This window comes from Lynx rufus, unplaced genomic scaffold (genome assembly GCF_022079265.1).
Source record: "Lynx rufus isolate CCGP_SWC_20201006 ecotype Redwood Valley unplaced genomic scaffold, mLynRuf1.p SCAF_28, whole genome shotgun sequence".
Classification (NCBI taxonomy): Eukaryota; Metazoa; Chordata; class Mammalia; order Carnivora; family Felidae; genus Lynx; species Lynx rufus.
In genome coordinates this window covers 11,320,769-11,602,164 of record NW_025814843.1, presented here as the reverse complement: position 1 = coordinate 11,602,164, position 281,396 = coordinate 11,320,769, and the positions used below count along the sequence as shown (strand labels likewise).

Here is a 281,396-nt window from a genome sequence, read left to right as displayed (position 1 = left end):
GTCACTGGATCTTTTTTTCCCCAGGTTTTAAAAAATATTTTCTGAAATTTAGTTTGTTTCCAAACTTGATTTACCCTTTAAAAAAAAAAATTTAACATTTATTCATTTTTGAGAGTGAGAGAGACAGAGCATGAGCAGGGGAGGGGAGGGGCGGAGAGAGAGGGAGACACAGAATCCAAAGCAGGCTCCAGGCTCCGAGCTGTCAGCCCAGAGCCCGACGCGGGGCTCGAACTCACGGACTTCAAGAGCGTGACCTGAGCCGAAGTCGGACACTCAACTGACTGAGCCACTCAGGCACCACAATTGATTTACCCTTTTTAATGGCTTCTTGCTTCTTGCTCGTATTTTAAAGGCTCTTCCTTTTAAGCCCATGGAACATAGTTATTTGCTGTTCTGTTTCTGATCATTTCAATGCCTGAAGTCTTTACGGGACTGATTCTGGTACCTGCAGCGTCCACCGCTTCTCACGGTGCCTTGTTTGCTATGTGTGAGATTTTTGATTGTGAGCTTATATTTCTTGGAAAGTTGTCTGCAGGAAGTCTTTGGGAGCGAGAGAGGTCAGAAAAGATGCGTTGCCCCTTATAACTACCTATCCTCCTGGCAAGCCCCTCATTCATGGCTCCGGCTTCCAGAAGGAATCTGGTGACACGGTGTCTTCTCCCTGCCTGTAGGAGTAGTAACGTTCCCCCTCCGGTGCTAGTCCCCGGGAACCCCACCATCCCCGATAGTTCATTTTACCTGACTTTGCAAACAGCCCTGCCTTTGAAAAGCCTCTTCAAGAACCTCAACTGGGTATGCGGTCTGTCTCCTGCTGGGACCACGAGTGATACAATCTGGGTAAAGCACACTTAGTAGACAGCAGTTAACAGTGTTATCAAGGAGACCACTTTCGATTTAGGGAAACTTGCAAGTAATTCAGGCAAGAAGAATCACGAGGCTAAAAATGCTTCCAAAAAGATATGCCCAGAGGACCACACTCCGCTTCTGTAACACTCTCAGTCTTTCTGAGGATGCCACGCGCTCCTCCCCCAGGACCCCGCCACCCAAGCCCCTTCCAGGCCCACTCTCTTACCACCATCACCTCCCCTGCACGCCTCCCTCCCGCTTATCTCGGAGATCCCCAAAGCGCGGGAGGTACACAGCCGCCACGGCCCCTGGCTCGGCCTTGATGTGAAACAGAGGCCCTGCCACCGTCCAGCTGTGCTGTGGGACCGTCCTGCGCAGGTGCTGGTTCCGGGCGCAGAATTCGATGTCGATGGTCGCTGGCCCTCTCACCACAAAACGGAGACCCGTGTTGGGCCAGTGGTAGGAGCCAGCCACGGGCAAGCAAACCCTGGATGGAGCAGGGAGAGGCAGACACAGAATTAGTCTATGCAGATTCACAGAGCAGACGCCAGACCCTGTACAGGGCAACGTGGCTCTAATAGAACGGTCACAAATCCAGACGCCATAGTCAGAAGGACTTGGGTTTGAGCCCTGGCGCCTCTGCTCTCCGACCGTGGATCTCTGAGCACGTCGTAGAGCCTCCCAATCCCAGCTTTCCCATCTGGAAATGGGGATGATACTAGCACCCATCTCAGAGCTTTGAGTCCTAGCTGACCTGGTGCACGCGGACAGCTTAACACATGGCCGGTGGGGCGGTTAGCTGTTTCCATGACGATGATGGTGGTGAGGAACCAGTAAAGTGTCCTGGTTTTTAAAAGGCCTATTTGCTGGGGTGCCTGCGTGGTTCGGTCGGGTAGGCATCCGACTCTTGGTTTCTGCTCAGGTCATGATCTCATAACTCGTGGGTTTGAGCCCCACGTCCAGCTCTGTGCTGAATGTGGGGCCTGCTCGGGATTCTCTCCCTCTCTCTGCCCCTCCCCCGCTCACGCTCTCTCAACATAAATAAATACACAAAATAAAGACAAACAAACAAACAAAAGCCACAGGAGTATATGCCGGAAAGAGATTTAAAGGAGCTCTAAGGGGGCACCTGGGTGGCTCAGCCGGTTAGGCGTCCAACTTCGGCTCAGGTCACAATCTCACGGTCCGTGAGTTCGAGCTCCGCGTCAGGCTCTGGGCTGATGGCTCAGAGCCTGGAGTCTGCTTCCAATTCTGTGTCTCCCTCTCTCTCTGCCCCTCCCCCGTTCATGCTCTGTCTCTCTCTGTCTCAAAAATAAATAAACGTTAAAAAAATTAAAAAAATAAATAAAAATAAAATAAATAAAGGAGCTCTAAGAGACACAACATTTGATCAGAACTGACCACCCGCAGGGATGCATTTTAGACAAGCGAGCACATTTGAATACGGACTGGGTATCAGTTGACTGGAAGGACTTGTTGTAAATATTAGATGTGCGAAAGGTTATCGTGGTCACAGAAGAGAAGGTCTTTCTTTGCATTTTTTTGCAATGCATCATTCGGGGCGCCCTGGGGGGCTCAGTCGGTTGAGCGTCCGACTCTTGATCTCGGCTCAGGTCATGATCTCATGGCTCGTGGGTTCAAGCCCCAAGCCAGGCTCTGTGCTGACAGTATGGAGCCTGCTTGGGACTCTCTCTTCCTCTCTCCACCCCTACCCCACTTGTGCGCTTTCTCTCTCTCTCTCTCTCAAGATAAATAAACTTAAAAATTAAAAAAAAAAAGAAATGCATCACAAAATATTTAAGGGTGAAATCACTCAGCATCTTGGATTTAAAATGCTGTAACAACAGAAGACGGGAAACTGAATAAATTTGGCCTAACGGCTGTTGAAGGTGGAGAATGGGCACATGGACATTCCTTGGACTCTGTTTTCGTGTATGGTGGAAAATGTTTACAATAAAACCCCCTTTTCCACAACAAAAGCACTGGCTCCGTCTCTGGGCCGTGTCCTTCCCCGCTGGCTTGGAGGGGAGGGGACCCCCTGAGCAGGGGTATGCTGCTGACTGGCCGTGGGGAGGGTGACGTGGGAGGCCAGCCCGGGACAGCAGAGTCCCCCCTCCCCACTCACCGGTGCGAGCTTTTCTCTTCGGCAACCCCGTGGTAGCCACAGGCCCCGTGGGGCCCCAGAAGCCGTCCTCGGTCCCCAGAGGCTCCGTGTGCAGGTCCTCCAGACACGCAGGAGGAGGCCGACAGAAGGGTCCCACCTGGCGACTTGAGGGGAGCTTCTCTCTGGAACAGGCAGGACAGTGGTCAGCTCTAGGATCTCCTGTCTGGCCTCCCCCAGCCCCCGCGGATGGAACAGCCCGGGCCCTATCCCAAGGTAGGGCTGCCAGGACGGAAAAGAGGTGGCAGGGGTCTGAGACTCATCTCTGAACTGGATGCTGCCTAAGGAGACCCAGCCCTGCCCTCCCAGCCCTGCCCCTGCCCCAGCCCTGACTCCCAGCCCTGCCCACCCAGCCCTGCCCACCCAGCCCTGCTCACCCAGCCATTCCCCTGCCCCTACCCCAGCCCTGACTCCTAGCCCTGCCCACCCAGCCCTGCTCACCCAGCCCTGCCCTTGCCCCAGCCCTGCCCACCCAGCCCTGCCCACCCAGCCCTGCTCACCCAGCCCTGCCCCTGCCCCAGCCCTGACTCCCAGCCCTGCTCACCCAGCCATTCCCCTGCCCCAGCCCAGCCTTGCCCACGCAGCCCTGCCCTCCCAGCCCTGCCCCTGCCCCAGCACTGCTCACCCAGCCCTGCCCACACAGCCCTGCCCCTGCCCCAGCCCTGCCCACCCAGCCCTGCTCACCCAGCCCTGCCCCTGCCCCAGCCCTGCTGACCCAGCCCTGCCCACCCAGCCCTGCTCACCCAGCCCTGACCCTGCCCCAGCCCTGCCCACCCAGCCCTGCTCACCCAGCCCTGCCCCTGCCCCAGCCCTGCTGACCCAGCCCTGCCCACCCAGCCCTGCTGACCCAGCCCTGCCCACCCAGCCTTGCTCACCCAGCCCTGCCCTCCCAGCCCTGCCCCTGCCCCAGCCCTGCCCACCCAGCCCTGCCCACGCAGCCCTGCCCTCCCAGCCCTGCCCCTGCCCCAGCACTGCTCACCCAGCCCTGCCCACACAGCCTGCCCCTGCCCCAGCACTGATCACCCAGCCCTGCACTCCCAGCCCTGCCCCTGCCCCAGCACTGATCACCCAGCCCTGCACTCCCAGCCCTGCCCCTGCCCCAGCACTGCTCACCCAGCCCTGCCCACACAGCCCTGCCCCTGCCCCAGCCCTGCCCACCCAGCCCTGCTCACCCAGCCCTGCCCCTGCCCCAGCCCTGCCCATGCAGCCCTGCTCACCCAGCCCTGCCCCTGCCCAGCCCTGCCCACACAGCCCTGCCCCTGACCCAGGCCTGCTCACCTAGCCCAGCCCCAGCCCCTGCCCACCCATCCGCAAGTGTTGTTCTCCCCGCACGGGCTGCAGATGGGCAGCTTGTGAGAGGCACAGGGCTCCACAGATGGATGGCAGGGATGGAGAGGTGACTCTCGGGGCCCCGAAGCCCAGAGTGGCCCTGGAAGGCCGGGCCCTGCTTCAGAGTCTGGGCCTCGCCGCAGATGCTCTGGGAGGAACGGCCCCAGGCCCCGAGGCTGGGACAGAGGGGGGCAGAAATCCGGCAAGTTTCTAGGAGCGGAAGACTTTGCATGGGATGGGCTCTACTCGGTGGGGAACCCACCCCAGAGGCAGGGGGATGGAACTGCCCCGGGAGCAACCCCGTCATGACGCCCCCAGCCCGGACCCTTCAGACCACCTGATTCTTGTCTCTGCTGCTTGAGTGAGGACCCGTCACTTGTCTGTCCTTCACCCGGTCCCTCCCTAGGGATCGTCACACTTGGCTTCCTAGACACAGAGGCGTCCACTGTCCCTGAGACCTCAGAGGAAGCTGGGGCCCTGTCCGTGACACCCCCACTTAGACTCAGGCTGTCCCAGTTTGCGCTTGTGGCCCAAGTCCAGGCTGTAAATGGCCTCATCTGCCCAGCCCCTCGTAACAGAGCCGAGGGTCCTCCTGACTGCCCCCCACATCCCCTGTGAGAGCTGACTGATTGACGGTGGAGCCTAAGGCAAGCTGAGGGCCAAGTACAAGCTACCCACCCCCCCCCAACTCCGTCCCCCATTTGCGGATCACTTAGTAACCGCAAGAAAGAGGCAGTCATCCATTGCCCAATCCCCAGAAACCTATAGACTCCATTTCCTAATATCCCCTCATCAAGATGGAAAGGGGTTTAAGTGCCGCCATGGGGACGCGGGAAACTAAGGCAGATGAGAAACTAAACTGCCTTACTGCCTCCAGCCACTGACAAGTCCTTGTAACCCGCAGAGTGACCTCCCTCTAGGAGCTCAGCTGCCTAGATTATGACACTTTGCCGGGGACAAAAGGGAATCTTGGCTCAACATTGTCCTGACCCCCCAGGATCCTGTAAGTCTATTTAACATAAAAATCCCTTTGCAAACCTCCTTTATCTTTAACCCCCAAGTATATGCTGGCCATCCTCCTCCAAGCTTATGGCCCCCTTCATATACATCTGAGGGGTCTCGTGACTGGGGTCTTACTAGATGGTAATAAATGATGTTTTGCTAACAGCAGCCCCTCAAGGGCCTGGAAACCTTGCTTCCAAAATTCCTTAGAGATTTACACCGTCCCTGACCCCCTCCCAACCTGAGGATATATAACCAGTTACCCGTCACGACCCAGTGTAGCTCTTCCTGCCCATGGGTCCTGTCCCCGTGCTTTAATAAAATCACCTTTTGTTGCACCAAAGACCAGCCCCAAGGCTCCCTCCGGCTCCCAAGCCCCCCACCCCCTGTTCCACCGTGCTGTGGCTTTCTCAGTTCTCAGCCTCGCCCATACTCTTCAGTGCCCTCAGATTGTTCTTCTGGTGTGCAACTCGAAAAATTCCCTGACCCCTGGTGAAGGGGTCACTTCAATGGTGAGGGGGCCTCAAAGCGATAGATCCAGCTGGAAGGAGGTGGGGGGGGGGGGGGACTTGAGGCCGTTTGCATCACGGTAACACTTTTAAGTAAAGCTGAGAAAACACCCATTGCCCATATCGGGCAGAATATGGGAAGAATGGGGTGGAGTTTATGGGATAGAGTTCCATTTCCCCCGGAACTCACCACAGTCTCTGGAAGAGAGGTGTTGTTAGTAACATTCACGCATGCTTGCAAAGAGCTGCTCAGTTAAGAGCATTTTCACATACGTCGTCCTGGCATTTCCCAAATTTGGGCATTCCTCACCTGGCCTGATTGTCGCCATGTCTGTGAGCCATCTGTACAGTTTCATGACTTAAGTTTTTTTCTTTTGTTTGTTTTCTTTTTAAGACTTTTTTTTTAAGTAATCTCTACACCCAACAGGGGGCTCGAACTCACGACCCCGAGATCAAGAGTCGCACGCTTCACCGACTGAGCCAGCCAGGTGGCCCCACATAACTTCTCTAACTTTAACTCACTTAAAAATTGTTACACTTGTCCTAAACAGTAGTATCTGTGAAATCTGTGAAAAGTTCAGTGCACTGGTTATATTTTTTTCTAAAACGCAACAATCAAACGTCGTTCATCCTTTGGCCTCATCTCTTGCCTCTCTCCTGGGCGATCTCGTCTACACCTGCGGCCTCACCCGTCCCCTCCACACCAGTAATTCCTGAATCTGGACTGCTGGCTTAGACCTTGCACCTGAGGATGCTTTTGGCAAAGGGACCTTGCCCCCCACATCTCCCAGAGGGACCTCAGAGCCAACTCATCACCTTCTTCTAGATCTACTGGGGAAACTTCAGGTACCCACACCTGTTCCCCACCCCCCATCAGTTATTGGCAAAGTCCCACCGTAGCTCTCAAATGTCCTCTGCGCTCTCCTCTCTTCGTCCCCACGGCCACTTGGGCCCCCTTTCGGCTCGAGCCTGATCTAATGAAGTCTTCAGGGATCGCTCTGCCACAGACCCCTGCCCGGCCTCCATACCACGGCCAGAGTGAGCTTTCCAAAATGCCAACCGGCTTAAACCTTCCAGCGGATTTCTAGTGCCTCCAGATAAAGTCTAAACCCCTCTCTGCCTCTCGCACCACGTTCAAACAGCACTCCGTGCTGGTTGGTAAATGGCATAGTGGGTAAAAGTGGGAGCACCAGAATCCGTACCAGCCATGGAACCCTAAGGAAGCGGCTTGACTCTCTTCTTCTCTATGGCAACTCACAGAAGGTGCAACTCACAGAAGGCGGCCACCAGTTCTGCCCATCACTCTGCGATGGGACTTTGCACGGACTTTGAATCTGGATTTGGCCGTGTGACTTGCTTTGGCCAGTGGGACAGCGAGTGTAGTGCAAGCGGAGGCCGGAACAGTCCGTGTGCCTTATAGCATCCCTCTGGCTGTGCCTGGAACCCTGAGACCAGCATATGTGTAAGTTCAAGGTCACCTGCTGGAGGAGAACCAAGTTTCCTGATGGACGGCTTACCCACAGAATCGTGAATAAAATCACACGGTTTTTGTTTCGGTTTGGTTAGCTCACCCAGTATCTAGGAAATGATAACTTGGTGTAGTTTTTTTTTGTTTACATTTTTGTTTATTTATTTATTTAAGAAGATAGAGGAAACTCTATTTAAAAAATATTTTTAATTAATTTTTAAAAATTTTTTTCACATTTATTTATTTTTGAGAGACAAAGAGACAGAGTACAAGTGGGGAAGGGGCAGAGAGAGAAGGAGACACAGAATCCGAAGCGGGCTCCAGGCTCCGAGCTGTCAGCACAGAGCCCGACAAGGGGCTCGATCCGACGGACCACGAGATCATGACCTGAGCCAAAGTCAGACGCCCAACCACTGAGCCACCCAGGCACCCCATTAACTTATTTATTTTGAGACAGACAGAGAGAGTGAGCGGGGGAGGGACAGAGAGAGAGGGAGAAAGAGAGAATCCCAAGCAGGCTCTGCACAGTCAGCCCAGAGCCCCATGTGGGGCTCCAACTTACATTCCGTGAGATCATGACCTGAGCCGAAACCAAGAGTTGGACACTTAACCGACTGAGCCACCCAGGCGCCCCAGTGTAGTTTTTTTTTTTTTTTAATAATGGCCTTACTGAAGTATAATTCACACACCACAGAAGGCACATGCGTTAGGCGTGCACATCAATGAATTTTAGAAATATAAAGAGCCATGGAACCATCACCACCATCGGGGTTCAGAACATAACATCCCCGTCACTCTAAAAAATTGCCCTGAGCCTGTCTGCAGTTCCTTTCCTCCCCACTCACCCCCCAGCCCCAGGCAACCAGCCACATGCTTTCTGTCTCTGTAAATAAATGCGTCTCTTCTAGACGTTTCCTGTAAGTGGGATCATACAATCTGTGCTCTTGTGCATCTGGTGTTTTTCCACTTCGTGTAACGTTTTTGAGGTTTGTGTGCGTTGTATCATTGATCGGTAGCTACCTTGTTTTTATTGCCAAATATTATTCGATTGCGCGAACCAACCAGCCACATTTCGTTCATCCATTTACCATTCGATGAACGTTTGCCTTGTTTCCAGTTTGGGGCTATTACCGATAACGCTGTTGTGGACACTAGCTTACGAGTCTCTGTTTTGGTAGGAGAGCACGTCTTCGGTTTCTCGTGGGCAGAACCCTGGGAGCGCAACTCCCGATGTCCCGATGTGGCAGGTGCACGTTTAACTTCTTATGAAACTGCCAAACCGTTTTCCAAAGCCACCGTACCTTTTTACGTCCCCAGCCGCGATGTTGGAGGGTTCCACGTTCTCCGTGTCCTAGCGGGCTAGAAGCTCTGCGAGTTGGGCTTGCTAAGCTGCGAGATGGGCTCAGCCGTCCATTCCTTATATCAGAATATCAGCAGTATTCTGAGTACCTCCTGCTGTGTAGGAGCCTCTGGCCCTGCAAGATATCGCTGGCAACACCCTGAGACGGAGAGACAGAGCACCCCGGTGACACCGTTTCTGCACCCCGGGCCTGGTTCCCAGGGGGCCTCTCCCTTACAGGAGGCCATGAGTTCCCTGATGACCGTCTGAGTCTGCTGCACCTGCAGGGTGGCCCAGCGCGCCCCTCCAGTTCCCTGGGACCCAACCCAGGCCCAGTGGCCGTGCTGTCCACATTCCACGAGGCAACCGCAGCCAGCCTTGGAACCTCGGGGGGCCCAGCAGCGTGTGACACACGAGTGGGAGCCAGAGGAGGGCCTGGGGGTGCCCGGAGGGGCCTGACTGAGGTGGGGGGGGCGGGGCGTGGAGAAAGCGCTAGCTCCTAATGCTCCGAATCCTCCGAGAGCCCAGGACAGGCAGATACAGATGGCGCTGTAGGGAGAGGGCAAGAAAGAAGGAAGGAGAAACACCATCCATCTCTGGGCCTTGGGATGACGCGAGGCTTTGTTTTGTGGCCGCACTTGCGCGCAAGGCGCTTCCCAACTTCCACGTTTTCTGCAAAGATGATGAATTCGTTTCCTCATGTACGGAAATTTAGGTTAAGAAAAACAAAAAACAGAAAGACTCTGAATAAATCATTTATTTTAAGACAACGCCCCTGCCCCCCCCCCCCCGGGAAGCTCGGCGCGCGCAGCTGGGATCCAGGCGCCCCCTGCTCACATCCCTGGGGGGTGGTCCCCGCTCGCAGCTCTCCCCCCGCCACCGCCCCCGGTTGCCATGGGAACGCGCGGCGGACGCGGGGGGCGGGTCTCGGGCGCGGGGAGGAGCCGGGGAGGCGCGCAGCCCAGCGGCCCCGCCCCCTCCGCGGGCGGACACGGCGCGGGGCCGAGTCCGCAGCGACCCCCGCGCTCCGCGCCCACGGCGGCCGCGCTCCTCCGGCCCGAGCCCCGGGACCCCGCGCAGACCCGCCCGGACCCCGACGCCGACTCCGGGGGCCTGCTCGACGAGCCGCCCCCGGAAGAGCCCCCCGCGGCCCGCGCGCCCCGGTCGGCGTCGGCCGCGGGCAGGAGGTCGGGGCGGCGCGCCGGCGGGAGGGCGCGGGGGGCCCGTGCGGGGCAGCCCCCCAGGGCCGAGACGCGCGCCCCCCCCCCGGACGAGGGCTGCTGCCTGGACCATTGCCCGCACCTGTCGGTCTTCGTCTACGCGGCCATCGCCTTCTCCATCACCTCCTGCTTCTTCAGCTAGGTGCACCTGCCGCCGTCCCGAGGGCCCGCGCGCGGGCGGGGAGACCACGGGCGCGGCCTTTCGTGTCCGGGACGCGCGCCGCACCCCCTTCTCTGGCTTCTCACGCTTGTTACTTTGTCCCCTGCTCGCCGCCGCCTCTGTGTGACCGCGCGTCCGCGGGCGCGTCCAGAGCCGCTGCCCTGATGAAAGAAGGGTGTTTGCAGCTGAGATGGGGGGGAGGGGACAGTCACACACCCACGCCCCCCCCCCCGGCGTTTAGAGTGTCGGGGTGCGGCCCGGGACCCTACCCTTCAGCGGGTGGGAGCGCGCGCGGGGAGCCCGGCCCAACCTTCGGTTCCTTAAAGGACCAGCCGGGCCCCGCGGGGAGGGAGGGTGGGCGCCCTGACCCGGCCGGGCCGAGCCCTGTGATGCTGCATCGCCCGCCCCCCAGGAGCGCCAGCCGGGCCCCGGAGCTGGGGCTGGACCGGAGCGCAGGACACGGTGAGTGTGGCGGCTGTCGGGTGGCCCGCCGCGTGCTGACCCGGACTGTGCGTCTCTCCTGCCTGAGGCTTTGCTGCCGCCGCCGGCCGGGGGGGCCGAGACCGCCAGCAGGAGAGGCTGTCCCGGCAGGAGGCCACGCTGTCGCCCTGTCGTGGACGGCGTGGGCCCCGGGGCCTGCGCGGGATGAGCCTCCGGGGCCCTGGCCGGGGTGCGCGGGAGGGCTCTGTGGGGTTGGGGAGTGCGCGGCGGCTTCATCCCGACCCCGAGCTCCTCCGGGTCCCAAAGCGAAGGGCGTGGGGTGTCTGTCATTGGCAAGAATTCGTGCACGAAAACGACCGGACTCCTAGCTGGTTTCCGTCCCAGACCCAAAAGGCCTAACCCCAAAACCCACCTGGGCGGGTTATTCACGCATCTGCCCTGTCCTTTTATTCATGGACGTTCAATGGCATCACCCCTGCGCGGCCTCATCACGTGCATGTGCCTGAGGCTCCTCTCACCTCCCGTGAAATAAATCCCTGTTTCAGCCTCCTGTGTATTCAGTTGTCCATTCATGTGCCACCGTGCCAGGCTGCCCCGGTTTCACCCAACACCCCTCCCAGCGCCCCGACCTCCCCTCCCAGACACCTGTCATCCCGCCAAGACGGGGCGTCTCCCTCCACTAAGTAGCCACACAGGCCTCTCTCTCTCCCTAGCAGCTTCCCACGATGTGTCCAGTTCTGTCCCCTAACGGGCCTGTGACAGTCCCCTTGTGGCTTTACTCCCTGCTTGCCTCTGTTACCAGATACTTCTGCCCCAGTCCCGTCCCCTCCCCGGCACTGAGCTCTAGACTTTGCCCCCGCTCCGATTCACCCAGGTTGTGTCTCCACGAGCCCTGTGCACTCTGACATCAGCACCTTGTCACTTCCCATTTCTGTGTGCCCATGACCCCAGATCGCCGCGGGCCTGCTGAAGTCGGACGCTCAACCGACTGAGCCCCCCAGGCGCCCCTCGGCCCATATTTTCTAACCGATATTAAAATTCCAGTACTCTCACACGGTCACGTGAACTGTCGGCGATCGCTTTGTGTCTGGCCCGGACACGTTGCCTCTTACACGGTTTAAATGCCCCACGATATTTGAATTACCGCTCCCCTGTTTTGAGCTCCCAATTGTCCCTCAGTTTCTGGGCTTCCAATATGAGGTTTCCTTGCCCAAAATATCCAGCCTCTCCCCTCAAGTACTAATGGACAGCCTTTAGGGTTCAACTGTAAAAACAAATGGACTCATTTTGGGGGGTCCTTTTAACGTGTTGCTCAAGAATCAAATCCTAGAGAGAGTCTCAGTGACCGGCTAGGGTCGCGTGCCCACCTTTGTCCGGAAGGCGGAAGAGATGACTTAGTACGCAGTCCCAGGAAAATAGCACGCTATAGGAAAGAAATCGTCTCCCAAAGGAAAATCCAAGTCGCCACGACCATGGCGGCTGTGCAGGCAAAACTAACAAGACGTCCAGTAAACGGACTCTCAGCAGATCACACACGATGGCGGGAGACACAACTATTTAGAGCAGCTTGGTCCTGTTCTGTGTTGGGCTGTCAGGAGTGGGGAGATACACGGAGACAGCGGACAGTGGCTTCTGAACGTCGTGGGACACGAGGACGTTCACGTTGGGGGAGACAATCGGAACTTAGCCACGTGGGATAGCGGCAGCTCAAATTGGGAGAATACACGGATTAAGTTTTTACGCATCTCATTGTTTCCTGGGAGTCTAGCACAGGAGGCAGCGATTAGCAAAACAGGGACAAGTCTCACTGTCGTGGAGCTCGCCAAGTTCGTTAATAACCGAACCTACCGCGTGACAGGTTTCACGTCTTCTGTAGCTGGAATTCTCGCAGCCCCGTGAGGCGTTTCTTTTCATTTCTCCATTTTGCAAAATGAGGAAAGAGACATAGGTGAAGGGATTTGCCCCAGGTCACAAGACCGGTGACGGAACTAGATGAACCCAGGCGTTGTTTCTGGAGTGTCATTTTTACCAGCATAATTGAGATGTAATTCACCTACCACAGAACCCATTCATTTAAAGTGTACAACTGGGGGTGCCTGGGTGACTCCGTTGGTTAAGCATCCTACTCGATGTCCGCAGCTCAGGTCTTGATCTCAGGGTCCGAGTTGAAGCCCCACGTTGGGTTCCACACTGGGCATGAAGACTACTTAAAAAAAAAGAAAAGTTATACAATGTGCAGTTCAATGGCTTTTAGTATATTCGCGTATTTGTGCAGCCATCATCCTAATCGATAGTAGGATATTTCATGACCCCTGCACCCCTCACCCATCTCCCTCCAGCCCCCCCTCCAGCCCTAGGCAACCACGAATGGACTTCCTGTCTCTAGGGATTCGACTGTCCTGCACATTTCGTACAAACGGAATCAGACAGCGCGCGGCCCTTGGTGACCAGCGCCTGTCACTCGGCGTGTTTTCGAAGCCCACCCCCAATGCGGCGGGAATCCGCGCTTCCCTTCTATCGGGGAGCAAGAGCCCATTGTACGGACACCCCGCATTTTGTTTGTCCATTAGGTGGGTTCATTCGGGTGGTTTTCCACTTTTTGGCTACTATGAATAAAGCTGCTGTGAACATTCAGGCGCAACTTTCTGTGTATGTGTGGACACGTGTTTTCATCCTGCTCAGGTTGGGAATGCTGAGTCGTAGGGTAACTTCCTGTTTAACTGTGCGAGAAACTTCTAGACTGTTTCCCAAAGTGGCTGTACCATTTTACATTCTCGCCTGAACCGTAGGAGGGTTCCAATCTCTCCACTTCCTTGCCAAACTAAAGCTTTTTTTTTTTTAAGGTTTTATTTATTTTTGAGAGAGAGAGAGAGAGAGAGAGATGGCACAAATAGGGGAGGGGCAGAGAGAGAGGAAGAATCCCAAGCAGGCTCCGCACTGTCGTGCAGAGCCCAACGCGGGGCTCGAACTCATGAACCGTGAGATCATGACATGAGCCGAAATCAAGAGTCAGACACTTAACCGACCGAGCCCCCCAAGCGTCTGATAACCTTTTCCTTTTTTAAGACATAACTTTAGTGTGTATGAAGTGGAATCTCATCATGGTTTTGGTTTGCATTTCCCTGATGGCAATGATGTCGACGATCTTTTCCTGTGTTTACCAGTCTACCTTCTTTGAAGAAGTATCTTTTCAGATCCTCTGCGCCTTTATAAAATTGGGCCTGTTGGGGCGCCTGGGTGGCTCAGTCGGTTAAGCGTTTGACTTCAGCTCAGGTCACGATCTCGCGGTCCGTGAGTTCGAGCCCCGCGTCGGGCTCTGGGCTGATGGCTCAGAGCCTGGAGCCTGCTTCCGATTCTGTGTCCCCCTCTCTCTCTGCCCCTCCCCCGTTCATGCTCTGTCTCTCTCTGTCTCAAAAATAAAATAAAACGTTAAAAAAATAAATAAATAAAATAAAATTGGGCCTGTTGAAAAAATGCAAAAAAAAAAAAAAAAAAGTTGGGGGCCCTGGCTGGCTCAGCAGGTGAACCCTACAAGACCTTGATCTCGGGGTCGTATGTTTGCAGAATGTTTCTCCCGTGCTGTGGACTGCCTTTTAACTTTCGTGACAATGTGTTTGAAGTACAAAGGTTTTTTTAATCTTTGATTTTTATCTTTTATTTTTAAGTAATCTCTACACCCAACACGGAGCTCGAACTCATGACCCTGAGATCGAGAGTCGCTCACTCCCCCCACTGAGCCAGCCAGGTGCCCCATCAAAGGTTTTTTTTTTTATCTTTAAACTTGATGATGTCATTGATCTTTTTCCCTTTGCTCCTTGTGTTTTGGTGTCCTAAGAAACGACTGCCTAATTCAAACTCAGGAAGAGTTAAGCCTATGTTTTCTTCCAAGCATTTTTAGTTTTAGCATTTATATTTAGATCTTTGATCCATTTTGGGTTCTCTTTTGTACATGGTGTGAGGTAGGGGTCCAACCTCAAACACCAATGGCCATTGATGTATGTGACGCAGCCTGAATACAAACCCCAAAGGAGGGGGTTTGGAAAGCTCCCACATGCCACCACACTGGCCCCAAACCCCACGGGGACAAAAACTCCTTCGTTTGGGACCTCGTCCTATATATCCCTCCATCTGGCTGTTGATTTATACGTCCTTTGTAATAAACTGTTAGTCTAACGGTAAAAAGGTCTCCCAGGTTCCGAGAGCCACTGGAGCAAATTGAGCCCGAGGAGGGGGTCATGGGAACCTGTGACCGATTGACAGGCAGTTGGTCAGAAGCAGAGGCTAACCACCTGGGCTTCTGCCTGGCGTCTGACGAGGGGGCAGCCTCGTTGGACTGGTGAATATGATGTGACCACAGCGTATATACGGTCAGAATTGAGTTGTAGGAGACCCAGGTGGTGTCCAAAAGTTACTTGATGGTATGGGGACCCCCCCATCCCGTGCCGGCACACACGCACCGGAACCGAGCGCGGAACGTCTTACCTGGCCGCCCCTCATGTAGGGTCGGTAGTCAGGAGGCACGCTGAGAACATCCCTCCGTCTTGCCCGTGTTCTCCCCACGACCCTTCTTGCGGCCACGTGTTCCGGGCCCCGTGGAGGTTAATACACATACCTTAGAAACGCCCACCCAGGTCAGGATCGGGGGAGGTCTGTTTCGGCCTCCCATGAATGGTAGGGATTAACGGTCATTCCCCTTCCTGATGTGCAGGTAGTGGCGCCACGTGATCTGATCAAAGGTTGGCTGTACACCGGGTGCACGTGAGCCCTGTGACCTCACCGCAAGGCCCTACCGCTCGTCCCTTGCTCTGTAAAAGTCTGCGGACCGAGGGCCAGACGTGGCCGAGAAGAGCCGGCCAGCTGGATCGTTGGCTGCCCGATCCCGCGTCGCTGAGTTACCCCGAAGGAAACTGTTACCTGTGTGGGGTCGCCCGCTGCTCTCTGGTCTGAGCCTTCTCGATCCGGGGGACACTCTACCGCCCTTTCCCCACCTTGTAACGGGACCCGTGTCTGCTCTCTACTTTGCATTAACACCGCGCCCGACTGTCTACCTACCAGCTGCCTGGTGCCGCGGCAGCAGGACGGGGGTACCCAGCGGGCACGGGCCTGACGCCGAGGGGGAACACGTACTAGGAAAGCAGGGGAGAAGGCGTCCGAGGAAACCGAAGGTTGGGATTCGCGTAGAGGGGAGCGGGGAACGGGGGGAGACGGAGGCTGGACGGGAGGGGCCGGGAAGCAGAGTGGGTAAGCGCGGGTTATTATCCCGATTTACTTCTGAGTCTTTGGGGGAGGAATTGAATTCTCAGAAGATGATGGGGCCAGGTGGGTGACTGCACCTGCTGAGACGCTACCGTGGCAAACGGTATGAGTAGCGGCCAATTGCGAAGCACTCACTCCACGTAACACGAACTCCTGAGTTCTAAACGCCGTGGACTTCGCCCTTCTGTCCAGGTCACGTCTATATTTTAACAGCATTCAGACAGACCCTCTTACTGCATGTATGGGACCACCAGCTTTCAGGCACTGTCTCCTCAATAAACAGCCTCCCTCCTTCCGAGTATGAATATGCTGGTTTAATTAGGTGTATTAGTTTCCCGTGGCTACCATAACGTGTCACAGACCCAGTGGCTTGAAACAACAGGGACGCACTCCCTTCCGGTTCTGGAGGCCAGAAATCCAAAACGAGGGGGTCACACTCCCTCTGGAGGCTCTAGCGGGGGGTCTGGTCCCTGCCTCTGCCAGCCGGCGGTGGCTGCCGGCATCCCGGGCTTGTGGTCACATCACTCCCACCTGCCTCTGCGGTCACACTGCCTCCTCGTCTCGTCTCAAATCTCCCCGGGCCGTTCTCTAATAAACACACTGGTCGTTGGATTCGGGGCCCCGTGCAGATATTTCAGGACACTCCCCTCATCGCCAGATCCTTGATTATTCCTGCTAAAGACCCTTTCTCCGAATAAGGCACAGTCACAGGTCCCAGGAATCAGGACACGGACATGCCTCTGGGGGGAATCACCGTCTAACCCTCTATACTAGGAGATTTTAAATAAACTACAAGCATGAAGCACCGGGCTGGCTCAGTCAGTGGAGCACACGACTCTTGACCTTGGGGTCAGGAGTTCAAGCCCCACGTTGGACATAGAGGTTACTTAGAAAAGAACAGTAATAATAAGCTACAAATGCAAAAATAGAAAATTTTCATTTGGGTAGAAGGTCATACTGAAAAAGGAAATATATCGTGACATTCTAGACAGCAAAAAATCACAAACCAAAGCCTTTAAAATATATGCATTTAATGTACAGGACTAGAAAAGACTCTTTGATAATACACATATTCCAGGTAAACACAGGCATCTTTAACCTATGAATATTTAATCGCAAATGTTAATGCCCTGAGTTCCTCTTCCATATAAAGGAGAAACTCCAAACCCTGTTCTTTAGGAAGACGTGGCAGGCAAGCAGCACTATTTATCCTCTTTCTCTGGGGACAGGACATTGTGCATGGGTTACAGAAGAAAAGTATTAGACTCCACTAAATTTAAGCACAAGACACAGCTAAAATTTCCCACTGTGGGAACTAAATAGTTGATGCTTAGGAGTGTGAATAAATAAGATAATTAAATGTTAGGCACAGCGCGGATTCCAAAACTAACTGAAGTATGAGAAAAAATTATACAAATACCTAGCGGTCATTTCATAGAAACCTTGCCACTGGCTGCGTTCCAGGCTTCCCTTTCTATTCCGGAGAGATCGGCCAGTTCTTTGTCCACGCACGGTCTTCCACGGCTGGGCTCCCAGACAGCAAACTGTGTCCCGTCACTGAAAGCCTGATCACGAAAGGATTTATTTTAGGAACGAAAACAACTTCTTTCCTCTTTACGAAAGATCACGGGTGTGTTTTCTGCCTGCTTCTGTCCCTTGGCTAACTTCCCCACGTAAGACACGGGGGTGGACACGGGCAGGCAGTCTGTGCTGGCTCTCTCCAGGGGCAGTGGCTGGGCAATAAGGAAGCCACCCACTTAACCCTTTTCTCGCCTGATCGCATCCAAAGAGTGAGTCAAAAGGATCAAGGTTACACAGGACTCATGACCAAGGCGGAACGTTTACAAACATCCCTGACGGGCCAGGCCGGCTCTGCCTCCTCAGTCGTGCCCCGCGGTGAGTTGTTACCGAACCAGGGACCCTTCCCACCTACTAGAGTCTCTGAGGGGCGGACAGATGCTCCAGAGATCAGCCCAGGCGGGTGTGGGGACACCTCAGGAGAGCAGGCCAAAAAAGAGGGGGATGGAGTACAAGAGAGCGCGAACAAAGCAAAGCCGAGAAATGTATGGTTCACGAGAGTAAGACTCATCCTTGACATAAATCCTCTGTGACTCTACTGACGGGTCCTGTTACTGCCTAGAAGTTAAGATACTTTCAGTCTTTTGCCTTCCCTTTCCACACTGTCCCTAATATTCTGTAGTTTCCTGGAGTTCTGGACCAGGAACGCCAGGCTCTCCCTAAAATCACTAGTCCCCTGATCTCTGCCAGCATTCTCGAGCTCGTCAAACAAAGCCAGTGTCTGTCTGAGTTTGGCCTGAACAATTTTCTGTTCCTCCAGTTCTGCGAGCAGGGCCTGCTGGGCGCGTGCTTCAGTCTTGTATCTCTCCTGCAACTCTTCAATTTCTCTCTGGAGAAGCTGGAATTCTTTCTCACCACAAGGATGCATCTCCTGGGCTTTATCCTCCGGAAGCAAGACGTTTGGCGGGATACGCAAAACCAACTGTAAAAACAGCTGCTCCATTTTGCCAAAGAGGCTGTCAAATCGTCCCTTCATGAAGCCAAGAAACTTCTCCGTGCATTTACGAATCTGGACGGGGCTGACCTCGCAGCCCGGGATGCCGTCCAGCTTCTTCAGGATGACCTGCTCCACGGCCTGCATCACCTCGAACAGGTAGTCCTGAAACGCGATGTAGATCCTAAGCATGCACGTCTGCGGCGTAAACCCAAAGAACTGGGCCTCGTAGGCCATTGGATCCACAGACATCTTGGCTACTTCTGCTGTGTTAATTTCCACGGTGAGAAATCTGCAAATGTCAACAGGAGAAAATCCATTTGGATGAGCGATCATCTGATGAAAGGAGCAGAGTGTATGACAGACAGCGGTGAGCAAGCAAGCAAAAGGAAGAAGCCGACACAACCTAAGGAGCCTGTGCGCCCTGATGCGGCCTGCTCGTCCTCGACAGGATACAAACCCGGCCTCCCGGAGGCTCTCCCACCCCCCCCCCCCCCGCCTCATTATCCAGGGCTCTGGGCTGGGGCTCAGTCTCCCGAACTGTTACCATCCTGGGCGACATTCACATTTGGACGGATGACCTAAGACTCCGTTTCTTGGGTTTTGATGGTTTTCGTCCCTCTTCTCACCTGGCAGCCGCTATTGGTAACCCCTCCGCGGCTGCTCCCACATCCTGACCATGACCTCATGTGCCATTCTCCAACTCCTCTCTTCCCGTAATCAAATTACACCACAGCCTTCAAGGCCCTCGGTGCCGAGATCCGCTTCCTTGCTCGGTCCACCCACTGCACTTAGGCGCTGCCACCCAGCCCTCCAACCACACCCCTGCCGATGTCCTCAACCTCCCCCCGCCCCGCACCCGCCGTCCTACGAACCCAGCCATCTGAAAGCCCCAGCTGCCGCTGACTGAGCCTCCTGTCAGCTTTACAACCACGACCTGATTTTTCAAGGGTCTGGGGGGTCATTCCTTTCGAGTGTAAACACCTAGGAAAAGAGCACTCAGACCCCCTCCCCCCGCCCCAGCACTGCGGGGATTTAACCAAGGCACCCTTTTCCGAGCTGTACAATACGCTTATTCTAGAAACGGGAGCGGCCTCATCATTCCTTCAGATAAAGGCAGTCAGTTCAAACAAACGGCCAGCTCAACTACCAGGTGAATGCGGGAGAACCTTCATGAAAGAATTTGAAGCAAATGGTGCAGGCCACAGGCTCCTGGGTGGCTCAGTCGCTTAAGCGCCCGACTTCGGATGAGGTCATGATCTCACGGCCTGTGGCTTCCAGCCCCGCGTCGGGCTCTGTGCCGACGGCTCAGAGCCTGGAGCCTGCTTGGGATTCTGTGTCTCCCTCTCCCTCTGCCCCTCCCCAACTAGCACTCTGTCTGTCTCTGTCTCGCAAAAAATAAAATCAAAATGTTAAAAAAAATTTTTTAAATAAATAAATTTAAAAAATGGTGCAGGCCAATTTTTTTTACAGGAAGAGAAGACACCGTTAATCTTGAGAATTCGTGTTATATGACGGCTAAATCGTGTTCAACTGGTGGGCTGCCTAAAGTGGGCAGAATTTCTGGGGCGCCTGGGTGGCTCAGTCCATTACGCGTCCGACTTGGCTCAGGTCACGATCTCACGGTTCGTGAGTTCAAGCCCCACATTGGGCTCTGTGCCGACAGCTCGGAGCCTGGAGCCTGCTTTGGATTCTGTGTCTCCCTCTCTCTCTCTGCCCCTCCCCCGCTCGCAATCTCTCTCTCTCTCTCTCTCTCTCTCTCTCTCTCAAAAACAAATAAAACATTACAAAAATTAAAAAAAAATAAAAATAAAGTGGGCAGAATTTCTTTCTGCCTTTGTAACCCCACCCACAGACGACACGACGCACGGTGACCTGGACGTGCGCACCCACGTCTGTAGAGAGGGCTGTGGCTTGGCAGGATTTCCATTTCCTCGTGCTCCCCAACGCCTCCCTTCAGATCAAGTTCAAGCTCTTTGGACACGGCTGGCAACGGCCTTCATCCCGTGACCTCCGCCAACAGCGGTCTCCCCGGTTAAGGACCTCGGGCGTGCATACGGAGGATTTCCTATTTCACGACACTTTTTGGTCCTTCCTTACTGGCTTCTCCCGTCTTTCACCTCCCAGAGGAACCTACTCTACTGTTTTAACGTAGGTCTTTTTCAGTCCCCCTGTCATTGATGTGCTAGGTGTCAGATATTCCTGACACGTGGTTTTGTATACACACGCACGCTACGTTTTCACGTCTGCAGCCACGCCACGTCATCACACTCCGCGTCCCGACGAAGTTTTCCACCGACTCTATCACACGCGTAAACCACACTGGACGTGCCCACTCCGCTCTCAGCACCTTGCTTCCAGAACTAACCGTGTAAGGAACACCCTATCATGTTTCCCCGGGGACCTGCGGGCTATTTACACAGGCAAGTAGTTGCTGGGCCACGCAGCTTACTCATGCGTGATGCCACTAAATACCGCCAAAACGTTCTCCAGAACTCCGGGGGAGGGGCAGAGGTGGCAGTTCAGGCTGACTGACACACCCCCCTCGCAGTCCGAGAACATTTCTCATGTCTTCACCAACACCTGACACTATCCAACATCCTAATTTCTGCCAATCTGGTAGATGTAACATTGTTTATTTCTTGTTACTTTTTGAGAGGGAGGGGGAATCCCAAGCAGGCGCCACACTCAGCACAGAGTCCTAAACGGGGCTCGATCTCACGAACCCTGGGATCATGACCCGAACTGAAATCAAGAGTCCGACGTTTACCAGACGCCCCAGGCGCCCAAATGTTTTAGAGTGTGGCTTTCTGAAAACCAAAAGTATGTACCCCACACACAGCCTGGGCGCTGAGGGCTGAAACTACCTACACTCTCCCCACCCCCACCTTACTGTTTACATTAGCGTGACTTTACTATCCTGGGAGACCAGAATATTTTCACCGTTCAAACGGCTTGACTGTGCAGTATGAACCCCCCCAAAAGATGGATCAACTCTTCAACGGGAAACCTCAATAATCTGCACCATGAGATTCTCCGAAACCCTCGCCTCTGCTGTTTCCACCAATGCTAGGCGGTTAGGGCAGGATCCTTACCCAATCCCGATCAAGCCCCCAGGCGGAAAGATCCACCTTAACCCAACCCTACGGTTCTCAATACTTTCCCAATTTGCCAGTCATCCCTTTGAGAGACCGACTGCCAAAGCTCCGAGGAGGGGTTCCCACCCCCACCAGGGCAAGCAACACATTCAGCACGGTTTTACCAAAGGGTCGTGAGGGTGGTACTTGGGGAGCAGACTAACTTTTTTAAGCTAATTTATTTATTCTTTAGTCCTCTCTGCACCGGCGTGGGGCTCTAACTCCCCTCCCGGAAAGGAAGAGTCGCACGCTCTCCGGACCCAGCCAGCCAGGCGCCCCCAGGCGAGACTATTTTAATGCGGATTTCTCTGATCGCTGGTAAAGTTGGGCAACGCGGCGTGTGCAGATCCGCTCCGGGGGGTTCTCCCCGTGCGGTACCCACTCCTACCCCGTGACAGCCCACCCTCCCCAGCCTTGCGCTCGGGCCCTTCGTCATCCGCCACCACACCTGCCGCTCGCTCCCCGTTCCGGAAGCCGTCACTGCTTCCCGACCGCCACCCCAACACGCCGTGACGCTCCTCGCTTTGCCGGCCAGGACCCGACCACTCTCTTCCACCAAACCCAGCTACCTTCCTTCCCCGAGGTGTTTTCGTCCCCTCAGGGAAGGGCGCCGTGGCCCAGCACCCGCTCCGAGCCGCCGCCAGGGCTGGGATTCTCTCCGGGCCGCCCGCCTCGCCTCCGCCGCTCGGGGACCGCCGCACAGCCCCGACCCCGCCGGGCGGGGACCACTTCCGGCGCGCAGCCCCCTCCCGCCGGGCCCCGCGGCATGCCGGGATCTCGGGGCAGGCGGCGCGCGGCCCGGCGGGCGGGCGCCCGGCGGTGGTGCCGAGCGCGGCCCCGTCCCTGCCCGCTGGTCCCCGGAGGAGACGCAGCCCCGCGGCCCTTACCCGAGCGAGCGGGAGGGTGGCGAAACCGACCGCGCGCCGGCTCCCCGCCACCGCCTTTGAACCACCGCCTGCTGCCGCGGAGAGGCGGCGCCGCGGGCTCCCCGGCAACGGGCGGATTCCGGCCTCCGCGAACGAGGGCCCAGGCGGGACGCCGTCGGGCGCCTGATTGGCCGGCCGCGCGGGGCCGCGCCTCGCTCAGACCCGGGAAGGGGCCGGGCGGGAAAGCCAGCTGTGGCCGGCGCGGATTGGTGGAAGGAACCGGGACTGACACGCCTCTCCTCGACGTTGGTGGGCTGGTGGGTGGGGCAGCTGGGCGGGGCCCCCGCGGAGACGCAACTCGCGGTTGGCCGGCGCGCTTTCCTCAGCGCTCTGGCGATTGGTGGCGGGCCGGGCGCGCGGCGCTGATTGGGCGGCAGACCTCTCCGGCCCCGCCCCGCCGCCGGGGCTGACTGGCGGAAGGGGAAGTGGGGGGGCAGGCGGCGGTGGGGAAGATGGCGTACCAGAGCCTCCGGCTGGAGTACCTGCAGATCCCACCGGTCAGCCGCGCCTACACCACCGCCTGCGTCCTCACCACCGCCGCTGTGGTGAGCAGCTGCAGCGCCCGCTTCTCGCTGTCCGCGCTGGATGCGAGCGGGGCCTCGGGAGACTGGGGTCTAGGCCTCGGGAAAGCCCAGAGGGGCTGGTCTCGGGGGTGGGTGGAAGGCATACGGGGCTCACTCTGGGGTTCAGGATGACCCCGGGGGCGCCTGTCCAGTGACCCGAGGAGGGAGTGCTGCTCCACGAGGGGTTGAGGATCAGGGCTGCTGGTCAGTTCCTGAGACAGGAAGGCCGGACCTGTAGCAGGTCGGGGCTACGGGAGCCGCCCACCCTGGAAAACGAGTGTCAGAGCTCAGGCGATGGGCAGGTGCTTCCGTGGTGGCTGGTGGCGAGAGGGTCCGCTCGGTGAAGAAACTTAGACGTGGAAGACAGAAAAGTGGAAGTTGTCGAGAGGGGAAAGTCTTGAAATAACGGGAGTCCGGACCTAGGGGTTGTCGGTATGCACCCGGCCCCCACAGCGGCGGGGTCTTCAGTCTCGGTTCTTCTGAGTGCTGCGCACAGCGGTTTCAGGTGGTGGCCGGGTGTTCTAACGTGCCCCGTGTCTGAGATGTCACTACCTGCCACCTTTGCCTTCATGTCAGCCTCGACTACTGCAACATGAAACCAAGTTGTATCCTTGCGTTAGGTGTGAGGGATACAAAGAATTGTGCCACTGCAGCAGAATTTTTTACCAGCCTCTTCCTCCCTCGTTAAGAAAGCCTTAACGGGCGGAGCCAAAGCACCTGGGAGTTGGAAATCCTGGGCCTCCTCCTCTTTTGTTGTAGATGTTTTGTTTCTTGATCAATTTGCCTTAAGAAGCTCTTTCTTTCTCTTTCAGCAGTTGGAATTGATCACACCTTTTCAGTTGTACTTCAATCCTGAATTAATCTTTAAACACTTTCAAGTAAGTCGTGCATCACAACCACAGTTAACGTTTCAGTGTTTTAAACTTGCTTTTTGTGCTTTTAAGTAGCAAATCTTTCCATATGCTATCTGAAAAGAATTCAGCGGGAATATTCGATTTTAAGTCTTATTGTCTGTGGGGGGGGGGTTAATAAAGCAGTGATTCTGCACCCCGACTGGGCTTCAGAATCACCTACAGAACTTGGAAGAGATGTTCAGGGCACCTCATCATGTACCAAAATCGGAATCTGCAAGGGCAGGAATGAAGAATCTGTATTTTTAATTTTTTTATTTGTAATGTTTATTTATTTTTGAGAGAGATAGAGACCGAGTGCAAGCGAGGGAGGGGCAGAGAGAGAGGGAGACACAGAATCCGAAGCAGGCTCCAGGCTCCGAGCCATCAGCCCAGAGCCCGACGCGGGGCTCGGACCCACGACCCGTGAGATCATGACCTGAGCCAAAGTCGGGGACACTTAACCGACTGAGCCATCCAGGCGCCCTGAAGAATCTGATGTTGTTTGTAAAGTTCCCTGAATGGTTTTGATCTGATGTGTCCAGTTCCTATATTTAGAAATTACCGGCTCAGAGTTAATATTGTAGTGTGAGAGTAGACTGGTGGTCTCTTCCCAGGGAGAGTCTCACAGGACGCCCTGTTTTGGCCACTCACCACCTCGGGGTCATCACTGTGGTCCATTTCGGAAGCCCACGTCTCTTAGTAAATTGATCCGTCTTCCAGGGATCAGATGATATTCACAAAAATATCTGTGAACCCTCAGGTGTTTAGTGTATAGGTCTCTGTGAATATTTCCACCTCTTGCTTTGTACTTGTGCTTCCTTATATGCTTGTCTCCTGGCTGAGTTGGGGACTCTGAGATCCCGGATGCAGTTCGTGTGCAGAACTGAACTATTTCAATTTTGTTTCCAATCCTTAAGAATTTAATGAGGCGCAAAGCAGGCCGGTGGACTCCGGTCCCTGCCTTCATGGTTCACTGATCCTTCACTGCTCACCTGGCCTTTGCTGGGAGCTGTGGCTCCACCCAGGCATGCTTCCTGTTCATTTGCTCGGCTTGGTTTTGCCTGGGGTTAAACTCTTGACGACACCGTGTATCTGCATTTGGGGTCGGGGGTTCCAGGTCCGACTTCAGAGTCTCCCTGGTCCAGCTCCCCTGGGCAAGCCATTTGAAAGCCCTCTGAGTCTCCGTGTCCCCGTGTGTGACATGGGGATGGTCGTACCAGCTGTCACCGCACGTGAGATCATAGACCGTGTTAAAACAATTAAAAAAATTTTTTTTTCAACGTTTATTTTATTTTTGGGACAGAGAGAGACAGAGCATGAATGGGGGAGGGGCAGAGAGAGAGGGAGACACAGAATCGGAAACAGGCTCCAGGCTCTGAGCCATCAGCCCAGAGCCCGACGCGGGGCTCGAACTCACGGACCGCGAGATCGTGACCTGGCTGAAGTCGGACGCTTAACCGACTGCGCCACCCAGGCGCCCCAAAACATTTTAAAATGTGAAACGCTCTCCCGTTGCGAGTAGCCGTCTTTATTGTGGGTGTGGATGGGTAGGGAAAAGTAAAGGGTGGCCACCATGAAAGCTAGTGTCCTTGTTTCTGCCGATTAGACTCCAATTATTAGAGCATTAGGTTTTTACTTGTAGGGAGTTGGCCGTTTACTCAAACTAGAACTGGAGTTTTTGCTTTAGAATTACTCTTTCCTCTGGACGGTTCTCACTAATACAGAAACGTTTCTCAGCGATTTATTTTAGATCTCTGGAGTCTCTCTCCGGCCTCTCAAGGCTATTGGTCAGACCCAACACATATGAAAGCACTCTTCTCTATTCTGCAGATTAACGTAGTCTTTCGGTCCAACTTTTTCCATAATTTGCCTGACCATATGGTATGGGCTTTTTTTTTTTTTTTTATAAGACAATGACAGTCTCAAGTTTTCTGTCCTGTTGTCCCTGCAGATTTCAGGGGCAAGTGATATCTTCCAGGAATTCAGCTAGAAGCACAAAAATCCTGTGTCAGATCGCGTGTGCCCACTCTTTGGCTCAGACCGTGGCATCACTTATTCGTGGCCTTTCAACCATTGCAATCCTAGGATATCTCTTTTGTCTTAATATGGAAACGTTTCCTCGTGTATTTTACTTAATCTTTTCTCTTGATTTTTTTCTCTTAACAGATATGGAGGCTAATCACCAATTTCTTATTTTTTGGTCCGGTTGGATTCAATTTTTTATTTAACATGATTTTTCTGTATCCTTTATTAAGTGGGGGTTAGCATGAAAACTTTAGGTTTGCTTAGGGAAAACAAGTTAAAGCTATTAATGTTGTTATTTTTGTTACCACCTTAGCTGTAACTTCTGGGTCCTGGATCAGGGGTACACAGAGTAGCTGGTCAGAAAGTCATGTTTTGAGGGTGTCTGTCGGTCCCTGTTCCGAGGGGAGGTATTTAACCATAAGTGATTCCCCTTCTGCCCATCGGTCACTTACAGATCAGATCGACGGGGAGGAGAGGTGGTGTAGGCGAGGCACCCAGATGCACTGGTAACTGCCAGGGTTTGCTACAGGTTCGGGAGGAGGGCTAACATGAGGTGTCCCTGGGCGTTGGTCGCCAGCCCTGCTGGCTGAAAAGACCGTGCCCTGCGTCTGCCCGGCCTGCCACGATCTGGTTGTTGAAAGAGAGGACAAGGCCTTCTGTGCTCAGATGGTAACTGGGGCCCCTGAGCAGGGCCTCCCTTCTCCGTGGGGCCCTCTGGGTCGAGAGGGGAGTTAGAGCTCATCTCACCTGTAGGAGACAGAGGGCCTTGTAGGGGTGACGGGGTCCCCGCCCCAGGGTGGGATCTATCGTTCTAAGTGGCTGATAATTAATTTTTCCATCATAACGCCTCTTCTTGGATTAAGGTACAGAAATGCTGCATCTGCCTGGCCTGAGAAAGTAGATTATCACACAGGCCTTCTCGCCGGGCACTTCTTCCAACAGGTGGTGAAAACGCAAGGCTTGTGCCCATCGTGGCACAGCCACGCGCGGGAAGGACGGGACTGATTGGAACAGGGGGTTTGTGCAGCGTCGGGCCTCGCTCCCCAGTCGCAAGCAGCGTGTGTAAAATGTGGGGCCGGCCTTGGCCCGCCCGAAAGGCCTGGTGGAGAGGGAAACACGCTGCCCCTCGTGAACATCCCTACAGAAGCGAAGCCGTGGCTGGGTACAGATAGCTCGGAGCCCACGTGGACTGAAGGGATACGCTGAATTTTACTTTCTTCACGTCTGTGCGCTTAACATTTTCTTAACTTGGAACCCTAAGATACCGTTACTGTCGAATGCTAGAAGAAGGCTCTTTCCGGGGCCGAACGGCAGATTTTGTATTTATGTTCCTTTTTGGTGGATTCTTAATGACCGTATCCTTCAACAAGTAGAGCAAATACAGGAGAACATTGAAGGACACCCTCTGTCTTCCTCAAGCTCTCTGCCTGTCCTAACAACTCACTAGATAAGCTGAACCAACAGATAAAGGTGGACCTCCAGACTTTAGCCTCAGGGTCCCACTATCTGTTTTACAGTGTGCTTTCTGTGGCCGCTCTCTGAGCCTACAGGTTGGACAGGATGCTTTTCTCCCGTGAGCCAGTCGGGGGAACTTTTAACCCAGGTGGGTTACTATTAAGTGCGTTAGCTGTATTCTTGTCGACGTGTGTATATTTAAGCTAAGTTGCCAAGACATTTATTTGGATAGTACCCAAACTGATAAATTATTATTTTTTAATATTTATTTCTAATTTAAAAAGCTTAAACGTTTATTTATTTTTGAAGGAGAGAGACAGAGTGTGAGGCGGGGAGGGGCAGAGAGAGGGAGGAAGACAGAATGCAAAGCAGGCTCCGGGCTCCAAGCTGTCAACACAGAGCCCGACGCGGGGCTCGAACTCACAGGCCACGAGATCATGACCTGAGTCGAAGTCAGACACTTAACCGACTAAGCCACCCAGGCGCCCCTAATGTTTGTTTATTGTTTGTATTTATTTATTTTTTTGAGTTTTTTAACATTTATTCTTGAGAGACAGAGACAGAGCATGAGCGGGGAAGGGGCAGAGAGAGGGGGAGACACAGAGTCCGAAGCAGGCTCCAGGCTCTGAGCTGTCAGCACACAGCCCAATGCGGGGCTTGAACCCACAAACGAGAAGATGATGACCCGAGCCGAAGTCAGACGCCTAACCGACTGAGCCACCCAGGCGCCCCTAATGTTTGTTTATTTTTGAGACAGAGCGCAAGCAGGGGAGGGGCATAGAGAGGAGGGAACAGAGAATCTGAAGCAGGCTCTCTGCTGACAACAGAGAGCCCCATGTGGAGCTCAAACTCATGAACTGTGAGATCGTGACCTGGGCTGAAGTCAGATGCTCAACCGACTGAGCCCCCCAGGCATTGCGATAAATTATTATTTTAAAAAAACCCAAAAAACTATTGTCACGGGTATAATAGAACGCCATCCTGTCTGACAAGGTGGTTTTGGCCCCAGTTGGCTCTACTCACCTCATAAAGGTGCTGATGGCGAGTGAAATTTCATGTAATTATTGACCAAGGAACTAATATATTTTCCAAACAGCGGAGAACTTCATGGACACAGAATAGTAACTGGAAGCAGCTACCCTGGAGGAGTTTTGGCCCGCGCAGATTTTTGCCTGGTCGCTCTGGGTAATTGTTTTCAGGCTTTTTTTTCCTCCCCCCTCGAAAGGCCTAAGTACCACTGGAGCTCCGTGACGCAGACCCGTTAGAGCACAGCTCTTTGTCCTGGCGCTCAGCCTTCCCTGTCACGCTTCTGACGCTGACCTTTTCCTTGACGCCGTGTGCTAGCTCTTTGGGCTGTTCGTGAGTCTGGTTTTCCTGGGCCAGGCCTTCACCATAATGCTCGTGTACGTGTGGAGCCGAAGGAACCCGTACGTCCGCATGAACTTCTTCGGCCTTCTCAACTTCCAGGCCCCCTTCCTGCCATGGGTGCTCATGGGCTTCTCGCTGTTGTTGGGGAACTCTGTCATCGTGGACCTCCTGGGTGAGTCTCGCCACTGCTGTTACTTTACATGTGCCCTCCGTAGCCACCCTTTCTCGCGTCTGCGGTCCGGCCCTCGCTCGTACGGGACCGTGTTATGGTCATGCGCTCCAAGACCCCCCCCCCCCAGCAATGTTTAGTTTTTTAGCGTTTATTTATTGTATCGACATTTCCTAAATGCGTGCGGTCTGTCGGGGGTCCTCCCCTCATTCTTCCTTTCTCGGGGATTCTAGGCATTGCGGTTGGACACATCTACTTTTTCTTGGAAGACGTATTTCCCAATCAGCCTGGTGGAATCAGAATTCTGAAAACGCCATCTATCTTGTGAGTATTCGCCACTGGGTTGCGTGTTGCTCGCAGAGAAACCGGGACGGGGTCCGCGATCTGTGTTCTTGGGCTCCCGGAGGTCCTAAGGACAGTAAGTGTTTGCAGATTGAGCCCCTGGCTGCGGCTGAAGAGCGTGTCGATCGGGCCAGAGGTGGTGCCCGAGGTGGGCAGGAGCGAGGTCAGCAGGCTCGGGACGGCCCGAGGGTGGCGTGCCGACGGCCACCCGCGCCTCCTGTGCCAAGGGGGGGCCCGCTGGTGTCCGGGACAGCTGGTCTGGGCTTACGGAGGGGAGGTGGCAAAGTGGGCAAAACTGGCCACAAGGAAGTTTCTAGGGGTGATATTTCTGGCCTTCCAGAAAGTAAGAGGAGTAGAGAGAGAAGGAGCAAGCCGGACTGCAGCCCCGGTGCAGGCTGTTCCACTGGCCAGCTGTGTGACATTAACACAGTCCCCCGTTGGGGGTGCCCGGCCGGCTCAGTTGGGGGAGTGTGCGACTGCTGATATCGGGGTGGTGAGTTTGAGCCCTATGTGGGGTGTAGAGACGACTTTAAAGAAATCTCAAAAACAAAAGTCCTCCTGTGTTTTGCACTTTCCTCTCCTGAGAACAGAGCTTTGATTTGTAAGACCTTTTTCTACTCCAGAAAGTTGTGTCCTTGAGACATATGGCATTTAAAAGGGGCCACCTGAGGGGCGCCTGGGGGGCTCAGTTGGTTAAGCGACCGACTTCGGCTCAGGTCATGATCTTGCAGTTTGTGAGTTGGAGCCCCGCGTCGGGCTCTGTGCTGACAGCTCAGGGCCTGGAGCTGCTTCGGATTCTGTGTCTCCCCCCCTCTCTACCCCTCACCTGCTCACGCTCTGTGTCTCTCTGTCTCTCAGTAATAAATAAACGTTAAAAAAAAAATTTTTTTTAATAAAATAAAAGGGTCCACCTGATGAGTAAAATGTGAATTTTTAATCAGATGTTGGGGGCGCCTGGGTGGCTCAGTCGGTTAAGCATTTGACTTGGGCTCAGGTCATGATCTCAGTCTGTGGGTTCAAGCCCTGCTTCGAGTGAGCCCAACTTCTGTCTCCCTCTCTCTGCCCCTCACTCACTTGCACCTTCTCTCTCTCTCAAAAAAAAACCATATATATATATATATATATATATATATATATATATATATATATAAAACGTTGGTTGTAGAATAGTTAAGCAAAACAAAGAGTCAAGTCCTACGTAGTCCTACCTCTCAGCCATAACCCTGGCTGTCATTGTTGACGTTGTGATACATATTCTTCAGTCTTTAACTGTCTGCACTTTTTAAAAATGCTATTTCGTAACCTTTTCAGTGTAATAAGTCCTCATTTTCCCATCACGAACGTCCTACAAAACTGACAACCGCGTGATAGCGTGTGGTCCACAGGCGGTATGGTCTCCTTTGCGTCCCTGTGGATAGACGGCGACGTTAGTGGTTGCTTTTCCCTCCCGCGCTTGGTGTGGCTCACATCCGTGGTCGTTTCCCAAGGATGCGTTCCCACTTGTTTGTTGTTGAGTCGCCATCCAGAACGGATCCAAGTCTACGTGTCCGTCGGCAGGGCAAAGCTTCCATTTCCCCACAGCCTCGTCGAACGTGGGAGTGTCGTGTTTGCCTTTCCTTAGGTGGCCAGCTGCAAGGTGGCCTTGTTTTTATGATGTTCTTAAACGTTTACTGATTAGAGAGAGAGCACGTGTGCACGTGAGCGGGGACGGGGCACAGGGGTCGTCAGCTCTGCGTGCCCCGCGGCTTCAGGAGTGGTGTCAACACGGTTTGTGTGCACTCATTCCTTTGTGTGAGGCCGTTTTCATTCACTTGAACGTGTTTGACATTGATCTCCAATGTTGCGCGTATTGGGAATCAGTTCCCTCTTTCGCCGAGGGTGTTCCGCCCTGTGAACGTACCAGTCTTTTCCGTGGTTCCCTATTCACATGAACGGTGAGGAGCTGTCCTTTTTTTTTTTTTTTTTTTTTCCTTTTTAAGTGTATTTTTGGGAGGGGGAGAGAGGGAGAAGTTCCAAAGCGGGCTCTGCACTGATAGCACAGAGCCCGATGCGGGGCTCAAACCCACGAACCATGAGATCGTGACCTGAACTGAAGTCAGACGCCCAACCAACCGACTGAGCCACCCAGGCGCCCCGAACCTGACTCCTATTATCATGAATGTATTTACTATTTAGCGAACCCCACACGTAACCAGTCTTGCATCGCTGTGCCCCTCACCCCCCATGTGGACGCCTTCTTCATCCTGCTCTGCCTCGGCCCCCCGTGGTAGGCTGCTGTCTCACGGGGAATGTCCTCTTGACCCAACTCAGGCTTTGCCACCCCGTACCGGCCCCTCCGTGCGTGCACGCCCCGGTTGGAATTTCGACTCCCTGTGCCAGGATGTTCCTGAAATCCCCGTGTCGCCCTGGGCCACCATGGTTCCTCTTCCTTGCATGGACACCTACTTTGTTCTGTCCTGTTAACGTTTGGAAAGTAGAAGTGTCTCGGCTTTTAACATGCTTCCTTTTTATCAGGAAAGCAAACCTTTTCATGTTTATTGGCCATTTGGGTTTCTTGAATGGCCTTTTTAGCCCTGTATTTTTCTACTGCTGGGTGTTTGCTTTTATTGTTAATTTGTAAGAATTCTTCTCTTTTTTTGTTAATTTATAAGAATTAAAGAAGCTCACATTTAAATATAGATGCTTTTTTCTGACCCCAATATAAAACAGAAGTTTCCAGATACATTTCTAATTTTGTCAGCTGTGGGGTAATTGTAATCAGAAATGTGAATGTAAATAGTGGATGCTGCTTTAATGGTTAATTCTTTTTTTTTTTAATTTTTTTAATGATTATTTATTTTTGAGAGAGAGAAAGAGAGATACAGAGCGTGAGCAAGGGATGGGCATAGAGAGAGACACAGAATCCGAAGCAGGATCCAGGCTCTGAGTTGTCAGCACAGAGCCCGACGTGGGGCTTGAACCCACAAACCTCAAGATCGTGACCTGGGCCATGGGTTCCTTGTATGCGTGGGTGCATGCACTATTTGTCCCTTGTGACAGGCTTGTTTCGTGGAACACCACATCCTCCGGGTTCATCCACATCGTAGCAGGTGTCAGAATTTCCTTTCCTTTTAAGGCCGAATAACATTCCTCTGTGATTTTGTCTGTCTGTTTGTCCATCACTGGATACTGGGTGGTACCTGGTGGTGGGGAGACATTCATAATAAACTTAGTGAAAATCAGGTTACAAGATAAATAGCGTGACCTAATTTTTGTAAAAGCGTACGTATAAAAGTTCTGCAAGAATAATGAGAACGTTAACCACGATTCTGGAGATTTAGGATATTTATATATACTTTTTGTTTTCTTTATAATTAGCATTTATTGCATTTGTAGTAAAAAAAAAAAAAAAGAGGGTGCTTGGGTGGCTCAGTCGGTTAAGCGTCTGACTTCGGCTCAGGTCAGGATCTCAAGGTTCGTGGGTTCGAGCCCCACGTCGGGCTCCGTGCTGACAGCTCGGAGCCTGGAGCCTGCTTCGGATTCTGTGTCTCCCTCTCTGTCTGCCTCTTCCCTGCTCATGCTCTGTCTCTCTCTGTCTCAAAAATAAATAAAACATTTAAAAAATTTTAAAAAAAGAAAAAAGGGGTCCGGGAAGTAAAAGTTAACGTAAACGTGAAATAATCGTGAAAACTTCCACAGCGTGAGAAGTGTCTGCTTGGCGGGCGGAGATGTTTGTCCGTTGGCGGAGGCCCTGCGGGACGGGACCTGCCCGGACTCTGGGACTAAATGACCCCTGTTGCCTTTCAGGAAGGCTATTTTCGATACGCCAGACGAGGATCCAAATTACAATCCGCTACCCGAAGAGCGGCCCGGAGGCTTCGCGTGGGGCGAGGGCCAGCGCCTCGGCGGTTAGAGCAGCAGCGCCGATAATGGGACCGGCTGGGAAGGACTCGGTGACACACCCGCGGGGGTCGTTTTATCCTTTGTGTTGCAAAAGCGCGGACACTTGATGGCTTGGCAGAGCTCAACTCCAGAAGCACTTTATGAAATGGTACACTAGTGAACCCAGCAGGCGCCGGGGGCGGTCGGCCAGCGGCTTCTCGCCACGCCGGCCCCGAAAGCGCGACCCCTCGGAGCCAAACAACTGGAGACACAAAGCCGCCGCCGCCGCTCGCGAGCAGGTGCGGGAGGCCGGAGCCGCGTGGCGTGGGGCTCAGCTTCCCCTCCTCCTCCTCTTTGACAGACGAGGCCGTGGGGTAAATGGAGGTTTCAGAGAGGACAAAATAAAACTGAATTCCGTCTCGCTCTCGCTGAATCCGAGCTTTTGTGTGCGATCCGCTGAATCACGAGGTGCTCGTGCAGGCCCGGGCTCCTCCCGGGCGCCTCCGGGGTCGGCGCGGCGTCCGCCGGGATTCCGTCTCAACGTGGGACGCGTGTGGCGGACGCGCTGTGGCCGGCGTCCGTGGTCCTCGACGTGGCTCCAGCGGGAAGCTCTGGTTCTGTGCAGACAGTTCGTCCTCCGTCTGGGTTTTGCAAAACTGCAAGGGGTCAGATGAGCTGAGAAAAGAGAGGGTGGGGTGGGGGTTCTCGTAGCAGCGGGAATTTGGTGGCGGGAGGGCCGGCTGCGGGCTCGTGTGGCGTCGTATTTTCTCCGCTTGAGTCTCTCCACCAAGAAACAGCCGGGCCAGGACCTGTCACGGCCGCCCTTTTGGAAAACAACAGGAAGAGCCCTCTGAGGCCTGGAATGTTGACTTGTGGAGGCAGATGAACAGGTGCCCGTCAGGCAGGGGTCCACGGGTCTCCAGCTGGTTAACTCTGTCGTTCTGTTTCAGGAAAAGCTGAGAAGCTTTTCGGAGCCATGTATCTGGTTGACCGTCACAATCAGGTAGAAATCAGACAGGGTCCAGAGGAGCAGGCACTTAATGCCTGCGATGGCATAAAAACTGTCCAGAACATTCATCTCCCTGGGTCCCAGCGGGTTTGCGCTCACACGGTCTAAGCTGTTGAGAGCCCAGAGGAACGAAACGGACACCCCTAGAAAAGAGATCATTGCACATACTTTGAATACATAGCATGTAGGGGGCGTGTGGGTGGCCCAGTTGGCTTAGCGTCCGGCTTCGGCCCAGGTCGTGGTCTTGCGGTTCATGAGTTCAAGCCCTGCACCGGGCTCTGTGCTGACAGATCAGAATCTGGGCCTGCTGCGGATTCTGTGTTTTCCCCTCTCTCTGCCCCTACCCCACTCACGCTCTGTCTCTCAAAAATAAATAAATGTTTAAAAAAGAAAAAAAAAGAAAAAGCGTAATCGACACCCTAGGTGGGGATTTTCACGTGGTGAAGTAGATAGTGATATCTCTAAACAGAACAGGAGGAAGTGATGGGATTTAATACACATGTCCTACGTGGTGTGCATAACTTTATGGTTGTTGCAATTGTATGGAATGTGGGTTAACGGGACTGCTTTTTTCCCTAAGTGATTAAAAAACAAAATCTTGAGGGGCACCTGGGTGGCTCAGGCAGTTAAGTGTCTGACTTTGGCTCAGGTCATGATCTCATAGTTCATGAGTTCAAGCCCCGTGTCGGGCTCTGTGCTGACAGCTCAGAGCCTGGAGCCTGCTTCAGATTCTGTGTTTTCCCCTCTCTTTGTCCCTCCCGCACTCACGCTCTGTCTCTCTCTTTCTCTCAAAAATAAATAAACATTAAAAAAAATTTTTTTAATTAAAAAAATTAAAAAAAAAACAAAATCTGGAAATGCTAGTCTTAGAATGTACAATCCTTATAGGATTCTTAAATTTTGTCATGTCTTTGTTTAAGAAAGCTCAAATTTAATTAGGGTCTTAGAAATTCCTTATCTCGGGTCTCAAAATAGACGTCTCTAGTTTTGTTTTCCGTTAGCTAACTTTGAGTTATCCCGTTCCCGGAGCTGTTGTGGTAAAACTGTGATCCTAGGATCTATTCACTGTTCATCTTGGTAGGGAATGTCTGTACGTATCAGTGATGGTAAAACAGGAAACAGATTTTGAGTCTGTGGCCTAACCGCGGTCTGCCGCGGGATTTTCGTTTCCGTGGTCTTATGGGATGAGAATTCCCAGGATGCCGGTCTGTGCACCTCCGACGTGTCCTGGGCAGTGGTGACGCTAGTCACCGACATTGTCACCTGACCCCCGCTTGCCTGGGCACAAGGACAAGTCTCACTTGTCCAGCTTTCCTCTCTGTCTTGATTCTTACAGACCACCCTGCTTTTTGTAACGCATGTCAACCGAAAGTGGGAATCGATACGCAGTATGTGGAATCTTGTGCCCAATTTACCCGACACATATAATTGAAGGGACTCCTGGGTTCTACCAGTGACACTGAAAAGCACTAATAAGTCAGTTTGTTGCCATAGAAATACAGTAGACATTCATTTAAAACAAATGGATGTGTAAGTTGCACCTGACCAGGAGAAACATTTTCTATGCGTTTTGGGGTGTTTTCTGCACAATGGATTTCTTTCACTTCTCTCTCCCACACATGTTCTTTTCCGTACCTGCCTGGATCCTAATATCTTTCATCCTTTGGTGTGGTCTCTAAGCAGAGAGCACCCAAGTCCCAGATCCTGGCAGCAAAGCCCTCGCTCTGTCTGGAGTCTGTGGAAATTAGGAAATAACTGGGCCGCTGGGTAAGGGGCTCCCTGGAATTGTCGTGTCTCCCTGACAGCCTGCATTTGACAGGTGAGTGCCATCCCTGTCGCCGGTCACGATCCCGCCAGGGATCTCGGTGCTATGGGACATCCCCTGAGCTACTGGCACATTTTATGGTTTGCATTAAAGTTGTTGAACTTTAATATGCACAAGCCCCTTCTCTGCTCAGAAATTCATGGTGACTTCTTAACCCCCGTATCAAAAGCACAGTATCTGTCTCCCTCTGAACCCTGCCCCCATTTCTACCTATTGGGAACGTAAGTCTCTTCAAGGCCTGGTCCTGTTCCCGGCTTCTCAAGAAATCTGGACTCTAAGGCCTACTCCTTGGTCTTTCTTTGAATCCCTCGAGTGCGTACAACGTACTCTTACACCAAATTATATATCGTCTCGTACCGCTGCAGCTGCTACACGTATATGCATCGTCTCCCTCACGAGAACCTAAGCTCCTTAAGGGCAGGGTCCGTGTCTTAAAGTTTTGTCTCTCCCACGGTATCTAGCACAGGGCTTGGTGCGTGGGTGCTGAATACGTGCTCTGTTTCTCGATCAGCAAACTATTATCTGGTATTTTTAATTACAGAGGGATCAACGTATGTACGTGCAAACTTGGACCAGTGGCCGAGGCTCAGGGTTGTCTCAGTGGGACGGAGAACTGACCATGATTAAGGGCAGCGGTCTGGTGGCCGGGCAAGCCAGCCAACCACACTGACCACCAGCTGGTATGATCGAGACGAGCAGCCAGTCTACAGATCATCCCAGACGAGACGATTCACTTCCTGGGAGAAGAGCCCGGACATTCTGAACGGTTATTATCTTGTGATCATCTGCATATGCAAACCACGTAACCACGAGACTTCCTTGGGAGGGACAGCAGATTTCAGACTCCGATGGGGGCGGGAGGTGTGGGTGGTGCCTATGTAGGATTTTAGTTTTCAGCTCTTAGCTGTGACGCTGCAGAATAGCTGGGCCGTCAGGCTGGAGCCTATGAATGCGTTACCTCCACGTGCGGTTTACTCCGCCTGCCTGCACCATTTTGAAAACTTGAGCCAACACTTAACACGGACAAATGTCACATGAAAATCTCCATTTTGGGCTTTTCTTGAAAAACATAGGGAGATCTGGCAATGCCAGGTCTGCAAGGCAGCTTCTAAGACAGGCCATGTGCTCTATCAAGAAGTTATTTCATTCACTCCTATTACCTACTTGGGCTCTTTTTTTTTTTTCTTTAATGTTTGTTTATTTATTTTGAGAGAGAGAGATACAGAGAGCAGGGGAGGGGCAGACAGAGAGGGAGACACAGAAGCCCAAGCAGGCTCCACACCGTCAGCACAGAGCCTGACGTGGGGCTCAAACTCACGAACCGTGAGATCATGCCCTGAGCCAAAACCAAGAATCCGATGCTCAGATGCTCAACTGACAGCCATCTGGGCGCCCCCGTACCCAGACTCTTGAAATCATTAGGAACATGTCTCCTCCATTAGGTTAGTCTGGGGAAAGCACCCTGGGAAAAAGGACTGATGTCTGTCTGTTACATACTCAGGGTTCGTAATTTGAGAATTAACATTTAGTTACTGCTACGATGTGAATGTTTGTGCCCTGCCCCCCCCCCCAATTCTTATGTTGAAATCCTAATCCTCTGTGATATTAGGAGGTGGGACCCTTGGGAGGTACTTAAGTCATAAGGAAGGGGCCCTCATGATGAGATTAAGGTGCTTTCCAAGCCTCCAGAACTATGAGCAGTAATGTTCTGATGTTTACAAGCCCCTCAGTCTGTGCTATTTTCTGTTACAGCAGCCTGAGCAAGTTATTTCCCTTTTATTTCCCTTTTATTAATCCCTTTGCACGGATTGCCGTGCAAGTTCATATTCAGGGGCAGGAAGTGAAATTCTGCCAATTTATTCTAAACAGACACCTGCTATTAATTCAGCATGCACATTTTCACTCACCCTTGATCCCTGCACCATGGGTAGCTGGAGAAAAATGGTCTCTTACCTGGAGGATTTTTCACACGTTTACAGATAGGACGAGTGTCCTAGAGCTGGACTTGAAAAGATGCCTGAGGCCCCTCATGGGGGCGGGTGGAAGATTTATGATGAATTCCCTGGAAATCCCATTCCCTGCCCTCAGCTGCCTGCCTCTTTCTGGTGGCGGGTTAACATCCCAGAGCTTTGGGGTTAGGACGCAAAGGAGGGGCCGGTTGTATCCCCTTTTCCCCGCCTTTACTGGCGTGTGTGGGATGGGGCCAGGCGGCCCCCAGAGACCTTGAGAGTCCGGCGGGGACAGCCGAGGACCAGCAGGGCAGCAGGCAGATTCAGGGCCTGCATCTCGGACGGGAGAGGACCGGGGCCGCTGGGACAGTCTTCTGAGGATATTCGACCATCATAGAGCATGTGCTTTAACGCCCTCGTCTTCTGTAACGCGAGGTGGGCCACATCTGGGAGACTTTAAGGAATTTCGGGGGCTCGGTTTCTTCCCGGGGCCACCATCCACGTAACACCTGGAGAGGACTAAATCATGCAAATGTTTGCGTTCTGCTCTCAGATTTTACGAAAGTAAGCAGAGCGGGGATTGCTGCAGGCAGAGAAGGGGAAACGCGCATTCACTGGAAGGACACAGTCTCATCTGGACACCGAAACTGTCCAGAAGATCGTCGTCTTTAATCCGGGGGTGGGGAGAAGTTCGAGCGGAACCTTACGCGCCGCCCCTCGCTGTTGTCGCTCCGGGCCGCTTTCGCGGTCGTACCACGGGCCCGGTTCTGCCCGCCGTCGCGTGCACGCCGTCCCAGGCGCCCAGTGCATGCTGGGGGGCGCGGGCCCGCCCGGAAGGCCGGTGGCGTCCGTGAGGTCATCAGTGGTCGCCGGCAGCCCCGGCAGGAAGGGGCGGTGCGCGCTGGCCGGCGCCTGCCGGGGCCTCGGCCTCCAGTCACGGCGCGCGCCCGACATGCCGGAGGAGGCGGGCTTCCCGCCGGCCAAGAGGTTCCGGTCGGGCTGCGGGCCTCCCGGGGGGCGCGTGGTGATGCTGCTGACCGCGGGCGGCGGCGGCGGCGGCGGCGGCCGGAGGCAGCAGCAGCCGGTCCTGGCCCAGCCCGCGGCCAGCCCCTACCCCGAGGCGGTGGAGCGGCAGCGCCGGAGCCTGCCGATCTTCCAGGCGCGGGGGCAGCTGCTGGCCCAGCTCCGAAACCTGGACAGCGCCGTCCTCATCGGTGAGTGGCGGCGCCTCGTTCTCCGGCCGGCCCGAGGTGCCCTGGCGTGTGTCTCAGAGCCAGCCCCGGAGCGGCCCGGGGTGGGGGGGGGGGAAGCCCAGCTCTGGAGGCGCACACAGCCCCGGGGGGCAGCGACCGAGGTGCCCGGCGGAGAGCCGCGCGGGGGACTTTGGGGCTTGCAAGAGTGTGGGTCCGAGCAGGTGTGGGAAGCGGCCCCCAGGGAGGGCCTTCGGCGCCCGGAGGTGGGGGGGAGGCTGCTGCCTGGGAGCCGCCTGCAGGGGAGACTCAGGAGGCACCGAGAGGGTGAGCTTCAGAGGGAGGAAGATCTCGGGGAGCGTAGCCAGAGGAACAGATGCCCCAGCGAGGGCCCATAACACAGGGAGCAACCACGCAGATCCCATCGAGCGCTCCTTCAGCAGAGCTGTGGCGGGTGGGAGTTCATTTGTCCCTGGGCTGAGCAGGGGTGAGGGAGGAAAGGCAGTGAGAGCAGGCTCCTGTTGGAGAAAGGGAAGGGAGCTGAGGGATTCGAGAGGAAGCGCTCAGTGGAGAGGGAGGCTGAAGATGGAAAGTGGGCACTAATAGAGCAGAGACTGGGGGGGGGGGTGCTGCCAAAGCGGGGGCACTTGGACACAAGGGCTAGATGCCCGGCTGGCCTGGAATAGGAGGAAGGTATCCAGCAGGCTGGGGGCTGGAGAGAGGAGGTGACCATGGGTGGGGCTGGGGAAGAGTGTGTAGGGGAGGGGGACTTGGCTTGTGCAGGAGCTCTGCTGAGCTTGGGAGCCACGGGGCGTGAGGCAGGCCCTGGGGGGGAGGATGGGGACAGAGGGAGGCCGCGGAAACAAGAACAGGGATCGACGGCCGTGCCTCGGCCCCACTGCCAGCTCACAGATGTCTCGGTCTGCACAGATGGGTGATTTTACCTTAGTAATGCTCAGTCGCCTGGTGTAGGAGCAGAAAAGATGGACAGGGAGACGTTGGTCCACTTTTGGGGTTTTGCCCGGTGGGTTCAGCAGAAGGAGTGCAGCAGAAAAATCAAATTCTTAGTCTGCGGGGATAATTGGATTTTGGGCGCTAAGGTAGAAGACGCGGTGGCCAGGGAGGGAGGGATGCCCAGGTTTCCTGAGTTCTTGGTTCTACTTAGGGACCAAGGAACCCACGCGGACAGGAAATAAGGTGTGCTTGCTGCATGTAGGATGCTCAGATCCGGGCAAGAGGCAGGTGGGGACCTTCTCTGCCCTCCGGGAGCTTCTGGCATGGAGGATGGAAACTTGTAGACACTTCTGCACAGTGTAAGGTGGTCAGTGCTGGGAGGCGGTGCGGAGGAGGCCGCCGGGGCAGCCCCAGGGAGAGAGCGTGCGGGTCTGACTCATCCTGTGGAGTTTGCAAGGGAGACGCGGCCACGGCAGGTGTTGCCTAATGGTGTGGGCCAGGGGTCTGAAAGAAAGGGCAGTGGCTGCTGTGTAGGAGTGCGTGTGGCTTCCAGTGGTCCATCTCGTTTATGATCTTTCTTTAAACTTTTTGGTTTTTTAATGTTTACTTTTGGGAAAGGGAGACACAGAACTGAAGCAGGCTCCAGGCTCCGAGCTGTGGGCACAGAGCCCAGCGCGGGGCTCGAACTCACAAACTGCGAGGTCATGACCTGAGCCAAAGTCGGATGCTTAACCAACTGAGCCACCCAGGCGCCCCTCGTTTATTCTTTTTTACGTAACGGTTGTAGTTCATTGCAGTTGAACATACATATTGTTTCCCGTTATTTGCCGTCATGAGCGAAGCTGAATAAAACCTCTCTGAAACTATACCTTTACACACATCTTTAATTATTTCCTCAGAATTAATTCTTGCAGGTGGAATTGTGGGTCCAGGGTGTGCACATCTTAAAGATGTTTCGAACCTAATTCGGCCTTCCGAGAGGCAGTCCCACGTAACACTCTACCAGCAGCTCACACGAGTGCCCGATGTCCTGTGGCTTTCTCAGCTCTATCAACTTCCAGTATTTTATCTTTTTCTCCCGACTTTGGTGGAATTTGTTTCAGTTTGCATGTAAACGAGACTTGTTTCCTCTCTCAGGGGAGACGGGCTCTGGGAAGACGACTCAGCTCCCGCAGTACCTCTACGAGGGGGGCGTGGGCCGCCAGGGCGTCATCGCGGTGACCCAGCCTCGCCGGGTGGCCGCCATCTCTCTTGCGTCTCGAGTCTCGGACGAGAAGAGAACTGAACTCGGGAAGCTGGTACGTCACCTCCTTCTTTAACGACAGCCGCCCGCTCCCCCGCGCTGTGCTTTCCGGACAAGACTCCTGTGCAGGGAGGCCCGCTCTTGCCACAGTCCTTAGGCCTGTCCCCGAGTCTTTCTCCAGCCCCTCACACACCGCAGGGCCGACAGGCTGTCAGTGACGTGCACTTTGCTTCAGAATCTGTTGGCAAGTCTGATAGCTGTTTCCTTGAGCGTGTTTCAGGCTTCAGTAACTCCATTAACTGTCTCGTCCGTATATGTGTCTATACGTACATACAGCGTATATATGGGTATTGAGAGTGAGCCCCAGAACCGTGTGTAGGTCAGCTCTGTGTGTGCTTGTGCATGCACGCACTTGAGAACCTTCCAGTCTTCTCCCAGCTGTATGAAGCGTCACTCAAAATTATCAAGTACCTGGGGAAGTAGCCTCATTTTAGGTTCCTTGCAACGTGTATCCTAATCGCAGCTAAAGGGACCTGTCCTCTGTCTGTCTGTGCCCTGTCCACTGTCTGTCTGTGCCCAAGGGAGCAGGGGAGGGTCGGCGTTGGCCTCGTCCCCCGTGAGGATACAAGTGCCTGCTCAGCGCCGGTTACGCGGGTGCTCACCGAGTGACGGTGGGACCATCCCCCACGCAGGTTGGCTATTCCGTGCGCTTTGACGACATCAGCTCCGAGGACACCAGGATCAAGTTCCTGACGGACGGCATGCTTCTGCGAGAAGCGATTTCAGACTCCTTGCTCCGGAAGTACAGCTGTGTCATTTTGGACGAAGCCCACGAACGGACCGTCCACACGGACGTGCTCTTCGGGGTCGTGAAGGCCGCGCAGAAGCGGAGGAAGGAGCTGGGGAGACTGCCTCTCAAAGTAGGTGTGGTGCGTTCGCCAGAGGGGCCCGCGCTCCGCTTGCCAATGCGGGGAGGCTCGCTGTCACGGGGAGGGCACAGAAAGGCCGGCCCGGTGTGGCTTCCCCACCGTCCTCTTCCGTCCCGGACGCAGGTGATCGTGATGTCCGCCACGATGGACGTGGATCTGTTCTCGCAGTATTTCGGCGGGGCACCCGTCCTCTACCTGGAGGGTCGGCAGCATCCCATCCAGGTGTTTTACACCAAACAGCCCCAGCAGGACTACCTGCACGCCGCTCTCGTCTCTGTCTTCCAGATCCACCAGGTACGGGCAGGTGCGGGCGGGCCCCGCAGAGGTCTGGCTCCCCGTGCCGCCTGGACGAGAAAAGCTACCGACCGGGACAGCCCACGAGCTGTGCCGTTGAGACGAGGGGCCTGTCCGGCCTCTTGTTCTTTTTTATGGCAATTCTTATTTTCTCTAAAAAGAAGAATAACTCAGCTCTGCCGGCATCACGCCTCAGCCGAGCCAGGAAACATCCTGTCAGAGCAGACTGATTGAAAGTCCCAGTGAGAAGGGCATGACGTGTAGCGGGAGGAAGTCAGCGAGACGCTACGTTCTCTGCTGTTGGCCACGTCGTTGTTGAAAAAGGTGGTATCTGCCCAAAAACGGGTTGCCATTTGGAGCTTTTGGCTTTTTTTTTCCTTTTAGAAAAACCGAATTAGAGAAACGTGTCAAAATTTCTTCTCACCTTATTAAAGACCTACTCAGAAGTTTGAGTGATTAAATCCTCTCGTTTTTTTGTTTATCTTATAAAACTCATAACTTTCTGAGAAAACCAGAGGCAAATCTTTTAAAACTAATTTTTATTCCAATCTAAGTGGCGAGTGTGTAGTTTAAAGTTTAAAAAGTCAGCAGCTAGCTGCGTAAGGACCGTGAAACCGGCAGCTGATTTTACGGCCGCGTTCCAGATCCCGTCTCTCGGGTTACGTTCTTGGGTCCCCTGACTGCTTCCCCTGGATTCACGTTGGTATTTGCAGTGTTACCCGCCGATGCTGCTCCTGCCGTGTTTTAAGTTTCCTGCCGCGGTAGGTGAGGATTTAGACACCTCCCTCCCCGCCTCTTGCTCTGTGCGTCTGTCTGGACTCTTCCTTCGGCCACACCTCTGGGCCGAACCGCACTCTTGCCTCCCGTGTCTTCCCAGCCTCCTCCCTCGTAGGCGGAGGAGGGCACGGGGGTCGACCGTGCCACCCTCGGTTCCACCTCCCCTGACCCGCCTCTGCCTCGCTGCCGCGTCCTGGGCCTTTCTTCTCCGGGGAGACGGGCCCATCTCCGGTGGCCGCGGACCCTTCAGACCGCTCCCCGGCTGGAGCGCCTCCGTCCAGCGCGCCGTTCGCTCCCCGTCTCCTTCGCCTTTCAGAACAGGTCGAAGCTTCTGGTCCCTTTTCTCCTCTGCTGCCTTTGTTGCTCTGGGCTTACCGCTTCACTGTCCTTTAGATCAAGGAAGGCGTCCACCTGCCAAAAAGCAAGCTCGGTGAGGATGGGTCCTGAGTGGTGGCTGCAGATGTGTTCGGGCTCCATGGTGGCTTCGATGAGTCCCACGGATGAGGTTGTGACTGTCTGAGATTTGTCCCGTTGTGTGTACTTGTGAACATCTGTCCCGTTAGTACCGGGCTGTAAAAGCCACGTGCACACACCCGTAAACGTACACACGTTTTCGCATACAGACACACACGTGCGCACGTGTATTTAGCACAGTTCAGCGTTTTCAGCTATCTCGTCACGTAAGCATCTTGCTGATTAAGACACCTGAACAGACTTGCAGGAAGGATCGTGTGCAGGACTGTGTCGTTAACTCCTGGACGCTGCTGACCTTGCAGAGGTGACAGCCCGTTAGGTCCGGGGTCTCAGGCGCTTGCCCGCGTGCGGCATCGTTCGGCTGTGCGACCGTGCTTTTGGCGGCATCATTCAGTGAGCGCTCCTCTTCCAGCGCGACTGCTTCTGGCCGTTCCCACCGCCACGGTTTCCCCAAGGTGGCTTCCGTCTGGTCGGCTCCAGGGGAGGAAGGGAGGCTTCTGCAGGTTTCTTGGCCGGCTCGTGCCCTTCGTGGTACTGTCCTGTCACCTTGCCATCTGCTGACCTTCCTCCGGTGTTGCCTCAGCCAGCTTTTGAACACACTCACCGCCGTCCTGGCTTCGTGCATTGCTGGTGGGGCCACCCTCCCAGGGGAGACCCCCACGTCCGGGCTCATTTACATGTTGTCCACGTTAACAAGATAACCCCGGGAGCTTCATCGGTGACCCCTCTCCTGCTCCCCGGGGCTGTGCTTTTGTCGGCACCTGGTAATCCCGCGCTTCCCCTTCCGCAGGAGGCCCCCCCCTCTCAGGACATCCTGGTGTTCCTCACCGGCCAGGAGGAGATCGAAGCCACGAGCAAGATCTGCCGAGACATCGCCAGGCACCTCCCGGACGGCTGCCCCTCCCTGCTGGTCCTGCCTCTGTACGCCTCCCTGCCCTACGCCCAGCAGCTCCGCGTCTTCCAGGGAGCCCCGAAGGTGAGGGCGCCGCCGTCCTGGGCCCCAGGCGGGTCCCACGCCGACGTACGAGCAGGGAGACCGTTGTCGGGTGCGGGCGGGGGCAGGGCCGGAACGTGAACGGCAGCACCCCCTAAGTCCGACACGGACCGGCCTCGTTCGCCCACGACATTGGGCACCGGGTGCCATGCCGGGCACTGCGCGCACCCCACGTGGGTCCCACGTATGCCCTGTGTGCACCCTGCATACGCTCCACCCACACCCCGCGTGCGCCCCGCGCACACGGCCTCACCCACTGCAGAACTGACGAGGTAGGTGGCGCTCCCATTCTGCCATAAACGCGGCAGCCCCCAGAGGCGGGGAGCACACGGGACGTCCCCGCCGGGGCCAGGGGTCCAGCCCACCCCCGCCTGGTCCGCTGCGTCTCGTCCCCTCGGGATGAGCTTTTCCTCCCCCTTCTGTAGCGGTTACTCGTCAACAATGACGCCGTCGGTTCTTGATTGTGGCTGGACCGTGGAGGTTGATGGTGAGGAGCATGCTCTAAAGCTTGTGAACCCCGTGTGCACCACACGCCTTTTCTGGTTTCTCCTTCTTTTCAGGGCTGTCGCAAAGTGATCATTTCCACCAACATTGCCGAAACCTCCATAACCATCCCGGGAATAAAATACGTAGTCGACACGGGCATGGTTAAAGCAAAGAGGTATAATCCCGGTGAGAAGCTAGCCCGCGGGCGCCCCTTCCCCGCAGTGAGCCCCCCGGCTTCTCCCAGAGAGCGCCTTGTGCCGAGACTCGCCACCGTCGACGGGGTTGGGGGCACGCGGCACGAGGGAGCCTGTGCCCCAGGAAGGGGCCCTGCGGCAGCAGCGAGGGCGAGGCAGGGCAGGACGGGAGCCCAGGTCCTGCCAGGTTGAGAGGAGTGGCCGGGCGTGACCCGACCCCGCAGCAGGACCTTTGTTGGGAGGGACGTCTGGGCTCCGGCTTCCTAGGAAGGAGGCCTCCCTGGGCCGGGGAGGCACTAGCTGATCCCCAAGCGTGTGCAGTGCAAGCCGGCCTGAGGTCCAGGTCCCGTCTGCTCTCGACCTTGCTTCAGTCCACAGAGGATTAGAGGCAACGGAAGCGATCGCTCCCAAAAGCCTGATCGAAACGCGCTGCTGAGCATCCGAGGGCGCGGACCTTCACACACGTGTTCTTAGGGGTGGCGTGTGGAAGGACCCGTCCCCCAGGCCTGGCATAGGGCACACCTTAATCAGGACATTCGTCACGTCTGCTCTGGGAGTGACACCATCACATCGCCTCCCTCTTAGAGCAGAGCTGGGGCCGGGTGGGGGGAGGGGGCGCACTGCACAAAGGACCGGGCGTATCCGGTCCCCAGGCATTGGTTGGGAGGGTGACCGGCCACCCTCGTTTCCCGGGTCCCGGGAAAGCCTCAGTCCGTGGCCTCAGCCGGAGCCTGGGGCTGCGGTCCCGGCCCCTGCAGCACGCACGCGGCCGTCTGCCGTTTCAGCAACACGCCTTGCGCTGCCGACGGCTGAGCAGTCTGGGTTCGCTCTCCAGTGCAGCCGGGACTTTTCCGGACTCTCGCGTGGCAGGGAGGACCCCCGGTGCGGCGTCCTGAGGAGCGCCGCAGGAACGGTGGGTTCGCGCGCTGAACGTGGCTCTGACGCGGCCGTTCTCCCCGCAGACGGCGGCCTGGAGGTGCTGGCCGTGCAGCGCGTGTCAAAGACCCAGGCCTGGCAGCGCACGGGCCGGGCCGGCAGGGAGGACAGTGGCGTCTGTTACCGGCTGTACACGGAGGATGAGTTCGAGAAGTTTGACAAGATGACCGTGCCAGAGATCCAGAGGTGGGCCCCCGGCGCTCCCGCCCTGCCGCCGTCCCGCATCCCCCCCCCCCCGGCTGGGGGAGCCGGCCGGAGCCCGGGGGCCACCTGCGTCTCCCTCCTCGCAGGTGTAACCTGGCCGGCGTGATGCTGCAGCTCCTGGCAATGAAAGTCCCCGACGTGCTCACCTTCGACTTCATGTCCAAGCCCTCTCCAGGTAGGCGGTCGTCCGCGTGGCCCTACAACAAACATTAGACTCGCCAGGAAGCATCGGGGGGCTCTCTGTTTACTTTCGTTTGGTCGCATGGCAGCACCAGCTGTCGGAGGGGCGCCCGCGGATCGCGAGGGTACAGATTCTCCCGGGAGCCGTCCTCGCGGGGGTCCCACACGGTGGGGGGTCCCGGGAGCAGCAGCGGCTCCCAAGGCCGCCCGAAGGGCCGGCGGAAGGGCCGGAAAGGTTCTTTGCTCTGGACTAGAATTTGATGGGTTCCTGGCCTCTGTCGGCGGTCCCCCTGCAGGGAGGGAGCTCACTGGGGTTCTTGCAGACGGTGGCTTTGGCTGCTGGCTGTCTTCAAGAGCCAGTTTCCCACTCTTCTTTCGTCCCCTTCTTGCTTTTTCTTTGGTTTTGTTTGTTTTTTAACGTTTACTTATTTTTGAGAGACAGCACACGCAGGGGAGGGGCAGAGAGAGAGAGAGAGACAGAGTCCAAAGCAGGCTCCAGGCTCTGAGCCGTCAGCCCAGAGCCCGACGCGGGGCTCGAACTCATGAACCGCGAGATCATGACCTGAGCCCAAGTCGGACGCTTAACCCACTGAGCCCCTCAGGTGCTCCTGGGAGTCTCTACTTCTGGAGAGACCGGTCCCTGTACCACATACGAGTGTACCTGTGGGCGGGATTCGTGCGTGTGACGTAGCTGGGTTTAAAGGTGACACACATCTTACCGAATACAGGCCATTACTGTAGAAGGCAGCGATGTCGTTAGCGGCCTAGCCCTGGGGACAGTGGCGGCTGTGATCGATGCTGCGGCTTGACGTGGCGCCCTCAGAAGTCTTCGTCTTTGCGACGTGTCGCTCCGTCTTCTGTCTCCGTCTGCAGACCACATTCAGGCGGCCGTGGCACAGCTGGAGCTGCTGGGAGCCCTGGAGCGGAAGGACGAGCAGCTCACCCTGACTCCGCTCGGAAGGAAGATGGCAGCTTTCCCTTTAGAGCCCAGGTTCGCCAAAGTGAGTCGCCCCCACCGGCCTCGGTCCCCCTTCGCGACGCTGCACGCCGGCCCTCGCACAGCAGAGGGCTCACCGCGGTGCCCCTGGCTTAATCCGCACACCGTACTTCGTGCGTGACGCGGATTCCCGTTCTGTGTTTGAACACGCATTCAAACCGCATAAGCACGGGCCCCCCCCATCAGGAACGTGGGAATCCACGGGAGGGCAGTCACGGGCTCTACGAAAACGTGCGGTGACGCGAACATAGGTAGGCCTGGTTCGGGCAGCATGTGCCCCGCGAGGCCTCGGAAGGGAAGTGCGCGAGCGTGTGTGTGTGTGTGTGTGTGTGCGCGCGCGTGTGCGTGCGTGCACGCGCGCAAAAACCGTGTTCGGATGCCGGGGAGACCGTGCCTCACAGCGTGTGTGCCTTCGACGTGCAGGCCATCCTCCTGTCCCCCAAGTTCCACTGCACGGAGGAGATGCTGACCATCGTGTCCCTGCTGTCCGTGGACAGCGTCCTGTGCAACCCTCCCTCCCGGCGGGATGAGGTGCAGGCCGTCCGCAGGAAGTTCGTGTCCAGCGAGGGCGACCACGTCACCTTGCTCAACGTCTACCGGGCCTTCAGAAGCGCCGGCGGGAACAAGGTCAGTCTCGCGTCTCCCCCGAACCCGCCTCCCTCCCGCGTCGAGATCGGAGCACGAGATCCTTCCTCGCTGGCAGGATCTCCCACGGAGCCGCGAGGACGGAGCCGGTGCCGACGCGCCTGCGCGCGGGGGTCGCCAGGCCTCCGTCCTGCTTCTGTTGAACTGGTGCTCCGAGGGGGCATGTTCCCGTGTTTGGTGACCGCGCTTCCTAGCCACAAACGCGTCTTCCCCGCCCGCCCCTGACTTTGCTCACGGCGGCTCTTGCTCGTAGGCTTTGTCGGTTCCTCCGACAGGACGGGAGCGCCCTTCTGGATCTTCTCCGAGACCTGAAAGTAGCGCGTCCTGTGAAACGTTTCCTGAGCCGAAGGGGCGCAAAGCGAAGAAGCAGCCGTTGCTTTATGTGGAACTTTCTTGTGGGTTCCCAGACCCCAACAGTAGCCTCTCTGGGGCTTTCCTGATACGTGAGGTCACGTGTTGCTAACGGATACTGGCGGAGCTCCAGGGCCGGGAGCTTGGCGGTGCGGGCGCGGGCGCGCTGCCTCCTAGGGGCCCCCGCAGAGCAGACGCGGAGCTGTTTCCTTTCGCCCTTTTCCATCAAAGCAGAAATCCTGTTGTGTTTCCCTCGCTAGCGAACCCGAGCGCTAACGTGAGCCTTGTCCACGAGCGAGGCGGCATGATGCGCGCCTCCGGAGACGCTCGGGTCCGTCCTTCCGTCCCTCAGAGAGACCCGTGTGGTGCCCGTGTGCGCGCCCTGACTCCGTCCGTGTCGGGGCGCGGTCCCTTCTGAACGGCCCCTCTCAGGTCTAGGAGTTGCACACGTCTTGCTGTGGTTGCCTCAGTTTATGTTTAAGGACGGAAAACGCTGTCCCGTCCTTCCGTCTTGCCACTGCCGTCCTGACGTCGGCCCGTGTCCCACACGACCGTGTGCTTTCGCTTCGGAGCCCCCACGTGCCACACCGTGAGCGCCGCGTCTCCCCGCGGCCCGTCCCCCCTGGTCACCCGCCCGCGGCCGTGGACACGAGCCCCCGCTTCGCCGTCCTGACTCCTGGTCGATGGAGACGGAATCGCGTCTGCGTTACTTCGCCGCGATTCCTCGGCGGACGGCGTCCTTGCAGAAGATGATTGGACGTTTGAACGAACTCTTCTGTGTGTCGGCTTTTCTGCCCATTTTTCTGCCAGGTTCTTGGTCATTTTCTGGAGGTGATTTATCCTTTGTTGGCTGTGGTGATTCGAACACCCCGGTCTGGCTTTTTTATGGTGACCTGACACAAGGAGACTTTTTTTCTAAGTTTCATTTTTGTCAATCATCTCTACACCCAGCGTGGGGCTCAAATGGGGCTCGAGCTCACGACCCCACGGAGGAGAGTCGCGCACTGCACCCACTGAGCCAGCCAGGCGCCCCCACGTGAGGCAGTTTTAGTTTAACTCTGAGGTGTTACTGTTTGCCCTTACGGTTCATGCTTTTTGGTATAAAGTTATTTTCCTATTTTCCTATACTGTTTTTTGCTGACTGAAGTCCTCCCTCTGAATTCAGCCGTTCTCCGGGTCCTGTCGCGTTTTTCCCTCAGCAGAAGCGTGAGGGTTGTGACGTCTCTCTCTCTCTCTCTCTCCTGTTCAGGATTGGTGCAAAGAAAATTTTGTCAACAGCAAGAACGTGATGCTGGCAGGCGAAGTCCGAGCACAGCTGAGGGACATCTGCCTGAAGGTACCTCTCCTCCTGGCGCCTCTGGGGCTCTAACCTGTCCCTTGTTTCCAGGCGGGAAGTTTCAAATTGCTCGTTGCTAATGGTTACGAGAGAAAGCCTCATCGTAGGGAAATGTAAAAATAAGGAAGGAAGTAAATATTATGCACAGTTCGACCTATCACCATTTCTGTCTGTTTTCTGCAGCCTCGTTTTTTGTTTTGGTTTTTTTTGTTGTTGTTTTGGTTTTCTGTTTATTTATTTTGAATGGAGGGGCAGAGAGACGGGGAGGGAGGGAATGTCAAGCAGGCTCCACACTGTCAGCACAGACCCTGATGCAGGGCTCGAACTCACAAACCATGAGATCGTGACCTGAGCCAAAACCGAGAGTCTGACGCTTAACAGACTGAGGCACCCAGGCGCCCCTCTGCTCTTATAAACTTTAAAATTATTTTTCAATTCTGAGATTTACTTTTTTGGTGGGAATATCTTTGTTACTTTGTTCAGATTACTTCTTGTTACAAGTCGATACAGCGCGGAAAACAGTGGCACAGACGGGCTGAAACAACTTCTCCCACCTCCTGCCCTTCCAAAGACAGACCAGGGTTAGCAGTCTGGCGTAGATCCTTCCAGTCTTTTCCTGCACACGTATGTTTTTGTGTGTTTGTCTCCCTCACTGTGTGTGCACATACACGTACGCACACGCACACGGTTTTCTTTTTTAAAGAAACAGTACAAGTTTTGTTTTGCAACTTTTCCCTCGGCGTGTCCTTGCACACGCCGTGTGTCTGGGTGTCTTGGTGCCTGTGGACCTGCGTCTCACCGCCCTTTCCGGTGACCTCGTGGCCGTCCATCGTACGCCCCGCATCGTAGGGAAGCAGGCCCCGTGTGACACTCGCCCAAGTGCCGGTGACCATCTTCTTAGTCACATATCCGTGCTTCATGCACGGAATGAACCTCCGGGTGGGATCTAGGTTGCGAGACACCAGCCACATCACCCCCCAAGGTCGTTTTTCAGTGCGGCTGGCGCACGCGTTCCACCATTTTCGGGTTTACAGCAGCGGTGGTGACCATGTCCCCGCGTCCCACGCATTTCGCCACTGAGGTCGCACCCCCCAAGTGTGCTCTTAGCTTGTGCTCCCCCTCGGAGCCCGTGTGGCTTCCGAGTCCTTTCACGCGCACACCGACGGCTGTAGGACACTCTGCGTCTTCCCGCAGAAGGCGAGTGGTTTACGTCGGCTGCTCCCGTGGTCGCTCCCGTGGTCGAGCGGTCACGAACTCCGTGGCGGAAGTCCCTGCCTCTTCCGAGACGGCCCCTCAGTGTAGGCCGTGTCCGCGCGTTTCCAGGGGGCCGCTGTGCCCCCCGCCCCCGTGCCCAGGCCCGCGTCTGGTACCATCGCCCGTCGCTGGCAGTTAGGTGATTTCTCGTCGTGATTGCCGTGTTCCGTATCTCACGTGGTTTCCCGGGCCCTCTTGTTCCTGAGCAGTCGTCCTGCCAGGCCGTCCCGTCCCGTGGCTCCCCGGGTTCTCCCTGTCGTCACCGGCAGCGGAGGCGTCACTGGCGGCCCCTCGTCCTGAACTGAGGGCGCGTCAGCGGCCGGTGGTGCCTCCGTGCCAGGCGTCGGTCGGGGTCCTGGGCTTTGCAAATGGGCCTCACGCTCCTCCTCTCAGGGAACAATCCAGAGGGCAGATCTGGCGGCGGTAACGGTGCGGCTGTGGTCTGTGAAGCGCTCACTGAGGCACCGTTCTAAGTCCTTTTCACTCATTTGCTCGTTTGAAATCCTCATCCCGCCCCGATGAGGTTCTGTGTTATTCCTGTTTTACAAATGACGAACCAGAGCCTCAAGAAGTGAAGGCATTTGCCCTGAATCACAGCCGGTGGGCGCCAGAGCGGGCCGCCTGGAAGGGGAGACCACGGCTAGCTGCAGGACTCGGGGGCTCCCTGGAGGTGGTGACAGCTGACCGTGTCCCCACGGAGGAGAGAAAGAAGGTCTCGTCAGGCGGGGATCAGCAGTTTGCAAAAAACCAACCCCTCGAGCCATCTTTGTTTTAAAGAAAATATTTTTTTTTTAATTTTTTTTTTCAACGTTTTTATTTATTTTTGGGACAGACAGAGACAGAGCATGAACGGGGGAGGGGCAGAGAGAGAGGGAGACACAGAATCGGAAACAGGCTCCAGGCTCCGAGCCATCAGCCCAGAGCCCGACGCGGGGCTCGAACTCCCGGACCGCGAGATCGTGACCTGGCTGAAGTCGGACGCTTAACCGACTGCGCCACCCAGGCGCCCCTAAAGAAAATATTTTTTTAATGTTTGTTTATTTCTGAGACAGAGAGAGACAGAGCATGAGCAGGGGAGGGGTAGAGAGAGGGAGACACAGAGTCCGAAGCAGGCTCCGGGCTCTGAGCTGTCAGCCCAGAGCCCGACGCGGGGCTGGAACTCACAGACTGATCCGTGAGATCATGACCTGAGCCGAAGTCGGACGCTCAACCGACTGAGCCACCCAGGCGACCCACCCCTCGAGCCATCTTAAAGGGACAAGTGGGGATAGAACGGTTTCTGTGGGAGCCTATGGACACAGTCGAGCCCCAGAGGGACAGGAAGGAAGCCGGAAGCAGAGGACGCTGCCAGGAGCCAGGAACGTTCCGGGTGCTCGTCCCCTAGTTGGCCTCTGTCTGCACGCCCCTCTTCCCCCTGCTTCCTGCCTCCTGCCTCGGCTCACGGGAGCAGCCGCAGAGCGGACAGGTTTCCTGCCCTTCCCATCCCTCCCCGTCCCAGAAGATCCCTCCCCATCCCCCCGTGCCTGGAACACCGGAGCCGGCACTGCAGGGTCAGGCAGGTGTCCACCCGCGGTCTGGTCGACTGCGGCCTGGGGTGTAAGGCGCCGTGACCTTCCCCGGGGCGCGTGCAGGTTGACGGAGGCCCGGACTTCCCTCGGGAGCAGGGGGGGAGGGGCAGGGATCCTGGTGCCGGGAGGCTGGGTGCAGGAGGCGGGGCCGGAGCCCTGCTCCAGGGAAGGAAGGCGAGTGAGGAAGCCCCTACGCGCTGGGGGTGAGAGGGCCAGCCCCTCCCCCCAGGTCCCCCGGCCCGTCTGAGCGCTGGTGGCCCGTGTGCTTCCCGGTGGCCGCTCTCCTCCGGCCCCGCGATGCCCCAGGCGGCAGAGGTTGGGGCCTTGCCCGCCAGTGCTCGCTCTGCCGGGCTGGCGTGCGGGCCGCATGTGCGCCTGACCGCGGGCCGGTCTTTCTGTTTCCTCCTCCCGAGACAGATGTCGATGCCCATGGTGTCCTCCCGCGGGGACGTGGAGAGCATCCGCCGCTGCCTGGCCCACAGTCTGTTCATGAGCACCGCCGAGCTGCAGCCCGACGGCACCTACGCGACCACGGACACGCACCAGCCGGTGGCCGTCCACCCCTCGTCCGTCCTCTTCCACTGCCGGCCGGCCTGCGTCGTGTACACGGAGCTGCTCTACACCAACAGGTGCTACATGCGGGGCCTGTGCGTGGTGGACGCGGACTGGCTGTACGAGGCCGCCCCCGACTACTTCCGGAGGAAGCTGAGGGCCGCCCGAGACTGAGCCGCGGCGCCCGCGGGCCCGCGACCCACCGGGACCGGGGCGAGGGGGGCGGGGGGCCCGGGGCGGCCGGCCCCACCGCCAGGAGCTCGAAGCGTGTTTGTCCCAAGCGCTGACACGGAACCGCGGGCGCGCGGTGGGAACCTCGGCCCCGCGTTCGGTGGCTGCTCTGTGGCTCTGGGTGACCGCGAGCCTCATTCCTCATCCGCCACGTGGGGTGATCAGAGCGGTGCTGACAGGCTCGGGTTTGGGGAGCGTGGAAGGGGAGTGCCCAGGTCCCCACCTGGCCCGCGATGAGCCGTCACGCCCGGCGGACCGCTTTCTCCTGACGTACTTGAGTCCAGAGTCCCCGGGGTCCTGGTGACTGAGAGGACTTTCTGGAAGGGACCCCAGCTGTCCTGTCGTCTGTCTGTAACTCCCGTAGAAGCTGGAGGAGGGAAATGCCAGTTGGGCCAGTCTTCTCTCCTGGGCTCGCCTCCCCTCATGAGCCTCATCCCCGGGGGTGAGGGGGGACTTGCAGGGTCTCCACAGTCTCCTCCCTGCCCCGTGTCGTGAGAAGGGAAAAGACGCCAAAGGTTGCCCTTGGCCGTTTCATTATGGGAAGCAAGTAATCTTTCCCCAGATGGTGTTTTGCCCTAAGGAGGCCGAGTTAGCCTTTCTGTCGTGCTTCATTCTCAACCGGGATGCGTGGGGTTTCGGTCGTTCCTCGCGCAGCGGGCCGTGCGGTTTCTAGGCAGGGGCCACACCGCCCGAGAGACGCTTCAGCAGCTGTGGTGAGTCTGCTCTGGGCCCAGGGGCCCTTCTCCCAGACCGTCCTGCTGGCGCTCTCCGGCCTCACCCGTCCGTCCTTCCGTCTGTCCTTCCGGCGCCGGCCGAGCCCGAGCGCCCGCGTGTTGGGTCAGCGTGAGGGCCGTCGGGTACCTGGACGGACATCCGTTAGAAATAGCGACGTGCGGGCCAGATAGGGTCCCACAGGTCCGAGATGCCCCATTTTACTGAATTCTTAGACTTCTAGTCGGCCTTCCCCTGACTGACTTGTTCTTTACGGTTACTGACTTTCTGACGAGTTTTTCAGAAAAAATTTTAAGTGTATTTTTCTCACTTCTTAATAGAGGCCTGGGATGTTCAGCCTGACTTGGTAAAAGAAAAAAATTGTATTTTTAATAAAACATGAATCATGTTGGTAAAAAAAAAATTGGGAGTGGGTGATTATGTTCCTCAGAATTTGTTCGGCGAATTCGGTCTAGAGTGTTCTCTGGGGCAAGGGAAGCTTAACCTGCAATAATTTAGTCCCGGTGCAAGTACCAGAACACTTCCCAGAAATGTGGATTGTGTTCTGGGCAGGAGTCAGGGGTCAGTAGCTTCCAAAAAGCTTTAATGTTTCCATACAGAAATACCTTTATCACCAGAGCATTCTGGTAGAGTTTTAATACTGTAGTTTTTTTTTATCGGGGTTTTAAAACAGTTAATTTTTAATCCCGCTGCTCGGGGATTGAATCAGATTGGAGAACCGATTCTGACTACATGTTACTACAAAGAAATACACGGCCATTTACAGGGGACCCAGTGCTTTCTTAAGAAAGTGACATGTCTCGCAACGATGTCGCAGATACAGTCGTGAGCTCCCGTTCGCTTGGTAGAACCTCTGAGGGGAGACCCCTCCTCTCCACGCCGTGAGATCTCTGTCTGGACGGGTCACCAGCTCCCAGAGCAGCTGCACGTAAACGCACGTCCGCCTCCCGGGGTCTCGGGGGAGCAGCGGGCAGGGCGGCCCGGAGTCCCGCCGGGAGGAGCCGCAGACCCGCGGTCCCGGATGACAGCCTGACTCTGCGCGGCCTCTCCGCCGCCTGTGCAGAGTTCCTGCCCTGGGGGGACGCTGGTGACGTGCCGGGGCGCCCCGATCCGCTCACTCCCGCCGTCCGGAACCGCGTGCGTGCGTGTGAGGTGGGGTCCCTTCCGCGTGCGAGGGGACGCCACACCTGTGGGCAAGCAAGGGTTTGGTTAGGGTTTGAGTCGAGTGTTCCAACTTGCGGGAAAAAACCCAGCTTTGTTCAGGTTTCTGTTGGATTTTCAAGCTTGTTCTCAGCGCGACAGAAACCGCTCTTGTGTGTGATGCTCCCGTTTGCAGGTGCCGAGGACTCCTGTACGTGCTGCACTGTGTGCGGCTGGTTCTTGGGTCTCCTCTCCCTGCCGCTCAGAATATATGTAACCGTTGGTCTCAGGGCGCCTGGGGGGTTCAGTCGGTTGAGCGTCCGACTTCGGCTCAGGTCACGATCTCACGGCTTGCGAGTTCGAGCCCCGCGTCGGGCTCTGGGCTGACAGCTCCGAGCCTGGAGCTGCTTCTGATTCTGGGTCTCCCTCTCCCTCTGCCCCTCCCCTGCTTGTGTTCTCTCTCTCTGTCTCTCTCTCCTTCAAAAATAAATAAACATTAAAAAGAGTTCAGGTGGGGAAAGGGATGCCGTCTGAACACAGGTGGAGATTTATTAGCACTGGTGCACTTGAAGGTGGCTAACACATTAAATGTCCACCCCCCGGGGTAAATTTTCGTATTCAGGTGAGGGAGGGGTGAGGGAGGGAGTCAGCGAGAGGGCAGAGCTGGGTCCTCCTCGGCACAGACTGCTTTGGTGAGGTCCTGAAGTCGGCATCCTCCCTCCACCTTCCTGCAACATGTGCTACAGGCATAAAGTCTTAGCTCTTTCCCCCTTCCTCGGGGTCGGGGTTCAGGGGACCCGAGTCCAGATCCTGCTCCGTCTAACACGAGTTACAGGCAGAGACTATACGCCAGGAGCGGTGGTCACACGGGAAACTTGATCTGGGCGACTCAGAGACGGAGGGGAAGAACCTCCAAAGCCGGGACTCCCCGCGCAGAGGTGAGCGGGTTCTTTTCATTTGGGGTCCAGCGAGGGGAGCCTTGTCACTGCAGGTAGAGGGAGGCATGAGGTTGTGCGGGCATAGGGCATAAACTTGAACCGCCCGAGCTCCCAGGCGGACACTTTAACATTATAATGAAGGAGAGGACACCTGTGTGTGTTGGGGGGGGGGGTTGGGCACACCCCCAGAGCCGGGATCTTGGGCTCATCTCCAGTGAGGATGCGGGGCCTTGCTTCCTTTGGAAACAGCAGTGGGGTTTACCACGCACTTATCTCTGGGAAGTGACACTATGTTACAGGCTAGTGAGTTTCTGCCTTCTCTTTATTACCTTGAAATCCTCATCTGCTGAGGTTTTTGCATTTCTTTGCGATTCTGACGCCACCTAGGAAGTTCTGCTAGAAGCGGCTTGGAAAAGTAGGGCTCCGATCACTGAGCCTGGCCGGGCCCCTGAAGTGACCTCTCGGGTCCTGAGAGTTCTCTTTTTCGGGGACCCTCGCTCCCACTCCCAGCTTCCTGGCTCCAGAACAGTGCCAGGCGGGCCATCAGAACTGGGGGCACGCCGGGTGGGGGTATATGCCGGCGGGGGGTGGTGCACACCGGAGGTAGAGCGAGTGCGGGAGGTGCACGCTGGGGAAGAGGATATGCGTGCCAGAGGAGGGGGCTGCACACAAGGGTGCATGCTGGGGGAGGGGGATGCAGGCTGGGGGGAAACACGCCGAGGGGGTGGTACACGCTGAGGAAGGGGGGAGACACAGTGGGGTGCATGTGAGGGAGATGCACTCCGAGAGGGGGTGCACTCGGAGGAGGGAGGTGCAGCTCGGGAGGTGCGCGTTGCGGGAGAGGGGTGCACAAGAGGAGGTGCATGCCGGGGAAGGGGGTGCAAGCGGGGTGGTATACGCTGGGGGGAGGGGTGCACGGGGCGGGAACGCACGCGAGGGGAGTGCACGCGGGAAGGTGCACGCCGGGGTTGAGGGTGTGCATGCCGGGGGAGGGGAGTGCACGCCGAAGGGGGGGTGTCGTAGCAATTCAGAGGGCCCGCCCTGGAGCTAAGCGGCCCGCGGGGCGGAGCGGCGGGGCGGGCGGGAAGATCAGGTCCGGGCAGCCGCGCTGACCTCGGGGACCCAGGCCCGCGGGTCGCACCGCAGGCCGCCAGCAGAGGGCGCCGCGCAGCCGGGCGCCTCGGGCCCGCACTGCGTCGGCGCGGAAGCGCTCCCGGCGGGGGCGGGACTTCCGGCGGCGCGCGGGCGGGGATCTCGGCCGGGGTCGCCCTTCGCACCCGCACGTGTCCGCCGCCGCCGCGATGCTTCCTCTGCTGCGCCGCGTGCCCCGCGCGCTGGGCTCCGCCGTCGCCGGGCTCCGCGCCGCGCCCGTCCCGCCAACCCGGCCGCTGCTGCAGCCCGCGCCCCGGCCGTGCGTGCGGCCTTTCGGGCTGTTCCGAGTGCGCGCCGGCCTCCTGGTCCCCCGCGGGCCCTGCAGCTGCGGCTGCGGCGCGCTGCACACCCAGGGTGAGGCTCGGGGTCGGGGGTCAGGGCTGGGGCGACGGGGGCGTGGGGTCGGGGGTCAGGCGGCGAGAAGTTGGGAGGTAAGGGCTGGGGGGAGTCGCGAGGGGTCGAGGGTCAGGGCTAGGGGGTTAGGGGACGAGGGGGTCGGGGGTGGAGGCTGGGGGACCAGTGGCAAGGGGGTGCGGTGAGGGCCAGGGGGTCAAGGGTCGGGGGTCCCAGGGCCATGGCTCGCGGGGGTCAAAGGTTGAGTACCGAGGGGTCAGGCCGGGCCTGGGCGGTTAGGGCTGGGGGTCGAGGGGCTGGGGATGTGCCCCTCCGCTGTAGGTCCTGGGCACCCAGTCCGGCGCATTCCCCCACTGGTGGGTGACCAGCGGGTTGAACCCGTGTTCCTCCCCCCACGGGTGGGGACAAATGTGATTAAACCCTGCGGGCAGCTTTGTCTGAGCCTCCGAGATGGACCGTTGGGGAGCCCGGGGGTCAGGGGTTCCAGGTGTGGTCAAGCCTGGCAAAATCGTTTTCCTAGAGTCTGGGTCAGCTTCCTGGTGAAGTGTTTCCAGCATTTTTACAGATGGGGAAACTGAGGCATCACGGGTGGGAATTGGACCCCGTTTGTAGAGCCTGGTTGGCAGCAGCACAAGTATCAGAAAAGATCCCAGGTCTGGGTTTCCGGCTGCAGTAACCCCAGGTCTCAGGTTTTAGACGGACTGGTTGTTTTTCTGTGTCTTACGGACTCTTACCGTAGGAGACAAAGCTTTCGTCGAGTTCCTGAACGACGAGATTAAGGAGGAGAAGAAGGTCCAGAAGCATGGGTCCCTCCCCAAGATGTCTGGGGGCTGGGAGCTGGAAGTGAACGGGACAGAAGCCACGTTAGTGCGGAAAGTGGCTGGAGAAAAGTAAGTGCGGGGGCCTGGGGTCCGGGGAAGCGCCCCCGAGTGGGCCTGCCCGGTGCTTCGTTCGTCGGGACCGCGAGGAGCCGCACGGCAGTTGGCAGCTAGAGGCCCGTGGGCCTGGGAGGCCGGCTGTCCTTCCTGCTGAGGCTGGGCGCGCCGACCCCGACTGCCCAGGGCGCTGGCCGCCGCCTCCGCGGGCTCTGGCTGAGGATCGGGGTCCCTGCGCCCTGAACGCAAACCTTGTGCCTCGCCTGTAGGACAGGATACGGTGCAGTGAGTGTGGCCACCAGGAAGGTGGGGGCTCTCCGCCCAGTTCAGATGTGTGCCCCCCCCCCCCCCCCCCCGTTCTGAGTCCACTTTCGTACGTGTTGTAAAGGAGGGTTCTGACTCTTGGGTTTTTCTGCCTAGAGTGGGTCCTGTCCCCCAGGGTCAGCGGTGTGCTCTGTGACGTCACCAAAACCGTTTTCCTGGGGCGAGTGGAGTCGCAGCCGGTTTGGGGTCGTTCTACATAAGGTTCTCGTGAATAAAGGCATTTCTGTGCCCAGGGGCTCCCCTCGGTCCGCGCTCGGGCGGGTCAGACAGGTCTTGTGGCTGAACGTCCAGCCGGCCCTCCTGCAGGAGGGGGCTTCTGCAGCTCCAGGGGGTGGCGGGTGAGCCATACAGCTTCTGCGGTCCCCTCGCTGCGGTTTCCACTCGGGGCTCGGGGCCTGATTTGTCAGGTGAGGAGGATCCTTGCGCCTTAAAGTTGTCAGGAACTGGGTGTTTCTGGCCTGGTGTGTGAGTGAAACTTGCACTGCTGTTTTTTGTTTTGTTTTGTTTTTTAAGTTTATTTATCTTGAGAGAGAGAACAGAGCAGCTGAGCAGGGGAGGGGCAGAGAGAGAGGGAGACCAGAATCTGAAGCAGGCTCCAGGCTCTGAGCCCGACCTGGGGCTCAAATTCACGAACCGGACCTTGAGATCATGACCAGAGCAGAAATTGAGTCAGACTATTAACTGACTGAGCCCCCCAGGCTTCTCTTGGTGCTTAGCCTCAGGCCGCTCTGCTCTGCCCCCCCCCCCTTGGGGGTAGCTTTCCCCAGAGGCTTCTCTGCCATCCCAGCTCTTTCTCAGTCACTGCCACCGGGGGGCGCCCGGGGCAAGAGCAGGGTGGGCGGAGGCCCTGGGGAGATAACCAGTGGGTGTGGCCCTGGGGCGCCACCGGCCGAAGGGGCCCACACAGGACTGGATCTGGTGGAGATAAAGTGGGGCCGGTCGGGGCCCATTGGTGTGACTTCCAGCAGCTGACGCGTAGGGGGCACAGTCACGGCTGCTAAGTCCATCTTGGGTCCGGAGCCACCCGGCTGTTCGGGAAACTGTACAGTCGAGTCCGTGGCATCAGAGACATTGTTTCCATCGGCATTTTTAACTGTAGCACGGCTCGGCACTTTACTCAGCTAAATACCGAGTGAAAACAGCCCTTCCTGAGGTTTCTCTCGCCTCTGTAGGATCACGGTGACGTTCAACATTAACAACAGCATCCCGCCGACATTTGCTGGGGAGGAGGAGCCCTCCCAGGGGCAGAAGGCGGAAGAACAGGAGGTGAGCAGGGTGCACGGTCCCCCGCTGGGATCTGAGTGCTGACAGGTCATTCCAGGGCCTCGGAGAAGGAACGTGTTCGCTTCTGATTCCTCCGCTGCGGGAAGGGAGGTGCGGGGAGGCAGGGGGCCTCTGTCCTCGGGGCTCTCCTCCCGGAGCAGCGCTCTCCGGCTGTAGCACCAGCACCGGGAGGCCCCCTTTCCTTCCCAGAACTCAGGAAGCTGCCCTCCCCCCCCCGTAGGCTTACAGTGTGGCCTGTGTGCTCTCTTTTAAGCCTTCTTACGATCGGGAGATGTTTGCAGTGTTTCCGAGCGAGGAATGTTCTGACGTGTCACAGGCTGGCGGTAAACACCAGCCACTGATCCAGGGTAGCAAAGCTGGGGTGTCAGAGATTGGGACACCTGACACTTTGGCACACGGCCCCTCTTGGCCGGACCCGGATGTGCCCGGTCCTCAAACATCTTAAGAGGCCGTGTGCCTGGCTAGGAGCCGGCCAGTGTGAGGGTCACAGGGTCCCCGGACTTCCTGACTAAGCAGGCGTTGGACTCGTCTCATGACCAAGCACAGATTACGGCCCCCCCCCCCACCCTGTGCTTCTGTCCCAGCCACCCCGACTGCGGTCCCCCGGTATCGGACGGCTCCCCGTCCAGTACAGAGGAAGACCCCGAAATGTCAGCGGGAGGGAGAGAGATCGCGGGGGTCTGGGCCAGCTTTGCAGCCTGAGGATGGAAAACCGAGCCCCGGGGGAGGAGGTGAATTAACTTAGCTGGGGCCGTAATTCAGATTTAATTCTAAGCGTGGCAAGTTCTGTGAACAAGTAAGACACTGACAGGTGCGAAGCCGCGCCAGCTGTGTGACCCCCTGGCCTCGAAGACCTCGTTTAGAAGTCCAGACAGGACCGGCTCAGGAACAGGGTAGTCCGGTCTCCCCAGTGAGCGGGCGCGTGGCCTCAATGCCGCTAGCATTCCAGGCTGTTCACTTACGGGCACTAGCGCGTATCGTCTGAAAGCGCCGACTGCCACCCCAGCCGTGGTCATCAGGGCCCTGCAGGGTGAGCTCTCCAGTCCGGGCACCCGCCCCCCTGCCGGCGCGGCACGCGCTGACTTGTTCTCGCTTCCCCAGCCCGAACTGACGTCCACTCCCAATTTCGTGGTGGAGGTTATAAAGAACGGCGGCAAGAAGGCCCTGGTTCTGGACTGTCACTATCCGGAAGACGAGGTGTGTAGGGTGGCATGCCCGCCCCCCTGGGGACTCCAGGGACCTTCCTGGGCCCGTTCAGGGGCCAGCAGAGCAGGGGAGGACGTGGGGGGTGAGGGCGGGTTAAAATCTGGTGACTCTCAAGCTGTTAGCGGTCTGGTTTGTCCCGGAAGCCCCTTCACTCTCCCCAAACCCCGTGTCCTTTCAGGTGGGGCAGGAAGAGGAGGACGAGAGCGACATCTTCGCCATCAGAGAAGTGAGCTTTCAGTCGGTTGGCGAGTCTGAGTGGAAGGACACGAACTACACGCTCAACACGGACTCCCTGGACTGGGTGAGCCCCCGGGAAGGTGGGCGCGCCCTGGGCCCCGCGGGGCGAGCGTCCCGGTCCGGGGGGGGGGACACGCGGCATCTTGGTAGCGAGTGGCGTTTCTGTCTCCAGGCCTTATACGACCACCTGATGGACTTCCTGGCCGACCGGGGGGTGGACAACACTTTCGCCGATGAGCTGGTGGAGCTCAGCACGGCCCTGGAGCACCGGGAGTACATCACTTTTCTCGAAGACCTGAAGGGGTTCGTCAAGAGCCAGTAGGCCAGACCAGAGCAGACGTTGAACGCCTTGCGTTTACGGCAGGCTTTGGCCAGGGGACAAGCCCACTCTGGAGCTAGACACGCGTGCTTGGAGACGGTTTTCGTGCTAGTATCATGGAAAATAATTCAGATTTAAATTATTTCTGTTGCCCTCTTATTTACTGTTCGTTGACTCCTCCTCTAGGCTCTGTCGCTCCTGGAATTTTGTATAACACAATGACGGACAATAAAATTGTTTTCGCTCCCCTGAGGTGCCCCGTCTTTTCTATTCCTTCCCTCAGCCTGAGTCACAGAACACCCAACAGCAGAGACGTTTGAAAATTTTAATACAAAATAAGTTATAAATTAAACGTTTCTATTTACAAGGCCCTTTGTCCGAGGAGTGAGTGGGGAGGTGTCCGGGCCGATTCTAGAGGATCGCGGTCCAAGTGTCACAAGCCTGGAATGTGGACAGAACTCAGGGTGTGGTTCAGGTCTAATCAGTAGTGACATCTGTGCTGCACGAGACGTGCAGGTCGTCACGGCTGGTTTGGGCGGTGTGGCACCAGCATGGAGAGCCTGCCTCTGGGGCTGTGCTGGGGACCCAACTGCCTTGGCCTTGGCTGCCAGCAGCAGCACGGCCGCCTCCAGCTGAGATCAGATCCCAGAGACACTCAAACGCCCTCCCCCTTGGGACGGGGGAAGCCAGAGGCCAGATTCGAGCCTCTGACAGCTGGTGGCTTTTGCGGCCACGCGGGGAGGTGAGGCTCCTCCCACTGACCCTGGGCCTCAAACAGGCATGTGCCGCAGGGAGGTACAGACCACGCGTGCCCCCCACGGGCAGAACCCCAACTTGAGGCCCGGTAAGCATCGGAGTGAAAACGGGCTCCTGACTCCCTGACCGCTCACCCGGCCACCATGCCACGGAGTCCCCAACCGCTTCCACAGGGGATACGCGTGGCTTTCTGGGGTCTAGCGCCCTCCAGCCTGTGACCAGCCCAGACCGCTCGCACATCTCCTGCCTCCCGTGTCCTCGTGGCCACGCGTGACCTTTCGTAGCCCGCACCTGCGGCTTCGCCTCATGCCCCACATCCAGGCCGAACCCCCGCAGCCTGACCCCTCAGTCCTGGACTCCCCCTCACGTGAAGCCAGAGGCCTGGTGACCCGAGTTCCAGCGCTCCGGGCACATGAACTCAACCCTGCTTCTGTCACCCGCCGGCCCCACGGCGGTCTCTCCCCACGGGAAGGCCGCGCTGGCAAGCTGTGCCCAGGAGGGCTGGCCTCACCTCCGCCCGTCTTGCCTCTGCTCAGAGCTTCGGGGCCCTGACCCCACGCACTGGGGTGCCGCTGGGTGCTCCCAGCCACTCCCTCCAGCCTGGGGCTGGGGCTCACGTTCCCGCGCCACACGCCTCAGGTGGCTGGCTCGCCCATGTCCGCAAGGAGGCGGGGGCCGAAGCCACTTGACCTGCGCCCCGTCTGCGCCCCCACCCCGACCTCAACCCGTTGCTGCAGACGCATCAGGCACCTGCCTACGTGCTGGGGCTGGGACGACAATCAAGGTGTGGGGTCGCCCTCAAGGACGAAGGCACGAGTGGTGTCGCGGAGACGCGGCATCAGGCACAGCGGGAGCCCAAGGACAGCAGGCCTCGGGCTGCCACGGTGCACGCGGCAGTGCTCAGTCACGGGTGCAAACCAGCCTCGAGCGTCGGACGCAGAGCGGGAGCCCCCGGAGGTGCCTGGTCTGTGAGGGGCTGGAGCAGGGGGGACGGCCGCCTGCCACTTAAACCTCACCCAGGGTCCTCCCCAGCCCGCCTGCGGGAAAGCCGGTCCCCACCGGCCCGAGCCCCGAGCAGGGAACAGCGGAGGCACTGGAAGGTCTCCCTGGAGGACGAGCCTGACGCGAGCCTGCTTCCCGCCCCCGGCAGTGGGGACACGTCCCCTCGTCACAGACGGAGCCCGCGGCACAGCTGCCTCCCTCCCCATCGTCCAGCCCCCTCACAGGGGCACTTGTCTCCCCAGCGACCCGATGCCCTCCTGCTTCCTCCTGCACAACGGACACGGACCCGCCCGTCCGGGTCTCGTGAGTGTGACAATATCCGCTGACTCTGGGCCAGGCTCCCCACTCCTGGGTGGCCTCTGTCCCCTCCCTTCCGGTAGTTTCAGTGGCTTCATCTTCCTGGGCAAGTAAACCCCTCAGAGAACAAACTGCACTCTTAAACACCTACCCGGTTCAAAAGAACACAGTTTAAAAGGAGATAAGAAGATAAACGTCTCCCTGTTTCTGAGCTGGGATTTCTCCCGGTGCGGGAAGAGAACCTACGACTGGCCCGCTCTCGCCACGGGGTCCCCGGCAGGCTTACCAGGCAGCTCATGAGAAGAGTGGGCCTTTCTCCTGTCGCCTGTGTGACCGAAAATTCAGGCGTGTGGGGACAGTGTGCGCTGTGCGCGTTCACGCTGTCCTCTATGCAGGCGCGAAGCTTTTGCTCCGTCAACTCCGGAAACTAGGAAGTAAAAAAGTTAAGCTACAACCTAATCCAGCTACCCCAGAGTCAACAGCTTGAAAACCAGTCCCCGTCAGGTAAGAGGTCACGGGAGCTTAAGTTCTGAACACGATTGTCTTCCTAGTGTTGCGAATTCCCAAGCACACTCCCGGAAAGATCTGGAGCCCGGGGGGGGGGGGGGGGGGGGGGGGCCCTTGTGTTTAGCAAATGGCTGCGGGGGATGGGGGGATGGGGGGAGGGTGCAGTGCCCGCCGCGCTCCAACCTCCCAGCCGGGCCTGTGTGAGTAGGACGTGGGGTCGGGAGGGAGCCCCCGAGGCTCCCCAAGAAAGCGGGTCCGCGTGGGAAGAGGCCACAGCCATCGGCGTTTGGAACTTACGTGATTGGAGAGGTACAGGCCACACGGACACGTGACCACGCCGTTGGCTACCCTCAGGTTGGACCTGGAAGCAGAGTCGGGGTCACAGAGGACCGCGGCCAGCAGACCTGGATCCGCAGACCTCTCCAGATAAGCAGTGTCTGGCGGTGGGGCGGGGAGGTGCAGCCACTCACCTGGGGGCGGGGGCGGGGGCGGGGGGCGGGGGGGGGGCTGATAACGCTGGAAACGTTTCGCAGACTTACTTTGTGCACACAGGGCAGATGAGGGGGTTTGCTTCCCATTCAGCCAGTATGATGCTGAGGCACCGCTCGTCGAACTGCAAGCTCTTCTCATACTCGCTGATGATGCTCCGCTCTGCAAGGCAAGGGGCAGCTGCGCGGGCCGGCCCCGCCCCCTCCCCGGCCGGCCCCGCCTCCCCCGCCGCGGGCCACGCCCCACCTCCCCCCAACCCCCGGCCGGCCCCACCCCACCGCCTACCCAGGGCGGACCCACCCCACCTGCCTCGTTCGCCGACCCCGACCCCACGCCAGGGGCCACTCCGAAGGCTTCATCCCAGGACAGAATAATTTCAGGCCAAATCATGCTACCAATCATAAGCCATTTACTGCTCTGTCAGGCTCCAACCTGTTGTCCCCCCCCTCCCGTCTGTCTGTCCTCCGCGAGCACCGGCGGGAAAGTGGTGAGGACAAGGGACGGGGACACAACGTCCACACACCTCTCCAGAGGCTGCGGGAGCAGAGCGTGGTGGGTCAGGGCCCTGGGGGGCAGCTGGAGAGAGGGGACACTCACAGGGCACTTCCTGCCGTCGCCCAGCCCACCCTGCTGAGTGTGAAGTGCCCTGTTCTCCAGCGTCCGTATGCTCGGTCTGTGTCGTGCACAATCTGTGTTCTTTCATGCGGCAAGCGGGCCACGATGCCCAAGGACGTAGGTGGTAGGAAGGAGGGACACAGGTGAAAGACGCCGGTCCCTGCTCTCGATGAGCTCACGGTCTAGGCTGCAGCGCAGGGGGTCGGCAAACCACAGCCCACGTCCGACTTTTCAAATAAAGTTACGTTGGGAGGGAGCTGGGCTCGGTGTACTATTCCTCTGTAAACAGAAAGGAACCGCCACACAGAATAAACATGGGACCCGCGTTCCACGGAACGGATGCTGCTTCCCGGCCGCACCCCGAGTTGCGCGACCCGGGCACGACAGCACTGCCTTCTGTCTCAGGGTACCTTGTCCGCTAGCCACCAGGAGAAAACAACACCACGGAACGCAGAGTCTGAGCACAAGGCCCAGCGCCCAAAAGACTTATTCTCAGGCAGACAGCCGAGACTTGAAAGTCAAAACAGGGCCTTCTGACACCCGCCTGAAGCTAGAAGCGGAGGCAGAACTAATCGTCTCTGAAAAGTGGGCAGCGGGGCGCCTGGGTGGCTCAGTCGGTTAAGCATCCGACTTGGCCTCAGATCACGATCTCACGGTTGGTGAGTTCGAGCCCCACATCAGGCTCTCAGTTGTCAGCTCAGAGCCTGCTTCAGATCCTCTGTCCCCCTCTCTCTGCCCCTCCTCTTTCTCTCTCGAAAATAAACAAACGTTGCGTTAGCATAGGGACGTGCAGGCACGTGCAGGCGGAAGGATGACCCCAGGGCGCACCTTGGTCGGCCAGCTCCTGCTGGATCTCCTCGAGCACAGCCAGGTCCACGGGCTCCTCCAACTGCAAGAGAAAGTCGCTAGCGAGGCTTCAAGTCCTAATCAGCCAGCAGGCCCCAGCCCGACTCCTACTTGGAGGCTGGCTTGAAGTCAGCTTTCACTGAGGAAACCGGTCCAGTCCTTCTGCAGGATTTAGCGATGATGTGGTAACACGGTCACGCCAAGAAGCCATCAACGAGCCACTGAACCCCCAGTGACAAAATAATGGTCCCAAATTTGGGGGGAGACAGCCTAGGGCAGCAGCTAAGTATTTGTTCTGCCAAAGCCAAGTAAGTGCCGGAAAGTTCTGAACCTCTGTAAACCTCACCTCGGGCCTCTGTGAAGCGGGAATAAACCTACTTGAAAGAGCTCCTGTGAGGGCCGACGGTTACTCAGACACGGGGCGAGCGCTGGCGCACGTGGAAATGACCCAACAGTGCGTCATCGCTACAGACAGCCCCGATGTTTCCAGGGCAGCGTACCGGCATTTTCTCACGTTGCTTGGCCAGCGCTACCTTCTTCGTGGCACGAAGGTGAAGCGAAGCTCAGGGCACAGGAGAGGTGAGAGTGCAGAGCAAAACCAGGGCCGGGATTCCAGAACCATGGACCTCCAAGCCAGTGATCTTCCTGGTACGCGGTAACCGCTTTCCTGTCTGCACCCAGCCCCCCACTCTGGCTGAGATTAGGATCAGAAAGCTCTGGGACCCTCTACAGGAGAGAGCTTCCTGGCCCTTGCCTGCCGAATCAAAATCTCCAGGGGAGGGGAGCCGAGCAGTGAAATTTCTTTCTTTTTAGTTTCATGAGATGCAGTGACACAGCACACTGACAGTCTGGGGTTCATGAACCAGGAATCCAGAAGAGTCTAACGTTCAAGGTGGAGGAGCCTGGGTTAAGGGTAGTTCGAAAGCTGAGCGGGGGCTGGAGGATGGCGGGGTTAGAGGACTTGGGGAGACAGGGAGAGACGACACCCGGCAGTCCTGTGCTGTAGCCCCTCCCCGAAAACACACACCCCAGCCTGACCTGAGCTGACACCTCTGGACGGCCCTCCACCGACCGCAACGCACTCCACTCCTCTTCCATCACTTCGTGCACCAGAAGGGTGCTCTGAGCGCTCCCTGGCACACCGCCTCCTGCCTGGCGGTATCTGTTCAGGAGCCTGTCCCGGCTGTTTCTCATTCTCTCCAGGCATCCCTTGGAAGGAAAAAGACGGGGAGCAGTTCCGTTAAAAAAAAAAAATTCCTGGGGCGCCTGGGTGGCTCAGTCGGTTAGGCGTCCGGCTTCAGCTCAGGTCATGATCTTGAGGTTCATGGGTTCAAGCCCCGCGTCCAGCTCTGCGCTGACAGCTCGGAGCCTGGAGCCTGCTTCTGATTCTGTGTCTCCCTCTCTTTCTGGCCCTCCCCCTCTGACACTCTGTCTCTCAAAAACTAAGTAAACATTAAAAAAAAAAATTCTTAAGACTAGGTGTTGAGACATTAAAGGAAATTTACAGACAGGAAACGTTCGGCTGTAACCTTAATTATTATTTCTGCGTATTCCTCTCCAGCCCTTATCCACACACAGACAGATGGAATCACAAAGCTTTGTTTACGGAGCCCCGATCGGCATATTTCACAGCCTGTCTTCAATGCCGGCGTCCTGACTCCCACATCCCTGCTGCTCTAGCTACGGCGACGATAGCCGCCTTCCTGGACACGTTTCTCAACGCGGGACGATTTTTAGCCCCCAGGGCACATTTGGCAATGCCTGAAGACATTTTTTGTTGTTGTCACTTGAATTGTGGGGCTACCGCATCTAGCGGCTGGAGGCCAGGGACGCTGCGAAACATTCCACAGTGCGGGGAAGAGCGCCCCCAGCAACGCAGACCTGTCTTCCTCAAAACGTCCACAGCCCAGGTTGACAAGCCTCTGCTATTAGCGTCATTTCTAGCATCCCAGTATTTTCCTAGAATACAGGATCTCTACTCCTTTCTGGAAAGGTGCACCACATGACGGGAAGCATGCTGATGTCAGAATAGGTCACAAGTGAGGCAGGCGCACGTCCCTGCTGAGGCACAGTTACGGAGACGCAGAAGCCAAGACTGGAGCAGAAACAGGCATCTTTTCCAAGTACTTGACTCCCCTCTGGAGAGGAACGGAGGGAAGCCGAGCGCCTCCCTGGCGCCCACCCACCGCCCCCAGCAGGTGGTGCTGGGACGAGGCCGGCTCGCCAAGACCCCGCACGCAGGGTCCAGAAACCCCGAGAGCGCCCGGCTCGGTCCAGTCCCGCTCAGGTCCAGCTCCAGGTCCAGGTCCCCCGCCACCGCCCGGCGTTCGGGCACCTGCCTTGCCCGGCACGCGGGAGGGCGGCTCCCCGGACGGAGTAGGGGTAACGGCGGCGCGGACGAGGCTTCCCAAGCCCCACGCCCACCTGCCGAAAAGCCTCTTTCCAGGACGGCGAACCCGCCGCCTTGTATAGCGAGCGGCGCCCCGAGCCCGGCGCCTCGGCCATCTCCTCTCCGCGCGAGTCGCCGCCAGGAAGTCCCGCCCCTGGGGGCGCGCAGAGCCCTGGGAATTGTAGTTTCCGGGCGCTCGGAGCTCTCGCTGTCGGGGAGTTCCGGGAAGGGCAGTCTCCTCGGCCTACCCCTCCCGGAGACACAGTTGAGGGCGACCCCGAGTAGTGGCATTTGTGAGGTCAGCCCAACCCGGGCTGAGGGAGGTAGATCCTGAGGGATGGCTAGGCTTAGCCAGGCGGAGGTGTCCAGCCAGCAATAAGAGACAGTCTCCGGCCATGGCCCGGGGGCCGGCCTTCCCGCAGCTGCGGAGACGCCTCGGCGGCCCGGACTACACGCCCGCCGGGCGCGCAGCCCTCCCTTTGGCCCCGCCCCCGTGGACGCGTGCTTCCGGCCTGCCTGCTCGGTGATTGGCCGAAGGGCGACCGGCCGCCCGCGGATTGGCTGCGCTCTGCGGCGCGCGGAGCGACTGGGGAGACCAGCGCGGTGGGGCCAAGATGGCGGCAGCCGAGGGGCCCGCGGGCGACGGGGAGCCCTGGCAGTCCTGGCTTCCCAACCACGCCGTGTTCTTGCGGCTCCGCGAGGGGCTGAAGAGCCAGAGCCAGAGCCCGGCCGAAGCCGAGAAGCCGACGTGTTCCCCGTCGCCCTCGTCGCCGCCGCTGCTCACGAGGAACCTGGTGTTGGGCCTGGGCGGAGAGCTCTTCCTGTGGGACGCGGACGACAGCTCCTTCCTGGTGGTCCGGCTGCGGGGCCTCGGCGGCGGGGGCGAGGAGCCCTCCCTCTCCCAGTACCAGGTACGGCCCTCAGCAGGGGCCTGCCCGGGGTTCGGGTCTCCCGCGCACGCCGGCAGCTGTGCCGACAGGTGTAAGCCCTCGTCCCTTGGGGGGCGCCCAGCTGAGAGCGGGAGGCGCCTCTCCTCGTCGTTTTGGCCTCTGGCGGCCTCCCTTGGCGTCTTTGTTCCCTCGTCAGAGGCTTACGGTCTCCGACACCGTTAGAGCAACTCATGCTCTCGGGGCGCGTGGGTTCTTGGGGCCCGGGCTCAGGGCAGCGGCCGTGCAAGCCGCCAGGAAAACACCCGCGATGAAGGGGAGCGGAGAGAGCGTGGGGGTGCGGGGGGCGCTTCTCGGGAGGCTGGTTCTGAGAAGCCGGTTCCGCGACGGGACGCCCGCCAGATAATAAGCGTAATCCTGACTCCCTCCTAGGGTTGCGCCGAGCGCCGAAGCAGCGGGTAGACTTGAAAAACCCGGGTTTCGGGTTTTGTGCCTGCCGTGCAGGAGTCCCCTGTGAATTCCTTCTTTTCGCTTCTAGGTGATGAGCTCGTTCCCCAAGTTGGAAGGGAGGGAGTTTTGCTTGTTTCTGATTGTAGCGGACCGCGTGTGAAATTGGGGCTAGACAGAGAGCGGCCCAGACTCGCTGTGGTCAGTCGTTGCAGCGTTTACTTGTAATCACCGGCTTCCCTTCTTTCAAAGATTAAAACACAGAAAACGTGCCGCCTGTTCTACCGCATGACCTCTGCCCGAGCCGCTGGCGGACTCTCGCTGATGAGAAATGACTTGATTTTCACGGGGTGCTCGGCAGGTTTCTGCAGTCCTGAAAACAGGGCACGGGTCTACACAGGCTGACCTGATGGGGGTGCAGAATGCAGGTGGGGAGTGGGACTGCCAGGGGCAGGTTGGAGTTTGGTTGCGAAAAGGGAAATTATGGGGCGCCTGGGTGGTTCGGTGAGTTAAGCGTCTGACTTCAGCTCAGGTCACGATCTCATGGTTCGTGAGTTCAAGCCCCGCGTCGGGCTCTGTGCTAACAGCTCGGAGCCTGGGGGCCTGCTTTGGATTCTGTGTCTCGCGCTCTCTTTGCCCCTCCCCTGCGCTCGCTCTCTCTCTCTCTCTCTCTCTCTCCCTCCCTCTCTCAAAAATAAAGCAATTAAAAAAAATTTAGGGATGCCTGGGTGGCTTCAGTCAGTTAAGCGTCCGACTTCGGCTCCTGTCACCATCTCACGGTTTGTGAGTTTGAGCCCCACGTCGGGCTCTGTGCTGACAGCTCCGAGCCTGGACCCTGCTTCGGATTCTGTGTCTCTGCCCCTCCTCCGCCTCCCCTCCCTCCCTCTCTCTCTCAAAAATGAACATTAAAAAAAATTTTTTTTAAGAAAAGGGAAATTATGCAAAGTATTTATTTTGCAGGGTAGGGAAATGCGGTGCGTTCCTTGTAACATTCCAGTCTCAGTGGTTAAAAATCTTCCATCAGTTAACGGCCCAAGTGTTAGCCGTTATCCAGGCTGCTTCATTGTCCTACGGCAAGTCCTGCGTTAGCTGTGGTGCACAGCTGTAGTGTAGTGTAGGGTAACTGTTGTGCTCCCAAGCACCTGCCACGTGTGTTTACCTGGACACGAGCTATTTTGACCAGTTTGCTTTTAATTTCCAGAGGTTGCTTTGCATAAATCCGCCCCTGTTTGAAATCTATCAAGTCCTGTTAAGTCCCACGCAGCAGCATGTGGCACTCATAGGAATGAAAGGACTTACGGTGTTAGAGCTGCCCAAAAGATGGGGGAAGAATTCTGAATTCGAAGGCGGAAAACTAACAGTGAATTGCAGGTAAGTCGTACGTCCACGGAACGTGTGTCTGTGTTTTCTGTCGTACGCGCGGACAGTTGTTCGAGCCCCGTGGTGGTTAAGGTGCATTTTCTGTGCCACGAATCGAGCATCGCGGTGTTCCAGCTGGTCTGCGCCTTGGCTGCCTGCTGTCGCGTCTGTGCTATATGTAAGGTCACGTTTCTTCCGCCCGAACTGTCGAAGCGCTGTCTAATCGGGGTTCCGTTTTCAAGTAGGTAGAAGCAGCATGACGTGTCGAAAGCAGCTAGCGTCTGGGAGTCAGACCGTTTGCTCGTAGTTTAACTGAGTTTAGTTTTGGTGTCTTGTGTTTTTCAACAAATCCAGACAAGCGAGAGTCTGACTCAGATTTGTAGAAAAGAATGCAAGCTAGAAACCCCCCTTTAGCTCCACAGCGCAGAGACCCGGTCCCCGTAAAACGTCCGCTTTCTAAATCCATTTCCTCACTTCCGCAACAGTGATGGTAGTTCCCGAGCAATTTCTCACAGGACTCCTGCAGGGGTCAAGTAAGACGTGACACCTAAGATCACGTATAAGGTCATTTTTAGAAAACACTCTGTACTTTAGAAAATCTTTTTATTTCGTTTCTTACTGATATTGACTGAATAGATGCTTTGCTCTCAGCAAGAGTTGAGAGAAATTTGACGGAAAGGACCAAGCGGTAGTAAGATAGATTTCCCTGTAGGTTTCCATTCACGTGCTGCAGAACGTTTTAGGGAGCTGTTGTCCTCGCTTTAGCACCACGCCTGTTGCCGAGAGGTTCTTCACCAGCTCGGCCTCCCTGACTCTGAAGCACGCCGCCTGGTACCCGAGTGAGCTGCTGGACCCCCACGTCGTGCTGCTGACCTCGGACAACGTGATCAGGTACGCTCTGTTTCTCTCTCGGAGCTTTGCGAGGGGAGATTCTCTTTCTGCTCGTTGGCTGACAGCTGGGGCTCCACTGAACGGGTCCCGGGACGGCCGACGGCTCTGCCTCGTGGCCCTTGTGACCAGTGTGCAGGCAGGTCGTCTGAACGCCCTCGCCTGCGTGCCGGAGCCACTGCCGCTCTGTCTTGGCTCGTCCCGTCCCTCTCCTTTACCGGTCTGCTGGCACGTCCCCTCTCAGTGTGTCATCTTGGAGGTCGTGTACCATCGGGAAAAGAATACAAGTGGGAGTTGAGAGATTTGAATTCTTGTCCCAACACCGCCTCTGTCTTCGAGATCCGAAATTCTTTTTAGGGGAGCCTCAGTTTCCAATTTTGTAAAACGAGCAGGTTCGATCTGACAGGTTCTAAACGCCCTTCCGGGTTTTGAACTCTACCATCACATGCCCCAGCCCTCCAGAGATTTCTATAACGTTCCCAGTTAACTTTCTCGATCCGCCTCATGTGAAACATTTACTGGGGAGACCCAGCTGATGGGTCCCTCCGGTTTCATTTTTCCTAATCACCGTTTTTAGCTGTGCCTTATCACCCTTTCCTTCCCTGCTGAATGGTTGATCCCTTTCTGGCCTCTTAGATCTCAGAGCTTTCCGGTCACTTTTCGTTAGTAAAACTTGGTCTGTCCAGTTTAAAACTCTGATGTTCGGTGCACATCAGCAGCAAGTCGTGGCCCCTTCTCACAGGCCCAGACTGGGGCATCTGAAACGGGTGGGGCGGGCCTGGTCTGCTCTGGCTCTTGTTTCTGTCCCCGCACCCTGAGGTGGGGGCGATGTGTAAGGAGGGGCCGCCTCCTGCTTCCTCTGGGTCCGGCTCCTTGGTAGTGGGGGTAGGGAGAATGGGGCAGCTGAGGGAGACAGCTGTCTGTAAAGGGGGTGGGCCTGACCCTGGTCCCCGTTTGGTCCTGTCTGCCACCAGTGACCTCCGTTGACGTGGTAGGCTCCGTGCAGGTGTGTGCATCCCGCCCCCCCCCCCGCCTCCCGCCCCCGCCTGGCCCGGGTGGCACTTAGCCTCGGGCCGCTGGTGATGGAGACGCTCTGTGAGCGGTGGTGCCCTGGGCCCTCTCTCACGGTGGGGCGTACACACACGTGCTATCTCCTGCACCCTCAGCGTAACCATTGTGCCCTTTCCTGTGGAGTCATGGGACCTGCCAGGGTCCTTTCCTCTGCCCCCCAAGGGCCACAGGGAACTGAGCACCTGCACCATAGTCCTGACGCTGTTCCAGCCCGGCCCTAGAAATTTCCGTATAGGAAGTAGATACCGTATAGTACTCCCGTGCCACCAGCCCTGGGATGTGAGGTGTCAGGTTCAGTCGAGAATTCCCCGACCTGGTGGCCTGTGGCTCCCGCAGCACGTCTGGCATTCAGCCAGGACGGGAGACACGAGTCTCCCGTTGCTACGTACGGGCACCACTAAGTCTGGCTGAGTGTCGCCCCGCCCACCCATTAGCTTGGAAAGCAGGAGGGGCCGCCCTCCCCTGAACACTGACGGGCTCCTGGTCTTCCTGCCACGTGGGCTGGGCAACCGGCTGGGGGCCGGGGTGTGGCCGAGGCCTTTCTCATGTGACGCCCAGAAGGAGGTACCTGGTCCCAACTGTTGGAGGTTCTTTTTAAAATATGGGGTGTTGGGGGCGCCCGGGCAGCTTAGTCTGTCAAGTGTCTGGCTCAGGTCGTGACCTCACGGTTCGTGAATTTGAGCCCCACGTCGGGCTCTGCACTGAGTGTGGAGTCTGCTTGGCTCGCGCGCGCTCTCTCTCTCTCTCTCTCTCTCTGCCTCTCCCCTGCTCGTGCCGTGAACGCACTCTCCCTCACAATAAACGAACGTGTAAAAAATAAATAAGTACGGGGCACCGGTCACTTCCCTCCCCCTGTTGACCTCTGGCACAGGCACAGGTCCTTCCTCCCCTGTTGACCTCTGGAGCCTGTGGACGGCTTCGGGGCAACAGGACGCCCCTCGACGCTCCCTTATGCTTGCTCTCCCTTCCGCTGCCTTCCCTTCTGACGCGTCCCATCTGGCATTAGCACGCACCTTGAGGTCAGGAGTGCGCGCGGGCAGCCAGGAAGACCACCGTGCGTGCGTGGTCGGTTGCATCAGATTTTTGTTGAAAACGTCTATTAAATGGTATTTCGCTGGTAACGGAGCAAACGGAGTTTAAAACTTCTGAGGGTGGTCGGACGAGGTAAGTGATTGACTCCACACGGGCTTTATAAGGGGTGTTAGATTTCTGATAACGATGTTATTGGCCTTTTGAAAATTCTCCTTTTAACCGTAGCCACACGTGTCGTTGACTTTGTTATTTTAGATTAAAATGATTTTGGCAAAAAAAATTTACAGAAAGCATTTCCGGTTTTATGCTCTGCTTGAGAAAGTAGGGATGACGTGGTGCTGCGTCTCGTCCAGCAACGCGGGTAGTTGGGGGCCGGGCGTCCCTCCCTCTGCGCCCGGTGGGCGTACAGGGGGCGGCGGGATGTGGCTGCAGAGTCGGGGTGCGCGCGCGGGGGTGCTGGTGCACTTGGGGCGGTTGGGGGGACGCTGGGACGAGGTGAGTGTGCCTGCGGACTCGGGGGTAGATCCAGACCCGTGACGGGGTGCGGTGGGCTCATAGGGCTTCGGGGGCGAGAGAGGGTGTTTGTGCAGGGCCCACGGACACAGGCGAAGTGGGCTGCTTTGTCAGGGCGAGCACGCCCTTTGGCAGAGAAATGGTTGTAAGAACCAGTAGGAAGATTCTCCGGCAGCGATCAGATGGAGGAGAAGGGCGCTTTTGAGATGAAAGAGTTTTGGGGCACCCGGGGGCTCAGTTGTTTGATTTCAGCTCGGGTCAGGATCTCACGGTCCTTGGGACCGAGCCCCGAGTCCGGCTCCGGGAGGATGGGGAACCTGCTTGGGATTCTGTCTCTCTCGGCCCCTCCTCCACTCTGCGTGCGCGCACTCCGTCTCTCTCTCAAAACTTTGAACGTTGTTAAAAAAAAGAAAAGAATTTTAAGTGCGGGCTCTGTGCTCTTCTGTTCGCCAGGATCTACTCTCTCCGTGAGCCTCAGACACCCGTCAAGGTCATTGTGCTTTCAGAAGCGGAAGAGGAGAGCCTGATACTCAATAAAGGGTGAGTTATTTGTGTCACAAAATAGTTCCTTTATTGGGCTCGTAAGTGCAGTTTTAACAGAGATTATAAGGTTTTCCAGCGGTGACCACACTGCCGGGGACCTGAGGAGTGAGCAGAAGTGGGCGGCAGGACAGAGTGGCTGAGGGTCACTATCGCTGCCAGCTGCTCCCTTCTTGAGAAGGTTCTAGAATGACTGCCTGGCACGGGCTGCCTCCTGTGTCCTGACGGAGGCGATAAATTATGCCATGGCAGAGATTCGAGGTCAGAGTGTCGGGCCGCCCGCCTCCCAGACCGTGAACACCCAGAACCTGGAGAGGAAGAGGGAGCCATTCTGACTCCGGCGCCCACCCGCCCACCCCCCACAGGGGCACGCTCCAGGCTCTCCGACCACTAGCGGTCACCCTTGGAACTCATAAACCCCGTCCCTCTGGCCTCCTGACCGGTCTTTCTGGTGATGACCACACAGGACCGCCCACAGCCTGTGCACGTAGAGTGACGCTTTTAGGAGCTGTATTTTTAGAAGTTCCATTTGGTTCTTTCCACGTCTCCGTGGCGGTTGTCTCTAGTAGTCGTGTTTATTCCTGTTTTCCCAACTCTTCGTCCTCTGACTACTTCCCATGTAGCTCTTCGGTGTGTGAACAGCGCGGTGGGGCAGGGGCAGCGGGGGTCTAGATCTGTACTGCCCTTGCCCCTGACCCACAGTCCCCGCCTCGCCCCGTGATTGCTGATCTCGGGCTGTGAACTTACATTTATTGGATCTTAATGTTTGGGAACGTGGAGAGCCCGCGCTGGCGCCCAGTCCCAGGTTGCCACTGACCTGGGGCCGATTTCACTCTCCGGGAGAGTCTCAGGGTGAGCGTTTCAGCTCAGCGATGTCAGTGTTGGGCAGTCGCTTCTTAAAATAAAGCTTCCACCCCCGCGTGGCAGGTACCGGCCACCCCCCGGGGTCGGGCACCTTCCCTGCCCGCACACTTGTTCCGAGCTCCAGGCCCCGGGTTCTGATCTCCGCCCTGCCGCGTGTTCACTGTGGCGCACGCCGGCCGTTCAGCGGCCCCGAGCCTCGTGTCCGTGTTGCGTGAATATAAAGTAGAATCACGGCGCTTTCTACTAGGATCGCTGTACGGGATGGACGAGGTGATGCATAAAAGTGCGTAGCCTGGGTCCTGGCACGGGGTTGGCACTCACTCATCGACACCTACTGTCATCATGGGGAACACGCCTGCATTTATTAAGCTCTTGGTAACTTTTGACGGCCAGGGGTCACTTGAAGTCTCTCTGACTTCCATGTCTGTTGTCCCTTCATTGTCCTGGTCATTTAGTTGAACGCAGGCTGTTCTTTTGTTCTGATTTGGGGCTTCCTCATTTTTTTTCCCTGCCTCCTGACACCATATACCTTTCCACGCGACAAACTCACACGTGGTGGTTGCAGCACAACAAAGTGACATCGCTCCTCCAACCGTATGAGTTTGTTCTACCCGCACTTAGTAACCCTGTATTGAACTGGAGTCTCCTCGGATAACCCGTCATACTGAACTTTAAAATACGAAGTCGCGTGTTTCGTCATTTGTTTTTCCTGATGATAAAGATAATATGTGTTTATTGTAGAAAATTGGGGAAACCTACAGAAAAATATTAAGAAAAAGAAATCTTTGTCATCTCCTATAGTTTCTCCTTGACGTGGCAGCCAGAGCGACACTTTGGGTATAAAGCAGGTCATTCCGTTCTATTCTTTTTTTTTTTTTTTCAACGTTTACTTATTTTTGAGGGAGAGAAAGAGCACAAGTAGAGGAGGGACAGAGAGAGACGGAGACACAGAATCTGAAACGGGCTGGCCCTGAGCTGTCAGCACAGAGCCCTAAGTGGGGCTTGAACTCACGAACTGTGAGATCATGACCTGAGCCGAAGTCGGACGCTGAACCGACTGAGCCCCCCAGGCGCCCTTCATTCTGCTTTATTCTTGACCGCAACCCACAGGATGTCCCCTCCAGTTTCTTTCTCCCTCTGTGTCCCGGTTCTGAGCTCGGCCCCCTCGCTGTTCATTCCTCAGACAACATGCACCCCCTGCCCATGTGGCCGCTGACGCCTCCCCTCCTTCCTTTGAATCCGTGCTCAGACATCACCGCGTCAGGGTCCTTCCCAGGCAGCCCAGCCCGAGGCAGCCCCCCTCCCCAACTTCATTTTTCTTGACAGTGTCATTTTCTGGCTTTGTGCTGCGTGTTCCTTTCTGCGTGTGCCCTGCGTGTCTCACTGGAGGGCGGGGCCTTGGTTGAAGTCACTGGTGGGTCCCCAGCACCCCGTGACAGCGTGGGGCCCGGGACGTGGGGCCGATGCGAAGGACATACTTGTGGAGTGACCGTGTCCCTCTGCTCAGCGTTTGCTTCCTGTTTCTCTCTGTGTGTGCGTGTATCTGTCCTGTCTGCGTGTCTGTATGCTTAAACTAAGAGGAAACGGGGTATAATTTCGTGTTTCTGTCGTTTAATTGTGCTCTATCTTGTGTCCTCCGTCGAGTGCAAACTCCATCCCCATCTCCTGTTAGCAGACGTTTCGTTTTCATTCTTGTTTTTGACCCATCGGTTTTTAAATGTCTTTTCAGAAGGGCATACACTGCGTCTCTGGGCGAGACAGCGGTGGCGTTTGACTTCGGGCCATTGTCAGCGGTCCCGAAGACCATGTTTGGACAGAAAGGCAAAGGTGACATAGTGGGGTACCCGCTGTACATCCTGTACGAGAACGGAGAGACCTTCCTCACGTACGTCAGTCTGGTTCACAGGTGAGTGGGGGGGTGCCATCCACGGATGCCCCTCGTGGACCGGCCTGGCCAGACTGGGGTCCGTGGGTGGGTGTTCCGTCTCTCAACGTGTGGCAGCCTCTTGATGCTTGCTTTGCGTATCTTGGGGAAAGATGCGTACAGACCGTGTAACCTTTGGTTGCCTCGTATTATTTGGGTCGGTTCTGTAACGTTCTTAGGTAATCACCGAAGACTGGATTTGTTTTCACGAAGCCTAAAGCACAAAAGTGTTGTGCATCTCGTGTGAGCCAGGCACTGAGAGGGCAGCTAGTGGTGGGGACCTGCGCCCTGGTTGTGAGTCCCCGGACCACGCACGGTGCACGGGCGGGAGGACCCAGAGGAAGGAGAGCGTGCCGCGACTGAAGAAGTCGGGGAGGTTTTCGTGGACAGGGACTGACCTCTAATGAGGATTAACCGAAGGTCAGGGAAGGGCATGACTGCTTTAGTCCCCAGGGCGTGTGTCTCTCGCGGCTCAGTGGTCAGGCTCTCGTGGCTGGAGCCGTGGTTTCGGCTGCGGAGCGTTACGTGGTAAAGCCGGAAGTATCTGCCCAGGGGGAAATTGGGGAATGTGGGGTCTTTTCTGTAGGAATAGGGTGGTGGGAAGCCAGTGATGGTTTCTAAACAGAAGGACAGAGCAGACGGTTAGGGACAGAGAGACCCTCTCTGGGGCAGAGAGACATTTAGAGACGCTGCTGCAGACGTTAGGTGACCGTCTACGGGATCGGAATGGGGGCCGTTCCGAAGCAGGGGCAGAAGCGGACACGCTTCCTACGGAGGAAGGGTCCATAAGACTCCGTTCCCAGTCAGGTTAGGGGGTGAGCCGTGAAGACAAAACGGGTCAGGAGGGGCGGCTAGTGGGAGTTGTTATTACAGGTGGTCAGTTGGACACAGTAGTGGGCTCATAAAGTGGAAACGGTCCGTGGACAGTTGGAACTAGGGGACCGGACAGAGAGGATCACCAGTCCGGGTGACGGTCGCAGGCGGGAGAGGGCGAGGATCCTGGGCCCGTTTGTAACCCGAAAGGCGTGAGGCCAGAGGCTAACGGACTTGATTCACTTATGAGTCGTCTGGCCCCCTATGAAGTCAGAAGTCAGGGCCCCGTGAGCGGCAGGTGTGAGTCCTAGGCCTCGGGCGCTGCAAGAGGGCGGGGTGAGCTGGGGGGAGGAGGGTGGCCCCTGGCATCCGAGCTCAGGCTGAGGGATCCGCTGGGTCCCTGCGGGAGCAGAATCACAAAGGGGAGGACGGGGACCTCCGCGGTTGCCGCGGGCAGGGACTCCCTCTCAGCCGCATCCGCCTCCACCTGAACATCCCCTGCTCGGAGTTGGCCGTCGTGGTAACGCTGTCGCCTCCCTCCGCCCACGGCCGGCACCCACCTATCCGCACCTCATCACCTGGTCGCCTTCCGCAGCCTCTCGGGTCCAGCCCAGCCCCACATTCTGTTGCCCTTAACCGCGGAAACTCCCTGAGCGCCAACCCCCTTCTCCATCCTGCTGTCCTTGCTTTGGACCCTCATCTCCTGCCCAGACCCTCGTCCCCTTCAGTCGCTGCCCTGAACCCCATCTCAGTCCCCTCGGTGTCACCCCCTCACTGCTGTCAGATTGATCTTAGGAAAGTGAAGGTCTGTCCCTCTTCACATGAACCTCTGCTGACGCTGTCGCCCGGCAGGGAGGCTCTGAGGGCCTTGACGTGGCCTGCCGACTTGTCTTCTGTTGTCTTAGAAAGCCAAGTCTCCTTCCTGCCGGTCCTCGTCGTTCATGCTTCCAGAACTTTCCAGAGCTGCTCCTTAGCTTGGAAGGTTCACCACCCCTTCCCAGAATATACTTTCCCATTGATCTTTTTTTTTTTTTTTTTTTAATGTTTATTCATTTATTTTGAGAGAGAGCAAGCAGACGAGGGGCAGAGAGGGAGGGAGAGAGGGAGAATCCCCAGCAGGGTCCACGCTGTCAGCACAGAGCCTGACGAACCTCGGGATCGTGACCTGAGCCAAAATCCAGAGTCACACATTCAACCTTCTCCGCGCCCCCGGGCTTACTTGTGTTTGACGCCTTTCTTACCTCACTCTCTCTGTACCTGGTTCGTTCTCGCATTGTCGAACTTAGCACGTGGTCTTGTAATTCTGGACAAACGTGAGTTTGACCGACATCACCGGTTCCTGGGGGTGTCACCCAGCACCCAGTCACTGTAGCTCTAATCCAGTTAAATACTGGGTCCGAGGCCCCGAAGAGCAGTTCCGTTTTGGGAGAAAGTACAGGCTGTCCGTAGTAGTTCTGGCCAGGCGTGGCTCGGTGTGCCCTCGCGTGAGTGTGTGCTGTGAAGCCAAGAGGGCTTGTAACAAGATGCTGGGGAGCGCCAGTATTTTCGAGCCAGAAGTGAGAGAGGGGTGTCCGGAGGGGCCCGAAGAGAGCCAGGAGACTGGAGTGCACGCGTGAAGGATGCGGGAGGCAGCCGTGAGCCCACAGTAAATGCGGCAGCACATCGGGTTGGTGGCCCGTGGACTTAGCAGCTGGGAGCTCTCCTCTGGCCTTTGCAGGAGCGCGGCCTCGCTGGGGTGAGGGAGGCTGGAGCCAGAGTGAGCAGGGGGCACGGCCTCTGGGCCCCTGCCCCGGGGACTCTGCGCTGAGCGACTGCTGTGGAGGCATCCTGGGGGGCGGGGCAGTGTTGAGCCACATCTCTGCTCTGGACACCAGTAAGCACCCTCCCGCCCCCGCCTCCCTGGTCGTGACAACCAGAAATGTCTTCAGACGTTGTCAGCGTCCCCTTGCGCACAAAGTTACCTCCAGTTGAGAGGCACCAGGGAGACGGAAGTCCAGGGGAAAGTGAGACGTGGAGACATCAGGAGTACCGGTGCCATGGAATTTTCTGTTTCTGTTTTCTCTTAAAGCTTCTGGTTTCGTTTCGTTTTGTTTTGTTTCTTTTCTTTTCTTTTCTTTTCTTTTCCTTTTCTTTTCCTTTTCTTTTTTCTTTTCTTTCTTTTCTCTCTCTCTCTCTTTCTTTCTTTCTTTTTTCTATGTCTACCTCTGAGAAAGTGGAGGAGGGGGAGGGAGAGAGAGAGGATCCCAAGCAGGCTTTGCACTGTCAGCCTAGAGCCTGATGTGGGGCTCAGTCCTACAAACCTCAAGATCACGACCTGAGCCAAAATCAAGAGTCAGACACTCAACCGACTGAGGCATCCAGGTGCCCCCGTGGCACTGTGTTTTCAGTTGGGGCCCGGCAGCTGCAGGAAAGGGGTCGCGGTGGCGTGGTTGTCTTCCGTCAACCTGTCCGAGTATGTTTTCCCTCTTCCCTCAGCCCCGGGACCGTCGGGAAGCTGCTAGGCCCGCTGCCCATGCACCCCGCGGCAGAGGACAACTACGGCTATGATGCCTGTGCCATCCTCTGCTTGCCCTGCGTCCCCAACATCCTGGTGATCGCCACGGAGTCGGGCATGCTGTACCACTGCGTCGTGCTGGAAGGGGAGGAGGAAGACGAGCAGACGGTGAGCCAGGCCCGTGTCCACGTTCGCGTCTCCGGCGCCGCGTGTGGTTCCCGGGCCGGCGAGAACGCTCAGGACGCTAGGATTTTCCTTTACGTCTGGCACCTCTGTGTCGTTTGGAAATCAGACGCCTAGCGTTAGGTGAAGCCCACCTAAAAGTCCACGTGGCGAGACGTTAGAAGGCGCCCACGTGCTCTGTCCACGCTCGGAGTGGCGGGCTTCAGTGACCTCAGTGACGGATACAGAGAACCCACGAATCGCTAAACTGGCTCTTCTCAACTCGATTTACGACCTTCCAAAAGGAGGGAGGCCTCTTTTCCCTCTTTTGAGAATATTAAGGCCCTGGTGAAAGGGGTGGAATGAAGGAGAATTTCTTCTTTTCCGAACCGCGTGCATTTTCATACGAGCGTGAAGCCTGAAACTGCCGGTTCTCTTACAGTCGGAGACGTCCTGGGACCCCAGGGCCGACCTCGTCCCCTCCCTGTACGTGTTCGAGTGCGTGGAGCTGGAGCTCGCCCTGAAGCTGGCGTCCGGCGAGGATGACCCCTTTGATTCTGACTTCTCTTGTCCCATCAGACTTCACAGAGGTAATGTACTGGTGGAGTTTACTCCTGTCCCGTCCTGTTTCCACGGAGACGGTCACAGGCCATTCCCGGGCACCGTGGTTTGGGGCCCAGCTGTGCAAGGCCAGCCGCGTTCCGTGGCTTCAGTCACCGCGCTGCACTTGGGTCCAGGAAAGGCTGGGTGTGCTTCCCACATTTTAAGATCGTGGTCTGTGGTCTGTGGTCTGTGGTCTGTGGTCTGTGGTCTGGATCCCCCCGGAGTCAGAATAGTGAACTCTTCCCGGTCCACTCAAAAGTTGGCTTCGTGACTCAACTACTTAAACGTATGCAAATAAACTTTAAAACGCACTTTAAAAATCAAACGATAACACACTTACATTAAGATCGCTCTCCAAAGCCTCTTTCTTCGCTTTAGAGCACATTACGGAGTCTTGTTAGCCCCAGAGCCAGTTTGAATGCTGTCCTTTTTACCTTTTCATTTTATTTTAACTTACCTGGGTTGGTATCTTTCCGGCAACTTACCTCTGTTCGTCTGGGGAGCTTTTGAGTAGATGCTGAGTCGGCGGAAGCCCGTGTTGTTGAGACGCCGCGGGGCCGAGTGGAAGGAGCCTGGCGCGTGCTGGGCTTCGCTCATAGTTGTGACGACGTCAGGCATTCGGTCAGCCCCCCTGCTGTCCGTTTTCTCATCTGGAAGCGGTAGGGGTGACATCCGATGACCTCTAGGGTTCCTCTGACACGAGACCCTGTGACCCTGTGCCCTCCCACCACGCCTCGGAGCCTCCTGTCGGTTTCCTGGGCCCGGTGCAGAGAGAGGGGGGCTCGCCTCTGCCTGGAGGTGGTCCAGCTGTGCGCCTGGTACGACACAGTCAGGGGTCGTAGTTCCCGCGCGGCAGACCGGCGTAGGGAGCTCACCGAGCGTGTCTCGCAGAGCCGTATCCACAGAGGTGTAGTCTGTGTGGTCTCTGAACTTCGCTTTAGGGCTGAGGAGACTGAGACCCAGTGATGTAGGCGACAAATTCACTGGTTTCCTAATAAAGGTACGTAATGTCTTTGGGAAATCTTTTTTTTTTTTTATTTTGAGAGAGAGCGAGCACATACGTGCGCAAGTGGGATAGGGGCAGAGAGAAAACCCCAGACAGGCTCCAGCTGTCAGCACAGAGCCCGACGCGGGGCTCAAGCTCACCAACTGCGAGACCATGACCTGAGCAGATGTCCGACACTTAACCCACTGACCCACCCCGGCGCCCCTCTTTGGGAAATCTTAAACATAGGCATTTTTATCTTCTAATGAGAGTTAATTATTTTCACATCTGTGAAACTAATAAACTGACCTGTTCATGTTTTTATTTAGGGCACCTTCCAATCATTGAAACATGCCCAGATTTTTATTGACATGAGTGGATGACCACCATGTGACAGGGACACCTGGCAAATTCCTACTTCAGTTACTAACGTTGCCTTTTTCTGTAACAGATTTCTCTTCCCAATATTGAGGTTTTTCTATTAATGTCAGCACCACAGGCACATCTCGAAAAGTCGTTGGAAACAGTAGTAGACCTAATGAGAGGATTTGAACCTGAACGAGCGGCAAGAGTGGGCAGAAAAAAGGAAACTTTTTAATATTTTATTGTTCAGAGAGAGGATCGCCATAGACCAGGAGTTTTAAAACTCTTCGTGGCACAATGCTGTTTTCAGAACCCCGACGTGTAAAATAGAAAAGAAAAACTAGTATTTGCTTTACGATATTTATGAACCACGAAGTTAAAGCGAGGCTCTTAGAAGGAAGGAAGTTTCATTTGGGGGTTTATGGATGACAGTTGCATCTTAAATTAGCTTTCGCGTGTAAACTATTTCTGTATCTTGTTTTGGTTGCTTAATGTTTTAGAAGTACTGAGTCAGAGGTAAATATTCAAAAGTAAAGTGTCCAGAACTCATCTTCTAGTCTCATGTAGTCTCACTAATACTAGGGGTCAAGAGAAGTATAGAAGTTTTCATTAAAATTCCATAACGGTTCCTCGTATTTCTTAGTACGAATATAAAGGACTGTCGGGGCGCCCGAGTGGGTCGGTCAGTTAAGCGTCTGACTCTTGATTTTGGTTCAGGTCATGATCCCAGGGTCGTGGGATCGAGCCCCCTGTTGGGCCCTGTGCTGAACTTGGAGACTGCTTGGGATTCTCCTCCTCCCTTTCCTCCCACATCCCCCTCCTTGCCAGTGCTCTCGCGTGTGCACTCGCTCCCTCTCACCGCCTCTAGAATGAATGAGTGAATGTCAAACAAGAATTATAGCAAGAAAAAAAATTTACTTGGGGTGCCTGGCTGGCTTGATCGGAAGAGCATGTGACTTTTGGTTCAGGGTTGTGAGTTCGAGCCCCACGTTGGGAGTAAAGGTTACTTAAGGGGAAAAAAAGAGAATCGTATCCAAACTTGAACGTAAAGACCGTAAGTCCGCATTACCAAGACAAGTAAGACTTGGCATTTCCCAGCTGCCTGGACGCACCGTGACGACAGTTCGCCCCGCAGCCGCGGCCGGGCCTCTGACCTGCTCGTGCGCTTGCTTGCAGAGGTTCGCGTGGGTCGGTGATGCCGGCACAGGTGTTGTCCGGAGCCGTGACTTTCTCAGGCACCGTGTTGTCCTGAGAACGAGAGCTATAAATGCGTGTGCTGAGGGAGACGGACAGGTAGCCGGTGGTGGTGTTTTGCTGAACTCTCCTGTGAAGGTTTAGAAGTGATGTTTGGGTTGTGTTCATGACTTGGAAAAATACTTCAAATACATTTGAAAGTTGAATTCCAGTTTTAAAACGTCAGATCCCTGCTGTGGTAGCATCGCGTGGAGGTCCCGTCACCTTCTGTCACTTCGTGGACCGATGCGTTTGCGGGCTGCCGGGGTAGGTGCCTAAGACCCATTTTCTAACGTGGCCTGTACTCCGTTCGCGACTCCGTTTGCAGATCCCAAGTGTCCCTCGAGGTACCACTGCACTCACGAAGCCGGCGTCCACAGTGTCGGGCTGACTTGGATTCATAAGCTTCACAAATTTCTCGGGTCAGGTGAGTCCCCTGAGCCTTTTGGTATGTTTCCCAGATTCTGTCGAAAAGTCGTTTGCAGTAGAAAAGTAATAGAGAAAATCAGTGAAACCAAAGACTGTCACTGGAAAACGTCAACAAGACGGACAGACCTTTGGCGAGACCAACCCTGCGAGGAGATGCTACCGCTGACCTCACGGCGACGGTGTTCAAGGTTATGACAGGGAACCGTGAACAGCTCCGCGCCACGTAGGGCCCCAAGGCGAGACGGACTTGTTCCTAGGAAGACAGACTACCGACACCGACTCAAAAACCAGAACGTGAGCACAGACCTATAACCAGTGAAGAGATCGAAACAGCAATCAACTACCCGAAGAGATAAGCTCAGGACAATGAGCTCTAAAAGTTCCGCATTTAAAGAAACCAGTTCTCGACAGGCTCTTCCAAAAACAGAAGGGAGAGGAAGCACCCCCCGCCTCGCTCGTGGAGGTCACTGCTCCCCCGACACCAACACGAGACAGGTGTGCAAGGACAGGAAACCGCAGACACACACCCCTCACGGACACAGATGCAAAAAATCCTCAACAGAACGCTTGCAAACCGAATCCAGTGACGGACGTACAAAAAGGACGGCGGCCCAGGACTCCGTGGGATTTATCCCGGGAACGCGAGGTTGGATTCACATCCAGAAATCCATCAGCGTAGGACGCCGCACGAGTAGAGGACATAAGCTGCATCATCGTCTCAGCAGACAGAAGAGGCGTGTAAGGAGAGGCAGCCTTTCCTGGTCCCAACACTCGGCAAACGGGTGATGACAAGTTCCTCAGGCTGCTCGGGCGTCTACGGAAGACCCACAGGCAGCCCCGTGTTTGATGGGCAGGGGCCCAAGTGTTTTCCTTAGCTGTCTTTTGCTGCTGTGAGAAGTCACCGCGAACTCAGCGGGCCGCAGCAGTGCGGATTTATTACCTCACGGCTCTCTAGGTTAGGGGTGCTGGGAGGGCCTCCCTTTCTGGAGACTCTGGGAGAGACCCCATCCCTAGCCTTGTCCAGTGTCCCCGGCCTTCCCTTGCCCAGAGTCCCCTTCCTCCGGCTGCGAAGTTAGCAGGGGGCGCGGGGGCGAGTAGAGTCCTTCTCTCCTTTTCCGCTTCCCTCTTTCCCTCTTAAGGAAGCTTGTCATAGCATCGGGCCCACCCGGATAATCCAGAATGATCTATCTTTGAGACCTCGACGAGCAGCGCTCATTCCATCCGCGGCCTCTCTTCCTCTTTGCCTGTGGCCTGACGATTCACAGGTTCGGGGGATTTGGGTACAGGCCCCGTTGGGGAGTCCGTTGTTCTGTCTAGTCTGTTGCAACCCGTGGCCTCCAAAGATTCACACCTGACCCACGTGCCAAATACACCGACCGTAGCGTCGTTATAGCAACGCGGACGTCAGAGGCTCCTCTAAATCTCGTGAGCTCACGGGTCCCCAGTCCTACCTGAATCTTCTACGTCATCCAACTCAGATATGTAAAGACTCTATCCTGGGGCAGAATTCCTCTCCCTGGACCTCGAAACTAGAAAACAAGTTCTCTTGTTCCCAGACCACAGTGGTGGGACAGGCATACGTATCATTTCCAGACATTTCAGGTCAGAAGGGGAGAAAATGGAAAGGAAACCGCAACCACGGGTCCTACACAGTTTCAGAACTCAAATTCTAGTAGGTTTCAAGGCTTGGCGATAGTCCTCCGGGCCGGCACTGTTGCCCTCTGAGTAAACCTTCATCTTTTCCAGAAAGGTAGCACTTACCTATGGTAGAGTGGTTTATTACCCAGCTTTCTGCCTGCAGAATTTTGGGGGTGGAACAGCCTTTTCTCATCATCTCCGTGACCCTTTCAGTCTAAGGCAAGCAGCGTTTATGTGGCTACAAATTCTGAAGAACTTTTTTGGGTCCCCTTGTGTATATCGCAAGAAGTCCATTCACCCACAGGCCTTTCTGGGGGGATCCCGTCTCTATTTTGGGTTCTCCTCACGTGGCCACAGGATCAGTCACACTCCTAATCTCTTCGGAGAGCCCTTGTGTGACTGGACGTTTAGACCTTTTGATCTTTCTGAGGTATGAGTACATCAGTGGCTTTTTCCTCTAAAGCATGATGTCCTAACAGTGAATCTCTTAATTTTAGTATCTTTTGCCGTTCAGATAGGTGGACAATTTCCTAACTCATCAAATCTTTGGGGTTTTTGTAAAAACCCAGTTGTATTTTTTCTGACATTTTACTGCGATTGGCCCAATGAAACCAGGACACGTGGCCAGGGTTTTGCTTGGAAACCTCAGGTGAATGTCCAGTTGAATTGTTTACACGTCTGTTTTCCACACGTTCCCCTCAAGATCCAAGAGGACACCGTTCCTGCCGTTTGCATTCAACGTAATGGAGGTGCCAGGCAAGGAAATTAGCCAAGAAAGTGAAATAAAAGGCATCAGGATTAGAAAGGAAGAACGAAAACGCTCTTCTCTAAAAACACGATCTTTTACATAGTAAGTCATAGGACACCCATTGGAAAAGGATCTATACCAATAAGTGAGTCCAGAGCGGTTGCAGAACCCAGGAGCAGTGTACAAGTATCAGTTCTATTTCTACGCACTAGTAGTAACCCAAAAGGAAATTAAGGAAATGATCCCATTGGTAATAGCATCAAAACACACAAAATAAGACTTAACTTTAACGAGAGTATAAAACATACACTTGTAAGACTATAAAAAGTAACTGAAAGAAATAAACCTCCCATGTTCGTGGATCAGAAAAGTTAATACTGTTAAATGGCAGTCTTCCCCAGATCGATGTGCAGATCCGGTGCCAGCCTGTCAGAATTCTAGCTAGCTTTGCACAAATGGACGAGCTGACCCGAAAATTCATTTGGGATTCTACAGACCTAGAATAGCACAAACAGTCTTGACACACAAGAACCAAGTTGCAGGACCCACACTTCCCTATTTCAAGGCTCCTTACAGAAGGTACGCCAATCCAGTGTGATGCTGACACAAGCACACACGTGTAGGTTGACGGCATGGGACCGGGAGTCCAGTTGGTTTCCACGAGGGTGCCAGGACACATCAGCGTGGAAAGAAGAGTCTTTTTAAGAAGCGGTGCTGGGACCAGGGTGCGTGTACACACACGAGAATGAAATTGGACCCCTGCCTCACACCATAACAAAAATGACTCAAAAGGGATCAAAGACCTGAAAATAAGACCTAAGCCTGTAGAACTCTCAGAAGAAAACACGATTACAAGAGTGCAAAGGTAGTCCTCGGAATGGGAGTGAATATTTGCAAATCGTGTCCGGTCACGGACTTGAGTCTAGAACGTGAAAGAACTCTTAGAACTCAGTAGTCAAAGAGCCCAATTTGAAAAACGGACAAAGGAGTTGAATAGAGATTGTTCCTTTGATGAGGTGCAGAGAGTTAAGCCCACGAAAACGTTCAGCATCATTGGTCATGAAACAAGATGCCACAAAACCACTTTATGCCCATTAAAGCAGCTAAAGGCAAAGATGACAGTAACCAGTGTCGTCGGTGCGGTGTTTATGGAAACGTAAGACGTTCCAGCCCTTTGGGCAAACGGTGTGGCGGTTCCTCGGGTGATCAAAGCTCCAGTTACGGCGTGACCTCTGCCCAGCGCACGCCCACGAGAAGTGGGCACCTACGTCCACACGAACACTTGTAAACGAATGTTCACAGCAGCATTACTCCTCAGAGCCAGATGAACACCCCGAGTACACAGCCATCTATCCGACGGCATATCGTGCAACACGGACGGGCCCGAAAACGTGCTGAGTGGAGGCAGCCAGGCCCAGACAAGGACACGTGTGATGCGATTTACGTGACGTGTGCAGGGCGGGCGGGTCCGCAGGGACAAAGTGGATTGGTGGTGGCCGCCTGGGGCCCGGCCAGCGGCAGAGCCAAGGGCTTCCTTCTGGGTAGCGAGGGGTTCTGAAACTTCCGTGGCGACGCTTGTACAGTTCTTACAACGCACTAAACTCCCACGGAATTCCACCCTTTAAACGGATGGGTTGTGTGCATTGTGAACTGCATCCGAGCAGCTGTTGTGAGACGCCCTGTGTGGGCGAGGAAGGGACGGGATGGGAGTGTCCCCTCGGGGCACACGGCCGACCGAGGAAAACGCACTCCCCTCGGGCTGAAGCCGAGCCCCGCCGTGGGAAGCAGGTGTCTGCGGCGGGAAGGCGTCGTGCTTGGGGAGCAGCGGCCCGGGACGGGGTCCGGGACGAAGCCTTCGCTGCATTTAACTTGCAGACCTGTGTCCGCGCGTCAGTCACTTGTGTGTGTCTGCGACTTTGCAGATGAGGAGGACAAGGACAGCCTCCAGGAGCTCGCTGCGGAACAGAAGTGCTTCGTGGAGCACATCCTGTGTACGAAGCCGCTGCCCTGCAGGTGAGGACCCGCCCTCGTCGCCCACCGGTCCGACTCTGCCTGGAGGGCGTGGCGACCCCGACTTCCCGTCAGGTCTTCAGAGGGGCCTTCTCTGCCCAGCGCGTGTTAAGGTCGCCGTTTGTGTTTGGAGAACGTGTGGTCGGTCAGGGCAGAGCCCGGGACTGCGTGCGTCACGGTGCGCTGTTGGCCTCGTGTCTGCGATACCGTTTCTATGGACCGACGGACAGTAAACGTTCAGTGAACAGAGGAAAGGGAAGAACCTAGAGTGACTGCCGTGGGTCTACAGGGGTACCTGCCTCCGCGTGGTGCCCTCTGGACATTTGGGCCACAGGAGGAGGGTGGATCTGGGAAGAGGGAAGGTGTGGAGGGGGGCGTGCGGAGGGGTCTGTTCCTGCAGGGTGGCCCGGTGGAGGGGGACGCTCCTGCAGGGCGGCCAGAGAGCCGGGCCGGGGGAGGGTGCAGGGGGAGGAGAGCAGGGCTGAGGGTCTGCAGCGGCCTTGCTCAGCAACGGTGAGGCAGCCGGAGGAGCTGGGCCGAGGGGGGGCTGGGGCTGACCCGGCAGGAGGGAGAGCCTGGACCGGCAGCACGGGGGCTCCCGGAGGACGGCGGCGAGGGCACCCCTGGGGCCGGGGAGGGCGGCCTTGGCACCGGAAGGCGAACGGGTGAAGTGGGTGACGACTCCCATCCGCCCCTCCGACAGGTAAACACGAACGGCCGCTTGGGAGCGGGTCCCTAGACAGGAAATCCGTGAGCGCCGTCAGGGCTGGGACGGCCTTGGCTTCCACTGGGGGGAGGGGACCTTGTGAGCCGGGAGGTCACACGGGGGCCGTCGTCCCCACAGTGGCCTGGCTCGCAGTCACAGGATGCCGTGTGCACTCCTGCGTGTGCAGATCTCAAGCCGGAAAGACTTTTAACTCCCGGAGTCCCGTCCTCCCCCCCCCCCCCCAGCCTCACCTCCCCAGAAAGGTGAAAGGGCACCGTGGAAGGAGCTGCAGGGCGGGGTGCTGCGCTAGCACTGCCGCCCGAGGGCAGGGGAGTGGGAAGATCTGAGGGCCTGGGACCCTGTCCCTGTGAGTCCCCAGGTCCGCCCTCCTCCGCCAGGCGGGGACGGGGATGGAGATGGTAGGCGAAGCAATGTGACCCGGGTGCTGGGCCATGCTCTGGCGCTGTGCAGGGCATCAGTCAGGGTTGGGTGCCGGCGGGGCCCGGGTGGCGGTCGGCGGGGCTGGATGCCGGCGGGGCAGACGGCAGGGCCCGGGTGGCGGGCAGGGAGCTGCATGTCAGTTGGCGGGAACCGCCGGGTTTGGGCGAGCCAGATGGCCTCTGGGCTGTTAACTCGGTTTCCAGGTCCCCGCGTCCCTGTAAGTCAGCTGTGGCTGTGTCGTTCCAGGCAGCCGGCACCGATTCGAGGGTTCTGGATCGTCCCAGACATCCTGGGGCCCACGATGATCTGTGTCACCAGCAGCTACGAGTGCCTCATCAGGCCTTTGTTGTAAGTCCGTCCTCGTGCCCACGCGGCTCTCATTCGCTCTGTAGAACCCGCGCGGGGAGCGAGCCTGTCATTCCCACTTGGAGACGCGGGATTCACGCTCTGCAGGCGAGAGGGGTGGAGGTTTCTGCTGTCGCTCCCACGCCTGAAAGGACTTATTTTAGGCAGAGAGTCGGGAACTTTACTTCCCAGTGTGGAAAAGCGGTAAAATACCGAACTCTGCTGTTCACATGACTTAGTGGAAATGGCATCCACGCCGTCCCTGTGCCAGGCTCCAGGGTAGCCCGAGCCCCCGCAAGGACGGCACCGTCCCTTCTGTCCGGGGAGGTGACACCGTGCTTAGGTCGCCGGAACACATCCGCTGGGGCTGTAGACCCGCAGCCTTCTGACCCCCTAGTTTCCCGTCTCCACTGGCCTCGGAGCGACACCAGGGGACGTGAACTCAGCCGGGGGGGGGGGGGGGTTGAAAGTGGCCTCCTGATCCTTCCCTTTGAGGAGCTCCCGTGAAGCTACAAGCACCACTTACTGTTGGGTGGCCCTGAAGGTCACCCATGGGTCACAAGCGCGGGAGCAGGAGTCCCGAGGAGCCACCGGAGTGTCGTGCACGCGACCCCCTCCCGCCCCCAGTTGCCCCGTGTCGGTGCAGAGCACGGGCTTCTGTGCACAGGCCTCATTGAGAACACCAGCCCCGCTTGACGTCCTTGGAGGAATCCCCACAATCTCTGAAGGTTGACAGTTATGCCACTTGGAAAGGAAGATAAACAATTCACCATCAATTTTGTGTTTTTTCTACCAAGACTGAAAACGAGCGAGACTAAAGTGGGAAAAAATCACCTTTTCGCCTGTTACCTCGACACATTTGCTAACACGGTGACACCCCGTCACACCGGGTCCCTTCGGAATGAAACCATTAAGCCCGAAGGGAAAAACCACACATGCGCCGGCTCCCCGGGGACCCAGGTGTCCTTACAGATCAGGCGCCCGCGGGTGCGTCTGCTCTCCCGTTACCGCCGCTGTGAAGATAATATTCGAGTGAATCTCATTTTTAGGATCAAGTTCAACAGAGCAAATCCAGTACGTGCAGCGGTTTTCTGGCCAAATCTGAAATGACACCTAGGAAACGAGTCGTTTATTTTTGTTTGTGACTCCGGTTTACAGACGGCTCTCCCGTCCTTTGCAGAAAGAATCCCCGATGAATTTATGTTTTTGTGTTGCCTTTGTCAATCCAAACTATTTTTTGGAAAGATGGAGTGCAGAAATGCTTTGTCAGAGGTCGGTCCTGGTAGCAGAGGGACAGCTTTCCCCAGGTGACTCTTCAGGGCAGAAAGCACGTGGTGTCCTGTCACACAAGTAAACACTCTCGCCTCCCGTGTTCTCACGGCTCAGGGAGCCATGGCTCGTGCTTCCCTGGGGTCCTCGCCGTAGAGGACACCGTGGGAGATGGCGTCTGACGCACTTCTGTATTTTGCAGAAGCACGGTCCATCCAGTGTCCCCTCCCCTGCTCTGCACCCAGGAAGACAAGGCAGCGGAAGAGTCTCCCCTCCGCATTCTGGCCGAAACCCCGGATTCCTTTGAAAAGCACATCAGAAGCATTTTGCAGCGCAGCGTTGCGAATCCGGCGTTTCTGAAGTACGGGATTTGGGGCGTGTGGGTCTGGGGAACGGGTCCCGCCCGTTTTCATGCTCGCCGTGTGTCGCGTCGTCAGTCCGCTGTCTCGTGCGGCACCTTTCCGCGTGGGCGGGTGGGGGAGGGGCGAGGGGCCGGGGAAGGCCGGAAAGGAGGGACGGCGCCGCCCTGGCCTGAGCCCTGCGCGGAAACCCCGCTGACAGGTCATGTGACAGAGACGCGGCCCCTCCGCCGGGAGACAGCCTGCAGCTCCTCAGCCGGGCCACGCAGGTGTTCCGGGAGCAGTACGTCCTCAAGCAGGACCTGGCCAAGGAGGAGATCCAGCGCAGGTAGGGTGGCGGCGCAGGGCCCCTGGCGGGTCGCGGCCTCGGCCTGGCCTCCGATCGCACCTCACTTCTCTCGTTCTCGAAGGGTCAGGCTATTGTGTGACCAGAAGAAGAAACAGCTGGGAGACCTGAGTTACTGTCGGGAGGAGAGGTGAGCGCCGCGGGGGATGCGGGAGCGTGGCTGACACGCGCGACCGCGCGCCGGCTTCCCCGTCGGGGTGGACCCCAGGACCCTTGGTTTTCTGCCCTTAGGAAAAGCCTCCGGGAGATGGCGGAGCGCTTGGCCGACAAGTACGAGGAGGCCAAGGAGAAACAGGAGGATCTCACGAACAGGTCGGCGGGTGGCGCTGTCCGGGCCCCCCTGTGGTGACTAAGCGCGCGTCCGGTCGGGGTTCGGGAAGACGGGCCCGCGACGGCTGCCGCCTGGCCTCGGAGGCGCGGGGGGGGGGGGGGGGGGGGGGACGGCGGGGCCCCCCGTCAGAGGCCACCCGGCTGGGGGCGGGGCCTGGGGCGCGGGGGGTGCCCCGTGTGGCCCAGCCGCCCACCGCCGCCTCCTCCAGGATGCAGACGGTCCTGCACAGCTTCCGCGCCCAGCTCCCCGTCCTGTCCGACAGCGAGCGGGACATGAAGAAGGAGCTGCAGCTGATCCCCGAGCAGCTCCGCCACCTGGGCAACGCCATCAAACAGGTGGGCGAGGGCGCGCGGCGGCCGGCGTGCCTCCCCCCGCGCCCCCACCCCCACCCCCACCCCCGGGACCAGCGAGCGCGCGCGGACCGTGGCCCGACGCGCGTTCTGTTGGGTACTCGAGGTGACCATGAAGAAGGACTACCAGCAGCGGAAGATGGAGAAGGTGCCGAGCCCTCAAAAGCCCACCATCGCCCTGAGCGCCCACCAGCGCAGGTGCATCCAGTCCGTCCTGCGGGAAGAGTAAGTGCCTTCGCCTGACGCGGGGCCGCGGGGCGCCGGCGTGTCCCGCGCTCACCGGCCCGGGAGCCGGAGTCACACGGGCACTGGAGCGCGGGGGACGGATGGGGGTGGGGGGCGGAAGCGGGACTGCCTGGCGGTGGCGGGCGCGCTCCCGTCGGAAGCCGCGCACCGGGAATTTCGGCGGAGCGTTTCCGGTGCGCGTGACCCGTTTGCATCCTGCCGAGTCCCTGTAATCGGCCTCCGGTCTTCAGGGGCGAGCACATCCGAGAGATGGTGAAGCAGATCAACGACATCCGGCACCACGTCACCTTCTGAGCCGCCGCACGCGGATTCACACCGAGGCCGCAGAGTCGGGGCTCAGGCGTGTTTGTGAAACGGACAGGTAGCGTCATCTAATTCGTAAGGCGGCCTTTCAGATGAACTTCGGCTGTGTGATTCACATCTTTCATACTTGTTTTGTAGTTACTGAATAAATGCTTTTATTTAAAAACCGGAATGTGCTTTATATGCACTCAGCGAGGGCCCGGGATGTTTTAAAACTCCCTGGAGACCTTGAGCTGCGCTCTGCCAGCTGCCGTGGGCCACACGGAGTCGTCTCCGAACCTGAGCAAAAACGAGAGCCGCGTTTGAACGTGGGGGCGCCGGGAACGCGACCGCGGTGCCGACCCCGAGCGCCGGAAGGAGGGGACCTCGCGGCGAACGAGGTGGCGGCTTTTTAATTTGAACACGTTCTTCGAGACGCGTCTTCAGTACAAACGGCTCCGTGCAACGTGTGTGGGCTCGGGGCCCGGAGCCGCGGCGCTGAGGCCGCCGCTGGCCCATCGCCTCCGTAGGCAGGATTACCTTTCAGAGCCACGCTGGGTCGCGCCCTGTCCCAGCACGGTCACCGTGGGTCTGTGTTCCGATCGGCGGTCCTTCACGCCCGCCGGCACGTGGAGCTCCGAAAGGTGACCCCGCACCTGCCCGGGGACGGCGGAGCGACACCGGCTGAAAGCCACGCAGTGAGGTGGGTCACAGGTAGGAGGCAGGTCAGGTGAGACGCGCGCGAACGTGCGGGCACGGACGGTCGTGCGGCCGGCTCCCCTCCCTCTGTCCACACGGCTGGTGCCCACCTTCGCCTCAGTTTCCCACTGGACAACACAAAACCCGGCCAAAGGGGATATCCCGAAAGGGTAGCCTCACGGTTTCATGCCAGAAAGACAGACTCTCAGTTCAGGTTTTACGGGACGCTTTTCTCGAGGGACTTCGAACAGTTTGCCTGTGCGGCCCTAGACACCACGGGGAGTCCCTGATCCAGGGTCCCCGGCCGGTGCCTTTTCCGGCAAGAAAGGTCCGCAGAGCACCGGTCTCGGCGGCGCGGTTCCCTGACAGCTTTTCTTCGCGATTACAAATTTCCCGCCTCGTTACTGGTGCCAATTTTAATACCTTGAAATTAGCTGGGGGCTGCTCTTAACGCTTGATGTAGAATTTAAAGCGACTGCATTTTGGAACTAGAATCCCGTGTAATTCAAGGAGGATATAGGTGTTCTTTAAACCAAACAGCACTTTGTATGAAGGGATTTTAAGCCAATTAAAATGTTTCACGCATGGCAAGCCTGTAGCACTATTTCCATAATTAGTATTAAAATTCCTAATTATCAATAAGAACAGCAGTGACCCAGGGATCAGACGTGTAGTCCTCGTCTTGGCCTGTGGAAGACAGACGTCCCGATTCTTAGGGCTGGTGAATCAAGGACAGTTCACGCTAAACTAGAAAAGTCCACGGTGGCCGTGAGCCAGAGCCCACCACCCCACTCCCGTGAGCCGGGTTCCCGTCTGCGGGTGGACTCGGGACACCTCCCCGGCCACTGGCCTCGCCGCGCCCGGGCCGGCGGACTCGGTGCAGCACTCGTGAGGCCACGTGGAGCCCACCTGCTCACGGACACCTTCCCCACAAAGGGAAGGCACCGAACCTGACACAGGCACCGACGGCCGCACTGACTGGTCCCCCAGGGACACACGGGACCTACACTGAGAGAGGGAAACAGAAACTAGGTACCTTGTCAACCCAGTCACGTGTCTGTACTGGATGCCTCAGACTACCCGGCCCGCCGATGGGAGTTGAAAAGAAGGCAGCAGATTGGTAAGTTTATACTAGATGTCAGACATAGCTTGCTTTATTATTATTATTTTTCCACTGATCCAGTAACTAAACTAAAACAGTTTTCGAGAGTAGACGTGCCAGTTCAGCTTAACCCTGGTACCTGCGGGCCCACGAGATGCATCCGGGCGGCAGAGAAAGTGCTTCCGGTCTCTTGTGCTTTTCCTTTAACCTCAGCTTCCGACACAGCGCCCAGCCTCGCTTTCAAGTCCTCGCGGTTAATCCAGCCCCTGAACTGGTCTCGTCGGGTGCACTCGGCAAGCCTCAGTAGCATCTGCGGCCTCCGACGCGAGAGAAGATGGCAGGAGAGACACACGGAGCTCGGAAATTCGGTCACTAGCCAACGGCCTGCTCTCAACCTTCGTATTTTAATATAAAATATTCATACAGCAAACGACACGTCTGTGTGCTAGCTGGGGGCTGTTACTGGTGAGCGCCGGGCGACGGGAAAAGGAAGCGCTCTCTCCGGCATCGAGGAACGGAAAAGATCATTCCAAACGCGACTGGGCTGTTGCTTTAAAGGCAGGGACATCTTACAGCAGCACTTCCTCTGTCACCCCCGAGTCCCGTTCCCGTCCGTCAGCGTCCCCGTTGGGAAGTCCTGCTCGTGGCCCCGCGCCACGGCCTTCTCCCGCCACGGGTGAGCCTCGCTCCTGTCCTCCTGTTCTGTGACTTCTTCAGTTAAGAGTTAAAGAATAATTAATGTTGCTCTAAAGAGGAGTTAAAAGCCCGGGGTGCGGGCCACGTCCTGCGGCGGGTGTCATGTCTCCGGGAGCTGGTTGATGTCCGTCAGCTTGGTGTCGTTGAGAATCGCCCGGATCCTCTCCAGGGAGCCCGCTTGCCGGATTCGCTCCAGCTGCACCTGGGGGGCGACAGTGAGTCAAGTGCGTGGCCTCCTGCCGGGCCTGGCCCGTTGGCTCACCGAGACTGGTCACCGCAAGAACGAGCACATGCCAAAGACAACCCCCTCTGGGGCACCCCGGGGGCTCCGTCAGTTAGGTGTCCGACTCTCGATCTCACAGCTCTGTTGGTTCGAGCCCCACATCGGGTTCTGTGAGGACAGTGTGGAGCCAGCTTGGGATTCTCCCTCTCCCTGCCCCTCCCCTGCTCATGCTCTCTCAAAATAAGTTTAAAAAAAGGCTAACCCCCCAAAGCTGTGTCCAGCAGGCCCCGTGAGGTACTAGGACCATGGGAAGGGGGAGGAGGCTGGACCCCTGAACCCCAACACTGTACAGCTGAGTCACAAGAAAACACAAGAACCCAGCTTCGAGGGTCCGGAACGATATACTGTCACTGTAGGTTTCCGTCGGGGGACCTAGGGAAGGGAACGCAGGGTGCACGCCAGGGGGCACGCGGTGCTGGGGACAAGGAGCCACGGTACTTCAGGGACCTCAGGACACAACATGTAAAAGGCTCTCGGACAGAGAAACCAAGCGTAGGGATGGGCCCGGCAGGAGGGGTGTCAGCGGTACGCCGAAGACGGGGTGCTTCGCCGGGAGACGGGCCTCGTGGCCAGTGCCACCCAGGCGTCCGGCCCGCGGGGTCGTGCGTCTGCTCACGCCTCTACCACGCTAGCTACTGGCGGCGTCGAGTCCGGGCCCGGCAGGTTGCCGGGGGTCCCCACGTGCCTCACCTGCAGGGTCTGAGAAAGCTTCACAAAATCCCTCTGTACTTGCTCGCTGACGTCTAGTTCCGTCTGCAGCCTCTGAGCTTTGTTCTTCTCCTCAAACAGGAGCTGTTCCACAGTCGCCTACAAAATACGAGTTTTGCCTGAGAATTAATGCCAAGGAGCCGCAGGTCCCAGTCCTCCGGGACAGCCAGGGACCCGGGGGAGGGGTGGGGTCCCCCCCAGCCCGTCAGGCTCCCTCCACGGGCACGGCCGCCGGCGGCCTACGAGCTTGCTCTCGGTCGCCCTAAGATGGCCAGAAGTGAAAGCCAAGCCCCCCCTCCGTCCCGCCGCTCACCCTCACCCCTCGTGGCCCGGGGACCATGACTCATCAGCAAAAGGCGGAAAGCAGCTGCTAAGATCTGGAGCTTTCCCGGCAACGTGGACAGAAACTTCGGAATTAACCAGGACAATCCACACACCCAGAAGTCTGTGCACTCGGAGGTGTGACCCCGTGGCTCCAGGGGACCCTCCTAGGAATCCTGCCCCACGGTCAAGCCCACGCACTGGGGTTGTATCTGGACTCCCCTTGGGCGGCAGACACTGGGGAGGTCGGGCACGCGAAAGGACGCGGTGACGGAAGGGCCTCCGGCTGCGGGCGGGGCCCGGGACACGGGCATGACCCGACTCCAGCAAGGGCATCTCGTCCTCCTTCCGCAAGCGGGGAGCCTCGGTGGCTCTCGGGGGCCCTGTGCTGAGCTGCGGCGCTCCTCCCCAAACAGGCAGGATGTGACTCCCTGTGCCTGGCACGATGGTCACTAAACGATCAATGACAGTGTCACCTTCGCGGCCGTCTCCTTCCTCAGCTGCTCTCCCAACGTGCTCTTCGTCTCCTGCGCGCTCTCCAGCTGCCGAGACTTCTCTCTCAGCGACGACTCCAGCTGTGGCATAAAGACGGACCCGGGAGCTGAGGACCCGCCCGGGGCCCCCACGGCCCTCACCCCGAGGGCCTCCCAGCCGCTCCTTGCAGCGGGACCTGGCCCGACTCTGGTTTGTCGCCTGTGTCCAGCCAGGGGGTGCCACCACCCCCCGCCGGCCGCCCATGGGGTGAATGTGACATTCGTGACACTCACCTGTCCTTTTTCCACTCTTATTCTTTCTAGTTCGGCTTTTAGGCTAGAAACGGAGGCTGGAAGGGAAAGGGAGCAGCGCCAGCACTCACTGATTATTTTGCACATTCACGTTTTCGCTTATGCCCCTTCCCCTGTCACCTGCGGCTCAAACTGAAAGGGGTCAGACCCTGATGCCGGGGAACCGACACCCTTCAACAACCACCCCCCCCCCAGCCGGCAGCGGCCTCAAGCCCAAGCACAGGCAGAGGCCACGCGGACACAGTGTGGCGTGGACCGTGTGGACACCAAACGTCCCCGTCGAACTCGGGAGGAGGGGGCGGTGGCCCAGCGGGGCTCTCCTGACACGGAGCTCTTGGAGGGAGGGAGCGGCTTCTGTCGTTAAGGCCCAGTTGAATCTGGATTCGCTCTGGACGAGTCACAAGTGAGAACCCTTCCTACACTCCTTCCTGCACTTGCCCTCTGCGTTTCCTGTGGTCCCTGTCCCCGCGACCCGTGCCCCCGCGCCGCAGCCCGCCTTCACCTAGCTCTTCCTTGCAGTTTTCTATCTCCAGCTGCAGAGTCTCTTCCAGATTCTCCTTCAGACACTGCTCCGCCTGAATCTGCTCCTTCAGGAACAGGATCTCGGCCTTGAGCTTCTCCTCCGTGTGCTCCGCCGCGGTGCGCACGTGCACGATGCTCTCGCGGTAGCTGAGGGCCAGTTCCCGCAGCGCCTGCACCGGGGACACGCGTTACCAAGCTGGCGGGGCGGCCACACGTCTCCCGCGACCAGAACTTCGGGGGTTTCGCGCGGTTCGCTCGCTGCGACTCGGCACCAGCTCCCTGGGGGCAGGGGGCCCGCGTGCTCCCCTTCAGCACAGTGTAGATAAGACCCTTCGGGCCAAAAACGTGCCCCGTGGACCAGACAGCTCTCCCTCCAAACGGTCTCCTACGCGGAGAAGTAAAACCATTCCTGACTTACAGTGTGGGGGTCACTCTGAACAGCCGGGGGCTTCCACAACCAGCTGGGGGAATCTGAGGGGAGGCAGGGGGTGAGGACCGAACAGGCGGAAACTCGGAAGCCAGCGTGGAATCGGGGCGGACCGAGCGCGTTAACTGGCTCATGTACTCACTCGAGCGCTACACTAGGCCAGGGGCACGGACAGCAAAGAGCGGCTTTCTAAGGTGACCAGCTGTTCTTCCGGAATAAGTTCAGTTTAAACCTTGTTTCCCTAAACTTAGTTTTCTTCTTTAAAAAAGTTCAAGTATTTCCTAATGCTAACGTAAACACTGGGATTAATCTTAAGCTACCCACCAGAAGTACATAAAATAAATACCAGCAGTAAAAAGAGGAAGGAAAAAACGATGACAAAAACGTCCTAAGATTTATTCCTGGGGCAGCTCTAAGAATCACGGCTTACAGGCTAGACTGGTTACATCCTTGGAGCGTTCTTGGAAGTTGTTCTAAATCTAGGAATTCCAAGTCTGGAGAGCTTGGAGAAGAGGGATCCCCTGCCCAAAGGGACAGCTCGGCAGAGGTGAAAAGTGGCCGAGAACACAAGCAGACAGGTCCCCACGCTTTCTCGGCCGAGATCAGCCACCAGTTCAGAAAAGAGAGCGAGCGCCCCCGGAGCACCGGTGACCTGCAGACACGATCGGGAGGGCAGGGCGCACGCGGCGAGGGCGGCAAGGTGCCCAGTGAGTAAACAGAAACGAAAACCAGAAGTTGGTTTTTAAATAATTCTTAGTATTAAAAGAACTAAAGTGGCTCCCAGGCGGCTCAGTTAAGCATCGGAGTCTAGATTTCAGCTCAGGTCACGATCTCCGAGCTCGTGAGATCAAGTTCCCACAGGGGCTCACGCTGACAGCACAGAGCCTGCTTGGGACTCTCTGCCCCTCCCCCCACTCAAGCACCTGCGCGTGCGCTCTCTCCAAAAAAGAAAAAACAGAAATGATCTGGTCCTGCACAAGGAACTTACAGACCGATTCGGCTACGGATTCTTGGGATGCTGAGAGCACGAGTGACAGGAGAAAAGCCAGACAGGCTGGGCTTTCTCAAAGATCAGAACTTTCGTGCTTCCAAGTGCACCATCAAGGAAGTGGAAGAGAGCGTCCACGGGACGGGAGAAAACGTCTGCCGATCATTTACCCGGTAAGGGACGTGCATCTGGACTATATACTGAGCCCTCATCACTCAACAGTAGAAAAGCGGCCAGCCCAACTTAAAAACGAGCCAAAGAGGGGGCGCCCGGGTGGCTCAGTCGGATGAGCGTCTGAGTCTGGATCTCCGCTCAGGCCTCGCTTTCAGGGTGGTGAGTTGAAGCTCTACGTCGGGCTCCACCAGCGCGGAGCCTACTTAAAACAAACGTGAAAAATAAAAGCGAAAGACCTGAATAGACACTCCTCCAAGGAAGACCGACGAATGCGCAACACAAGGAGAGGCGCTCGGTACCGGCCGTTAGGGGCAGCGCAAATCAGAACCACGGCGGACGCCGCTTCGTGCCCACGGGCACGACTGGAGTAAAAGCGACAAGCGCCAGCGAGCACGTGACAAATCCTCACACGACTGCCGTGGCCTCGCAGCCCCAGTAGAAACAAACAGGTCCGTCCACGCCCAAACGTGTACACGAACGTTCACGGCAACGTTATCCGTAGCCATCCGCGCGTGGGAGCGCCGCCAGCAGCCAGGCGGAGAAACAAACCAAACGGCCCTCCGGCGGCCAGTGGGAACGGCACCCGGGCCCCCGCTATGTGGAGTGCGGGTGAGCCTGGCGCGAGTGCCCGTGTGGAAGCCGGACACAAAAGTCACAGTCCTGGGAGCACAACAGGTTAGCGGTTGCTTCTGGCTGCGGGGAGGGAGGGAGGGGGCGGGGAGAATGAAGGGGGGGATAAACACGTTCTGAAATGGACTGTGGTCACATCTGCCAATACCTGAAAAACCGCTGAACTGTACACATTAAACGGGTGATTTCTGGGGCGCCTGGGTGGCGCAGTCGGTTAAGCGTCCGACTTCAGCCAGGTCACGATCTCGCGGTCCGTGGGTTCGAGCCCCGCATCAGGCTCTGGGCTGATGGCTCGGAGCCTGGAGCCTGTTTCTGATTCTGTGTCTCCCTCTCTCTCTGCCCCTCCCCCGTTCATGCTCTGTCTCTCTCTGTCCCAAAAATAAAATAAACTTTAAAAAAAAAAAAAAAAAAAAAACGGGTGATTTCTTTCGCGTGTGATTTATATATTGGTAAACCCTGTTTTTAATAGTTAAAAAAAATTGTTTTAATGTTTGCTTATTGCTGAGAGAGAGAGAGAGAGACCGAGCACAAGTGGGGGAGGGGCAGAGAGAGGGAGACACAGAATCCAAAGCAGGCTCCAGCTGTCAGCACAGAGCCCGACGTGGGGCTCGAACCCACGGACTAAGAGATCCTGACCTGACGTGAAATCCAGAGTCCACTGCTTCACCGAATGAGCCCCGGGTGCCCCGGTAAAGCCTGTTTTTAAAAAGGACTGGTAGGGGCGCCCGGCCGGCTCAGTCAGCGGAGCGTGCGGCTCTCGATCTCGGGTTGTGGGCTCGAGCCTCACGTGGGGTGTAGAGAGGACTTGGGAGCAAAGCCTTAAAAACTAAGAGAAAGGCACAAGCTGAAAGGAGCGGTAGCCGCTTCAGACGTACGAGTCCGTGTCCGCACGGCGGGGGACGAGTTACCTCGACGGTGTCCGGGAGGACGAAGTTCTCCGCCTGCTGCAGGGACGCGTGCAGGCTGTGCTTCCCCTGCAGGCTGTCGTTGTCCTTCTGCAGCCGCGCCAGCTCTTCGGACACCCGCTCCCGGGACTGCGTCAGCACGGCCTGACACCGAGACAGAGAAGGTGAACCCCGTGCTCGCGGCCGGGCGCCACCAGGCCGGACAGCGGCGGGTGCAGGGTGGAGGCCGGGGAGGTGCGCGGAGAGCAGCCCCGGGGCCTCCGTGCGGACTTCACGCGGATTCGAGGACAGAGGTGCGAAGGGAGCATCCGGGCTCGCTCTCCACGGTCCCCACCGAAGGCTCCGAGTGGTGAGCCCCCGGCCCACGTCCCCGCACCGGACAAGCGCCGCCGTCTCTGCTGGGCGGAGGCGGCGGAGAGCGTCACGACCTCAACCAGACCGAGCGTGAGCCGCAGGACGACTGTCTCCCCCGGCGTGTATTCGCCACAAGCCCGGGGACCGAGCCCCACCTTCCTCCCCCACCACACACGTGTCACGAGCACGGAGCACGGCCCTGGGAGCCCAGACCCTGGAAGAGAGCACTCGGGGATCTCTGCGTGGGGGCTGCAGGGACGCCAGGCGGCTACTCTGCGTGCGGACCGCGATGCACCTTCAGGTCTTTAGGGAGGCCTCGCGTCAGTGAAGAGTTACTCTGTTTGAGCATGTGATAAAATCCTACAAAAGTGCTGGGCTTCTGCTCATTTTTAATACTGAGGCATTTAACTTACATGACGTACAAACGTGGAATACTCACTCCTCCAACATTTAGTAGCAGCTGCCTCTCCGTCTGGGCATTTTGCTGCGCACCGGGACATGGAGACACAAGACCGACACTGCGCCCCAGAGAAGCTCCCGGTGCAGCGGAGGGAGAACCGACCCTGACCCGGCCGAGCTGCAGGAGCGGCCAAAGAGACGGGGAGCAGCAGGGATGCAAGGACAGGCAGGGTGGGGGGGAGGCGGGGAGCGCAAGAGCATGGCCCAGAGAGGGCAGCTGCTGCGTCCTCAAGGACACATAGGCTGCTGGCGGGCAGACAAGGTCTTGCACAACTTGGCAGGTTTTACTTGCACTGACTTCAGACCAGACTCAGCCGTGCTTCGGGCTCGCTCCTACCCATTCACAACAAAATACCGGCGTCCGATCGCTGGCATTTGAAAGGAGGGAAAGAATCAAATGCATATATTTGCTTACTTTTGTAACGAGAAAAACACAAGGATAAACCAAAAGTAAGTTAAAATGATCCTACATGGGAGGGGGCAGGAATGGGGTGAAAAGATTAGAAAACAGAAGAAATCTGAGTGTTTGCAAGCTTGCACAGTTCTGCCTTGTGAGCCGTGCTGGGTGTTCAAGGAAAAGTGAATCCAAAAATTAATACAAACAGAAACCAATAGAGCTAATTTAAGTAACTTTTAAACACAGTACTCAGACTGTAAATCCCTAGCTGGGAGCCAAAAGAACCACAGACAAACCCTGGATTTCACTTACTAATTTTGCAGTTGGTGGCCATGTTAACGGTCCTTCTGCAACAATTCCGTCCCCACCTTGACCAAGCAGTCACCTTCACATCACCGATAACAGGGCACCCGTCAGAACGTGCGCCTCGCTGCCCTGAACTCCCGCTGAATCAGTTCATCTCCGGGCTGTTCTTGCCCAGAATCTAACCTGAATCCAATCACGGAAACAATCAGACACGCGATTCTCCCAGGCAGCCGGTCTGGACCCTTCAAAAGCGTTAATGCCGTTAAAGCCAAAAACAAGTGGTGACGGCTCGAGATGAAAGGAGCGGAAACTGACAAGACATCCTGGACTGGTTCCTCCATCAAAAAGTCAAAGTAAGAAACTGGAACCACCGCTGAAAACCACCATGGACTCTGGGGACAACGGTCACGCCTCTCTGTGCTGAGAAGGTGTGTGTGGACGCACCCGGCAGCGCCTACTTACAGCGGCTCAGGAAACACAGGTACGTGCGTGGACGAAAGAGTGACCTACCACTGCCACGCGTGTGAAAACGTGGCAAAATATTAACTGGTAAATCTAACTGAAGGTTTTCGGAGTGTTCATTCCGCAAACCTCTCGAGGCTGAAATCTTTTGCGACGTTAGGGGGAAACGCTAAGATCCCAACCCCTGCCATGTCTGCGCTTCTCGGAAGGCGTGCCAGAAATTGAGTTTCTTGCTCTCAGCGCAAGAACCTTCGAAGGTAACCTCCAGAAAATGGTTCCCGGGACCTCAACCTCATGCAACACTCCTCCATTGTCACCCACGACACACTCGCTTAAAGCGGAATCCACTGGAAAGTGTTTGCGAAGGCAGCCGGGGCTTAGAGGGCACGCGGGGAAGAGTTGAGGGAGGACAGAGAGGAGCACGGAGGCTAATGGGATGACACTTGTGGGCATCCCCAGTGGTTTCTAGGCAACGACTATGATCTCGAATTCTCTGAGCACTGAAAAGACCCTACACTCCCTCGTCAGTGACTAGAAGGACAGCTCCTCACGAGACCAGGGCCAGAATTCGGGGATCGCCTCAAAGGTCACTCGGCTGCTGACCCAATGCCGATCAGAAACAGCATCTCCATGCGGCCGGAGGTGTCTCTTCCCCGTCAGGAGGCGGCTCCGTGGGATCACCCAGCAGCCCCGGCCCTGCCATTATCTACGAAGGGCCCTCAGACGCAGGCTCTGACTCAGGAAAAGCACAAACCCAGCACATGGAACCAGTCTGGGGAGAGGCAAGGCCCAAATCTGGGGGGTTACTCTGCAGGGGTCCCAGCCAGTCCTTCATCAAGAAGCTCTCTGCTCCCAACCCCCTCAGGGCAGACGGCCTCCTGGAAGCTTCTCCATGCCGTCAGGATACCTGTGAAATGAATCGGACTGCTTTAAATAAACGAGCTGTTGAGGAAAAGTGCAGGACTGTTCAAAAGCTCCATCCGTTGGGCTTTGGGAGATTTCGATATTCAGCATGTACTTGGAACCCACAATTAAAGGTTAGTCCAAAGTTTACTCTGTTGAGGTTTCCGAAAGCAGAAAAGTAAAGCAAGTTAAAGGTAAGAATATGTTTTGGTCACGAAGGCAGGTCTGCAAAACAGCTGCACCTTCACATGACCTTCTCTGGTACAGATGTCACTTAGGCCCCGGACAACGGAACAGTGTAACCGCCTGGCCAGGAAGGTAAAGTAGCAGAGAGGATTTCAAGACAGAACAAAAAGGAGTATATTTCACATAGTTAACATTTATTGAAACACTGACTTACCATCTGTTCCTGAACATCCCTTTTTGCCTGGGAAAACCCCTGCTGTAAGTCCTCAAGCAAGAGCTCAGACGCTTGGGCTCTTTGGACAAGCGCAGAGATCTTAAAAGAAAAAACGCACACACAGAAAATAGTCAGGAACCTGGTTATTCTGAAACTAACCGTCCCACCCCTGCTCGTCTGCTGCCCAGAACTGACGCTTTATTCAATTATCGTAACCCACTCTCATCTCTATACCCCAGAGGCGCGTACACCTTCCGCGTCTCAGACCTTCCCATCACACAGGGGCACCAACAGCTCCCGGGGCTGCACCCACCGTACATGGACAGACAGCACAACAAGGACCTCCAAACACAGATGTTAATACATGCTACCTACTTACTCTTAAAGGAGCCTTAAAAAAAAAAAACAAAAAAAACAAAAAACAAAAAAAAACTCAACAAAAATTTTGAAACTCTGTCCACACAAAAAAAAGCAGCATAAAGCTTAAATGAAACTAGCTTTAATCTTCCAAGATGATTTACTTAAAAGTGAGAAACACATGAGTAACATTACCAAACTCTGAACTCTAATGTCTATTTATTTTTGAGAGACACACACACAGAGCACGAGCTGGGGAGGAACAGAGAGAAAGGAGGAGACACAATCCAGAGCAGACTCCAGGCTCCGCACTGTCAGCACAGGGCCTGACGCGGAGCTCGAACCCACGAACCGTGAGATCATGACCTGAGCCAAAGTCAGATGCTTAACCGACTGAGCCACCCAGGAGCCCCTAAACTCCCTGAGAAGGTTCATGTGGAAGTTGGTGACTCATACATAATAATCAAAATAAATTTGTTTAGACGTTTATTTTTTTAACGTATTGATTTCTTTTGAGACAGAGCGGGGGGGGGGGGCAGAGACAGGGAGAAAGAGAATCGAAACAGGACCCGTGATGTCAGTTCAGAGCCCAACGCGGGGCTGGAACCCACGAACTGTGAGATCATGACTTGAAATCAAGAGTGGGACACTTAACCGACTTAGCCACCCAGGCTCCCGTGTTTAGGTGTTTACAAAATTATTATTGCCAGAATTCTGCTGCCAGTAGTGGCAGATTGGGTCATGTGAACCAAACCTCCTATTGAGAATTAAGAAAACCAGACAAAAATATGAAAGGTATCTACCCAAAGGCACCAGAGAACAAAACAAAAGGAATCACAGAGCCGAGGACCAGAATCAGGACCCCCGGAGGGAGGGTGGAGCAGAGCAGCATCTGGAACAGTCCTCTCTAGAAGCACGTGCCAGTCCCAAGAGAAACAGGGGACACGGGAAGCTGAGCACCCCACGACACAGTGACAACAGAGAAGAGTCCAGAACCCACGATGCAAAGGGACCCTGGTAAGCACACTGCACTTTGGACTGGGTCCCCAGAAGGCTGCATCCTAGGGTAAGGGAAGAACTTAAAGTAACCCAACCTTCACAAGTTCAGAAAACATCAATTTCTATGTCTGGTTCGGGTGGCCCAGGATTGTTAGCACCACCAGTTCCTTGCCTCTCATCAGGAAAACGGCTTTATGTTATTCCATCATATTCACATACATCATCAAGCACACAAGAAAAACACACAAAGAAAGGACAAGAACAAAAAGAAACAAAAAAAAACCCAAAACAGGTAGCAGAAACACCTAAAATGAATCCAGATGTGTGGATTATTGGAGACAGACTTTTAAATAAACTATATTTGACTTGTTCAGAGATTTAAAAGACAGAATTTAGAATTTCCAGAGAACTGGAAACAATGGAAAATAACTAAGTGGAAAAAAAAATCAATTAAATTAAAAATTCAGTGGATGAATTTAACAGATTAGACCCATCTGAAGAGAAAATTAGTGAACTGTAAGACAGATCTGAAGAAAATAAACAAAGACAAGAGATGGAAAACACAGAAGAGGCTTAAAAAGCCATATAGATTAACACATGAAGGTCTCACATATATAAACCTTTAAAGAAATATGGCCAATGGAAAAATGACCAGGAGAGCAAAAAATAATTTCCCTGTAACTTCACTCCTAGATACCCTCCAGAGAAACGAGGCCACACACCCACCAGAGACACACAGAAACATTAGAAAACGTACTCGTTCACAACAGCCAGAAACTAAATACAATCCACGTATCCCTCAACTGCAGAATGGATCCAGCACCGATATCCAACTACTGATACACAGAGCAACACGCAGGAGTTTCAAAGAATCGTCAATCAACGACCACATGTGAAAGGTTCCGCACGACAGGATTCCACTGATACTAAGTTCAAGAACAAGCACTACAAACAGTGTCGGGAGTCAGAATACCACCTGCCTCTAAGTGCAGGCAGGCCAGGTGTTTATTTGAAAAGCGCATGAGTGTACTAGGAAGTTCTGCATCTTGCTCCAGGTGACGATCACCCTGGTTACGTTTTTTCACATGTTAAAATTCATCCAATTTTACACTTGAGGTTTCTATACTTTATGTCTAGCTCGATAAAAGCAAGGTTTTAAAAGACTCATAATGGCTTATGATGTAAGACATCAATTCAGGAATCCAAGAAAACCTGTGAACCCCAAAAGCAGGAGAAATATGAAAAAAATACACATAGGTACAGCACAGTAAAACTGCTAAAACAAAAGCCAAAAAGAACATCCTTAAAATACCCAGGGGAAAAAATAACATTATACCTTCAAAGAAGCAATAGTAAGACTGACAGCTGACTTCTCGTCAGAAACACGGAAGCCAGAAGCAATGAACAGGAACTTCAAAGCACTAGAAGAAAACAGCGTGAGCGCTCGGAATTTCACAGCCAGCCAAGTACCCTTCTTGAAGGTGGAAACGTAAAAATCCATCTAATGAACAAAAATACGAGAGACCGGAGACTTCCAAGATGGACTAAACCCACCGCGGCCTTTCTCTACCCTGATGATGACTAAAGACTCTGGATAAATACAAAGGGCAGGGACCCAAGGACGCTGAACACTGAGCAGAAGCAGAAGGTTTGGAAAAGGAAGTCCAAGCGGGAAGAGGCACCAGGATGGAATTTACTGCTCACGGGGCACGGGGGCGGCTACTTCTCGGCAGCAGAGCAGCTCAGCGGACAAGACTCCACCGACCACAGCACCAGTGCAGGGTCCCCGCAAGCCCAAGAGCAGGCGCGTTCTCAGGGAGGAGGGTGAGAGAAAGGGTCCCCGCACAGGTCCCACACCCACCCCTGCGCTACACAAATGAACACGTCCGAAGGCTTTGCAAAGGTGTTAAAAACCAAGCTGGTGTTAAAGCACCACTCACAGGGGGCAAGTCACAACCTGCTAACTGAACTTAATCAGATGAACAGAACCCGGAGTCGCACACACAATATCCACAGCTCCCAGGATACAATCTAGGAGCACCTGGCATCGAGAGAATCAGGAAAATGGGCCCCATTCTCCAGGGAGAAGGAACGCACACACGCCGACCCCATGACGGCGCGGGGGAGTCATCAAAGGCTGTGACGCGGGTATTGTAACTGTGCTGCGTGAGGCAAAAGTAAATGCTTTGAAATGAATGAAAACATAGTTCTCAGCAGGGAAATAAAAACTTAAAAAAGCAGCAAGTGAAAAATTTACTATCAATCGCAGCACGGAAATTGGCACCAATGGAAGAGAGTCCTGACCCTGACCCCCCGCACATACTCACTTGACGAGTGACAAAGGTGACCTGGCAGAGCAGCAGGAAAAAGCTGATCTTCTCACTAAATGTACAGGAACTGGCTATCCATGTGGAAAAATTAAATCTTTACCTCACCTATAGTATATACATAAAAGTCAGTTCTGGATGGATTTTTAGATAGAAACGTGACTACATACTGAATATATATGAAACGTCCTTATGATCCCAGGACAAGAAGACATTCTTAAAAAACAAAACAAAACACACAGAACAAACATCAGCAATCATAAAGGACCAATGGGGTATCTCTGGGTGGCTCAGTCGGTTGGGCATCCAACTCTTGATTTTGGCTCAGGTCATGATTTCACGGTTTGTAGGTCTGAGCCCCCCATCGGGCTCTCTGCTGACAGTGCAGAGTCTGTTTGGGATTCTCTGTCCCTCTCTCTCCGCCCCATCACTATTCGTGCTGTGTCTCTCTCAAAATAAATAAACTTTAAAAACAAAAGATCAATAAATTTGACTACATGAAAGTTAAGAACTTCTGTTCAAAAAGACACCACTAAAATACTGAAAACATAAAGCACTGATGAGAAGACATTTGTTCCACATATCACCAAGAGGCTCTAGTAAGGTTATGTAAAGAATGTCTAACAAACCAGAAAAATAACCAAAAATAAATAAAACCAAAATAGACGACACAATAGAAAAATCAGCATAAGGCTTGAGAAGGAATCACACACACACTGACGCCCCGTGGCCGATAAACAGCAGAAACGCTAAGTACCCGCAGCGGTCATCAGAACTGAGCCCCAGTGCACCACCCACCCACCCAAATGGCTACAATTAAAACAACAAAACGAAGTCACTGGGCCCCAGGAATCACTCCCACGCGCTGCTACAAGCTGTGGAAAGCTGGCATCATCACCTACTGGAGTTGAACACAGTTTGGACACTGACCCAGGCTGTCCACTCCTGGCATCTACGCAGCGGGAGCACAGGCCACTGGCCTGACGCAGACCTTTCAGAGAACAATTACTCCTAATTCCCCAGAGCCGGAAACCGGCCCGGCACCCGTCAGGACGGACAGACTGACACACGGGCACAAAGGCTCAAGGAGAACACAGCGTGGCCACAGGCACCGGGCCAGACTCTCAGGACGCGTGAGGAGGGACGGGGACAGGAACACACACCACCGATCCGATGACGTCGAAGTCAGGACGGGGGTTGTCCCCTCTGGCGAGGGGGAGGGGGGTCCCGGAGCCCTGGCTCGGGTTCCATTACGTGATCTTGGCAGTGCTCGCACAGAGGTTAGTTCCGGTAAGTCTGCTAGATCTGTGTATGTCTGAGAGTTTTCCATTTGCACACTTTTCAACAGTCAGAGCATAACTGGGATCGCTCCTGTCAGGAAGGTGTTTTGTGCAGCAGAAAAAAACTAGTAAAAATCAAAGGGGAAAGGAGAACCCGAGCCTGACGACATTCACTAACCAGTTATTGCCCAAGGTATAGATATAGATGTATACTTTTTTAAAAGAAATCTGTAAATCAGCAGCAGAAAAAGGTAAGAGATCTTCGCTATCTGGGGACGAGAACCGCCGGGTCTCGAGGCCTAGATGACACACGCGTGTCCTCCGCGGCGAGCGCGCGCACCTGCTGGCTGCTGTCCTCGGCGCTCCGCTTCAGCGACTCCTCCAGCTCCTGCCGGTCCCTCATCGTCTTCTCCAGCTGGTCGTTGGCTTGCCTCAGCATCACCTGCAGTTTCTTCACCTGCGCGATTTTCGGTGCCAATTAGAAGAAAGTACCGGAATTCATTCATCAACATAAAAAAAAAAAGCCCTAATTCCAAACGTTTTAAAAATCGTAATCTCCTCCTTTTTCTCCCTGAGAAACGGCACAGATTTGCCAATTCAGAACGAATGACCTCACGTGAGGACCGCAGGGTGCGGTACGGCTAACCAGCCACTCTAGCCACTCTGCACGTGGTAATCTCGCCCTGAGTCCTTCGGGCCAGGGCCCCGGCCCCTCGCCCTGGCCCATCCTCTGCCTTCCCGTCTGCAGTCCGCACTTCCACTATGAATCGTCTGAAGTCAAAACACATTACTTCCCTACTCAGAATTTCCAACCTCAGCCCAAAGTCTTCAGGGTACAATTCAACTGCCTCCACCCCTACCCTGCCCCTCCAGGACCTCATCCCGGCCTCCCTTCACCAGCATCCTTCCCCTTCCCTCCAGCCCCACGCCGCCCCGCCTGTGAGCTGTCCTTTCTGCCGTGCCCGCCCGGACCCGAGTACCCTGGACCGGCGAGGGACCTGCACAGACAAAGCGTCAGCACAATGCCCACCGAAGGGACTGGATGATACCAGAAGAACTCCTCTCTTCCTCCTACGGACTCTGACAAGCCTGCCGTCCCGAGGTCCTACGTTTCCTGGATGCTGCTGACGAGTCGCGATCAGACGCCCAGACAGGCGCTCGTCAATCTCTGCACACCCCGTCGGCCAAATCTCAATGTCTGTGACCCCACAAACTAATCTCAACGGATGCACACGTTTCTGACAAGGAGTAGGCGGTAAGCGATGAGGATGCGCCCCTCTCCCACCACGTCGGGAAGCACGTCCTGTCGGCGACCAGGCCGGGAGCGCGTGCCCCGCGGCGCTCCTGCTCCTGCTGCCCAGGGGGCGAGCCCCCCGCGTGGTGCCGGGCGAGCTGGGCCGGCTGGGCTCCGGTGTGCGCTCACCGGAAACAGAAGTGACGCTGCACGCACCGGGCCGCCGCGCGTGTGACGCGGATGGGCGGGAAAAGGCGCTCCCCTCTGCGCCCCCGGCGCCAACCCCAGCTGCCCACCCGGCCGAGCACACCCACCTGGTCTCGGGTCTCGGCCTCCTGAGTCTGAATCCCTTGCAGCTGTGTCTCGTAATTGGAACACATGTCACAGCGCCTGCCGAGTTTGTTTCCAGCGTTATGTACCTGAAGGCACCAGAACGACGTCTTACCAGGCGGAACGAGGTGCTCCTACACGTGCACAGCCTGACCCGTGTCACTCTGAGAACGACACGGGGGAGGTGGCTTCTGCAGAGACTTGCAGCTTAAGAAGCTACGATACGGGGTCCCCAATTCGAGTATGATCGGAGACCGAGGGACCCACCTTATAATCGGGTGGCCAAGGGCCGCAAAACACCTCGTGTGAGGAAAACGCAAGGCAAGAGGCGCCAGGCCGGGACGGTCACAGCCTAGGTGGGTGCTGCCGACCAAGGGCGGGGGGGGAGGGGTGCGGGGAGGAACCAGCGCCCCCTCCGCCCCCAACCGCACGGAGGCAGCCCCAACGCCAACCACCCGGAGTGCCCCCTGTCGCGTGCGTTCCACACGAGGCCGTGGGGAGCAGTTTCTGTCAGGCTAGTCAGCGATCCCACTCACGGATCCACAGCTGCTCACAGGGACGTGGCCCCGGGGAAAGAAAGCACTAGAAGTCACAACACCTGGCCTCGGACCCACGTCTCCCTGCTCGGAGGAGAAACCCAAGCGCTTCTTGTGGCCTGAGACCAACCCTCACCTGCAGACTGGAGACAACGTCATCACCACCCAAGGTTCGAGCAGGCAGGGCGTGGGACGGTGGGGACGGCTCCGTCACCTCCGAGGCCACGTGCGAGTGCGCACGGACACTTCCGGACGCTTCCGGCTCCCAGTCGTACGTCTACGTTCGCCAACGCTCGCGGGAGGCAAGTTAACCCGTCCGGTGTTTCCCACCCCCTCCTCCAGCCCACCCGCAGCACCAAGTGCCGACAGCACGTGTGCTTTGCACGTCCAGGGAGTGAGCAGGAGTCTGCCAAGCGAACCGCATCCGGGCTGCGCCGGCGTAAACTCGGCCGTGTCCCGGCTTCAGGCGGGACAGCAGGCGGAGGGGGGTCACGCTCCGCGTGACCAGAGGCCCCTGCTCCGCCACGGTCACCGGGAGCAGCGGGAGCGCAGCATAACAGGCCGAGGACGCGTGTGCACGGCGACCCAGGGGTGCCTCTCGAGCGAACGCCAAATCCCAGAGCTACCCGGGAGCCCACCAGGCGGACAAGAGGGCAAAAGTCAGAGAGCAGCTCACCTCCTTCTGCAGGAGATTCCACTCTGTCTCGCTGACTAAGCGGTAGCCGCTGGGGGACACGTACGCACTCTCCACACCCTGGGTGACGCTGGAGAGGAGGGACGCGGTCTCTTCCTGCTCTGGTGTCATGGCCTTGATTGCTCTCTCCTGGTCTTTGGTTAACATAAACCCACTTGGCATCTGCAGCGACCCCAGGGAGGCGGTGTCGAAGTTCTCAGACACCGAATCCGCTCCCACCAACGGCCCAAAATCCGACTCGTCCAGGTTGCCAGCAGACTTTGCCTTGTAGTTGTAGCCCAAAGCTTTGGATTGCAGCGAGCCCGAAGGCCCCAGGCTGTCCGTGGACTGTGCTCTCCTGAGGCCGTCTTTAAACGTGTCGCTGTCCGATTTACTGAACGGGTCTCCAGAGGGCAACAGCAGGTCTGCATCTAAGGAGTGCACGGAGCCGCGGGTGCTATCCAGGCGCTCCTGATCCTGAGATGGGAGAACGCACAGCGCCCAGTTAGACGACTCTCTAGACTCAGAGAGAAAAGCTACCGTACACGTTACGTAGGACGATCGTTAGCACGCTCCTCCACGCGCTCTGAACATTTACTGAATGTCTGCTACATGCTGGGCACTAAACCAGGCACTCGGTACAACTGCAACCCTCACCTCGACGTGTTCACAGTTTCGTGCAAAAAACTAACAAGCAAGCAGGCTATTAGAATGCCCTCGGTAATAAAATTACAGGCCAGAGACCTGTACTGGATGTTCTGGGGCCTCAAGGAGGGGCTTCGGCCCAGACGGAAGAGGTCAGGGAAGGGCTCCTTGAAGTTCAGGGTCAGGTGTGCTGAGTGGGAGGTGCCTGCTGCATATCCACACGGAGATACCCACCCAATGGACGGACGCAGTCTTTAGAGGCCAGAGAGTGACCACCATATAATGATAGAGCGTCCACAGCAAATCAGAACCCCTAGGAGGAACACCAAACCTGTCCACTTTGGGGATGGACAGAGGAAGGAGTAGCCTAAGTAGAAGGGAAATGAGGAGAATGTCGTGTGCCGGAAGATGTAATCAACACATCAGATGGGGTGCACTTGTGAAAGGAACGAGACGCAAAAGGTACCACCTGTGTGATCCCATCCACGTGAAACACCTGGAACAGGTGAGTCCACAAAGGCTGGAAAACAAATCAGTGGTTGCCAAAGGCTGAGGGGAAGGAAACCGGGCAGTGGCTCCTTAGTGGATGTGGGGTCTCCTCTGGGGGGATGAAAACGTTTTTTTGTTTGTTTACATTTCGAGACCAGACTGAGATGTTGGTTGCACAACGCCGTGTATGTACTTAAATGCCACTGAATCGCGCGCTTGTAATGGCTAATTTTACGATGCGTGGATTTCATCTCAATTAAAAACCGCCTGGTGCAGCACATTCCCAGGTCAGAAACGCACACGGTGCTTCCAGACGCAACCGCACAGTTACCGGGAAAATCAGAAAGCAAGAAAAAAGTCGTAGGTTTTTCTTGAAATTCAGTATATTCAATTTAAAGGACTAGTCTTTATTTTAACATAACATCCTGTCTACTTCATATTGTTTAATGATTTTAAGTTTGCTTATTTATTTTGAAACAGAGTGCAAAGAGTGGGGTGCTGTCAACACAGAGCCCAACACGGGGCTCAAACCCACAAACCGTGAGATCATGACCTGAGCCAAAGTCAGGCGCTTAACTGAGCCTCCCAGGCGCCGCTAAAAATGCTTGTGACCTTAAATTCGGCAGTTCTCTCCCCGAAGGCATCAGTAAGTCCGTGATGATTTTTGCCCAGGGAAGAGTTCCATATAACGGCAATATGGTATCACTTGCAACGATCAAAGCTCCCAGACTAGTGAAAGACAGAACCAACGTGGCTGTTAGTCTCACAATCCTCTTTCTGATTCTCTGTATTTTATGATGTTTTGCCATGTGAGGACCTTGCTGGCCAGGCACAGACCGCCCCTCCAAGCTACCTAGTGCCTCCAATCAATAAAAACTCACCCGTGAACACACCTCTCACATACACCCGACCAGCCCCGTGTCCAGCCGCCTGTCCCTACCCTTTTCACGCTTGCCTCACTATAGTAAGCCCATGCTCCCCTCACCCTGAAGCAGCACGGGGCCAGGTACCCGAACCGAGGACAGACGCCACCCCAAGGCCCGCCACACCGTGCACGCCAGCTGGCCTTGCCTTCCCTCCAGGAGTGTCAGAAGCGGCTGCGACCCAGGACCCCTCCCCACAACCTGCTCCTGCTGCCTCACGACCGACTCAGATGCATCTCGGGTGGCTCTACCCGGTGTGCGTGTCACAGGGTCCCTAGAGACCGTGACATAAATTTCTCTTTCAGTGGCACTGACCTTTAAACCTGGGCACAGGGGCGCCTGGGTGGCGCAGTCGGTTAAGCGTCCGACTTCAGCCAGGTCACGATCTCGCGGTCCGTGAGTTCGAGCCCTGCGTCAGGCTCTGGGCTGATGGCTCAGAGCCTGGAGCCTGTTTCCGATTCTGTGTCTCCCTCTCTCTCTGCCCCTCCCCCGTTCATGCTCTGTCTCTCTCTGTCCCAAAAATAAATAAACGTTGAAAAAAAAAAAAATTTAAACCTGGGCACAAATCCACAAGTACGGCCGTAAGAAATTATGGAATATTTGCACACCGAAATAGTGTCGGCCGTTAAATACCGGTTGTGGGCAAACGTTTGCAGCATGCTATCCGCTGAAACCTTTACGATGGATTTCAGTGAAAAGCAATTTACACAGAACATCACGTCCAGTTGCAACATGGGCTACGTTTAAAAAGCAAAGATAGAAACACATATATGTTAACTTTGAAAATGAAGAGAAAGAAAGAAGAGGTACACACCAAAACGCCAGTGGGGACTCTCTCTGGGCAGGAGGGTCACCCACCGGCTCTTTTTGTTTCAGAGGACCTGCCTGCACTGCACTTTGCAAGTTTTCCGCACCGAACACACGCTACTTTCGTAGTGAGAAAGGGACACTCTAATCCTGAGGCTAAACACAGGAGGTCCCACAAACTCCAATTGTCTTCAGCTAGAAATCGAGGTCCTTCAAAGCAGCACCGACTAACTTCACGTCCTCAGCTGAACATGAACCGTCAGGACACAAGGCGGGTGCACTCGGCATTCAAACCGCAAAACGCCAGCCCCGAGAGCCGAAGGTGTTGAAGAGCCAGGAAATAGTGCTGAGCACAACACATACTACAGACCAAAAGGGACACAATCAAAACTTTTGAAAAGCCTCATGGTAAACGACAACAAATAAATCTCCCTTTCCTGTTTTCCTGCTCAAATATTTTCTGGGAAGTCTGACGTTCTCCAAACGTTCCTGCACACGGATACCACATGATACTCGGCAGGACCCGGAAACAGCCCTTCTCCTGGGAGGCAGGCTGTTGAAAGGCACTCGGCAGAATCAGGCTGCTTGGTTCCGTGTGTGCACCCCACAATGAAGACAGTGAGTGGCACAGCAATGACGTCCTGCTTCTCAGCGTCCGTTAGGGTGTTTTCCCTTAAAAAAATGAGCAATCCATAAACACGGAGACAGAAGCCACGAGGACGCAGATGACACACAGCCAACACGAACCCGCACACGATCCAGAAGCACAGTCCCCGTGCCCACGGCACCAGACCCTCTCTGTCACCCTGTGTCACAGGCCAGAAACGAGGGGCGGGGGGCAGCACGAACGAGGGTTGTGGGCATGGACACGGCGTGGGGTCACCCAGCTGTGAAGGCCCTTCCGTGGCCAGCCAGGGGCTGCACTTTTACCCTGGGCGGGAACAAGAGCCTGTCCCCTGCTGACGCGGGAGATGGCCGAGAGGACCCAGCGCCCAGAGAGAGATGGGAGCCAGGCAGCACCCCAGGAGAGGGAGCCCGCGGCGCACAGGGCGGCACGACGGGACAGCGAGTGTGGCCACAACCGCGCGGATGACCAGGCGCTGTGGCACCCGCGCAGGATCTGCCAGGGCACGCAGGGGGCAGCGGGTGGATAGGCCGCGGATTGGCCACCTGCGGAGGTGCCCGCTGAGGGGGAGGGGTGTGTCTGCGCGTGTGAGCACGGCCCCGGGGCCACGGGAACGCCTCTGTCCACGTTGGGGCTGCCCGCTCCACCTGACGCCCCAGCCGGAGACCTCAGATCTGCTAACACGGGGGGGACGTGCTGTAGGGAGTTCAGTGTTTGAACACTTCACACGCTCTCTTCTAAACAGAAAGCTCCAAGTATTAGCAACATTTAATATTCACATCAGAAAAGATTTTACAGTTTTATCATGTAAAAGTTTTCTCCTACGGTTTTAATTTTGGAACCACGGGGAAAGAGAACGTCTAATGACTTCGGAGATGGTGACAGAAGCCACCACGCGTCTCCAGGAGCACCGCCTAGGGTCTCAAACAGACATAAACACTGCCGTCTTGTCGAATGCCACGTGAGGAGCTGCCTACGTCCTCCCCGTGAAGGACGCCCCCGACGCAGGAGAAGCGACACGTGGTCATACCACGTGCGCAGCGACCCCGAGGGCAGACTCACTATACCTCCTCGTTTGACAGCTGGGCTGCAGATTCCTCCTGCGCTAACGCACACACCACTGGCGCCTTCACCTCCTCCTCGACCTCTGCTTTTTTATGGTCCTTCCTCTTGTTCAGTCTCTGTTGTTCATCTTCCTCCTGAAAGTCACAGAAAATGCATACATGTGTTACCCAGGCGGTCCACACCTAACGATTCATACGGTTCTTTAGCCACTGAAAACAAAGAGCAAAGCCTTACGAGGAAACTGGACACTGAGGCCTGTTTTGGGATCGCATCTAAGGATATCTGGTCAGAACAAAATGTTGTAATACTAGAGGCACAAAGAAGGAAAGCCCGTCATGAAGACAAACCAGGACACAGGTTCCAAGAAGAGTGTCCACGTGAAAGAAACACGAAACAAACCGCCCCCTCTTCTTCAAGAGAGAAAACTTACATGAACAATTCTCTGGGTGATGAGAGAGACCGCGAGGGCAGGACGCAGCCATCAGAAACATGTACAAATTTACGTGGAACACACAGGAAGGCTTGAAGCTGATGTGACAGTGCGCTCGACAAACATGAACAGGCTACCTCAGTGCCCCAAATGGCCTCATGGGAGGGAAAATCACAACACAGACAAGGACGGATGAGGTTCTGCGGCACAAAAGGACAATCTCATCGGGAGGAGCTAGAACCGGGCCCAGAAGCAGGTCAGCCGGGTCTGGAAGCAGCAGTGACAAGAGCCTGCCGACTGCGTGAGAGCGGCAAGCGAGGGTCCCGGGAAGGCAGGCGGACGGGGCAGTGTCGAACAATCTCCGGGGCCGAGAAGACACAGCTCGGGAAATGAGAGGCGAAGACCGGGGCAGGGAGTTAGAGATCTGCCATCAGCCCCCACCTCATCCAGAGAGTTCTGGTGTGTGTTCTGATACCCATACCGCACACAGCTTTACATGTAAAACCTTAGCATGACGCTGACATATGGAAAACCCTCCGTAAATGTTAGTTAAAGGCCTTAAGTGACCGGTTCCGGCATTTAGACGGTCTTAACGGACAGCAGGAGGGCATGGTTAGACCTGTACTTTAGAATCTAAATCCTCAGGGTGGCTGTGTCTGCACAAAAGAAGCATGAGTCAGAATTAAAACAAAAGACATTTTAAGGACGGAACATCTGAAAACCAAAACCCAACCCAAGTCACACAAGGTCACTTGAAAGCGGCTCACGATGCCTAGAAAGCTTCCACGCGGCATCCCCGGGGAGGTGTTTGCACCCACGCGCAACGCACTACGGGGCACCAGCTGCACTGCTACCGGAAATGGAAAAGAAACAAAGACGACGGGACCCGCGTGGAGAGAGCAGGGAGGGGGGTGGCGCGGCGCTTAGCGAGGACGACGGCTGCCTGCGGGAGCAGGTGCCCCGCCACGTGGTGAGGAGAGGAGGCCGTGGAGTGCCTCTGCTACAGGCCTGCGCGACACGAGCCAACCCGAAGACGCCCTAAAACACGGCAACGCCCGGGAGGCGGCCTCCCAGGCGACGGCTGCGGATGACACGCGGTCGTCCCCAAAGGGAGGTGACCGGCAGACTTTATCGCTTTGCCTTCGCCACAAATTTCTTTGGCAGGAGATGTATCTGTGTACTGCTCGTGTCGGCTCAACAGGTTTTAAAGGTAAGGAGAAAAGAGGGTCTTGGGCACGCGGCCCGCCAGGCTCTGGCCTTTTCAGGCCGGTCCGCACCTCCCTCCCCACGCGGTCCCTTCCGGTGCGGCCGCCAGGGCCATGTCACGGAGACGCGGCCCGGACAAACCTAGTCCGGGAGCCCTGGGAGCCCCGGACAGAGCCGCGCAGAAGGCTCTGCTCAGAAGTGCGCACCGTTCCGAAGACGGTGGTGGCTACATGGGCTCTGTGCCCCAGACGCGGCCATTTCCAAAGCCGTGGACCCACGCCCCTCCGCCCGCCGGAGCTGCTCCGACTCCGCGGTCGTGGGGTGGGGGGCGGGGGTGCCGCTCACCTGGTCTCTCCTCCGCAGCGCCTCCACCCGCCGGAGCTGCTCCGACGTGAGCACGACCTCCATGCGCTGCATGTCCCTCATCAGCAGGCGCTGGGACTCCAGAAACTGGTCGTTGGCTCTCTGCCACGTGTGCTTCAACTGGTTGTGTTCCTGTCGCTCTTGTTCCAGGAGCCGGCACACTGTCGGGAACCCCCAACCAAGACACCGAACTTGAACGGCAGACCATGCCCGCGGCACGGGGCCGCCAGACCGGGTCTGGCCACTGGCCTGTCCCGCCGGGGTCGGAATGAGGACCTAGGGCTGACCGGCCGTGGGACACACGGCGGCTGTGCCGCCTCTCCCAGAGCAGACCCTCCCGGAGCCCCCCGTAATGGCGGCTTGGATGAGGGGCCCCCGTGCTCAGGAAGCGCTAGAAACCCTGGTTAAATGAATCTTTGAAGGTTCCTTCCCTGCAGGACCTGGAGCTCAGCCTCTCCAGCGTGTGTTCTCTCAGAGGAGCTCCCAAGTTCACGTGACCGGACGTCCCTTCCCACACCACTCACCGCACACGCGTGCTCGGGAACACGCCGTGGGAACGGCTGCTCCGGAAGCCGAAGGCACAGTAACCACTCCCCAGCGTCCTTACACACACGCTGATACACCTGTCACCCAGAGACCCGCCCTGAGCCCAGGCCGGCCCTGACCGCCCAGGATCAGTCACGGGTCCCGTGTAATGGCTGGTCCTGCCGGTACTCGGCGCTCGGCCATCTTGCACCGACGAACGAGCGGGTGGCATCGCCGTCACTGAAGCCACAAACCCGAGAGAACACTCGTACCGCTTTCTCGTCTCGCCCCAACACAGCCCTCTGTGACTGTGCCAGGTGACGGCCAGCCTCCGCCACCTGCCTCGGACCAGCCCTCACGGCTCAACCGGTACGCTTCCCGGCCTGTCCTCCGGACTGCTGGCAAACTGAACTTTCTGAACCGCACAACTTATGTTACCACTCGCAGTTTAAAGCCCAACAGACAGGCCAAGCACGAGGCTCCATACTGTCCAATGTCACTCAGACAGAAGTCCAGGACAGGCAAATCTGCAGGGACAGAGAGCAGACTGGCGGCTGCCGGGAGCTGGGGCGGAGGAGGACACAGCGAGCGACTGGGAACGAGCACGGAATTCCCTTCCGAAGTGGTGAGAGTGTCGTGGAATTAGCGGTAACGGCTCACACCACACCTTTGTGAGAACAGACTTTAAAAGAGCCAACACCATGGCATGTGAATTAGGTCTCCATAAAGCTGTCATTTAAGAAAAACATTTGAAAGAAGCTCGTTCCTGCCCAGAGGCCAGAATCCGAGTCCCCGGGCAGAAGGCGTCCACGACCCAGGTCACGTCAGCACGTCAGCCTCTCCCATCACGTCTTGCCCCGCTGCCCTCACATCCTAACTTGGCCGGAGCTCCTCCTTCGCCTTGTCACACCCAGGCAAATGGCCTGGGACATCAAGTCCATGTCTGGCCACCTGACAAACACCCACCTCTTTTTACAACTTCTCTTAAGAAGCTCACCAGTGGCACCGCCGCCTCCAAGCCCAGCACCCGTGACCGGCCACAGCAGTAACTCGGTGGCATGGCTACTGTCCCCAAGTCAGGCTGCAGGTTACACGGATGCTCGACTGTTACCGGCCTTCCTTTCACTGACCTACGATTTTTGGTGTGAGTGTTCCAGAGCGGAAATGGTCCCCTTACTCGTTTTAATGAGACTTCTCAGATCCTTTTCCAGATGTGTCAAGGGGATTAAGGGCCGGGCACACCGTTTAAATGGAAATCCCTACTTCTTCTGGACATTTTCAGAGTTTGCATGTCTTTTCGATGGCAGCAGCACATATGAAACATGCTTCCAGAAAGCCAGAGACTCACTCAAGCTTTGGGTCATTTTCATAACATTTTGTGAGATAATTCCGTAGGCCTTTGTAATTTCAGCTTTCCACTCCCGGGGGAAAGAACGGACTCATTCACAAACCTAAATTACTGGTGGAAGAGCTGTATTTCCCACGGCAGTTGAAACACTTAAAAGTGCCCACTGTGGGACTCTGACCCCACAGTCCTACCCTTGCCCGCTAAAATATGTTACTAGTATCGCCCTCAACGTGGACGAGATTTCAGGGGGTCCATGCATTTAGGTGAGGAAAAAAGCTGGATCTTCATTTTCACTAACTCCTAACTGAAATGTATCATTTCCTTTAATTATAGAATGTGGGCAAGCAACCACAGTAAGTATGACAATACTCATGACGGTCACCGGCACAAGCCGCGGATGTGACATCTCTGTACAGCAGCTGCAGATCTTAAAAGATCACTGAGCTCAGCGCTTCAAAATTACAGTAGTTACTTTTTATTTAGTGCCTTAATAAAAAGCACCCTTGTTCCTGTATCTTAAGTCTGCAGTCATTTGTATTTTGATCACCATTTTATAGTAAGTCGTTTCTTCTGTATTTACTATTTTAGGGACTAAAAACATGATCCTAAGAGGGTCTCACGAGACCACCAAGAGAAGTTCGTGACACAACAAAGGTTAAGAACCCCAGCAATTAAGACTCGCTAGCAGAATTAAAGACAAAAGTGGATCTTTATTTTAATGGGGAGAAGATAAGCCTTCTCCCCCAGGCCGGGGAAAAGAGTGTCAATTTCCGCAGAACCCCGCTAGTAGCCTCGTGAAATCAAAACCACTCCTCACAAACGGAGATGCTCCTCGGTCCTCGACCTGCCCTCCGGCCCCACTTTCCCTTTGGTAGAACTACCTCCATCAAGTTGGGTCTAGGGGCAAAAGCAGTTTAAGCAGAAATTCCCGGCCCTCCTGTCTCTCTGCCCACACCTCGCGCCTTGTGAAGCTGTTCCATTACAGCCGCGAGTCTTTAGGCCTCACGGCTCCCAGGACAACACTCCAACCGACTGCAAGGCTTATGGTGAATCCCTCATGTGCGGCCTCTCGGATTTGTTCTGGTTTTCTCAGAGACCGAGACTAAAACTACAGAGGATACGTATTTACCTTCGTGCAATTCCTTCCGAAGTTTCTCGGCATCTTCCTGTAGAACGGACTTCTGAGTGTTCAGGACGGCTACGTACATCTCCAGATCAGTCCTGCAGGATTTCTCAGCTTCCAGATAGTGATTCAGCTCCTTAACCTGAAACAGAATGCGATGCTATTAAAGTAAAACCTACACTAGTTTCTACTTGAGACCTATCGGTGATGTATATGTATGTATATCTGAACGTGCCTTGAAAATAACTGGAGTTTGTATTTACATAAATTGAAAAAGTTAAACAATTTTTAATTAGAGCGCGCACACACACACACACACAGTCTTCTTCATAACTGTATCCCCAGAGTGACACCATATGGGACACTCCTGTGCCTCGCTTTCCAAAAAGGCAGCTCCAGGGTGTACTCCCAGAGCAACACGTACACGTGCTCATTTTGTCACACTGTCAGTCACACGGAGTTGTTGCGGGTTCTTTTCAAAACAGCAGTTAATTTCTAAAGCTAAAAATAGTACCACACTCTTGTAAATTTGCTTTTCTTTGATTTCTGGTGAGGTGATCCCAAATGCCTTAAACTTATAAAAAGGACACATTTTGAACAGGCACATACATTGGAAGGAAAAAAGAGGAAGTCATAATGGAAAAAATAGTCTCATGCTGTAATAAACACAAACTTGGATGCAAGTGTGGGGTATGTTTTAAAATCACATCTTTTAAAGTTTACTTATTTTGAGAGAGTGAGAGAGAGCACGAGTCAGGGAGGGGCAGAGAGAGGGAGACGGAGACAGAGAATCCCAAGCAGGCTCTGCACCATCAGCACAGAGCCCAACGTGGGGCTCGAACTCACGAAACTGTGAGATCATCACCTGAGCTGAAATCAAGAGTCAGGATGCTTAACCAACTGGGACACCCGGGTGCCCCTAAAATCACATCTTTTAAAACATGTCTTGTTCCTGCTTAACAATTAACTGTAATACTCAAATATTACCAAGACAGTCTCATGTGTGAAACAGTTATGACCAAAGTGAAATGCAGTCTTGCCCCAGAGAGTGATCACAGAATCACTTGGACTGTCTTATAAACTGCCCATCCTAAGTTCTGGCTACTCGTGTCAGCTTTTTCCGTGGTTACGTCCAACTTCACTTTCAAGGCCACTTCCAAGCTTCTCTTCTTCCTACTTCTTCAAACTTGAAAATGCTGGCGGTCAAGTTTCCAGTGAACTCGACCACACGTTAGTACTGGTCACAGGCTAAAATGATTGTTGAAGCAGCCACCTGACGCTTCCCTGGATGTGGTCAGACGACCGGAGACATGAAGCAGGTGTGACAAAGCACTGACTGCTGGGAGGCGTGTCCCTGTCACTGGAGAGGGCAGGACTCCAGCCGGTGATAAGGAGAGTCGGTGTGCAGACACACAGCGGTGGTATACAATCACTAATTCGACCTGCTTCTACTTCTTAGCGCAAATGCCGGACTCGATTTGTGATGAATGAATCTCTAACCTCTGAAAGCTACTAAGCAGAACCCTGGGAAAGTGGTGCCACAGTATGTGAATGCCCTTGAATTCCATTTGCCCTAACACATAACAAAGCCAAAAAACACACGGACACCCACAAAAATCTAGGTGAGAGCTGGAGGGTGGGGTCAGGAAAGCTACCTCTAGGGACACCTATGGTACCAGCATCGGCATGTGACAGAGGGAAGGGAAGCGATGACGACCCCAAGGACCCCATATTTGTCAACTGGGGCTCCAACTGGACAATGGCAGCTGAAACTGCAAGAGTTTCTCGCACATTCCAGTAGTGTGTAAACATGACCAATTTGTGTGGTGGACTCACAACCTGCTGAGGGTGGGACACAACTCCCCTGTCACGTTCACACCTGGGTCGCTGTCCCGTGTCCGGGCAAGTGTCTCCACCCTGCCTTCCTCCAAACTGTCCTGGGTACACTTCTGATCCCCCACTTCTCCGTGTGAATTCTGGGATCCGCTTACCGTGTTGCTTATTAAACCCTATTGGAATCTGGGTGGAATTCTGAGTTTATAGATGAATTTGGGGATACACTACCTGCCTTATAATACATTATATTTTCACTCCGGAACACACGTATTCAGACCTTCATTATAATGTATTCCGTAAAGATCTTACCCGTTTTTGTTTATTCTCGGGTAACACACAGTTAGGCTTTTTTGGCGTTTTTGTTTTGTTTTGCTTTTGCTACCGTGAATGGGATCTTCCCCCCCCCCCCCCCCCCCGTTGGACAGATTACTGGAGTACGCGAACACGATCACTTCTGTCTGTTGCTCTTGTTGGGACAACGTTCTTGAACTGTGGTCAGGTCTGACAATGTGTTTATACGTCGTCCTGGTTTTCTACATAAACCACCAAATCAATTTTGTTGTTTTCATTCGGTTCTTAAGCCCATCTCTCCGTCTCGTCTTGCTGTGTCATCCAGGGCCACAAAAACAATCTGCACAGAATCACGGACTACGGGTCTGTTCACGTGGTTCCTGTCATGAATGGTAAGGCTGCTGAACACTCCTCATTAATGATAATGTTTGCTGATGGTTTGATAAACAGTTCTCATCAAGTCACTGGATGTTTAAATTTATCAGATGCCTTTCTGAAGCCAAGAAGAACACAGTGCCCTTCTCCTACAATCTTCTCATGTGGTGCATAACAATAGTGGGTTTTCTGGTGATACACCCTCCCTAAATTCCTGGGAATATGTCCTATTTGGTTAAGATGTTTTGTTTTGTTTTTTTTTTTAACTACACTGTTAAGAATTTTTGTTTCTACGTTAAGTGAGATAGATCTAGGATGCCTTTCCTTCCTACCACTTTTCTGTGTGCTTGTAATGAAATCATGAAGGTCTCACAAAATCAGCAGGAGAGCTTTCCTCCTGTTCTCTAACACACTTTGTAAAATATAAGGATCATCTCTTTCCAGGTTTGGAAAAACTTGCCTGCAAAACCCGAACGTCTTTCAGAGAGGAAACAGGAGAAAGGAAGATTTGACCCTAAATCTGACTATAAATTCACTTTCTTTAAGTTACTACTTCCGGGGCACCTGGGTGGCTCAGTTGGTTAACCGTCTGACTCTTGGTTTCAGCTCTGGTCATGATCTCACAGTTCGTTGAGTTCGGGCCACACGCCAGGCTCTGCACTGCCAGCACAGACCCTGCATGGGATTCTCCCTCCCTCCTCCCTCCCTCCCTCCTCCCTCCGCCTCTCCCCCACTCTCTTGCTCTCAAAATAAACTTAAAAAAAAAAAAAAAGTTTTCATTTAACCAAATTTCCTTCATTTCCTATTTGTTGGTATGACACTGTTCTGAGTATGTTTTGTTTTCAAGTCTCTACTGATTTGTGGTTATGTCCCCGTTCTGATTTCTAATGGTTTTTTTTCTTGATGAGTCCTATCGGAGGTCTGTCTTACCAGCTTTCCCATTTTTCCCATTATGCTGACATTCTCAAGTTCTCTTCTGCTTTTCTGTTTCACTCATTTCTGCTCTTACGAATATTATAGATTTCCTAGTGTTCACACTGTACTATTGTTTTTTTTTTAGATTCTTAAGATATTCAAATCACTCTAAATATCTTAGAATTCCTTTTTCCATGATTTTTTTCCATTTCCAGAGATTTTATTTTAGCTGCCGTTTTACTGTAAATAATTTAATTACAGAGATTTGAGTCTGCATAACAATCCTTCAAAACGTGTTCACGCTTCGTGTCATTATGAGAAATATCATGTACCTGAAACTAACAATACTTTGTCTCACACACTGTCCTAAGTGTTCTATAGAATCCTATTAATAGCCTTACGAGGCACGCAGTAGAGGTATCTCCATTTTATAGTTGAGAAAACCAAACAGTAAGCTTAATTTCCCAAAGGTTCCCCCTGCTAATAAATGCTGAGCTCCTAACTCCTACACTCTACGACTACAGGAGATACAGTCCCCCTTTCCTGGCTACAGAATTCTGTGTGTCTGTTACATCTAAATTATTAATCTGGTTATTCAAAGCCCCCATATCCCTACTAATATTTTTTTCTGCCCACCTGATCACTTGCTATAAATCAGTTCCAAGCTCCTACTATAACTGTGAAAGTTAGTTTCCCCTTAATTGTCCCTTGTAGTTCACATATTTCAAAGTGTGTAAGAAACATTCAATCACGACTGTCCTATCCTACTGATGGATTATTAGATGGGATCTCTCTATTCTTTTTTCTATTACATCCTAAATGTTTCATATCACAGCTGTTATATCAACTTTCCTTTGGTTAGAATTTATATGACATATCTTTAAATATCCCATTATTTTCAGTCTTATAATTTTATTTTAGGTGCATCTATTATAATCAATATAAATTTACGTTTTTAAAAATCCCATCTCTTTCAGTAGGTGATTATCAGTTCACATTTATTAGGGTCATGGACACATTCCCCTTTCCACACTCCTATGCTGTGCTTTTGTTTACTGCCTTTTTTAAATTATTTTTTCTTTCCTACTTTCAATTAATTGTTAAAATGATCGACATTCCCTCTGCTGTGTCTTCATGGCCAGCAAACCCAGCCACGCTCTAACCACATCATCTCTCAGACATCAATTCTGGGGCCAGCTTCAGGGAATGAAGTCAGCTTGGACCCATTCATTTTCCTCAACAAGAAAACGGATGAGATCAGGTCTCATTCTGACAAGAAAATGAACACTAACTTTGTACCAAAGCAAAACAAAACGGAGCACCACTATGGTGATTATTTAAACTATCCATACAGACAAAATCATCTCCAGGCTTTTTCTTTTTTTTTTTTTTTTTTTTTTTGTATTTTAAAGAAACCAAGATTCTTCGGATTCACAGTCTGAATGCCAGGGTCTGCCCCTCCATGACTAGCTGTGCTCATGGCATCAGGTCAGGGCACTGGGTGCAAGAACGGGCTACAACATCTCACAACCTTTGAGGCCTCCAGCTCTTTAACCTTGTCTTCAGCCTCCGTCAGCTTCTCTTTCAGAGCCGCAATCTCCTTCTCCATGGGCATCACAACAGATCGAAGTTTCTCAGCATCCTCTTGGGCCTACGGTTAAAAAGAATTAAATGCTACAACTTACTGGCTCGTTGCTTTTCTGAGAAACTCTGACTCACACATCGTTAGACTGAACACAAGTAAGCCCACCAGGCGTCGTACGAGTGATCGTCGAACTGAACCACGTGTGCTTTCCGGTGCCGTACGACCATGAAGGCCAAGCCATCATCCCAATTTTCCCAGTGTTCCACTTAGAAATGGGAGTAGGTAGGAAAACGGATTCACTATGACACGCCTGACTTTTTAAATCAATTCATTAAATTCGAAAATACCCTATGTATAAAAGGAAATACACATAACACTTTAATTTTTACAACTCCAGTTACTAAATTAGGACATCATACTTTCTTTGGAAATGGTTAGATGAAAGTACTGATTAGTTCATAAACATAAAAAACAGCACATACTTTCTAAAATGTTACAAAATTATGTTGCTATTAAAAAGCTTTCATCTTAGTTATTTCATTTAAAAAAACATTTTTTTGGTGGGGGCGCCTGGGTGGCTCAGTCGGTTGAGCGTCCGACTTCAGCTCAGGTCACGATCTCGCGGTCCGTGAGTTCGAGCCCCGCGTCGGGCTCTGGGCTGATGGCTCAGAGCCTGGAGCCTGCTTCCGATTCTGTGTCTCCCTCTCTCTCTGCCCCTCCCCCGTTCATTCTCTGTCTCAAAAATAAATAAAACGTTGGGGCGCCTGGGTGGCTCCGTCGGTTGAGCGTCCGACTTCGGCTCAGGTCACGATCTCACGGTCCGTGAGTTTGAGACCCGCATCGGGCTCTGGGCTGATGGCTCAGAGCCTGGAGCCTGCTTCCCATTCTGTGTCTCCCTCTCTCTCTGACCCTCCCCGTTCATGCTCTGTCTCTCTCTGTCTCAAAAATAAATAAACGTGGGGCGCCTGGGTGGCGCAGTCGGTTAAGCGTCCGACTTCAGCCAGGTCACGATCTCGCGGTCCGGGAGTTCGAGCCCCACGTCGGGCTCTGGGCTGATGGCTCGGAGCCTGGAGCCTGTTTCCGATTCTGTGTCTCCATCTCTCTCTGCCCCTCCCCCGTTCAGGCTCTGTCTCTCTCTGTCCCAAAAATAAATAAACGTTGAAAAAAAAAATTTAAAAAAAAAAAATAATAAAAAAAAAATAAATAAACGTTAAAAAATTAAAAAATAAATAAATAAATAAATAAATAAAACGTTAAAAAATTTTTTTTAATAAATAAACATTTTTTTTTAACATTTCTTCATTTTTTGAGAGATAGAGCATGAGTAGGGGAGGGGCAGAGAGAGAGAGGGAGACACAGAATCAGAAGCAGGCTCCAGGCTCCAGGCTCCGAGCTGTCAGCACAGAGCCCGACACAGGGCTCGAACTCACCGGCTGTGAGATCATGACCTGAGCCGAAGCAGGATGTTTAACCTACTGAGCCACACAGGCGCCCCCATCTTAGTTATTTTAAAAGAATAGTTTAAATATTATTTTACGTTTGATACCTAAATGAAACAAGCCCAAAGAAGGACTATCATATCGTTTTCTGTCCTTCATTCTCAATCAAAAACATGGATTAAAAAAAAATAACATCCATAAATTAGTAAACTGGTGAGAATATAAGTATATAAGTATATATTAAGTATATAAGTATACTTTTATTGTATACGTCACATATGTGTATATTGTGTATATATGTGTGCATATGCATGTAGGTGTTGTGTGTATACACGTGTATAGGTACGTGTGTTTGTGCGTGCACACGTATGTGTGCATACATGTGTGTGGTGTGTGCATATGCGTGTGTGTGTATACAGGTGTATATGTGTGTATGTATGTGCACACCTGTGTGTATATATACACAAAGGCAGACTAAAAAAGTTAGCTTTTTCCCTTCTAGTGAACATGAAATTTAACCTTATTCCCTAAACTTTTAAAGAGCTCAAATTGATCCTCAATTGTTCATGATAGGGAAAACATCATTTATGCCCAAATATGAGTGGGGCTTTTCCCCAAGACACATCTCTCTCAGAAAAGAGGGATTCACTTTGTTTTCCAGTCCTTAAAAAGTCATTGAATCATTTATTTTATTTTTAACTAAGTACTGTTTGGAAAAGGCATGTGAGCTTAAATTATCTTCTGTCTAGGTTAACAGATCTGCTGTGCTGATAAAAAATAGCAGGGGGAAAAAAAGGAGGGAAGAAGCAGAGAATTTAACATAGACTGAATTATTTAATGACGCAACGATGACCCCACAACTAAATGTTGCATATCATTATAAACAAAACTTATAAAGATGATTTTTTTTTTTAAATGACAGGTCATTAGGGGCGCCTGGGTGGCGCAGTTGGTTAGGCGTCCAACTTCAGCCAGGTCACGATCTCGCTGTCCGTGGGTTCGAGCCCCGCGTCGGGCTCTGGGCTGATGGCTCAGAGCCTGGAGCCTGTTTCCGATTCTGTGTCTCCCTCTCTCTCTGCCCCTCCCCCGTTCATGCTCTGTCTCTCTCTGTCCCAAAAATAAATAAACGTTGAAAAAAAAAAAAAAATGACAGGTCATTAAAAACACGGAAACTCTGGGGCGCCTGGGAGGCTCAGTCGGTTGAACACCTGACTCTTGATTTCGGCTCAGGTCATGATCTCACGGTCATGGAATTGAGCCCTGCCTCGGGCTCCACACGGGCACGGACGGAGCCTGCTTAAGATTCTCTCTTTCCCCATCTGCCCCTCCCCCACACGCACCTGCACAAGCGCTCTCTCGAGAAAGAAAAATACAAAAACAAAAAACAAACAAAAAAAAAACAAGGAAAATTTATTAAGGAGTGCATCTGTCATGATGAGCACCGGGTGACATATGGAAGTGTTGACTCGCCGTACCAGACACCTGCAACTGATACAACACATAGGCCAACTGTACCAGAAGCAAAATAAAAACAAGCAGAACAACAACAAAAAAGTGTCATCCGCATATAAAGATTTTATGGATTAAAAGTTGATCCTATGACTTATTTCTCTCCTATTGCTTTACTGCCAAGGCCATACCTCCGGTGTCCTATTGAACAGACGCTGTAACAGCCAGCATCCTCGTGTGTTTCATCTTCCAGGGAAACAGTTCTGTAGCAATTACGGTATTTACATTTTCATTTTTGATAAACAATGAGATAGGGAACTTACTTGCCTTCTATGAATTTCCTTAGGATTGTTTTTATGCCTGGGTGTTGCATTTTATTGTCACCTCATTAGATTTATTCTTTAAAACAACAACAAGGAAAATCTGGGCCAAGAGGAGCCTAAAGAGACACGTGGCATCGTGCAATGTGGTGCCTGCGTGAGATCTTAAAAATAGTGAGCCAGGGCATCAGGTAAAAACTAATGAAATCTGAATACAATGAACGGACGTCAGCTCATCATACTCAATCCTGGTTTACTAGTTGTGACGACGTACCACACCAACGTGAGATACTAGTAACTGGGAAAACTAGACGTGGACCACACGGGAACTCTGTACTATCTATGCAATCTGACTCCGTAAATCAAAAACTGTTCTAAAAAATAAACTTTAGTTTATTTTTTTTTAATGTTTACTTATTTTGAGAGAGAACACGCACATACATGCCCAAGCAGAAGAGGGGCAGAGAGGGAGAGAGAGAATCCCAAGCAGGCTCCACGCTGTCAGCACAGAGCCCGACAAGGGGCTCAATCCCATGAACCGTGAGATCATGACCTGAGCCAAAACCAAGAGTCGGACACTAAACTGACTGAGCCACCCAGGTGCGCCAAGTTTATTTTAAAAATAAAAATAAATTTTAAAAGCAACAGGAAGTGGCACGCTGTGAAAAATCATGAACAACTGGAAACAAGGATCTCCTGTTACGGCCTGGACCGGAATCCCCAACGACAGCATCGAACAGGAACTATCTCCAACAACCTGAGGGAGGGGACTGTGGACAATTCTGTTAGATGGCTAAGTGACTCTAGTGATGAGGAAGATGTCGGATCCTTGTGAAGATGCTGAATTACAGTCTTCTGGAATAAAATGGAGTGGAAGAAACGGTTCTTCGTGTTTAAAGCTTCTTTTTTGGGTATTGGGTTCTTAGATGATTTTTAGGTTATTATGAAAACTAAATCACCTTCTAAATACACAAAAATAGTCCTCTGTGGACCGAGGGTTGGGAGCCAAAGATGATGATTAATACGAATGAAAGATAAAGTCAAAATCTAGTTATAATTGTATATATAACGTGTGATTTAAAATAGAAGTATGTACACACATCAGTAGGCTACAAGTTTACATAATTAAACTGGCCAAAGAGCTTTCACTATTTTCTTCATGAAACAATACTCCACCTTCTCCACCGCCCTATGTTCAGGCATCTTGCTATGTTCCAGCATAATACGCGGTACATTTGTCTCACGGGAACCCAGGGATACTGAGAGAGACGGAAAATCAACATCTGTCCTGAAGGTCCGGCTTAGACACACTCACCTGGCGGCCACACTCCTCCGATAAATATTTATGAGCCCCTGTGTGCTAAACACTACCGTGGGCACGCAGGACACACAAACAAACGAGGGTCCTGGCTCACGGAGCTCACGTTCTAGCAAGGAAGCGAAGGCATGATCAACAGGTGAACTCTGTGTGTGCTGTAGGAAAGGACAAAGCACCGCAGGATATGGCGATGGGCGGAGCGGTGGCAGGTGCAGGGGGCAGGAGGGCAGGCTGTCGTGCTGAGTGGGGTGGTCAGGACAGGCCTCCTGCAGTGGAGACATTTGTTTCGGGATGTGAAGAAGGGGCAGGGAGGTCAGCCACGCACACGTCTGGGGTCAGGGAGTCAGGCTACCCAGCGCTACATTTACGTGTGTGTCCAAACAATCCCCCAAACAGAAACCAGGAAAGTCCGCCTATGGCCACAGTAATGCGGGTGGAGGCATCCTGCATTCGAATTCGAATATTCCTACAGGTGAATACGTTCCTCATACCTTTTTCATTTCGTTTTCTAGATTCTCCTCCTCTTGACCTTCCGACAGCCTTCTCCTTAAATCCGCTATCTCCCTCTCCGCGGACTCCCGGTACTGTGCCCACTGGCTTCGCTCCTGCTCCAGCCGCAGGTGAAACTGGTGCTCGTAGTCGCGGACCGTCTCTACAAAATATCACCAAAGATCGCAGGTCTGAGCGCTCTGAGGAAGAATGTTCTGGCACACTGAAATTTTAAAAGGAGTTACATAAAGAGCGTATGCCTGGATTCTGGAAATCGTCGAATTCACTTTAAAAACAAAACAAAACTGGGGCGCCTGGGTGGCTCAGTCAGTTAAGCGTCTGACTTCAGCTCAGGTCATGATCTCGCGCCCCACGTCAGGCTCTGTGCTGACGGCTCAGAGCCTGGAGTCTGTTTCAGATTCTGTGTCTCCCTCTCTCTGACCCTCCCCCGTTCATGCCCTGTCTCTCTCTGTCTCAAAAATAAACGTTAAAAAAAATTTTTTTTAAATAAAAACAAAACAAAACCAACTAAAACTCAAGCAAGATTTCTGGTTCTTATTACATGCACAAGTGTGAGGGCTGTGACTCACGCCTGCTCTTCACAACGGGCCTGTGCCGCTCGTTCCCTCGTGGACGAAGAAAGCTTAGGGAAGGCCAAACACTCTGGCCGGTGAACATTCCACAACCAGAGCAGCAGGGCTGGCTCGGACCCGGGGGGCCGACCTCAGCCAGACCGCTGCTCCCACACACGACGCTACAGCTCCTAAGATAAATGGGACTGTCACCCCCACCCAACTACTTGAATGTGAGAGACAAGGGATGCGCTTCTGGAATATTTTGCTGTAACTCAGATTCTAAATTGAGACAGATTCTAGAAGGTCTTTGTTAAATGACCTTATCTTTAAATTTTTTTTTTTCAACATTTATTTATTTTTGGAACAGAGAGAGACAGAGCATGAACGGGGGAGGGGCAGAGAGAGAGGGAGACACAGAATCGGAAGCAGGCTCCAGTCTCCGAGCCATCAGCCCAGAGCCTGACGCGGGGCTCGAACTCACGGACCGCGAGATCGTGACCTGGCTGAAGTCGGATGCTTAACCGACTGCGCCACCCAGGCGCCCCCCTTATCTTTAATATAATCTTAACACATCATGGGATAAACACGTATGTCTGTTAACTTCCACTGCTCCTTTGTCTTTTTGTATATGTTTTTTAATGTTTATTTTTTAAGAGAGAGAGAGAGAGAGACAGAGCGTGAGCAGGGGAGGTGCTGAGAGAGAGGGAGACAAAATCCGAAGTAGGCTCCAGGCTCCAAGCTGTCAGCACAGAGCCCGACGCGGGGCTCAAACTCACGGACTGCAAGTCAGACGCTTAACCGACTGACCCACCAGGCGCCCCGCTCTTTCCTCCTTAACAACAGAACCCCAATTTCGTTTAGGAAGTCGGTGGTGCACTTTACAAACGAGATTTTCCAGTTGCCTTTGTAGCTGTGGGTAAGCACACACCTCAGCAAATGTGAGGGGGCTGAAGGAGGAGCAGCTCATGTTCAGCCAGGAGGAGGACGGAGCTGAAAACCATACGCTACGGATGGAGGAGGACCGAAGGAGCCCAGGACACCGGTGACCCCGTGGGGTCCCCACCCCTGGGCTGCTGCTTCCGTGCAAGAACCGGACTCCTATTTGGGGGCCAGTCCCCGGGTGACAGCCACCACGCTGGCTGTCAGGGAGCACGGAGGGCAACAGGACCCGAGCGCAGACAAGAGGAGAGGGTCGTCCCTAGTCCACACCTACGACGGTAACTGGACTGACTTCAGGAACCCGAAGATTCAGGGGCAACTTGCTTCGGGTCACTGTCACCTGAGAAACGCAGGCTGTGACCGAGCACTAGTGTGGGCAGCAGACGGACGGGAGACGGCTACTCTTCCTCTGGTCCGAGGGTCACGGCCCACGAAGCCTCCAGAGCCCGTGCCACTCGGCCACAGAGACCGCAGCGAAGAGGCCCAGCAAAACCCAGGCTCCCCCTGAAGACGTGGAACTGGCCGCACGGAGCGGGTGGGCGCGAATCCGCTGGGACCAGCGAGTGGAAGCAGGGCCCGGAGGCCTCCCGTGGGAGGTTCTCCAGCTCCGCGCACTGCCCGCACCCACGCAGCTTCATCCCGCGTCAGGAGGGGCCGGCTCCTCCAGAACACCCAGAGGACAGACCCGTTCACAGCACCACTGGCGCCCGCGGGAACACGCGAGGCCACAAACACCACTCAGGATCCGGTGTGAGACGCTCCGAAAATGGTCCGTCACCGGCATCGGTGTCGCCGGGAAACGACAAAGCAGACGGAGGGCTCCCTCCTTACCTTTCATGACGGCCTGGAGCGAAGCCACCTCCTCCCTCCACTGTCTTTTCACCTCGTCGATGGCCTCCTGCTTGGTGTTCTCCGAGACCGTGGCGATGGCCTTGATGTTCTCCACCTCCGCCTGGGCTTCCCACAGCTGCGTCCGAAGCTGCCCCAGGTCATCCTGCGCGGCCTGCAGCACCGCATTCTGCCTCTTCAGGTCCTCTGCGGGGAGGGGAGAGGAGGGGAGAGGAGGGGAGGGGAGGTCTCCGGTTAGGGAAGGGGCCGCACTGGCACTCAGCAGGCTGACAGCCCAAGGAACAAGTACAGCGTCCCCTTTATAATGCTAACAGTCTAACGAAGGAGTTAAACATTAAATTCAATGTTAGTTAACTTAGAAAACCAATTATTTTAATAAAGATAAGACTCAGGGTGTGCAGGGCATCACAAATCCATTCCTTACTCATTATCCAACCAGCCAGTGATGAAGGCCATAGTTTTAAAGCTAAATTTAGACTCTTTCACTCACTGGCTAATCAACTTATTTAACCTCTCTGGCCTCAGTTTCCACATCTACAAGACGGGGATAAAAACACCCATCTTAGAAGGTTGTCTTAGTGATAAACAATTTACTGAAAATGCTTGGGAGTACAATACTCGCACAAGGTGAACATTTGAGAAACGGTTAACACAGGAGAAAAGAAAGCCGGACCACACCGCAAGCTACAAGATCAAGATCAAGGATTTTTAAAAGTCAGGATTAACTTTCTCCTCATCCCTTTGCCACCTCCTCAATATCGAGCTGACATGGTGAGCCAACTACAGACGTAAGCCTACGCAAGCCCGGGGTTTGGCCGAATGGCCCTTCAGACGAGGCGACCACCCCGCCCCCACCAGTGTTCAGGGCCGTGTCTGCTCCCTACACACTTACCAACAGTCACTATCTTCCACTGTCCCTAATGCTGCCAACACCATGGGGACGAAAACAGTGACAACTGTCATCTGTATTTCTCTACCAGTAGTGAGGCTGAGTATCTTTATTACATTGATTAATGTCTGTGTTTCTTCCCTGGTGATACCCTTTCCCTGTGCTCATGAACAGTGTTCCTCTGATTGGGAAGGGTAGTCTACATACAGTGAATTGCAGTCCTTTTCCTCCAAAGCTTTTCCAGCCTTGCTGCTCTCGGTCTCTTAACTTTTCCATATCTTTTGCCATATAGAAGTTAGGAGACATTTATGCAGAAGAACCCTTCACCTTTATGCAAAGTCGTCCATTTCCTTTAGAGAACACGGTAACTGAGCTGACAGCCAGCAAAACGATCTGACTTAGGCTCTAACTCGATTACCAGCGGCCATGGGATCTAAGGAATCACACAGCCCTCAAGCCAGATCAGCAGCAACGCTTCTCTGCCTGACTGTCTAAGTGCTTAAAAAATCAGATAGATAAAACTAAGGCACTTTCACTATCAAACACACACAGGAATTAACAGCTTGGTAGTCCAAGTAACGGGGGAAACACCAGACACGCTGATCGTAACTGAAGCCGCTTAAGAAACCTTTATTCGCTCAGCCTTAGTTTTCCGCTGCTTGTCACTATTAAAATATCCCGAAACACCAGCCACAGAAAACTTACAAGAACATTAATTACAGAAAGTAATTATCTGAAGTATCCAGAAGGCAAGCCAGACCCCTGGGACACAGTGGTAGGTGTGTGGGAATGATCTAGAGACAAAACACACAAAGCCACAAAAGGGGTGTTCTGGATATAAAAACGTTTTCGTAAAATGTGAAATAAAACAAAAACCATGATCTCGGAATACTCTGTTCGTTTCTGAGAACCACAGTTCCGTCAAGGCTCAAGTCCATGTGCTCTCCCCTCCTCCGCTGATTCTCCCTGATAATGTTTTGTTTCTTGGAAATCACCCAGAGCTGCATACACTGTTGCGTGATCACTACGAACACAAAAACTGCAAATACCAAACCTAAAGACTAATCTGTGGCATGTTTCCACAGAGTTAAAAGCAGCACAGACAGCCTGAAGGAAGATTCAGCCAAATGTTGCTCCTGACTGACTTTACGTATTTACCTAAGTCTATATTATACGCTATGTATTACACACACACACACACACACCTTTAAGTGAGAACACAAACAGAAGTTAAAAGTTAGAAAAACCTACACTTTCTGTACCAAAACATTTCAAATCTATCTGTCAGCGGCACAAGTTATTATTAAGAATAGTTACTGGGGTGCCTGGGTGGCTCAGTCGATTAAGCATCCGACTTGGGCTCAGGTCACAGTCCCGTGGTCCGTGAGTTCAAGCCCCGCATCAGGCTCTGTGCCGACAGCTCACAGCCCGGACCCCACTTCTGATTCTGTGTCTCCCTCTCTCTCTCTCTGCCCCTCCCCTGCTCATGCTCTCTCTCTCATAAATAAATAAACATTAAAAATTTTTAAAAATAATAATAAAGAGCAGTTATTACCCATTCTGGCTTTGTAGATGTAATTATAAAGATTTCCAAACACACTTGGAAGGTGAGAATACAGCACAATCTTTCACACGCCTATCACCAAGATTCGTCAATTACCAAGACTTTGCCACATTTATTTCAACTACCCTTTTTCTTTGAAGTATTTTAAAAACGAGTCCCAGAAACAGTATTACATCACCTAACACACTACACATGCCTCTCTAAAAACAAGAATATTTTCTTACACAAACACGGTGTCACTGTCACACCTAACAAAGTTAACAATTGTTTGATATAATCTAATACCTCGTCTGTAGTAAAACTACTCCAGTTGCCACAAAAAATGTCTTTTTGAAGTCTGTATGAATTAGGATCCAAACAAGACACTTCATTCGGATATACTGACACTTTATAGAACATTTCAAACATAAAGACAGAGAATTACATAATGGACACCTATCACCTAGCTTCATCTTTTTTTTTCTAGACTTTATTTTTAAGTAAGATCTGTACCCAACATAGGACTTGAACTCACAACCCTGAGAACAAGAGTCTCACGCTCCATGGCCTGAGCTGGCCAGGCGTCCAGGCTTCATCAATTGTTAATATTACTGCTACGTGTGTTTCAACCTCTTTTCAACTTCAAGAAGTAAAACATTACAGGGGCGCCTGGGTGGCTCAGTCGGTTGAGCGTCTGGCTTCGGCTCAGGTCATGATCTCACGGTCTGTGAGTTCGAGCCCCGCGTCCGGCTCTGTGCTGACAGCTCGGAGCCTGGAGCCTGCTTCGGATTCTGTGTCTCCCTCTCTCTCTGCCCCTCCCCTGCTCATGCTCTGTTCCTGTCTCAAAAAAATAAAAAAAAAAAATAAAAAAATAAAGTAAAACATTACAAACACCCTACTTCCCTCAGAAGTAACAACTATCAGGAATTTGGAGGAATCATTACCATGCATATTTTACACCCTTGCTCTGCTACAGGTTTTCAAACCCCAGTGCTCTCACAGAGTCGTATTCCTCTTTAATTACCTCGATCTCTTAACACTGTTCCGTTCTTGAGATTGTTCACACACGTGACTGCTTCGATCATTCACTGCCATATGACAGTATGGCGTATCAGCTATTACGGCCGTGGACACTCAGGTGTGGGGTAGGCATCTACCCATTCTACTCGCATGTTCCCATCGTTCTATGCCCACTGTTCTGGGCTCTTCCCAAATTTATAATGCTATGTCATATATCAAATTTCCATACATTGAGTACTTCTATAAAAATTATGGAACTTCTATAAAAATGCCCTATTCTCATGCCAATACCATGCTGTCTAAACACAGCAATATTTGGGGGCGCCTGGGTGGCGCAGTCGGTTAAGCGTCCGACTTCAGCCAGGTCACGATCTCGCGCTCCGTGAGTTCGAGCCCCGCGTCAGGCTCTGGGCTGATGGCTCGGAGCCTGGAGCCTGTTTCCGATTCTGTGTCTCCTTCTCTCTCTGCCCCTCCCCCGTTCATGCTCTGTCTCTCTCTGTCCCAAAAATAAATAAACGTTGGAAAAAAAAAAAAATTTAAACACAGCAATATTCATACTATTTTGTCTACTCTCGTACACATTGTAAAGTTTCCCGTAATAAACAGCTTAATAAAAACACTGTAGGTGGTGCCTGGGTGGCTCAGTTGGTTAAGTGTCCCACTTCTGCTCAGGTCATGATCTCACAGTTTGTGGGTTCAAACCCTGTGTCGGGCTCTCTGCTGTCAGTGCAGAGCCCACATCAGATCCTCTGTGCCTCCCACACTCACGCACATATTCTCTCTTGAAACATTAAAAAAATTTTTTTAATTGAAAAAAAAAACCACTGTAAGGGAGGCTGAGTGGCTCAGTTGGTTAAGTGTTCAACTTGAGCTCAGGTCACGATCTCGTGGTCTGTGGGTTCCAGCCCCGCGTCGGGCTCTGTGCTGACAGCTCAGAGCCTGGAGCCTGCTTCGGATTCCGTGTCCCCCTCTCTGCCCCTCCCCCCGCTTGCGCTCTATCTCGAAAATAAACAAATGTTAAAAAAAAAAAAAAAAAAGAATGTTAAAACACCCCACTGTAATAGTTTTGAATGAAGTGGGGACACTTCCCCTACCAGACGTAAGTTTTTATCACAAGCTTCACGCACCCGCCGCCCAGCTCCAACACTCATAAACCTGCGGGCAATCTCGTCCCTCCATCCACTTCCATTACACAACACACTGTCTTGAGACAAGTCTCAGACATTTTTTTAAACTAATAAACTTCATTTTTTAAAGCAAGTTAGGTTCACAGCAAAACTGAGCAGAAGGTAGAGTTCCCAGTCCCCCCTCCGCACACGAGCTCCCCTCACCGCAGCAGGGCACCCGACTTGTAACCGCAGAGCCCACGGGGACACGCTGTTATCAAAGCCCGCGGTGTCCATTAGGACGCTGTATCCAGCCCCGTGGGCGCACACGACGGTTCCGCTGCCTCGACACCCCCTCTGCCTGTCCGTTCCTCCTTCCCTCCTGACCCTGGCAGCCACCACCATGTCCACTCTGCCTCGTCCGGGATGTCACACGGAACCATACATCGTCTTTTCGGGGTAGCCGAATAACATTCCACCGCCTGGGCGTACCAGTTTACCTGCTCGGCTCCCAAGTTCTGGCAATTATTAATCAGGTTGCTGCACACGTCGACGTGCAGGTTCTCACGTGAACCCGGGTTTTCAATCGGGGATGTACCGAGGAGAAAAACCGGTGAACCCCATTAGCTAAAAGTATGTTCGGTTCCGTAAAAAACGGCCAAAGTACCTTCCGAAGCGACTGCACCATTTTGTATGCCCTCCAGCAATGAGTGAGAGTTCCAACTGCCCTACATCAGCAGCAGCATTTGGTGGGGTGTCTCAGATGTCAGCCACCATAACACACGCGGAGTGACAGCTCACTGCTTTACTATGTTCACAAACTCACACAACCATCACCACCACCAATTTCGGAACATTCTGATCCTCCCGGAAAGAAAGCCAGTGCTCTTGATCGCCCCCTCCCCCCGACTCCCCGGGGCCACCAGTATCGGGGAACCACTCACCTGCTTTCTATTCCTATCGATCACGTGCTACCCCGGACATTTCGTACAACTGCCATCATACGATGAGTGATCCTTTGACTGGACTGTCTCTTAGCACAAAGCTTTGAAAGTTCATCCATGTTATAATGAGTGCCAGTATTCAATGTATTTTCATGGAGAAATGAAAACATTCATCAGCTGACATTTGGGTTGTTCCCCACTTTCTGGCAATTAGGAATAATACTGCTGTGGCTATTTATATGCAGATGTACACAGCACGTGCTTTATCATTCTCTTGTGTATATACTGGAGAGTGAAATTCTGGGTCAAACAGTAATTCTATGATTAACCATTTGAAGAACTGAAAGACTATGTTCCAAGCCCCTGGACATTTAACACTCCTGCCAGGAGTGCACGAGGGTGCTCACTTCTTACTTCTCCGTGTCCTTGCCAATACCTGTTATCAACTGACGTTGTGATAAAGGCCTCCTAGTGGGTGTCAAGTGGCATCTCATTATAATTTTGATCTGTGTTTCTCTGATACCTAACACCATTGAACATCTTATCATGTGCTTTCTGGCCATTTGAGTATCTTCTTTGGAAAAATGTCTATTCAGATCTGTTGACCATTTTTCACTGTCTTTGTATCATGGAGTTATAAGGGTTCTTGATACATATATATAAAAGTCCCTTATCTGATATGCCATTTGCAAAAATTCCTCCCATTCAGTGGGCTTTTTATTTTTGTGACAGTGTCTCTGGAAGCACGAAAGCTTTTGAAATCTGATGAAGTCCAATCTACTTCATTGGTTGCTTCTGCTCGTAATGTCCTATCTAAGATATTACTGCCTAATTCCAAAGTTGCAAAGATTTATCCTTATGTTTTCTTCTTTTTTAAAAATGTTTGAGAGAGTACAAGCACGGGAGGGGCAGAAAAAGGGGCAGAGCGAGAATCTCAAGCCAGTTTTTGCAGTGTCAGCACATAACCCAACTTGGGGCTCGATCTCACGAACCATGAGATCATGACCTGAGCTGCAATCAACAGCCAGATGGCTAATCAACTGGGCCACCCAGGTGCCCCTACCCCTATGTTTTCTTCTAAGAGTTTTATAGTATATCTTGACACCGTCCAAGTGAATTTTTATAGATGTTAGAGTCCAATATCATTCTTTTACATGTGGATATCCAGATGTCTCAGCGCAATTAATGAAAAGATGGTTCTTTCTCAGAATTGTTTTGGCATCTTGTAGAAAATCACTTGATCGCATATATATCTGAGGCTTATTTCGGGATTCTCGACTCCATCCCATGGAACTACTACAATTATGCCAGCACCACCTGTCTTGATTACTGTTGCTTTGTAGTAAGTTCTGAGATCAGGGTATGTGAGTCCTCCAACTTTGTGTTTGTTTTCCAAGAAGGCTTCGGCTATTCTGGATCCCTAACATTTTCATATAAATTTTAGGATCATCTTGTCCGCTTCTACAAACTACGCAACCAAGATAAAGACACTGCATTAAATGTGTAGGTCAATCAGGAGAATACTGCCAGTATTAAGTCTTCTGACATATGAACATTGGATATTTTTCAATTATTTAGATCATTTCAAATGGTTGACACCATTTTTAAAGTTTTCAAAGTACAAGCTTTACACTTGTTAAATTTCTTCCAAAATATATCATTAATTTTGATGCTGCTGTAAATGGAATTGTTTCCTTACTTCCATTTTCAGATCCTTCATTGCAAAGGTATAAGTGGTTTTAACCCCGGTCAATTACTCTTTGACAAAGCAAGAAAGAATATCCAAGAGGAAAAAGAAAATGTCTCTTCAACAAATGGTGTTGGGAAAACTGAACAGCGACATGCAAAAGAATGAAACTGGACCGCTTTCTTACACGCACTTTCTTACACACAAAAATAAATTCAACATGGATCAAAGACCTAAATGTGAGACCTGAAACCATAAAAATACTAGAGGAGAGCACAGACAGTAATTTCTTTGACGTTGGCCATATCAACTTCTTTCTAGACATGCTTCCTGAGGTAAGAGAAAGAAAACAAAAATAAACTACTGAGACTTCATCAAGATAAAAGGCTTCTGCACAGAAAAAATAGTGTAAAAACGGGGGGGGGGGGGACAAAACATAAGAGACTCTTAAATATGAAGCACAAACAGAGGGTTACTGGAGGGGTTGTGGGAGGAGGGATGGGCTAAATGGGAGAGGGGCATTAGGGAATCTACCCCTGAAATCACTGTTGCACTAGATGCTAACTTGAATGTAAATTTAAAAAAAAATTTTTAATTAAAATAAAGAACCAAATGGAAATGAAAAAAATAAAATAAATTAAAATAAAACAAAGCTTCTGCACAGAGAAAAGGATCTATAAAATTTAAAAGACAACCAACAGAATGGGAGAAGATATTTGCAAATGACATATCTGATAAAGGGTTAATATCCAAAATACATAAAGAACTTATAAAATTCAACACCCAAAACACAAATTATCCAATTAAAAAATGGGCAGAAGAGGGGCACCTGGGTGGCTCAGTTGGTTAAACATAGAACTTCGGCTCAGGTCATGATCTCACAGTTTGTGAGTTCGAGCCCCACGTCGGGATCTCATGCTGACAGCTCAGAGCTTGGAGCCTGCTTCGGATTCTGTATCTCCTTCTCTCTCTGCCCTTCCCCCACTTGTGCTCTGTCTCTGTCTCTCAAAAATAAACGTAAAAAAAAAATTTTTTTTAAATGGGCAGAAGACAGGACTAGACATTTTTCCAAAGACATCCAGATGGCCAATACACCTATGAAAAGATGCTCAACACCCACTGATCATCAGGGAAATCTAAAACAAAACTACAATGAGACGTATCACTTCACACCTGTCAGAACGACCAAAATAAAAAACACAACAACAGGTATTGGCAAGGATGTGGAGAAAGAGGAATCCTCTCGCACTGTTGGTGGGAATGCAAACTGGTACAGCCACTCGGGAAAAATTAAACATAGAACTACCCTGGGACGCCTGGGTGTCTCAGTTGGTTAAGCGTCTGACTTTGCCTTGGGTCATCATCTCGCGGTTTGTGGGTTCGAGCCCCACACTGGGCTCTGTGCTGACAGCTCAGAGCCTGGAGCCTGGTTTGCATTCTGTGTATCTCTCTGCCCCTCCCCGTTCATGTTCACTCAAAAAAATAGATAAAAAACATTACAGATTTTTAAAAAGAAAATAGAACTACAATCCAGCAATTGCACTACCAGGTATTTACCCAAATAATACAAAAATACTAATTCCAAGGGATACACGCACACTGATGTCTACAGCAGCAGCATCCACAGTAGCCAGGTCACGGGAACAGCCCATGTGTCCATCGACTGATTAATGGGTAAAGAAGATGTGCTGTGTACACACACACACACACACACACACACACACACACACACACACACAGGAATATTACTCAGGCATAAAAAGAATGAAATCTTGCCATTTCATTTGCAAAGACAGCATGGAGCTAGAGAGTATCATGCTAAGTGAAGTAAGTCAGAGAAAGACAAATACGTTATCTCACTTCCAAGTGGAATTTAAGAAACAAAAGAGCAAAGGGGGTAAAAAAGACAAACAAAGAAAGAGACTCAAGTATAGAGAACTGATGATCCCGGGGGGTGGGGGGCGGGTTTGAGTGAAACAGGTGATGGGGATTAAGGGGTGCGCTTGTGATGAGCACTGGGTGATGTATGGAATTGCTGTACATTATACTGTATATCTGAAACTAATGTTATACTGTATGTTAACTAACCGGAATTTAAATACTTAGGAAAAAGAAATACGATTGGTTTTCGTATTCTTTTGTATCCTACGACACTGTTTACCTCATACGATAGTTCAAATCGTTTTTCAGTGGATTCCCTTCAATTTTCTATTTAAAAATCATCTGACAGCAGAATATAGCTTTACTTCTTTTCCGACGTCAAACTTATACAACTTTAATACCAAAGAAATACAGAAATGTTACTCCTCGATGGCTCTCTTATCCCATATCTATGCGGTTATTAATATGCTGTCATCTAGATGCGCTACAAACACAATGATACGTCGCTATAACTATTGCTTCACATAATTTTCTTTTTAAAGAAGTTATGAGAAGAAAGGAGACCACATGTGTATTGACAGCTTGGCTCTCTTCACTTGGTCCTTAGGATTAGAATTACCATCTGGTGTCACTTCCTTGGTCCGATGTAGCTTTCCTTCCACTCAATTCCTCTGTGTTGACATTGGCAAACATACTACATTCCCATGTTACAGGGCCAATAAAACAGTAATACACATATTGGCTTATATAACTGCTTTCCAAAATCCATTAAGTAATACTTACATTCTGTTGTAATTACACAATTATCCTTACCAAGGACTTTTTTTCCCCACGTAAATTCAAATTACTGTCTGGAATCACTTGCTTTCCTTAAGTATTTCTCATAAAACAGTCTTCTAGAAAAAAATACTCAGTTTTTGTCTCTCTGAGATAATGTCTTTATTTCACCATCTTCTTTGAAAGATACTTTTGCTGGATATAGGATTCTTGGTCAAGTTTTTTTTTTTCCTTTGAGCGTGTAAAATGTCATCCCACTGCCTTCTGGCCTCCGTCGTTTCTGATGAGAAGTCGTCAGTTTGTGTCACTGAAGCGCTCCTGTTGATGACAAGTTGCCTTTCTCTGGCTCCTTCTAGGATTTTCTCCTGCTCTCCGCGTTTCGACATCTTTACTATGATGTGTCTGTGGCTGTGTGTGGATATCCTCGCACGTATCCTGTATCCTACTTTGAGTTCCAGGAGCTCCTTAGGCATGGAGACTACCATTTATCATCAAACGTGGGAACTTTTCAGCCGTTCTCTCTCTTCAAATATTTCTCTTTCCCTCTCATCTCTACTTCTGGCCCTCCCATGACACACCTGTTGGCAAACTTAACGATGTCCCATGTTTCTGTTAGGCTCTGTTCGCTTCTCTCTTTTCTTTCTGTTCTCCAAACTGGATAATCTTCAGGGACCTATCTTCAAATTTATTCATTCTTTTTTTCTGCCAGTTCGAATCTACTGCTGAGCTCTTGCAGTAAGTTTTTCATTTTAGTCGTTCATTTCTTTTAGTTACTATACTTTTCAACTTCAGAATTTCCACTTGGTTGTTACCATTTCTTTACTGGCATTCTCTATTTGATGAAACACTGTCACACACTTCACTTCACTAAGCACTGTTCTCTTTAAACACGCGTGTGGCTACCCTGAAGTCTTCATCGAATCTGTACCTGGTCACGCGACAGCCACTGCGTGTTTTCCTCTGCACGGACCACACCTGCCGGTTTCTTATGTCCCGATTTTTTTGTCGTTGAAAGTGACTTTTTTTTATTTTTGGACAATATACTGCAGCAACTCTAACCCACTCTCTCACCGGCTTCTTTTCATCCGCCAGTCGGTAGCTGACCGGATTTTAGTAAAAGCTGGGCTCTCCTCCCCGACTCGCACAGCGTGAAGCCGCCACCGTTCCTCCTCTGGAGGTAGGCCTTGGGCCTGTGCAGAATCACTCTGGAATGACCGCGGTCTTTGCAGGGCTCCCCTGCCACCGTCCCTTTCCCTGACCACATCCCCCAAACTACACTTACTTGCTGGTACTGTTCTAAGCGACAAACCCGCTTTAGGACACGGGTGGCGGGGATCCAGTAGTCGCCCCTGTCTCCCATCACGGAACCTCCACCCAGCCCCCCACAGCCAAGGAGGGGCTTCTACCCTAGAGGGGAGGCTGGGCGGGCTCTCAGCCACACTCCCCCGCATCCTCGCCTCTACAACAGGTAGCTGGGTGGGACGGGGAGGGGGGTTCCAGTCCTCAACTGTGAGCCGGGGGGAGAGCGAGACCTGTGTTCTCAGCATCACGTGCCTGGGGTGCAGTTTCCGTGATACCAGCCTGGGCGGGGAGGGAAAGCAGTGGCTCGTGGATCGAATGCCACAGACTCTTTTCACCAAGACTCAGTGGATTTTCTTGAAGAAATGTTTCTTTTGCTGTAGAACCACTTCTAGACACTTTTAAGAAGTTTTACTTACTTAAGGAATCTCCACAGCCCTCGTGGGGCTCACACTCGCAACCCCGAGATCTGAGTTGTGTGCTCTTCCAGATGAGCCAGCCTGGCACCCCTCCACCTCTAGAGACTTCAAATGGTTGTTTTTTATAAACAATAATTTTCACCAGTTTTGCTGGGGAAAGGGTCTGTGGTTCGCGTTAACATACAAGAAGTGGAGCTCTCAAACTTCTCATTTAGCATAAATACTTGAGCATGTACCGCTAAAAGGACCTTTGAAAAAACACACACACATGAAATCAGGGCACCTGGGGGGCTCAGTCGGTTAAGTGTCGGACTCTTGATTTCGGCTCATGCCATCATCTCATGGTTCGTGAGCTCGAGCCCCACATCAGGCTCTTACGTTGACAGCACGGAGCCTGCTTCGGATCCTCTGTCTCCCTCTCTCTCTGCCTTGCCCCAGTTCGCACATGTGCCCGCTCGCGCTCTCTCTCAAAAATAAACATTAAAAAAAATTGAAACACATAAAATTTACCACCTTAACCACTTCTAAGTGTATACTTCAGTGGTGTTGAAAGTTATTCACACTGCTGTACAACGAATCTCCACAACTCTTCACCTTAAACAACAGAAAGTACACCCATGAAAAACTCCCCCTCCTCCAAGCCCTTGGCAATCACATTCTACTTTGTTTCTAGAAGCTTAACTATTCTAGATACCTCATGTAAGTGGAATCACACATCATTTGTCTTTGGCTGGCTAACTTCACTTTGTAAGGATCATCTTCACAGCTGAAAAAAATTTGACGATGCCCAAATAAACATCCAGTCAGTGTTGAAAGTCGGGTTGTCTACAAAGTTTTTTTCAGCAGTTCAGGCCTTTGAGTCAAAATCCAAATGAGGTCCATACGCTGGTTAGTTAATGTGCATTTTAAGTCTCTTCTGGTCGATGGGTTTCCCTTGCATCTCTCTCTTCCTTGCAATTATTTACAGAGTAAACCAGGTGGACCTCGGAGCCTCTCCCAGTCTGGGTACCACTAACTGCATACCTACGACGTAGTTGAACTACGCTCCTCTGTTCATCGTGTTTCCTACAAATCGGCGGGGGGGTGCGGGTTCAGTACAGTAGGGCACCATCCTCTTGGCCCTATCCTTCCCTGCACAATCGAAGACAGTTTAGAAGATCCGTAAGGGAAAAAACAGAGACCTTGGCTGGAACTGCTCTGAACGTACAGACGGGGAGTTTGCTTCTTTACAACACAGAGTCTCTCCACCTACGGATACGGTATCACATTCCATTTGCTCAGGCTTTCTTTCACAGACTTCCACACTGTTTCCTAACTCTCCTCTGTAAAGCTTTTACGCAACCTTGGTTAGACACATCCCCAAGGGGCTGAACATGCTGATTTTGTTGTCTGCCTTTTATTTTCTTCAGGATTTTTCTTCTACTGCTTCCCTAAATAGTTACTGGTACAGAGAAACATCCCTGATTATTCTATACTGATCTTCATTCCGACGGTGTCGCTAACTAATAGTTCTGACAGTGTGGATTCTCTTGGTTCCTCTATGTCAATAACCATAGACTCCACAGGGAGACAAAACTATCCTTAACTTTCAAAATTTTATAACCCATTTCTTTTCATTTTATTGCGTTGGCGAGAAGGACCTCTAGTATAATAATGAAGGATTGACAATAGGCTTATCTCGTTTCACTATTAAGTATGATATATGCTACTGGTTTCTAAGAAAACTTTTTCATAGGCTAAGGCAGGCCCCCACCATCCCAGTTTGCTAGGAACTAGTGTGAACTCATTACTAAAGCATGTTAAATTTACTGAGTGTCCTTTTGGTTTTTCTTAATTTGTTAATGTAATGAGTCACATCAACACATGTTCTAATGTCAATCTCTCCTTGCATTGCTGCTATGCAACATCACAGTGCAGTATTTTTAAATATTCTACTGAAGTCAACGTTATTTAGGATTTTAAACTCTACGGTCATAAATGAGACTGGTTTATCTATATTCTAGTATTAGTGTTTCTTGTTTAGGTATTAAAGTTATACTAATCCCACAAAATGAAATGGATGGCTTTTTCTTTCTGACATAGCAAATAAAAGGAATAAATTTTCCTTGTAAATTTAACAAGATTTGTCTATGTCTGTGGCATCTTTTATATATAAGAATGGCTTATTATTTTTTTAATGTTTGTTTAGTTTCAAGAGAGACAGAGCACTTGTGGGGGAGGGGCACAGAGAGAGAGGAAGACACAGAATCCGAAGCAGGCTCCAGGCTCCAAGCTGTCAGCACAAGATCCCCATGTGGGGCTGGAACTCACAAGCTGTGAGATCATGACCTGAGCCAATGTCACACACTTATCCAACTGAGCCACCCAGACGCCCTTTATTAACTGTTTCTCTTATGGTTATGGTTTATTCAGGTTTCCTAGTTGAGGTAATTTGGGGAATTCATATTTCCTAGGATATTATTCATTTCAACTAAACATCCAAAATTTCTGGCACAGACACATACACAGTACTGTATCAGTAATTGTCTCATTTTCTTAGTTTTTTCAAAAAAATGTGCCTTTGATTTTATTGAGCTTGACTGTTAACTTTGCTTTCCATTTAATTAATTGCTATTACTATTTTTTCTTCTTTGTGTTTACTCTTTTTCTAGCTTCTGGAGTTGAACACATGGATAATTTATTCTCAACTTCTCACCTTTTTAATTTTTTTAAGTTTATTTTGAGACAGAGAAACAGCACTCACGTTGAGTGGGGGAGGAGGAGGAAGAGAGCGAGAATGAATGAATGAATGAATGAATGAATGAATTCCAAGCAGGCTCACGTGCAGAGATCGGACACAACTGTCAGATCATGACCTGAGTTGAAACAAGAGCTGGACACTCAACAAACTGAGGCACCCAGGTGCCCCTCTCATGTCTTTTAATAATATAATTTTAATAGATGCTTTTAAAATTAAAAGCTTATTCTCCAAGTCTTGTTTTAGCTGCTTCCCAAGTATCTTTACCGTATTCTCGGATTTTGTGATCTCCATTGTGATATTCTTTAACTCAAGAACAGGAATGCACTGAATTCTTAGTTTCCAAACTTTTAAATAACATTTACATGCTTGTTTAAAATCTTTCCAACAGTGTTCAGTAAGAAAACATAAGTAGCTTGATTTTTTTTTAATTTTTTTTTAATGTTTTATTTATTTTTGAGACACAGAGAGACAGAGCATGAGCAGGGGAGGGGCAGAGAGAGAGGGAGACACAGAATCCGAAGCAGGCTCCGGGCTCCGAGCTGTCAGCACAGAGCCCGACGCGGGGCTCAATCCCATGGACCATGAGATCATGACCTGAGCCAAAGTCGGACACTCAGCCGACCGAACCACCCAGGCGCCCAATTTTTTTAATATGTTGAATCTCTGAGATATATGCATGTTGAATCTCTGAGATATATGCATGTAGATAATTTTTAAGTGTTCCTTATTAATATTGAAAAAATGAACTTTTTTGGTTCCTTGGGTACAGAATTCCTAGGTCAAGTCTTTTAAAATTCTGTTGCTCAGGGGCGCCTGGGTGGCTCAGTCGGTTAAGCGTCCGACTTCGGCTCGGGTCACAAACTTTGAGAGTTCAAGCCCCGCGTTGGGCTCTGTGCTGATAGCTCAGAGCCTGGAGCCTGCTTCACATTCTCTCTCTCTCTCTCTCTCTCTCTCTCTCTGCTCTTCCCTCACTTATGCTCTGTCTCTCTCTCAAAATAAACATTAAAAAAATATTCTGTTGCTCAAAGCTATTATATTTTTTAATTTTTTTTGAAAGTTTATTTATTGTAAGAGAGCACATGCATGTGAGCAGGGGGAGGGGCACAGAGAATCCCAAACAGGTTCTGTGCTGTCAGCACGGAGCCCGATGCAGGGCTCAAACCCACCAACCGTAAGATCCTGAGCCAAACCAAGAGTCAGATGTTTAACCAACTGGGCCCCCAGGCGCCCCCAAAGCTATGATCTCTTTACCTGCTGCTGGAGCTAGCAATCGCTACAACGCTAAACATACCCTCTGTGTGCACTCATCAGTTTCTTCTTTGAACTCTATCACCTTCTGTTTACATGACAAGGCCTGGCGATTTGTTAGGTGCACACGACCTCACGACTGTTGTCTTCTCTAGGTAGACTGCTGCTTTCATTATGAGACAGTCTTCTATATCCCTTCAATACCTCTTGCTTAAGCCCCAATCCTGTTATTGTCTCATTTTTTTTTTCTACTTTCTTCCTTTAAAGCGTAACATGAGCTACGACGTTTTTTGGTGTTTTTTGTTTCTTTTTACAGCCGGACTTCTCAGTTTCTATATCGGGATCGTGTCTTCCCGTCCTGCCTGCTCCGTTTACTCTTCTTTTTGCAAATGTTCTCTTTACTCGCTCTTCTGGTGATTTGTGTGGGTGATAAATGCTCTTAGTTCTTATATGCCTGAAACACCTGTATCGCTCTCATTCTTGAATAATTTAGCTACATTTTAGGTTGAAATTTTAGGTTGAAAGTGACTTTTCTCTGCACTTTAAGGATCTTATTTCGTTGTCCCTGGCATCTATTTTGCTTGTGTGGTATCTCCCAACAACACAACTATTTCTTCTGTCAGCTTTCAATATTTTCCTTTCATTTGCATGTAGATGGTTTAAGATATGTCAAAATATGAATTTATTATTATTTGCCTACTTGGTACTCAGTATTTATGTTGAGGACTTACTTTTTCAAATTAATCCCTGAAAACTCTGTTATTATCTCCTCAAATATTCTACCCTCCATCTCTTCCGCTTCAACTCTTTTCAGAAATGTGTTAGAGGCTCACTTTATCCTCTATGTCAACTGCTCTTTGATGCTTCGGTCTCTGTCTCACTGGGAGGGAGAACTCCCAAATACTGTTTCCTAATTGACCAAACTAAAATCTCTGTGCCTTACCTACAATTTAAACCATCTATTTACCTTGTTTCAAGTTGTGTGTTGTTTCCAAGATTCCTAATGGCTTTTAATTTTTTTTAAGACACTCTAGTTTTATTTCCACATCTAGAATCAAGCTTATGACAAAGATCTTCCTTAACCTAGCTTTCAACTACTGAAAGAATCTCTGGTTAATTAGCATCAAAGCTTTACATAAATGATCACCACATACAAAATCGTTCTCAACATGCTAGAAAATGTCATGGTCTCCTGGTGGTTAATGCGGGCTCTATTCCTACAATTTTCCTTCAAATCCAGAACGCTATGGCCTTTGGCGTGCCGCTTCACGTGACAGGCTGCACCTTACTGCCCAAGACCGAGGATTTTCCAAACACAAACTCTGCTGCGGTGCCAACCTTTGTACTGAGGCTGGCTAAAGAAGAAAGCTAAATCGAATACTTTTTTTGAAAGCTAAATACATTTTCTTCAAGTTCAACAACAGACAAGCAACAAAGCTTTCAGAAATATCTACAACATTCGCAGTTGAAGTCGGCTGAGCAAAGAGCGGGTGCTACGGCAGGAGCGCAAAGGTAACAATCTCTCTCTTTCGCATTCCTCACTGCCGTCCGGACTCCTGCCCAGCTGTTCTCCAAATAGCACGGCACAGCCACTGCAACACCAGGGCAGAAGCCGTTCCCATCCGTCAAACACGGATGCTCGGACTTCCAGAGTTACAGCGCCTGCTTTGCTGAAAGAGAAAACAGACAGGCTGTTGAACACGTCGAACCCACGGCTCACGCCGCCTCCGCCTGCGAGAATCATCAAGACTGGCTTTGCATGTCACAGCCGGCGCCACAGAACTGCCTGAATTCGATTCTGATTATGAAATAGGCAAACAGCCACGACAGAAACTGAATCAACATTTATGGTTTACACACTATGCGTTTTCCCTAGAAATGACACCAAAAACTCTCAGAAAGGTCACATTATTCCTTTTGAAATTTTGTAGAAAGTCACCCGTTCTCTGTGGCCCACCGAGCTCACAGAGGACTCCAGACAGCACAGAGGGACGCCCCCACACAGCTTATGTATCAGGTGGAGATGTAGTTAAAGCGATGTTAACGCAGCAACTACGTTTTCTGATGGGATCCACGTGACAAGCTGTCCAGAGCGGATATAAAAACGGTAACTGATCACGTAGTTCAGGAATGAGAGGTTCTTGGTCATTTTCATGTCTTCCGAATTTTACAGAAAAGGCCACCTTATAATTGAAAAGAAAAAATAAGAAAGGAAAGGAAAACCCTAACAGCTTTATCTGGGGACAGAGAAAAACAGGAAATAAAACAAGCAAACGCGGGGCAAGATTAAGCTGAATTGACTGAATAAGCAGAGACAAGGAAAAAGGAGGGTCCGCCTGCGGGGCCGCGGAAAGAGGGGCCGCCAGCCAGCCCGGCAGCGAGCTCAAGTGCTCACCAGAGGAAGCACTGCCGGGACGTCGTACGCACACACGGAAGGCGCCACACGTCACCTTGACAAGGACACACCGCGCTGCACAGGGTCGAAAGCGGTGCCTCGTCAACTCAAGGTTAGAACAAGTTTGAGGAGGGAGCGTTAACAAAGAGAAACACACTGAAGACCCAGACGTAACTTTTCTCAAGACACACAACATATACTCAAACAATGACGCTGTGCAAAATGTATCATCTACCCCAGTAGACTACACTTTCTTGAAGACGCAAACCCTATCTCAGGCGTCCCAAGCTCTACGGTGACGTGCAGAGTGCCACCAGGCCCAGACAGAACACCAGCCTTCCCAACTCCTCGTGAGCCTACGCAGGAACAAAATCAAACAGAGAGAGGCCCGCCTACAAGTCACAAGAAAACGGAGCCCCATCCCACACTGTAGTCAGCAAGCCTTTCCAAGTCGGGGCTGGATCGGTGAGGCCTCCTACAAAATGCTGGCTGTCCAACGTCTCTGACCACAATTCACAACAAGGAACATACTTCAGGGCGCCTGGGGGGCTCAGCCAGTTGAGCGCCTGACTCTTGATCTGGGCTCAGGTCACGATCTCTCATGGGACTGAACCCCACGTTGGGCTCCGTGCAGAGTGGCCTGACAGCAAGAAGCCTGCTTGGGATTCTCTCTCCGTCCCTCTCTCTGGCCCTCCCTCACTAGTGTGTGCGCTCTTTCAAAAATAAATAAAAACTTTTTTAAAAATTTATTTTATATCACTCTATACATAACACATATATGTCACTGAAACAAGATATTTCATGCAACTATACTTAACTGAAACTTACAAATATAATATACTGTTATTTTCCTATTTTCCATTTTATTCCTTTTTTTAAAAGTGCTGGTCACTGCCCGCTTAATTTTTTTAATCCATCGAAGGGTTATATAAACCTATAGTCTGAATACCACCACTCCAGGGCAGTGATCTTCAAAGTGGGGAACATGTACGCCTGGAGATATGCGAAGATTTTCCAAGGATTCACAGACACATGATGTCTTAAAGGAATCAACTTCTAGATCCTCACCTCGCATAAATATTCTTCCCCAAAGCACAGTATTTAAGTACAGATTCTTCCCATCCATCTCCCTTTTCTCGACACCCTTTCTCCTATGTAACAAAAGACGGGTTTCCTGAATGTTCTATGAGTCACTGCCCTGTTGTGTAAAAACTCCTCTGTCGTATCAAATCAGAGGGACGATTTAAAATATCAACATCACGGGGGCACCTGGGTGGCTCAGTGGGTTAAGCGCCCAACTTCAGCTCAGGTCATAATCTCACAGTTCACGGGTTCAGGCCCTGCGTCGGGCCCTGCGCTGACAGCTCGGAGCCTGGAACCTGCTTCGGATTCTGTGTCTCCCTCTCTCTCTCTCTGCCCCTCCCTCACCTGTGTTGTGTCTCTCTCAAAAAGGAATAAACATTAAAATAATGATAATAAAATATCAACGTCAGTAATAAAGTGAATGACTAATAACTGGGCAACAAATCTTCTAGCAGGTTAGGTGACTGCAGAGTCTGCTCTCAACAAAACTGAAGGAAGGCTAACTGAGCTGCCAACCAACAGAGCAAGAGTATTTTCGAAGCTGGGCACTATGTGACTTGACACAGAATTCAGAGAGTTAAGAGAATGGAGTAATATTCACTGCAAAATAGGGGTGCCTGGGTGGCTCAGTCGGTTAAGCATCTGACGCTCCATTTCAGCTCAGGTCATGATCTCACAGTTTGTGGGTTCGATCCCTGCACTGGGCTCTGTGCTGACAACGTGGCGCCTGCTTGGGATTCTGGCTCTCTCGCTCTCTCGCTCTCTCCCTCTCTCCCCACCACCTGCACTCTCTCTCTCAAAATGAGTTAAAATATAATCATCATCACTGTAAAATAAAATTTATATTTCCATCTACTTATTTATGAGACTAAGGGTTCTCGGCACTCACATACATTTTTTTAAAAATGAAACTTACCCTTTTCTAGAAGTAAATATAATTCACCCAGAGGACAGGACTTAATTGGGAGGGAGACCCAATTGTATCTCATAAGACCTACATTTCCAGGGGCGCCTGGGTAGCTCACTTCGTGAAGCGTGCGGCTCTTGATATCAGTTCAGGTCATGATCCCAGGGATCCCTGATCCCAGGGTTGTGGGATCGAGCCCCACGTCGGGCTCTGCACTAAGCGCGGAGCCTGCTTAAGACTCTCTCTCTCCCTCCTCCCCTCTGCCCCTCTCCCCCACTTTCACATACTCTCTAAATAATCGTCTTCTTAAAGCAAAGACCTGCATCTCCAGTACTTTCTACACTTTACTTTTTAAATGTGTAAAATATTTACAGAGTGAGCAGCTGCACACTTATTAATAACCGTAATGATGACTCAGTACAGAAGATATTTACATGCATGTTTTTCTTTTTCTTTTTTTATGTTTATTTATTACTGAGAGACAGAGAGACACAGAGCATGAGCAGGGGAGGAGCAGAGAGAGGGAGACACAGAATCCGAAGCAGGCTTCAGGCTCCGAGCTCTCAGCAGAGAGCCCGACGCGGGGCTCGAACTCACAAAATGCGATCACGACCTGAGCCGAAGTCGGTCGCCTAACCGACTGAGCCAGCCAGGTGCCCTAGATGTGTATTTTTCTTATAGTGAAGTCTGACCAAATGTTCTTTGAATGGCTTTCAAGCACCAAATATTACCAGCGGTTCTCAAAGTGTGGTCCCTGCACCAATAGCATCAGCATCACCTGAAAATGTACTAGAAGTGTACATTCTAGGATCTCCCAAACCCAACGGATCAGAAGCTCTGGGGGTGGAGACCAGCAATCTATGTTTTAACAAACCTTGCAATTAAATTCCGATGCATACTTGAGTTGGTGTTCCAAAAAAATAAATAAATAACAACCACCACCACCACCACCACCAAACACACGACTTTTTAGAATAAAATTCTGAGGGAGATGTAAACATGAAAACCTAACACCAGGATGGAAAAAAATATAACATTTCTGCTAAAGAGCTTATTCAAAGTTTTTTTTTAATGAATGGTGACAGATATTAAATCACTATGACTGATTCCACTGATATGTTTAAGAGCATGAAGTTTTCACTTAAATTCTTAGTGCTGACAATATGATAGAATCAACACCTTTTAAATTTTTGAATAAAAAACTTGAAACGTCAACTTAAAAAAACGGTGTGAGGGGTGTATATAAATACCTATTTCGTGGAGTGAATACATTTAAAAACAGGACGATCACCAGCCTAGAGCAGCGGTTCCCAAACTGTGGTCCTTGGGCGGCAGTACCGGGGTCACCTGCAAGCTTATCTCAGAAATGCAAACTCTCAGGCCCCACCCCAACATGCTGTGTTCGAACGAGCTCTCCAGGTGACTGCGATCCACGTGACCGTTTGAAAGCCACTGGTCCACACCAGAACACTGGTTCCCAAAATCTGCCGTGCATCTGAATCACCTTCAGCACTGGCTGCTGGACCCTTAGACCAGAGTTGCTGATTCAGGTAAGTGTGAGAGAGGACCCCAAATGTCACACTTGTGACAGGTTTCCTAGGCGACAGCGATGCTGATGCTATTAACGCGATCACGCTGTGGGAAGCGCCAGGCTGGACGGCTGTGGAAACCACAGGTCAGTGCCCCACGGGTACCCCTCTCCTTACCCTTCAGATCCAGTCCCCCTCGACATGCTCCCACGGATCTGCCTTGTACACTCTCCCTCCGTCCTCACTCGAGTTCACGTTCTAGGAGTTAAAGATCCGTGTGGCTCTGGCTCCTCTTTTACACCCGCCACCCAGGCACAATGTGGGCCTCACGGCGGATACGCCTTCCTGGTAGGCAAGTGAACGTCTGTCGGAGAAACTCCAGGAAGCGTCAGGACGTGGTGTGGCAGGGCTCTGCTCTGCCTGGGGCTCCCGCTCAGGTACTAAGGGCACCCAGAGCCCTGTGTCCCAGGATGGCGCAGTCTGCCTGCCTTAAACATCATCACTAAGGTGGACAGACAAGGAAAAACCGGAACGCTGCATTTTTCAACCTGTTTTATCAATTCCATTCTTAACCCTAGCCTCTAAATAGACTTTTATTTTATAATGTAAGTACAAATAAAATCAAGGCTTATTCAATGATAATATTAACATTGTACCACCAAGAAACTCGACATTTTAAGGCAGTCTTAGTATGGGGGGTTAGACAGAGACTTAGGAACTTACCCTCTTTAGCCAAATATAACTCTTTAAATTTTGCTCTCTTTTGATTAAATTCTTGCTCAAGCTGCTGCTGTGCACGTAAAAATTCTGCATTAATTTTTTCCAATTCTGCTACCCGTTGCTGAAGAGAAACTGGAAAAAAAAATACTAGTTAACAAGTAATAACTTTTATTTATAAATTAAATTACAAGAATATGTATTCTAGCTACACATTTCTATAATGAAACAGTCAAACTTCTTCTGAAGATCCAGTATATTCTAGAAAATTCTAATTTTCACCTCTACTAGACTTAATACACACTACAAATGAATCATATAAAGTGCAACAGCATATATAAGGAGAATCACATAAGGCAAATTTCCCTAAAGAGAGCTTCTCAAGTTCCTTGGTATGACTGACAGAGTCAGTCTACTTCTGGAGCTATTAAATACTGGATTACTTGGGCTATTTATCCCGCAAATAAACCCACTGCCAACCTTGCGGGCTCTGGTTCCTCTTGAGCGTTCTGAGCAAAATGTCACGGGCTCTCTGATTAGGACAGTCACAGCAGCCTGAACTACTCTCCCAATTTCGGGATGATTCACTATCATTGCACTAAAATCACAATCGAAAACCCTTTCACAGAGAAAGGATACAGAACCAGACGTTATGCATGAACTCTCAATTACAGGGAGCTCCTCCGGTTTCCAGATTAATGCAGACCATGGTGCGGCAGGGGCCGGGACACATGTTCAGTTCAGGGGCTTATCTTCTGGCCGCAGCTGATTAAATAAATGCCCATCCTGAGCAAACCCAGACATTCTTCTGGTTCAAGCACCGGGTGGGCAATCCAGAAGCACAACCCCACCTCCTCCTCTGCCCCAACAGCAAGCCAGCCACAAAGCAATCACCCTAGTCCCTCCGGGGGACACCAACTGGTCCTAATGCCACCACTACCCAAACACCAAGGCCAGCAGAGGCCCCAGTTCTCCAGCACAAACCACTCCAGATAATGATGGTTTGCTCACAACGTTAACCACGATCTGAAATGATCTCTGAAGGCCCTACCTTCCCCCAACCCAGTACTCAATGTAATGGAGAGCTACTTTCATAGTACACAGAAAAAGACTGGGAAAAAATGCACCAATGATTTTAGATAAATCCTAGAGGGACTAACAGATTGGGGCTGATTAAATTTCTTCCATGTGGTTCCCAAAGTTCTCTAGGACGCCTCTGATAATAAAGAATGAACTAAAACCAGTCTCTAAAACCATGTTCCTTCCCTCCACATCTTCAGACCAGCCTCACTACAAATCTGACAGTACGGACGAAATCCAGGTCTGAAAGGGGAAGGGACTGCTACTCTGAGTTCCACTGTTTGCGATTACACGTAAGGAGTCATTCCGAGGAGCAAGTATCTAGGGTCCTTAAGTCAAAGCAAAGAATGACATCTGGTCATTAGAAGATCTGATGACCTCTGGAGAAAAAGAGGGATGGAGAATCCACTAGAGAGGGAAATAACGCAGTTATCTCGCACTTACTCTCTGAAATCAGGAAGGAAACTTGTTCTCTGTGCTATTTACTTCTCTTGGTATTTTTACTGTCCAAATCCCAGTTGTTAAATAAACAAGTTCTGCACTTAACACTGTAGTATTACTTGGAGCTACTGATGATGTGTGAGGTCAGGAAGAGCGCTGGGGAGCTGGGGAACCCAGAGAAAAGGAAAAGCAATGTCCTCTGTCCTTCCTTTTTCCTAACAACTGCTCGATCCCTCCCCTACCTTCCACCAGAACACGCACACAAGTGGCCGTAACTTTCAACATTACGTCTAGGAACTGAAGCCGGTGAGCCAATAAAAACTGAAATGCAGCATTCAACGGTGCAGCCACACCTTCGTGTGTCTCCACCACTCCCGGCCTGCCCCGGCCCCAAGTTCAGGCACAGTCCGTGCCCGTGGGCCTGGCCGCCTCTCTAACCCTCTCTCCGGCTTCGGGGCGGTTTCAAGTCCAGGGATCGTGACCCCTTGGAGGTCACACCCACTGCCTTATTAGCATTTGTTGTTTTAATTAAAATGCTTTAAATCCACCTCAAGTACTTATGTTAATAAGGCACCTGTACAACAAAGAAAAAGGCCAGAACAACTTCTTTTTCTTAAAACAAGACCACCTCTGGTTCCCTCTGTACCTGGGGAACCAGCTCGGCCTGCACAAGACAGCAGGAGGGTGCACGTGGGCACGTCCTCTTGCCCGAGCAGCCGACCACAGATTAAACGGAAATGAGCTCTCATCACACAAAAGATTACACAGTTCTCCTAACACAGTCACCAGCAAGTTTACAGTAACTAGCTAACAGCTCATGTTAAAAGGACTCAGCCCAGCATTTAGAAAGAAATTGATAAACATTAGCTGTAATTATTAAACTAGCAGTACTTATCTAACAAAGACAGAAAACAGGCAGAGTGATCAAGTGACATGTATGCAGCCACAAAAGACCAGAAGTCACTTCCAACCTCATGATCCTGACTCAGTTCCCGTGCTTAGACGCCCAGCTCATGCCTGTCCCTATGACCATGAATCTTCATGGCGTCATGAACAAAACTCAGTAGAAACGCCAGACCTCAACAATATTATGCCTTCTGTAACTTAGCGGCCAAGAGCTATTAGTGTATCGACCTTCTTTAACCACTCGACACATTCTGCACACTATTACCTTCGTTTGGGTAATAAGGAAAAGGGGGGCGCCGACTGGCTCCGTTGGTAGTGTGTGACTCCTGATCTCGGGGTTGTGAGTTCAAGCCCCACGATGAGTATAGACACTACCTACAAATAAAATCTTTAAAAAAAAAAAAGGAAAAGGGGAAAACTATCTCCTGCAATGGCTACTTTGAATGCTTGACACCCAAAGGGGAAAAGTTGTCATTATCAATTACTCAAAATGTCTGAGATAAGCAACCATACAGAAAGGAAAAAAAAAAAAAAGAATAATCTGGTAAATAAATGAAGAGAAGAGTCAGTACCTCTTAGATATATCTCCTTCCCTGATCTTGACATGAATGCAAGAACATGTAATAACCCAAAAATACTTTTAGGTCCTGAGCTGTGTCCCACACTCTTATGTTCCTCTAACACACTGTATTAAATTTGATAAGACACGACAACAAGAGAAGAAACCAGTCTAAGTCAAATAGTACAACAGAATCTTTTTGTTTAAACATGTTCAAGATCCAAAGAAACACCTATTTCAAGGGAAAAAAAGACGTAACTTCAGTAAAACAAAAGACCAAACACTTTCTGTAACTCAGAAATCTTAATTTGTGCATAAATGGGTAAAATGAAACTATTAAGTATGGTAGGAGTGTCCATCCCATGGAATAATACCAAGCCAGAAAAATTATATTAAATAAAAAGAACAAAATACAAAATTATACAACAAAACATGAGCTACGCAAAAATACACAGAAAAAAAAAACTGGAAAGAATACGCCAAATTACATTCAGAGGAGCTGCCTCTCTGAATCGAAGGGTAATTACAATTATAAATTACACTGATCACACTGATTTAAATTAAAAGGTAATGAAGTGACTCATCTTTTTTTTTAATTTTCATGATTATGACTTCATCTGACTGCTACATCCCAATCTCTCTGCTCAAAAAAAGGGCACATAATTTACTTCAGTGATCTTCAAAATGTTTTAACACAATAAATAATCATTTTTTTAAAACTACATTTCTATTTTCCCAGGACAGTTTGCTACAATAGACAAATTTCCTAAAAAGGCAAAACCTCTTGGTTTCGGTTTCAGAAGTGGCCTTCCAGCTAGCAAACTGCCTTCTCTTGCTGCTCTAAAAACTCACCATGTCCAACTTCTTTCAGGAATTACTAAAAATGACTATTCCCACACTACATCTACCCACGGAATTGTGCTTTGTTTAGGCTAATATTTCAGTTACAACCCCCCCCCCAGAGGAAACGTGGAGTGGGTGGGGCCAACTGGGAATCTAGGCTTCCCCAGGATAACTGCGCTGCGGTCAACAACCATTCCACAGTGTTGGAGCAAACGGACGTGGCCTGTGGAATCACTTCGTCCACATGACTGAATAATCGTAATTCTTCAGTACAAGAGAAAGTCGTCATTTCACTTCACACAATCCCACTTCATTCTATGTAATCTCCAAAACATCGGACTTTAGCAACTTTAAGTAAAAAACTGCATCCTTCTACCCTTGGCCATTTACTCACATAAACCAGTTCTGAAACAGAGTAACATCTGGCTAAGAAGTGTACGCGGAACACCTTAGCCCCTCCTTCTGTGAATCAGAGCGAAAAACCTTATTTTGTCTTACTTTTTTCTTTGTTGCAACTCTCAAAGCACTTGGGCATCCAAATACTTCAGATAAAAGAACACTTTTAAGACGATGTGTTTCAAATAAGAAAGCCAATTGTTTCCTACGTAAAGGTTAGTGGGCATTTGTGTAAACTACCCGAAGACATCATGAATCTGGGAAAGGTATTAACTCAAAGAACAAACTGGCACCAAACGTTCATTCATTCAGAGGGAAAATGAGATCACGAAAAAGTATTAAGGAAGAGAATCTTCAACAAGAGAGAAGTGGAATTAAAGAGAAGAAAGGATGGAAAACTTGATGTGGGGGAGGAAAGATGGGGGTAGAGGTGGGAGGAATTAAGAAGACATAAGAATACACTGTCATTTTCAGCCTCCCTAAAGAGAGTGATGAGGGGCGCCTGGGTGGCGCAGTCGGTTAAGCGTCCGACTTCAGCCAGGTCACAATCTCGCGGTCCGGGAGTTCGAGCCCCGCGTCGGGCTCTGGGCTGATGGCTCGGAGCCTGGAGCCTGTTTCCGATTCTGTGTCTCCCTCTCTCTCTGCCCCTCTCCCGTTCATGCTCTGTCTCTCTCTGTCCCAAAAATAAATAAACGTTGAAAAAAAAAATTAAAAAAAAAAATAAATAAATAAATAAAGAGAGTGATGATCGAAATTCATGAATAACCACCAGGCACCTGCAGTGTGGAATCTTCTGGGTCTCCTTAAGTTCTGGGTTACTGAGTAGGAACAATCAGAGGATCATAGTTCTGCAAGGATTTCAGAGATTACTCTAGTCCAGTATATTTCAGACTGAGCCTCAATCTATTAATGAGTTGTTGAATTTAGTGATTAGCAACCTCTTTAAAACTAATGCAATATAGGGGCGCCTGGGTGACCCAATCCATTAGGCATCTGGCTTCAGCTCAGGTCATGATCTCACGGCTTGTGAGTTTGAGCCCTACATCGGGCTCTGTGCTGACAGCTCGGAATCTGGAGACCGTTTCGGATTCTGTGTCTCCCTCTCTCTCTGCCCCTCTCCCACTCACACTCTGTCTCCCTCTCAAAAATAAACTAATAATAAAATAATTAAAATAACAAATAATAAATAAAATAATAATAATAAAATAATAAAACTAATGAAAAATAACAAAATATCAGCAACACACTCGATATGGGTATACGCTGGGGCGCCTGGGTGGCTCGGTCGGTTAAGCGTCCAACTTCGGCTCAGGTCATGGTCTCACGGTCCGTGAGTTCAAGCCCCGCGTCGGGCTCTGTGCTGACGGCTCAGAGCCTGGAGCCTGTTTCGGATTCTGTGTCTCCCTCTCTCTGCCCCTCCCCTCTTCATGCTCTCTCTGTCTCAAAAATAAATAAACGTTAAAAAAAAATTTTTTTTTAAATATATGGGTATATGTGGTTTCATGAAATCCGTATCTCAGATCCTCACACATTTATACTGGGTCGTAACAGAAAATGAGATTCCTACTACAGAGAAAGGTCAAAATAGTCTGAAAACCACCACCTCCTAACTCATCCAGGACTCCACTCCTACAATATCACAGACAGGCAGTCATATGGCTTCCACATGAACATAAAACTAGTAACTCACTTCACTGCCTCATGGGGCAGACAGTTCCACTGTGCAGAGATACTAGATTACTAAACTCCCCTCTTCCCTTGGATAACTGGTCATCTATTAGAAACATCTATTTTCAGGGGCGCCTGGGTGGCTCAGTCAGTTAAGTGTCTGACTTCGGCCTAGGTCATGATCTCACAATTTGTGGGTTCAAGCCCCACATCGGGCTCTGTGACAACAGCTCACGGCCTGGAGCCTGCTTCGGATTTTGTGTCTCCCTCCCTCTCTGCCCCTCGTCTGCTCATGCTCTGTCTCTCAAAAATAAACAAATGTTTAAAAAAAAAAAAAAAAGAACAGAAAAGAAAAGAAATACCTATTTTCAGGAGTGCCTAGGTGGCTCAATCGGGTGAGCGTCCAACTTTGGCTTAGGTAATGGTCTTGTGGTTCGTGGGTTCGAGCCCCATGTTGGGCTCTGTGCTGACGGCTCAGAGCCTGGAGTCTGCTTCCGTTTCTGTGTCTCCCTTTTCCTCTGCCCCTCCCCTGCCCATACTCTGTCTCTCAAAAAATAAAACATCAAAAAAATGTAAATATATATATGTGTGTGGGTGTGTGTGTATATATATGTATATATTTTTTCTTTTTTTTAGGAATAACCCTAAATTGGCTTCCTCAGAGATCTTACTTAGCTCTACCCTACAGAATGAGGAACATGTCTACTATTTGATATCTCACATCTGTCCTCTCCTTTCTTCGCCCGATGAAATAGCTCCTGACCCTTTAATAATTTCTAAATTCTTCATGATCTCAGTTGCTCTCCCCACATATTATAGTCAAAATTCTGCACAAAATAGGACACTCTGATCCTAACACATTACCAACATAGAGTGTAGTAGAAATACTGTTATCTAGGAACTATTCCCTTGATAGTGTACCCCAAATTTACCCTAGCTTTCTTTGACCACAACCCCATACTTCCATTCTTAGCCCATGAGATTAATGTGATTCAACACTGTCCTCAAATCCTTTTTGTCTGAACTTCAAACACGCCAAGGCCCCCTCCAACCTACACCTGGTACAGGTGAAGCCATGTGGCAGAGTTCTGTTTTTATTTTTGTTCTTTTTTTTTTTAATGTTTATTTATTTGGAGAGAGGGGGTAGACAGTGTGCATGCGTGCGTGCTGGGGAGGGGAAGAGAGAGAGGGAGATAGGGGATCCCAGGCAGGCATTCCGATGACAGCAGAGAGCCTAATGAGGGGCTCGAACTCAAGAACCTGAGCCAAAGTCGGACACTTAACTGACTAAACCACCCAAGCGCCCATTTTTGTTTTTGTTCTTAAAGTTTTAAGTTAGAACCAAAGATAGAGCCCATTAGCACATCACTTAAGTTCCGGGTGTAGGTTGATATTAGTATCAAATCACAATTCTTCATCTAATCCATGATTTTGTAACAGTGTAGCCAAACATATTATTCAAATTCAAAGATAAGGGGCACCTGGGTGGCTCAGTCAGTTGAGTGTCCTTAAGCATACAAATCTGGATTTTGGCTCAGGTCATGATCTCACAACCAATGTGAGATTGAGCATCCTCACACCCTGGGCGTGGAATCTGCTTAAGATTCTCTCCCTCTACCCTCCCCCAGTGTACATATTCTCTGTCTAAAGACAATTAAAAAATAAATAAATAATAATAATAATAAAATAAAACTCAAATATAAGCTATGTACAATTTAGGAGTCAGAAAAGAAATTGTGCCTCAACCCAAAGCCAAGCTTTCATTATGCGAACCGGGGCAAAGGTTCAACCTTTTGAAGATTTCATTAAAATAAAAACGACACCCATTTTGAAGACGGCCACATGCTCTGAGGATTAGAAATACCATCATACAAAAGCAAGTTACACATAACAAGTATCAAATGATACTTATTGTTAACTTCAGAATTTAATAGTTTCAGGTTCAAAATTCTGCTAAAAAAATAGAGATCTTCATTTGGCTCACTTGTTCTAGAGATTCTGCCTAGTGATAACTACAAAATCACTTTATTTCCTAAAATTCTCGTAAGCCACTTGTTCAATAATCTGGTTTTTTTAATGTTCCAGAAATTATATTCAAGCGAAGTTACCAATTAAGACAAGCACGTAAATGAAGCTTTGAGAAGAAGTGAAATATACAAAATAACTATGAACCAAAAAATGGGGATTTCCCTGACTGTTCGGCAGGCAAACAATGAAGCATAAACTATACTCCAGGCTCTATTCCTGCATCACTATAATAAGCCTACAAGGCTACCCTCTACCACGTACTCCCACTTGGCATAAACAACGTACAGCATGAAAAAAGTCTCAGTTGCTAAACAAGAATAACTTCAGAAATAAGCCAACTACACGGCTGAAATAAACTCTGAGCATTTACGAATACTAGTCAAGATATACAAAACCGTGCGAGCAACATCACGTGCATTTTACCAGGTAGCTTTTAAATCGCCTTCATTTCTAATGGCCTGTAGTTCAGCTGCCATTACTGTCGAACGCTGGTGTTCAACAGCTGATACACGTATGCGTGGATAAAAATGGGCTGCTAATCTATTCAGTTTGTACAAACTGGTGTTATTCTATTTCCCAAGTGTTTCAAACACCATATGATGCCAAGCCAGATGGAAAAGCATGACTGCCACTGGACTGATCAACAGGTATATCTTCTAACTTTGGATATTGAAATATCTTAGTTGCCACTTACAAGACAAAAAAGGCCACTCAAAATTTAACATCTGGCTTACTTAAGGAAATGGCCAAAGGAATTCAGTTTTCTGCCTGTAACTCTAGTGGCATTCAGAAGCACAACTATATGAGGCCACTCAGGGACGTGGATTAGGACTCCCAAAAATTCACTACCAGTGGAGTTAGATTTAATCCTTATTTTGACACTGAATTTACCAAGTGCTGGTAAGGCTGCTGGTGGGAACACATAACAGTACAATCACTTCCGAAGAGTCTGGCTGTGTCTTATAAACGCACACTTACCCTCTGCTCCACCAATCCTACAAACAAACACATATTTCCACACGAAGATTCGTGTACAAGCGCTCACAGGAGCCTTACTTATAAAAGCCAAAAGTTGGAAACAACCAGTCAGTTAAGCATCTCTTAGTTTCAGCTCAGGTCATGATCTCACAGTTCGTGAGCTCAAGCCCCGAGTTGGGCTCTGTGCTGGCAGCGTGGAGCCTGCCTGGGATTCTCTCCCCACCACCGCCCCGCCCTCTCTCTCTCAAAAATAAACAAACTTAAAAAAAAAAGCTGGGTTTAGCCTCCCCATGGTGGAAGAAGTGATGGGGCAAGTGTGGTGGCGGGAGGAGGCGCCCACCCACGCGCCCCTTGGTGGCTCCTCAGGGAACTCTGTTTGTGGTGGCGGTGGAGATACAAAATGGGGCAGATTCTCAACTTGACAGAAAACAGAGCCTCTGCATAAGACCCCAATCAGCCAACACATTAATTTTGGCCTGAGAAGACCAAGCAGAGGACCCAGTCAAGCCTGCCCAGACTTCTGACTTCTGGAATTGTGAGGGCTACTTCAACGAACAAATCAAAGCACAGCTGGTGGAGGGTCCAAAACATCACTACGAGTGGGGAGATACAGCCACCAGAGTCACAACAACAGAGAGCAGGAAACACACTCCAAAAAACACCTCCTGAAGGGCCAGGCGCTGGACAGCGTAGGACCCCTCTGTGATACAGCAGTGCTTGCAGGCAGGACACATAACAAGCTTTTAAAACACATTAAGGGACAGAAAACTAGCCAAAATGATGAAACGGAAGAGTTCTCAAAAGAAATTCCAGGAAGAAATGACAGCTAAAGAAATGATCAAAACAGATACGAACAATATATCTGATCAAGAATTTAGAATAACAGTCATAAGATTAATCGCTGAGCTTGAAAAAAGCATAGAAGACAGCACAGAATCCATTGCTACAGAGATCAAGGAACTAAACGACAGTCATGAGGAGTTAAAAAATGCTATAAATGAGGTGCAAAATAAAATGGAGGCAGCCACAGTGCAGATTGAAGAGGCAGAGGGGAGAATGGGTGAATGAGAAGATAAAATTATGGAAAAAGAGGAAGCTGAGAAAAAGATAAAAAAAATTCTGGATCACGAGGGGAGAGTTAGAGAACTAAGTGATTCAATGAAACGGAACAATATCCGTATCATAGGAGTTCCAGAAGAAGAAGAGAGAGAGAAAGGGGCAGAAGGTGTACTTGAACGAATCAGAGCTGAGAACTTCCTGATCTGGGGAAGGAAACAGACACTGAAATCCAAGAAGCACAGAGAACTCCCTTCAGACGTAACTTGAATCGATCTGCACGACATATCACAGTGTAACTGGCAAAATACAAGGATAAAGAGAGAATTCTGAAAGCATCCAGGGATAAACGGGCCTTAACATACAAAGGTAGACACATAAGGGTAGTAGCAGACATATCTACTGAAACTTGGCAGGCCAGAAAGGAATGGCAGGAAATTCTCAATGTGATGAACAGGAAAAATATGCAGCCAAGAATTCTTTACCCAACAAGTCTGTCATTCAGAATAGAAGGAGAGAGAAAGGTTTTCCCAGACAAACAAAGTCTGAAGGAATTCATCACCACTGAACCAGCCCTACAAGAGATCCTAAGGGGGACTCTGTAAGTGGAATGTTGCAAAGACCACAAAGAACCAGAGACTTCACTACAAGGATGAAACCTACAGATATCACAATGACTCTAAACCCGTATCTTTCAATAATAACACTGAATGTAAATGGACTAAACACTCCAATCAAAAAACATAGGGTACTTGAAAGGATTAAAAAAAAAAAAAAAAAGACCCATCTATTTGCTATCTACAAGAGACTCATTTTAGACCTGAGGACACCTTCAGATTGAAAGTGAGGGGATGGAGGGTCACCTGGGTGGGTCAGTCGGTTAAGCGTCCGACTACAGCTCAGGTCATGATCTCACAGTTTGTGAGTTCGAGCCCTGCATCAGGCTCTGCGCTGACAGCTGCTTGGAGCCTGAAGCCTGCTTCTGTGTCTCTCTCTGACCCTCCTCCTCTCCTTCCCTCCCTCTCTGAAAAATAAGTAAACATTAAAAAAAAAATTGAAAGTGAGGGGATAGAGAAACATGCTACTGGAAGTCAGAAGAAAGCTGGAGTAGCCATACTTACATCAGAAAACTAGATTTTAAACTGAAGTCTGTAACAAGAGATGAAGAAGGGCATTATATCATAATTACAGGGTCTATCCATCAGGAAGAGCTAACAACAATTATAAATGTTTATGCATCCAATTTGCCATGAGCCAAATATACAAAACAATCACAAACATAAGTAACCTTATTGATAAGAATACAGTAACAGCAGGTGACTTTAATGTTCCACTTACAACAATGGACAGATCACCTAGGCAGAAAATCAATAAAGAAACAATGGCCCTGAATGATACACTTGACCAGATGGACTTGACAGATATATTCAGAACTTTTCTTCCAAAGCAGAATACACATTCTTCTCGAATACATGTGGAACATTCTCCAAGACAGATCACATACTGGGTCACAAAACAGCCCTCAATAACTATAAAAGAACTGAGATCACACCATGCACATTTTCAGATCACAATGCTATGAAACTTGAAATCAACCGCAGGAAAAAGTTTGGAAAACCTCCAAATGCATAGAAGTTAAAGAACATCCTACTAAAGAATGAATGGGTCGGGGCGCCTGGGTGGCGCAGTCGGTTAAGCGTCCGACTTTAGCCAGGTCACGATCTCGCGGTCCGTGAGTTCGAGCCCCGCGTCAGGCTCTGGGCTGATGGCTCGGAGCCTGGAGCCTGTTTCCGATTCTGTGTCTCCCTCTCTCTCTGCCCCTCCCCCGTTCATGCTCTGTCTCTCTCTGTCCCAAAAATAAATAAACGTTGAAAAAAAAAATTAAAAAAAAAAAAAAAAAGAATGAATGGGTCAACCAGGTAATTAAAGAAGAAGTTAAAAAATATATGGAAGCAAATGAAAATGAAAACATGACAGTCCAAACTATTCGGGATGCAGCAAAGGCAGTCCTAACAGGAAAATACATTGCAATCCAGGCCTATCTCAAGAAATAAGAAAAATCCCAAATACAAAATCTAACAGCACACCTAAAGGAACTAGAAGCAGAACAGCAAAGAAACCCCAAGGCCAGCAGCAGAAGATAAATAATAAAGATTAGAGCAGAAATACACAATACAGAATAAAAAACAAAAACAGAAACAAAAACAAAAACCAGTAGAACAGATTGATGAAACTAAGAGCTGGTTTTTTGAAAAAATAAACAAAATTGATTAACCCCTAGCCAGACTTCTCAAAAAGAAGACCCAAATAGATAAAAACATGAATGAAATTGGACTTATCACAACCAACCCCTCAGAAATACAATTATCAGAAAATATGATAAAAAGTATATGCCAACAAACTAGACAATCTGAAAGAAATGGACAAATTCCTACACACCCACACACTACCAAAACTCAAACGGGAAGAAACAGAAAATTTGAACAGACCCATAAGCAGTTAAAAATTGAATCAGTTATCAAAAATCTCCCAAGAAATAAGAGTCCCGAGCCAGACGGCTTCCCAGGGGAATTCTACCAGACATTTAAAGCAGAGTTAATACCTATCCTTCTCAAGCTGTTCCAAAAAACAAAAATGGAAGAAAAGCTTCTGTACTCATTCTATGAAGCCAGCATTACCTTGATTCCAAACCGGACAGAGACCCCATAAAAAAGGAAAATTACAGGCCAATATCCCTGAGGAACATGGATGCAAAAATTCTCAACAAGATACTAGCAAACTGAATTCATCAGCATATAAAAAGAATTATTCACCACGATCAAGTGGGATTCATTACTGGGCTGCAGGGCTGGTTCAATATTCGCAAATCAATCAACGTGATACATCACATTAATAGAAGAAAGGATAAGAACCATACTTTCCTGTCAATAGATGCAGAAAAAGCATTTGACAAAATACAGCATCCTTTCTTAATAAAAACCCTCAGAAAGTCAGGATAGAAGGAACATACCTTAACATCATAAAAGCCGTATATGAAAAGCCCACAGCTAATAACATCCTCAATGGGGAAAACCTGAGAGCTCCCCCCTCCCCCCCCCCCCCCGCCCAGAGATCAGGAACACGACAGGGATGTCCACTCTCACCACTGTTAACATAGTTTTGGAAGTCCTAGCATCAGCAGTCAGACAACAAAATGAAATAAAAGGCATGAAAATTGGCAAAGAAGAAGTCAAACTTTCACTTTTCGCAGACGACATGCTACTCTACATGGAAAACCTGAAAGATTCCATCAAAAAGCTGCTAGGAAAAAAAAAAAAAAAGCTGCTAGAACCGATACATGAATTCAGCAAAGTCACAGGATACAAAATTAATGTACAGAAATCGGTTGCATTTCTATATACCAATAATGAAGCAACAGAAAGAGAAATCAAGAAACTGATCCCATTTACAATTGCACCAGGAACCAGAAGATACCCAGGAATAAACCTAACCAAAGATGTAAAAGATCTGTATGCTGAAAACTACAGAAAACTTATGAAGGAAACTGAAAAAGACAAAGAAATGGAAAAACATTCCATACTTATGGATTGGAAGAATAAATATTGTTAAAGCATCAATATTACCTGGCACAAAAACAGACTTTCAGATCAATGGAACAGAATAGAGAACCCAGAAATGGACCCACAAACGTATGGCCAACTAATCTTTGACAAAGCAGGAAAGAATATCCAATGGAATAAAAACAATCTCTTCAGCAAGTGGTGCTGGGAAAACTGGACAGTGACATGTAGAAAAGAATGAACCTGGACCACTTTCTTACACCAGACACAAAAATAAACTCAAAATGGATGAAGGACCTAAATGTAAGACAGAAAGCCATCAAAATCCTCGAGGACAAGGCAGGCAAAAACCTCTTTGGTCTTGGCGGCAGCAACTTCTTACTCAACATGTCTCCGGAGGCAAGGGAAACAAAAGCAAAAATGAACTACCGGGAGCTCATCAAAATAAAAAGCTTCTGCACAGCAAAGGAAACAATCAGCAAAACTAAAAGGCAACTGACAGAATGAGAGAAGATATTTGCAAACGACATATTAGATAAAGGGTTAGTATCCAAAATCTATAAAGAACTTATCAAACTCAACACCCCAAAACAAATAATCCAGTGAAGAAATGGGCAAAAGACAGGAATAGACACTTCTCCAAAGAAGACATCCAGATGGCCAACCGACACAGGAAAAAATGCTCAACATCACTCATCATCCAGGAAATGCAAATCAAAACCACAATGAGATACCACCTGACACCTGTCAAAATGGCTCACATTAACAACTCAGGCAACAACGGATGTTGGCGAGGATGCAGAGAAAGAGGATCTCTTTTGCGCTGCTGGTGGGAATGCAAACTGGTGCAGCTCCTCTGGAAAACAGTATGGAGGTTCCTCAAAAACTTAAAAATAGAACTACCCTACGACCCAGCAACTACACTACTAGGCGTTTATCCAAGGGATACAGGTGTGCTGCTTCAAAGGGGCACATGCACCCCAATGTTTACAGCAGCCCTATCAACAATAGCCAAAGTATGGAAAGAGCCCAAATGTCTATCGACGAATGAATGGATAAAGAAGATGGGGTATGTATGTATGTATGTGTATATATATATATATATATACATACATATATATATATATACACACACACATATATATATACACATATATATACAATGGAGTATTACTTGGCAATCAAAAAGAAGGAAATCTTGCCACTTGCAACTACGTGGCTAGAACTAGAGGGTATTATGCTAAGCGAAATTAGTCAGAGAAAGACAAATACTATATGACTTCACTCATGAGGAGTTTAAGGCATAGAACAGGTGAACATAAGGGAAGGAAAGCAAAAATAATATAAAAACAGGGAGGGGTACAAAACATAAGAGACTCTTAAATACGGAGAACAAACAGAGGGTTACTGGAGGGATTGTGGGAGGGGGGATGGGCTAAATGGGGAAGGGACACTAAGGAATCTTCTCCTGAAATCATTGTTGCACTACATGCTAACTAATTTGGATGTAAGTTAAAAGAATAAAATCTAAAAAAAAAAAAAAATGTCAATACTACCAAAGTAATCTACACATTCAATGCAATCCCAATCAAAATTGCACTGGCATTCTTCTCAAAGCTAGAACAAACAATCCTAAAATTTGCATGGAACCACAAAAGAGCCTGAATAGCCAAACTAATGTTGAAAAAGAAAACCAAAGGGGGAGGCATTACAATCCCAGACTTTAGTCTCTACTACAAAGCTGTAATCATCAAGACAGTATGGTATTGGCACAAAAACAGACACACAGACCAATGGAATAGAACAGAGAACCCAGAATCGGACCCACAAATGTATGGCCAACTAATTTTTGACAAAGCAGAAGAGTATCCGATGGAAAAAAGACAGTCTCTTTAGCAAATGGTGCTGGGAGAACTGGACAGCAACATGCAGAAGAACAAAACTAGACCATTTTCTTACACCATACACAAAAACAAACTCAAAATGGATGAAAGACCTAAATGTGAGACAGGAAACCATCAAAACCCTACAGGAGAAAACAGGCAAAAACCTCTTTGACCTTGGCTGCAGCAACTTCTTTCTCGACACATCTCCAAAGGCAAGGGAATTAAAAGCAAAAATGAACTATCGGGACCTCATCAAGATAAAAAGCTTCTGAACTGCAAAGGAAACAATCAACAATATTAAAAGGCAACCAATGGAATGGGAAAAGATATTCGCAAATGACATACCGGATAAAGGGCTAGCATCCAAAATCTATAAAGAACTCACCAAACTCCACACCCGAAAAACAAATAATCCAGTAAAGAAATGGGCAGAAAACATGAATAGACACTTTTCCAAAGAAGACTTCAAGATGGCCAACAGACACGTGAAACTATGCTCAACGTCAATCATCATCAGGGAAATACAAATCAAAGCCACACTGAGATACCACCTCACACGGGTCAGAGTGGCTAAAATTAACAACTCAGGAAACAACAGATGCTGGCGAGGATGTGGCGAAACGGGAACCCTCTTGCACTGTTGGTGGGAATGTAAACTGGTGCAGCCGCTCTGGAAAACAGTGTGGAGGTTCCTCAGAAAATTAAAAATAGAGCTACCCTAAGACCCAGCAATAGCACTGCTAGGAACTTACCCAAAGGATACAGGAGTGCTGATGCATAGGGGCACTTGTACCCTAATGTTTATAGCAGCACTTTCAACAACAGCCAAATTATGGAAAGAGCCCAAGTGTCCACCAACCGATGAATGGATAAAAAAATTGTGGTTTATATACACAATGGACTACTACTTGGCAAGAAGAAAGAATGAAAAATCATGCCATTTGCAGCAACGTGGATGGAACCGGAGGATATTATGCTAAGTGAAAGTAAGTCAGAGAAAGACTGATATCATATGTTTTCACTCATACGTGGAACTTGAGAAACTTTAACAGAAGACCATGGGGGAAGGGAAGTAGAGAAAACAGTTACAAACAGAGAGGGAGGGAGGCAAACCATAAGAGACCCTTAAATACAGAGAACAAACTGAGGGTGGCTGGGGGTGGGTGGGAGGAAGGGGCAAACGGGTGATTGGCACTGAGGAGGGCATTTGATGGGATGAGCACTGGGTGTTACATGTAAGTGATGAATCACGGCAATCTACCTCCAAAACCAAGAGCACATTGTACATGCTGTATGTTAGCCAATTTGGCAATAAATTATACTTAAAATAAATAAAATGGACATTGTCAGAAGAAATAAACATTAAAAAATAAAATATTCCAATAGAAATAAAATGAAATTTAAAAACAAAAGTTGGAAATAGCCCACTATAAATGCACAAATAATGATGTACACGTACAATGAAATGCTGTTCCGCGACCAGAAGGAAGAGTACTGACACACACGACAGGCATCCATCTCGAGAACATCACGCCCAGGAGAGAGACCAAACAAAAAGTGTGATTCCACCTACATGAAATTCTAGGCAGGCACAACTGCAGTGACAGCAGGCAGACCGGCACGTGCCCACAAGCAGGGGCAGGAGTGGGTTCAAAAGGACAGGATGCAGCTTTTTAGGGGAAAATCTTCCAGAACGTGGTCATGGCGATGGTTACAGAAGTGCCGGTATTTGTGAAAACTCATGAAAATATACAGTTAGAATCACTATATTTCAGTGTATGCAGACATTATTTTAAAATCAACTTTAGGGGCGCCTGGGTGACTCAGTCGGTTAAGTGTCCGACTTCGGCTCAGGTCACGATCTCACGGCCTGTGGCTTCCAGCCCCGCGTCGGGCTCTGGGCCGACAGCTCAGAGCCTGGAGCCTGCTTTGGATTCTGTGTCTCCCTCTCTCTCTGCCCCAACCCCACTTGCACTCTGTCCCTCTGTCTCTGTCTCTCTCTCAAAAATAAACATTAAAAATTTTTTTTAAAAATAAAATAAAATCAACTTTACTGAGGTAGGACTTAAAACCTGCAAGAATAAATTAGTGCTTTGGAACAGAAGTGACTTCCTCACCAGGCCAACTTTATTGTCCTCACAGCACTTCCCACCATCCACAATCCTGAGGACGTAAATACCGGTCCTTACTGGAAACGGCGAGAACACAGACGTTCGCCTCGCTGCTGCCTGGAACTGTGGCTGGCATGCAGAAGGTGTTTAAGAAACACTTACTAAATGAAGAAGGGCACAAATGAGCAGCAGGGCGAAAACCCACCGAGGAAGAGGGACACGAGTCACGACTTTAAAAGACAGCGAGCATCTGGAGAAGCCGGGAGAGGAGACGACTCGCCGGGAATGATCAGAGATGAAGGGAGTGTGGACGGCACACACGCATCCAAGAGCAAATGCCTCTGGTTTGCAGACAACAGGGACTCTCCCCACACAGCACAGAGCCCCCTCGAGCTCCTTCTCGGGCTGTGTCCCCACACAGATGGCCACCAGCCCCATGCGGCCACCGCACACCTGAAATGTGACTGTCTGAGCTGAACTGAGTATGTTAAGTGTGAAATGTATTTGGAACTTTCAAAGCTTTAGTACAAAACTATCTAAAATACCTCAATAATGTCTATAGTGATCACACGTAAAAGTTACAACATCTGGAATATGCGGGGGTAAATAAAATACATTGTTAAAATTAATCTCCACAGAAAGTTCTACACAAACGTCCACAGCAGCATTATCTTAACAGCCAAACAAAGGAAACCCAATGCTCATCGACTGAAGAATGGATCAACAGAATGTGGTACTCACAGCAAAGATCATTTATCCGTGACAAGGAACTCAGTCCCAACACGCTGGAAGATGGATGGCCCCCGAAAACGTCATGCTAACTGAATGTCGCCAGGCACCAAAAGCTACATAGAGTCTGATTCTAAGTAATGCCCGAAAACAGGAAGACCCGTAGAGACTGAGAGAGGAAGGAGGTAAGTGGGTGCCAGGGCGTGCGGGAGGCAGGGTAGGGAGGGGAGTGGCTGCGGGTGGTCCAGGGGCTGTTTCTGAGGTGACAAGATTCCCCCAGAATTAGTGGTGATGGGCGCATGGCTCTGCAGAAATTCTAAAATCCAGAGAACCCTACGCTCTAAAACGGGTGAATACAATGGCACGTGAACAGAATCGATAAAGCTGTTGTTTTAAAAAACTAACGTCGCCTGTTTTTCCACTGGGAGGTTTGTTTGGTTTTGGTTTTTCACCCTTTTACCGTGGCTGTTAGAAAACCTCCATCTCTGTGGCCGGGACTGCCCCGCGGGGCTTGCTGGGCTCCCCGCCCATCCGGGCGCCTGTCCTGACCTCTGCCTCTCCGACCCTCTCGTTCTCCCAATCCGCCAGCCCGCTCCAAGTGGCCCCGTCCTTCGCGGCCGACTGGGACCCCGAGGTCAGCGGTCCTGGAACCCTGGCGCTCTCACCCGGCACACTGCCGCTCGGCTGCAGTCCGCAGGCCGCTACTGCTCTCAGGAGAGGAAGTGGGGCCGCCCTGGAACATCCCTCGGCCGGGCAGCCGTTCCCTGGGGCCCACCACTGACGTCCCCACGGCCGCCCGCCATCCCATCTTTCCAACAGCCTCTCCGCCTCCAGAGACCGCGGCTCCCTGGAGGCCCGTCCTCCCACAAAACCAGAAGCCCCTCGGAGGAGACGCGCTCGAACGCGACCCCAGACCCGAGCCGGGAGGAGGGAGGAAAGGAGGTTCCACTCCGGCTCCCGCGAGGCCATCAGCGGCTGGCCCGGTGGGGGTGGGGGGGATGGCACCGTGGGAAGTGGGGCTCCGTGCGCTTGGCAGCAGCACAGAAAACAGCCGCCTGCCAGGCCAGTCCTGCGGCAGCTTCCTGCTGTCCCCCTCAAACTGGGCCCAGAGCATGACCGTCCAAGTGTGGCTTTGAGACCACAGGATCACCACTGCCTGGGAACTCGTTAAAAGCGCAAATCCGGGCCACCTGGGTGGCTCAGTCGGTTGAGCATCCGACTTCGGCTCAGGTCATGATCTCACAGCTCATGAGTTCGAGCCCTGTGTCAGGCTCTGTGCTGACAGCTCAGAGCCTGGAGCCTGTTTCAGATTCTGTGTCTCCCTTTCTCTCTCTGCCCCAACCCACTTGCATTCTATCTCTCTCTCTCTCTCTCAAAAATAAACAAACATTAAAAAAAAAATAATAATAATAATAATAATAATAATAAGGGCGCAAATCCTCAGAGCCAGTCCCAGACCCTGGAATCAGAAATTCTGGGCATGGGGCCCTTAGATTCATGCTAAAGGCTGAGAACCAGTGGCCTGGGACTTACTTCTCCCGCCCTCCCGAGGACTCTGTCAACTACCTCCTATCTTCTCTGAGGTGCTCTGTGGCCTGAAAGCAAACAGTTGTGTTCACAGCAGAGAACACGGAGAGGACACAGCACACCGCCGCTCCCACCACCATCTCGGAGAGGCTGCTCGTGGGGCGCTGGGCATGGATTTAAAAAATTAATCCACAAGGAAGGAACGCTGGTTAAAAGATAGGAAATGCCCTGGAAAAATCTGCTTATCACCAATCTGGTTGGTTTAGTTCATAACACTACGTGGGGGGCACGTATGGACTTCCTTCCAGAGAGTACATATGAAAAGGTACCAAAGAGAGGAAGAGGTGGATGGGGGGGGGGGGGGGGACTTCAGCTCCCGGAAACAGTAACACACATGCTCAGCAGGCAAGTCAAGGCTGCCATCAGTGCTGACGACACGACCGGCCCCAGCGAGGGTGGCACCCTACCCTGGGTGGTCCTCTTCCGAAAACCCACCATGCTAGTCTAACCATGAGGAAAACGTGGGACAGACTGCAACTGGGGAGACAGTCTACAAAACACCTGACCAGTCCTTCCTGACAACGGTAAGCTCACCAAAAACAAAGTCAGAGAAACTGTCAGTCCAGCGAGAGGAGAAACAGGGACTAAATGTAACGTGCTATCCAGACAGGGTCTAGGCACACGGAAAGGACACTGAGAAAAAGCTGAGGAAATCTGAACACACCATGGACTTTGGCTCAGAATAACGTATCACCATTAAGTTCACGAACTTGACGAACGTACCATACTAAAGCACGCTGTTATTAACGGAGGACACTACGTGTGCAGCATGAAAACTCTGTACCCTCTTCCCAACTTTTCTGTGAGTCCACAACTATCCTCAAATAAAGTTTATTTTTTAAAATGCTACAGGTTAAACCTTGGTCTTCAAATTCAAAAAAATGAATGCCTTTATTGAAGCTTTAACTAGAGGTTTGGCCACGCTGACCACACAGCAAAGCCCGAATACCCCTCCACACACAACCACCGCCCTGCCCTCCCAGCCCCAGTCTTCACAGTTAAGAAGAATGAAAAACAGATGCATTTAAATACTTAGCGGAGAAGCAGACTTCTCTTCCTGTCCTACTTAGTGTTAATATACTCTGTAAGATCTGATTTTATCTCCTAATAACCCTTAGTTTTCTTGGAGTTGGACAGAGAACAAGCACAGAGAAAAAGCAGAGTTTAGACAGGACTGCAGACAGTACGTTGAAAAGCCTCAGAAGAGAGAAACAGACCTCACGGACATCAGGAGGCCTGGGTCACAGAGAAAAAAAAACCATAGCTAGAGCCGAACTAAAATCTCATACCGTTTAATATAAAAGCAAACAAACGTAAGTTCAAAATACACCAGCACTGGAAAAGTCACCAGCTTACAGCTCAGTCCCCAAGCTCACAGTCGTAATAATAAATCGTTGATAAAAGATTTAATGATGTCCAGCCCACGTTGTTTAAGGAAACAGGGTGAAGTGTAATTTATTTTGGAACAATAATACATGCTACATCCTGGCACCCAGAATGTGGTCTCTAAATACAGTTTCCCACTACAAGGAACTAGGGCTCCTCAGGGAAAAAAAAAAAAGACCGACTCCAGGCCTGGGACAGGAAGTGTACAAAACAAACCTGAAACACCTTGGCATCTACTGGGGTCGTGTCACAGGACTTAGGAGTCTTAGAGGATACGGTGGGCCGAAGAGATCATTTGGACATCGAAGTACCACCGCTCCCCCCCAAGACACGTTCACTTCCTAATCCTCAGAACCTAAAATATTAACCTTATATAGCAAAAGACATGACTGAGGATCTTCAGGAGTTTGTGGATTACCCAGTGGGCCCCAAACGCAATCCATATGCACCTTTACAAGAAAGAAACGAGGGGCGCCTGGGTGGCGCAGTCGGTTAAGCGTCCGACTTCAGCCAGGTCACGATCTCGCGGTCCGTGAGTTCGAGCCCCGCGTCGGGCTCTGGGCTGATGGCTCAGAGCCTGGAGCCTGTTTCCGATTCTGTGTCTCCCTCTCTCTCTGCCCCTCCCCCGTTCATGCTCTGTCTCTCTCTGTCCCAAAAATAAATAAAACGTTGAAAAAAAAAAAAAAAAAAAAAAAAAAAGAAAGAAACGGGCGTTGTGAGACACACAGAGGACCAGGCGACAGGACAACCAGGCAGGCATGGAGCCAGGTGGCCAGGGGATGCCAGCAGCCACCGGCAGCTGAAGAGACCAGACCTGACGCCCCCTAGAGCCTCTGGAGGGAGCACAGCCCTGCCGACGCCTGATGCTCCGGCCCAGAGATACTGATCCAGGACCTCTGGCCTCCTCAACTGTGGGACCGTGAGTCTCTGTTGTTGTAAGTCATCCCGTTTGTGGTGACTTGTTGGGGGAGCCGCAGTAAACTAATACAATCAACCAAAATAACTATAACGAAGTAAAACACAAATCCGCATATTCTTCATGCATAAAGGAAAAAAGAACCTGACTGCTCACCTTTGAAGGATTCTGGGCAACCAGGTCGTTAGTTTGAAAACTCCCCAGGGTAAAGTGTCACTCCTTTATCACCCAAGTCCCACACACACTATACCTTAAGGTAGCAAAACACACACGGAGAATTTTTCTTTATAGACGTAGATAGCTATTAGTTACTGTTTACAAACCCTACTGAATGGAGAAATCTAGGAAATGATCATCAATGGCCTCACATCTCAAAAAGAGACAACCTGACACGACGTGCCCCCGACAGACGTACACACTACTACTCTGAGACAGTCTTTAAAAAGGCAAAACAAGGGGCGCTTGGGTGGCTCAGTCGGTTGAGCACCCACTCCTGATTTTGAGTCCGGTCATGATCTTGGGGTACACGCGTTCAAGCTCAGAGTCTGCTTGGGATCCCCTCTCTCCCTGCTCCTCGCCTGCTGGTGTTCTCTGTCTCTTAAACTTAAAAACAAAACAAAACAAAAAAAGCAAAGCAAAACCACCACACACACACACACACACACACACACACACACACACACACACACACACAAGATAACAAAACCATGTAGCAAACCAAAAAACCCAGATCTATGACTTGAAAATTTTTTTAATGTTTCCTGTATTTTTTTTTTAATGTTTTAATGGGGTTTTTTTTGAGACAGAACACAAGTGGGAGAGGGGCAGAGAGAGACACACACAGAATCCAAAGCAGGCTCCAGGCTCCGAGCTGTCAGCACAGAGCCCAACACGGGGCTCAAACTCATGAACCACGAGATCATGACCTGAGCTGAAGTCGGACGCATAACCAACAGAGCCACCCAGGCACCCCTGATTATGACTTTAGATCTAACTTCCAATTTAGAGGAAACACAGAAGGCAGAAGCATATGGAGAACACCAAAATATGGACACAATTAGCAAGTTCCAAGAGTGAACATAGCTACAGGATGGATTTCTTCAACAAATGAATTATAAGGGACAAAAAGAGACTAGACGCATCAACCGATTTTAAGAATGGCCCTTATTCTGGATCCTGATTTGAACAAATTCAACTTTTTATTTATTTATTTTTTAATGTTTATTTATTTTTGAGACAGAGAGAGACAGAGCATGAACGGGGGAGGGGCAGAGAGAGAGGGAGACACAGAATCGGAAACAGGCTCCAGGCTCTGAGCCATCAGCACAGAGCCCGACGCGGGGCTCGAACTCACGGACCGCGAGATCGTGACCTGAGCTGAAGTCGGACGCTCAACCGACTGCGCCACCCAGGCGCCCCAAATTCAACTTTTTAAACTGAGACAGAGGAAAAAATTTCAGCCATGACCCGCCTGGGCATTTGGTGATGAAGAATTATTGTGAACTGTTTTTAGTTTTTAGATGTTATAATGGTACTGTAGCTACGTTTACATACATACCAAACTATTTCCAAATGAAAGCACGCATGCCTGAGATTTGCTATCCAAAAATCCAGGAGAGGAGGTAGAGAGAGGGTTACAGAAAAAACAAGACTCGCTGCACACCGACAGTCATGACACGTGGACGAGTGGAGGGCAGGGCGTCTACCTACGCATCTTTTTACCTCTCAGGTGTTTACAATGTTCCAGAGAAAGGACTCGTAGGGTTATTTTATTTTTTTAAGTCTTGCCTCTTCTGTGTTGACAGCTTAAGTCTAAATTAGCTGAAAAATAATATGCTCATAAAACATCATTCCCCCACCATTCCAGATAATGGGGCTTTTATACACATTCACACACACAAGTCACAATGGAGAACTATTTAGTCAAAAAATTTGTTTCTGGTTATTACCCATTCCTTTAATATAAAGTAGTAATTGGTTTCGAATCTTCTTAAGATTTATCATATGAGGGGGCGCCGAGGTGGCTCAGTCAGTTAAGCATCCAACTTTGACTCAGGTCATGATCTCACGGCTCGTGGGTTTGAGCCCCACGTCAGGGTCTGTGCGGACAACTCAGAGCCTGGAGCCTGCTTCGGATTCTGTGTCTCCCTCTCTCTCTGCCCCTCCCCTGCTCACGCTCTCTCTCAAAAATGAATAAATGTTAAAAAAATAATAAAAATAAAATATTTATCATGTATAGGGAAAAAGTCAAACCTTTCTTAGAATCATGTTTTATCATACTATAAATTCAAATTCCCTATGTACACAGTTCTTCATTATAACACAGAAAACCTAAAATGTAGATGTAATTTTCTATCTGCCTACACTTGTGTTATAAAAAGGCTACCATCTAGCTACAAAATTGACATTGGAAGTTACTTATCAGAAAAAAGTTCTTCATAAATATATAAAAATACAGAGTTTATATTTTATTTATAAGGCAAGTTGAATGCATTATTTATGAGCTTTTCAGAAACATCAAGGTCATACATAAGAGGGATCGAAACTTTGGTAAATAGCCAACGTGCCTACAAGTGCATAAAGAAAAGTAATTCTATGTCCCTAGATGGTGACATGAGAAACCAACAGGTAAAACATTTCAAGCAGAGAGCACTGACATTAATACTGGGGGGGGCAGGGAGTGAAATGCTGACCTGCCAAGGCCCAGACAGACCTCCCTGTGACCACAGGTATTTAACACAGGAGATGAACACAGAACATTCCCTCATCACATGAGTGGGAACTAGAATCAGGTGTTCAGACCACCTCCTAGGGCTTCTCTTTCATTGAGTCACACTGGTCACTTACATGCTGAAATACATTACTTACTTACAAGTTACTTTCCCTTACAGTAAGGGCATTATACTGTCAGATTATTTTGTTAATCGTGTGCATAATTTTAGATCGGAATGGTAAAGGGGGATCTGAAAGCAGTTGGTCATAAACCAGTGATTCTCAACTGGAGGTGACTCTGCTCCCCAGAGGGCATCTGGCAAGGTGGGAACCGTTTCTGGGCCTCACAGCATGGGGGAGGGGTCCTGGCACCCACTGGGCAGAGGCCACAGATGCTGCTACACACCCTAGGGCATATAGGGGGGCCCTGCACAACAAAGAAGTATCCAGCCCGGAGGTCAAAAGTGACAAAGGCGAGCGATCTGCCATCAACTCACAAAGCGGAGTGCCAGTCTAGACAACAGGTAAACAGTCCCTACTGTGCAGAGGCCCGTCCAAATCGACAGCGGGTCCCCAAAGCTCCGCGGGCATCCTCTCCGTGCTGCACCGACCCTTACTGACACTCTCCATGTCACAGCAGAATGAAGTTTGATGGAAATACTGCACAAGTGCAGGAAAGACCCAGCCATCCTACCAAAACTATGCAAACACAGCATATAAAATATCCATGGGATGGGGTGCCTCGGTGGCTCAGTCGGCTAACCGTCTGACCTCAGCTCAGGTCACGATCTCACGGTTCACGGGTTCAAGCCCCACGTCGGGCTCTGTGCTGACGGCTCGGAGCCTGGAGCCTGCTTCAGATTCTGGGTCTCTCTGTCTGCCCCCTCCCCCGTTCATGCTCTGTCCCTGTCTCAAACATAAACAAAAACATTTTAAAAAAATTAAAATATCCATGGGTATTTTTCAAAGTTTAAAAAACGTCTTTTAATGCAAGAAGACAGCGCATAAAGGAAATAATTTCATTTCTTGTCCCAAATTCAACCAGGTCCCTCAGTAATAATCAAACAAAAAGGCTTTCCCTTTCTTAATCACCACACAAGAAATACTCTGGTGATGAGAATAAAGAGAAGGTTTCATCCACAAGTGTCTTGTGCACAACCTTTAAGGCTGTTGAAAGAGTGGACGTGGTCCACAGGCAGGTGACGTTTCCACCTGTACAGGTGACGCCCTCCCAACACCATCACTTGCTCTCCTTTGATCACTTTGCCAAACTAATTCAGACTGATGGCAACAAAGTTTCACACCCGAAAAAATACCTAGACTTGCTGGAGTAATGCCTTCATATGAAAAGCTCTTAATGAACAACAAAGAGACAAACATGACCTAATGGTTAAAGGATAAAGTTAGATCCTTTGCAAAAGCCGAACAGAAACCAAAGAAATGCAAATCTGAACAAGACTCCTGCTCACCAGCCAACTTTTGGGGGATTTTTTTTTTAAGACACCACTACTTAGTGCTGGCGTGCTCAGGCACTGCTGGTGGGAGCACAAAAGACTATAATCTTAAAGGATGGCGTAATTAACGTTTTTTGATTTCCATATTTTATGAGGCTTTAACATCACGGAGCCCCGCTGCCAGGAAGGGACTGCCCCTCCCAGGGCTGGCTAATTCCTCTAGGTAATGATGCACCTATGAACATGCCTACCGCATGCAAACCAACTAATCCCAAGTCCACACTACAACTACCTCACTGATCTAACTCTTACACACCAAGCCGGTACTTCCCCCTGCCCTAAACCCCATGCACGGCCAGGTATCAGAAAACCAGAGACAACCCCCATAGACCAGAGCACTCCGACATCGTTCAAACCATACAATCCTAACCTTGTTCAATCTCGCCTACTCTGTCCCACCTGTTCCCTTCCACGGAGACAATGAAGGCTATAGGCCATGCTTTCCCCGTGCTCCTTCTGCCTATGTGACCTGGCCTTTTTCCATGGGACCCTGCAAGACACAGCATGCCTCCCTCTTGGCGACTGTAAGTAATAAACTCTTCTTTCAAAGGCAGTTGTCTCTGTATCTGTCACCTTACTGTACCTGATTAAAACAAATCCAGGGTCTATTTCAAGTCTTAAACGCTGGCTGGGTACGCCTGGGTGGCTCAGTCGGTTAAGCGTCTGACTTTGCCTCAGATCATGATCTCACGGTTCATGGCTTTGAGCCCCACATCGGGCTCTGTGCTGACAGCTCGGAACCTGGAGCCTGCTTCAGATTCTGTGTCTCCATCCCCCTCTCTGCCCCTCTCTGGCTCACGCTCTGTCTCTGTCTCAACACTAAACAAACATTAAAAAAAAGTCTTAAAAGTCTGTATATTCTTTAAGCAAGCAATGTCACTAACAAGAATTTATCCTAAAAGAGTAATCATAGATACTAATTGCAACAATGTTGACTGTCTAACAATAGAAAAATGACCAAAAAGATTACAAAGGAGCTTTACAATTTCAAGATGAAACCTCACAGAAAACAAAACAAATTCTATCAAATCTATAGGGAATAAATATTTCCTACATTATTTAAACTTTCCTCAGTATAGTAAAAGATACAATATTTCCCAGTTTATTTTACCAGGCTTGGATAATCAAGACACTAAAACCTAAGGTAGTTCCAAAATGGAAACACAGGCCAACTGCACTTACGAATATAATTGCAAAACAATTAAAACATCAGCAAATCGAATCTAGATGCATACTAGTTAGAACAACCAACTTGAGTTTATCCCAAGTATACAAAAATTTGTCCAACATTAAGAAATACTTTAGGGGCGCCTGGGTGGCGCAGTCGGTTAAGCGTCCGACTTCAGCCAGGTCACGATCTCGCGGTCCGTGAGTTCGAGCCCCGCGTCGGGCTCTGGGCTGATGGCTCGGAGCCTGGAGCCTGTTTCCGATTCTGTGTCTCCCTCTCTCTCTGCCCCTCCCCCGTTCATGCTCTGTCTCTCTCTGTCCCAAAAATAAATAAACGTTGAAAAAAAAAAAAAAAGAAATACTTTAATATTATGAAACAGATCAAAAAGGCCTGAAACAAAAACGTCCGATATAAGGATGATCCATGTGCCTTGAGGAGAGGATCCAACCAACATAATAAAGGAAATACTAAAAGACCTACAGGAATAAATACTCCCAAGGGGTAATCAGAACTGAACCTGCAGGGGCACCTGGGTGGCTCAGGCAACTGAGCGTCCGACTCTTGATTTCGGCTCAGGTCATGATCTCCCAGTTGGCAGGATTCAGCCTCACAGCGAGCTCTGCGCTATCAGCACGGAGTCTCCTTGGGATTCTCTCTTCCTCTCTGCCCCTCCCTTGCTTGCTTGCATGCGCTCTCTCTCCCTCTCGAAATAAACAAGCAGGTTCACATGGGAGGAAAGGAAAAGAAGAAACCTGGACCATCGCCATCCTCGAGCAGTTGAACCTGCCCTGGACTGCTTTCTTTACTTCTGAACTGGCTACACACGCACACGAACACACAAACACAAACTGAATCCTTTACTTGTGTAAGCCACTAGAGATTGGATTTCCAATTGCTCTGAGAGAAGTATTCCTAACACATAAGAATACATCAAAATGGGGGCACCTGGGTGGCTCAGTCGGTTAAGCGGCCGACTTCGGCTCAGGTCATGATCTCACGGTCCGTGAGTTCGAGTCCCGCATCAAGCTCTGTGCTGACAGCTCAGAGCCTGGAGCCTGTTTCAGATTCTGTGTCTCTCTCTCTCTCTGACCCTCCCCTGGTCATGCTCTGTCTCTCTGTCTCAAAAATAAACAAACGTTAAAAAAAAAAAAGAATACATCAAAATGTATATGTATCAAAAGTACATACTTTAAAAGTACAAATTTTAAATGTACACAACCTTTGAAACAACTACAGATTTACTGAGGGAAATATCTGCACAAATGTTTAGAAACGTATGCGTCAGGAAGTTTACTACAGTGCTATCTGTAATAGAAAAAATTGAAAACTTAAATATTCATGGAGAATATTACACATATTAGGGAATCCATACAATGTAATACTACACAGTCATTAAAAATAACACTATTTAAGGAGCACCTGGGGAGCTCAGTCAGTTAAGCATCCGACTTCAGCTCAGGTCATGATCTCGTGGTTCATGAGTTTCAGCCTCCTGTCCGGCTCTGTGCTGACAGCCTAAAGCCTGGAGCCTGCTTCAGATTCTGTGTCTCCCTCTGTCTCTGCACTTCCCACTCACGCTCTCTTTCTCTCTCTCAAAAAAATAAACATTTAAAAAAAAAAAAGATTATTGAATAGATCATGAACATCTCTTCCAGTAAGTGGGAAAAGCATCCTATAAAAATACTATTATATCGAGGCGCCTGGGTGGCTCAGTCAGTTGAGCATCACTTTGGCTCAGGTCATGATCTCACACTTCGTGAGTTCGCGCCCTGCATCGGGCTCTGCTGACAGCTCAGAGCCTGGAGCCTGCTTCGGATTCTGTGTCTCCCTCCCTCTCTGCCCCTTGCCAGCTCACACTCTGTCTCTCTGTTTCAAAAATAAATAAATAAACGTTAAAAAAAAAAATTTAAGAATCTGAAGGAGTAATAATATACTTAATGCATTTAAAGTCTCATAAGGCACTTTAATTGTAAAGATTTTTGTTGGAGATATCTTTACTTTTTAAACTCAATCAATGAGCTTTTCTCTACAGGCCTTTTATGGGGGGGGCAGGAAAGGGGAGCATGGTGGGCAGACTTAATGTGATCATTCCAAATTTTATCTGAATTAATAAATACCAAAGAGTAGCGGGGGAAAACTTGAGAAGATGAACAATGAGGGGTTCCTGGCTCTTAAAATACTAAAACGTTAGAAAAGTATAGGTACAGCAATTGTTATTATACGGTATTACACCGGAATAGATAAATTAATAGAACAAAATACAATCCAGAAGTGGACTCAAGTATTCCTGGATAGTTAGCATATAATAAACAGTGGCATTTCAAAATCAATGGAGAGAAATGGATTAATCACCACATGGTACAAGAAGTTCTGGTTAGCCATTTGAAAATAAATTGTAGGAGCTGGATTCCTATCTCAGTCCTTACATCAAAATAAATCCCAGGGTGATCAAATATTTAAAAGCAAATACTAGACCACAAAGAGGCAGAAGTAAATCCAGAAGCTATAAAGGAAAAAACTTTTAATTCACATAAAAATTAAAATACTTCCATTTGCCAAAACATCTCAAAATTAAAAAACAAACTGGGGGAGGGGCGTCTGGGTGGCTCAGTCAGTTGAGCGTCCGACTTCAGCTCAGGTCATGATCTCCCAGCTTGTGAGTTCGAGCCCTGTGTCAGGCTCTGTACTGACAGCTCGGAGCCTGGGGCCTGCTTCGGATTCTGTGTCTCCCCCTCTCTCTGCCCCTCCCCCACTTGTGCTCCGTCTCTCTCTCTCTCTCAAGAATAAACATTAAAAAAATTTTTTGAATTTAAAAAAACTGGGGGAAATTTCTGCTGCACCTGCTACACACGGGACAAAGAAGTCAACTCCCCCCTATGCAAAGAACTTAATTTGTTAAATTAAGGAGCTAGACATTCTCTCTCATGCCCTGACGGGGAGCCTGTAAACTGTCGAACCTTTCTGAAAGAGAATTTGGATTTGTCATTACATTTTTAAATGTGCACATTCTCTGACTCAGTAATTCCAGTTCGAGGAATTTATACCACAAAAAACACTCACATGAGTGTGCAAAAACAGGTACAAGGGTATTCACTGCAGCATTACTGTAATGGCACAAGTATTTCTCAGTGGGGACTTAATTTAAAAAATCATAATGCATCTGTATTGTGTAACCACAAAAATTAATACCTATTTCAAAATCGATGACATAATCCATATCAAAAACAAAGTGAAGCTTGAGAATGGCATAGGCAGCACGATTCCACTTTTAAATCATCAGAATGAGTACAATTTTTAAAAACTGGGAAAGACATATACCAGGCCTTTAACAGTGCTTATCTGAGGGATGAGCTTATATGGACTTTTCCTCTCATGTTAGATATTACGAATTATTTTACCACGAACATTTATTATTTCCAATGCAAAAATTTCTTCTTCTTATTTTTATTTTAGAGAGAGCATGCAAGCAGGGGAGGGGCAGAGGAGGAGAAAGAGAATCTCAAGCAGGCTCCACACTCAGTGCAGAGCCCAATGCAGGGCTTGATCCCAGGACCCTGGGGATCACGACCTGAGCCAAAATCAAGAGTCAGGTGCTCAACCGACTGAGCCACCCAGGTGCCACCGCCAAGTTTTTAATTAAGAAATTTAGGGCGCCTGGGTGGTTCAGGCGATTGGGCACCCGACTGTTGATTTTTGCTCGGGTCATGAGCTCACAGTCATGAGATCAGGCCCCTGCGGGGCTCCCCGTTGGGGGAACCTGTTTAAGATTCTCTCTCTCTCTCTCCCTCTCTCTCTCCTTCTGCCTCTCCCACCTTCAAAAAGATAGAAATTTTTAAAAAAGGGGACTCTCTCTTTGAAAAAAAGAAAAAAGAAATTTAAGAACACATAGCATGAAAGAATAGACGAATGCAGCAATGGAACAAACCGCACGAGAAACAGAGCCACACAAATACCGTCAACTGATCTGTGACAAAGAAGGAAAGACAGTTCAACAGAGAGGACAGTCTTTTCAACAAATCGCACTGGAACAGCTGGATAGCCACATCGGAAAAAAAAGAATCATCTAGATAGAGACCTTACAACCTTCACAAAAATTAACTCAAAATGAGTCACAGACCTAAATGTAAAATGCACAACTACAAACCTCCTAGAGCAAAACCACAGGAGAAAACCTAGATGACCTTGGGTACAGCAATGACTTTTCAGATTCAACACCAAAGGTAGAATCCACGAAAGAAATAATTGATAAGCTGGACTTCATTAATATTAAAAACTTCTGCTCTGCAAGAGACACTGTCAAGGAAGTGAGAACAAGCCACAGACTCAGAGAAAATACTTGCAAGAGACACATCTGATAAAGGACTGTTATCCAAAATATAAAAAGAAACCTTGAAACTCCACAGTTAAGAAAATGAACCACCTGATTAAAAGATGGGCCAAAATTCGCCTGGGTGGCTCAGTCAGTTAAGCATCCAACTTCGGCTCAGGTCGTGATCTCACGGTTATGGGTTCAAGCCCTGCGTCGAGCTCTGTGCTGACAGCTCAGAGCCTGGAGCCTGCTTCGGATTCTGTGTCTCCCTCTCTCTCTGCCCCTCCCCCCACTCATGCTGTCTCTGTCTCTCTCTCTCTCTCTCTCTCTCAAAGGTGAATAAATGTTAAAAAAATAAAAATTAAAAATAAGTAAAATTCTGAACAGACACCTCACAAACGATAGAGCGATGGCAAATAAGCATATGAAAAGCCACTCAACATCCCATCACCTGTCATTAGAAAACTGCAAATTAACACGAGACACCACTGCACACCTACTAGAATGGACAAAACCCCAAGCGCAGACAACACCAAACGCTGCTGAGCGTGTAAAGCATAGGAACTCTCACGCATTCCTACTCTTCCCATACGGCCCAGCAATTGCACTCCTTGGTTTCACACAAATGAGCTGAAAACTACATCCACACAGAAATCTGCATTACGCGGCTTTACTCATGATCGCCCAGATTTGGAAGCAACCACGACGTCCTTCCACAGTGAAGGGATAAACTGGAACATCCACACGGCGCAACAGTAATCGGTGCTGAAAAGCCGCAAAAAGACACGGAGGCACCTTAAATGCATACCGCTGTGTGAAAAGAGCCAATGTGGAGGATTCCAATTATATGACATTCTTGAAAAGGCAAAAGTATGGAAACAGTGAAAAAAAAGATCAGTGGTTGCCAAGGATTTAGGGGGAAAGAGGCACGAACAGGTGGGACACGGGATTCTTAGGGCAGCAAAAATGCGTACCGTATACAACAGCCAATGGATACAGCTCACCGTACATGCGTCCAAACGCACAGGATGTCCAATACCAAGAGCGACCCCTGATATAAATGACAGACTCTGGGTGAGAACCATGTGCAGGTTCACCGACTGCAACAAACATACCACACGGAGGTGGAATGTTGGTGGTGGGGCGTCTGGCGGGGTACAGGGTATAAGGAACGGTTCTTTCTGCTCAACTTTGCTGCAAACCTGACACTTCTCCAAAGGGGCACCTGGATGGCTCAGTCGGTAGAGCATGTGACTCTCGATCTCGGGGTTACACAATCCAGCCCCATGTTGGGTGTAGCGATTACTTAAAAATAAAATCTTAGGGGCACCTGGGTGGCTCAGTTGGCTGAGCATCTGACTTCTTGATTGCAGCTCAGGTCATGACCAGGGTGGTAGGATTGAGTCCCGCATCAGGCTCTGCCCTGAGCGTGGAGTCTGCTTCAGATTCTCTCTCTCTCCCTCTCCCTCTCCCTCTCTCTCTCTGTCTCTCTCTCTCTCCCTCTCTCTCTCTCTACCTCTCCCTCCCTCCCTCCCCTCCCCAGCTCATTCTCTCTAAATTTAAAAATAAACAAGAAGCTCTACTATGTGTTGTCAAAACGTTGTAAATGAATAAAAGCTCCACTACTGTAATAGCACATTGTCCTTTGACTTTCTTGCAACCCAACCTATAGCTCATGAGTATTCTACGGCAAACAGTGCGCTGGGGACAGCACCATCAGCCAGACAGAATGCCCTTTCCACACGGAGTCTGTATTCACCACCAGACTTCCAGTCCATAATGAAAGGAGCATTTCTATTTTGTTGTAATATTCGCAACACCATGCCCGCCATGCATTAAGCAGAAACAGTAAAATGTTTATTTAAAGAATGAAAGTATTAAGGAAAATGGAATGATACTGGGAGAGTCTCATGCCTTTTACCTATAATCAAGTTACATCAATTATAGGATTCTGCTCAGGCAACATCATGAGGCATATAAACAGAATTCATTCTGCGTAAACAGAAGCAGTAACCAGAAGACAGCCCCACTCGCCCCCTAAATTCCAGTGCCGGCTCTGCTACGAGGCAGGTCACGTCCCTCTCTTTAGTCCTCACTTCCTGGTCTGTAACATTAGGGAAGACAACTAGCCGTTAGGACTCCCCTCAGGAAGACGGCTCTGTATCTACTACTCCCTACAGGCAAAACACATCCAGAGAACATCAGGCGCCACCACAAGTCATTACCAACGGACATCTGTCACAAAGATCAACAAAAGAATGTCAGGCATTACAAATGCACCAAAAAGAATAAAATACCTAAGGGCACCCGGGTAGCTCAGTCAGTTTGGCTCAGGTCATGATCTCGCGGTTCATGGGTTCGAGCCCTGCGTCAGGCTCTGTGCTGACAGCTCAGAGCCTCTGATTCTGTGTCTCCCTCTCTCTCTCCCCCTCCCCCACTCATGCTCTGTCTCTCTGTGTCTCAGAAATAAACATTAAAAAAAATTTTAATAAGTAAATAAATACCTTAAAAAATTTTTAAATCAGATACCTGGGAATAAACTAAATGAAAGAGGTGAAAGACCCCTATAAACTATAAAACACCGATGAAAGAAATTGAGGATGACATAAACAAATGGAAAGACATTCATGCTCATAGACTGGATGAATACCCTTAAAACGTCCATACTTCCTAAAGCAATCTACAGATTCAATGCAATGCCTATCAAAATACCGACAGCATTTTTCACAGAACTAGAATAATGCTGAAATTTGTATGGAATCACAAAAGACCCCAAATAGCCCAAGCATTCTTGAGAAAGAAAAGCAAAGCTAGAGGCATCACAATCCCTACTTCAAGCTATACGACAAAGTTCTAGCATCAAAACAGTATGGTCCTGGCACAGAAACAGACACACAGGTCAAGGGAATAGAGAGCCCAGAAATAAACCCGTGCTTGTATGGTCAATTAATCTATGAAAGAACAGGCAAGAATGTACAATGGGGAAAAGACAGTCTCTTCAATAAATGGTGTTGGGAAAACTGGACACCTACACACGAAAGAATGAACCTGGACCATTTTCTTACACCATACACAAAAATAAACTCAAAACGGATTAACGACTTAAATGTGAGACCTGAAGTCATAAAAATCCTGGAAGAGACTACAAGCAGTAATTTCCCTGACATCAGACATAGCAACATTTTTCTAGATGTCTCCGGAACCAAGGGAAACAAAAGCAAAAACCATTAGGAGTACATCAAAATGAGAAGCTTTTGCACAGCAAAGGAAACCAACAAAACAAAAAGGCAACCTAGTGAACGGGAGGAGATACTTGCAAATGATATATCCAATAAGGGTTACTATCTAAAATACATAAAGAACTTCTACAACTTACCACCAAAAGAACAAACAATTCCATTAAAAAATGGGCAGAGGGGCACCTGGGTGGCTCTGTTGGTTAAGCACCCAACTCTTGATTTTGGCTCAGGTCATGATCTCACTCACGGTTTGTGAGACAGGGCCCCATGTCAGGCTCTACGCTGTCAGTGTGGAGCCTGCTTTGGATTCTCTCTCTCCCCCTCCCTCTGCTCCTCGTCCACTCTCTCTCCCTCAAAATACACTTACAAAAAGGGGGAAAAGGGCGCCTGGGTGGCGCAGTCGGTTAAGCGTCCGACTTCAGCCAGGTCACGATCTTGCGGTCCGTGAGTTTGAGCCCCGCGTCGGGCTCTGGGCTGATGGCTCGGAGCCTGGAGCCTGTTTCCGATTCTGTGTCTCCCTCTCTCTCTGCCCCTCCCCCGTTCATGCTCTGTCTCTCTCTGTCCCAAAAATAAATAAACGTTGAAAAAAAAAAAAAATTCAAAAAGGGGGAAAAAAGGGAGGGGGGGCAGAAGACCTGAATAGACATTTCTCCAAAGAAGACATCCAGATGGCCAACAGACACATGAAAAGATGTTTAACATCACTAATATTAGGGAATGCAAATCAAAACCAAATGAGCTATCACCTTACACCTACCAGAATGGCTAGAATCAAAAAGACAAGAAATAACAAGTGTTGACAACAACGTAGAGAAAAAAGAACCTTATGCACTGTCGGTGGGAATGCAAACTAGTGCAGCCGCTCTGGAAAACAGTATGGAGGTTCCTCAACTAATTAAAAATACAAATACCGTATCATCCAGTAATCCCTGTACTGGCTATCCACCCTAAGAGAACAAAAACACTAATTCAAAAGCATATGTGTACCCCTATGCTTCCTGCAGCATTATTTACAATACCTAAAATATGGAAGCAGCCCAAGTGTGTTCACTGACAGATGGACAGATAAAGATGTAGCACATATGCGTGTGTATACACACACACACACACACACACACACACACAAAATGGAATTTCATGGAGCCATAAAAAAGAACGGGCTCTTGCCATTTGTGACAATGTGAATGGACCCAGAAAGTATTATGCTAAGTGAAATAAGTCAGAGAAAAACAAATACGGTATGATTTCACTTATATGTAAAATCCTAAAAAACAAATGACTAAAGTAACAAAAAGCAGAGACCAACCCATGAATGAGAACTAATGGCTGCCGGATGGGCTGGGGGCAAAATGGGTGGAGGGCAGAGGGAGGTCCAGGCTTCCAGGTATGGAATGAATAAGCCGTGGGGACAAGAGTTTCAGCATGGGAACAGTCCGTGGTGCTGCAAAAGTGTCATGGGGTGACCGACGGGATCACTTGTGATCCTATGATCATCATGTACAGACTTACCAGATCCCCGTGCTGGACACCTGATCTAATGTAACACTGTGTCCTAACCACACTTCCATTTTTTTTTTTTTTTACAAAAAAATTCTGTAAAGACACCTGAAAGGCAACACAAGTTTAGGCTGAAACAATTGGGGGGGGGGGGCCTCAGGTTATCCAATGAGGAAAAAGAGCAAAGATACCTCCCTGCAGACCTCTTCTTGTTGGTGGTAGCAGTCTCTGATCCAACACAGAAGGACCTTCTACCGCTAGGCCCCTCCTCAGTTCACATCAGCGGCCCCCGCCCCCGCCCACTCCCTCGGGAGATCAGAATCCTTGAGAGGAGAACTGTGGCTCTCGAATTCATTTCTGTAACCACCCCCGCACATTACCTGCCACAGCTGTATCACACAAATATGTTTACTAAATACTCCTCTGAAGACGAAACTCAATTTAATGATTATACCAAAAAAGCACATCGAATTTCACTGCATAAAGACCTAGTGTAAGATGTAGTCACAAGATTTTAGAAAGCAGAACCCTTAAGATTCAAAGGCAGTTCTGTCCACAGGGAGCCAGGTAAGACACACCAATTAAAGAATATCACACAATTCTGGACGTGTGTGTGTTGGGATGTTGGAGTATTAAGACAGCGGGGCTAACTCAGAGCTTCTGCGTTTTGGTGGATCAAGTACCTGCAAGTTTAGTAGTTGGGAGACTCATGAAGTTATAGCAAAGAAACAAATTTATGAATTAGTGAATAATGGATGTTAAAAAAAAATTGGAAGAAAAATAAAATTAGATCCCTATGTCACATCAAAAATAAATTCCAGATGCAGGTGGCTTCCCCCGGCAAGCCAGAAGTGCATTTCCAGTAAGTCCTGCAGACGTGGCCTCCCAGAGGGCCAACAGAGTCTGGATCTGAGTTCTGGGAGTGGCCTCTTAACGATTTATTCCTTCCCTGGGTGCTCTGCCTCAGCCTAGAGGCACTGACTGCTCCATACACCTGCTATTCCTATATTCTTTACAATTTTCTTTTTCTCGTAGGTAATCTCCTATTACTTAATAATTCTTTATACTAAGCCTCATCACCTTCTTCCTAGATGAATGCCTCCCTTTACTGCCCATCTAGCAGCCTGAGAGATTTTTTAAAACCTAAGTCGTATCACATCACTCGTCTGCTCCAAACTTTCAATGGTCCCCATCGTGAAAACCAATCAATGCTTCTAGGGCCTACAAGATGTGCCTCCACCCCACGACCTCATGTCCTGGGCTCTCCTCTCCCCTCCTCCCCCACCCCCACGTCCCCCCACAACTTCATTCTGGCCACACCGACCTCCAGGCCCTTCCCCAGACATGCCAGACACACCCTTCCTCAAGGCATTGGCAAAAACTGATCCCTCTGTCTGGAACCCTCTTCCTCCAGACAGCCTCACAGCTGACACCTCTACCTCCTTCAAGTCTCTGCTCCAACATCATCTCCTCAATAAGGCTCTGACCCCCCTATTTAAAACCCACCCATCCCCCTTCCTTTTACGCTATTTTTTTCTTCCACAGCATTTACCACCTGACCATCCATACTATTTGCTTACATTTGTTTAGTTAGTATCTGTCTCCCCACACTAAGACAGGGTCAGTTATGATCTGTGTTGCCCACTAATGCATTCCAAATACCCAGAACTGTGCCTGGCAAGTACCACACACTCGTATTTGTGGAATATACAGTTTTATACTGGTCTGTGGGATTATCTAGTCAAGGGGCCTCTGATTCACTGCCAAGGAGCAGGGACTGGTTTGGTTTTGTTCACCACTGAATTTCCTAGAACCTAATGCAGAGCTCAGCAAAAACTAGGTACGCAAACATTTGTTAATTGAAGAATATCATCTTTTTTTTATCTATCAGAAGATACACATTTAAAATGACGGCGGCATTACCCAGGGCTGGTAAGAGTGTAAAGGAAATCCAATTTCTCATATTGCTGGCAGGCATGTAAACGATGCCTTTTTTGAGAGCAAGCTAGCAATAGCTATTAAAATTTAAACCACTCAGAGTTCTTATCCTTGAATTCAGTAATCTTACAGAAGTAAAAGAGTACCTGAAAAACAGGTACAAGATTATCTACTGCAGCACCGTTTATAAAATAATGAAAAACTTGAAAGCTATCTACTTGTCCATCAGTAGAAAGACCGGCAAATAACTCATGCACGGTACACGCATGGGATGAAACACTCCTGAACAAGAGTGAAACAGATCCAGAACACTGACCCCAGAAAGTAGTCGCGATCCAGTGAACTGACCAAAGGGCCCAGGCATCAGATGGGCTGGATTTGAATGCGCCCCCACCCCTCTCCCCGCCACATCCTAGCTATAGGTAACTCTAGGCACTTTCAACTTCTTTGTGCTTCAGTTTCCTCACCAATAAAATAGGAAAAACAGTAACATTATAGCAGCACTAGCCACCTCCCTGGTAGGAAGATCTCCTGAGATAAAGCACTCCGCACTTACAGCACAGGACACAGCCACAGAACCACCTACAGATACATTTTACATACAGCTAACATGTATTAAGTGAGACAGACAAGTTGCAGACCTATATATGGACAGCCTGTCCACCTCAGTGGCAAATTTAGCATGTCTGTGTAACTACAGGAAAAAAGTCAAGAAGGAAAAACAATAGTGGTGACTTCTGGGAGATGGGAGGAGACCTAGTTTTTCTTAACACGCATACTTTTTTAATGGAGGAATTTTACAAGGCAGTGTTTTTAAATAAAAAATCAGAGCGAATGCATCTACGATGTAGTTTAACTTTGATTTTAAAATACTAAAATTTGAAAATGTGTACATTGTATATAGTCTTTGAATTCTCGAGATAAAATGGGATAATTAAATGTACATGAAATTTCTTTGGCTACTAAAATCACCTTGATTCTAAGTGAATAAACTAAGATGCACCAGCAAAAAAACCCAAAATACCTTTTCAATAAATTTACAAGGAATTAAAATGCTTTTAAAAAGTTACATTTCATCCTATGAATTTACGCATAAATCAGTTATTTTCTTCATCTACTGTATTCTCGTGGAAACCAAAGATCTGTCAACAAATGAAAACAAACAGTATCAACCAAAAGACAGCTGTTTCTAACATGAGACAGGCAAGATTAAAGTAAAAAACTAAACGGTGATCTTTTACTGGCAATTCAACACAGAAGAATTCTGCATGTATTTTTAAAACTCAGCAGGGCTAAGACATTCGAGTGTGCCGAAAGCTAACGTGTTAAGAAGTGACCTATATTAAGTTCGGCCAAAGAGAAAAATTAAATCCCCAAGATGAACTTCTAAGAAGACGTTGACACAAAGCACTCGAAAATACTGAATTCTCTCTCCTGCACACAGTGGCTGTGGCTGCTCACTTACCACACTAATTGAAAATAAATACGGCAATCTACACAGACTAAATCCCATCCCAGAGTCACAGGATTTGAAAAACAGGGAATAAACCTGTACTAAGAATAGCAAGGATACAAGACTTCCTAGAGCTAATTTTTCCTACCCTCCTTCAAGTGCTTAGTCATTTCTGCCTATTTACAAGGAAGACCGTTTCCCATCTTTAAAAGAGGAGAGAATTTTTATTCCAGGCAGTGGTGTCACCTGAGCTGCCCCAGACATTTATTTCCATGCAACTCCGGGGAAGGTTGCGGCCAGCTAAGCATACCTACCCCTCCAGATCAGAACCAGAAGCCACTGGAGCTCTCGGTATTCCGCCTCCGTCAGCAGTAACAAAGAGGGGTTTGTGGAAAAGCAAAGTTTTCCTCCCTGACACCAAATGCAAAAGGTGAGAAGTGCGGCCTGACCACATAGCAGCTTGCCTCCCGGGTGCGAGAGCCCACCAGAGATCCCTCCCGTCTCTCCCACGGAAACGGAACGCACAGCAACTCCATAGGCAACTAACAAAACCTAACACCAAAGGCCAACAGGCTCCAGAGCACACTTCCAAGAGAGCAGCTAGCCTTAAAATCTGATAACATTGTTTCGGGCTCCCCGAAGGCAAGAACAAAGACTCCGTTTTCCACGAACGAACGAACCGGCTTTTTACAGAGACAACCCCAAGCAAAGGCAAAGTTTATTAAGCACCTACTGTGCGCCCAGCGCCACACGCCAGCATCACTGCTGACACGGAAACTGCTAGGCACACACGCCCACTGCAGGAACACACATGAAAGAACTTCCTCACCTAGACACTTGGCCAAGGGCCCAGCACACGGTCTCCAAACACAACTCCAGGCGGTAAAACCCGGGACGAGGTGGTCGAGCTCTAAAGTCTTGAGCTCAGCCCACGTCCCAGAAGATCAGTAAGGGCTCTGACAACCCAGCTTGGATGACCTAGGATTTTTTTTGGGGGGGGGGGGGGAATCTCTCTCCTTCTAAGCTATGAAGACCCGTTTCCCCGACTCGCACATTCCAACACCACCGTCCTCATTATTCCCGAATGCCCCCGCAAGGATGCTGCTGGCCTGGCGCACACGCAGGTGGCCGTCTTCGCGGAGAAAGTGCAAAGGCACGCGTTAGCCTCTCTTGATGAGCAAGCCGAAGGTCAAAGAGGCTAAATGTGCCCAGACCCGTCGGGGAGGGGGGGGTTGGGCTGGGGGGGGAGGGGAAGAGGAGAGTCCGGGTCCTGCAGACCCCCAGGTCCCCGGCACTTACCATCAGGCCGCACCGCCCCTCCGGGAACGCCACCCGGCCCGCGGCGGGGGCGCGCGCGGGGAGGGCCCTGAGCGGGGCGTCCCGTCGGCTCCCGCAGCCCAGGCCCCGCCGGCCGCAGCCTCCCCGCCGCGCGGCCCACGTGCCGGGCCCTCCCCGCGCCCGCCGCCCCCGCGCGCGCGCGCCCCCGCCGCCCCCGCGCGCGCGCCCGCCTCGCCCCGCGGGGCCCCGGGCCCGCGCGCGCCCCCCGCCGCCCGAGTCCCCCCGCGCCGCGGGGCAGGCCGCGCCCGCCGCGCCGGCCATGGTGGGCGCCTCACCGTCGGGCTGAGGAGCCGGGCCCGGCTGCGCCATGGCCGGGCGGCGGCCTCGGGGAGCGGGGCGGGCGGGCGGCCGGCGTCCCGGGCTCCCGCGGGGCTCAGCTGGCGGAGGAGGCGTCGACCGAGCCGCCGCCGCCGCCGCCCAGGGAGGAACCGCTAAGGCTGGAGCCGCCGGCGCCGCCACAGCCGCGGGCAGAGACGGACCCGAGCGCCGACCTCCGCCTCCTCATCCTGACAGCGGGAAATAAGCAGTGCGCAGGCGCGGGAGGGACGAGCGGCACGTGACGTCGCCCGAGGGGAGGGGCGGGGCCTCGCGCGGAGGAGCGGGCGGGAGGAGGGAGGAGGGCTAGAGGGGCGCAGAAAGGATGGAGGGACCGAGGGGCCGTGGGGCTGTGGAGGGGAGGGGGGGGTGCTCGCAGTCCGCCGCCCCAGCACAGAGGAAAGGCCGAGCGAGGAGGCCGGGTGGCCAAGTGAGTGCAAATCCAGCTTCTACCCCTTGTAGCTGTGTGACCTTGGGCGAGTCACTTCACCTCCCTGAACCTCACAAGGGCTCATCTGGGTGACGGCCGAGGAAGGCTTCAATGAAGGAAAGTGTGAGGAACTGTTTCTGGCGTACTTGGCATTGAGCACCTGTGTGCCAGGTGATTTACAGGACCAGGTACTGTGATAGATGATGGGGACACAGCCAAACTCAGTCCCCGTGCTCATCGGGACGGGAGAGGAGAGGTGATGTGTAGGCAGTACCGCCCTTACACGCGACTGGAGAGCCTGCCCGAGGCCCTGTCTGGACACAGTCCTCCCACAGGGTGCAGGGAACATGCCCACCTTCCACATGTGCCCCCCCCCCTTCAGGACCAAGTTCTGGGAGCCTGTGACCTCAGGACCCCCCCCCCCAAATGGCTGGAGACTGTGGCCTCTTCCCGGGTCCCGTCCTCTCCAGGGCAGAGACGGCGGCGTGTGTCCAAGTAGCTAAGCAGCAGCTGTGTTTGTAGGAGGTGGCACACCAACCAGACATTTGAGGTGCAGCGTAGACAAAGGGGGCCAAGGGCCAACAGTCCAGCCCCGCCAGGGCTCCCCTTACCACCTCAGTTAAGTGCATGGATCTCAGGAGTTCTGGAATTCTGAATCCCTGGTCTTCCCCATCACCGAAGATGCGCATTTGTCAAGGTAGAATAGAATATATTAAGGTTAACAGGTGGAATGATGTGTAATTTTAAATAATTTTAGGTGGACGTGTAGCATCTGTTTGTACTTTTGTCCCAAATTCTGCTAGCATTAGGGGAGGACCTAAATACAGACTTGAGTTTTTTGAGCAGTTAATATCCTCAGATGGCTGGTGTGCCTTGGAGAGAGCAAGCAGGATCATTTCCCCTGCCCACTCCCCCCAAATGTCTTCTGTCCAGGATAGGGCAGCCCGGTGCATCCTCTATCTTGTGATGACTAACACGAGGTAGGGGCCATAAAGATAGCAGATGCTGATGTCCTCTCTAGAAGGGACTCTTCCCAGGGAGTGAGAGGCATCTTTATTGCTATTGATAATCTGAGGCTTGAAGCCAGGCCCTCAAGATCAAGGTCACTCAGAAATGGTCAGGCTGCTGGTTTGGACACCCAGAGCTCCCCATGCCAAGCAAGTGTTTAAAAAAGCAATTTTGCAATCAGTTGGGAGCACACAATCAGATAAGAGCAGGTGTACATTTTTGTACTTTTACGTAAATCCCAAGACTCAGCAATTCCACCCATAGGTATATATTCTAGAGAAAACTAGTGTGTGCTCAAAGCCTTTACTAAGTGTAAAAGGCATGATTCCTCTATTCTGAAAGAAGCCAAGAGACAAGATGTAAACACATGAAATAATTACTTATCAATTACATTGCGCATGTGCCCCAAGAGACACATACAAGAATATTCAAGGTGGCATAGCTTAATTTTTTTTAATCTTTATTTATTTTTGAGAGAGAGAGAGAGAGAGAGTGCAAGCGGAGGAGGAACAGAGAGAGGGGGAGACACAGAATCCGAAGCAGGCTCCAGGCTCTGAGCTGTCAGCACAGAGCCCAACTCAGGGCTCGAACTCAAACCCTGAGTTCACGGCCTGAGCTGAAATCGGACGTTTACCTGACTGTGCACCCAGGCGCCCATCAAAGTGGCATAGTTTATAGTACAATAAACAACTAAATAACCCAAATGTTCACCAACAGTAGGATAAATAAATTTTAAAATATTCATACAGTGGAATACTCTACAGCAACAATAGCGAACAAACTACCCTTACATATTCAACATAGATGGATCTCAAATAGTTTTGAGGAAAAGCAAACTATAAAGCAATACAATACAGCATGATCCCATTTATATATAGTTCCCAAACAGGCAAAACTAAACATTATGCATACATAGTAAACTAAGCACAGGAAGAAAGCAAGTATCAGAGAAATCATAACAACGGTCCCTGAACCAGGGACGGAGGGTCGTATAATGAAGAGCCCGTGAAAGCTTGCCTTCTAAGGTGACGGCTACATGAGATTTCTTAACTTGGGTCCCTTTAAACTAATTACAAACACGAGACACAGATGTAGTTTAGGTGAGAAAGATTGCAGGATATTTGCTTAAAATACAAGCTTCAAGTGAGCAAAGTTGATGCAACTGTTTTTGCGCTGCACTAATAGAGTCACAGAGTGTAGATGGTAGGAGGTGAAACCTGTCCCGCACTTTGCCCCGCTCGGGTCACATCCGCAGGGGTTGGCTGTGTTTGTTCCGGGCACCGCTTTTTTGCAGGGGGGACACTGGCCAGCTGGAGTGGGTGGAACTCCAGGGAACGAAGAATCTAAAAATCATCCTGGGCAAAGTTCATAGGGATATCAGAGACAGGTACTCTGGGGGAGGGGGGGAGAGGGGGAGGGAGTGTGGGAACAAAGATGACCTGGGACATGAAGCTGTCCTTAAATCCCGGAGAACAGCGGGAACCTGTGTGATGTGTGTCCAACGATTGCAGACTTCAACTCAACCCAAAGAGGAACTTTTTCTCCACGAGAGCGAACCAGGGAGAGAAGGGGCTACCTTTCGAGGAGTGAGCTCCCCGTCACAACAAGTATGCAGGTGGAGGTGGCTGGCAATTGGCCCGAGGTGCCCGACAAGGATTCCTGCCCCAGTTAGGGGATGAGATGAGGCCATCGTTATAGTCCTCTTGAGCCTTGGGATGCTATAATAACAACGACAACAGTAAGTTTGCTGCATTTTAAAGGTTACTAGGTGCTTTCCCATGTATTGTGTCATTTTACTGCACAGCAACCCACAAGGTGGACAACAGGCACAGAGGAGATAAGCCAAATGTTCCCAGATAAAGTCCGTTTCAAAATTCTATCCTGTGCAGACATGGCTATCAGACCAGCTAAGAGCACTCAGTGGTGTTGGGGTTCTCTCTCTCCGCGACCCAGATTCTCAAGGGCAGGAAGGAACCAGGGAGTAAGGTCAAGGCACCATACTTCTCTGGCCTTTGATGAAGGTTATGGGGAAAGGACAGGAATCAAGGGGACTCCCCCAGGGGCGCTGTCTGTATCCAGACACCTGGAGACTTGGGGAGTCCCAACCTGGGTGCTGGCTTCCTCACTAAGAGCGCCCAGGAAGAGCTCACAGGCACCATCATGTCCTCAGCCACAATCCCCCCGCCTGGTCTCCCTGATTACCCCTTGGTCCAGCCGCCCGCCCAAGAGCAGCAACCTTCCCCTCCCGGGACCTGGAGTGGGAAGATGGTGATGGGTAATCCTCCCTCCAATCCTGCCTCGCCCCATCCCTCTCCAGGGAGAGAAGTGTACCTACCACGGAGAGCACCACAACCGAGGGACGACCTCCCTCCTCACACTCTCACGAGATGCAAGCTGCCGTCCAGGGAAGAACTCCAGGCTTGGAATCAGAAGACACAAATTAGCTCCTGACGCAGAATGCACTACTTTGACCGCTTTGAGCCCCTGTTGACCTAGCTCAAAGGGGGAAAATAGAGCAGCCTCGTGGTGCATCAGGATGGCTAAAGAGAGAAAGCAGCCAACGCCTCACGCCTTAGTTTCTCTGCAAACGTCTGCTTCCACCTCTCTGTCTCCCCCCTCCTTCCTTTTCCCTGGGTCAGAAGTTTCCATCCTGGTGATGAGGGATCCCTGGACCCTAGTGGTCGGTCAGTGAAGGTATTCCTAGAAATCCAGGGCAGAAATTTCCAATATTTTCAAAGCTTAACGGAACCATCCCACTCTACATAAGGCCCTAAAGGCTAAAATGTCAAGTTTCTCGGGGCGCCTGGGTGGGCTCAGTGGGTTAAGCATCCGACTTGGTTTTGGCTCAGGTCGTGAGCTCACGGTTTGTGGGTTTGAGCCCCACATCGGGCTCTGCAGTGGCTGTGCTGGGCCTGCTTGGGGTCCTCTCTCCCTCTCTGTCTGCCCCTCCCCAGCTTGTGCTTGCGCTCTCTCTCTCAAGATAAATAAATAGGGACGCCCGGGGGGCTCAGTCGGTTGAGCATCCAACTTCGGCTCAGGTCGTGATCTCAAAGTTCATGAGTTCGAGCCCCGCGTCAGGCTCTGTGCTGACCGCTCGGAGCCTGGAGCCTGCTTCGGATTCTGTGTCTCCCTCTCTCTGCCCCTTCCCCACTCATACTCTGTCTCTCTTTGTCTCTCAAAAAATGAATAAACATTTAAAAAAATTTTTTTTAATAAATGCATTTAAAAGTTCAATTAATTAAGCGTCAAGTTTATTTGCTTTGGACAGAAGTTATACCACACTGCGTATCTGATGCTGATTAGACGTTCTTATTTCAGTTTTGTTTTAGTTTTTTCTTTTTTTGAATATTTATTTTTTGAGAGAGCGAGTCAGTGTGAGCGGGGGAGAGTCAGAGAAGCCGAAGCAGGCTCCAGGCTCTGAGCGGTCAGCCCAGAGCCCCATGTGGGGCTCGAACTTGTGGGCCAGGAGATCACGACCTGAGCCAAAGCCGGACGCCTAACCCACCGAGCCACCCAGGCACCCCTCTTATTCCAGTTTTATATTAGCTGTTGATTAATGATCTGGAGGGATCCATTATTACTTTATATACATAGTTTGCCAGATAGACAAGCACCTGTAGATCTGATGGGTGCTCCTGACTCTTAGAATTCCCCGTTTATAATATCAACCCCACAGTGGCATGACTGCCTGGAAAGAAAAGTAGCTGATGTCTACTAAGGCGTTCCACGGGCCAGGCACTGGGCAAAGTGCTTTACCCTTGTATCGGCTCATCTAATCTCCTTAAGAACCTTACCATGGGGACAGGAGGAGAGCAGAGGTGAGAAATATCGACAACTCATTTTATAGATGATGGGACCAAAGAAGTTAACCAATCCAAGGTCACAGAGCTAGTAAGTGATAGAGCTGGGAATGAGACCCGAGTTTGGGTCCAATGTCCACACGGGTAACTCTGGTGTTACTCTGCCAACTGGCTACATGTCCCTTTCTCCCATCGGGGGAAATTGTCAAGTCCCAGAAAAGAGGCACACAGTTATTTTCTTTTTTCTATTTTTTTGTTCATTTTTGAGAGACAGAGCGTGAGCGGGGGAGGGGCAGAGAGAGAGGGAGACACAGAATACAAAGCTGCCTCCAGGCTCCAGCTGTCACCACAGAGAGCCCGACGTGGGGCTCCAACTCGCAAACCCCGAGATCGTGACCCGAGCTGAAGTCGGACGCTTAACCGACTGAGCCACCCAGACGCCCCAAGGCACGCAGTTATTTTTAATGTTGTATGTCTACGGCCTAACGTAACAAGTGCTCAGCATGTACTTATCGAGCGAATGAATGGATAAGCAAATGAATAACACGAGGAATATATGGAGGAAACAATAATGAATCCTTGGTGGCGAGACCTACAATCTGCAGATTAAATCTGTGTGATTTAATTCATCTGCTTCTCAATTCTTATTGGGTTACAGACCATAATTTTAATCGTTATTACTAATAATTCCCACCGCTTAACTGAGCACCTAGTATGTACTAGAGACTTTTACCTGTATTATGTCAACGATCCTCTTAACAGCTCTTTCCTGTAGATTCCATTTCTTATCCCAGGGCTCAGAGAGGTTGAATGATTGGCCCAAGTCACACAGCAAATGGGAGAACCAGTACTCCAATCCAAGTCGGCCTGACTCCAAAGCTTATGCCTTTTCGCTGCCGGGGCTGGCTAACCGTGTCTCAGGTATCACCAAGGACCCCACACTTCTATGCCGTTGTCAACTAAATTCATTTGTAGAATTTTTAACACAAACTCTAGAAGTTATTTTGCTTTTCGCTTCTTGTATCCTTTTTTCAAATTACTCCAGGAAAATTCTAATGTTTTTTTTTTTTAATACAGACAAAGCAAAAGTACCCCCTCCACCCCTCCCTGCAACATGCAAGAAATTCCACACTCCTCCCCAAGGCGAACTGCTGGGATCAGTTTCATATGAATCCTTTCAGACAGTTTTCTCTGCACTTATCCGCATGCAGAAACAGGTGTCCCTGTTCCATGTTCCTGACATAGATAAGAGCGCATTGCACACAGGATTCTCAAGTTACCCTTCTCCTTACTTCTTTTAGCTCTCACATAATTTTCCATTTTGGTAAATGGAGTCAGTTACAATTTTTCCTTACTTACGAGCATTGCTGCAAGGAACACACATTCCTACTTAGGCATTTACGTGAGTGGTTATCCAGAAGTCTTATCTACCTACTTGGAATTACCAGATCAAAAGTCATGAATGCTTTTTGTTATAACAGAGGCTGACACATCACTCTCAAAAAGCATCATGCCTGGGGCGCCTGGCCGGCTCAGTCGGTGGAGTGTGTGACTCGATCTCAGTGTCATGGGTTTGAGCCCTGCATTGGGTGATCACTTAAATAAATAAACAAATGTTAAAAAAAAAAAAAGCATCACATCATCATACATTCCTACCAACAGTGTGCGAACGTGTTCATTTCCGCATATCCTTGCCAACCCTGGCTTTTATCATTTTTTTTTGTCTGCCAATCTGGTGGACAAAAGATTACGCAGTAATGTCATTTTAAGAAGCCATTTCCCTGAATATCAGTGAGGCTAGGGATCTTTTAATATTTTTTTAGCTGTTTGTATTTGTCTACTATAGAATTCTATATATCTTTTGCCCATTGGTCATTGGTTGTTTGCCTTTTACTATTTATTGACTCGAAGCAATTCTTTCTTTTTTTTAATGTTTATTTATTGGGGGGGGAGGGCAGAGAGAGGGGGACAGAGGATCCGAAGAGGGCTCTGAGCTGTCATCACAGAGCCCTATGTGGGGCTTGAACCCATGAACCGTGAGATCATGACCTGAGCCAAAGTTGAACGCTTCACCGACTAAGCCCCCCAGGTGCCCGATTCGGAGGAATTCTTAACATATTTTTTTTTAAGTTTATTTATTTATTTTGGGGGGGCCGAGGGGCAGAGAGAGAGGGAGAGAGAAACCCAAGAGGACTCCACCCTGACAGCACAGAGTCTGCTTCAGATCCTCTGCCCCCCCCCGCCCCTCCCCTGTTCATGCTGTCTCAAAAATAAACAAACCCTAAAAAAATAAAATCAAATAAAAATGGAATTATTTTTGTTGCAAGAAATTAAAAAAAAAAAACAACCTCAAATGAGTGTTTTAAAATGGGACGGGGCGGGGACTGGGGGGAGGAGGAATTGGTTCATATAAGAGAGAGGTCCCAAACAGCAAGTGGTTTGGGGAGAGGCTCTGAATAAAATTAACTAGAGCGGTAGAGGATAGGGCAATTTTTGGCAGAGACCCAAGAGGGAAGATGGGGGCAGCTATGGGAAGACGTGGCGGGAAAGAATATTCACGCAAAGAGAGGACAAACGTGGAAAAATCCTGAGAGTCTAACAAGGCTGGCCTGTTCAGGAGACAAAAGCAAGCCACCATGACTGGGGCAGGGGAAGGACTGGAGGGGTCCAGCAAACGTCAACTTTTGTGAGATGCTGAAGCCACAGCAAGGAATTGGATTACATGTTCTCTTTGATTCCACCTGCTGTGGGAAGCCATCGGAGAGTTTTAAACAGAAGAACTATAAGATTTGATTTACACTTTTTTTTTTTAATTTTTTTTTCAACGTTTTTATTTTTATTTTTGGGACAGAGAGAGACAGAGCATGAACGGGGGAGGGGCAGAGAGAGAGAGGGAGACACAGAATCGGAAACAGGCTCCAGGCTCCGAGCCATCAGCCCAGAGCCCGACGCGGGGCTCGAACTCACGGACCGCGAGATCGTGACCTGGCTGAAGTCGGACGCTTCACCGACTGCGCCACCCAGGCGCCCCTGATTTACACTTTTTTTTTTTTTTTTAATTTTTTTTTCAACGTTTTTTTATTTTATTTTTGGGACAGAGAGAGACAGAGCATGAACGGGGGAGGGGCAGAGAGAGAGGGAGACACAGAATCGGAAACAGGCTCCAGGCTCTGAGCCATCAGCCCAGAGCCTGATGCGGGGCTCGAACTCACGGACCGCGAGATTGTGACCTGGCTGAAGTCGGACACTTAACCGACTGCGCCACCCAGGCGCCCCTGATTTACACTTTTAAAGAGATCATTCTGAGGGCACCTGGGTGGCTCAGTCGGTTGAGCGTCTGACTTCGGCTCAGGTCATGATCTCGCGGTTCGTGGGTTCGAGCCCCGTGTCGGGCTCTGTCCGGCTCGGAGCCTGGAGCCTGCTTCGGATTCTGTGTCTCCCTCTCCCTCTGCCCCTCTCCTGCTCACGCTCCGTCTCTGCTCTCAAAAATGAATACACGTTAAAAAAAATTTTTTTTGGAAAAGAAATGAATGCCAAGACACATCGCTAAGTGGGAAAGAAAGCAGAAGTCAAAGAGTATATAGCGTGTGCCACATTTCGTTTAAGAAGTGGGGAGGAGCGCCTGGATGGTTCCCTCGGTGGACTGGGCGACTCTTGATCTCGGGGTCGTGAGTTCTAGCCCCAGGTTGGAGGTGGAGATTATTTTAAAATAAAATCTTTTTTTTTTTAATGGAGAAAGAAGCCTATATATTCTGTATTTCCTAATTTTTACTACAGTCTTACTGAAATATAATTCACAGAACATGAAACTCATCATCTTAAAGTATACACGTCAGTGGTATTCAGTACACTCACGAGGATATGCAACCATCACCACGGTCAATTCTAGAGCGTCAGCACCAGAAGCGGTCCTATACCCGCCAGAGTGACCCCCTATTCTCTTCTCCCTCCGGTGCCGGGCAAACACTTACCTGCTTTCCGTGGATGTGGATCTGCCCGTTCTGGACATCTCATATAAGCGGACTCATAGATACGGGATCTTTTGTGTCTGGCTTCCTTCACTAAGCATAACGTTTCCGAGATTCATTCGTGTTGTAGCCCGTGTCGATGTTTTCGTTCCTTCCGTGGCTCACTAGGATTCTCTTGTGGGAACGCCACGTTTTGTTTATCCATTCATCAATTCGGGAACATTTGGGGTATTTCCATGGAACGCTGCTGTGAATATTCATGTACAAGTTGTATAGACACATGTTTTCATATCATTTCATGTAACGATGAGTGAAGTCACTGGGTCCTGCAGTAACTCTGTGTTTAGCATTTTGAGAAACGGTCAGACTGTCTTCCAAAGAGAGACACCATTTTACAATGAACTGTACAAGAGAAACGAGGGTTCCAAATTTCCCGCGTCTTCGCCAACCCTTGTTACTTATTTTCTCTATTTTTCTTTTTTAATTTCAGCCACCCTATTGGGGTGGGGTGGAAGCTTAGTGAGGCTTGGAATGGCATTTCCCTGCTGGCTAAAGATACTGAACATCTTTTCATGCGTTTACGAACCATTTGTGTATCTTCTTGGGAGAAACGTCTCTTCGGCTCCTTTTCCCATTTTTTTAAATTGGGTTATTTTGCGGGGCGCCTGGGTGGCGCAGTCGGTTAAGCGTCCGACTTCAGCTCAGGTCACGATCTCGCGGTCCGTGAGTTCGAGCCCCGCGTCGGGCTCTGGGCTGACGGCTCGGAGCCCGGAGCCTGCTTCCGATTCTGTGTCTCCTTCTCTCTCTGCCCCTCCCCCCTTCATGCTCTGTGTCTGTCTCAAAAATAAATAAACGTTAAAAAAAATTTTTAAAAATAAATAAATTGGGTTATTTTGCTTTATATTGTTGAGTTGTAAGAGTTCTTTTTATATTCTGGATTCAGTTCTCTTAGGACACGTATGATATTTTGAAATCAAGAAATGTGAGGCTTCCAACTTTGTTCTTCTTTGTTAAGATTGTTTTGTCTGTTATGGGCTCCTTGGGTTCCCAAATGAGGATCAGTTTGTCAGTGTCTTCAAAGAAACCAGCTGGGATATTAAAAGGCATCGTTTTGAATCTATAGATCATTTTGAGAAGTGATGTCATCTTTTTTTTTAATTTTTTTTTAACGTTTATTTATTTTTGAGACAGAGAGAGACAGAGCCTGAACGGGGGAGGGTCAGAGAGAGAGAGGGAGACACAGAATCCAAAACAGGCTCCGGGCTCTGAGCTGTCAGCACGGAGCCCAATGCGGGGCTCGAACTCACAGACTGTGAGATCATGACCTGAGCCGAGGTCGGACACTCAACCGACTGAGCCCCCCAGGCGCCCCAGAAGTGATGTCATCTTAACGATATAAAATTTTCCAAGCCATGAAGATGGTATGTTTTTCCATTTTTTCTGTCTTAAATTTCTTTCAATGATGTTTTGTAGTTTTTAGAGTATAGACTTCACTCTTCTTTTGTTAAATTTATCCCTAGGCATTTCATCGTTCTTGAGTTATTGTACATGGAATTGATTGCTTAATTTCAGTTTTAGAATTTTCACTGCTAATGTATGGACATACGACTGATTTTTGTATATTCATCTTGTATCCTTCACCCTTGCTGAACTCATTTATTAGGTCTGGTGGTTTTTAGTGGACTTTCTTAGGATTTTCTGGATACAAGATCACGTCATCTGAGAATATAGTTGTACTTCTTTCTTTCCAATCTGGATGTCTTTTGTTTCATTTTCTTACCTAATTTCCCTGGGTAGAATTTCCAGTCTAATGTTGAAAAGATGTGATGGGCATGAACATCTTTGTATGGCTCTTTTTTTTTTTTTTTAAGTTTATTTATTTATTTATTTTGAGAGAGAGACAGAGCGAGCAGGGGAGGGGCAGAGAGACAGGGGGAGAGAGAGAGAATCCCAAGCAGGCTCCATGCTGTTAGCACAGAGCCCGACACGGGCCTCGAACTCAAAAACCGTGAGATCCTGACCTGAGCCGAAGTCGGGCTCTGGTTAACTTAACTGGTCAAGCTTAACTCTGCTTGACCCTTCATTTCCTGCTCGTACAAAACCTCAAGGTCGGTTAGAAATGAGAGATTGGGGCCTCTCGAGTGTCTCTCACACATGTGCACAGCCCTGCCCACGTGTCCTTCTGGAGTCCCTAGTAGAAGTCGGAGATTATCAAAGCCCTCCGTGGACATCTCATTCCCCAGCTTTTCCGTTCAACTTCTTCAGTCCGCCTCTTATCAGCTCCAACTGGGATTACCACCTTGGGAGCTATGATGTCAAACAATTGTAACTGTTTTGGTTGCTTTTTTTTTTTTTTCCTCCAACAAATGCCCCGGGGATAGGGCTGTTTGCAGGGAGTGAGCTCTGAGTCAGTTCAAATAAAAACAAGCCCTAAGAGTGGAGATTTTTAAGGAGTCGCCAGGCAGATCAAAAGGTGACTGGTCTTCTGGGTTGGGGATTTGGGAGGAAGTTCAAACCTATTCTGGCCCCTCTAGTGGCTTCTAGGCTGGCGGCTGTCATTAGCCGCTACAGTTTCCAGTCTATTACAAAGATAAGGAGAGGGGCTGGGGTGACTCAGTGGCTCGGACAGTTGAGCGTGTAACTCTTGAGTCAGCTCAGGTCATGATCCCAGGGGCGTGGGATTGAGCCCCAAGTTGGGCTGTGCGCTGAGTATCGAGCCTGCTTAGGAATTTCTCCCTCTCTCTCGCTCTCTCTCTCCCTCTCTCCCCGCCCCTCCCCCACTCTCAGGTAGGTAGATAGATAGATAGATAAGGAGGGGGGGATGGGAATAGGGTAAATTAAAATGCCAGAAAGCTTTCTGTTCTTACCTAACTTTGGCTTTTCTCTTCAATAGATCCTTCTTGGATTTTAGCAAGCCTTTCATTGATTTCTAGAGTTCTAAAAAAAAAGGGGGATTTTGACCCTTTTTGCCAGTGTTTTCGTTGCTTCTATGGAGGAGCAGATTTTCAGAGACCTTTACCCTGCCATTCCGAAGCTGCTTCTATCCGTATTCTTTTTTTTTTTTTCTTCACGAAAGGAAACAGCATAAATCAGAGTCTCATAAAAATCACCATGTAAGGAGTCATTGTCATGATATTTTGGGTACAACATAGAATAGACCAAGTGCACAAATATGTTGCTTTTTTTTTTGAGAACTAGGACTCTCACCGTGAGAGAGGAAAGATACAAACACAGAAGGACAAAGGCGTGGTGGCATTTGTTGACGTTGCATTGGTGATATTAATGTAAACATATGATTTCTAAAAATGTACATATTTTTCAAGACTCCATGATTTTTGCTCTGTTCACTGGAAGGTCTTAGAAGGGAGGATACACAGAGAACACACATCTGGTACCCAGTTCATCTGAATAGCACGCCCCATAAAAAAACAAACAAGAACAGGGGCGCCTGGGTGGCGCAGTCGGTGAAGCGTCCGACTTCAGCCAGGTCACGATCTCGCGGTCCGTGGGTTCGAGCCCCGCATCAGGCTCTGGGCTGATGGCTCGGAGCCTGGAGCCTGTTTCCGATTCTGTGTCTCCCTCTCTCTCTGCCCCTCCCCCGTTCATGCTCTGTCTCTCTCTGTCCCAAAAATAAATAAACGTTGAAAAAAAAAATTTAAAAAACAAACAAGAACAAACACAAACAAACACAAACCAAAACAAAAGCAAAGAAGACTAAGACAATTTAAAAAAACTCAAACGCTCGTAACGACGTGGGTAGACCTAGGGAGTATGACGCTAAGTGACATAAGTCAGTCAGAGAAGGACAAATAGCATATGATTTCACTCATATGTGGAATTTAAGAAACAAAACAAATAAAAAAGAGACCGACTCTTAACCATAGAGAAGAAACTGATGGTCACCGGAGAGGGTGGGGGTGGGAGTGGGGGAAATAGGTGATGGGGGTTAAGGAGTGCACCTGTCGTGAGAGCCTTGGGTGATATACGGAAGTGTCAAATCACTGTATTTTACACCCAAAATGAATATAACACTAAGTTAACTACGCTGGAATTAAAATAAAAACAAGAGGTAAATGTTCAAAAGAAGAAATCAATGCTTGGAGCCACTAAGGAGAAAAGGTGAGTATAATACTTGAGGTGATCCCTCACATTTCTAACCCCACTCCTGGTGAATTTGATAGCCTATGTTTTCATTCAGACCATCCTAAGTAGCTTCCAAATTTGATATAAAATGATTCCATGGGGCACCTGGGTGGCGCAGTCGGTTAAGCGTCCGACTTCAGCCAGGTCACGATCTCGCGGTCCGGGAGTTCGAGCCCTGCGTCGGGCTCTGGGCTGATGGCTCAGAGCCTGGAGCCTGCTTCCGATTCTGTGTCTCCCTCTCTCTCTGCCCCTCCCCCGTTCATGCTCTGTCTCTCTCTGTCCCAAAAATAAATAAACGTTGAAAAAAAAATTTAAAAAAAATAAAATGATTCCAGCCGTTGTGCTGTGACAGGGTAACGTTATTTTATTTTTATAGATGGTGTGCTGAAACTTTAAAATTCATCGGCTGAGTACACATGTATCGAATGCTTATCATGGTCCCAACACTCTTCTGCACATTCAGGATTATGTGTGTAAGGGAGGGGGTGGGGACATAATCACTCCTACTCTAGTGGAGAAAATAATTCTACCTACACAGTGCAAATGCACCTTATCCATGTATAAAGAATATTTAAAAAAAATAATAATATTTTAGGGGCTCCTGGGTGGCTCTGTTGGTTAAGCATCTGACTCTTGATCTCAACTTAGATCTTGGTCTCAGGGTCATGAGTTCAAAGCCCTCATTGGGCTCCACGTTGAGCATGAAGCCTACTTTAAGAAAGAAAGAAAGAAAGAAAGAAAGAAAGAAAGAAAGAAAGAAAGAATAGGGTGCCTGGGTGGCTCAGCCGGTTAAGGGTCTGACATCGACTCAGGTCATGATCTCACGGTTTGTGAGTTCAAGCCCCACGTCAGGCTCTGTGCTGACAGCTCAGAGCCTGGAGCCTGCTTCCCATTCTGCGTCTCCCTCTCTCTCTGCCCCTCCCCCACTCATTCTCTCTCTCTCTCTCTCTCTCTCAAAAATAAATACTCAAAAAAAAAAGACAATCTTTTCATGAACTAGAGAAAGCATTCGTTTAGATTGGTATTATCCTTTCTGAAACAAGATACAGGATGTACGGCAAAAGACCAAAGGCATATATTAGCAATATAAATGATAATCAAAGGCTTAATGCTATCATGTATATATTCAGCTCCTAGAAATCGATGACAGCAAGACAAACAGTACCATGGAAAATCAAAGAGGCAAGGGTAGAAATGGCAACTTGGGGAGTGCATGTGGTCATTAAGCAAACGCAGAGAGGCTCTAGCAGTCAGGTAAACACACTGTTCCCCCACCAGAGGTGCAGGAACCCACCAGGGCCCAGAATAATCTGTGCTGGTCAAATATAGAGAGAAGGGTACTCTCACACTTAGCAGGTGCATATGTGAAATGAAATAACTTTTTGTGCAATGATCTCACTCTGCGTATTTATATTCTTTTTTAATGTTTATTTATTTATTTAGAAAGAGAGAGCAAGCCGGGGAGGGACAGAGAGAGAGAGAGAGAGAGAGAGAGAGAGAATCCCAAGCAGGTTCCATGTTGTCAGCACAGAGCCCAACGTGGGCCTTGATCCCACAACTTCGAGATCTTAACCTGAGCCAAAATCAAGAGTGGGACGCTCAACTGACTGAGCCACCCGGGCGCCCAGATCTTACTGTATGGATTAAAAGTTTAAATATGCACATACCGGGGCGCCTGGGTGGCGCAGTCGGTTAAGCGTCCGACTTCAGCCAGGTCACGATCTCGCGGTCCGACTTCAGCCAGGTCACGATCTCGCGGTCCGTGAGTTTGAGCCCCGCGTCAGGCTCTGGGCTGATGGCTCGGAGCCTGGAGCCTGTTTCCGATTCTGTGTCTCCCTCTCTCTCTGCCCCTCCCCAGTTCATGCTCTGTCTCTCTCTGTCCCAAAAATAAATAAACGTTAAAAATTTTTTTTAAATAAAATTAAAAATAAATAAATATGCACATACCTAGTGACAACAATCCCACTGTTGGGAACCTTTCTACTCAAATAAAAATACTAACATAAAAGAATATCCCTACCAGTACAAGCAAGTTTATTGTGAATTGTTCACGGTAGGGTGAAAATAGTGAACAACTGGAGTGGCTATGAATAGGAATATTTTTACTGAATGAAATAAGGATGATAAAAATGATAGGTGACGTTTAATGAGAATTTACCATGTGCTGGAGATTCTCGAAAAACTTAGAAAAAAGACACAGAGTAAAAAGCAAGCTGAGAGATGAATGAAAATGTGGAAAGGACACAGGGGCAACTTACAGTGACTCACACTGGCTGACCGGTGACAACGCGGGCACCAAGATGTACAATGGTGGGGGCGCCTGGGTGGCTCAGTCTGTTGAACCTCTGACTTCGGCTCAGGTCATGATCTCACAGTTCGTGGTTCAAGCCCCGCGTCGGGCTCTGTGCTGACAGCTCGGAGCCCGGAGCCTGCTTCGGATTCTGTGTCTCCCTCTCTCTCTCTGACCCTCCCCCGTTCATGCTCTGTCTCTCTCTGTCTCAAAAATAAACATTTTAAAAAATAAATAAACATGAATCTAATTTTTTTTTCAACGTTTATTTATTTTTGGGACAGAGAGAGACAGAGCATGAACGAGGGAGGGTCAGAGAGAGAGAGGGAGACACAGAATCCGAAGCAGGCTCCGGGCTCCGAGCTGTCAGCACAGAGCCCGACGCGGGGCTCAAACTCACGAACCGTGAGATCGTGACCTGGCTGAAGTCGGACACTTAACCGACTGCGCCACCCAGGCGCCCCGATGAATCTAAATCAAAGTAAACAATTAGAGACAGGTGGGCAAGGGGTTCTTATCTGTAGCACTACTGACGTTTCAGGCTGGATAATTTTTTTTTAATGTTTATTTATTTTTGAGAGAGAGAGAGAGAGAGCACAAGTGGGGGAAGGGCAGAGAGAGAGGGAGACACAGAATCCGAAGCGGGCTCCAGGCTCTGAGTTGTCAGCACAGAGCCCGACACGGGGCTCGAACCCACAGACTGTGAGATCATGACCTGAGCCAAAGTCGGAGGCTTAACGGACTGAGCCACTCAGGCGCCCCTGGATACTTTATTGTAGGGACACTCCTAGACATCGTAGGATATTTGGAAGTGCGTCTGGCCCCTCCCTGTCACATGCCAGTAGAACATTACTGTAGACTGAATGTGTCTCCCCAAAATGCATATGTTTATGTCCTAATCCCCAGGGTGGTAACATTAGGAGGCAGGGGCCTCTGGACGTGACTAGGTCAGGAGTGCAGAGCCCTCACGAATGATATTAGTGTCCTTTATAAACGTTCCCTCTGCCTTTCCCCATCTGAGCTTATAGCAAAACGACAGCCATCTGTGGGCCGGGAAGCGGACCCTCGACAGACACTGAACCTGTTGGCCACAGCTTGGACTTTCCAGCCTCCAGAACCGTGAGGAAGAAATTTCTGTTTTTATAAGCCACGTGTCTCAACAGCCTATGTTATTTTGCCAGAGCAATCCAAAAGAACTAACATACGCCTCCCCAGCTGTGACCCAAAATGTCCCCAGGTATTACCAAATTTTCCCCTAGGGGGCAAAATCACACCAACTGAGAAATGCATTCTACAAGAGTGAGTTGTTCAAGTCAACCTTGGGCGGCAGGGCAGGGGGGTGGGGGGGACAGGGGCAGAGGCAGGGGAGGAGTTGTCTGCTTTACAGTGAAAGAGGTATTCAGGGCCAAATGTAATAGAAACACCTTAACTGGATCTTGGATTTAAAAGAAAGACTTTGGGGCACCTGGGTGGCTCAGTCGGTTGAGCGTCCGACTCTTGATTTCTGCTCAGGTCATGATCCCAGGGTTGTGGGATCGAGCCCCGCATGAGGTTCCGAGCTCAGTGTGATGCCTGCTTGGGATTCTCTCCCTTCCTCTTCCCTCCTCCCACTCTCTGTCTCTAAAATAAATTTCAACTTTTTTTAACTTAATTTATTTTTTAATCTACATCCAAATTAGCGTATAGTTCAACAATGACTTCAGGGGTAGATTCCTTAATGCCCCTCCCCCATTTAGCCATCCCCCCTCCCACAACCCCTCCCATAACCCTCAGTTTGTTCTCCATATTTGTGAGTCTCTTATGCTTTGTCCCCCTCCCTGTTTTTGTATTATTTTTGCTTCCCTTCTCTTATGTTCATCTGTTTTGTCTCTTAAAGTCCTCATATGAGTGAAGTCATACGATTTTTGTCTTTGACTAATTTCACTTAGCATAATACCCTCCAGTTCCATCCACGTAGTTGCAAATGGCATGATTTCATTCTTTTTGATTGCCGAGTAATACTCCATTGTATATATATAACACATCTTCTTTATCCATTCATCCATCAATGGACATTTGGGCTCTTTCCAGACTTTGGCTATTGTTGATGGTGCTGCTATAAACATGGGGGTGCATGTGTCCCTTCGAAACAGCACACCTGTATCCCCTGGATAAATGCCTAGCAGTGCAATTGCTGGGTCGTAGGGTAGTTCTATTTTTAATTTTTTGAGGAACCTCAAACCCACCTTAACGGTCTTGGTCAAGGGCATGGCCCCCCTCTCACCGTACAAGCTGACCTAAACTGCGGATCGGGAGCTGAGGAAGAAACAGAGGTGAAAGACACAGCAGAATCCAGCGTCTGGTGCCACGATGCCACGGGTGGCCCCCCGGTCTCAGTGCCATGAGCATGTCCCTGCCTCCTTTGCCCCTCCGGGGTGGCAGTGGTGGTGTAGTGTTGAGGCTGGTTCTGTGCCAAACCTTTGGTTGTGGTTCTTGCCCTGTCACCCCGAACCTGGCTCTCCAGCTCTCCCAGAAACGCTTTGGGCCAACCGATGTCTACGCAGGAGACATTTATAAAATGGCTCGTCAGCGATCATAAAACCACTGGTTCGTTCGCAGCCCGAATGAGCAAGTTGGGTTTTCGACAGCCAGCGTATTTTGTGGCCTAAAGGAAGGAACAAATACGGTCTGTCTAGTAATTATATTTTACATGTTTTATGGTTATCCCAAGTCTGTCGTTAAAGGTTACGTTCCTGTGCGATAAAACGGACGCAAAAAAGTCTTGTGCTCTGACGGGGTGGATGTCTTGTGGAACCCCTTCAGTTCCTTCTCCCTGAACGACAGCAAACACGTCGAAAGGACCCGCCAGCACGAACACGAGGAAGCAAGCGTGTCCGGTTTAATCATAAACGAGATCTTCGGTGGCACCTGGCTGGGTTCCTCTTCCTCCCTCTCTTGCCAAGGTGATCGTCACTGGGACAGCCCTGGCGGCCTCAAATAATTTGGGCCAAAATGTATTTCCTTATCAGTCTTCTCATCAAATGCTCTTGTGACCAATTGTTTTTTTTTATTTTGAATAAGGCTGGATTAAAATTTTGAATCTTATAATTTTGAGTCTACAATTCTAGCAACTGTACGTTTTTTGCCCCTTCCTTCCATCCCTCCCTCCCTCTCTTCCTTCCCTCCCTCCCTCTCTTCCTTCCTTCCTTCCTTCCCTCCTTGCCTCCTTCTCTCCCTCCTTCCCTCCTCATCGTTGCTTTGTATTGGCTAGAACCCGCAGGTCATTATTAAGCAGCAGAAGTGAGATGATTGTGGCCATTTTTTCAATCATGCGACTGAATTCCTTCAGTGACCAGCGTAAATCAGTTCTGCAGGGCAGCGGTAACCCGGACTCTGGGAGAGGGACAGGTGGGTGGGACCTACTGTACACACACCAGTCTAATCTCTGTTCTACTCACCCTGGCTCATTATTCTTCCCTCTGCACTCGGCAATCCCACTTTTGCTTCTTAGACCCCCTATGTTAGTTTTATGGTCTCTCTTCATTTTGCAGATGAGGAACACGAGCCTCCAAAAATTTGAATTTTGAGGCTGAAATCACAGTTAATCAGCGAGTGCCAAGTCTGCCCTGGGTTTTTGTGGCAGCTAGTCCAAACTCTTTCTAGAGTATTCCGTAGCTACTGGATTCTGTGAGTTTGGTTTTTGTAGTCATTTACGTTCTTTTTTTTTTAATTTTTTTAATGTTTATTTCTTTTTGAGACAGAGAGAGACAGAGCATGAACGGGGGAGGGTCAGAGAGAGGGAGACACAGAATCCGAAGCAGGTTCCAGGCTCCAAGCTGTCAGCACAGAGCCCAGCACAGACCCTGATGTGGGGCTCGAACTCACAAACTGCCAGATCGTGACCTGAGCTGAAGTCGGACGCTCAACCGACTGAGCCACCCAGGCTCCCCTAAGTTCTTAGAGGGTGGTAATGTATTTTTCTATGTTTATATGGTGTCGATCGCTTGGTCAAAGAGGACAGACCTTAGAATAGATTCAACAATAAATTTAGTTAAGAAAAAGTTTTTAACTGAGTTTTTAAAGACACTGGAGCCTTGTAAAATAATTTTTCTCACTTAGACAAAAATGTTTATTTTGGTAAAACATTAAAATACCAGGGACGCCTGGGTGGCTCAGTGGGTTGAGCATCCGACTCTTGATTTCAGCTCAGGTCAAGATCCCAGATCGAGCCCTGCTTGGGATTCTCTCTCTGTCTCCCTCTGCCCCTACCCCTCACCCCACCCTCGCTTGCATGAGCACACACTCTCTGTCATCGCACAGAGCCCGATGTGGGGCTTGATCTCACGAACTGTGAGATGGTGACCTGAGCGGAAATCAAGAGTGGGATGCTTAACTGACCACACACACACACACAAATCGCTTTTTAATTTAACATGGTTTTCATCTTAGTACTTAATTCGTGGACCTAATTCATTGTTGTAGTATTTTATCTTATTTTAGTGTATAAATGTACTATAGTTATTGTCCATTATCCTACTAATACCTGACTTCTTTTTCATTTCAACCAATGCTGCAGTGATGAATAGTAGATTCAGAAATACAGCTTGGCCAGTGAATGTCAACAAGCTGCATCCCTGTAAGTAAGGTTACTTACAAAGTGGTGGCACACTTAAAAGTATTTTTGCCAAGGGGCGCCCGGGTGGCTCAGTCAGTTAAACGTCCAACTTCGGCTCAGATCATGATCACGCGGTTGGTGGGTTCGAGCCCCACGTCGGGCTCTGTGCTGACGGCTCAGAGCCTGGAGCTGCTTCAGATTCTGTGTCTCCCTCTCTCTCTGCCCCTCCCCCGCTCACACTCTGTATCTCTCTCAAAAATAAACATTAAAAAAAATTTTTTTAGTCTTTTTGCTAAAAAAGAAAACATTTTTGCCAAAATTTTCTCCAAAACAATTTTGCCAGTTTACATTCCCACCAGCGGGTACCCATTTCCCTCCATGCTCACTGACACTGTATTCTATCAGTCCTTTCCAATTTTTGGCAATCTAAGAGGTGAACAATGGCATTCAGTTTTACTTTGCATTCTCTTACTACTGGCTTCTTCGTAAGTTCATCGTCTGTTTTTATTATTTCTAGTCTTGAATTGCCTGTTGGTTTCTTTTTACCTGTCTGGATCGCTGAATAATATTCCATTGAGTGGACGTGCCCCAGCTTCTTTATCTATTTGCCCTGAGTTTCTTTAATTGGTGTATTGGTCTTTTTATTCATTTATAGGAGCCCTTTACATGTCATAGATAGTAATCTTTTGTCTGCTATATGTGTTACAGATATCTTCTCACAGACTCTTATCTCTCACTTTTTTTTTAAAGTAGGCTTCATGTCCAGCATAGAGCCCCACACAGGGCTTGAACTCATGACCCTGAGATCAAGACCTGAGCTGAGATCAAGAGTCAGACACTTAACCAACTGAGCCATCCAGGCACCCCTACTCACCTTTTAGTATCTATCCTAGTATGGAAGATTCTGGTTTGTAATATATATAAAGTCAGGCTGGTAAGTATTTTCTGTATGGCTTCTAATCTTTATAAATGTGTGTTGTATCTTGCCATTTAACTAAATTGAGCTCAGTCTTCAATGACGAGTATAGTCAGCAGGGTGAGGACAGAGAACAGTATGCCAAATGGAGAGACCAGAGAGGCAAGTCCACAGACAGGAGCGAGTGCCAGGGTTTCTTCCCTGGGCTGGCTTCCTCCCAAAGTGCATTTCCGCCCCAGGGCAATGTGACTGTTCTTGCTGGGCTCCAAGTAACCTGCTGTTTAGCTACAGGGCGGGGAACCAGAAGGAAACCGTGAGTCTTAGACCTGCCCTCATTTGGCAGGTTACCTTGGCTAAGTCACCAAGCCCCAGGAATGTTTCATGTCATGTATCCATCCGTCCATCCATCCATCCATCCACCCATCAACCATCCATCCACTCATCATCCAACCACCCATCCATCCAACTACCATCCATCCATCCATCATCCATCCGTCTGTCCATCCGTCCATCCATCCATCCATCCACCATCCATCCACCATCCATCCATCATCCATCCGTCTGTCCATCCATCCATCCATCCATCCAACTACCATCCATCCATCCATCATCCATCCGTCTGCCCATCTGTCCATCTATCCATCCATCCATCCATCATCCATCCGTCTGTCCGTCTATCCATCCATCATCCATCCATCCATCATCCATCCATCTGTCCATCCATCCATCCATCCATCATCCATCCATTATCCACCCATCAACCATTCATCCACTCATCATTCAACCACCCATCCATCCAACTACCATCCATCCATCCATCATCCATCCGTCTGCCCATCTGTCCATCCGTCTGTCCATCCATCCATCCATCATCCATCCGTCTGCCCATCTGTCCATCCATCCATCCATCTATCCATCATCCATCCGTCTGCCCATCTGTCCATCCGTCTGTCCATCCATCCATCCATCCATCATCCATCCGTCTGCCCATCTGTCCATCCATCCATCCATCCATCTATCCATCCATTATCCGCCCATCAACCATCCATCCAACAACCATCCATCCATCCCTCCCATACTTAAAGAGTAATAACTACCTACCTATACTATTTTAGGTACTGGAGATAACTGGATAAAAGAGAAAATGTTCCTGCTCTCGCAATACTTATTATCCGGTGGAGAAGATGTAATATATAAGCAAATAAATACATAAATAAATAGGCAATTTCACACAGTGATAAGTGCTATTTCTATAAACACCATGAGGTCATGTATGCAGCCAGTATGTGCGGCATGTTGGGGGCATAGAGGAGAGTGAGGATGTACCTCGTTAGGGTGGTGGGAGAAACCTTCTCTGAGGAGGTAGTATTTGAACTAGGAAGGGAATAATGAGAAGGAAACAGCCATGTGAAAAGCTGCAGAACGTGTGACTCTTGATCTCAGGGTTGTGAGTTCGAGCCCCATGTTGAGTGTGGAGATTACTTAAATAATAAAGTACAATAATCAATAAAATACGTCCTGCCTCTTTCATCTGCAACCGTGTTTGGGTTCAGACATCACTTGGGGGCCACAGTAAGGGGCTTGACTATTTTCCCAACGCGACGAGAAGCCACCGGAGGGTTTTAGAGAATCGAGGATCCCATCTTGGAAGCTTCCGGCAGAGACGGCTGCTGCCGTGGGCCTGGCCTCTGTCTCCAGGGGTCTACAAGACGATCCAGTTGGGTATGATTTTATATTAAATCTAAAATGGTTGGCATACGTCCCACGTGGCTCGCCTATGCTATGTGGATTGGCACCCGCATACTGGTAATCTGGCACGTAAGCAAGAGGCCGAGGGAAGTTATCAGAAAGAATACATACTTATATCTACCGCCATTAACAATGCCTCTCACCCTTAGACGGTATGTTGTCTGTTTCAAGAAAATAATAATGGTACAGGGGGGGCCTGGGTGGCTCAGCTGGTCAAGCATCAGACTCTTGACTTCATGATCTCGCAGTTCATGGGTTCGAGTCCAGCGTCGGGCTCTGTGCTGACAGCTCGGAGCCTGGAGCTGCTTCGGATTCTGTGTCTCCCTCTCTCTCTCTGCCCCTCCCCCGCTTGTGCTTGTGCTCTCTCTCTCTCTCTCTCTCAAAAATAAATAAACATAATTTTAAAAAATTTCTTTGTTATTGAATACACCAAGCCAGAGCAGAGGGCAGGAAGCAAAGAGAGACTGTCTGCCCCAAGGCAGTGGTGAGGGAGTCTGGGAACAGACTGAATTTTCTTTTTGGGTAACTGCCCGGTGGTGAGTAGCCATTGGTTAGTTAGGGCCTGGGGCTCTTCCGAGGTGGGTCGGCGGGTCACTTAACAAGCCCGTCTGCCTCACCTCCACGGTCCCTGTGGCGCTTTAACCTTGATCAAGTCTCCTCGCTCAAGCCCGCTGCCTGCCTGTGGCCTCTCCACCCGCCTCCCCTCCGGCAACCACCAGCTTGTCCTCTGGTTCTGCCCGGCCGCCTCCGTTTTGTTTAGTCTGTTCATAGGGCCGCACTTCTTAGCCAGGCACACGAGGCGGGCAAGGGTAGGGTCCTGCCACCTCGCAGATCCTTGCCTCACCTTGTCCCAGCCCCCTGTGCTCCCCTCACTCTAAGGGCCTAATATCCAAACTCCTTTCAGTCCCTGAAGCCCGTCCTTCCCACCCAGCAACCCTCTCTGGCTGTATCCCTCCTGCCCTTTGAGGCTTGAGTCTGGATGGGACTGTCTTCCAGGAAACCTTCCCCACCCCTCCCCTCCCCTCCCCTCCCCTCCCAGACCAGGGCCGGTCATCCCCCAGGGACCTCATCGGAGCGCTTTATACTTTGGGATGCAGTGTTTTGGTCTCGTCCTTGGAAGCAGGATGTGGGTCAAGGTTGCAGTAAATATCTGCTGCCCGAATGAACACATAGGAGAAAGAACGGAGCGCTTGTTTGGGGCCGGTCCTGGGCTAGTCGTCGGATGTCAGCGGAAGGTTCCCTGCAGATCCCCCAGGGGGAGAGCACACCGACGGGATGCATCCCTTAGAGACGTCGTCCCCCTGCTCGGCTCTCAGCCTTGCCCCCCGCTTGGGGCTTGGCCCCCTGCTTTCCCTGGGCCATATGCTGCCTCCCGCCGCCGCACCCCCTTTCTCTGCGTCACCAGGCTGCGGCTGAGCGCTGAGGGCCATCCCGCATAGGAAGCCAGCCAGCCGGGCAGCCGCGGTTATATTTAGATTTCTGTCACCTGAATCGGGGCAGCGGTGGCATCTCGGGAGGGAGCTGAGGCAGGAGACCAGGGCCGTGAGGACACGGGCAGGAAAGTGGGGCACGGACGCCAGGCTCCCTGAAGCAAGTCGCGGGGCAAAGCTGGAGAGGCGAGGTCAGAGGTGACTTTAGAGAACGATCAGTGCCAGCTGGGTGGAGGACGGTGGCCCCGGGGAGGTGAACTCAGAGCCGCTCGCCGGCCCTGGAGGCAGGGCTGGGGCAGGATCCGGAACCCCCACCCCCGCCAGCCAGGGGAGGCCGCGGAGTGAGGGGTCTGGGGTGGGCAGCAGGGACATGGCCACGGGACCCCAGACACTGGGAGAAACCAGGAGGAAGCAGACTAGCAGGGTACTTTTTTTTTGAGCCCCAAGGCCTTCCCTGCCCCAGGTCTGATTGATCAAGTTACAGCCCCGGGGGCAGGGACTGAGGCCCCAGTTATCACCGATGCAGTTTTTCCTCCCTCTGACCTCTGGAATCCACGGCCACCTCCCGAAGGGGCTGCTTCCAGACAACGCTGCCCCCACCCCTGCTCGTCGCTGCCGCTCAGGCCGACCCCCAGTCTCCGAGTGCCCAGTGCAGACACCCAGCCTTCCCGCCAGACTCACCTTGAAAACCAGCTCTACTGTGGTCTCACTGACATAAAACGAGCTGCGCGTCTTTAAAGGGTACAACTTGAGGGGCGCCTGGCTGGCTCAGTCGGTGGAGCACGGACCCTTGATCTCCGGGTTGTGAGTTCGAGCCCCACATGGGGTGTAGAGATTACCTAAAACTAAAATCTTAAAAAAAAATAAATAGGGGCGCCTGGGTGGCTCAGTCGGTTAAACGTCCAACTTCGGCTCAGGTCGTGATCTCACGGTCCGTGAGTTCGAGCCCCGCGTCGGGCTCTGTCCAGCTCGGAGCCTGGAGCCTGTTTCAGATTCTGTGTCTCCCTCTCTCTGACCCTCCTCCATTCATGCTCTGTCTCCCTCTGTCTCAAAAATAAATAAACGTTAAAAAAAAAATTAAAAATTGGGGCACCTGGGTGGCTCAGTCGGTTAAGCGTCCGACTTCGGCTCAGGTCGTGATCTCGCGGTCCGTGAGTTCGAGCCCTTCGTCGGGGTCTGTGCTGACTGCTCAGAGCCTGGAGCCTGTTTCTGATTCTGCGTCTCCCTCTCTCTCTGCCCCTCCCCCGTTCATGCTCTGTCTCTCTCTGTCCCAAAAATAAATAAAAAAACGTTGGAAAAAAAACATTTACTTATCTTTATTTTTATTTTTTTAATGTTTTTATTTATTTTTGACAGAGAGAGAGAGAGAGAGAGAGAGAGCATGAGTGGGGGAGGGGCAGAGAGAGAGGGAGACGCAGAATCCGAAGAGGCTCCAGGCTCCGAGCTGTCAGCACAGAGCCGGACGCGGGGCTCGAACTCACGGACCGCGAGATCATGACCTGAGTCGAGATCAAGAGTCGGACGCTCAACCCACTGAGCCACCCAGGCGTCCCAGTCCATTTTTTCATTGTTTGTTTTCTTACCGTGACGTCTTATATGCTTGAATACTCCATACACAAGACTCTCTCGAATATATGACTTTCAGATATTGTCTTCCAGTCTGTGGCTCGTCTTTGCATGCTCTCGAGTGTCCCCGAAGTGAAGCTTCTAACTGTGATGAAGTCCTCTTTATTTTTTTTTTCCTATTACGGACAGTGCTTTTGATGTAGTGCCTAAGAAATCTTTGCTGAGCCAAAGGTCACGAAGATTTTGTGCTATGTTTTCTTCGACAAGTGTCATAGTTCTACGTTTTACATTTTATGTTATTTATTTATTTAGCGAGCTGGGAACGGGGTGCCCTCTCCTCCACGTCAGGCTGCCCGCTGCTCCCCGCGTTACCAGCATCAAGCTCCGAGCCTCCACGGTTCCGGGGTTGCAGGCTTCCACCGACGTTCCCAGCTCTGTGTTTGGGAACCACACTCCCCCCGTTGGCAGTTTCCAGATTAGAAGGTGTGGACCACCGCGCCCCCAGCCCAAAGCACTGTTTCTGCCCTGATGGCCCCATCCAGCCCTTTCTTCAACTGCTGTCATGACAACGGTCACCAGGCACTCGAGATGTAGCACCAGGGGGTGACCCTCATTCTACGCGTGATGTGGCTGCCGTGGGTGCCGACACGGACGTGGGGTCATGGGGTGAAGAGTGGACTGCGCCCCCCTCCCAGCTCCCTCCAGTCTGACCGTCTCAGGTTCTGTGGCTTCCAGAGGTGAGGGTCTCTGGGGCCAGCCCCCTTTGGAGGACAGACAGGGCGGGAGGACGCTGATGGGGGGACAGAGGCACCGCGGACGGCCACCAGGGGGCGTCTCCCGTTCTCCCGGAGCCCTGGGGCCTCTTCACCCGCCTGGACCTGCAGAGGGACCCCTGCCCGGGGCAGAAGGAAAGCCAAACAGACCGCCCAGCCTCCTGCCCCATCTCGTGGTGGCAAGACAGCGGTGGGGCCAGGGGAACAGTGCAGGCAGACCCACAAGCCCTGGTGAGGGCCCCGAGCTTTGCTCTCCAAACACTAGACCTTGGTCTGTCCGCATTCTCTCTACTGGGCGAACTCCTACGCATTCTTCAAGGCCCACTTCAAATGCCCCCACTGGACCGCCCAGCCCTGCCGCTGCTGTGCTCCCACAGGGTCAGCACCCATTGCTCCCAACAGTCGCTACGCGTGCGCCCTTCTGTCCTGGAGAAGTGGGCTCCACCAGGGACCCTGACCCGCCGGGCTCCGAGTACAGACCCGTGAGCTTGGGGCCCGCGTTCTGTCCCGCCCTCACCTTCCTCCTGCACTTTGAGAGACTTCCCTGGGGGCAGGAGCTGGCTCTGACCCCCTCCCCGCCCAGCACCGGGCCCGGTGAAGCAGGAGTTTGCTGGAAGGAGGTCGCCTCCTTCCACGTGTGTGACTCACTTGTCTGGGTGGACGGCGTGGGTTCTTGTCTCAGGCAACACACCCCTACCGGGCGTTCTCTGTCGCGCCCAGGGCTGTGTGGGCGCCGCGGTCCGGGAGGGGAGCTGCGAAGGCACCCCGTCCCCACTGGGGACAGCGGACGATCACAGCAGAGGCTCCACGGTTCCGTTCCCGGGGCACCTCGCGTCACCAGTCAGCTCTCTTATTTCGCCGGCGAGGAAACTGAGGCTCAGCCCCGTACAAGGGGCTGTTGTCGAACCACGCCTGGGGTTCTGACCCGCCGACCCCGGGTCTGGGCCTGGCGTGCCGGATGCACGTGGGGGTCAGCAGGTGCGTCGAATCCGCTGTGTCATTGGCACAGGGCCAGCCCCGAACGCAACTGAAACCACTTACTGGTGAGTCAGCGGGACGCAAACCGAGGAGTCAGAGGATGAGCTCGGCCCACAGAAGCACGTGTTCACTTCCCAAAAGATCAATTTTTTAGTGTTCATCTATTTATTTTGGGGGCGGGGAAGGGGAGAGAGAGAGGGAGGGAGAGAATCCCAAGCAGGCTCTGCACCAACGCGGGGCTCGAACTCACGAACTGTGAGATCATGACCCGAGGCGAAGTCAAGAGTCGGACGCTGAACTGACTGAGCCCCCAGGCGCCCCCAAAAATCATTTTATTTATTTATTTTTATTTTTTTAAATTTGTTTTTAACCTTTATTTATTTTTGAGACAGAGAGAGACAGAGCATGAACGGGGGAGGGTCAGAGGGAGACACAGAATCGGAAACAGGCTCCAGGCTCTGAGCTGTCAGCACAGAGCCCGAGGCGGGGCTCGAACTCACAGACCGCAAGATCACGACCTGAGCCGAAGTCGGACGCTTCACCGACTGAGCCACCCAGGCGCCCCCCAAAAGATCATTTTAAATGTGCCTTTAGGGGGGCTTCTGAGCAGCCCCACTTTGGCTCGACCCTCCTAAGAAAGAGCACAGACTTTGCGCTCGGACAGCCGCGGCGCTCCAAGTCCTGCCCCGGCCCCGGAGCTGACTCAGGCTGTAACCTCCCAGAGCTGAAAGGCGCGGGTGACGGCCGCCAGGCCAGTGGAGATGCGGAACAGTCCCCACCCAGGCCGAGCCGGGGACCGTCCTGGGGGTGGCTGGAAAGCGGCCAGGGCGGCAACTGTCCAAATCCTGGAAACTCGCAAACCGTGCAGATCAAGAATCTTGTTTCCTGAAAGCCGGCGGGTAAGCGTTTGCCAGAAAGCCCAGGGTACCGTCACGGTCACGGGCAGCCGGGCAGACGCAGCGCACCGGGGTGGCTATTTTTACCGCCAGGCTGTTTGTTTCAGCGAGAAGGGTCAGGTCAACAAAATGGTTGGTCGGCTGCCCGCCCCGGCCCCCCGTCGTGAGCGGTCGTGGGCGCCCCTGGCGACTGTCCCCGTGCTGACGGGGACCCGGCCCTGCCGGGACGGCCAGCGGGGCCCGGGGCCCAGAGCAGCAGGCTCCTGGCCTCCCCACAGAAGCTGGCCGGCAGCCCCAGGCTTGGCCACAGTGTCCTCCAGCGTCCGTCCCACGGGAAGCTCGCCGGGGGTGTCTCGGGGTGGGAACCAGCGTCCTCGCTTTTCTGGGGCCCCTGGCCAGGCTGCCGCAGCCGGGAATGCTCGCTCGGACGGGCTGGTGTGCGGGGACCCCGCGGCCGCCCCAGCCACACTGCCCAGCCTGCCCCCGGGCTTGACCCCCCACGACCAGGTCGGTCCTCGGCGGGGCCTCGCAGGAAGCGATCGCGGCCCCTGGAAGCGTCGGGACCAGCTTCCCTGGAAGGGGGTGGGCTGCCTGCCGTGCGGGCGCCGGGGCCTCCCCCACCCGAGGGCTGAGCAGGAAGGGGAAGTGTGGTCTGGCTGGGGCTCACTGCTCCGGGGTGGGCGGGAAGCCTGTGGGCGAGGAAGGCCTCTCCCCAGCTGTGCCTGAGCCACCACACTCGGGCCCCTGCTGTCCCCTCAGCCGCTCACAGATGGACACGCTCGCCACCCAGGTAAGCATCTGGGCTTGGGGCCCCTGAGCGGCCGCCTGGCGAGGGCTGGGGTTGCAGCCCAGTCTGCGGCTGGGCTCGGAGGGTCCCCTCTGCCCCTCACGGGCTGGGGGACCTCAGATCCCTGCGCCCGTCTGCGCCTCCCTTTCCCGGGGGTACGTTGGGGTGGGGGAACCTGCCTATCGGGTTGAAATGACACCCGGACGGGGACAGAGACGCCTAAACGGTACACAGGTGGTTCCCCCTCTCTGGATTCTGACGGCGACTTTCGGTGCCTGATAAGCGACAAGACCCGAAGGGGTCTGCGTCGGGGACGGGGTGGGCGAGGGGTGACAAGGCGGATCTCGAGCTGCATCTTGGGACTCTGGCAGGAAAAACCTAGAACTCCAGCAGCCTTGGCATCTCTGTGCCCGTGTCTCTCGTGTCCAGCGATCTGTAAGGCATCCTGTGTGTTCCCGTGGCGGTCGCGGGTCGAGCTCGGCTGCGCCCCGGGGTCAGATCCCCATCTGGCGAACGGCCGCTGCCCGCTGGGAAATGACCTCCGAGGCCTCCCCGTGGTATTTCCAGTTCTATCTTGTCTCGCATCGCTCGTCCTGAGAACCACTCCCGCGCCCTGAGCGTGGTAAGGACAAGGCCTGGGGCTTCCTGTTTTGTTTTTAATTGTTTTTTGTTTTATCTTTACTTATTTTTGAGAGAGAGAGAGAGAGAGAGCAGGGGAGGAACAGAGAGAGAGGGAGACACAGAATCCGAAGCAAGCTCCGGGCTCCGAGCCGTCAGCACGGAGCCCGACGCGGGGCCCGGACTCACAGACCGTGAGATCGTGACCTGAGCCGAAGTCGGACGCTTCACCGACTGAGCCCCCCAGGCGCCCCACTTCTTGTTACACTTTAGGACCCTTCCCTCCACCCCTCCTGCCCTCGAAAAACTGGAAAACTCCAGAGAAAGAGGGGAACAATGGCCCCACATTCCGCCACTTGGGAAAAGCCGTGGCGGAGCCTCGCGTCTGGCCTTCTAGTTTTTTTCCCAGGCGTAGACACTGTGAAACATTACCGTTGTCTCGTTTTGACGTGAACACAAGGTAGAGAGGAAATTCGGGCCTCGCTGCCGTCACCCCCACCCACTGACCACACCAGTGCCGTTGCCAGACAGCCACCAGGTGGCAGGGCTCCGGGGGCCCCCCACACTCTCAGAACCAAACAAGCAAGAAAGCCAGCAAGGGCGCGAGACAATTTGGTTGGACCTGAGGAAGGACTTCTGGGTTGCAGATGTCCGGGGATAACTCAGGAAGCCTGAGTACTCCGCAATCCCGGAAGGTTCTGCGGAAGTCAGACTCAACACATAGAACGCCGCGGAGACGCCCGAAAAGCCACCTGTTCAGGAAGGGGAGCAGAGCTCTTGAAAGACGTGATGCGTGAGGTCTGGAAAACGTGTTCCGTTCACGCTTCACAGGGAGGCTGGGTGGCAGAGGTGAAAAGGAGTCTTTCCCTCGGTACAGAACCGAGATGGGGTCTCTGTGCTTTGTCCCGGCAGACTCCGGCCACACGCGCGGGCGACCTGCGCACGGGTGGCTGGCTGGGGTGTCCGCACGGGCTGCGTGTGGCTTTTCTGGCGAAGGGGGGCGCCCCGAAGCTCCCCCCGGGCTGCTTTTCACGGGGTTTTCTCCCCACTGCTTGACTGCTTCATCCGAGCCCATCGAGGGGCCCTTGTGCAATTTTCTCCCAGTCCCATGCTGCCTGTTCCCTGCTTATTTGCGCCAAAGCCAACATAGTTCTGCATTTAAATTTTACTTCCTTTGGATTACTGGTGAGGCTGGATTACTAGAAATGATATTACGGAATCAGAGGAGATGTCTGTGTGTTGTCACGGTTTGCTCCCCCGCACAAACCATTTTTTTTTTTTTTTTGGTAAGTTCATTCATTTGTTTATTGAAGCGGACTCGACACCCAACGTGGGGCTCGAACTCACAACCCCGAGATCAAGAGTCACACGCTCCACCGACTGAGCCAGCCAGGCGCCCCTTAAAACCTTGTAACAAAATCTATATATACCGTCAGCGGTCACATGGAAGGATCTGTTTCACCACAGCTGCGCCAGAACAAGGTTTATGATTTTTTTTTTTTTTTTTTGAGAGAGAGAGACTGAGAGTGGGAGCCATGGAGGGGCAGAGAGAGAGAAGGGGACAGAGAATCCCAAGCAGGCTTCATGCTCCGCGCAGAGCCCAACGTGGGGCTCGATCCCACGACCGTGAGACCATGACCTGAGCTGAAATCAAGAGTCGGATGCTTCACCGACTGAGCCACCCGGTGCCCCTTCACCATTTGTAATTTTTGCTTGCATATAGACGTAGTTTTTTCTTTTTAATTTTTTTTAATGTTTGTTTTTGAGAGAGACAGAACGTGCGTGGGGGAGGAGCAGAGAGAGGGGGAGACACAGAACCTAAAGCTGTCAGCACAGAGCCCAATGCGGTGCTCGGACCCACAAACCTGAGATCATGACCTGAGCCGAAGTCGGAGGCTTAAGGGACTGAGCCACCCAGGCGCCCCAGGTGTAGTTTCTAAGTCCAGGAATAAAGATATGTCAGTGGAGCGACCCACTATGATGGGTGAGAACGAATGAACAGGGTCGAGTCCTGTTACGAAACCCGCGGGACACGAGCCCGGCCCAAGGGCTGCACGGCTCATTCTTTCTTGAAATTGTTTAATGAGGTATAATTAACACCAGGGAAACGTGTCTGTCTTAGATGCACAGTCAACACGTTGGGCAACAGTCTACACCTTGCCTCTTTCATTTCCTGCGTCCAGGACTCATCATCTGTGCTGTCCTGGGCATTGGGAATCCGCGTTTTACATTTCTGGATGGGGTCTCACTACGCAAACATCCCAGCCTGTTTTCCCATTCCTCTGTCGAATTCCGTTCTGTCGGTACACGGTTTTACTTGTCTTGGGCTGGGGTCAGTGCGTATGACACGACACCCCCAGGTGCTAAGAATCCGAGCGTGAGCGGGGCAGAAGGGAGAAGAATTAAAAGAAAGGGGGAAGAAGGCTGAAATTAATTTCAATAACACATTGCACTGAACCCAACACATCAAAAATATCCTTCCCGCACGTAATCCATATAAACGTTTATTAATGAGATTTTTTTATGTTCTTCCTTCTACACTAAGCATTTTTCTTTTTATGTTTATTTATTTATTTTGGAAGAGAGAGAGCAGGGGAGGGGCAGAGAGGGGGGAGGGATGGGGAATCCCAAGCAGCCTCCACGTTGTCAGCACAGAGCCCGACGTGGGGCTTGATCTCATGCTCTATGAGATCATGACCTGGGCCATATCAAGAGTCGAACGTCCAACCCACTGAGCCACCCAGGCGCCCCCACACTGAGTCTTTGAGACCCAGCAGGTGCCCCACAGCCTCGTGGTCTCGGGCAGGGCTGGCCTCGGCCAAGGGGATTAGCCTGGAAGGCCTAACTCCAGGCAGCGAGCAAGGGGCGGGGCCCCATCCTCCCTCAGAGCTGCGTGCGACCTGCCTCGTCCCACGGAAACTTCCCCGAAGCCTCTCCGGCCTCCTAGAACCCCATCCCTCCGCCCCCCCACACACACACACGTTCTCCCCACCTTTTGGGACTCATGACTACTTCAGATCATTCCTTTCTCGTGAGAAAAAGTCGAGTTTTTCAATCACGCAGGACTTGAGCAGTAGCGTGGGTCTTGAAAGAAACACAGGGGCCTCACACCAATACATTTTTCACGAGCGAGGCTGGATTAGGGGCGAAAATGCTGGAGCTCCTCAGGGGTCAGAGAGACGTTTCGGGAGACGTGTCCTGCGTGTGGACGTATGCATGGCTGTCATGTCGTAAGCTATTTCTTACGCTACAGAATTTGGTTAAAAAAAAAAAAAAACACGGGAAAAAAAAAAACCCAGGAAGAAGCGAGTGTGGAATCAAGCCAGTCTCCGGAATTCCCAGCGGGGGTTGGACTGGGACTTCTGTCGCCGACTCCCTGGAAATGCCTTTTGGGGAAGTGAGAGCCGGGGCCGGGTGGGTGCCTGGGCTCAGTGCCTCCCCCGCGGCGAGGGCGAGGATGTGCGTCATGGGAGGAAGGCAGAGACACCCGCGCGCAGGCGGGCAGGGTCTCGGCTTCCCGGGCCAGCGCCCGATGCCCGCGGCCGGTGGCGGGTGCCCGAGGCCAGGCCAGGCCAGGCCAGGCGGCTGGACGGTTAGGAGGCAGACCCCAAACCGCCCTCCCGCCTGCATCATCGGAGGCGGAGCGCACCTGTAGGGCCGGGAGAGAGGCGCCAGCCACGTTCCTCCGCTCGCAGACCCGCCCGGAGCGCCTACTGTGTTCCAGGTGACGAGACAGTGGCAGGGAGATGGGCCCCGCTCTGGGTGGCGGAGCTGACTCGCCAGTGTGGACCGCCGGGAACAAACGTCCGGTAACCCGCCGGAGTCACGGGACGTGGGCTCACGCACGGGTCTGCCTCCCCCGCCCCCCCCGCCCCTGCCCAGCACCCAGCCGCAGTCGAGGCAACCTTTCCTCGGCCTCAGTGTCCCAGCTTCTCTTGCCTTCTGGGTTTTCATCATTCTGATGGTGGAGCACCTCCCCCCCCCACACACACACTTAAGCTGTTATCAGTTGCGGAGGTCGCAGTGTGAATGAGATTCAGAGTCTGTCCTGAGGGCAGGATGACTAAGGAGAAAGGGGAAGAGGGAGCAAAGGGCACTGAGATGGGTGGGGGGGGGGTGACTAGCAGGAGGAGGAAGCCTGGATAAGACGGTCTTTGTTCCTAAATCGCATTCGGTTATATCCTCTGAGGACTCTGGACCAGATCCTAGGATGCCCCTGCTCTGGTCAATGCCTGAGGGAATTCAAGAAAGGAACCCAGGGGCGCCTGGGTGGCGCAGTCGGTTAAGCGTCCGACTTCAGCCAGGTCACGATCTCGCGGTCCACGAGTTCGAGCCCCGCGTCGGGCTCTGGGCTGATGGCTCAGAGCCTGGAGCCTGTTTCTGATTCTGTGTCTCCCTCTCTCTCTGCCCCTCCCCCGTTCATGCTCTGTCTCTCTCTGTCCCAAAAATAAAATAAACGTTGAAAAAAAAAAAAAAAAAAAAAAAAAAAAAAAAAAAAAAAGAAAGGAACCCAGTGCCCTGAGGACCCAAGGAAGTCATTCACACCCTAGTAAAAATCAGTTTCTCTTCCTCAGAGTCTGGCACACCCAGGCAAATGAGTTTGAATGGAGAGGAAGTGGGGAGAGCGGGGAACTTGGCAGAGAAGTGACTTGTCGATGATGGAATTTGGGGCATTACGAGAAGCATCTCGGGCATTTGGTTCGGGGGCTTTTTTGGTGCCTTTCCCTCTCCCACCAGTGCTGCTACCGCCTCTGACTGTGGGGCTTCCTCACCTGCCCCAGCTGGGGGGGCTCTGCCAACTGGCCCGACGGACGTCCCACCCGGAGGCTGAGCCCCCCCGCCCCCCACCACTGGAGCGCTTGTTACAAATGCTGATCCCGGGTCCGACACTGGACCTGCAGATCGGAACTGGGGGCAGAGAAGGGGCCTGGGACTGGCATCCGTGCTTTCACACATTTCCCAGAGCCCCCGTTTGGGGGTCGCGAGTTGGGGTCCTGGAGTCCCAAAGACCTGGGTTTGGTTTCTGGTTTTCCCGCTCACCGGCTTAGTTGCGATCTCTGAGCTCCCACGGTCTTATCTGTAAAATGGGGTGGTAACCACAAGCCGCCGCGCAGGGGATTAAATGAGAGGGGCGCGTAGGGCACCGGGTAGCACACGGTGAGGGTGACTTTTCTGAGACGCACTTTCCTACCGCGGCTGTAATTGTGCCCAACAGGCTGAGGTCTTGCCGGTGCTGGAAGCTCTTGAACGGGGTTCCGCTTTCAGTTCTGTTATGAAAAGAAACATTTACCAGCTTGGCGGCAGCCTCGTGGGGTAAAATGACCACACGACCTGGCGTCAGACTGCCCTGAGCTGAAATCCCACGTTAGTCCCTTGCTGGCTGTGTTACCTTGAGCAAACCGCTTAACCTCTCTGACTTCTAGCTGTTCACCTGCAAACGAAGCGTGATAACTACCACCGCCCACTCGGGGAAGGTCATCATCAGGATTAAGAGATAACGCGTAGATCACCGGCTCTCAACCTCGGCCCGCCTTGTATTAGACTCATCTGGAAATTTTTATTACAACAAAGAAACCAACCCCCAAGGGCCAGGCCCCACAGGCCCCGCAGGCCAGTTACATCGGAGTCCCTGACACGGGGCAGACAGACAGCTGGGGTCGTCCGGGTCGTCCTCGTCTGCGTGCAGGAGGAGGCGGGGGAGGAGCTCAGAGGGAGACGTGGCTACGGAGGAACCACCCCGCGGGGTTCGGAGACGGAGGAAGGGGCCACGAGCCCGGAGCACGAGTGGCCTCTAGAAGCCCACAGAACCAGGAAGCGGCACATCCTGGGGGTGGACACAGCCCTGCCCACGCTTGGATTTCTAGCTCCGTGACGGTGGCGTCGGGGACGGACTCGTGACAGGCCCCGCACTCCTGCTGTTGTATGCCCCTGTGCTCCTGCCCCTGCCCGGGGGGCTCCCCTCTTGCCCCAGTGGGGGGGGAGGCCACCCCAAAGACGCTTTAGTCCAATTCCAAAACTTTTAAGTTACTTTCGACTGCTGAGCACAGTTCGTAAAACGTGGCTCATTGCAAAGCTTCGGTTTCTGACTCAAAGCCGCTCACTTTGCCCCAGTGGGAGTGAGTGGAGGAAGGGGTGGGGGCCGCCTCCGCACCCCCGCACCCCACCCTGCGCCGAGGACAGCCAGACAGACGTTTCTCCACGGGGAGTCTCCCACCAGTGGCCTTTCCCGCTGAGGTACTTTGCGGTTTGGGGTGGAGACTCCACGCCCGGCCCGAGAGGTCCCTTGAGAGGCCCCGCAGCGTCTGCGGGCTGACGGCCGACGCCCTGGGCCCCGCGCTTCAGCTCCGGGGAGGCCTGCACCCCCACGGTCCCCTCCGGGCGGCCGACACAGGTGGCCTTCAGCTCCCACACTTCGCGGGGTGTCCCTCCGGCCACCTGCACCCGCTCCCCGCGGGCTGGATCCCCGCCGTCGCTGCCCAGAGCCCGTCCGTGTCCCCTCTCGGGCAGCACCACGGCCACTGAGCCGGCCTGGGGCCCAGAGGACACCCAGCGGGGACAGGACGGGGTTCTCTCGGGATCCTTCTCACTCAGCCACCCTGTCCCAGAAAGACAAGCTCGTCTGGGTTCTGCGGAGAAGGGGTCTCAGAGCAGTGCTGTTTGTCTGGCCCTGGGCTGTGGGGGAACTTGGGACTCTTATTCCCACTTGTGGGCCCCGGTCCTTCATCCTGGGGAGTCCCGTGGCCCCCACCGTCTCACCACCATGGCTGTGCTCCTTAAAGGAAGGCGTCCCAGGGGCGCCTGGGTGGCGCAGTCGGTTAAGCGTCCGACTTCAGCCAGGTCACGATCTCGCGGTCCGTGAGTTTGAGCCCCGCGTCGGGCTCTGGGCTGATGGCTCGGAGCCTGGAGCCTGTTTCCGATTCTGTGTCTCCCTCTCTCTCTGCCCCTCCCCCGTTCATGCTCTGTCTCTCTCTGTCCCAAAAATAAATAAAAACGTTGAAAAAAAAAATTAAAAAAAAAAAAAAAAAGGAAGGCGTCCCGAACCCCGCTGGGCCTGTCCCCGATGACTCAGGGCATCGTACGGACACCAGCAAGGAAGGACTGGCACCTAGAGGGAGAGCATTCAGCCTCCTTCCTGCCGGGTGACCTTGGGCAGGCCGCTCAAGGACGCAGTTAGCGGACAGATGAAAGCGGAACACATTCCAAACATCTGCTGGCAAGGCGCCTGGGGGGCTCAGTCGGTTGAGCATCCGACTTCGGCTCAGGCATAATCTTCTGGTTCGTGGGTTCAAGCCCCACGTCGGGCTTCCTCCCTTCTTACTCCCTTCATCCTTCCTTCTTTCCTCCTTCCTTCCTTCCTCCTTCCTTCCTCCTTCCTTCTTCCTTCCTCCTTCCTTCCTCCCTTCTTACTCCCTTCATCCTTCCTTCTTTCTTCCTCCTTCCTTCCTTCCTTCCTCCTTCCTTCCTTCCTCCTTCCTTCCTCCCTTCTTACTCCCTTCATCCTTCCTTCCTCCTTCCTTCCTTCCTCCTTCCTTCCTCTCTTCTTACTCCCTTCATCCTTCCTTCCTTCCTTCCTTCCTTCCTTCCTTCCTTCCTTCCTTCCTCCTTCCTCCCTTCTTACTCCCTTCATCCTTCCTTCCTTCCTTCCTTCCTTCCTTCCTTCCTTCCTTCCTCCTTCCTCCCTTCTTACTCCCTTCATCCTTCCTTCCTTCCTTCCTTCCACCCCCAGAGCTAAAGAAGGTCAGGTTCCAATTACATGTATTAAACAAAGAGTCCACCCTCAGATATGTGGCATTCTCTTAAGTCCGGTGCCCTATGACCTCACCGGGCCCTGCAAAGCCACATTTCACAGGGTCCTCCTGAGAGCCAAGCCTCCAGTCTCCACGCTTTCCCTTTTCCCCCTTCTTCGTGTGCCTCTGTTGCTCTCTTCTGTGCATCCTGAAAAGGTGATCTACAGCACAGCCTCTGCTGAGTGCACACCTGGGGTGGGCTACCTGGCCGGCCGACACTTGTGTCTTTTAAGAGAGAATCCCCAGCACATCTATCACCGTGGATAAATGACGCTGAGCGGAAAGTTGAGCCAAAAAGCTGCAGAATGACGCGTGTACAAGTTACACACGCTTGGTTTTGCTCCATGTAACCTGATTAATAGCCAAAAACATGTCTGATCAAGCCAACCTTCACCAAAGAAACGAAGCTTGGAACTGAAAATCCAAATTATAATAGAACAATGTAATAAATGAGGACACTCTGCCAGTGATACAAACACGTGTTTAAATAGTAAGCCAACGGGCACCTGGGTGGCTCAGTCGGTTCAACATATGACTTCGGCTCAGGTCACGATCTCACGGTTCGTGGGTTCGGGCCCCACGTCGGGCTCTGTGCTGACAGCTCGGAGCCTGGCGCCTGCTTCGGATTCTGTGTCTCCTGCTCTCTCTGCCCCTGCCTTGCTCACGCTCTGTCTCTGTCTCTCAAAAATGAATAAACAATAAAAAACTGTTTTAATTATAAGTAAATAACTAATAAATAGTAAGCCAAGTCCGATGGTTTTGTAGGAACAATGGCCTTAGCAGCCCTAACCTTGTCCCTGTTCCTCTGCCTGGGTCCCTGTTTATATCGTTAATACTAACGTCACTCAAAAGCACGAATTGGAAAGGGCTGTACATGAAAATACATGCGTGAGTTTCCACTGGCTAAGTGATGACACAGGAAGTTGATTCTCACACACCCAGAATATGCCAGGCCTCAAGGATCACGTTGTACTTTAGGAGCCAAACGAACAGGCAAAGCGCCCACGCTCTGGATGAGGGGAGCCCCGCTCCTCCCGCAAAGCCCCTGCATTCCTGGAGGCTCCTCCGACGAGTCCATCCCACAATCGCCTGGGGCCTGGCACCTGCTGTCTGTCCTACTTGTCTGTACGTCATCCCTGGTTGGGAAACCACAGCGCACATGTCATTAGTCCCCAGGCTCTGCTCTTACAAGCTTTTATTGTGCAATTGAGTTCCAACACGGTACGGGCAACAGCTTCAGACTGAACGTTAGTCACAACTGTCCCACGGAACTATTAGACATCCTCCCACGGGGACTTTCTAACAAGCCTCACACTTTCTGCACTCTTACCGTTGGCTTTTTTTCCCTCTCTTTCTTCCCCAGCTTCACTGAGGTATAACTGACTTAATAACACCGTGGAAGTTTAAAATGCACAACGTGTTGACTGGATACACTCGTATATGGTAAAACTTTGGTTTGAGAGCATAATTCGTTCTGGAAACACGCTTGTAATCCGTAGGAATTGTGTATCAAGGCAAATTTCCCCATGAGAAATAACGGAGGGGCACCTGAGGGGCTCAGTCGGTTGAGCGTCCGACTTCGGCTCAGGTCATGATCTCACAGTCTGTGAGTTCGAGCCCCGCGTCGGGCTCTGTGCTGACAGCTCAGAGCCTGGAGCCTGCTTCGGATTCTGGGTCTCCCTCTCCCTCTACCCCTCCCCCGCTCGCAGTCTCTCTCTCAAAAATAAATAAACATTAAAAAAATTTTTTAAAGCGTATTAGAAACGTTAGCTCATCTTGAGGAATGCTCGCAGAACAAGGTACTCGCAATCCAAGGTTTCACTGTATCGCGAAATGCCCGCCACCACAGCTAACGTCACTCTTTCTTTTCTGTCTTGAGAACACTTAAGATCTGCTCCTGCCAGACTTCCCTGCTTGCTTCCCGAGCTGGCCAGCTTCCAGCCCCCAAATTCCTGTTACTTTTCCCCATGGACTAACTTTGCATTCACCTTCCCCCTTCTGACCCACGCCTCCCTCGGAGAAACCCATCAAGGTATATTTCTAACCCCACCCCCCACCCCACCCCCCACCCCCGCGCCAAAAACAGCAGGGGTTTAAGTCTGTGCTGCCCCCTGGATATAAAAGTGATGCAATTAGTTATTGCTTTCAATGGCGTTACTCCCCTGCCCGTTTGACGACCGAAGACAGAGCGATGTGTCGGCCTCCTCCGTACATCTCTGATCTCCGTGCTCGTGGCTCCCCTGGGGAGTGGCAGACAGACGGGTCACTCCCATGCCACACATGAGGACACACGGAGTTCGGAGGAGATTAAGGGCCTCGCCTGAGGGCTCCCAGTTGCTGATGGGCAGGGTTCGTCTAAGCCATCACCTGCCTGACCCCTAAGCAGAGGTATCCCCAAAACGTGGTAGACAACGCCCCCCCCCAGATGCCCCGTTCACGTCTCATATTCCTCTGTCTCCGTTCTTCTCAGGGTCCCATCACGATGGATTGGTTGAGGGACAATTTCTGGGCCATCCTAGCTGTGGCCATCTTCATTGTGTCTGTGAGCCTGGCCCTCATCCTGTACTGTGCCTGTAGACAGCTGTTTAGACAAGGTAATGGCGGTCTCACCTGGGCAGGTGGAGGGCGGGGAGGGCTGGGGTGGTCATCTGGGCATTAGGGCTTCTTCAGGGCAGAAAGCGTAGTTCTGGGCCTGAATAGGCTGAGTTTTGGATTAAGAATCGTGTATTCTGGGTCTGAGCCTAGCCCTGCCACTAACTTGCATGTCTAGGCCTCGGTTTCCCCATCTGCATGGCGAAGGGAGGGAGGCTAACTAATCTTCAGGAACTCTTGGGGCCCCCAGGGTGTGGGTGAGGGCAGAACCTGTGAGAAGCCACACACTGCTCCACGGCTTTCTCTCTCCATCGTGGCCCTGCTCTCACCTTTGGGACTCAGAAGACAGCACGAGTCCAGAGGATGTCAGAGGCTGTCTCAGCTCCAAGCACATCGAGTGGTACGCGTGTTGTATACACCGGATACGCACAGCCTTTTCTGGGTCAATCATTCCCCAACAAAGCAGTTTTCTAAAAAAACAAAAAAAGACTGTCTTGAGGCATGAAATATGGGCTCAGTCCACGATGGACACGCTGGCCACCACCATTGCCTTCTCTAAGGTCAGACTCTGAATCTCCCAGAACAACAGCTGCCTTGGCCCCAGGTTCTTGGCACCCTCCACCTTCGTGGAGGCTTTCCACTAACTTAACATCATCTCCAAGGGGGTTTCCACTTTGCCGTCCATCTCCCATCGTCCCTGTGACCCAGGGATGGTGAATGCACCAATCCCCCAGGGCAGTGTGGGCAGGCCACCCTCAGCCACCAAGGCACTGACCTGCCACGGCGTCTGGGACAGCCTCAGAACCCTGCTCGCCGGTCGCCGAAATGTCCGGGCTCCGCAAGGAGTGAGACCTTGTCATCCTCGTCCATCTGTTTGAGAGATAAGAAAGTTAAGGTTCAGAGAGAGGAAGAGGCTTGACTGAGGCCTCACAGGACTTGGTGCCCGAGTTGGGACCAGAACTTGGGTCCACTGGGCTTCCTGTCCAATGTTCTCTGCCCTCAACCCCTTGATGGTAAGCAGTTGTTTTTGTGTTGTTTTATAGATTAAAAAAAATTTTTCTTTAATGTTTATTTTGGAGACAGAGAGAGAATGAACGAGTGGGGTAGGGCAGAGAGAGAAGGAGACATAGAATCCGAAGCAGGCTCCAGGCTCTGAGCTGTCAGCACAGAGCCCGACCCAGGGCTTGAACTCCTGAACCCTGAGATCACGACCTGAGCCAAAGTCGAATGTTTACTTGATTGACCCACCCAGGCGCCCCTTTTTGTGGTGGTGGGTTTTTTGTTTTGTTTTGTTTTTTTAACACAAAGAGTATATTCTGCCTCCTATAGTCCTCTGTCCATCTGCCTTCTTGAAATGTTGGACACAGACGAAGTAGGACCCTGAACAAAACCTGGCCCGTTCTCTTGGACCTTAAGCCACCGCTATCACCACGCAGGTTAAAAAATGAACAATGACGTGTTCGTCTAGCACGGCCCGGTTGCAAACTGCTTCCCCGGTCTTCCTCTCGCTTCCTCCCAAGCACACAGTTGGTTACCCGTCCCAGGGATGTTTCTGAAAGCCAGGGGTGCACGAGGTGACGAGCAGACAAGCGGGGCCCCGCGCCGGGCGGCCTGGGCAAGGGCTTGTGGTCAGAAGGCCCGCGTCCAAGCCAGTCTCCACCGCCCGCCAGCCCTGTGCCCCGAAGTCTGTTTCTCCCCGGTGGTTCCTCCCCCACCTGCCCTGCACACGCCCGATGTCTCCGGACTTCTAACAGTCACAGCTTCTGCTGATTCTTCCCAGATGATCATTAATGCCTATTTGGTCCCTTAGGCAAGAGGTGGGACGTTGCCAAGCCCTTGGGAAGAGGGCAAAGTGAGGAAGAGAAAACGTATGAGTAAGTACAGCCCCCGCCCCACGCAAGATGCAGCTTTGAGAGCCGCCTGGTCACGTGCGCCGTGCACCTGCGCGGCTCTTTGGGGGAGGAGCCCACTGCACCTGCGCAGCCCGGGAGCCGGCTCGTCTGCCAATGCCCCGCCCTCCGGGGAGGGGTCTGGAGCTTTGGGGCTGCAGGGCACCTTCCGGGGCTCTGCTCTCCCGGTTGTCTTTGTCTGGTCTAGTTTGGTAGAGGTCACAGGTCAGGCTGTGTGTGCTGGGCCCACCCCTCGCGGTTAGGTCTACCTTTTCTTTTCTTTCTTTCCTTCCTTCCTTTTCTTTGTCTTTCTTCCTCTTTCTTTCTCTCCCTCTCTCTCCCCCTTCCCTCCTTCCTTTCTTCTATTTCTTTCTCTTTCCTTCTTCTCTCTCTCCCCCCTTCCCTCCTTCCTTCCTTTTCTTTCTCTCAAGATTTTAAGTAATCTCTGCACCCGGGGTGGGACTCCAACTCACAACCCTGAGATCAAGAGTTGTAGGCTCCACCAGCTGAGCTAGTCAGGCACCCCTACCCTCCTTTCCTTTCGATGGCCCACCAGTGTAGTCCTCTCGAGGCTGTGTGCCTAACGAAACTATGCCATTGGCCTTACTTTTGCATTTTGTGATCTGTTTGGAGCTTCTATGATTGCTGTGTCGGGAGTCCCCAAGATCGCCTTTAGGCTTGACGATTCACGAGAAGCGCTCACAGGACCCGGGAAAGCTACAACGGTCGTGGTTACGGGTTATTACCGTAGAAGGGTACAGAGTCAACTCTGCAAAGGGAAAGCACATACAGGGTGGAGCCCCAGGGGCAACCAAGCGGAAGCTTCCAGGAGTCTTCTGCTGGTGCACCGTGCCTCATTCTCCCAGCATGGATGTGCGGCACCACATGCAAAGCGTCGCCAGAGAGAGTCACCGAGGGTTTTTACTGGGGGGTCAGTCACACAGGCAACAGAGCGCCCACACGACCCGCTTTAGCTACTCAATCCCCAGGCCCTTTCAGAGGCCAAGCTGATATACCGCATGACCTGGGGCCCCAGGCAAACACAAGCAGGCATTCACCAGCAGTCACCTTGTTAGCAAAGACCATCTAGCTGAACCCAGGCCCAGGTATACACAGACACTACCATCAGGAAAGATAATCCGAGAGCTGAGAGGTTAAGGGCCAGGTGCTGCTCAAGGTCCAGTCCTTTCTTTGGAATGTAATGCTGTAATGCGTTGTCTGAAACAAAATCTGTGCTTTTCTTTTTTATTTTTTTTAATGTTTATTTTTGAGCAAGTGGGGGAGGAGCAGAGAGAGGGGGAGACACAGAATCCGAAGCAGGCTCCAGGCTCTGAACTGTCAGCACAGAGACTGATGTAGGGCTCGATCCCATCAACTGTGAGATCATGACCTGAGCTGAAGTCGAATGCTTAACTGACCGAGCCACCCAGGCGCCCCCAAATTTGTACTTTCCTAGAGTGACTTTTGTTGTGGATCCAGCAAACAACAGACCTCTTCCCCACCGATTCTGACCCCCTTGAGGAGTAAGACAAATGTGTCACGCAGGTAAGTAACAAAATATTGCCTTTAATGAGAATAAACCCGGCGTGGCACAATGGGGCTCTTATCCACCGGCAAGGGCATTTGCTAGTTCAAAACCAGGCAAACTTTCCGATGCAGGGCGCAGCCTGGAGAACCTCAGGTCACCCTGAGGGGTGGGGCAGCCCCTTTCTCTGGACAGCAGACTCGAGCACAATGTGTGTTTTCTGCAGTCAGGCTGGCTCTGGAGGAGACAGTGGGAGAAGAAGGTTCTTTCCAAAGGCAGATCAACTTCCCTCCTCTCCTGGGAGCAGCCACGAGGGGTGGACAGAAGCCACTAACGGAGCTCTTGCCACACAGACCCTTGTCCACATATCCCAACAGGCTTGTGCACCCCCAGGGGCGCTCGACCACATACAGGGGGCCAAAACTTGGCTGAGAACAATGTCTTCCAGTTTGGAGGTCAGAGCACATGGAGGGGATCGTGGGTCTAGGCCAAGAGGCTCCCCCGTGGTCTCTCTTTGTCGGACCTTCTTACCAAAGTATGATACAAATGCAGAAAGGTGTACAAAGTCAAGCAGGGCTCAGTGAATTTCCACAAACTGGACAGACCCAGGTGGCCAGTGCCCAGATCAAGAAACAGAATCACCAGTTCCTCAGTGACTTATATCCCCTTCCAGCCACCATACCCCAAAGACAGCCACTCTCAGAAATAGGAAAGGCTAGTTTTTTTCTTGTTTTTATGCTTTCTAGAAATGGAATCAGCCAGGGGCGCCTGGCTGGCTCAGTTGGTTAAGCATCTGACTCTCGGTTTGGGCTCAGGTCACGATCTCATGGTTGGTGAGTTCAGGTCCCGCATCGGGCTCTGCACTGACAGTGAGGAATCTGCTTGGGATTCTCTCTCTCTCCCTCTCTCTCTGCCCCTCCCCTGCTCATGCTGACTCTGCCTCTCTCAAAATAAATAAATAAACTTAAAAAAAATTTAAGCAATAGAATCAGCCAGCACACGTTATCTAGGGTTTGGCTCCTGTTGGTCAACGTTTCTGTGCACGTCATTGTGCGTGGTTGCAGACGGTTCGTCCTCATGAATTTATCCGCTCCGCGGCTGATGCGCATTTGGTAGGGTCCAGCTTGGGGTTCACGCTGCCACGAACGTTCTCGTGTGTGTCATCTGGCGGCCACATGCAGGCATCTCAGCAGGATGCACCGAACACGCAGTCACGCGCTGTGTGTGTCCCCGTGTGTGCCGTTAGTGTTAGGAACACGCGTGTCTTGCAAATGCAAACACACCTGCTACTTACCTCCCCCCACCCCCGCCCTCTCCAGCTCCGGGGATTCCAGGAGGACGCGCTCCAAGCGAAGTCCCTTCCTTCCCTCAAATCCAGCTGTTCCCGGGGCTGGAGGAAACAGTTTCTTTACAAACGGGCACGACACCTAGAGAAGGACGGAGTGCCTCCAGCTTTTAGGAATGAAGGTTTCAATGTTCATCCGTTTTCTGATGTTTTCCTTTCGTAGGCTGACGGACATGCTCAAAACCACACCCTGACTCCTCCTCTTTCTGTCTTGCCAGGAATGTTCTTAATGAATCACCAGTTCAGTTACCCCCTCTGCCGCCCAGGGGTTTGCTCTTCCCAGAACACACCCGTAAGTATCTGCTGCTGGTGACATTCAGGGCAGGGTAACAAATTCATCTAAATGTCTTAGCTCAGGGGCGCCTGGGTGGCTCAGTCGGTTAAGAGCCCGACTTCGGCTCAGATCACGATCTCGCGGTTCGTGGGTTCGAGCCCCGCGTCAGGCTCTGTGCTGACAGCTCGGAGCCTGGAGCCTGCTTCCGATTCTGTGTCTCCCTCTCTCTCTACCTCTCCCCTGCTCATGCTCTGTCTCTGTCTCTCAAAAATAAATAAGAAATGTTTAAAAAAAATTGAAAGAGACAAATCAATTCAAAAGGGGGCAGAGCAAATAGCAAGCTCCTGATGGTCAAGGTGTACGTTCACATTCAAATCCCAGCTCGGAGCACGAGTAAGAAGGAACTTGGGGGGTGTCACCGGGACTCCCCCACTTTGCATCAGAAAATCCCTGCCTGGTTCCCTTGACCGGAATGTTCTTCCTCGAGCTGCCCATGTGGTGGTGTCCTTTATCCTCCCCGCTGCCACGCGGCCACTGCCGTCCGCCCTCCCTAAAGTGAGCCCGCTAACTTTCCTTTCGAAACGTGAAGGCAGTTACCCGACCTCGTCTTACTTACCTGCTGCTCGTGTGTTTAAGATCTCTCTCCTGCCCCGGAACAGAAACTCCGGGAAACAGGAGCCTCTCGTCTTCCTCACCGCGGTTTACCGGCCACTAAGAACGGTGCCTGGAGGTTAGGAGACAATTCAGGTCTTGACGGAATGGACACATAATAGCTTACATGTATGGGGCAGCCCCCGTGTGTCCGGGCCCGTGTGACGCACTTCACAGGCACGATCTCCTGTCGGCCTCTCAACAGCACTATGAGGCAGGCGCATTTATTATTCCCCTTTGACAGATGGGGACACTGAGACACACAGAAGTTCAGTGTCTCACCCAAGGCGACACAGCGAGTGACTGCTGGAGCCTGGATGTGAACTTGGGTCTCGCTGCAGGGCTGTGCAGGGAATGACGGCGGTCTTCTCAGGTCCTCTTGGGAAAGACAGAGTCGCGGCAGAGGCCGCGGCGACCCCATCTGAGGGTCTGAGGTCTAGCTGCCGTTTCGTCTTCCTTCCCGCGGCCACCTTGGGGCTTTTGCTACGTGTTCCCTCTTCACTCATTCTACCTTTTGCAAACCCTGCTGTCCCCTTCCTTCTGAGCAGAGATTCGTGCCTGAGCAATCATGGAATGTTCTGGAAAACACTAAGTCACTGTGAGGGATGTGCCAAAAAGGAAATAAGCTTCGTATCACTTCCTCGTGAGAATGAGGGTCTCCCATGACTGTGCTCATTCGGGGACTGGCTCGGGTCAGCGTGCCGTCTGCACTTCTGCTTTGCGTTTTCTGTGTCGTGCGGGCTCAGGCAGGGGGACGTGGGAGCCAGGGCGTCTGACTGCCGTCTGCCATTCACCCACTCGGCTGATCCTGAGACGGTGTCCTGTCTGTACAACAGCGTCCCCCATCAAATGGGGAGCTGGTCCGCCAGGAAGTAGCCAGACCACCCAAGCCCATGAAAATCATGCTGAGTCACTGAGTCAAAAATACCTACGGGGGCGCCTGCGTGGTTCAGCCCGTTGAGCGTCCGACTCCTGGTTTCGGCTCAGGTCATGATCTCACGGTTTCGGGAGTTCAAGCCCCGCGTACGGCTTTGCGCTGGCAGCACGGAGCCTGCTTGGGATTCTCTGTCCCTCCCCCACTTGCACTGTCTCCGTCTTTTTATATATATATGAAAACACACAGCAGCTTGGCCTGCAAGGACCTTTTCGTGTGCTCTAGTCCCACAGGACACCCCGAGCCAGCCGCCGGCCACATACTCGCTGGTCAATAAGGTCAGAAACAAGACCCTCTCCGTCCCGAGCTACATCGAGCCTCTAGATGATTATGATGATGTCGAAATCCCCGCAAATATGGAGAAGCGTCACTTCTGAAACACCCGTTTCTCCTTTCCGGCGAGCTGAGGAGGGTTCACGCGGAGGATTGTACGCCAGTCGAGAACGGAAGCCCCTCGGTAACGGGATCCTCAGAGCCGGCGGTAATGTGGCGCAGCTGTGTAAAATAAACATTTCCTGAGGCTTCGACGGAGAGGCATCAGCGGCCACATGACCTCCCAGAGGAAAGGGGCCGCAGCTCTGCCCTGGAGACCCGGAGCGGTCAGGCCTCCAGCTACTGTTGAGGGGTGCCCCTGGGGTTCCGTGGCTCCCACTCGTGACAAAGCACCCCGTTCTTGACCCCCCCCACCCGCCTCCCCTTCTCTTGCTCGGTTCTAAGCGATTCCAGCTCTTGGTGTTGGACTCTGCAGAACACCCAGGCTCTTATCCCTGGCTGGGCCCCATGGGCCCACCCAGCTGCCACACCCAGGGCCGTGGGTGGGAGATCCGACCGAGTGCTCCGGCTGAGTGCTCCCGTGTGCAGGTTACTACATCACACCCGGCAGGTTCTTCAAGGGTGAGTGGTGCTTTCTGTTCTTGAGAACTGTCCCCACCTACACACACCCCACACCCCAGCGCCCCCCTTCCCCCCCCCCCCCCGTGATGTGGGCCGGGCGGACCGCGGAGGTTCAGATGCTCACCCAGATTTGTGCTTCCCGGTAATGTGTCACGGTCCACAAAGTCACATGCGGCCTTCTGGACCCAAGTGCGTAAGTTACACGTAGTGGTATCGTTTTGCAGTATGTGTGAATGCGGAGCGGGGGCGGGGGGAATCACAGGGAACAGGAAACAGAGGGACAATTAAATGGCAGATTCAAGATGATGGTTGGAGGGCTTCATGCCCCCCCATTTTACGCTCATGACTGCTTCCTCCCCTGCGTACATTCCCTGCATATGGCCCCGAGATCACCGTCCCCAGAACCCCTCAGTGTTGCGGCGCTGCTGACGAGAGGCAGGGTAGAGGACCACGGTCCTGTTCAACAAGTGCCCTGGTCCCCAGGGCCCAAGTCAGCTTGGAGGCTCCGGAAACTGGCGCTGATCTGCTGGAGCCCCAGGACTGGAAGCTTCCTAAGCAGACTGGAGATGCTGGTTTCCCAGCAACCCCTGGGAAACCCGGCAACGAGCAGACTCGCAGGGAGAGCGCCGTGAACCACAGAAAGGCCCGGAGTGACCCTGGGACCGAGCTCCTTTGCAAGAGATGGACGGCGGGCACCTGGTGCGCTCAAGCTTACCGCCTCAACCGCTGCTGGACCAGCGGGGACATGTGCTTCCTCCGGGCTCCGTCTTTCTGGATTCCACGGGGACGTCCAGCTTCCTGTGTTACCACCACCTTATAGTAGGCCGGGGGTTCCCTAACTGCGGCCGTGTGGAACTCTGGGACTCCGTGAGCCAGAGAGGACTCTTTCCTCCAAGTTCTAGGGGGGAAAAAAAAAGCCCACGCACAGAAGCGTTTCACTTGTGTGGCTTCCTCTTCCAAATTTTCTGAAAACCACCCACATCTATGACGAGAGTTAAAAGCAGATACCAGACATGTCTTCCTCAGGCCCTTCCCGTCCCGGGACGCCTGGGGCTCAGCGTCCCTCTATTCCGACAGCTTCCAGATGGCAGGCCCCAGCTGAACCTTCTCCTCAGTCCCAGGCTGGCTGCCCCCAGGACACCCCCGCATGACCTCCCGACAGGCCCTCAAGGTCAACACACCCCAGAAGGAACTGATGGCCCACCTCCCCCCACCACACACCCACCGCTGCCGTCTCACTCTCCGGTCCCCTTTCTGCACAGCTTTCTAAAGGGAACATCTAACCACTCATCCTCTTGTTTAAATCTCTTCTTCACCCATTGCCCTCAGAAAAACACCAAACTCCTTAACTTGGGTTACGAGATGTGTCAACTTCCCCTTACAACTTCCACTCCGTCCAAACTTTTGCTCCTCGGGCCATCTGAAATGACCTGGTCTGTGGTAACCTTCCCTCTGCCTAGAACATCTCTCCCCACCTTTTCCCCCTTCCCGTCTCTGCTCAGAGTCTTTCCTCAGCACCCAAAACTTGAGTGTGGTGCCCTCTTTGAGGCTCTCTTCTCACAGCAGGAGCGCCCCGGGATAACCTGTTTACCTATCCTTCTCCCCCACCTCAGACGGAGAGCAACATGGGGACAGGGACTGGGTCTCTCTTTCCCCCAGGGTTTTCTCTGTTCCTAGCACAGCACCCAGGTGCTTTGTGGATGCTCGACCTGAGCCAAAGTCAGCTGCTCAACTGAGCCCCCCAGGCGCCCCTTTTCCATCCTTCTTTCTAATTTGGGGCTCCTCTGGGGTGGAACTTGCCTGGCTCACGGCTATACTCCCAATACCCAGCACAAGCTCTGGCACATAGTGGGCCCTTACTAAATGTGTACTGGGCATCGCACATTACTAGAAAGCCCACCAGTCGGTTTGACAAAAGCAAGCAGTTTTTCTCTGAGCACGTATGATTAGGTTGAGAGTTTATCCTAGGCGTGGGTAATAAAGCCATATTTTTGCCAGTCTGGTTAAAAAAGATGTTAGCATTTTGGGTGATGGCATTAAATACAGTAAGATTCGACAAGGCCTTTTTGTGTATTCTAGTCCCACAGGAAACCCCAGGTCAGCCATCAGCTATATACGGACAGATAAATAAAGGAAGAAACCAGAAGACAGTGTCCATCCTGAGCATATGGAGTCTGAAGACCATCATTCTGAAACTCCTGTGCTCTGCCCTCTTAACTTCTCTGAGAGCTGATGGTGTGTTCCTATCAGAAATGGGTAGATTATAGTTCTCTTTGAAACAGTCAAGCTGATCTTTATGATACAAATAGGATTGTTTGCAGGAAATGCTCTGGTGTTACAGTAACACATTTTACAAATCATTTGTATCAGTTAGTATGGTTAGATGGCAAAACACAGACTGTACAATAATGAGGAATGTGTCACCACACACAAGAAGTCTAGAGGTAAGCACTCCAGGATTCAGCAGGTCTAAGACTCAGGAGCACCGGGTGACTCTTCTTTGATTCTCTTAGTGTTACTACTCATGCTGACAAGGTAGCTGCCATAGCTCCGAGCATCACATCCTCACATGATAACATTTGAAGTTAGGAGAAAAAGGGACATTTCCTCCCAGGTAGCTCTTTTTTACTGGAGAGAGAATCTTTCCTAGAAGCCCCAGATGACTTTCCCTAACGTCTTACTGGCCTGGATTGGTGCACGTGCCCAGCTAGGGGAACGGCCAGGGAGTGAACATTGGGCATTTTCAGCCTCCCAAGCTGGAAGTGGGCTTGGCCATCCAAGAAAAAGGAGGCAAGAGCGCTGGATAGGCAATCTCCCCGGGGCCAGCTCACTTTCACAAATAACGCTGTTGAGTATTTGCCCTTGTTTCCGTTACAATTTCAGAGGTGTTAGGGGATTCAGGCTAAAGGCTGGTGTCCAGATTCCACCACTCACCTTTCTTCTCTTATGGGGTTTTGACAAAAAATGGACAGAGGACTGGCGGTCAGATGGGGATCCTAACAGTAAAGGCAACAGAAGGAGTGCTAGTCTGGTCCGAGTTCTGAGGGTGTCACTCCGATGGGCCACCTGCCCCCTCTGGCAAAATCCCAGGCGGGTCCCATTGGCTGTTCTGGTCACCCTCAGGTAATAAAAGGCCTCCAGGTGTGGATTACACAAGCATATGCATTTGTCAAAACTCCAGGGATGCACGCTTAAGGTTTCCGCATTTCGGGGCACCTGTGGAGGGGGGTGGGGATGCTCAGTTGGTTGAGCAGCAGGCTCTTGATTTCCATTTCGGGTCATGATCCCAGGGTTGTGGGATCCAGCCCCGTACTGGGATCTGTGCTGGGCATGAAGACGGCTTGGGATTCTCTAAAATGAAAAGGAAAATAAAAATATACTTAAAAAAAAAGAGATTTCTGCATTTCAATCTAAGTAAATTTTACCTCAAAAGAAAAAGTGTAAGCAGACGCTCCGCTAGACTTAAGGACCCGTACGCTGCAGTGCTTAGGGGAAGGTGGAATGCTGTTTGTAATTACCTTGAAATGCACCCAAAGCCAAGGCCGCTGTAGAGCCGGCACTTCAGCCCAGAGAGTAACGTGGAGCTCCACGCCACCACCCCAAGCGCAGGCAGGTCGGGGTCTGCAGCGCCGGCTGCCTCCCCTCTGCCCGCGCACTTCCAGGCGAGAGGGAACGGGGGAGCATCTTTCGGCACAGGGCTCAGGGAGGGAGGCTGGAGCCGGCCTCCCTTTCGAGGCAAAGCAACTCCGTCCATATTCTCAGCAAATGTCTCAGGCTCTCGGCGGCACAAGACCCCCTCCCGACCCAGGAGGACGCTCCCTGACCTCGCCCTGCGGCCCTCTCCAGAGCGGTGGCGACCACGCAGCCCGGCCGCCGGCCTGGAAGCCTCTTCCGCCGCCCTCCGTGGGCGCCACGTGTGCGGGGCCTCACCACGCCCCCTCCCGCCTCGGGGCTCGAGCATGTGATCCAGCGCGGCCAATCAGAGGTTCTCACTCCCTCGGGCGCAGAGACTGATTGGTTGATGCTGTTGGGAGCGGAGCAGGTGCTCTCCGCCAGAGGGGGTGCGAGTGCGCAGGGTGGACCCCGCCGCGGAGGCCCCGCCCCAGCTGAGAGAAGGGGAGGGTCCACACCCGAACGGCTCGCTTCCCGCAGCCCTGCTTGGATGTAGGCGCGACCTCCGGGTTTTTTAGTAACAGGACCCCATCTTCACATGCTTTCAGCTCTGCCGCGCAAGGCCCGTCCCCGCCCTCGCTGCCTACCCTTGGCCTTACTTTCCTCTGGCTGTTGCAAAAGCCGCCTGACTCCTCTTCTCTCCCAGTGCAGCCACCACCTGCTGTCACAGCGAGCTTTCTAGAACACAAAGTTGATTAGATCAAGGCCCTGCTTTAAATCCTTCAGTGGCTCCCTTGTGCTCAGCAAGATAACCCACACACACCTTCGCACACCATGCAAGGCCCGGATAACCTGCTCCCCACAGGCCTCGTTTCAGTGCCCGCTGTCGCCCCGGTCACACAGTCTGACCCTGGAAACCATTTGCAGCTCTCGCACCTCCAATGCCCTCCCCCCAAAGCATCAAAATGGCGCCAAGGCTTTGTTCTGCTGGGAACACCCTTTTTCCTCCTTCCCCACCTGATGCACTGTGACTCCCCTAAACTTAGCACCCAGGGGGAGCCCGGCTTTCTCTCGGAGGTCTCTCCTCCCTGGGCTGGGGGACCCTTCCTCAGCATTTCCCTCGCACTTTTCACAGTGCATGACTCCCCTCGCCTTCCGGTTATACATCTTTCCTTCCCATTGGGTACTGCGCCCCTCAAGGGCGAGGGTTATGTCTTAGGGCGAGTCTAGATTCAGGTATGCCCAGGACGGTTTTGGCTTTCTTTCGATGTCTCCTTGTAATGACTAGCACCCCCCCTCTCCACTCTCAAAAGTGTCCCGGTTTGGACGATACATTATATGTTCACCCTACTTATCCAGCGTCTGCACAGAGTGGGGGTCACCGTTATTTTCCAAATGAATGCATGAATAAGTGATCCTTCCTAGGGCTCATTTTCTTCTATCAAATAAATAGCTGAAGTAGACAATCGCCAAGTTCTGTACCGCTTACCGTGAGTCAAATAAAGTCAGTAATCCAAAAGGCTAAGACCAGAAGTTCTGATTTAGTTTCGCTTTGAAAAGGACCCTCCCTACAGAATTCCAGGTTGGAACCTATTCACGCCTGGCTCAACCACCTTAGAACCCATTACCTGCCGGGAGTCTGACTATTGACACATTAGATACCGCAGGTTCCACCGAAGACACAGTTCCCTCGGTTAACTCCACTGGAGGCTGGAAAATCTCCAGACAGCAGATAAAAACCCGTTTACGTGTGTTCGTGACATGCGTGTTGCATCAGGAGTATCCTTACAGCTCACACGCGTGTCCCGAGTTGTGATGGGCTTGCGTCCCTCGCTATTTCTTCCGCCCTCCCTGAGTGCGCGTGCAAATGCTCTGCCGAGCTGCGGAATAAAACCTCCCCTCCGTTCATCCCGGGCTTGCAGAAGCCCTCCACTATAAACCTGCAGGTAACCCGCGACTGTGGCCACATTTTGTTTGAGTAGAGCTGCGTGTGCCAGTCACTGCGTGCAAAACCACTGTAAGAAGCAGCCAGTTCCTATGGCTACGTCTTGATCCTTCGATTGTAAAACTCAGTTTTTATGTTTACCCACATCTCGCTGCCAAAATTTAGCACAGTTAAAGTTTTAGATCAGCTACAGTTGAACAGTTTAAATATGCCGCAATGAGGAAACGACACTAAATTGCTTAAAATGACCTTGGTCACTTACAAAGTGACCCATAAAGTAAGACCATGTGCATTTTTTTTAACAGTAGATGACTCTACATTTAAAAACCATTTTTTAATGATTTTTTTCTTATTTTTGAAAGAGAGAGAGACAGCATGTGAGCGGGGGAGGGGCAGAGAGAGAGGGAGACGCAGAATCTGAAGCAGGTCCCAGGCTCTGAGCTGTCAGCACAGAGCCCGACACGGGGCTCGAACTCACAAAAGGTGAGATCATGCCTCCCCCCTTTTTTTTCCCCCACAATTCATTATCAGTGGAACATAGCTTTGGTCTTTTGTTTTTGTTTGTTTGTTTGTTTGTTTAAGGTTTTATTTTTTAGTAATCTCTATACCCAACATGGGGCTCAAACTCAGGGCCCTGGGATCAAGAGTTGCACGCTCCACTGACTGAACCAACCAGGCACCGATGGCTTTGGCTTTAATAAAAATTGCAGAAGGTGGTATTTACGAAAAATGACATTTTCCTGATGGTAAAAAAAAAAAAAAAACTTATTTGCATAGCTGGTACATTTCTGCCTCCCATGAGGTACCAAACAAAAATAAATCTCCCAACGCATTTAATGTCCTCTCCACAATGCTATTCTCAGTGACCAAGATAAACTTCCTCTGAGAACATTAAAAAGAAATACTACCCTGCCTTTCCCACTATTGTTTAGAAAAGATATTCAACCAATATTTCATAGATCAAAAATCTCTGTTGTATCACTGTCCTAGTTTATTTTTATTTTTTTTTATTTTTTTAATTTTTTTTCAACGTTTATTTATTTTTGGGACAGAGAGAGGCAGAGCATGAACGGGGGAGGGGCAGAGAGAGAGGGAGACACAGAATCGGAAACAGGCTCCAGGCTCTGAGCCATCAGCCCAGAGCCTGACGCGGGGCTCGAACTCACAGACCGTGAGATCGTGACCTGGCTGAAGTCGGACGCTTAACCGACTGCGCCACCCAGGCGCCCCTATTTTATTTTTTTAATGTTTATTTATTTTTGAGACAGAGGGAGACAGAGCATGAGTGGGGGAGGGGCAGAGAGAGAGGGAAACACAGAATCCCAAGCAGGCCCCAGGCTCTGAGCTGTCAGCACAGAGCCCAATGCGGGGCTCGAACCCACGAACCGTGAGATCGTGACCTGAGCTGAAGTCGGATGCTTAACCGAATGAGCCACCCAGGCGCCCCAAGATTTTTTTTTTAAAGTTCAGTTTTAGGGGCGCCTGAGTGGCTTAGCCGGTTAAGTGTCCGACTTCGGCTCAGGTCATGATCTCATGGTCCGTAAGTTCGAGCCCCACGTCGGGCTCTTGCTGCCAGCTCAGAGCCTGGAGCCTGCTTCGGATTCTGTGTCTCCTCTCTCTGCCCCTCCCCTGCTTGCACTCTCTCTCTCTCTCTCTCTAAAATCAAATAAAACGTTAAAAAATGAGTCAGTTTTATCCACTTTGGAGAACAATTGGGCAGCCAACTGGCAAAATTGAAAATGTGGACACCCACGTGACTCGGCAACCCCAACTCAGCAAACAGACCCAGGAACAGTGGTTTTTGCACCTTTTGGTACGATGTCTCTGTTACACTCTTAAAAATGAGGACACCAAAGAGGTTTTGCTCATGCAGAAACTATTGATATTTACCTTATTGGAAATTAAAACGGAGAAAGATTCAAAATATTTATTAGTGCGTTAAAAATAACAATAAATCCAGCCATGTTAATATAAGTAACATTTTTATTAAAATAGTTACGTGTCCTCAAACAAAAGCAGTTAGTGAGAAGAGTCTCCTTGAGTTACAGTTTTGTAAGTCTCTTTAATGTCTGGCTTAATAGAAAACATTCTCATATCTGCTTCCGCAGTCAATCCACTGCAATATTAATACCACGTAGCCTCGGGAAATCTCCACTGTCCATTTATGAGCGAGTAAGCACGGGTAAGGGCAAAAACATGTTAGTATTATGATGAAAATAGTTTTGATTTCAGGGTCCAGGCCACGCTTTGAGAACCACTGCGCTAACGAAACTCAAGCACGTATCTAAAGATGTTCTTTCCAGTATTGTTTACTATAACGAGAAAGTGCGATCAGTCTAGTCTATGCATCTGTCCAAATGTAGAAGCCACAAGATCCGTGGGGGCCCCGCTGCTGCCTTGCTCGCCCCGGTATTTCCAGTGACTTAGCAAGTGTTGGCGTGTGGTGGGTGGAAGGAGGGAAGGAAGTGAGAGAGGCAGTGAGGGAGAAAGGGACGAAGTATAACTATTGTTCTGCAACTTGCTTTAAAATTTAACTTGAGGGGCGCCTGGGTGGCTCAGTCGGTTGAGCGTCCGACTTTGGCTCAGGTCACGATCTCACGGTTTGTGAGTTCGAGTCCCGTGTCGGGCTCTGTGCTGACAGCTCAGGGCCTGAAGTCTGCTTCGGATTCTGTGTCTCCCTCTCTGCTCCTCCCCTGCTCACGCTCTCTCTCTCTCAAAACTAAATAAAGATTAAAAATAAAAAATTTTAAAAATTTAACTTGAGGGGCGCCTGGTGGTTCAGTGGGTTAAGCATCCGGCTTCACCTCAGGTCATGATCCCACAGTTTGTGAGTTCGAACCCCGTGTCAGTCTCTCTGCTGTCAGCACAGAGCCCGCTTCAGATTCTCTGCCCACCTCTCTCTGTCCTCCCCCACTGTTCTCTCTCTCTCTCTCTCTGAAAATAAATAAAATAATAATGAAATAAAATTTAACTTGATTTTATGGACTTTTATTTCACAAGGTAGACTTTTAGTCCACAAGGTAGGAATGGCCTAAAGCCATGTGGTTCTCTTGGAACTAGTAAGTTTATTTTCTATTGTCTAAAAATAAAGATGTATTTAAGATGTTTTGATCTGTTAAATCACCACCGGCAAGAAACCACTGCCACCTCGTGGTCCACACAACATGGGCAAAATGGCCTTTGCTGTTAAGGAAAAATAACTGAATATTTTGCCCATATTTTATTTGGGGGTTATTCTGTAATTCAGACAGAAAATTGAGCCATTTACTTAAAGGACTTTTTGGAAACGACATAACCATTATCACCCCTGTAATCTGCATGGACACTGGAGGATTTTCTTAAGACGGTTTAGGTAAATTTGTTAACATTTCTCAGACCAAACGGCAAAACAATGTTGAAAGCAACTTAATAGGTTATCTTCTGTATTTAATGATCTTTTTCTTTCTCTCCCCTTTCATGATTTTGCCTTGTCTCTCACATACAAGGCGAGAGATTTTTAAGACAGCGTGCAGAAAAAATGGCAGTGCATAGTAACTGCTCAATAAATGTTTGCTGCTGATTCTAGAACATTAGGAGCCACAGTGAATTATGAAGGTTTTGAAGGCAACTTACAATCATTGCATTGACAATGAAAAGATTCAAAAGATTACATCGGGTGATGTAAACATAGTATGGTCAAACAGAAATACTGCACAATGACAATTTATCACAAAGTAAAACGCCAACTCTTCCAACAAAAGAAGGATTTCACAAAGTACATGAAAGTGATGGGGGAAACTGCTTGAATCACAAGCGAAGCCATTGACAGATGAGAATAGGACAGAGAAAACTGACACGAAGCCGAAAATGTGATAGCGATAATGATTCATGTTCCGCATTACACGTGACCCCCAAATTTACTGGCTGAAAACAACAATCGTTTCATTATCTGCTTCTACAGGGAAGAATTCGCAGGAGGATGGGCTGGCTCTCAGGAGGTCGCAGTGGGTTGGGGCTCCCAACCCTCACAGGTTACCCCGCCCAGGTTAACCCCCAGCAGGTGTCTGTTGCCCTTGGGATAAAGCCAAAGAGAGCGCGTGTGGCTGTGCAGCCTCCGGGCGCACCCGGCCGTCCGCCCACGCTGGCCCAGGCTGGACACCTGCTACTTTCCCCGCCCCAGGAACGGTCTCCTTTCTCTAAACCTGACACCTGTCTTCTCTAGCCATCAACCTGAGAGGTCTCCTAGCAACGCGGCTCGCTGCTGCATCCCCGCGGGAATCCAAGCTGGCCAATCAGAGTGCCTCATCCGCTAGACACAGTGATTGGCCCGGGACTGGGCATGTGACCCACGCAGAGCCAATCAGAGTCCTCTCCCTGTGAATTGCGGCCCATGAGGTCCTGAGCACTGAACCTTCTCTCCACGGGGAACCAACTGTATGAGGTCAACACAGAGAAAAGCAAAATTAAGAGATGGCGTCCTTATGACAGAGTTTAAATCCCTGAATCCTGGCCTTTCCCGAAGTCAGTCTACCCCTGTTCCTGCTCCAGGAGCCGAGTTGTGTTGTTAGCGATGGGTTTTTATTACTTCCTAGTCCTTCGTGAGCCCGGCCCTTCCAGAAAGCCCGATTTCAGAAAGCCTTCGCAGACTGTCCTTTTATAAGCTCTTAGGGGCAGTATGCACTCTCCACAGCACCCATGGCAGTTCTCGTTTTATATACATTTGTGGAATTGCTTAAATAGCTCCGCCACGTGATTTCAAGTTCCATGAAAGGGCCTTGGGTTTGGCTCAACGTTCATCACATCACCAGTGCCTGGCAGGGAGTGGGCACTCCATAGATATTTGTGGGACAAATGCATTCCATGATGAATCCGCGCTGCTGACAGGGGAACCATGTTAAGCCCAGAAGGCATCAGAAAGAAGAGTTCTTGGGGTGCTTAGGTGGCTTAGCTAAGCGTCAGACTTCAGCTCAGGTCATGATCTCACGGTTCATGAGTTGGAGCCCCACATGGGGCTCTCTGCTGTCAGCACAGAGGCCGCTTCAGATCCTCTGCCCCCCTCCCCGCCCCTCCCCTACTTGTGCGCTCCCTCTCTCTCAAAAATAAATAAAAACAAGCAAACAAAAAAAGACACAGGATACTGTAGGCCTAGTTATTGTCAAACTAAGGTTATTTTTCCCTCAGCAAAACATTAAGACAGTAAGGAGTTTCTGGGGCGCCTGGGTAGCTCCGTCAGTTAAGCATCCGGATTTCAACTCAGGTCATGATCTCAAGGTTTGTGCGTTCGAGCCCCCTGTAGGGATCTGTGCTGACAGCTCAGAGCCTGGAGCCTGCTTCAGATTCTGTGTCTCCCTGTCTCTCTGCCCCTACCGGGCGCACACTCTCTCTCTCTCTCTCAAAATTAAACATTAATAAATAAATAAGTGGGAGTAGGGAGTTCCTGGAGAAATGTCCTACTCTGCCTATCGCAAGTATTTGTCAATGGACTGCAGGTTATAAGGAAATTTAATTTTATCTGTCATTTCCTTATCACGATTTTGAGTGTCTGGCCTCACTTCAGAACCTGCCCTTTAAAACATCACCCTATCATTGTGTATCCAAGTCGCCAAACCTTTGACAGGGCATTGCAGATAGGATGCATCAGCAAATGAGGCCACAAAGGCTTGCGGGGCGGGGACTAAAAATTCGGAACAAATATGTAAACTCGGACCCACGGGCCACAGCCTGGGCACCAACGGGTCTAGGACCCGGGAGGATCAGCAGGTGCACGACTCTGCGTAGCGCACGTCCCTCCCTGCGTCTCGACCCGCACGAGACCCAGCGGGCGCAGCGGGGCTCACTGAGTCTGCGCAGAGGCTCTCCCAGAGCGGGCGAGACGCGAGCGCGGAGGGGCTCACCGAGTCTGCGCGGAGGCTACCCCCTCCCCCCCCCCCGCCCCGCCCCACCCCACCCCACCGCGAGCATCCGGGAGGTGGGGCGCGGCGGGGCCGGCCGAGTCTGCGCAGAGACGACCACCGGGAGGGTGCGATGCCGGCGCGCGAAGAGCTGGGGCTGTGCCCTGGCAGCCGAGGAGGGGGCCGCGGTGGAGCGGGAAGCGGGGTGGCCTGGAGGTGAGGCCCGCTACGTGCGTAGGGCCGGGGCCTGGCGCCTGGGCCCCTCCGGGAAGCGGGGCGGGGAGCGGACCCTCGGAGGTGCGGCCTGGGGCCGGCGGGGCTGAGCCCCGCCCCGGCTCCCGGCGAGCGCCGCCCGAGTCCCGCCCCCGCCTCGTGTCCCCGTCGGGTCGGGTCCAGTTCCCTCCGGGGGGCTGTGAACTGCCGGTCCTCCGGGCCCGCGATGACCCCGATGGCACAGGCCGCCCCTGCTCCGTGTCCTGCGCGGGGCCGGGAGCTTTCGTACGAGACCCGGTTCCTCCTGGAGTCACCGAAGCCCCAATGGGGGACCAGACTGGGCCCCGGGAGTGACCTGTGTGGGCCACACATGTTCTACTCGATCTAAAATATTCCTCCCGGGGCGGGGGTTGGTTTCAGAGGAGCGGGGTGAGGCCACCCTCTTCCTTGGACAGGTCTGCATATCCTTTTATGAGTAGCCTCGAAAGTCCTCTCCTCTGGGAAGCCCTCCAGAATTGCCACCAGCATCTTTAAGTTTGTCGTCTTGTTTAGCTTGTGGAGCTAGTGCTTACTCATAAGCACGTACCAGCTTGTTTCACGTGTGTGAGTGAGTGTGTAAGTCTCCCGGGTCCCTCTCCAGGCAGGGGCTCTGTCTTTGTGGAGCATCACCTAGCGCACGCCCACACGAATATGAGTTTAAAAGGACTGACATGGTGGTAAGTCACTCACTGAGTGGGCCTGCGACCTTGGGAAGTATTTGTGTAAGTAATAGGCTGGAAAAGGATGGCCCCTGGGCCAGGTAGGACTGTAGACACCCCCCCCACCCCCCACCGCCCCCGCTCCTGCCATTTGTTTCTTATTTGAATCAATGGCCAGCATTTCCAAATGAGGAAATGTCTTTCACATCTCAGACAAGATCTAGATTTTAGCATCTTTTGAAAACTCAGATGTGGCCACGTGGGACCCACATGCCTTCGCGGGGCACTTAGCAGGAATAGAGTAGCGTCTGGGTCCTTTAGGTTCGGCATGAAATTTCCAGATTCCCCTGTCCCCACTCATCTCCGCTGGGTCCCTGACGGTAGAGCAAAGTGTCACGTCGTCATTTACCACCTAGCTCGCGTCACTCATTCGGATGAACTGCCTGCCTGGCCTCTTGCAACTAGTTGCATTTTTGACTCCAGGTGGAGAGGAAGGAGGAAAGACGTGCCCCCTGGGCACAGAGACAGCATGGGGGAAGCACGGTGTATGGGAACACCGGAAGATACCAGAGCTCAGGTTTGCTCTTAGGTGAGGGGTATTAGGCATTAATTGTGTCCCCCACCCCACCCCCCAAAAAGAGATATACTGAAGTCCTCATTCCAGTAGCTCGGAATGTGACCTTATTGGAAATAGGATCGTTGCAGGTGTAATAAGTTAAGATGGTGACATACTGGAGTAGAATAGGCCCCAGATTCAGTAGGACCGGTGGCCTTTTAAGAAGAGGGCCATGTGCAGAGACACAAGCAGGGAGAAGCCATGTGGAGGGGTCACAAGGACTGCCAGAGGTGTGAACGTTACCGTCAGAGCCCACGGAAGGAAGCCACCCAGCCAGCGCCTTCCTTTCGACTTCTGGCCTCCAGAACTGAGAATAGTTTCTGTTTGAAGCCGCCTAATTTGTGGCACTCTGTTACTGCAGCCCTAGGGTATAATGCAGCTCTGTGAGCCAAAAGAAGCTATTACTTCCTTTAATAGATGATTCAGGAACTCACGGTAGGTTTGGGATCGTCTCGAAAGCATGATTTGAGAAAAATGTGTCATCTAACAGCATTCCCTTCATCCGCTGGAGCCAGAAAACATATGCAGAGGTTTTCCAGTGACCCAAACCTGAGAAGGTTCTGGACTAAGACGGGGTTGGAGAGGGCCAAAAGAGCAGTTTTCAGAGTCAGGTGGGAAAGAGGGGAGGGAGTCCAAGATGATTAGGACACGGCTGCTCACATCATAGCCTACCTGAGTGACCTAGAGGGCTGGGTAAGCACAGGTGGCCCGACCAGTCCTCCACAGTCTCTGACTCAGTAGGTCTGGGATGGTGCTTGAGAATTTGCATTTTTACCAAGCTCCTGGGTGAGGCTGATGTTGCTGGGCCTAGAAACCCCTAGAATACAAACCCCCACGAGGGCAGGGACTTAGTCTTGTTCACCAGCGTGTCCCAGGGTCTAGAACAGTGCCCTGACGCTGGAGGATCACGACAGACACTTATTCGATGAAAACTGTTGGGGCAGAAATGGAGAGTAAGAAAGGGGAATAAACATAAAATGATGAGTTCATTTTTACCCACTGGACTTACCATCCAGTGAGACACTGCACTAGAGCTGCGTCGTGAGTATAGACTAAAGCGTGGGTGAGGAACAGGAGTTTCAGATTCATGCTTCATCCCACATAAAGGTGATAACCGAAGCCAGAGGTGATAAGGTCACAGATGTGTCCAATACAGACAGAGAGGACTTGGGGCTCAGCCTCGTGACACAGGTGATACAAGGAGAAATGGGTAAAGGTAGTAAAAAAGTAGAGTGGTTGGAATATCACACATTATGGAAGCCAAGGGAGAAAAGAATTTCCAGGATTAGTCAAGGGAAAGAGGGTCTGGTCTAATCACCGTCCCTAGGCAGCAACTGTGTGGTGCTGACTCCTTTAAGGGCCAGGTCACTATCTCAGGCCGTTCTGACCCCCTCTAGCATTCAGAGTCCCCAACACTGAAACTGCTGCTTCTTTAAATGCAGGTAATGGGTCTGACAGGTTCTGCCAGGCACTTAGCTCTTCAAAGGGAAACACTTTGGCATTTTCTTTTACATCGGGGTTCATCATAAAAATTCAAATGTTCAAGCATGACTTGTTTGAACCAACATACCCAGGTCCTTTGTTTCTCCAACCCCACAGCTCAGAGGAAGCCAGTATTATGCTGCAAACCTTCTATGTATATTCTCTTATTTTCTTCATACCCTCAACTACACAGCTTTCTAGCGTCTTGAAAGCTGGGAACTATGTGTTTGTGTCTCCTCACCTTCAACCCAGCCCCAGATTCAGGTATATCTTTTGGCTCAAGATACGCTTGAATGAGTATCCAAGTTTATAATTGTCCAGTTTTATTACTGAAAACTCTATTCACCACAAGAACATAGTTTTCTTGCTTTTCTTTCCCCTCTAGATACAACTATAAACTATACATTGCAGGGAAAAAAAAAACCTTAAATTATATTCAGCTTGGGTGAGGTATCCATTTATTTCAAATTAAACTTGGTGGCTGGTTTCTAGTTAAACATTTTAATGGTTCCCATTTTAAAAGGTCATTTTCCTCTGAAAAGTAGTGCTTCATGTTACATCTGAATGTACTTCTTCTGTAGCACTTTCCTGGGATATCACCCCCCACCCCCGAATCACAGTTGTCTTACAACCACTTAGCCGGTACACACAAGTTTTGATAATTTGTATTTTGCTTGAAGATCATCCAGTTCATATAGATTTTCTTTTTTTTTTTTTTAAATTTTTTTTTTCAACGTTTATTTATTTTTGGGACAGAGAGAGACCGAGCATGAACGAGGGAGGGGCAGAGAGAGAGGGAGACACAGAATCGGAAACAGGCTCCAGGCTCTGAGCCATCAGCCCAGAGCCCGACGCGGGGCTCGAACTCACGGACCGCGAGATCGTGACCTGGCTGAAGTCGGACGCTTAACCGACTGCGCCACCCAGGCGCCCCTAGATTTTCAAATAGGATACCCTAAAGCTGAATGTCATGGTCCCTAATTCTTTTCTTCTCTTCCAATTCCGTAGTTATGCTTTATTTCTCATCATCTATCCTTTTTTTTTAAATGATTTTTTAATGTGTATTTATTTTTGAGAGAGAGAGACAGAGACAGAGTGCGAACGAGGGAGGGGCAGAGAGAGAGGGAGACACAGAATCCAAAGCAGGCTCCAGGCTCTGAGCTGTCAGCACAGAGCCCAAGGTCAGGCTCCAACCCATGAACTGCGAGATCATGACCTGAGCTGAGGTTGGTGGCTTAACCCACTGAGCCACCCAGGTGCCCCTCATCATGTATCCTTTTTATTTCTTAATCAGGTTCTAAATAAGCTTATATATTACTATTTTCAAGGGAATCAGCATATGAATTTATGCCTTCTATTTTTAAATTTTTAAAAAATGTTTATTTTTGAGAGTGAGTGAGTGTGTGTGTGTGTGTGTGTGTGTGTGTGTGTGAGTAGAGGAAGAAGGTCAGAGAGAGGGAGTCACAGAACAGGAAGCAGGCTCCAGGCTCTTAGCACAGAGACTGACCGGGGGCTCAAACTCACCAGCCAAGAGATCATGACCTGAGCTGAAGTTGCGCTTAGCCTGAGCCACCCAGGCGCCCCTGCCTTCTACTATTTTTGAATTTTCCATATCCTTAATTGAAGTTTTTAACCTTCATTAATTCACTCAGGCATATTTTGGGGGGCCTGATTTCACTGTGCTCTTAAAGTTGCTTTAGCTGAATTTTAAATTGTTTTATATCTGCATTTGATAACAGGGGAGGTGATTAAGGCTCTCCAGCGCGGCTGGGTCCCACCCGGGAAGTGTTCCTTACGGTGCCTTCAAGACAGTTTGTAATTTTGCTTTTGATTTCGTCTTTCGACCCAGTGGAGTTCTTCTTCCTGCCGGTGTGCTCCAGTTCTCGTGCATTCTATGTGGACGCTCTGTGCGCCTGCACCTGCACAACGGGTGCTGGGGTGCAGGTTCCAGTCCCGGATTTCCAATCCTCCCCCACTCCCGCAGGCTGGCCCCGCAGATTTCACCTGCACAGGGGCTACTATATTGATCCGCGGGTGCAGGTGGGCCACCGAGAAGTTTCCGGCTGGGGCGCTGCCGCCTGTACCCTGAGCGCGGAGGAGCCCAGGAGGCGGGGCGCCGCGGGGCACGCCTGACGGTGCCTCCCCGCTGGGCGGCTCCCTCCTGCTGCCCGCGCCTGGGGGCTTCTGGGAGGGGCGGCTGCGCAGGCGCACTGAGCGCCGGCTGGACTGAAGCGTCCGCGGGGGGCTGGGGAAGGGGTGACTGGCCAGGACGCCTGGCCACGGGACCTCCACGTGGCTGCTGTCTTCAGCCGAGGCGCCCCGCCCCCCCCCCCCCCACCTCAGGCAGTGGCCCTGGTGGGAGGGAGTCTGTGTGGCCTCCGGCGGCGCCCTGGCTCTTACCTGCTGGATTTTCCACGCTGGACGCCTTTCTTGAGACCGCGACTTGCTGCGAGCAGCGCTGTAAACCGGGCCCTGTTGCAGATCCGGGGCGTTTGGACCATTGCGTAGATGGGATTATGATTTTACTTTTGCTGCGGCCACTATGGAAATTTGAGTGAAGATGGCGAAGTCATCTGGTCGTTGGCGGCCTCTCCACTACCTCCGAGAGAATCAACCCTTGAAAGCAGGCAAGTTACTTTGCACTGAAAGCCGTTCACCTCTGGGCTCCGATTCTGGAAACTTGGGCTTTGCAGCAAAGGTGATTCTTCGTTTGGGCTCCCGGAACACCTTTGCTTCTGCTGCTGTTTCCTTCTACAGCCTATGTCTGGTATTGTAGAAAACACTCTACATATCCATCTACCAGATTTCGAGTCTCTCCAAGCCAGGGACTCTTCGTGGAATAGGATCTTGGGGAGGGATGGGGAAGAAAGCATTGCAGGGTTTGCCGCTTTTTAGAAGCTGAGTGTGTGTTTAAGGAATGGAAGGGGGGGGGGAATAAGAACCAGAATGATTTCTTCTTCTGTTCCAGGGCGCCCCAGGAAGTCTCCAGCTGGTGTGGGCCTTCTCCAGAGCTAGAATGGCCGTGTCACTAACAGCCCCTAAGACTCTGGTCCATTGGGGTCAAGAGGAGATTACGAGGGTGGAGCCGAAGCAAGAGGAAGAGACCTGAGAGTTGGAGACTAGGCTGCAAGGGAACTACTCTCCAGGTCCTCAGATCCTCCGCCAGTGCCTCCGGCGACTCTCCCACCAGGAGACTCCTGGTCCTGGGGAGGCCCTGAGCCCACGGTGGGTGCTGTGCTGTGAGTGGCTGAGGCCCGAGAGGCCCACCAAGGAGCAGATCCTGGAGTTACTGGAGCTCCGGTCCTGCGTGCGGAGACACCACCCCAGGGTGGAGAGGGGGCTGTGAAGTGTGCTGGAGCACTGAAAGGACTTGATGAAGCAGGACGGCGGTGGGAAGCGGACGTGTGGTCTGTCGTGGGAGCCAGGTGAGTGGCCTTCAGGCCGAACGGAGGGGCAGCAGCAAGGAAGCTGCCAAGCTCCACTCTCTCGGACCAGGCGGAGCGGTTCGTGTGTGTGCCTCTCTCTCTTCTGCCCTCAAGGCTTGAATGAGACTTTTTTTTTCCTATAAATACTTCTTAATTTATTTTTAAAAAATTGTGCCGTTAACCCTTTTACGGGGCGACAAGCTATGTGAAGTCAAAAGTACAAAACTTTTTGTCCAACGTAATATTGAGAGTGCTTTTGACGTAGTTCACTGGTTTATCATCTGGATCAGTATCTACTGCGCAACAGGCAAAGGCTAGAATCCTTGAACCAAGCTGTGAAGATCTCAAGCTAAATAAGGCGGAAAAATCTGGAGAAACAGAAGAAGGGAATTCTTTCCCATCCAATGTGTACTCTTCAGACTGACGCATTCCTTCTATCAAGCCTTCTAAATTGTTAAATACAGTTTTCCAAACAAGCATTTAAACTTCGTTACACAGAAGAGTAACAAGAATGGTGTCCCACCAGACAAAAGGGAAAACAATATAAATATATGCGGAGCTCGGTGGGTAAGCCAGAATGTAGCACAGTCCTTCACATCCGATGGGGGCGATTCAACACGCAGCCGACAACATTCTAACCCCGTGCTTCATCTCAACTGGTTACTATGAAGCAAGGTGTAAATGTTTGGCCCCAGTTGGGCTTCAGAAATGGTTCTTTTTTTCACGACAAGCATGTCTGTCCCACTATCAATCTTTTTTTTTTTTTTCCTCCTTTTTTGCTTCCCCTTGCGCTGACTCTGAGAAGGGTCTCCAGGTCTCCTTGGAAATTTCAGCCCTGGGCTTCAAGGCTGCTCTGTGCCACCTAACAAAGCATAACATCAAGTCTCAAGAAAAACTGTTTCCAAGTAAGTTCCCTGCATCCCAGTGCAAAGCTCAAAAATATTTAAAGGAATTTAGGGGCACCTGGGTGCCTGAAAGCCTCCGATTTCAGCTCAGGTCATGATCTTGAAGTTCGTGAGTTCGAGCTCCATGTCAGGCTCTGTGCTGACAGCTCAGAGCCTGGAGCCTGCTTCAGATTCTTTGTCTCCCTCTCCCTCTGACCCTCCCCTACTCACACTCTGTCTCTCTCTCTCTCTCTCTCAAAAATAAATAAACGTTAAAATAAATAAAGGAATTAAAAAAAAAAACAACACCCAACAACATAAAATTTACAACGTGTGGGGCACAATACAAAATTAAAGGCATACAAAGAAACAGGAAAGTAGGACCCATAATGATGGAAAAATCATCAATAGAAACATCCAGAAATGGTGCAGATGATACTATTAAACAGGACACTAAAAACAGTGTGCTCCATATGCCCCAAAAGGGAAAGGAAAACATGAGCCTGTACAGAGAGACACAGAAGACATTAGAAAGATGTAAATTGGGGGCGCCCGGCTGGCTCGGTGGAGCGTGCAACTCTTGATCTCAGGGTCATGAGTTCAAATCTCACGTGTGGTGTAGAGCTTACTGAACAAAAAGATGTAAACTGAATTATAGAATTTAAAATATAATGTCTGAGATTAAAATATGCTGGATAGAAACTACCAAAATGAAACAGAATAAAAACACTTAAAAAAAAAAAAAAAAGATGAGCACATCTGTGAGCTGTGGGACTTCAATCAACCAAACCTGTGTGCTGTTAGAGCCCTGGGGAAAAAGAGGAAAGCAGAAGACTACTTGAAGCAGTTGGGGCTGAGAGTTTTCTAGAACTGACGGATGCACGAAGCAGACCAACATCAAGCAAAAGACACGCAAAGAAAACTACACCAAGGCACAATCAAAATCAGATTGTTTGAAACCAGAAATAAATACGCAGACGGCATAATTGGCCAAGACATGGAATTTCATTTTAGACACAACGACTAAAGTTTTTAAGTAGAAAAAAGTATGGACTCTTTGGGGAAAATAACGATTCAGCACTTGGGGCACCTGGGTGGCTCAGTCGGTTAAGCATCTGACTTCGGCTGAGGTCATGATCTCACGCGTGGTTTGTGAATTCAAGCCCCACAGTTGAGTCCCGTGTTGGGCTCTGTGCTGACAGCTCTGAGCCTGGAGCCTGCTTGAGATTCTGTGTGTATCTCTCTCTGCCCCTCCCCAACTCGCGCTCTCTCCCAAAAATGAATAAACATTAAAAAAAGACTTAGCACTTGACAATGGATCCCAATTTGTAAGGGAAGAAGCCTTCCATGATAGACCTTCAAACACATTACATTCCACAAGTTCAGTGTAAATCCACTGGTTAGACTTGACAAGGAAATGGTGTGCTAACAGCAGTTAGACCCCACGTCGACTCACAAGGGCTACTTAGCAGCTTCAAGGTGGATGGAATAATGTACATTTAAGATAAAACACAGCAAATAAAAATTAGTAGAGTGCAGAGGTTAAGGTGTAATTTGTATTCTCTTTGAACTCCAATGCCTGTGACAAAGCATCCTGGGGGGGGGGGTATCCAAAGACAAGGAAAATGGGTAAAGGAGAAGAAGAAACTGCATTTATTTGGCTCCTACAAGATACCATGCAATGGGTTTCCAGACATACGGTTATATATTCTCCTCCCACAACCTTACGAAGCAGATACTTTTCCCACTTTATGGATGAGGACACTGAAAATCAAGGGATAACAAGACAACCCAGCCCATGGGGAATTCTGAAGAGGCTGCCACACGTGGTCAGGGTCTTCACAGACTGGCGGCATCGGCCATGGTGGCACTGAGGACAGATGGCTACTTTCTCGCCGACTCATTTGCACATCCTGTGGTGCTACACCCTGTCTTTGCCTGACTGGAGTTTATTTCTAGCTCACAAATGGGTCCATGTGACAGAGAAAAAAGGACAAAAGACCTCCTGAGGAGCCTGAGCTAACATTGTAGGAAAAAGAGGGACAGAGAGCGGGAGCTGGAGCAAATGCCTGTATTCAAAGGACGGGCGGATACCGCTCTTGTCAGCGAGGCTCCCGGCACACGGTTTGTCTTCCGGTAGATTCTAGTCCTTTGAAGAACAAGCCATCTTGGAGCTCCTTTTCAGAACCGTCCTGAGCGTGTGAATACATCTGAGGACAGCACAGGCCTGTGATGAGGATGGGTCCTGAGTCACAGCAGATACACGTGAGAGAGCTCACAGGAAGGAATGATGGGTCCGAGGAGGTGGAAATGATGCGTAAGAAAACAAGAATGAGATAAACACGGGCCATGATTAAAGACGCTGAGGATCGCACAGGTGGGATATCTGATTTGCTCTTTTTCCCCCAGTGTGAAAGGGCAGGGAAGAGGGGCATTTCAGGCAACCAATGACTGACTTGCACTTGAGTAAACCGTAGAGTGGGTCAGTTCTGTCAGCCAAGGAGAGCTTTTGCTTCACGTGCTTGACCTTTTACCTGTCCCCCTGTCACATAAAGAGACATGATGGGTGGGGCACCTGGGTGGCTCAGTTGGTTAAGCGTCCGACTTCAGCTCTTGTCGTGATCTCACAGTCTGTGAGTTCCAGCCCTGCGTCAGGCTCTGTGCTGACGGCTCAGAGCCTGGAGCCTGCTTCGGATTCTGCGTCTCCCTCTCTCTCTGCCCCTCCCCTGCTCATGCTCTGTCTCTCTCTGTCTCAAAAATAAATAAAAATATTAAAAAAAAAAAAAGACATGATGGGTGACATGGACCTTTAACGCCATCATCATCATTTGCGGGGGGTTTGGGGGAAAGGGTTTGCACAGAAAAATGAAGGGCAGCAAAGGCATCGTGATGCTGCCATCAGTTAACTGAAGTTGAGTGTCGAATTCATCTTCGTGGCCTCCTGTTTGTGGAAACCATTCATTTATTAACTTCTGGGTGGAAGCCCTGGACTGAATGCCATACACTCTTCTACAAGCGTCAGCCCTGTCCTCAGGGAGCAAGACACAAGTAGCTGGCACAAAGGCTGTTTCGGTCTGCTGGCCCTGGCGAGGAAGAGCAAAGAGGCCCAGATGGCCGCCTACTGTGGCTGCTGCGATGTGGCGGGCAGTGGGGGCTCCAAGTGGAGGTTTCTCCATGCTCATATTCAAAGGGCCTCCCCAGGGTGCAGCTTCTGATGAGCTACGACGGGGGAGTCCCATGATAAGGTGAGATCCGTCCCATTAGTAGGGTTGTGGCCCACTGTGGACTTCTCTGATTGCACAGAATCTTCGAGTGGAGACCTCCCAGCTCTCTCTCATCCACTGTACCCCTGGGGCTCCCCGACTCGGGGGTGGGGGGAACTTGGATTACAGTCCCACTGCCTAAAGCCCCTTCCTGTGCCGCCCACAGTCCAGTTTAAAGAATGCCCAACACGGGACACCTGGGTGGCTCAGTCGGTTATGCATCTGACTCTTGGTTTCGGCGCAGGTCATGATCTCGTGGTTGTGAGATCGAGCCCCAAGTAGGGCTCTGCACTGAGCATGGAGCCTGCTTAAGATTCTCTCTCTGCCCCTCCCACCTGCGTGCGTGCACATGTGTGCACTTTCTCCCTCTCAAAATAAATAAACATTAAAAAAAAGAGAATGCCCAACGAAACCAGATCAGGGGCATAGAAGCACTTTGCTCCCTTCTTGGTGATTTTTGGGGCCATCTGCCAGGAGCTGCCCCAGCCCCTACCCACCCGGATGCATAGCCAACCTCCTTCTTAGCATAAGGCCTCACCTGGTCAGCTCCCCAGGCTTGGCCTCCACACCTCCACACTGGTCTTCCCACCCCGGCGGCAGCCTCAGAGGAGTGTCCTCTCTCTAAAGCCCACCCTGCCTTCCTGACCTGGGTCTATCCATTCCCACTGCAACTAAATTAAAATTTAATAATTATTAAACAATTATGTCAATGAGCCTGAATGTTGGTGGGAAAGAACTCGGGCCACGGCATGGCCTCCATAAATACCTGGGACGCGACAGAGACCCGAGTCTCTGGACAGGAGCTGACCAGTTTGCCTGGCACCCGACCCCACCGCTCCCCGGCAACAGGGCTCCCCCAGGGGTCTGGGGCCTTGCTCGGTGGGGCTCCTACCTCGTGGGCCTGGAGTCGAGGTGGCAGCTGAGCAAAGAAGGTGGCTTTCTGGAGACGTGGGGGTGCCGGCAAGTTGGGTCCACCCAGTTAAAACACTGCCTGCAAGGCGTGTTACAAACAAGGAAACATGTTCCCTTCCTCGGTGGCACAGGGGAGGCTGGAGTTGTGGCCAGGTCCTTGTGCCAAGCCCCAGGCTGGGGACGGGGACGCAGCTGGGGCAGCCAGGGCAGGAAGGGGGAGAGCCCACTCCGGGGTTCAAGGAGGGCTTCGCCTGCCCGTCAGCCATCGCCCTCAGCCCCTCGGAGCTGTGGTGCCAGCGCGCTGACCGCCCCCGGGTTGCTCCAGTCCCCACCAGTCGCTTAGCCCTTAACCCCTGCCCGGGATCCCCCCACTCTGGGGCAGTGCACGAGTCGCGGGCACTCAGCAAGAGGTGGGTGACTGTGCGACCACCAGCTTCGCCGCGGCTCCTTCCTGGGTTCCAGCTCCCTCTGCACTCGGCTGCCCTCAGGCTGTTCATTTAGACAATTTCACCCCAAAAGCGGAGGCCTGTGATGAGGGAGAGGCTATTGTGGGTTGCTGGGTTCACTTTTCCCAAAGGGGAGTCTACTTTCAGGGGGGAGGTGAAGTGCTACCGGGGTCCAAGGACGGGTTTCGGTGGGCCACGAACTCCCCGATGTCGCACGCACGTTTTCCGGAGTCTCAAAGTTCCCTGGCCTAACAACCGTAGGGCCCTGCCTTCGCTCTGGGGTCGCTCAGGAGAACACGCACAACATGAGGCTTAGACGATAGTGACAACCACAAACGCTAGCCTTGAAATCTCAGCAACAAGGGGATTTAAAAGAAAAAAAAAAGGACCATGCAGATGATCGAGAGTGTTACATTAAGTTGTTGACCATGAAACACACACACACACTTCATAAAGGAATACGAACAAAGCAGGTACCGCCTGCCTGGTTATGAAAGTACAAAGGATCTCACTGAGCAAAGCAGAAGGTCAAGGACAGAGTGAAGTTTACACGAAACCACAAGCTAACGGAGCAGGGCGCCTGTGGCACTGGGGTAAAGACTGCCAGTTACAGGACGGGCTTGAAACAGGCACACCAAATCCCATGAGGACACAATGAGACCACGTACTTCGGGACCATAAACACTAGAAAGGTAGGGAGTAGAATTATAAAGAAACTGTTTACTTCCGCACCGTGCGAGCACGCCAGTGCGGCTGTTTAATTAGGGAAGGACGAAAGTCCACGGCCAGAACGGCAAACCTTCTGGAGGGTATTTCTGGGTATTCAGGTAGGTCTTCCAGACCGTGACGCCTGGTTTTAATTAGGTCTAGAAGGAAGAAAACCCGTGCCCTTTCTTCTCCTCGGTGGAGATCTGCTGGCACAGAAGTAGGAGTACCACTCACAATTACGGTCAGACTGTGGCTCCCACGTACGGAGAGGGAGGGAGGCAGGCAAACAGAAGGAAAAGGCCCAAATGTCCCTGAGACGCCTGGGTGAGAGGTGGCCGAGGGCAGGCGATGACATCACGGGAGGTGTGGGGCGTGTGCATCAAGGTGGAGAAAACTTCATTCCCCAGAATTCTTGGGAAAGGTGGGCTCCTCTTGGAATGAGGGATCTCCCCGATTCAGGACAACACTTGAGTACGCCGCCGGTCACAGCGCTACCTTCTCATGTTCCGGGCGCTGGGCTCCCAACGGAAGGGCCTTTTTTTCTGAGCAGTGGGTTTCAGAAACTACTGAGCTGGGGCCACAGCTCGGGTGGGGCTGGCAGGCAGGGACCGGTCGTCTGGCAAGGACAATGTTGTCAAGGTGGCCGAGCCCAGGGAGGGCAGGGGGAGTGGGCAGAGAGAAGGAGAAAGCAGCGGTGGTTGGCCAACAAGGGCCTTCTGAGAACAAAAGGTCTAAGGATGTACAACATGAAGCCCCTTCTCCACCTGACACAGCTTTCAGCACAACCCCTGTCGCTCATGGACGTGTCTGGGGGGAGTGGACTCCTGGGGGGGGGGCGGTTAACCAGGTGCAGAGTTCATCGGCACCGGCAAGGGGTGGATGTGGAAATCACATACTCGAACACACAAATCAGAGTTAAAGGAGTGGGTGTGGGTGGCACCCAGGTTTCCTGTGAGAAAGGTGGAGTGTGGGTAGAGTTCACTTTGAACTTGAACAACAAATAAAGGAGAGCACACCGTGCTCGTGACCTCCGTAAGGAAAGGGGAAGAGTCCCTCCTGTGAAGGGGCAGATTGCCAGACAGAGGAGGGATGGGAGGATGTGGGAACCCGTCTTCAAGTGAAGGGGCTGACCCTGGGGGGCACGCCGGGGTACAGAACAGACCCAGTCATGGGTTCTGGGTGGGAGCAGTTATATTTCCAAGGACAGGATTTAAATCTATTATGTCCATGGGGCGCCTGGGTGGCGCAGTCGGTTAAGCGTCCGACTTCAGCCAGGTCACGATCTCGCGGTCCGTGAGTTCGAGCCCCGCGTCAGGCTCTGGGCTGATGGCTCAGAGCCTGGAGCCTGTTTCCGATTCTGTGTCTCCCTCTCTCTCTGCCCCTCCCCCGTTCATGCTCGGTCTCTCTCTGTCCCAAAAATAAACGTTGAAAAAAAAATTTTTTTTAATTAAAAAAAATAATAAATTATGTCCAAATTCACGTAGTAATAATAAAAAACGGGCCAAGGGTTTCGCATGGGGCAGGCAGGGTGGTCAGGAGCCCACACCAGCACTTACCGGCTGTGATCACAGGCAAGTCATTCGACGTCCCCCTGACCCTACTCACCTTTTTTATTTTTATTTTTTTTTAAGTTTATTTATTTTGAGAGAGAGGGAGAAAGCGCACACAAGCAGAGTGGGGGGGGTGGTGAACGGCAGAGGGAGGGAGAGAGAGAATCCCAAGCAGGCTCCGCACCGTCAGCGCAGAGTCTGACTCGGGCCTTGAACCCACGAACCATGAGATCTTGACCTAAGGCAAAATCAAGAGCTGGACACTCAACCAACTGAGCCACCCAGGCGTCCCTTTCCTCAAGATGTTTTCAAGTGCGGCAGGAGTACCCACGCCGACCTCGCCAGCCGAGGGAGGGGCAACTCTGTAAACCAGAGATCATTGCACCAGACACTGAAACAGGTGGACTTTACGGGGTGTAAATGGTGCTCCACTCAAGCAGCCGTGGAAATCAGCACGCCAGCCGTCTGGCACTGTGCCCGCACGCAGTAAACACTCGGTAAACACTAGTGATTAGTAATCGTGTAATAAAGGGATTAAAGAACAGAACACTGCAGACGTGTAAAGTCAAATTTTTAAACCAGTCAAGAATTAAGGGGCTGGGTGAACCCCCTCCTGTCACAGATAAGGCAAGTTAGGGGCCGGCGGGCCGAGTGGCTCATTCAAGGTCTGCCTCTCGAGACCAGCCCTGGGGCCTGCTGGACGCCCACGGGCGGGCTTCCCATCGCCACCCGGCCAGCGCCTGGCACACTGGGACGTGCGGAAAATGGACGGCGTGCATCTCTCAGGGAAGAAACGATAGGCAGGAGAGCACAGAAAAGTCACGGGGAGACTACCAGGGAGCTCCCGGGATGGGGGCAAACTGTGGGGAGCCCCCCCCCCCCAGCGAGGCCCCCCGCACAGGGATCCAGGCCGTGAGGGCCTAGGCGCCGGCCAGTCAGGCCCGGCGGCACATCACCGAGGCCGGGGCCCAAGTGCACAGTCCTGTCTGCTGCCGCCTGATCTGGGACGGCCCGGTGGCGGGAGCTGGGCCCACAGGGAACACGGCAGGGCTCCCGGGAGCAGTCTGTCCGAGGAGCCCCTGGGGCGGGGGGGTGGGGGGTACAGCTGCGGAGCGGCCTGGCCTCTGCGGTTCGGCTGGCCCCTGGCCTGCCACGCAGCTCCTCTGGACGCCGAGGGCCTTCCCTCACAGCCCTGGAAACGGCTGGGCCGGGCCGACTCCCCCGCAGACCAACGACGGGCTCCCGCTCTCCAGCAACGCTGCCATCTTCCCGGGAAACTTCACGGCACACGCGGAAGGGTCTGAAGCTGAGACACGAGGGCTGGGTTACGGCAGCGCGAAGCAGTGGGTGCCAGGACGGGTGCCCGCGGCGTCTTTCTGACGCTGCCGGGGGAACCTTCCGCACGTCCGCTGGGCCGCGGGGGGGCGGTGGCGGCACCGCGGGCCTCCGTCCTCCCGGGAAGGTAACAATCTGGACTCGATGGCCAGTCCGCCCCCGAACGCCGTGGGATCCGCTGGGGGGCGCGGCGGGGAGGGCCAGAGGACCACGAAGGGCCGAAACGGCCCTGGCGGTCCAGGCCGGCGCCCTGCAGCTCCCCCGCGAACAGCCCGCAGAAGCGCGCCCTCCTCTCCAGCCGGCCCCGCAGCAGGGGCCGCGGGGGCGCGCCGGCCGGCCGGCCGGCGCGGGCTCACTGCGCGCAGTGCACGCTCTGGTGCCGCAGCAGGTGCGAGCTCCTGCTGAAGGTCCGGGAGCACCGCTGGCACTCGTACGGCCTCTCGCCCGTGTGCGTCCGCTGGTGGAGCGCCAGCTGCGACAGCTGGCCGAACGGCTTCCCGCAGCGGTCGCACTCGTACGGCTTCTCGCCGCTGTGCACCTTCCGGTGGAGCAGCAGCTCCGAGCCGTCCCAGAAGGTGCGCGCGCACTCGGCGCACTGGTGCGGCTTGTCGCCGCGGTGGATGCGCCGGTGCACCGTGAGGTGCGAGGTCCGCCGGAAGGCCTTCCCGCACTCGGGGCACTCGAACGGCTTCTCGCCCGTGTGGATGCGCTCGTGGCGCAGCAGCTCCGAGTTGCCGCGGAAGGCCTTCCCGCACTCGCCGCACACGTACGGCTTCTCGCCCGTGTGGATCCTCACGTGCCGGATGATCTCCGAGTTCTGGCCGAAGGTCTTCCCGCACTCGCTGCACTCGTACGGCTTGTCGCCCGTGTGGATGCGCTGGTGCCGGATGAGCTCGGAGCTCTGGCCGAAGCCCTTGCCGCACTCGCCGCACAGGTAGGGCTTCTCGCCGGTGTGGATCTTCTGGTGGCGGATGAGGCCCGAGCTGTGCTTGAAGGCCTTGCCGCACTCGCCGCACTCGTGGTAGCGCTCCTCCGTGTGGATGCGCTGGTGCTGGATGAGCTGCGAGCTCACGCGGAACGCCTTGCCGCACTCGTTGCACGCGTACGGCTTCTCGCCCGTGTGGATGCGCTGGTGCAGCAGCAGGGCCGAGTTCTGGCTGAACGCCTTGCCGCACTCGCCGCAGCGGTAGGGCCGCTCCCCGGTGTGGATGCGGTGGTGGTGCACCAGGTGCGAGCTCTGGATGAACGCCTTGCCGCACTCGGAGCACGCGAACGGCTTCTCGCCCGCGTGGATGCGCAGGTGCCGCCGGAGGCTGGAGTTGGTCCCGAACGGCTTCCCGCACTCGCCGCACTGGAAGGGCTTCTCGCCGCTGTGCACGCGCAGGTGCTGCGTCAGGTGCGAGTTCTGGTTGAAGGCCTTCCCGCACTCCCTGCACGTGTGGGGCTTCTCCCGCACGGGGCTCCTCTGCGGCGCGGGGGCCCCCGGTGACGGAGGCGGGGCCGCCGGGCCGGGGCCGCGGCCGCGGCCGCCCTCGCTCGCCGGGTCCTCCTGCAGCCTCTCGCTGGACGGGGACCTCTTGACGGTCATCAGCCCCGACGCGACGCCACCGCCCCGAGAAGACCCAGGCGCCACGCTCGCGTCCACGGACTCCGCTCCGAACTGCCGGCCCTCGTCGGCCGCCCCGGGGGGCTCGGGCTCTTCGCCAACTTCCTCCTTGGGAATGATCTCCGTGTGCTCAGTCCCCATGTCACGATCTGAAATGACAGAGGGCAGGCACGTGAAGTGGCCGAAGCTGGTGCGGCCGGGAGCTCCAGCCCGAGGGTCTGGTGAGAGGACAGGGCGCCCCGACCCCGAAGACAGGGACTTGGGAGGCGGGTGGCCGCACTAAACCCACGGCAGACACTGGCCGAACCGTCAGAGGAAGAGAGGGGAGGGCAGAAATCGGGTGTGGCCGGTAAAGGGATGCTTCGGGACAGCCGCCTGCAGAGGCTGCGGAGGTTGGGAAGGAAGGTACACAGGGAAGGCGGCCGCGTTTCTAGATGGGTCTACGGAAAAGGCTGGGGCAAGGGGCGGAAAGGACCAAGTGACGCAAGTTAAGTGTGGGGTTGAGAGAGGAACCCTTCTTAGTGCAGCACGGCGGCGCTCACCAGGTCTACGCTACGGGGCACTGGAAACCGGGGCTGACCATCCAAAAGGGGACAGTGGCCGGGCCAGCCCCAGAACCAAAGGAAGTCCTCCTGGCCTCCTTACATCGGGTGGAGTCGTGTCCAGCTTAATCCTCTCCAGACGGTCAGCGCGTTGCGTCCAGGCCTACCGTTCTCTTCCCTACTGATGCGAGATGCTGCCATGCCACAGCCCAGAGGTCGATGTTGGGGTCAACGTCTAGATGCCGTATAGTTCCAGGACCTGTCTACTCCTTCCCTGGTACCACAGCCTCAACCTACTGTAGCTTTACTGGACTCTTCACTATGTTGGACAAAGTTCTGTCTCAGTCTTCTTTTCCAGATGCTTCCTGTCCATGCTCCTACTTCTCCAGATCAATTTTAGTACAATTCTGTAAAATTCCCAAACGTATCCTGATGTTTTTGTTTTTATATCCATCACATCTCTGTTGTACGTCTTCCCTCTTCGTGAGTTTTCTTACATTTCCTAACTGGTTGTTGTCTTTATATATAGCAATGTTCTTTGTTTTTACAGATTGGTTTATAAATGGCCTCTTTATAGGAGTTTCCTAATGCTTTTTTTAGATCTCAAGGCCTATACTTTTTAAACTGCTAAAAGCCTGTGGCAAAAGTTTTAGTTATTACCCGATATCTATTCTTGCCCACCTCATCAGCAACATTTAGCATAGCACGGAATCTAACTAAAGAAATACATTCTTCAGCTTTCTTTGCGGCTGGGTGTGGGCACGTGACCAAATTCTGGCAGGTGTGACAGTAAAATGCAGACAAAAGTACACGGGGCTCTGGGAAGTCTCCTTAGGGGTGAGGGATGCATTTCTTCGCGTTTCCACACTGTGCGTGGGGCAGAGCGCCCTCTGGGACGCGAGCACACCAGCTTACCCTACGGCCAGCCCGGAGCCAGAAGGATCTGGGTCCCTGACGACTCTTCGGAGCTGACATGCCAGCCGTGGAAGGCCTGCCTCTGGACTTATTTATCTAAGAGGGAAACGAGCGTTCCCCTCCCTTAAGCCATTACGGCTTTTTGTTTTGGTTTTACGAAGCCAAACCTATCTCTGCCTAGTACAAAGGCCCTGGGGATTTAGCTGTCCCTGTCACAGGACTGAGCTCCAAACGCTAGGAGAACGGGCTAGCCTCCTTCCAGGTGTTCACCAAGCTGATGCTGCACTGGTCCTTGGTCCAGGGCACCGAGCTATGCCCCACAGCCAACCTGAGGAGCGCAGGCCTCCGTCAGTAAACGTGTTCACTGCGGAGGGTGATTCTCCAGGGGGAACGCGCAGCTATGGGACTGTCGCCTAAAGACAAGGCAGGGTCGTGGAACGGTTTCTAAGCCGAGCAGTGACACGGCCCGTGGTCAGATGAGCATCTCAGGCAGAGGCACGCCAACGGCCAATGAGTGGACCGACTAGAAGGCAGCGGGCCTGGGCACGGGGAGAGCAGGGAGAAGGTGGAGGCCGTCACCAAGGCGAGGGGCACGCGACCTCACCAGGGCAGCAACAGTAGAGGCAGTGAAGCGGAGGCCAGCTGGACAAGTGGTTTGGAGGTCCGATCCCGTAAGAGGTGACTGGAGTGGATACAGGTGGAGGGAAGAGGGAGGAGTCCAAGGTGACGCCCGGGTCTCCCTTTATGTCAGAAACGGTGCCCCCGAGGCTGGGGAGACTGGAGGAGCAGCTCGTTTAGGAGGGAGGGGGACGGAGGAACTCTGTTTTGCACAAGAGAAGTTTCAAGACTCCCATACAGAGTATCATCCAAGAATCCATTAAGAGGTCCTGGTCTAAAGCCTGGTCAGCCCAGAGCCCCGGAGCTGACGGTGCCCGGCGCAGGGGGCGTGAGGAGGGTGCGAGCAGCCGCAGACACGCAGAAACCTGGCGAGCCCGGGCTGACTCTGAAGACCACCCCGGTCATCTCATCTTTCCCTCCAGAGCTTCCCCCCCTTCTCCGCCCTACAAGGCTAAGCTGTGCGGCAAACGTCAGGGGGCCCCCCGCTTCCAGCTGTGCTCCGCCGATGGGGAGCCCCCACGGGAGACCAGAGCGGGGAGGAGTAAGGTCAGGGTGTCCGTTCCCTTGGTCCCTCCCCACGAGGCCACCTGGGGCCGGCGTCCCTCAACCAGACGGCAGCGCTTCTCGGCCACCCAGTCGTCTCACGGCCCAGGTTCAATGCCCTCTCCCGCCTCCGGTCTCCTGAGGCCTGGGCAGCGACCCCTCCGGGGCTGCCATCCCCAGGCTCCTCGATACCCTGCCCACACCTCCACCGTGTCATTAACCTCTTTGCAAGTAACCTTCCTCACTTATCCCAATCTGAGTGAGTGGCTTCCTGCTGGACCCTAACAATAAAGGGGTGAGTAGAGGAAAGAGGGGCCCACCGACAAGAGAAAGGTTAGTGAAGGAGGAAAGAACTGGAACCATGTTCTAGAAGTCAGCACAGCATTGGCAGAGAGAATTAGAAAGGGCCACCTGGAAAGTGTCTCCTGGGACAATTAGGTGGTCGCAGGTGACCTGTGACAACAGACTGTGGCAGGAGAAGCCGCCAGGTGGTGAGCTGATCAATGAATCTGCTGCTTCTTTCAAAAAAAAAAAAAAAAAAGTCTTAGGGGCGCCTGGGTGGCTCAGTCAGTTAAGCACCCGACTTCGCTCAGGTCATGATCTCATGGTTCGTGGGTTCGAGCCCCACGCCGAGATCTGCGCTGACAGCTCAGAGCCTGGAGTCTGCTTCGGATTCTGTCTCCCTCTCTCCCCACCCCTTCCCAGCTCATACTCTGTCTCTCTCTCAAAAATAAACAAACGTTAAAGGAAAAAAAAAGTCCGGATGAAAGGAGAGGAACACGATGGGCACTAGTGTGAAAAGGCAAGGGTGTTCGCCGACGGGAGAGCCCTGAACGTGTTTACGTTAGAAGTGACGGTGCCAGTGGAGTCAGGTTAAGAAGGCGGCGAGACGACGTCACAGAAGAAATGAAGACGCCGACAAGGAGGAGAGACCAGGGACGTGTGGTGAGGGAAGGGGACCCGGTGACTTGGGCCAACCCACAGGCACCACAGGATGGTGGCCGCCAGCCCCGCCCCGCCTGGGCCTCTCCCATCCCCTCCCCTCCCCCTCTCCGCCAACATCTCCCTACACCCTACACCCGGAAGGAAGCTGATCTCCTATAGGAAGCCCCGAGTCTGGGAAGCGCTTGGTGTTGCCCCTCGAAATGACCTGCCATCTTCCCCCCTCACCCACTGCCAGCACCTCCTCCGGCTTTCCCATGGGGAAGAGCGGCCACCCAAAAGCTGGATTTCTCCTTTCTGTTGAACTCTTTGGGAATTACAGCCAAGTATGTATCTATACAACTGTAAGGATCCACTGAGAGAATTTAGCTACTTCTTCATCCACGGCACCGTGTGAACTGGGCAGGACGGTCTTAAAAAACTCTCTCTCCAGGGGCACCTGGGTGGCACAGTCGGTTAAGCGTCCGACTTCAGCTCAGGTCACGATCTCGCGGACCGTGAGTTCGAGCCCCGCATCGGTCTCTGGGCTGATGGCTCAGAGCCTGGAGCCTTCTTCCGATTCTGTGTCTCCCTCTCTCTCTGCCCCTCCCCCGTTCATGCTCTGTCTCTCTCTGTCTCAAAAATAAATAAACGTTAAAAAAAACACAAACAAAAAAAACAACTCTCTCTCCAATACTTGGCCGAGAGCAAGTGCCACAAGCAGGTACTTGAGTCCCTGTCTACCCGCAGCCCCTCTCCGGTCTCCCCTTGTCACCCTCCTCTGTCCTACAGCCACCATCGCCCAGCTCCTCGCAGTGTCAGAATCCACAGAACCCGCACCTGTACCACCCCACGTGGACAATCACTTGTTCAACTGTTCAAATGTACGATGAAATATTTTGGAAGCCGACTTACAAATAGTATGGGGAATACAAAGCTTTTCAAGTTATATAAAGGAGCATTTGAGCAAAGAGGTTGACATTGCCCCCCCCCACACACACACACTCTGCAGATCTGACCTCAGCGAGGGGCTCCAGGACTGAGCCCCCACTGAGTTAACCCAGTCAAAGCAATAGCATCTCCCCTGCCAGTGACTGCTCACAACGGCAGGGACTGGTTCAGGAACGTCCATATGCCTTCATCTGGGTCAACCATATGCGGAGGAAGTTTGCTGGGGGCTCCTGGGAACAGTTCCGACCGTCGCGACACAGCCACAGCGAGACTTCTATACGTGGCCGCCTGGAGCTGCTGCTGTCACTTCCCTACCAGCTCCTGGATGAAGGCAGGGAGAGCTAAGGAAACTGAGGGCCAGTGGAGCGAGGGCCACTAGACTACCTCAATCCTGCAAGCGTCTTACTTCTCGACTTCCGATTATGAGAATTTGTGCACCCGTGTATTTTTAAGCCACTGTGGGTCATTACTACAGACAAAAACATCTTAACGGACACACCTTTCCCCTAGAACTTCTGAAAGGCCAGGTCCTCGAAAGCTTTCGTTATCTATCAACTAACTGCAAGGACCAACTCCTCCCCCCAGTCTTCACTAACACTTTCTGGAAGGAAGATTCTCCCTTGGACCTCTGAATTGCATTTCACTCACCTCTTTCTCCGCACTCTAATTACCATGTGGCTTCCTGCTCACTGTTCCCCCATGACCTATATAATAAAAACTTCCCAACGTGGCCCCCAGGCCCGGCCCCTTCCCATTTCCTGGCCCACGCTCTCCAGTGACCCCTGGAAGCTGTAGTCCTGCCCAGGGCCCTGCAGCTCAAACACTTC

The 281,396-nt window shown here is 51.9% G+C and overlaps 9 protein-coding genes across 26 annotated transcripts in view; 5 read left to right on the top strand and 4 right to left on the bottom strand.

Moving 5' to 3' along the window:
* Nucleotides 1-16,742: 16,742 nt before the first annotated feature.
* On the bottom strand, nt 16,743-22,390 carry MIS12 (MIS12 kinetochore complex component). 3 transcript variants are annotated; one of them, XM_047089703.1, is made up of 2 exons: nt 22,268-22,390; nt 16,743-18,535 (listed from the first exon to the last, which is right to left on the bottom strand). In XM_047089703.1, the coding sequence occupies exon 2, from the start codon at nt 18,493-18,495 to the stop codon at nt 17,875-17,877; it is 621 nt and encodes a 206-aa protein (XP_046945659.1). In that variant the 5' UTR covers nt 18,496-18,535; nt 22,268-22,390; the 3' UTR covers nt 16,743-17,874. The 3 variants fall into 3 exon arrangements, with proteins under 3 accessions (XP_046945659.1, XP_046945658.1, XP_046945661.1); XM_047089702.1 differs by lacking the exon at nt 22,268-22,390 and adding an exon at nt 21,950-22,086; XM_047089705.1 differs by lacking the exon at nt 22,268-22,390 and adding an exon at nt 21,829-21,942.
* A 335-nt stretch (nt 22,391-22,725) lies between these two features.
* Nucleotides 22,726-33,415, top strand: DERL2 (derlin 2). Of its 4 annotated transcripts, none has more exons than XM_047089699.1 (7): nt 22,726-22,851; nt 23,685-23,747; nt 25,929-26,002; nt 27,049-27,142; nt 28,587-28,782; nt 29,013-29,103; nt 32,908-33,415. In XM_047089699.1, exons 1-7 carry the CDS (start codon nt 22,759-22,761, stop codon nt 33,011-33,013), a joined length of 717 nt encoding a protein of 238 aa, XP_046945655.1. In that variant the 5' UTR covers nt 22,726-22,758; the 3' UTR covers nt 33,014-33,415. The 4 variants fall into 4 exon arrangements, with proteins under 4 accessions (XP_046945655.1, XP_046945657.1, XP_046945653.1 ...); XM_047089697.1 differs by having other exon boundaries at nt 22,727-22,851; nt 23,682-23,747; XM_047089701.1 differs by lacking the exons at nt 25,929-26,002; nt 27,049-27,142 and having other exon boundaries at nt 28,626-28,782.
* A 5,248-nt stretch (nt 33,416-38,663) lies between these two features.
* On the top strand, nt 38,664-54,689 carry DHX33 (DEAH-box helicase 33). Of its 3 annotated transcripts, none has more exons than XM_047089691.1 (12): nt 38,664-38,979; nt 41,047-41,207; nt 41,845-42,072; nt 42,205-42,375; nt 44,417-44,602; nt 45,181-45,292; nt 46,263-46,422; nt 46,527-46,615; nt 47,494-47,621; nt 48,041-48,244; nt 49,863-49,949; nt 53,189-54,689. In XM_047089691.1, the coding sequence occupies exons 1-12, from the start codon at nt 38,718-38,720 to the stop codon at nt 53,495-53,497; spliced, it is 2,097 nt and encodes a 698-aa protein (XP_046945647.1). In that variant the 5' UTR covers nt 38,664-38,717; the 3' UTR covers nt 53,498-54,689. The 3 variants fall into 3 exon arrangements, with proteins under 3 accessions (XP_046945647.1, XP_046945646.1, XP_046945648.1); XM_047089690.1 differs by lacking the exon at nt 53,189-54,689 and adding an exon at nt 50,433-52,032; XM_047089692.1 differs by lacking the exon at nt 53,189-54,689 and having other exon boundaries at nt 48,516-49,949.
* A 2,937-nt stretch (nt 54,690-57,626) lies between these two features.
* Nucleotides 57,627-62,362, top strand: C1QBP (complement C1q binding protein). The gene is made up of 6 exons (XM_047089977.1): nt 57,627-57,870; nt 58,610-58,760; nt 60,242-60,335; nt 61,455-61,550; nt 61,738-61,860; nt 61,969-62,362. Exons 1-6 carry the CDS (start codon nt 57,666-57,668, stop codon nt 62,116-62,118), a joined length of 819 nt encoding a protein of 272 aa, XP_046945933.1. The 5' UTR covers nt 57,627-57,665; the 3' UTR covers nt 62,119-62,362.
* A 64-nt stretch (nt 62,363-62,426) lies between these two features.
* On the bottom strand, nt 62,427-69,310 carry RPAIN (RPA interacting protein). Of its 4 annotated transcripts, none has more exons than XM_047089820.1 (7): nt 69,052-69,301; nt 67,666-67,836; nt 66,610-66,670; nt 65,217-65,328; nt 64,975-65,038; nt 64,457-64,597; nt 62,427-62,556 (listed from the first exon to the last, which is right to left on the bottom strand). In XM_047089820.1, the coding sequence occupies exons 1-7, from the start codon at nt 69,130-69,132 to the stop codon at nt 62,527-62,529; spliced, it is 660 nt and encodes a 219-aa protein (XP_046945776.1). In that variant the 5' UTR covers nt 69,133-69,301; the 3' UTR covers nt 62,427-62,526. The 4 variants fall into 4 exon arrangements, 3 of the variants coding, with proteins under 3 accessions (XP_046945776.1, XP_046945778.1, XP_046945777.1); XM_047089822.1 differs by lacking the exon at nt 69,052-69,301 and adding an exon at nt 68,509-69,017; XM_047089821.1 differs by lacking the exon at nt 69,052-69,301 and adding an exon at nt 68,157-68,502.
* A 91-nt stretch (nt 69,311-69,401) lies between these two features.
* NUP88 (nucleoporin 88) lies at nt 69,402-94,881 on the top strand. The gene is made up of 17 exons (XM_047089819.1): nt 69,402-69,927; nt 71,552-71,721; nt 72,475-72,600; nt 75,667-75,753; nt 78,347-78,523; nt 81,830-82,016; nt 82,453-82,600; nt 85,523-85,621; nt 89,932-90,022; nt 91,413-91,514; nt 92,983-93,141; nt 93,342-93,467; nt 93,550-93,615; nt 93,717-93,797; nt 94,025-94,151; nt 94,273-94,391; nt 94,643-94,881. Exons 1-17 carry the CDS (start codon nt 69,631-69,633, stop codon nt 94,704-94,706), a joined length of 2,226 nt encoding a protein of 741 aa, XP_046945775.1. The 5' UTR covers nt 69,402-69,630; the 3' UTR covers nt 94,707-94,881.
* Nucleotides 94,882-96,514: 1,633 nt separating this feature from the next.
* Nucleotides 96,515-199,866, bottom strand: RABEP1 (rabaptin, RAB GTPase binding effector protein 1). Of its 6 annotated transcripts, XM_047089813.1 has the most exons (18): nt 199,638-199,865; nt 158,071-158,199; nt 135,863-136,066; nt 133,520-133,680; nt 128,449-128,568; nt 123,507-123,642; nt 120,487-120,665; nt 118,508-118,639; nt 113,955-114,428; nt 112,727-112,831; nt 111,519-111,635; nt 106,216-106,314; nt 102,938-103,078; nt 99,791-99,980; nt 99,271-99,326; nt 98,980-99,078; nt 98,165-98,281; nt 96,515-97,393 (listed from the first exon to the last, which is right to left on the bottom strand). In XM_047089813.1, the coding sequence occupies exons 1-18, from the start codon at nt 199,669-199,671 to the stop codon at nt 97,292-97,294; spliced, it is 2,595 nt and encodes an 864-aa protein (XP_046945769.1). In that variant the 5' UTR covers nt 199,672-199,865; the 3' UTR covers nt 96,515-97,291. The 6 variants fall into 6 exon arrangements, 5 of the variants coding, with proteins under 5 accessions (XP_046945769.1, XP_046945770.1, XP_046945773.1 ...); XM_047089814.1 differs by lacking the exon at nt 158,071-158,199 and having other exon boundaries at nt 199,638-199,686; XR_006964127.1 differs by lacking the exons at nt 96,515-97,393; nt 98,165-98,281; nt 98,980-99,078; ... (1 more) ...; nt 99,791-99,980; nt 102,938-103,078 and adding exons at nt 103,266-104,115; nt 104,457-105,819 and having other exon boundaries at nt 199,638-199,866.
* Nucleotides 199,867-228,932: 29,066 nt separating this feature from the next.
* On the top strand, nt 228,933-249,573 carry SCIMP (SLP adaptor and CSK interacting membrane protein). Its single transcript, XM_047089932.1, has 5 exons — nt 228,933-229,008; nt 239,881-240,004; nt 241,813-241,876; nt 244,980-245,053; nt 246,846-249,573. The coding sequence occupies exons 1-5, from the start codon at nt 228,988-228,990 to the stop codon at nt 246,995-246,997; spliced, it is 435 nt and encodes a 144-aa protein (XP_046945888.1). The 5' UTR covers nt 228,933-228,987; the 3' UTR covers nt 246,998-249,573.
* A 25,243-nt stretch (nt 249,574-274,816) lies between these two features.
* Nucleotides 274,817-281,396, bottom strand: part of ZFP3 (ZFP3 zinc finger protein) — a 7,574-nt gene continuing 994 nt past the window's right edge. The window contains exons 1-2 of one of the 3 annotated variants that reach the window (XM_047090017.1): nt 276,622-279,183; nt 274,817-276,228 (exon numbers count right to left, since the gene is read on the bottom strand). In XM_047090017.1, the coding sequence (XP_046945973.1) occupies nt 274,826-276,220 (1,395 nt within the window). In that variant the 5' untranslated portion in view covers nt 276,221-276,228; nt 276,622-279,183 and the 3' untranslated portion in view covers nt 274,817-274,825. Of the gene's footprint in view, nt 276,229-276,621; nt 279,184-281,396 lie in introns of those variants that run through there. The other 2 variants (XM_047090016.1, XM_047090018.1) reach the window with 2 other exon arrangements.

Excerpts from the sequence above, each read along its gene's own strand:
- MIS12 (XM_047089703.1), bottom strand. The coding sequence starts at position 18,495 with ATGTCTGTGGATCCAATGGCCTACGAGGCCCAGTTCTTTGGGTTTACG.
- DERL2 (XM_047089697.1), top strand. The coding sequence starts at position 22,759 with ATGGCGTACCAGAGCCTCCGGCTGGAGTACCTGCAGATCCCACCGGTC. Across the intron at positions 26,003-27,048 it reads TTATTTAACATGATTTTTCT|ATACCGTTACTGTCGAATGC; the intron begins GTATCCTTTATT and ends TGGAACCCTAAG. Across the intron at positions 27,143-28,586 it reads TTGGTGGATTCTTAATGACC|CTCTTTGGGCTGTTCGTGAG; the intron begins GTATCCTTCAAC and ends GCCGTGTGCTAG.
- DHX33 (XM_047089690.1), top strand. The coding sequence starts at position 38,718 with ATGCCGGAGGAGGCGGGCTTCCCGCCGGCCAAGAGGTTCCGGTCGGGC. Across the intron at positions 45,293-46,262 it reads AGCAAAGAGGTATAATCCCG|ACGGCGGCCTGGAGGTGCTG; the intron begins GTGAGAAGCTAG and ends TTCTCCCCGCAG. Across the intron at positions 49,950-50,432 it reads TGAGGGACATCTGCCTGAAG|ATTACTTCTTGTTACAAGTC; the intron begins GTACCTCTCCTC and ends TACTTTGTTCAG.
- C1QBP (XM_047089977.1), top strand. The coding sequence starts at position 57,666 with ATGCTTCCTCTGCTGCGCCGCGTGCCCCGCGCGCTGGGCTCCGCCGTC. Across the intron at positions 57,871-58,609 it reads CGGCGCGCTGCACACCCAGG|GAGACAAAGCTTTCGTCGAG; the intron begins GTGAGGCTCGGG and ends CTCTTACCGTAG. Across the intron at positions 61,551-61,737 it reads GTCACTATCCGGAAGACGAG|GTGGGGCAGGAAGAGGAGGA; the intron begins GTGTGTAGGGTG and ends GTGTCCTTTCAG.
- RPAIN (XM_047089820.1), bottom strand. The coding sequence starts at position 69,132 with ATGGCCGAGGCGCCGGGCTCGGGGCGCCGCTCGCTATACAAGGCGGCG. Across the intron at positions 65,329-66,609 it reads GCAGGAGCTGGCCGACCAAG|AGCGGAGCATCATCAGCGAG; the intron begins GTGCGCCCTGGG and ends CTTGCCTTGCAG. Across the intron at positions 64,598-64,974 it reads GCCTGTACCTCTCCAATCAC|TTTCCGGAGTTGACGGAGCA; the intron begins GTAAGTTCCAAA and ends TTTACTTCCTAG.
- NUP88 (XM_047089819.1), top strand. The coding sequence starts at position 69,631 with ATGGCGGCAGCCGAGGGGCCCGCGGGCGACGGGGAGCCCTGGCAGTCC. Across the intron at positions 69,928-71,551 it reads CCTCCCTCTCCCAGTACCAG|AGGTTGCTTTGCATAAATCC; the intron begins GTACGGCCCTCA and ends TTTAATTTCCAG. Across the intron at positions 94,152-94,272 it reads TGGGCAACGCCATCAAACAG|GTGACCATGAAGAAGGACTA; the intron begins GTGGGCGAGGGC and ends TGGGTACTCGAG.
- RABEP1 (XM_047089813.1), bottom strand. The coding sequence starts at position 199,671 with ATGGCGCAGCCGGGCCCGGCTCCTCAGCCCGACG. Across the intron at positions 114,429-118,507 it reads CCCAGCTGTCAAACGAGGAG|GATCAGGAGCGCCTGGATAG; the intron begins GTATAGTGAGTC and ends CTCCCATCTCAG. Across the intron at positions 106,315-111,518 it reads CCGAGGACAGCAGCCAGCAG|ATCTCTGCGCTTGTCCAAAG; the intron begins GTGCGCGCGCTC and ends TTTTCTTTTAAG.
- SCIMP (XM_047089932.1), top strand. The coding sequence starts at position 228,988 with ATGGACACGCTCGCCACCCAG. Across the intron at positions 229,009-239,880 it reads TGGACACGCTCGCCACCCAG|GGTCCCATCACGATGGATTG; the intron begins GTAAGCATCTGG and ends CGTTCTTCTCAG. Across the intron at positions 245,054-246,845 it reads GCTCTTCCCAGAACACACCC|TCCCACAGGACACCCCGAGC; the intron begins GTAAGTATCTGC and ends CGTGTGCTCTAG.